This window comes from Erithacus rubecula (genome assembly GCF_903797595.1).
Source record: "Erithacus rubecula genome assembly, chromosome: 28".
Lineage (NCBI taxonomy): Eukaryota > Metazoa > Chordata > Aves > Passeriformes > Muscicapidae > Erithacus > Erithacus rubecula.
Window position 1 is genome coordinate 887,214 of NC_136680.1, and position 258,650 is coordinate 1,145,863.

The following is a 258,650-nucleotide window of genomic DNA, read 5'->3' on the forward strand; positions in this document are numbered from 1 at the left end:
GTAGCTGCCCCGCAGGTTCTCACACATCCCGTTGGGGCAGATGTCGGGGTTCAGGGCACACTCATTGATGTCTGCAAGGAAAAGAGGCACATGAGCTGGACCCCAAAGCCTCCCACCTCCTGGATCTTCACTGCAGGAATTGTGGATCCAAAACGGGCTGTGCTGGGAGGGACCTCACAGCCCATCTTGTTCCATTGCCTCCATTCCAGGCTGCTCCAAGCCCTGTCCAAGGACGGGGCAGCCACAGCTCCTCCCTGTCCTGACCCACTTTAGGGCTCTGAGTCAGGAGGACAGAGCTGGATGAGGAGCTGGGAAAAGCCCAGTGTTGTATCAAGGGCTACAGGTCCTTGTGTGACATCCCAGAGTTTTCTTTATCCAGTACTGAGCTCAGACCCTTTAATCACCCCCAGATTCAGCCCTGAGTGACCCAGAAAGGTGCCAGGTGGGCACATCCCTTCCCTGCAGCAGATCCTCTCCTCTGCTTTTCTGCAGCCAATCCCCAGTGCCTGGGCAGAGATTTCACCCAGCCCAGCCCAGCCCAGCCTGTACTGGCACCGTGGGCTCCCTGCAGTGCCAGCTGGCCACAGCTGCCCAGGCACTGCTGGCCTCTGTCCCCACACTCCTGGAGCTCAGCTCCAGCCAGGGAAATGCAGCCTGGAGAGCTCTGAGTGCAGCCCTGGCTCCAGGCAGGGATGGAATGACCAGAGCATGGCCTTGCTAGAAAGTCTCACCATTGCCATGGGGCTGCCCCTGGCCAGGACACGAGCCCTGGATGGGAGCCTAAGGAGCCACTGGGGCTTCTCCTCTGGCTCCTTCCCATCCCCAGGGCTTGGCAGGGCCCTGGCTGCTCTCCCTGCTGATCCAAGCACTGCCCAGGGCTGGCACTGAGACCTCCTGGAACTCAGAGCAGCACAGATTTGTCACCTCCCTCTGCCTGGGACACCCCAAGGAGGAGCTGGGGAGCAGAGGAGGGTCCCACTGCTCACTCCCATCACAGCAGGGAGTGCAGCCTGGCTCTGCTGGCACACAGACCCATCCCTGTCCAGGAAAAGCAGCTGAGGGTGCTTCCTGAGGAATCCTGAACATCCCTGGGGAATCCTGAACATCCCTGGGGGATCCTGCACATCCCTGGGGGATCCTGAACATCCCTGGGGGATCCTGAACATCCCTGGGGAATCCTGCACATCCCTGGGGGATCCTGCACATCCCTGGGGATCCCTGCATGTCCCTGGGGAATCCTGCACATCCAGAGGATTCCTCCAGGTGTCTGGGGAATCCTGCACACCCAGAGGATTCCTGCACACCCAGAGGATTCCTGCACCCACCTCTGCCATCAGCCGTGATCCCGATGCCGCTGCTGCACAGAGCCTGGAATTCCGCTGGGAACAGAGCAGAGCAGAGCCATGAGCCCCCCCCAGGCTGGGACTGTTCTCTGTAACACTGCATTTCTATTCTAATTTTTCTAGTCAACAACTGTTATTCCTATTCCCACAACTTTGCCTGAGAGACCTTTAATTTCAGAACTATAATAATAATTTGGAGGGAGGGGGTTTACATTCTCCATTTCAAACAGAAACTTCTGCCTTTATTGGCAGGACACACTCCCACTTCCAACACCCCATCACCAGATTTGGGCATCCACTCTCCATTTTTCCCACTTCCAACACCCCATCACCAGATTTGGGCATCCACTCTCCATTTTTCCACTTCCAACCCCAGATTTGGACACCCACTCTCCATTTTTCCCACTTACAACACCAGATTTAGACACCCACTCTCCGTTTTTCCCACTTCCAACACCCCATCACCATACTCAGACACCCACTCTCCACTCTTTGCTCCCCGATGCCCCTTTCCCCATTCCCCCACCTCCCCTGTCCCCCCCAGCCCAGCCCACCCGAGTTCTTGGCCGGGCAGGGCTGGCAGGGCTCCCCGAAGCCGTGGTCGGGGTTGGCGCAGCAGCACTCGGATTTGGTGACGGCGCCGGGGAAGGGGCGGGCGCAGGAGCCCTTCTTGATGCCCCCGTAGCAGGTGCTGCGCATGTGGGTGTCCACGCAGACCCGGCCGTCCACGCCGATGGCCAGGCCCCCCAGGCACTCGCAGCGGAACGAGCCCTCCGTGTTGATGCACCAGCCGTTCATGCAGATCCCGGGCGTCTCGCACTCGTCGATGTCTGGGGTGGGGGAGGTGAGGGGAGAGGGGTGGGACATGGGGAGAGAGGGGTGGGACATGGGGAGAGGGGTGAGACGTGGGGAGAGGGGTGGGACACACAGTGAGAGAGACAGGACACTGCGGAGAGGGGTGGGGGATATGAGGGGAGAGGGGTGGGACATGGGGAGAGGGGTGGGACACACTCACCCAGGTGTGGGGTCACTCACCCAGGTGTGGGGTCACTCACTCAGGTGTGGGGTCACTCAGGTGTGGGGTCACTCACCCAGGTGTGGGGTCACTCACTCAGGTGTGGGGTCACTCACCCAGGTTTGGGTCACTCACTCAGGTGTGGGGTCACTCAGGTGTGGGGTCCCTCACTCAGGTGTGGGGGTCCCTCACCCAGGTGTGGGTCACTCACCCAGGTGTGGGGTCCCTCACCCAGGTGTGGGGGTCCCTCACCCAGGTTTGGGTCCCTCACCCAGGTGTGGGTCACTCACCCAGGTGTGGGGGTCACTCACCCAGGTGTGGGGGTTCCTCACCCAGGTGTGGGTCACTCACCCAGGTGTGGGGTCACTCACCCAGGTGTGGGGTCACTCAGGTTTGGGTCTCTCACTCAGGTTTGGGTCCCTCACCCAGGTTTGGGTCCCTCACCCAAGTGTGGGGGTCCCTCACCCAGGTTTGGGTCCCTCACCCAGGTTTGGGTCCCTCACCCAGGTGTGGGGGTCCCTCACCCAGGTTTGGGTCCCTCACCCAGGTGTGGGGGTCCCTCACCCAGGTTTGGGTCCCTCACCCAGGTTTGGGTCACTCACCCAGGTTTGGGTCCCTCACCCAGGTTTGGGTCCCTCACCCAGGTTTGGGTCACTCATCCAGGTTTGGGTCCCTCACCCAGGTTTGGGTCCCTCACCCAGGTTTGGGTCACTCACCCAGGTTTGGGTCACTCACCCACGCAGTAGCGCCCGTTGGGAGCCAGCACAAATCCTGGTTTGCAGATGCACTTGAAGCTCCCGTCCTCGTTGATGCACATCCCGTTGAGGCACATGTTGGTGGTGGCACACTCGTCGTGGTCTGGGGGCACAGCAAGGACCCCAGAGCTGCAGCAAGACCCTCCCGTGCCCCAAACCCCCCTGTGCCTCCAAGGGCATCACTTGGGGTCACCTTTCCTGGCCAGAGCTCCTGGAGCTCCTGCTCCAGCCCTACTGATCCCCTGCACCCCAAATCCCAGGGGAGCACCCTCATGGAAACACCTTTCCTGGTCAGCCCTGTCCTTGGGGGACACCCAGATTAATCCCCCGTGGAGAACTGATCCCAGCCCAGCTTTGTCCTTGGGACACGCCAGATTAAATCCCCAAAGAGAGCTGATCCCAGCACCCTGTCCTTGTGGAACACCCCAGAATAAAATCCCATGGGAAGGTGGTCCCAGCCCATCCTGTCCTTGTGGGACAGCCCAGATTAAAACCCCATGGGAAGGTGGTCCCAGCCCACCCTGTCCTTGTGGGACAGCCCAGATTAAATCCCCAAAGTGAACTGATCCCAGCCCAGCCTGTCCTTGAGGCACACCCACATTAACCCCCCAGGGGAAGGTGGTCCCAGCCCACCCTGTCCTTGGGGCACACCCCACATTAACCCCCCAGGGGAAGGTGGTCCCAGCCCAGCCTGTCCTTGTGGAACACCCCACATTAACCCCCCAGGGGAAGGTGGTCCCAGCCCAGCCCTGTCCTTGTGGGACAGCCCAGATTAAATCCCCAAAGTGAACTGATCCCAGCCCAGCCTGTCCTTGTGGAACACCCCAGATTAATCCCCCAGGGGAAGGTGGTCCCAGCCCAGCCTGTCCTTGGGGCACACCCCACATTAACCCCCCAGGGGAAGGTGGTCCCAGCCCAGCCTGCAGCCTCACCCACGCAGTTCTTGCCGTCGGGGGTGATCTCGAAGCCGGCGTTGCAGATGCACTGGAAGCTGCCGTCGGTGTTGACGCAGCGCCCGTTCCTGCACATCACCCCGTTCATGATGCACTCATCAATGTCTGCAGGGAAACCAGCACACAGGGGAGCAGCCCCAGCTCAGCATCCCCCACGGGAAACACAGCCAGGTGCCCTCAGGCACAGGAATTCCTCCTCAAAAATCCCACTTGGGAAAATCAGAATTTTTCACACTGCCAGGCAATGGGGGAGCCTTTGGAAGCTGCTTTGCCAGGAAGGGAGAAAACAAAAATTTCAAAGCTTGGGCACTGCCATAGAAATCTGTATTTGCTTGTTGATCCCATGGTGGAACATTCCCTTCCTTCCCACCCCTGTTTTTTGTTGATCCCATAGTGGAACATTCCTTTCCCATCCTTGTTTTTTGGCAGCCCCTTGGCAGGACAGCCTTGCTGGAAATCCTGCATCCAGTATGACCCAGAATCTCCCCTTTGGCCAAATGAAATTCTCCCAACAGAATTCTGCCCCTGGGGAGGACTCTGCAGGTCCCCTGACTGCCACCAGAACATTTTAAGGAAAGCCAAGGCAGAGAAAACTTCTGGACAGATCCCATCCCACACCCGGCAGTGCTGAGAACTCCTCACTGCATTTCACCCTACAACCCTTCTGTGGTGCCAGGGGCTCTGCTGAGCCCTCTGCCACCCCTGCAGCCCCCCAGAAATGGGGGCACAGCCCTTACCAATGCAGGCCTGCTTGGTGGGGGTGCTCTGGAAGCCCTCGTGGCACTTGCAGTGGTAGGAGCCCGGCGTGTTGACGCAGTCACCGTGCACGCAGGGGCTGCTGGAGCACTCATCCACATCTGCAAGGGGGCAAAAATCCCCAACTGTGAGGGACCCAGGAGCAGGGAAGGCAGCCTGGAGGAGCCCTGGGAGCTTTGGGAGCACTCACCAATGCACTCCCCCCTGACATCCTGCTTGTAGCCCATGTTGCACTCGCAGCGGTAGCTGGACGGGGTGGGGATGCAGCGCCCGTTCAGGCACAGGTTGGTGAAGTGCTTGCAGATGTCGATGGTCTGGTTCAGGGTGGCTGTTCCTGGGGGGCACAGGGAGGGGTGGGGAGCCCTTGGGTGAGACACAGGGGTGGTCACAGAGCCCTTGGGTGAAGCACAGGGGTGGTCACAGAGCCCTTGGGTGAAGCACAGGGAGGGTCACAGAGCCCTTGGATGTCCCCAGATCTCAGGCTGGTGGCAGTTCCAGGGTCACAGAGCCCTTGGTGTCCCCAGGGCTCAGGATGGTGGCAGTTCCTGGGGCACAGGGATGGTCACAGAGCCCCTGGATGTCCCCAGATCTCAGGCTGGTGGCAGTTCCAGGGTCACAGAGCCCTGGATGTCCCCAGGGCTCAGGGTGGTGGCAGTTCCAGGGTCACAGAGCCCCTGGATGTGCCTGGAGCTCTCTGGGGGTTGTCAGAGGGTCCGAGGTGGTGATGGCAAAGCTCCGTTCCTATGTGGAGCTTTTGGGAATTTATTTGAGAACCAGGGAAATATTCCAGACCAGAGCCAGCCTGGATCTGTGTGGGGACTCAGTGCTGGTGCCACATCCCAGCTGTGCCCCGAGCCAGGACATTCCCTGTGCCCCATCCCAGCTGTGCCCCATCCCAGCTGTGCCCCAAAACAGGACATTCCCTGTGCCCCAAGCCAGGACATTCCCTGTGCCCCATCCCAGCTGTGCCCCATCCCAACTGTGCCCCATTCCAGCTGTGCCCTGAGCCAGGACATTCCCTGTGCCCCATCCCAGCTGTGCCCCATCCCAGCTGTGCCCCAGGACATTCCAGTGCCCCATCCCAGCTGTGCCCCAGGCCATCCCTGTGCCCACCCTGAGCCCACCCCAGCCCCGGGAGCCCCCCCAGCCCCCGCGGCGGGGCTGACCCGGTTCGAGCCGCAATTACCGATGCTGGAGCTGCCCGGGCCCATCCCCGGCAGCCCCGGGATCCCGCCCTGCCCGTTGGCCCCGTTCGGGCCCATCCCTCCGGGCCCGCTCAGCCCCGGCCCCGCCCCGTTGGCACCGAACCCGGGAATCCCCGGGAAGTTCCCGGGAAAACCTGGGACCACCGGGAGCCCCTCGATGCACAGCCTGCGGTACTCGTCTGAAAGGAAACCAAACACAAAAGAAAATAAAACAAAATTGGGATACGGGGTTTGGGGTGCTGGGTGGGGTTTGGGGTGCTGGGTTGGGGTTTTGGGTCCTGGGTTGGGGGTTTGGGGTGCTGGGTATGTTTTTGGGGTGCTGTGTGGGGGTTTGGGGTGGCACTCACCTGAGCCCCGCACCGGGCACATCTCGGGGGTCTGGAGTGCTGGGTTGGGGGTTTGGGGTTCCTCTGTTGGGGTTTTGGGGTGTTGGGTTGGGGTTTGGGGTGCTGGGTCGGGGTTTGGGGTGCTGGGTGGGGGTTTGGGTTGCTGGGTGGGGGTTTGGGGTGCTGGGTGGGGGTTTGGGGTGCTGGGTGGGGGTTTGGGGTGTTGGGCCGGGGTTTGGGATGCTGGGTTGGGGTTTGGGGTGCTGGGTCGGGGTTTGGGGTGCTGGGTGGGAGTTTGGGGTGCTGGGTGGGGGTTTGGGGTGCTGGGTTGAGGTTTGGGGTGCTGGGTTGGGGTTTTTGGGGTGCAGGGTCGGTTTTTGGGGTGCTGGGTCGGTTTTTGGGGTGCTGTGTGGGGGTTTGGGGTGGCACTCACCCGAGCCCCGCACCGGGCACATCTCGGGGGTCTGGCCGCTGGCCCAGCAGCGCCCCGAGTCACAGCAGCACTGCATCCTGCTGGCCTGGCCAGAAATGTCACCCCCACAGCGGCCACCCAGCAGCGCCGAGAAACACGTCCCCAAACGCTGGTCTGGGGAGAGGCGGGCACGGGGACAGGGGCAGGGACAGGGGGAAGAGGGAGGGATCAGGGACAGACAGGGATAAGGGACAGGAATAAGGGACACCGAGAAGGGACACGGATAAGGGACAGGGATAAGGGCAAGGGACAGGGATAAGAGAGAAGGACAAGGGACAGGAGTAAGGGACAGGGACAGAGACAGGGATACAAGGGACACAGAGAAGGGACAGGGATAACAGAACAGGGGACAGGGATAAGGGACAGGAACAAGGGACATGGAGAAGGGAATGGGACAGAGACAGGGACAGGGAGAAATGAACAAGGACAGGGATAAGGGACAGGGAAAAGGGGACACGGATAAGGGGACAAGGGACAGGGACAGAGAGAAGGGGCAGGGATAGGGTTAAGGGACAAGGATAAAGGACAGGACAGGGATAAGGGAGAAGGGACAGGGACAAGTGACAGGGACAGGAGAAGGGACAGGGAAAGGAAGAAGGGACAGGAATAAGGGACAGGAAAAAGGGGACACACATAAAGGGACAAGGGACAGGGACAGAGAGAAGGGACAGGGAATGGGGGCAAGGACAGGGACAAGTGACAGGGGCAGGAATAAGGGACAGGAAATGGACAGGGATAAGGGACAGTGGTAACAGACAGGGAACAGGGACAGGGAGATGACACACGGTCACAAGGTGCCACCACCACCCTCCCAGCCAGCTCCCCATGGAATCTGTCCCAGCCTGTCCCAGTGTGACCCCCCGACCCCACCCCTGGCCCTGCTGGGGGTTTGTGGCTCCTGGCCAGGGCTCAGGGGACCGAGGGTCTCTCACACCCAGCAGGCTCCACCTGGCACCAACCCCTGCAGGAAAACCTGCAATCTTCCCCTCCTTCATCTCCCACCTTGGTGTTTTTTTTGTTTTTTTTTCTCAAGTCGATTAATGAGGGGGAAAGTCTCCTGGGATGTGGCTGCCACTTCCCGGGAATGTAATTGGAATTAATTGCCTGGGTCTGTTTGATCAGCCCGGGATGGTGGCCCCAGTTCAAACCAGGAGGTCCTTCCTCCCCCACCCTGCCCGAGCTGCATTCAGAGGGAATTGCTCCTTCCAGGAAACTCCATCCACCAAAAACAACAGCAGAGGGAAAGTCAAGGCTGGAAAAGGGAATTTGAATGCAGAACTGGATCAGCTCCTAATCCTGAGGAAGGGGAGGAGAAGCCGTGGGGAGTTTTTGGGTCCCAGTCTGCACAAAATCCCAGTAAAGCAGAAAATGCTGCAGGAGAGAGGGGAGGGGAAATTCCAGATGGGATTAGAGAGCTCAGAGGTGGGGACGGAGCCAGGGGGGCTCTGGGGGGTGACAAGGGTGGCAGAGCAGGAGGGGGAGTTGGTCCTGCTCATGCTGGGGGGACAGGAACCATTCAGATGGGTCTGGGGTCTGCACCCACCCCATTGATCCCAGGAGGGATTGTCCAGCACAGCTCATCCCACAAACTGGGCTGGTGGGAGCAGATCCTGAACATCCCTGGATGAGCTCTGGGATCCCTCCCAGCCCATTCCATGATTCCATCACCCTCACGTTTCCTTTTTCCTCTTGTTTAGGCCAAAGTGGACCCAAAAATGGGCAAAGCCCCCAGTGAAACCCCCAATGAAACCCCCAATGAGAACCCAATGAAACCCCCAATGAAAACCCCAATGAAACTCTCAATTAAACCCCCAAAGAAGCCCCAATGAAAAAAGCCCCAATGAAACCCTGAATGAAACCCCAATAAAACCCTCAATGAAACCCCAATGAAACCCCCAGTGAAAAACCAATGAAACCCTTAATTAAACCCTGAATGTAAATGTAAACCTGGAACCCCAAACTCTCCAAACCAGTCCTGAGACCCTCCTGAGCAGAGCTGGCACAATTTGGGTGCCAGGGCAGCCCCAGCCCAGCAGGAGCTGTGGGATTTGCCAAAACAAACCCAAAAGGGGAACTCAGGGAAAAGCTGCAGCACCCAGAGCCAGCTCAGACTGCACTGCAGCTAAATCAGCCCGGGACTATTTTTAAATCTGGGCTTTCTAATTTTATTTATTTTCATTTCTTGAAGCTCTTGGTTTCAAGGCAAGTGGGGAATGTCCACATGAGTCATCCCAGAGCTGTCACACCCCTCTGGGCTCATGGCAGGGGCTGAGAAACAGCAGGAAAAAATCTCATTCCCATTAAAATCTATCAGTTTCCCAAACAAGAGGACTTGGGTTCACTTTTTAGTCACACTTAGTAATTTTTTTTTTTTCCCTCCTGGAACCAAAACATTAAATCCTGCTCCAGCATCCGTGGCTAGAAAAGAATTTGGAGCTTTAACTGGGAATATCCCAGCTGGGAAAATGAGCATTTCCCAGGCACCCCCAGCACCCCAAGGGCTCTGTGGCCACTGGAAGCCCCAAATCCCAAATCCTGGGGCTCACCAAGGCAGCGGGATCCATCGGGGCTGCTGCTGAAGCCTCGGGGGCAGGAGCACACGTAGCTGCCCACGGTGTTGGTGCAGTCCCCTCCATCACACACCCCGGGCATGGCCCCACACTCATCCACGTCTGCAGGGAGAGAACCCCACAGAAAACATGCAGAATGTCCATTTCACCTTGTAAATCCCATAGAAACTGTGCAGAACATCCATTTCACCTTCTAAATCCCATAAAACCCATACAGAACCTTCCCTTCCCCATTCAAATCCCACAAAAACCATACAGAACATCCCCTTTACCTTCCAAATCACACAAAAACTGTGCAGAACATCCATTTAACCTTCTAAATCCCACAAAAACTGTGCAGAACATCCCCTTTACCTTCCAAATCACACAAAAAACATGCAGAACACCCATTTCACCTTCTAAATCCCATTAAAAAAACCATCCAAATCCCATAAAACCAGGAAACTCTGAATCCCATTTCTATGGAAAACCAGGAATCTCTGAATCTCATTCCTATGAAAAAACAGGAATCTCTGAGTCCCATTTTTACAGAAAACCAGGAATCTCTGAATCCCATTCCTACAGAAAACCAGGAATCTCTGAATCCCATTCCTACAGAAAACCAGGAATCTCTGAATCCCATTCCTACAGAAAAATGGGATCTCTGAATCCCATTTCCTATGGAAAACAGGAATCTCTGAATCCCATTTCTATGGAAAACCAGGAATCTCTGGATTCCATTTCTATGGAAAACCAGGAATGTCTGCATCCCATTTCTATGAAAAAAACAGGAATCTCTGGATTCCATTCCTACAGAAAACCAGGAATCTCTGAATTCTATTCCTACAGAAAACTGGAATCTCTGAATCCCATTTCTTTGGAAAACCAGGAATCTCTGAATCCCATTTCTATGGAAAACCAGGAATCTCTGGATTCCATTCCTATGGAAAACCAGGAATCTCTGAGTCCCATTTCTATGAAAAAAACAGGGATCTCTGGATTCCATTCCTACAGAAAACCAGGAATCTCTGAATTCTATTCCTACAGAAAACTGGAATCTCTGAATCCCATTTCTTTGGAAAACCAGGAATCTCTGAATCCCATTTCTATGGAAAACCAGGAATCTCTGAATCCCAAACCAGACAATCCAAGAGCTTCAACCAAACTATTTTTTTTTTTTTAAACCCCCCGGGCTGAGGATCAGGATCAGAGCTCGGGGCTTTGTTGTCCTTCCAGCCCTTCCCTGCCCATTTTCCTCCTTTCCCGCGGGGCTCCGGAGCTGCTCGGGCAGAGCTGACCCGCTGCGATGGTTCATTCCCCCCTCATTAACACCCAGAGCTCCTGCCAGCCCCAGCCTGGCTCCTGCCCGACTTTTCCAACCTTCTGGTGGGAATTAAAGCAGGATCTGCTGCTCAGACAATGGCAGGATTCAAGGCAAACGTTGATTTTGGAGCCTAATTTGGCTTCATCCTTAAGGATGGAAATGCTGGAGAAGGCAAAGGCTGCAGAGGAGCTGGGGGAACCCCACGTGTGCTAAAACCCCAGGATTTCATAGAAAAACACCCCAGGGGCTGTGGGTGCAGCAGCAGGGACTCTCTGCCCTCCACAGAGGGGGGAATGGAACATGCAAAGCACAAAAATCCAGGAAAACCAGCCCTGGATGGAGCCCAACAAAGAGCTCCTCAGAGGGGTTTTGTGAGGAAATGGAAACAAAGTGGTTTGGGGCTCCATCCATATTGAAAAGTATGAAAAAGTCTTTGTTTTCCAGAGTGGAAAACTCTGGGAAGGTCCCTCTGGTGCAGGAACATCAGGAAATTCAGGATTTTGTGCCCCTCACTTGTAAAGGGGTGAGGAAAAGAGCTGAGATTTGGAACCCCAGGATTTGTTCCCTCTGGTAGAAAATCCTGGAGAGGCCAAAAATGGGCAAATCCTGGCTGAGGCTGTTGCACACAGCTTGTCTGGAGCCTTCACTCCCTCCCCTGGTGTCTCCCCAGGGATTTTTTATTGTCTCTTATCACCCTGGATGGGTTTGGAAACATCCTGGATGAGGCCCTGGCATTACCTCACTGATAGCAGAGCTTGGCCTTTGTCCTGCAGCACAGGAAGGGCTGTTAAAAAAGTGAAATTCTTGGCAGAGAAACCCTGGAATTATGGCAGGAAAAGCTTTGTCCAGCCAGTGATTCCCCCTTAACTCCACACCACGGAATTGTTCCCTCCGGTGTCGTTTTCCCTGTTGCTTCCAGGATAATTTAAAAATGCCACAGCCCCCACTTTTGCTGTGATTTATGGACCCAGGGCTCTGGAGCAGCAGGATGTGTCTGAGTTCAGCTTTGATGTTCCCTCTTTGCACCAGGAATTTTTTTGTGTCCTCACCAATTTTCCTCCCGTGGCGTTAAGAGCTCAGCTGGATCCAGACCTGCCCTTTCTCCCCAGGCTCCCATTCCCTTAAAACCTCAGCAGATCCTGCTTTTTTTTTCCTCCCCCCCATTTTTTTCCAGGCGTGGGATGGGTTAATTCTCCCCTAACCTGGCAATTCCTGCCCTCTTTGCTCCTCTTTTTGGGCGACACAAACTCAATTTTCGGTGCTTCCCGAGCCGATTTTACTCATCTGAGCCCATCTGCTCATCCCCAGCGGATTTTAGGGAGCAGCCTGAGCCTTCCCCTCCCCAAACCCAGCCCTGCCCTGTTCCCCAGCCTGCTCAGAGAAGGAGCAGAGCCAGAAATCCTCATCACCCCCGGAGCTGCTGCAGTACAATGGACAATGGGACAACACACTCCGAAAATGTCCCATCCCTCGGGGGCAGCCTGGAACGGAGCAGCCCCGGCCTTGGAGGAGGTTCAGCTACAAATCCGGGCTGGATTTTAATTTTTTTTTTTTTTTTCCCTTGAGAGGAAAAGGATTTATTTTCCTGCTGGAGCTGAGGATCCATTCGGGGACCTGCAGCCTCCGTTATCAGCGCGGAATTTCAGCCCTGGAAAAGCATCTTTATCCTCCCGGGAGCACATTCCAGGTGCTGGAGATAAGGGTTGTGTCAGGAGATAAGGGAGGCACCGCTGTGCTCTCACCAGGACAACCCCGGCGTTAATGAGGGGACATCGTTAATGAGGGGAGCTCGTTAATGAGGGGACATCGCTAATCAGCTCCGAGCTCCGGCTCCAGCGCAATCCCAGCTGCTGATTTCCCACCAGGAACCCCCCAGCACAAAACAGGAGCTCTGGGGAGCCGGGGGGGATTTCCCAGAGAGGTTTAATCGAGGTTTAATCGAGGTTCAATCGAGGTTCAATCGAGGTTTAATATTCCCTGGATGGGAAATCTGAAAACGAGAGGGAAGCAGAGAATTCTCTCCTTTCCCCAAGTGTAAAATTAACCCAAAACTGCACAAGGGAACTGGTGCCCAGCTGGGATTCGGAGCCTGGAGCACACCTGGAGCACACCTGGATAACACCTGGATAACACCTGGATAACAAATCCATCCTCTGCTGCTGCTCTGATCCAACCCCTGGGCTCAGTGAGGACAGCACTTGGACCAAGGCAGAGATTTTGGCAGCTCCAGCAGGAATGTGAAGCTCAGGAATTTGATGCTCCATCTGCTGGACCAAATTCCTGAAGGATCAAAGGGTGCAGGGAACTCTGAGATTTTCAGGGAACTTGGGGCCCAGATCTTCCTGTGTCCATGAAGTGGGAGAGGAATTCTCTCCATTCCCCTGTCCACATCATTTTAGGGAATCCCAAAGGTGATTCCACGTTTTGGGATCCTCCTCACCTCCTGCTGGGAATGTGCAGGTGGCACAGCTGGGAAAGGAGCTCTCAGACCCTTTGGAGCATCCCCCCTGTCCCAGATCTGAGGGGATCCTCCTGTCCTGGTGGTGATTCCAGGATGGAGCATCCCTGGGAATCCTGGAGCTGTCCCTTCTCTGGGCACAGCTCCTTGGGGCTGCTCTTCCAGCCTCGGGGGGAAGCAGGAGGCCCCTCACATCTGGAGCACAGATCTGGGTTTGGTTTCATCCCTGGATGGAGGAGATTCCAGCCCAAGCAGTTTCAGATGTGCTCTGCTCCAGGAGCAGCTTCCTGCTCTCCCTGCTCCCACCTTGGCCAGGCAAATCCCTGGAGTATCACTGGGTTTGGGGAGCTGCTCCTTCACCTGACACCAAAAAAGGGCTGGTTTGGCTTCTCCTGCTTTCAATCCTGGGAGGTCAGAGCTCTGCAGGAATTCTGACAGGGTTTTAGAGAAAGTCTCCTGGCACCCTGCCCAGGAAGATGCTCAGACACCCCCAGATGTTTCCTGGGCATGGAGGAATGTCCATCCCCAGCAGGGATTGACCTCTAAACCCAGGGCACAGAATCCTGGAATGCTCTGGGTTGGAAAAACCTTAGAGATCAGCTCATCCCAATCCCAGGGGTTTCCAGAGGCAGGCAGAGCGCTCCTTGAGCTCCCCAAACCAGCCTGAATTCCCAATTCACCGTGATTAAATCTTCACAGCCCTAATGAGGAGCCTCAGAATCAAAAGTTGTTGAGTTTTCAAGGCTTGGTCAGGCTCAGAACATGGCAGAGCTTTGGAGGCTGCCCTGAGCTGAGCCTAAAGCCTCCCAGAGCTCCCTCCTGTGCATCAATCTGTGTTCCCATTAAAATATCCTTTAAAAACCCTTCTGTGATCAAACCAAACCTGGTTCTGGTCTTAGAGAAGATCAGGAGAAGCCTATTCCTCATTTCCTGCCCAAATCAAAACCCCTTTGGCTGGAAACGGGATCCAGCCTGGCATGGGAGCTCTGCCCCATCTGCACCTTGGAAAAACACAGGATTTAAATTCCTGGAAGTGGAGCAGGCAGGTGTGGAGCCTCCCTTACCTTCACACCTGTGGCTGGTCTCGCTCTGCTTGTGCCCTGCAGGACATTTGCACTCGTAGGATCCCACGGTGTTGATGCAGTTCCCACCTTGGCAGAGGCCAGGGATGGCCTGGCACTCATCCACATCTGCAGGGACAGAGGAGAGGGGCAGGAATGAATTCAAAGCAGTTCTGTGCCTGGGGCTCTGCTTTGGGGTTTGGGGGTTTTCCTCTCTCTATTCCCTGCTTTAGGATTCTAGTTTGGGTCTCTGGTTTGGGGTCCTGTCCTCAGTGTGTTCTGCCTTGGGGCTGTTTTGGGGCTCTGTTTTAGGGTCCTGTTTCAGGCTCTGCTCTCAGCACTGTCTATTCCCGTGCTGTTCTGGGGCTGTTTTAGGGTCCTGTTCTAGTCTCCACTCCCAGCACCCTGGTTTAGAGTCTCGTTTTGGGGATGTTTTAGGGTCCTATTCCAGTCCCCACTCCCATCACTCTATTATAGAGTTTTGTTTTAGGGTCCCATTGCAGTCCCCACTCCCACCATTCTATTTTAGGGTTTTGTTTTGGGTTCCCATTGCAGTCCCACTCCCCCCACTCTATTTTAGGGTCCTGTTTAGTGTCCCCTGCATTCCCACTCCCATTCCCCCATTCCTCAGACCCTGGCAGGCTCCGGTGCAGACGTTGCAGCCCCACTCCCACTATTCCATTTTAGGGTTTTTAGTGTCCCCACTCCCCATTCCCCATTCCCAGACCCTGGCAGGCTCCGGTGCGGATGTTGCAGTCCCACTATTCCATTTAGGGTTTTTAGTGTCCCCATTCCCAGACCCTGGCAGGCTCCGGTGCGGATGTTGCAGTCCCACTCCCACTATTCCATTTTAGGGTTTTTAGTGTCCCCATTCCCCGTTCCCCATTCCCAGACCCTGTCAGGCACCGGTGCGGATGTTGCAGTCCCACTATTCCATTTAGGGTTTTTAGTGTCCCCATTCCCCATTTCCCCATTCCCAGACCCTGTCAGGCGCCGGTGCGGATGTTGCAGTCCCACTCCCACTATTCCATTTTAGGGTTTTTAGTGTCCCCACTCCCCATTCCCCATTCCCAGACCCTGTCAGGCACCGGTGCGGATGTTGCAGTCCCACTATTCCATTTTAGGGTTTTAGTGTCCCCACTCCCCATTCCCCATTCCCAGACCCTGGCAGGCTCCGGTGAGGACGTTGCAGTCCCACTATTCCATTTTAGGGTTTTTAGTGTCCCCATTCCCCATTTCCCCATTCCCAGACCCTGTCAGGCGCCGGTGCGGATGTTGCAGCCCCACTATTCCATTTAGGGTTTTTAGTGTCCCCATTCCCCATTTCCCCATTCCCAGACCCTGGCAGGCGCCGGTGTGGATGTTGCAGCCCCACTATTCCATTTAGGGTTTTTAGTGTCCCCATTCCCCATTCCCCATTCCCAGACCCTGGCAGGCGCCGGTGCGGATGTTGCAGTCCCACTATTCCATTTTAGGGTTTTTAGTGTCCCCACTCCCCATTCCCAGACCCTGGCAGGCGCCGGTGCGGATGTTGCAGTCCCACTATTCCATTTTAGGGTTTTTAGTGTCCCCGTTCCCCATTCCCAGACCCTGGCAGGCGCCGGTGCGGATGTTGGCGATGAAGCCGCGGCGGCAGGGCTGGGGCTGGGCTGGGCACAGCTCGCACGGGTGGCCCCAGGCGCGGCCGATGCTGGCGCAGCACAGGCTCTTGGTGCACACGATCCCGCTCAGCTGCCCCTGGCACATCTGGTTGTTCACCTGGCTGAAGCACGGCCCGGTGCGATAGTCTGGGGACGGAACGGGAACGGGGTTAGAGAGCGGGGAGAGCCTGGGACGGGAGAGAAACGCGCTGGGGGGGGTGATCGGCGTAGAAATTGTGTTATAGATGGACTCTGGGGTTCCCAGACTCTGGGGTTCTCAGATTCTGGGATTCTGGGGTTCTGGGATTCTCACACTCTGGGGTTCTGGGATGGTGGGATTTTCAGATTCTGGACTCTCAGACTCTGGGGTTCTGGGATTCTCAGACTCTGTGGTTCTGGGATTCTCAGATTCTGGAATTCTCACACTCTGGGGTTCTGGGATTCTCAGATTCTGGAATTCTCACACTCTGGGGTTCTGGGATGGTGGGATTTTCAGATTCTGGACTCTCAGACTCTGGGGTTCTGGGATTCTCAGACTCTGGGGTTCTGGGATTCTCAGATTCTGGAATTCTCAGACTCTGGGGTTCTGGGATTCTCAGATTCTGGAATTCTCACACTCTGGGGTTCTGGGATGGTGGGATTTTCAGATTCTGGACTCTCAGACTCTGGGGTTCTTGGATTCTCAGATTCTGGGGTTCTGGGATTCTCAGATTCTGGAATTCTCAGACTCTGGGGTTCTGGGATTCTCAGATTCTGGAATTCTCAGACTCTGGGATTCTGCAATTCTCACACTCTGGGGTTCTGGGATGGTGGGATTATCACATTCTGGAATTCTCAGACTCTGGGGTTCTGGGATGGTGGGATTATCACATTCTGGAATTCTCACACTCTGGGGTTCTGGGATTCTCATATGTTGGGATTTTGAGATTTTGGGATTCTCAGGCTCTGGGATTCTGGAATTCTCAGATTCTGGGATTCTCAGATTCTGGGATTCTGGAATTCTGGGGTTCTGGGATTCTCAGATTCTGGGATTCACACACTCTGGGATTCTGCAATTCTCAGATTCTGGAATTCTCAGACTCTGGGATTTTGGAATTACCAAATTCTGGAATTCCCAGACTCTGGGGTTTTGGGATTGTGGGATTCTCACACTCTGGGATTCTGGGTTTCTGGAATTCTCAGACTCTGGGATTCTGAGATTCTCAGACTTTGAGATTCTGGGATTCTGGAATTCACAGACTCTGGGATTTTGGGATTCTGGAATTCTCACACTCTGGGATTCTTGATTTCTCAGACTCTATGATTCTGGAATTCTTATACATTGGGATTCTGGAATTCTCAAAATCTGGAATTCTCATACGTTGGGATTCTGGGATTCCCAGATTCTGGAATTCTCATACATTGGGATTCTGGGATTCTCAGACTCTGTCTCATGGTTAATTCCTTCACTTTAACTCTCAAACACCTCCTGGCAATTTCAACTTCAAACCCCAGACACTGCAGGAACAACCAGCAGGTTTCCCATTCCCAATTAGGATCCTCCCATCCCTTAAACCCCAAAGGATTTAAACTCCATTTTTTTGCAGGGTTTTGCCCTCAGGAATGTGGGTTTGCCACTGCCTGGGCTCCCGTGACCCTTGATGAGGGATCTTGGCTCAGCAGGAAGCAAAATCCTTCCGTGGGATTTTTCCCTCAGCTGGGCAGAGGTGGTGGCACTCAAGTGTTTGATCTGTGGCTGGGAAATAAAAACAAACCTTGGAGCACGTCCTGGCCAGCCCAGAAAATTCCCCATGAAGTGTCTGAGCAGTCAGGTGCTGCTCAGAGCCTGGCTGAGCTGGGCTCAGGGAATTTCCAGGCTGGAATTAGGCAGTAATTAGGAACTGCCCTGACCCCAATTCCCTGCTCTAGGATTAACCCCTGCAGGGAAAGGTTTGATGTGTGAAAAATCAAAAATCCTGTGTGGAGAGGGGTGAGAGCAGTGGGAGCCCCAGGTGTCCCAAAATCCATGGAAAACACCCAGGAAATCCTCCTGGCAGGGAAGGAAACAATTAGCAAAGAATTCCTCATTTCCAGCTTAATGCTCCCTCTGCTTTGTGTTCTGGAGCAGTTTGGACTTGAAAATCAAAGCTGAGAAAATTGGGCTGTGGATGGAAAATTGGGATGTCACCAGGAGGATTTGAGAGGAAAAAATGAATGATTTGGAATTTGCATTGGTGATGGCACCTCCCAAAAAAAGCTTTTTGGGAATCTGACCAGAAACGTGAACCATGGGGAGTAACCAAATAATAATCCTTTTTTTTTTAAACCCAAATTTTACAAGTTCCCAGCCCATTGGCTGATGTCACTGCAGGGTGGACCCCAAAAAAACTCAGATTAACAAATGAAAAAAACCCCAAATTGATGCTCTGAACAGAGAGAAAAGTGACTAAACCTGCACCTCCCACCTCATCTCCTACCTCATCTCCCCCAGGCACTGCAGGAATTCCTGGGGAGGGATAATGAATGCAGGACTGTGAGGAGAACACCCCCCTTTTAGCCCATAATTGCCCAAAAATAACTTTTCCTGTGCAGATGACTCCTCTGGAGGGAATGGAGCCAAGGAAATCTCAGTCTGGAGAGCCCTGGCTGCCTCCCAGCCCCAGCTGGTGCTAATTTTAATGGGCAAATGATTAAACTTTTAATGAGGCACCGGTGAAATTTTATGAAGGAAATGGGGACGCTTAGGAGATGTCTGAAGCTTTTCCCAGTCCCTGCATGGGATCTGTGTTCCAGGAATCCTGCAGGACTTGGGTTTTTCCTTGGAAAAAATGGGATTGCTGCTCCCTCTCCCACATCCCAAAAGCAGAGCCAGGGGGGGTGTGGGGCAGCTCCAGGTAAAGTTCTTTTTTCTTGTGAATATTCTCAGAATTTCCTGATCAAACCCTCCCCCCGGTCCAGGATTTCTTGCAGCCCTTTAATGGGAATTTCCAATGGAATTGTCAGGGATTCAGAGCTCCAGGGGTTCCCTAAATCCCCCACGTTATTCAGGATTTCTTACAATCCCTTAATGGGATTGTCCCTGTTGTTCTTCAGGTGTTCTCTAGCCTGGATCCATTGTCAGTGTGGTTTTCCTGCCTGGATCCATTGTTCCCATTGTTCTCCAGGTGTTCTCCAGCCTGGATTTATTGTCCCTGTTGTTCTCCAGCTGTTCTCCAGCCTGGATCCACTGTTCCCATTGTTCTCCAGGTGTTTTCCAGCCTGGGTTTATTGTCCCTGTTGTTCTCCAGCTGTTCTCCAGCCTGGTTCCACTGTTCCCATTGTTCTCCAGGTGTTTTCCAGCCTGGGTTTATTGTCCCTATTGTTCTCCAGGTGTTCTCCAGCCTGAATCCATTGTTCCAGGTGTTCTCCAGGTGTTCTCCAGCCTGGATCCACTGTTCCCATTGTTCTCCAGGTGTTTTCCAGCCTGGGTTTATTGTCCCTGTTGTTCTCCAGCTGTTCTCCAGCCTGGATCCATTGTTCCCATTGTCCTCCAGGTGTTCTCCAGCCTGGATCCACTGTTCCCATTGTTCTCCAGGTGTTTTCCAGCCTGGGTTTATTGTCCCTGTTGTTCTCCAGCTGTTCTCCAGCCTGGATCCATTGTTCCCATTGTCCTCCAGGTGTTCTCCAGCTGTTCTCCAGCCTGGTTCCACTGTTCCCGTTGTTCTCCAGCTGTTCTCCAGCCTGGTTCCACTGTTCCCGTTGTTCTCCAGCTGTTCTCCAGCCTGGATCCATTGTTCCAGGTGTTTTCCAGCCTGGTTCCATCGTTCCCATTGTTCTCCAGGTCTCCCTCAGCCCCTCAGGCTCTGGGGGAGGGGAGCAGCCCCAGGGTCTCCCTGAGGGGCTCTTTTCTCATGGAATATTTTCTCCAGCTCGTCATTTCCTTGCTTCACCCAAACACAGCCACATTCCTCAAGTTTAACTCTTTGGGCTTCAGCAGAAAGGGAAAATCTGGCAGGGGCACTTTCTAAGGCCAGACATTCCCAGTGCTGGAAAAACACATCCAAAGGAAATGGCAAAGGCAGAACTTTCTCAGAGTTTTCCTGTCCTGTTTTTACAGTTTCCTGATGAAACCCCAGAGAGTTTCAAGGAGCAGCTCCTGAGGCACAGAGAGCACAGGGAAACTGGGAGCTGGGGATTCCAGAGAGGGAGGAAAGGCAGAGCAGGGCTTGGAAAGTCCTGGAAGAACCCTCGGGGTCTGGACTTCTCCTGTTGGTCACTGGAGGGGCTGGGGGGGAATTTCCAGAGCTCCAGATCTTGCCAAGGACTCCTTGGGAAACCTGGCAGTGCCCAGAGTGCCTTGGAAGAAAGGGGAAAACTCCTGGATCCCAGGGAAAAAATCATAGATTCCAGGGAAAGCTCATAGATTCCAGGAAAAGCTTCTGGATCCCAGGAAAAGCTTCTGGATTGCAGAGAAAAGCTCCTGGATCCCAAGGAAAGGGTCCTGGATCCCAGGAAAAATTCCTGGATCCCAAGGAAAAGCTCCTTAATCCCAATGGAAAAAGCTTCTAGATCCCAGAGAAAAGCTCCTGGATCCCAGAGAAAAACTCCTGGATCTCAGGGAAAAGCTCCTGAATGCCAAGGGAAAACCTCCTGGATCCCAGGGAAACAGAGAAAATCTCCTGGATCTCAGGGAAAAGCTCCTGGACACCAAGGAAAAGCTCCTGGATTCCAGAGAAACAGGGAAAAGCTTCTGGATTCCAGAAAAAAAGCTCCTGGATTCCAGGGAAAAGCTCCTGAATGCCAAGGGAAAATCTCCTGGATTCCAGGGAAAACCTTCTGGACACCAAGGAAAATCTCCTGGATCCCAGGGAAAATCTCCTGGATCCCAGAGAAGATTCCATCTGGCTGGAGAAACAGCCCCAGGTGGAACCCCCATCCCTGGAGCACAGCAGGAGCTGCAAACATCAAACATCACCTGAGTCAAACTCGGGTCATTTTTTCCTACCCGAGGCAGGCTGAAATCAGAGCTGTGTCATCAAAAAGTTCATTTTGCTGTAAAACCTCTGGGGTTTAGGGGCAGCTGTGGGTCCAGGCTCTCCTCCCACACTGATGTCATGCAGCTCAGATTGCACAAAATACCCCCCGGGTGTCAGGGGATGCTGTGAGAGCCTCTGTGAGGGTGTTTCCCTCTGGAGGGGGGAATTTCCTGCATGAGGTGGGAGGGGGGTTGTTCTGCTCCCAGTACAAAGCAGCCTCTTACTGGAGCTGCTCTCAGCACTCAGAAATCCACTCGATTCCAATTGAAAATTCAAATTATTTCTTGTCGGGGCGGCGGCAAGGTGAATTCAAGTGAAGCCCTTAAGTCAATCTGGAGTGGGGTGGGTGAGTTGTTTTTACCAAATTAACCCTGCTCCAAATCAATCCTGCTCCAAATTAACCCTGCTCCAAATCAATCCTGCTCCAAATCAAATCAATCCTGCTCCAAATTAACCCTGCTCCAAATCAATCCTGCTCCAAATCAATCCTGCTTGAAATGAACCCTGCTCCAAAATAATCCTGCTGCAAATCAATCCTGCTCCAAATCAATCCTGCTCCAAAATAATCCTGCTGCAAATCAATCCTGCTCCAAATCAATCCTGCTCCAAATTAACCCTGCTCCAAATCAATCCTGCTTGAAATGAACCCTGCTCCAAAATAATCCTGCTGCAAATCGATCCTGCTCCAAATCAATCCTGCTCCAAATCAATCCTGCTCCAAATTAATCCTGCTCCAAATTAACCCTGCTCCAAATTAACCCTGCTCCAAATCAATCCTGCTCCAAATTAACCCTGCTCCAAATTAACCCTGCTCCAAATTAATCCTGCTCCAAATTAACCCTGTTCCAAATCAATCCCAGTGCCTGATTTTCCCTGTTTTTTCCTGGTTTTCCCTCCGCCCTAGGTTTTCCTTAATTTCCCTTGGTTTTCCCTGGTTTTCTTTGGTTTTCCTTGTTTTCCCTGGTTTTTCTTGGTTTTTCCTTGGTTTTTTTTCTGGTTTTCCATTATTTTCTTTGGTTTTCCTTGGTTTTCTCTGGTTTCCCTTAGTTTCCCTTGTTTTCCCGTGGTTTTCCCTTGGTTTTCTCTGGTTTTCCCTGGTTTTCCTTGCCTTTTCCTTGGTTTTCCTTGGTTTTCTCTGGTTTTCCTCAGTTTTCCCTGATTTCCCTTGGTTTCCTTTAGTTTCCCCTGGTTTTCCATGGTTTTCCTTGCCTTTTCTTTGGTTTTCCATGGTTTTCTCTGGTTTCCCTTAGTTTCCCTTGTTTTTCCTTGGTTTTCCCTTGGTTTTCCATGGTTTTCTCTGGTTTTCCTTGCCTTTTCCCTGTTGTTTCCTTGCCTTTTCCTTGGTTTTCCCCTGGTTTTCTCTGGTTTTCCTTGCCTTTTCCTTGGTTTTCCCCTGGTTTTCTCTGGTTTTCCCTGGTTTTCCTTGCCTTTTCCTTGGTTTTCCCCTGGTTTTCTCTGGTTTTCCCTGGTTTTCCTTGCCTTTTCCCTGGTTTTCCCTGCTGTAGGGTCAGAGCCAGGCACTCACCTGGCTGCAAGCCCCCCAGGATCCCCCCCAGCCCGGGCTGTGTTTGCCTTGGCAGGGAGGAACTGTGTGGACACAGCTGCAGGATTTGTTTTGTCTCTCACCCCAGTCTGGCTCAGCCAAATCTCTGCAGGCTTTGTGCAAATGCTCCTCCACCTAAAGAATTTTATACAAACGGCCCCAAAGTCTGGCCCTGCCCCTTCCCCTCTCCACACACACATTTGGATTTTTCAGCCCTCTCCAGAAGTTTCTCTCAGGAATTTCCAGCTCTCTGCTCACACACAATGTCTGGGTGGATTTGGGAATCTCTTCAAACCCCCAAGAGGGAGAAAAAGTGAGGAGCTCATCAGGCTCTTGGTCTTGGGTTTAGGGTTTTGGGGGAGAAATCTCCCAGAGAGAAATCCTCATCATTTCCCATAACTTAAAGCAATTCCTGTGTGCTGGAAAAAGGCAAGGAGAGGGTTGAAATGATCTGTAACTGCTGGAGAGCTGGAGAATTGTCCAGAAAATCTGGGATGTCCCATCCCTGGATGCATCCAAGGCCAGGCTGGAGCAGCCTGGGATAGTGGAAAGTGTCTCTGGATGGTTTTAGGTTCCCTTCCAACCCAAACCTCTCCAAATTCCCTGATTCTACAAAGGAACCAGAGCAAGAAGGCAAGGTTGCTCCAGTGGAGGCTTTTCCAGAGCTTTTCCTTCTGTGCAGCCAAAAGTGAGGCTCCAGCTGCAGCAGAGTTTGAGCACGGGGCTCACCTGAGCTCCAGGAGATGCTTTTGGGAATGTTGTGGAATTGGGTGGATTCTGCTGGGCTGAACCAGAACCCAGCTGCTGTTCCTGTCTCACCCTCTGGAAAAATCCAGGAAAGGCAAGAGCAGCTCAGTCCTTGGGAATGGAGTCACACAGTGCAGGGGCTGCACAATCTGGGCATTTCCAGATTTGATCTCAGATCTGGGGCTCAAACATCAGCCCTGAGCCTTGCCAAAAATCCCATCAGAGCTGGGAGTGTCCAGCAGCAAAGGGAGCAACTCCAGGCTCAGCCAAACCTCAGCCGTGCCCACAGAGCCCAAATCTGCTCCTGCACAAACCACCCCAAAGCCACATCCCAGGGAATTCTCATTTCACAGAGAGAGAAACCAGAAAAATCCAACAGAACCCAGAATCTCCAGATCTGCTCATGGAGAGTGAAACCCCAGGATTCCCCCAGGGCAGGTGGGGTTTAGGGGTGGAGCTGTGGGGTTTAGGGGGGAGCTGTGGGGTTTAGGGGGGGAGCTGTGGGGTTAGGGGGGAGCTGTGGGTTCAGGGTGGAGCTGTGGGGTGGTTTAGGGGTTAAGCTGTAGGTTTAGGGGTTAGTCTGTGGGTTTAGGGGTTAAGCTGTGGGTTCAGGGTAGCTGTGGGTGCAGAGGTTAGTCTGTGGGTTTAGGGGCATCTGTGGGGTTAGGGTTGAGCTGTGGGTTCAGGGGTTAGTCTGTGGGTTCAGGGGTTAGTCTGTGGGCTCAGGGGTTAGTCTGTGGGCTCAGGGGTTGGTCTGTGGGCTCAGGGGTTAGTCTGTGGGCTCAGGGGCAGCTGTGGGCTCAGGGGTTAGTCTGTGGGCTCAGGGGCAGCTGTGGGCTCAGGGGTTAGTCTGTGGGTTCAGGGGTTAGTCTGTGGGCTCAGGGGTTAGTCTGTGGGCTCAGGGGCAGCTGTGGGTTCAGGGGCAGCTGTGGGTTCAGGGGTTAGTCTGTGGGCTCAGGGGTTAGTCTGTGGGCTCAGGGGTTAGTCTGTGGGCTCAGGGGCAGCTGTGGGCTCAGGGGTTGGTCTGTGGGTTCAGGGGTTAGTCTGTGGGCTCAGGGGTTAGTCTGTGGGCTCAGGGGTTGGTCTGTGGGCTCAGGGGTTAGTCTGTGGGCTCAGGGGTTGGTCTGTGGGCTCAGGGGTTAGTCTGTGGGCTCTGGGGTTAGTCTGTGGGTTCAGGGGCAGCTGTGGGTGCAGGGGTTAGTCTGTGGGCTCAGGGGTTGGTCTGTGGGCTCAGGGGTTAGTCTGTGGGCTCAGGGGTTGGTCTGTGGGTTCAGGGGTTAGTCTGTGGGCTCAGGGGCAGCTGTGGGCTCAGGGGTTAGTCTGTGGGCTCAGGGGTTGGTCTGTGGGCTCAGGGGTTAGTCTGTGGGCTCAGGGGTTAGTCTGTGGGCTCAGGGGCAGCTGTGGGTGCAGGGGTTAGTCTGTGGGCTCAGGGGTTAGTCTGTGGGTTCAGGGGTTAGTCTGTGGGCTCAGGGGTTAGTCTGTGGGCTCAGGGGTTAGTCTGTGGGCTCAGGGGCAGCTGTGGGCTCAGGGGCAGCTGTGGGCTCAGGGGTTAGTCTGTGGGCTCAGGGGTTAGTCTGTGGGCTCAGGGGCAGCTGTGGGTGCAGGGGTTAGTCTGTGGGCTCAGGGGTTAGTCTGTGGGCTCAGGGGTTAGTCTGTGGGTTCAGGGGTTAGTCTGTGGGCTCAGGGGTTGGTCTGTGGGCTCAGGGGTTAGTCTGTGGGCTCAGGGGTTAGTCTGTGGGTTCAGGGGCAGCTGTGGGTGCAGGGGTTAGTCTGTGGGCTCAGGGGCAGCTGTGGGGTTAGGCTCAGGCTCACCTCTCTCGCACTGGGGGCCGGTGAAGCCGTAGACGCAGGCGCAGCGGTTGGGGCCGATGCACCTGCCCCCGTTCTGGCAGCCGTTCTCACACACAGCTGCGAGGCAAAACCACAAACCCATCACCCTCCTGCCCCTGCAGAACCCCCAGAGGTGCTGGCAGAGCCTGGGGTGTCCCCCCGGGGTGCTTGGGGTGTCAGAGTTTGGAAGATCAGCTCCGTGTTCTCCCACCCGCATTGCTCAGAAATATGAGAGTTTTTAATTCTTTTTCCTTGGGAAAATTGAGCCCTGATCCTCCCTGAGCCTCTTTCTGCAAAGGATTTCCTGCCCTCTGGAATCTCAGCTCCCTCAGGTCAGCCTGGCAGGGATGAGTGGATGCAAAGAGGAAAATTCACAAAGGGAAATGTGGGGACGGGGCAGGGATTGAATCCCACCTGCCCAGAGCAGGGAACTGAGCTCTGACCTAAAACAGTCACTGGCTTAAAATATTCCTGACCTAAAATATTCCTGGCTTAAAATATTCCTGGCTTAGACTTAGTCCTGCTACCCCGAGTTCAAACTCTGCACTCAGGGCTGGAGCCAAGGGAAAATTCCTGGTTGAAATCATGGATGGATGGAATGTCCAGAGAGGGAAGGGACCCCCAAGGACCCTGCCCTGCCCCCAGTCAGTGCCAGGCTCTGATCCTGGCTCTGATCCTGGTTCTGATCCCAGCCCTGATCCTGGTTCTGATCCTGATTCTGATCCCAGCCCTGATCCCAGCCCTGATCCCAGCTCTGATCCCAGCTCTGATCCTGGTTCTGATCCTGATTCTGATCCTGGCTCTGATCCCAGCTCTGATCCCAGGATCCAGGCTGGGCTGGGTTCAGGGGGTTCATCATTCCTGGGATGGGATGGGATGGGATGGGATGGGATGGGATGGGATGGGATGGGATGGGATGGGATGGGATGGGATGGGATGGGATGGGGGTCCCTCAGCCCCAGATCCAGGCTGGGCTGGGCTGGGGGGTCCCTCAGCCCCAGATCCAGGCTGGGTGGGCTGGGCTGGGGGTCCCTCAGCCCCAGATCCAGGTCGGGTGGGCTGGGCTGGGGGTCCCTCAGCCCCAGATCCAGGCTGGGTGGGCTGGGCTGGGGGTCCCTCAGCCCCAGATCCAGGTTGGGTGGGCTGGGCTGGGGGTCCCTCAGCCCCAGATGTCCTGCCAGGCTCGGAGCTGCTCGTGTCTCAGCGAGGGCTGCACGTCCCAGCCCCGGCTGCTGCTCCAGAGGATTTTCCCAAGCTTTGCTGCTCAGGGTGAAATTTTCCATCTGGAGCCTCCAGCTGAACTTCTGGGGAAGTTTCAGCACTGAGGGATCAGGGGGAGTTCAGGGGATTTTTTTTAAAAAATCCTCACTGAGTTCAGTGGGAGTGATTCCCATGTGGATGTAGAGATTTGGAATTTGGAAAGCTTTAATTGATCTAATTGATAAGAGATTCTTTCAAAGATATTGTTCTTATTTGCTTACTAAAGACTTCCTAAAAATGTATTACATGGCAGAATATCTATATAATATATAAATATATGTATAATTTATAATTGATACAATGATATAATAGTGCAATCATTGTAATGTACTAAATATAATTATATAAATATAAGATAATATATAGTTATAGAAATGTACAATTGTATACATAACACAATTGCATATATTGTGCATATATCTTATATATATTATCTCATATATAGTAATATATGAGATATAAATATACATTACATGCTATATTATTAATATATATTATAATGTTATGTATAATTATATATAATATGTATTATATATATAATCATATTACATATTCATCTATGTACATACATCTATGAACATACAATACCATCTAGATCTATTATCTATATATTATAATAGGTTGAAAAACCTCTATTATATATCACCCTGGGAAATCAATCAATCCATTAATTATGTCTGATGTCTGCAGTTTGATACAGAGCTCTGTGTGTGTTGGTGACAAGAACAGGCTGAGATTCTGAGGGAAGGAGAACATGGGGCTGATGTTGGGGTGTCCTGGGTGCCCTTTCCATTCCCACTCCCAGTCCCATTCCTGTTCCTATCCCCTTTTCTGTTCTCATTCCCATTCCTGTTTCTATTCCTGTTCCTGTTCCTGTTCCTGTTCCTGTTCCTGTTCCTGTTCCTGTTTCTGTTTCTACTCCAATTCCCATCCCATTCCCTTTCTCATTCCTGTTCCTGTTCTCATCCCCTTTCCTGTTCTCATTTCCATTTCTGTCCCTATTTCCATTCCTGTTGTTATTCCCATCCCTGTTCCCATTCCTAATCCCATTCCATTCCCATTCTCATTCTGATTCCCATCCCATTCCTGTTCCCATTCCCATCCCTGTCCCCATCCCAATGCCCATTCCCATCCCCATTCCCATTCCATCCCCATCCCTGTTCCTGTCCCTGTTCCCATCCCCATCCCCATCCCCATTCCCTTTCTCATCCCCTTTCCTTTTCTCATTTCCATTCCTGTCCCCATTTCCACTCCTATTCTCATTCCCATTCCCATCCCTGTTCCCATTCCTAATCCCATTCCATTCCCGTTCTCATTCTGATTCCCATCCCATCCCTGTCCCCATCCCAATGCCCATTCCCATTCCATCCCCGTCCCCACTCCTGTCCCCCGTCCCTCCCTGTCCCCTCCCCGTCCCTCCCTGTCCCTCCCTGTCCCCTCCCCGTCCCTCCCTGTCCCTCCCTGTCCCCTCCCCGTCCCTCCCGTCCCTCCCTGTCCCTCCCTGTCCCCTCCCTGTCCCTCCCGTCCCTCCCCACTCACGCTGCCCGCAGTAGGTCCCGGTGAATCCCTTCTGGCACAGACAGGATTCCTCGGAGCAGCTGCCCCCATTCATGCACCGCACGCTGCAGCTCTGCACTGGGGACAGGGACAGGGACAGGGTCACCCTGGGGACCCGCTGGGGACAGGGACACCCTGGGACCCCACTGGGGACAGGGACACCCTGGAACCCCACTGGGGACAGGGATAGGGATCATCCTGGAACCCCACTGGGGACAGGGACACCCTGGGACCCGCTGGGGACAGGGACAGGGTCACCCTGGGACCCCACTGGGGACAGGGACACCCTGGGACCCCACTGGGGACAGGGACAGGGACAGGGTCACCCTGGGACCCCACTGGGGACAGGGACACCCTGGGACCCCACTGGGGACAGGGACAGGGTCACCCTGGGACCCCACTGGGGACAGGGATCACCCGGGACCCCACTCTGCACTGGGGACACGATAGGACAAAGGAATGGCATCTCATCCTCATTAATTTTCCCAGGACTGGACTGGGTTAGTGCTACAAACGATGGGAATGGATCGCTGGCTCTGCCGGGATCAGCTGTGGGGTTTTTGTCTCACTCACTCCCTACCCCACCTAAACCCTTCAGAGGACCCCAAAACATCTTTTCTCCCTGGAGTGGGAAACCAGGCAGGAAACTCTTTGTTGTTCCAGAGGGGGCACAGCGGATTCCTCGCCTCTGGAATGCACAATTTCTCCGCTTTTCCGCGGAAATCCAGCCCCCAGCAGCGAATTCCAGATGGGAGGAGCTCCCCCTCCTCCCTCGCAGCCAGCCCGGGCTCCGGGAATGCCACGGGATGGATGCACAGCTCTCGGCATTCCTGGAATTCCTCCCTGATTGCTCCCACATGGATCCCGACTCCCGGATTTGGTGGCTCCGGCACCTTCCCCTCCCCGAGGGCTGCAGGGGACCCGGAGCTCAACGTGGCACTTTGGGGGCAAATCCCGGGAATTTCCTTCTCCCGGCACCCCCCGACTGTGCCTTGGAGGGGTCACTTTATCCCAAAGGCTCCTCTGCAGCTGGGCCACGATGGAAAACTAATTCTTGGGATGTCTCTCCATCAGAGACCTTAAATACTCCAAAATCCAAACAATCCAAAATTACTTCTGCAGGGAAAGCACCCCCATTAAATACTCCAAAATCCCGTTTATTTCTGCAGGGAAAACAGCCCAAAACAAGAAAAATGTTCTGAAACATGGAATATTCGGTGAGTTCGGGGTAGAGCTGCAGGGATTCGATTCTTTCAAGTTTTGGGAGAGCACAGAACCCTCGGGATGCCCGGGAGAATTCCCTCACCTCCAGCCGAGCCGCAGTTGGGGGACAGCTGTCCATTGGAGCAAGTGCACATGTTGGGCCGGGAGCAGAATCCATCCCCGCAGGAATTCCTGCAGATCGCTGCGGGCACACAGGGACACGGGGCTGGGATTCACCTCGGGAATTCACCTCGGGAATTCCGAGCTGCCCCCGGATTCCCCCTCCCACCCAAGGAGGGGTTTGGGCACCTCTGGGGGAAGGAGCTGGGATCCCACCCCAGCCGTGGATTCTCCAGCTCAAACACTGATCTTAGAAAATTAGGATTTTTATTTCTTGCTGAAAATAATTTAAAGTTAGAAGTTAGAAGGGAGTAGTTATCTCAAACTTCTTAAATAATTGGTTGTCTGACATTTGATGTTTGCTCAGCTGTGCTTACAATGGGAAAAGATGGAACTAGTGAGCAGATCCAAAGGAACATGGACAATGCACCAGAAACCCATCCTGTGGGAAACTGTCCCCAGAAATCATTTGTATTGTCAGTGATAGAAAAAGTCAAGAGTTCAGGGTGAGGAAGACTCACCTTACTTCCTCCTTTTAAGATTCCCTCCCCACAAAAATTAATTTAAGAAGTCAATCAATGCTGAATAGCTCTTCAAGTTAATTACCATAGGCAGCAGGGGGTGGCAGGGGCTGTTATTATGAATAACATAACATATTATGATTTGTTTGAATCCTTTGTCAATAAATAGTCTCTGAGATCACCTGTGACTTTAAATTGTTAGAGTCTTTTGTCCATCACAGTTGAGTATTGGTGTTAGACCAATAATCTTATTTTGGTAAATCACAGCCCTGGAGAGCCCAGAGAGGGGAAAAAACCCCAAACTCCCAATCCAGGTGAGATTTATCCAAATCATCCTCATGAGGCCCCTTAAACATTCAAATTCCCACCGGGACAAACCTCTGGTGACAGCAGGTTTGCAATGTCACCATCAATTAATGGAATTATTCCAAAGGAAGGAGCAGGAATCACTCCCTCAGGAGCAAAACTTCCCCAGGAGCCTCCTGTCCCAAAGCAGGGGAGGATTAAAGGCTGAATTCAAGAACTGGGACCAGTTGGAACCACCTGAGTTTAACAGGATTAGCAGAGCTGGGAATTCCCAGAGCCCTGATCCTGAGCAGGAATTCTGAATCCCTTCTCAGTGGGCTGGCAGCTCCCTGGGAGCAGGGAAATGGATAAATTGGATAAAATAATGGGGAAAATGGGTAAAATGGATGCAGGGATAAAATGGATGCAGGGATAAAATGGATGTAGGGATAAAATAATGGATAAAAATGGATGCAGGAGTAAAATGGATAAAATAATGAATAAAATGGATAAAATATTGGATGAAATAATGGATAAAATAATGGATAAAGTGGACACAGGGATAAAGTGAATAAAATGGATAAAACAAGGGATACTCACGGACAATGCACTGGTTCCCTCCAGGCAGAGTTTTCCAGCCAGGACAGCAGTAGGAATGGAACCTCGAGCCACAGACATTTGGACTGAAAATCAAACAGAGTTTGAGTTTTTTTCCCCCTCTGAGAACATAATTGAAAAGTTTAAAAATAAATTTAAAAATAAATTTGAAAATCCAGGGTTTTTTTCCCCCCTCCGCTCAGCTCTGCCTCCTTGGGGGTTTTCCCACATCCTGGGAAGTTTTTCCATGGATGGATCGACCCTTCTCACCTTCCGTGCAACTGAAAGGGCTCATTAGCTAATGAGAATTATGCAAATGAAGGGAATGTGACCCAAAGAGCGCTGCTAAGGAAGGACAGAGGGAAAACAAACGCTCGGCTTTAAACAAACGCGGGGATCCGAAAAACCGGGACGGGTTTTGCCGGGAATTGCCCGGGATGTGCCCCCCTGGCACTGCCCCATCGCAGAGCCGTGAAAAGAGGGAAAAATCCGGGAACAGAGCCTGGGATGGGAAATGCGGGATGGGAAATGCGGGATGGGAAATGCGGGGTGGGAAATGCGGGATGGGAAATGCGGGATGGGAAATGCGGGATGGGAAATGCGGGTGGGAAATGCGGGATGGGAAATGCGGGATGGGAAATGCGGGTGGGAAATGCGGGGTGGGAAATGCGGGATGGGAAATGCGGGTGGGAAATGCGGGTGGGAAATGCGGGGTGGGAAATGCGGGATGGGAAATGCGGGATGGGAAATGCGGGGTGGGAAATGCGGGTGGGAAATGCGGGGTGGGAAATGCGGGTGGGAAATGCGGGGTGGGAAATGCGGGATGGGAAATGCGGGGTGGGAAATGCGGGATGGGAAATGCGGGATGGGAAATGCGGGGTGGGAAATGCGGGATGGGAAATGTGGGATGGGAAATGCGGGATGGGAAATGCGGGATGGGAAATGCGGGATGGGAAACCCCGGCGGGAGGAGCCGCCTCCAAATTCACCGCGGGACGGGGACACGGGGACAGGGCAGGAACCGGGGATGGGGCACGGGAAAGGCACCGGGATGGGGATGAAAAATACCGGGAAAAGCACCGGGATGGGGATACAGGAATCTGGGAAAAGCTCTGGAAGGGGCTGGGAATCTCTGCAGGATTCCAGGGGAGCTTCTCCCTCCCTAATTCCTAATTTTTGGGGAGCAGCCGCTCTGACAGGGAAGAATGGAATTCCCAGTTCCCACCTTCCTTGTCCCTTTCCTTACTGGAAAATGTTTCTGTCTCCAAGCCTCATCCCAAGCAAAATTTGTGGGGGAAAATCAAACCCTACAGGAAGAGATTCAGCCAATTCCCAACGTCTAAAAAATGGCCATTGACTCCAGGTTTTCCCAACCATCCAGAGCCACCTTTTGCTTCACCAGTGAAAATTCAAATCCAGGTTAATGAGGATTTCCAGGGTTGTCTGCTATCCATGGAAAAGCTTCTCCAAGGACCAGACAGGGAAGTTCCTTTTGGAATTTATCTATGACCCCCCTGCAGCCTTTCTCTCATTGTGAAACTCAAACAAAATGAATTTTTGGATGACTTCAGCCTGTGGTTTGCCAGGGACAATGATCCCACCTCTCCAAACCCTTCCCCCAGTTCGGGATTCGCTCTGGTTTTGGTCGGTGCTGGATTTTTGCTGCGCCCTCGGGATCAGCTCTGACAATGGCTGGGGACAGCTCTGGAGCCCCCCTGGCCTCGGAGGGGCTCACAGGGGACAAAAACTGCTGCCAGATGCCAGGGTGGGTTTGGGAAAGCATCTTCCCCCCCTCCCAGGGGGATTGGGGATTGTGTCAGGGCGTGGGAACAGATCCCAGACAATGCTGGGATCCTCTGCAGCGAGCAGATCCAGTGCTGAAGGATGGATTCCACACAATTCTCACTTTGAGGAGTTCCCTGCTCGCCCCCCCCAGGCCTGCCTGTGTCTGATGAGGGATTTGCAATGGGAAAATCCCCCTGGAAAAGTCAGAGGTGCCCCTGTTCAATGGGGGGACAATGACCAGGAGCTGCAGGGGGGTTCAGAATTCCTCCCACCTGGAACCCTGATCTCCAAACAGCTCCTGAGAACTTTTAGGAATGGATTCAAATCCCAACAATTCCAATTCCTCTTGGTTCTAAGAGCTGGGGATTAAAGGTGAGAGGTGCTCAATGTCTGAGGAAAAGCCACAAAGCTCAGAACTCCCAACAGAAATTTGGATGTGTGACTCTGCCAGCACAAAAATATCCCAAAGGCAGCAGGTAGAAACATGGGATCACAAAATCCCAGACTGGTTTGGGTTGGAAGAACCTTAAATCCCACCCAAATCCAGCCCTGCCATGGCAGGGACATCTTCCCCTGCCTGCCCAGGGAATTCTCCTCCAGGGCCTCACCTCTGGGAGATGGAATTAATATTTTTAATTATTCTTATTCTGTTTCATCAAAGGAATGAAGAAAAACAGAAGGAAAGGCTGAGCAGGGCTTGGGTTGCAGCTGCTCTGGGTTCAAGCCCAATAATCCTGATCATTTTCTATTTTGTGGTTTTTTCAGCAAGGTGGGGGATCTCTAAAATCTTGTTCAACACCTTTGCTTTGTCCATTAGAGCATTTTTTTCCCTTTATTGAGTTCTTCCCACATCTCTGAGTGATGGTAGGAAAATCTCCCTTCTCAGTGCACATTAAATTCAACCCCTACACACCAGCAAGGAACCTTTGAAAAAAAACACCAAAAAAACCCAACAGATTTCCAGGAACTACTTCACACTTTCATTTGGAAAGCAGCACAACCGACTCTTCCATTTTTATTTTTTTTTTCCCCCTCCTAAAATTCTGAAACAAATCAAAACTTCAAATGCAGCCCTTAAAACTTCCAGACAAAACCCATACAACCTCCAGCTCCTCTGCCAGATATCCCTTTGCCATTCCAATACTCTCCCTCTCCACTCCTGCCAAAAACAAGAGAGCCAGGAGGCCAAAATCAACCATTTCACACCATAAATCAGAGCCTGAGGAAAAATGAGGAACAAAAGTCTCGAGTCAGAGGTTTCCAAGTGCTGCCTTCACCTTGTTGCTGCTGCTGTTCACAGAATTCCAGCCTGGGACGTGGAGCTGGGAGCAGGAATTGCTCCAGCTGCACCTTCCCCCCAGGAAATTTGGGGCTCTTTTATTAATTTGGGGGTTTTTTTTAAGTGTTCCAGTCATTAGTTAAACTCGTTTTTGTCCCCTCAGTGAGGGGCTGTGGCTGCTTGAAATCCAGGATTGAGTGAAAAAATGGGGAGTTTCAGTTTCTCCTTGGCTGGGAGAATTGTGGAATTGTTGGGGCTGGAGAAGCTCCTCAGGCAGTGCCACCAGCCTGTCCCCAAATGGGTTTGGAACTTTGGAAATTCCTGAGGTTCTGCTGGGACTGTGAGGTCAGGGGTGGATTTGGATGAAAATCCTGCTGGGAATCTCTGAGCTCCACCCTCGGTTTTTTACCATCCCCCAGAGCCAGGTTTGGGTTTGTGTCCCCAAATCCCAACCCCTGCCTTTCCCTCCCCTTTCCATCCCAGCTCAGGGAGATTTTGGAGACTCCTCCTGCAGCTCCAGCACTTCCCTCTCTGCTCCTCACAGAATGGAAATTAATTCCTCACCCAGGGGAAAACCAGGAGGTGTCAAAAATCAGCTGGAAGCTGCTTTTCTCCCCCCACAATTAATTTTTAATTTGGCCTCTTCTGAGCTCTGCCCTCAGGGCAGGGGTCCCACAAATGCCTCTCCCAAAAATCCATTTTCTCACTTGCATAATTAATGGACTGGACATAATGAGCTGTGCTTAAACCAGGCTTGGAACTGGCAGTGCCAGCCCAGCTCCTGGAAACTGCTCCAGGTTTCATTAAATCAATAATTCCCCCCAATCCTGCCCAAAAAATGGATTTGTCAGGGCTGGGCCCTTCAGGAGAGGCTCATTTGAAATTGTCTCTGCTCTAATGGGTTTAAGGCAGGATTAAAGCTGGGCCTGGGCTGGGATTTATTGCTCCCCATGCATTTATTAATTGTTATTTGGGAAAGCAGGGTTGGATAAGAGGTTTGTTTATTTGGCATTTAATCCCTGCTTTGCATTTATTTCATACTTTCCTTCTTCACTGAAGGAGGCTGGGATGGGAGTGAGGGCTAAATAAATAAAATTTAATTCTTTTTTCATTATTTTATATACCAATCTTTGGTCTGGGCTGCTGGAGCCTCTTCCCAAAGCCTGGTGGGCACCAGAGTCACTGGGAGTAGCTCCTCCCTCCCTCTCCCATGGTTTTAATGGATTTTTTTTTTTTTTAATGGATTCTGGATGATCTTTGAGGTCCTTCCAAGCCAAACCACCCCAGGGTTCTGCAGAACCCACAGGAAATGCTTTGTGCCACTTGTGGGTGATACTGAGGAGAAACTGAACCAATGTTTGAGAATTTTTATCTCCCAGAGTTTTTTAAAAAACTCCCTAAAAATTCACCTGAGTCCCATTTCCCTCTCTGAACTTCTGGTGGGATTTTCTGCTCTTCCATCCCATTTGGGGAACAACAGAATTTGGAGATGGAGGGAGGAAAGGAAGAACAGACAAGGAGAAAATCCCAGGAGAATTTGGGCTGGAAAACACCTGAGAGATATTCCAACCTTCAACCCAGCAGGGGGGAGAAAAATACACAAAGAGAAGAGAAAAATTCCAAAGGGAAGGGAAAAATTCCACAGCAGCAAAGGATCCCAAGGCCTGAAAGCAGGGCAGGGAAGATCCCATTAAATTTAAATTATTAAATTTATATTATTTAATTATGAAATTTGCAAACAATCTCTGAGGTCATCAAGTCCAAGCTCCCAATGTTGATCCACAACAAAACTTCCCAGAATTGTTCCAAGGACAAAGGAACTGCAGCATTTTGGGGAGTCCACAGGATTTTGGGGATTTGGGGATTTGGGGATTTGGGGATTTTGGGCTCTGCAGGAGCTGCCTGGTGACACCTGAGGCTGCTTTCCCAGCCCAGCAGTGCATTATTTAAATAATTTCCCATTTCTTCTCTTTCTTGGGACAGAAAGGTTTCCAAGGGGGAGATTTCCAGCAGGGAAAGAAAATTTTGGACCCAAAGAAGAGATTTGGACCCAAAGCCAGGGGATGGTCAGGGAGCCTGGGAACCCCTGGAGCTGGAATTCCCCCCTGGGAACAGGAAAATAAAGATTCCTCAGCTGCTCCAGCTGCAGCTTTTCCAGCTGAAATTCCAGATTTCCCTGGGGAAAAGGGGGGAGCAGGGGGACCCCTGGGAACTGAGCCAGGCTCAAAACTGGGGGTGGCTGCCCTGAGGGAGGGTTGGGAGGGCAAGGGGGGCCCCTCATTTTGGGGATTTGGGCTCTTCAGAACACAAAGGGGTTTCACTGTGAGGGATTTTTACTGGGGACCTTCTCCCCTGGGTGCTGGGAACAATGGGAATAATTCATTTCCTTCTCTTTCCTGTTATCCATGCCCACTTCAAACCCTCCCAGCCCTTCCCAAGAGCCAGGAATCAACCACAGAGCCCCAGGAAGGAAGAATTTGGGAATGCTGGGAATGCTGGGAATGCTGGAAATGCTGGGAATGTTGGAAATGCTGGGAATGCTGGAGCAGAGATTTATTTTTTTTAATTTTTTTTTTTTTCAAGAAGCAGCTCCAGCCCCATTAATCCCAGCCCCTGGAAGGGGTCGGGTTGGAAGGGACCTGGGGATCATCCCCACAGAGATCTGGGAGCTTTTCTCTTTTTTTGGGATGTTTTGGGAATTCCTCAGGGGTCATCCCAGGGGATGCACAGGGGGAGATTTGAAAAACCCAAATCCCTGGGCTGGTCTTGTCCCTCTGCTCCAAATCCTTCAGAGCAGGAGGGGAGGGCATGCAGGATGGAAATCCAGGAGGAGACACCTCCATCCAGGCTGGAATTCCAGGAAACATTTCCATCCCAGGCTGGAATTCCAGGAGATGTTTCTATTCCAGAGCTGGAATTCCAGGAGATGTCTCCATCCCAGGTTGGAATTCCAGGAGATGTCTCCATCCCAGGTTGGAATTCCAGGAGATGTCTCCATCCCAGGTTGGAATTCCAGGAGATGTCTCCATCCCAGGTTGGAATTCCAGGAGATGTCTCCATCCCAGGTTGGGATGGATGTCTCCATCCCCCCAGCTCCTGCTGCAGCCCAGTCCCAGCCCTTTTTTGGGGCACTGCCTCCATCCCAGCATTTCCAGCATTCCTGAGCCTCTGGCACAGCCCAGCCCCGAGTGTGGATCCCACGGACACGGGAAAGGACACGGGAACTGTGCCAGGAGCTGCAGCCAGACAGACTCCAAAGAACTCCAGAGAACTCCAAATAAATAACTCCAAATAACTCCAAAGAACTCCAAAGAACTCCAAATAACTCCAAATAAATAACTCCAGATAACTCCAGAGAACTCCAAATAAATAACTCCAGAGATCTCCAGAGAACTCCAGAGAACTCCAAATAACTCCAAAGAACTCCAGAGAACTCCAAAGAACTCCAAAGAACCCCAAATAAATAACTCCAGAGAACTCCAGAGAACTCCAAATAAATAATTCCAGAGATCTCCAAAGAACTCCAGAGAACTCCAAATAAATAACTCCAGAGATCTCCAAATAACTCCAAAGAACTCCAAAGAACTCCAAATAACTCCAGAGAACTCCAGAGAACTCCAAATAAATAATTCCAGAGAACTCCAGAGAACTCCAACTAACTCCAAATAACTCCAGAGATCTCCAGAGAACTCCAGAGAACTCAAAATAAATAACTCCAGAGAACTCCAAAGAACTCCAGAGAACTCCAAAGAAATAACTCCAGAGAACTCCAAATAAATAACTCCAAATAACTCCGGATAACTCCGGATAACTCCCAATAACTCCCAATAACTCCCAATAACTCCAGATAACTCCCAATAACTCCCAATAACTCCCAATAACTCCCAATAACTCCCAATAACTCCAGCCACCCCCATCTGCAGAGACCAGGATCCATCCTGGAGCAGCAGAGCCGAGCTCAGCCCAGGGCTGCCCTGCTGGGCTTGGGCTCAGCTGGGACACAACCCCAAATTTGGGAGCTGCCCCAAGGGACTGAGCGAAGCTCAGGAGCAAAACCCTCCTGGCACAGGCAGAGGGACCCCAGGGGCAAATCCCGAGGGGACAGGGGACAGGGGGGAGCGGGCACAGCCACCAGAGCCAGACCAGCCCTGCAGGGACACCTCCCACCACCCCAGGCTGCTCCAAACCCCGTCCAGCCCAGCCTGGGAACTCTCCCAGGGATGGGAAATCCACTGGAAATCCACAGCTTGTCCGGGAATTCTGTGCCCACCCTCCCAGGGAAGACAAACCCATCACCAGGTGGGGCTGGGGGCTCTCCAGGTGACCCCCAAAAAGGAGCTCAGTGCCCATGGGATCCCCCCCTGTGCCAGGAGCTGCAGATCCAAACCCTTCCCGAGCTCATCCTGCCAGCCCAGCTCTGCTGACACCCCCAAAATCTGCTTCAGCAAAGGGACAGGAACTCCAGCTCACCCCCGCAGCGAGTCCTGGCCCCTTCTCCTCACTCTGCTCGGGGCTCTCTCCTCGTAGGCTGCGAATCTGTCGGGCTGCAGGTCCCCCTGGGGCTGTCCCCGGGCGGGGGTCGCTGCCAGCACGGCCGTGCAGCCCAGCAGGAGCCTGGCCAGCCACAATCCCCCCATGCTGGCCCCAGTCCCGAGCTCCCCCAGCCTCCCTGCTGCCCTTGCAGGACCAGGATGGATTTTGGCAGCAGCTCCCAGGTGCCGAGGACCCGTCCTGGAGTTCTTTTTCTAGGAGGAAAAGAGGAGGGAAAGAGAAATTTTTAAGGATTTTTCTGGTTTTTAATCCCTCCTGGACCCACCCAGCTCTTTCTTCCAAAATCTTTCTTCCCCAAGAGCTGCAAAGCCAGAGATGCCCAAGAGTTGTGGTTCTGCCTCGAATTTAGAGAAACAAAGAGCCACCAAAACCCTCCAGGCAAGAGGAGGAGGTCAGGAAAGAGCAGCTCCCGCCCATGGAGCATCATCCCACAGCTCTGGAATTCCAGGAGATCCTGGCAGGGATCTCAGGGGACACCTGTCCTGGCGTGGGGACAGCCCGGGGACATCGGGGTGTCCTGGGGGTGACCCCTGGCATGGGCTGGGGGGCGAGATGAGAAATCCCAAAGGAAAAGTTCTAAAAAGGATCCCAGCCCATCCCAGCATTCCCAAATTCCCCCAGCTGTGCCCGTGGGGAGCCCATCCTTCCTCCCTCCTCCTCCTCCTCCTGGCCAGCAGCGGCTCGGGATGCAGCTCTCACCTCCAGAACCCCAAAATTCGCTTGCAGGGATGAGGAATCCTGCTGGATGTGCGGAGTGGGAACAATCTGAGCTGCGAGAGGCCCCGGGTGGGGAAGGAGAGGCCCCCGAGCCACCCCTGACTGTCCCCCCTGCTCTCCCACTCCCAGCCCAGCCTCGAAAATCGGCCCAGACAGGGCACAAAATGTGTCTGAACAACAACGAAAAAACCACACCAAACCAAAAAACTCCACCAGCAAAAAAACCCGCCAAACCCTAGAAATGATTAAAAAGAATTAAAAGTTCAATTTCCCTCGCTGCTCCCAGCGTCCCAGCTGGGAATGTCTCACCTCTGGAGGGCAGGAATTTTTCAGGCTCTAAGGTTTCAAAGGCAGAGAGTGAGGAGGAGAGTGGGAAGGGGAAAGGCAGGGCTGGGAGACAAAGAAAAATTCCCTCCCTGCAGCCCCCCGAGCTGAGCCGGGCTCCGCTTATCTCCAGCCACACAAAAGGCGAAGTGTTCCCTGTCCCGCAGCTCCCGGGGAACGGGGGGCGCATGGAAGGGGGGGAAAAGGAAAAAAAAAATTAAAAAGTGGGAAAAAAAAGTGGCAAAAACCAAAAAAAAAAGCACCAAAAGTTTCGCACTCCAGCGGTGGAAAGCGAAGGAATTCCAGCTGCATCCATTTCCCCGCGGGGGGATGAGGAGCCTGACAAATGATCGATACACGGGACATTCCCGGAGAGCTCGCACACGCATGGAAAAGTCATTTACAGCCGCCAGAGAGCCGCGGCTTCAATGGAATCAAAGCCTCCAAAAGTTCTGTGCAGCGCTGAGAAATTCCAGCAAACCCCACTTGTGAGAAAGACACTGAGAGAAGCTTAAAAAATCACATTTTAAACCGGTCGGGAAGGAAGCAGGGAAACATTTCCAAGCGTGTGAGTGTGAAATCAAATCAATTTTAAAAAATTAAATAAATAAATAAATAAATAAAAGTGCAAGACACAATGAAGCAGAGAAAGGAAGAGATAAAGAGAAAGAAATCAACTGCAGCTCCGGAGTGAGGAAAAGTGAAATACCTTGGAGTCCTGGAGCTGGGGATGTGCCCAGAGCTCCTTTGTTTGGTGGAGCAGAAGGGACTGAAAGGCTCAGCCCTGGGCAGAGCAGAAAAGGTAGAGCCGGATCCGGGCAGGGGGAGGGACGGGCGGTGGGAGTAGCTCAGCCCAACATTCTCCAGCCAAAATTCTCCGAGGAGGGGCTGGGGGAGAGAGAGAGCTCGGGAAGCTCCGAGCCCCGCGTTTGGCTGAGCAGCATCGTTATCCTCGGGGGGTAATTAGGGTTTGGTTTTAATTCAGGGGGAAATGGTGGTGTGGTACAGCAGGGGGAAATAGAAATTAAAAAGCACTTTTCTGGCTGGTGGTTTTCCTGGTTTTAGTGTAATTTAGGTAAAACAATGAATGAAACCTGGATTTTTGAAAGAAGAGGTGACCCAGCCCGGGATCTTCACACCCAAAAGTTACCTTGGCTCCACAGGAGAAAAACTTGGGGGGTTAAGAAGCATTTTCTCAGAAGAAATTATTTAAAAAATAAAAGCATGGTGGAGATACTCAGTTTTCCTTCTGAGGAAGAACTTTGTCAGTGGGGAGCCCAACTCCACTCTTTGTCTCTGTGAAAAAACAAAACAATAAAACAAAATAAAAACAACCCTCCCAATTCTCCTCTGCCTCTTGCTGCAGAACTCAGGACTGATGGTTTCCTTCCAACAGCCCAGAATAAAATGCACAAAAATCCTCTTTCTGCTCCATGCCACAGCTCATCCATGGGGTAAAAGCCTGGAATTCTCCCAGGAAACCCCAAATCCCAAATCCCAAATCTGGCTGATTTGCAGCTCCAGGAGCATCTCATTCCATCCCCATCCCCATTCCCATTCCCATTCCCCATTCCCATTCCCATCCCCATCCTATTCCCATCCCCATTCCCATTCCCATCCCCATTCCCATTCCCATTCCCATTCCCATTCCCATTCCCATTCCCATTCCCCATTCCCATCCCCATTTCCCATTCCCATTCCCCATCCCCACTCCCATTCCCATTTCCCATTCCCATTCCCCATTCCCCATTCCCATCCCCATTTCCCATCCCCATTCCCATCCCCATCCCCATTTCCCATTCTCCATTCCCATCCCCATTCCCATCCCCATTCCCATCCCCATTCCCATCCCCATTCCCATCCCCATTTCCCATTCCCATTCCCATCCCCATTTCCCATCCCCATTCCCATTCCCATTCCCATTCCCATCCCCATTCCCATTCCCATTTCCCATCCCCATTCCCAGCCCCTTTCTCAGGAATTGGGATATTGGGAATTGGGATATCAGGAATTGGGATTGTCCATAGAAGTGCAATTTGGGGTGCCCAGTTTTGGATTTTCAGTGCCTGAAGGAGCCACAGGAAACACGGGGAGGGACAGGGGATGGAGGCCAGGACACCTGGAATGTTTTCCAGGGACACAGAGGGGATTTATTTGGGACACTGGGATGGAATTCCCAGAGCAGCTGTGACTGCCCCTGGATCCCTGGGATGTCCAAGGCCAGGCTGGAGCCCCTGGGATGGTGGAAATGTCCCAGGGCTGGGATGGGATGAGATTTAAATTCCCTCCCAACCCAAACCATCTCGGGATTTTTGATCTCCCAAGTCTGACAAGAGCTGGGGTGCCAGCCCTGATTCCTTCACCTCTTTTCCTTCATTTCTGCATCAAAGCTGAGCTGGCTCAGCCCCACCAGGGCTGTCAGGAGCCCCCAGCAAAGCTGCTGAGAGCCCCTGCAACCTTTCCATTCTTTATTAAAAGTGTCACCTCAAATCTGCCTTGGCTAAAATTAGCCCGTGCTGCTTCTTCCAGGATGACACAACTGCTGTCAGGGAGCAGCAGATCTGAGCCGTGATGTCATCCCAGAAAAAATCAGGAAAAAAAAAAAAAAAAAAAAAAAAAAAAAGCAAACTCAGGCTGTTGTGCTGCAATCCTTGCAAAGAGCATCAGGGAATGTGGGGAGGGAATGCAGCTCTGCCAGGAGACGAATCCCAGTCCTGTCCCCATTCCCAAAACCAGTCCTGTCCCCATTCCCAATCCCAGTCCTGTCCCAATTCCCAATCCTGTTCCTGTCCCCATTCCAATCCCAATCCTGTCCTCATTCCCAATCCCATTCCCTCTCTCATTCCCAACCCCATTTCTACTCTCATTCCCATTCCCATCCTCAATCTCATTCCCATTCCCATTCTCATCCCAATCTCATTCTCATTCCCATTCCCATTCCCATTCCCATTCCCATTCCCATTCCCATTCTCATCCCATTCCCATTCTCATCCCATTCCCATTCCCATTCCCACTCCCCATTCCCAATCCAATTCCCATATTCCCAATCCCAATCCCGTTGTGGGGTGTTTGCCAAAAACTCATCCCCAAGTTCCTGTGTGAACCTGAGATCATCCCAAGGCAGGGATTCAGTGGGTGAATCCTTGGTGATCCCAATTCCTGACAGCAGGGAGCACCAGGCAGTGCCTGTCAGGAATTGGGATCATTAATAACCTAACAATTAATAATCTAATAAAATTAATAACCTAATTATTAATAATAACCTGCTGGGATGATCCACACTAATCTGCTGCTGCACCTTGTCCAGACACCCTTCAAATGTACCCAAAAAAAAATCCTGAACCCAAAAAATATCCCAAGGGATGCCAGTGGCAGCCTCAGCTTCTCTGGGAGTCTCTTCCAGCTCCTCTCCTTCCTCCCGGGGAGGAATTCCTGGCTCTGGATTCCCTGGGATGAAATTCCAAAATTCTGTGCCCATCCCAAAGGTTTGGGTTTCGACAGGAGCAGGTCAGACCTCAGGGAGCTCTGAGTGACCTCAGGGCTGGGGCAGAGAGCCAAGAGAATTCCCTAAATGCTCAGGGCTGGAGAAAATCCCCAATTTCACCCACACCCCGAATTTCACATCACCCCGAATTTCATATTACACCCCAAATTTCACATCATCCCTAATTTCACATTACACCCCGAATTTCACATCACACCCCAAATTTCACATCACACCCCGAATTTCACATCACACCCCAAATTTTACATCACACCCTGAATTTCACATCATCCCAAATTTCACATCACATCACACTGAATTTTACATTAAACTGAATTTTACATCACCCCAAATTTCACATCATCCTAAATTTCACATCTCCCCGAATTTCACATCATCCCAAACTCCACATCACCCCAAATTTCACATCACACCCCAAATTTCACATCACCCCAAATTTCACATCACCCCAAATTTCACATCATCCCAAACTCCACATCACCCCAAATTTCACATCACTCCCCAAATTCCACATCACACCCCAGGGATGATCCCAGCTCCCCTCCGAGTCTCCCAACCCTGGGTAACATTTCCAACCCCGAGCTTGTGACCACGGTTGCAAAATTCCTTTTGTTTTCTAGGAATTCGACTCCACCAAGGAGGGAAACCACAGGGAAATTGTTTCAGTGTGTGCTCTGGATTTGGGAGAGCAGGGCCGGGGGATGATGTATCACACACGGCCAAGAGCTTTAAAAAAACACCCTTCGCTTTCAAGCCGGGAAAAAGCGACTTTTTCCCTCTTTGGCTTGGCCCAGGCAAGGCGAGATCAAAGCCAGGCGAGAAATCAAGCCCTGGACATTTATTAAGATTTTATTCATTAAAAAAAAAAAAAAATAAATAAAATAAAAGCGCCCTGCTCTGAGTGCAGCGGGATTTCGCAGTGGAACTTTTGACACGGGAGCTGCTCGATTGAGGAGGGAAATCGCCTTTTTCTGCCGCCAGCACCAGGCGATCGCTCCATTTCCTGCGCGATTCCAGCACAAACACCTTTCCTGCCGCTCCCAGGTGGGCGGGGGGCACCCAGATGTGACCCTGCCCCCACCACATCTGTCTGCCCCAGCCCCTCCTCACCTCCTCCGAATTCTGAACTTCTCCTTTTTTTTTTTTTTTTTTTTTTAATTCTTTTCTCCCCTTGGTGGGATCTGCAGCTCAGCTCCTCTGAATTCCGAATTTCTCCTTTTTTTAAATTTTTTTTTCTCTCCTTGGTGGGATCTGCAGCTCAGCTCCTCTGAATTCCGAATTTCTCCTTTTTTTTTTTTTATTCTTTCCTCCCTTGGTGGGATCTGCAGCTCAGCTCCTCTGAATTCCGAATTTCTCCATTTTTTTTTTTATTCTTTCCTCCCTTGGTGGGATCTGCAGCTCAGCTCCTCTGAATTCCGAATTTCTCCTTTTTTAAAATTTTTTTTTCTCCCCTTGGTGGGATCTGCAGCTCAGCTCCTCTGAATTCCGAATTTCTCCTTTTTTTATTTTTTTTTTTTCTCTCCTTGGTGGGATCTGCTGCTCAGCTCCTCTGAATTCCGAATTTCTCCTTTTTTTAAATTTTTTTTTTTCTCCTTGGTGGGATCTGCAGCTCAGGAGTTGAGCTTGGCAGAGGAGCTGCAGCAGATGGAGAGTCCTGGCCCTGCTCCCCAGATCCCAGGAACTCCTGCTCGGTGCCCTGGGCAGGATTTCCAGCCACTCACTGCCTGGATCTGCCAAAAAAAAAAATAATAATCAGATAGAGGAGCTGGAATTTTCTATAGGACAAATGACTTTTAGATAGAGGAGCTGGAATTTTCTATAGCAAAAGTGATTTTTAGATAAAGGAGCTGGAATTTTCTATAGCAGAAATGATTTTTAGATAGAGGAACTGGAATTTCTATAGGACAAGTGATTTTCAGATAAAGGAGCTGGAATTTCTATAGGATAAGTGACTTTTAGATAGAGGAGTTGGAATTTCTATAAGATAAGTGATTTTTAGATAAAGGAGCTGGAATTTTCTATAGGACAAGTGATTTTTAGATAAAAGAGATGGAATTTTCTATAAGATAAGTGGTTTTTAGATAAAGGAGATGGAATTTTCTATAGGACGAGTGATTTTTAGATAAAAGAGATGGAATTTTCTATAAGATAAGTGATTTTTAGATAAAAGAGATGGAATTTTCTATAGCACAAGTGATTTGTCCACTCTGGATTTTAAAACATTAAAATTAAAACATTAAGTTTTAATTTTCCCATAGTTAGTTGTTTTTAAAACATCTTCTCAGTCTTTGCAATGCCCTCATTATAATTTATTAAGTTTTGAATTTGTGGGAAGAAGAAACTTGCAAATTTGTGCCTCACAAATTTACCCCCAATACTTCAGCCTCGCTTTGAACAAAATTGTAATAAATTTCTGCTTTATATTTTTCAAATGATCAATGAAATGTTTCATGAACACAATTTGGGATCATTTCTAGGAGCAGCATTTGAACTGTAAAATTTAATTCAATCCCAAATTTCTGATATAGATATAGATAGATATAGATGATGTTGATATATAGACATAGAAATAGAAATAGAAATAGCAATAGAAATAGAAATAGCAATAGAAATAGAAATAGAAATAGAAATAGATTAGATATAGAAACAGATATAGAAATAGAAATAGATATAGATTAGATATAGAAACAGATATAGAAATAGAAATAGAAATAGATTAGATATAGAAACAGATATAGAAATAGAAATAGAAATAGAAATAGATATAGATTATATATAGAAACAGATATAGATATATAGATATAGATAAATTATATTGATATAGATTATATTTAGATATAGATATAGATATATATGATATAGATATAGATATAGATATAGATATAGATATAGATATAGATATAGATATAGATATAGATATAGATTTTTTTTAATTATATATATTTATCTACACTGGTGAGAACATTTGTAGACCCCAAACTGGATGGGTTTTGCACAGGGATCAGTCCATAATAAACATAATAAATAAATAAAATAATAAAAATAATAAAAAATAATGAGCTGTAAAAGCTCCAAAAGGGTCAAAGGCTGCAGAAAGTCCCAGGCTGGCAAAGCTGAAGGAGCCACTTTATCAAAACTAAAGGAATTCTGAGGGATATTTGATTGCCAGGCATGGATATCACTGGAGAGGGAGAATGGGGGACAGGAAAAATCCCTTTGAGGGCATTTTCCAGCCAGAGCAGCCTGGGATTTGCAGCCCAGGAAATCCCTGGCAGAGGGAGGGGATGGGCTCAGGCCCAGGAAAAAGGGCTGCAATTGCATTCTGAGGTCACTCTCCATGATGGAATGTCCCCTCTCTGTCACCACACAGGTGTCCCCACACCTGCTGATCCTCCCCAGTCTGTCCCACATGGAAACAGCCCCAGCAGTGCCAATTCCAGCTAAAAACATCCCATCCCCCATTTCCCTGGGATTGCTCTGAGCTCCTTCCCAAACTGAGCATTCCTGCCCAAACCTGGACTCAGAATTCAGCACCCATCTGAGGGCTCCTGGCAAATCCCTTCTCCTTTTTCCTGGGAAAAACTCATCTCCAGGACCCTCTCCTCATTGAAAGGATTTCCTTTTTCCTGGGAAAAACTCATCTCCAGGATCCTCTCCTCATTGAAAGGATTTCCTTTTTCCTGGGAAAAACTCATCTCCAGGATCCTCTCCTCATTGAAAGGATTTCCTTTTTCTTGGGAAAAACTCATCTCCAGGATCCTCTCCTCATTGAAAGGATTTCCTTTTTCCTGGGTAAAACTCATCTCCAGGATCCTCTCCTCATTTATGGGGTGCCTGGTGGGTGCTGCAGACCCCAGAAGGGATTGGGGGGTGTTTGAGGCACCCCTGGGTGAGGCAGGATCACTCCAGACCCTCAGGAATTTCCAGGGAATCTCCTCAATCCTGCATTTCCATACACACTTTCCACAACGAGCCACGTGGGATAACTCTCTCCTCTTTTTCCACTCTGGAATTTTCCTTTTTTTTTTTTTTTTATTTTTTCAATTTGAATTTTGAATTTTGCGTTGCCATCCCTGCAGGATGGGTGCCTCTCCTGGTGTCTGCAGGTTTCCTGGTGCTGCTCACAGGAGACATGAGTTCATCCAGGCTCCCTCCTTCTCCTAATCATTCCCAGGCATGGAAAAAAACCCCCTCACACCCCCGAGGAGAACATAAACATGGACGGGATGTGCAGAGCTTATGGAGACGGGGCTATGGGAAACACATGGTTCCAGTTTAATACAACTCTTACATTTCCAGAGACTTTTTTTCTTTTTTTTTTTTTTTTTTTTCTTTTTTTTTTTGCCTTTTTTTCCCCCCATTTTATGGCTTGTTACAGAGCTGGGAATAGCAGGGCTTGTTTTGTTGTTCTTGCTGTGTTTTATGAGGACAATGCCTTGTCCAGAGCTCCAGACATCAGATTTTTTTTTTTTTTTTTTGGGGGGGGAGAAGATAAAGCTTCCGGCAAAAACTCTTGGCTGCAGCCCAGGTCTCCTTTAACTCCTTCTGGGAATGCTCAGGCTCTGACAGCCAGGGATGGGCCACAGGGGGGTGGTCAAGGAGCCCCAGATGCTCAGAAATATTTGATTTAATCTTGCTCCTTAACCCATTTCAGCCCCTCAGTCGGATCCTTCCACGCTCCCTTTGTTTTTCCAGAGGGATTTGGGGTGCAGGGGAGGGGATGTGGGGCATAAAGGCACTTTTGGATCATTAATCACAGGATCCCAGCATGGTTTGGGTGGGAAGGACTTGAAGGATTATCCAGTCCCACCCTAGAGATTCCTGAGCATCCCTTTTCCCATTCCTTGTTCACAGCCTGGTGCTGGTTCCAGCTGCTGGGGGAGTGAAGCAAGGAGGAAAATTTGGGATTTTGGAGGGGATAACAAGTTCCTCCCTCACAGCAAAGGCTGGATCCACTTTCCCAGCCACTCATTTGTGGGTGTGCATTGCCCAGGGAAAGGAATCAAAGCAGACACAGAGCCAGTGTGAGCCCAGGGGCTGGGGAGGGAGATGGAACCTGGACTAACAGAGGGAGGATATCCAAGCACCTGGAAAATCAATCCCTGGAGGTTCCTGCTCACTGCCACTCCATGGAGACAATTCCTGCAGGATCTCTGTCCCCCACCCACCCAAGGCTGGTTTTTCTGCTCCTGTTTGATTCCTGTTACAGGGAAGTGACTCTGCTCATGTTTTCCCCATCACTACAAAGAAGAGCCCTGGAACAAACCCCAAACTCTCAGCACTGCCTGGGAAAAAGGAGACAAATCCACAAGGACCCCTCCTAATGCTGCAGGAAAAGGACTCAGATCCCATTCCAGCTCTGCTGATTCCCTCAGGATTTTCCTGTCCTGCTCCTCTGGCTCCATCCTGGTCCATCCCAGCCCTCCTGTGCTGGACACTGCCCAGTTCATTTTGGTATTAACTAGAAAATCCCATTTTCTGCCAGCTGCAGGGTGTTGGGGAGGAGACACCCCAAAGCAGGGAGCAGCTTTGGTGGGATGAGAGGAAAGGGGACAAAAGGAGGGAAACACCTGGGGGGAAACTGGGGAGCAGAGAAGCTCCAAACCCCAAAAAACCACCTGGACACCGGGGGCTGCTGTGCCACTGCAGCATCCTGAGAGAGCAAACTGCAGGGAAATGGGGCTGAGGCTGCTGCCCACTTCCCAGAACATTCCTGGAACTGAGGAGCGCCGAGGTGCTGCTCGGCAGCCCCGGCACGTTCCCTGGGCAGAGCTGAGCTCAGCCCGGGACACATTCCGAGGATTTGGCTGCTTCCCCACCTTGTGCTGGGCTCAGCTCTGCTCCCTCCGTGCTTTGGGGATTAAACACAGCAATCCTGCTGCCTTTCCAACAGGCAAAGAGGGGTTGGGATAAAGGATGAGGGCAGGGGTGGGTGGGATTGGGGTGGGATTCCCAGAGAAGCTGTGGCTGTCCCTGGATCCCTGGAAGGGTCCCAGGGCAGGTTTGGAGCAGGGACAGTGGAGGGTGACCCTGCCCTGATGATCCTTCAGGATCCTTCCAACCCAACCCGCTCCATGATAAACCAGGAATGTGAAAAATCCGGGAAATACAAAGGCCAGGCTGGCACAGAGAGGGTGGAAGGGTCAGTGGGATGCCCAGAGAGGAGCTGGGACACCCAGAGTGCTGCAGGGACCAGAGCAGCTCCAGAATTTCAGGTTCACAGGCGACAGAACAATCAAAATCCAGTTGGGTTCAGCGCCTGGCTTGGAAACCTCCCAGGAATCTCTGGTTTCAGGCGAGCTGGAAATAAAACAAACTATTCTGCTGGTATTCAGCCTCCGTGTTCAGACACAGCTCGGCAGCCAGGGAGCTGAACTCGCTGTTTCTGCAGCAGCTTCTCACAGCCCACGGACGCTGCTGAGCCCCGATTTTGGCGTTTTTTGTGATGCAAATTGCGCTCAGGGTGGGTCGGTACCGAGGGGCAAAGCGGGCAGTGGAGCCCAGGAAAGGTCGTGCCCAGTGCCAGAACATTCCCTGAATCCATCCCCACGCTCCAGCCCTTCCCTGGCTGCTGCTCCTGCTCCCACGAGGAAAAAAAAAACCTCAATTCAACATCCCCTGGTCCAATCCAAGCTGCAGCTGTGCCCTCCCAATCCATCACTTTGCCTACCTAGAACTGCTTTAATTAACCAGAGATTAATTAAAGAACAGCTCAGCATCTGCCAGGGCTGCCCCATCCAATCTCTCCTCCTCTTCCTCACATCGCAGGGGTCACTCCTGTCCCCCTCCAGGGACAGGGACAGGGACAGGGACAGGGACAGGGACATGCAGCCCAAACAGACGTGGAAATGGTGCTCCCAAGAGGCTGGGAAGAGACACGCCTTGAGAAAGTGCCTGAGGTGAAAGAAAAAAAAAGAAAGAAATGATTTATTTATCATTTATAAATAATATATGGTATAATTTATTTATAGTTTATAAATAATGAATGATTGATCGCTGGGATAAATCGGGATAAAGTGGGATAAATTGGGATAAATAAGGATAAAGTGGGACAAATCAAGATAAATCAGGAGAAATTGGGATAAATCGGAATAAAGCAGGATAAATCAGGAGAAATCAGGATAAATCAAGATAAATCAGGAGAAACTGGGATAAATAGGAATAAAGCAAGATAAATCAGAATAAATCAGGAGAAATCAGGAGAAATCAGGATAAAGCAGGAGAAATTGGGATAAATCGGAATAAATCAGAATAAATCAGGAGAAATCAGGATAAATCAGTATAAAGCAAGATAAAGCAGGATAAATTGGGATAAATCAGGATAAATTGAGATAAATCAGGAGAAATTGTGCACCTTAGCAGAAGGATGATGAAGGGAATTCTTGGCTCACACTTCAGGAGTTTTTTCCACAGTTTGTCACTGGCACCATCAACACCTGGAGGGTGGAAAAATGTGTCCAACATCTAAAACAAATCATTGTTGTCACGTGGATCTGCTTTGGAGGAGCCCTTAAATCACCTCCAGTGAGAGAAGTTTTAATTCAGGTTCTTTACCCAACTTCCCTCATCCACTGAGAGCTTTTTGCAGATCCATCAGGAGGGAGAACTCACACTGGAGGAAACTGTTTGGAAAAAAACACAAGAGCTAAAACAGTCCTGGAAATTCTGAAATGCAACCACCACCCACACATGCACAGATGGACACACACTGAGAACCTCCAATGCAGAGGGAAATGGAGAGATTTTAATATTTTCGAAATAGCACTGACATTTCAAATGCCAAAATGGTTTGGGTTGGAAGGACCCTAAAGATGATTCCATTCTACCTCCTCCCATGGGCAGGGGCAAATTCCACTGGTTGTTCCAAGCCCTCAGTGTCTTCAGCAAAAACCTGGTAAAAAAATAAAAATAAAAAAAAATTAAAAATTTTAAAAATTAAAAAAAAAAAAAAAAGAAGAAAAAAAGAAGAAGAAAAGAAATCAAAAAGGAGAGATCTGAAAATCCAAGATTTACAGGTGGACAAAACTGATGAGACTGAAATCCACCCAGATGGGGAAGAGAGAAGGTGCAGTCAGAGAAAAGGAAAAGGATTTTTCCCTTCTAGAATGAGTTAAATCCATCCATGGACTCCTGGAATGAGTTCCATCATTCCCTCAAAAATGAGACTCAGCCTCATCCCATGTCCCAGTCGTGTTTTCACCTCTAAACTACTGAAAGATGAATCAAAACCCACTCCAGAGTTATTTTCCAAGCTCTCAGCTCAGGGATGTTGAGTTTCTCCTCACTAACAATGGAAAGAAACTCAGAAATTCCTGACTGGCACCACTCCAAATTCAGCCAGATCCCAGCTTGGACACTGAAGGTTGTAACCCCCCAAAAATCTCATCTGCAGGGGCTCTAAATTAAACAAATGTCAGGATTCCTCCTGCATGTCCCCCTGCAAGAGGAACATCTGTTTCCTATGGAGTGGGGAGATATTCTGTGATTTAATCAGCTTGGGGAGATCAGGAGGATAATGGGAGACATTTGCAAATTCTGAGTTTCCTAAAACTTCTCATTCTCCTTTCGGGAAGGCTGAAGGCAAAGGGCTGAGTGTGAGCTGCAGTAAAAGAGGGATGAGCAAAATAACCAAAACTTCCAGATGGAAATAACCACAAATTCCAGTAGGAAACAACCAAAACTTCTGATGGAAATAATCACAAATTCCAGTAGGAAATAACCAAAACTTCCAGATGGAAATAACCACAAATTCCAGTAGGAAATAACCAAAACTTCCAGATGGAAATAATCACAAATTCCAGTAGGAAATAACCAAAACTTCCAGATGGAAATAATCACAAATTCCAGTAGGAAATAACCAAAACTTCCAGCAGGAAATGACACAAACTTCCAGATGGAAATAACCGAAAGTTCCAAATGGAAATAACCAAAACTTCCAGCAGGAAATAACCCAAATTTCCAGATGGAAATGAGCACAACTTCCAGCAGGAAACAAATACAAATTCCATCTGGAAATAACCACAAATTCCAGTAGGAAACAACCACAAATTCCAGTAGGAAACAACCACAGCTTCCAGCAGGAAACAAATACAAATTCTACCTGGAAACAACCACAAATTCCAGCAGGAAAAACCAAAATTTCCAGCAGGAAAAACCACAAATTCCAGCAGGAAACGAGCCCAGCTTCCAGAGGAAGGAGGCTCCATTTGGAATGACCTGCCCAGACTGGAGCTGGGGGCTGTTAACCCTTTCCCTCCCTTCCAGAGCCTTCCCCAGAGCTGGAATGGATCCTGAGGAGTTGTTTGTTCTGCTTTTCCCTGGAGGAACATTCTGTGTCCTTCCCATTCACCTTTTCTGTTTCCCCCTCTTTTCCCAAGTCACTGAGGTAATTCTGCATGGGAAATCTGTGGGATGTGGGATCATTCCTGCTGCTGCTGGACCCTGTGGGATCTCCTGGAGCTCTCATGGGGTGGGGAAGGCACTGGATGTGTGCTCAAACTCAGCCTAAATCTCCAAACCACCTTAAACCAGACCCATAAACCTCATTTGGAGAGGGATGGGTGCCTCATGTGAGGAGCTCTGGGTGGGACAAACTCCCCAAAATGAACCAAATCCCAAAACATCCATCCCCATCGAGTTTGGGGTAAAGTCCCCTGATGGACCAACGTGCTGGATTCGATTCCAAAAGGAAAATATGGCCCTAAAGCCACCCAGCCCTCCTGCTCCTTTTGGGCCTGACCCAAATCTGCACCTCCCCTCCCCCTGCATTTCCCCCCGACACACCTTTCCTTCCACTGGAACATAACCCCAAATAAGATGTTGGCCTGACATGAAAGGAAAATGTATAAATATTTTTAAAAAGAGAAGAATTCCTGCCTCTCCACCAGTTTGCTCCAACTAATAGGTTTCAGATGTCTCACATACTTCATTCATTCAGCCCCATTCAGTCTCCTAGGAGCCCCCGCTGTATTTATTAAACACAGCAATTGTGGAATGTTCAGCACTTACAGAATCAAACACACCATTTTTTTTTCTTTTTTTTCCCCCTCAAAAAAAAGCATAATTAGAAGAACTTTGTGAGTGACCTAAAACCTGCTTGCAATGCCAGTGCCCACTGCAGCCCCCTGCAGCTGTCCCAAAGCTGGTGCTGTGGTTTAACCCTTCCCAAAAGGTTTTTTTTGGGAGTTTTCAGCTGGGCAGGATGGTTTTCCTGCCGTGCTGCAGCAGCTCCTGCTCCTCTGCCTGTTCCTTGGGCCACTTGGCTCCCCCACCCCGCTTGTCTCGGCAGCTCTTCGCAGAGCTGGAGGCTGGAACCCTGCAGATGCCAGAGCTAATTTCAGCAGCACGGAGCTGGAGAACACGAGCTGCTTCCTGGAGGGGCTGGGATGGAAGCAGACAGGGGAGCAGAGCCATTGCTCCTTGCAGAGCTGCCAGGGAGAGCTGAGGATGTCTGGGCTGCGCCGGCAGGACGCGGGGCGGCCGCCAGCGCCGTCACCTGCCAGAGCTGGGGGGCTCAGGCTGGGCTCCCCAGGGCCTGCTCAGCCTGGCTCTGGCCCAGGGCTCTTTTTGGGGAGAGACACATGAAAAGCAGAGCTGAGAGCTGAGCTGAGAGGGGACGTGAGGCCCTGAGCTGGGCCGGGACCATCTGGCAGCAGCCAGCGGCGGAGGAACGGCCTCTGCCTGAGGCCACAACCAGTTCATGCAGCTGCTGAGTTCTGTCGGGCTGCAGGGCTCCAACAGGAGGTCATGGCCTGCAAGCAGCCCCCCTGGGCCAGCAGCTCCATCCCCTGGGCCAGCAGCTCCACTCCAGCCCCCCTGGGCCAGCAGCTGCATCCCCTGGGCCAGCAGCTCCACTCCAGCCCCCCTGGGCCAGCAGCTCCATCCCCTGGGCCAGCAGCTCCATCCTTGGGCCAGCAGCTCCACTCCAGCCCCCCTGGGCCAGCAGCTGCATCCCCTGGGCCAGCAGCTCCATCCCTGGGCCAGCAGCTCCATCCCTGGGCCAGCAGCTCCATCCCTGGGCCAGCAGCTCCATCCCCTGGGCCAGCAGCTCCATCCCCTGGGCCAGCAGCTCCATCCCTGGGCCAGCAGCTCCACTCCAGCTCCCCTGGGCCAGCAGCTGCATCCCCTGGGCCAGCAGCTCCACTCCAGCCCCCCTGGGCCAGCAGCTCCATCCCAGGAAGGGACCCCATCCCATTCCATCCCATCCCATCCCATCCCATTATCCCATTCCATCCCATCCCATCCCATCCCATCCCATCCCATCCCATCCCATCCCATCCCATCCCATCCCATCCCATCCCATCCCATCCCATCCCATCCCATCCCATCCCATCCCATTCCATCCCATCCCATCCCATCCCATTATCCCATCCCATCCCATCCCATCCCAGCCCGGCCCAGCCCAGCCCTGCTCACCCATCCTGATCACAGGCAGCTCTTCCCAAAGGTGTGGGGGTTCATTTTCCCCCTTTTCTGGCTGCCCCATGGGAGGCCCCTGTTCATGGGAACGGTGCTGCTGTTTCCACACTCCTGCTCACTCCCAAGGGCCTGCAGTGGGTCCTTCCCAGCCTTTCCCAGGGGGGCTCTTGGTTTCCAGGCAGGTCCCTGGTTCTTGGTCCCACTGCAGGAGGTTGTACGGGAAGGGATGAATCCTGGTGGCTGTAAAACACCAAATGTGCTGAGAGCCCCTCCAGAGCCTCCCAGAGCCTCATTACAGCAGGGGCTAATTAAAGCCCAGATGTCACAGCCTCTTGCTCGGTCACAGATCCTTGCTCTGACCATCTCCAGGGTTCCAAGTCCTCCTTTGCTTTTGCCACCTCCCTGTGAAGGAAAAAGCCCTTGGGGAGTTCCTGGAATTTGCAAGTCTCTGGTCAGGGAACGGGCACAGCCCCAACACGTGAACATCCCTTCAGGCACAGCCTGGGACTGTTGGAGTGTCTCTGATCCTTAGGGTCCCTCCCAGCTCAGGACATTCCATGGTCCTATAATTCCATGATTAATTAGCAATCCAGGTTAATTGTCTGGTGCGGTTAGACCCTTCCAGAAGAACCATTTCTACTTGTAGAGTGTCTCCAGACCCCCGGGAGGCCAGCTGGGACTGGGACACCCCCAGTATGGGGACACCCGGAGCCCCAGGTATCCTGCTCATCCCTCAGATCCCCTGCAGGGAACTCCCAGGTGAAACCCAAGGCACCTCCTGCAGCTCTGGGAGTGCAGCCCCTCCCATCCAACCCATCCCAAGCTTCAGGAAAGCCCAGGCTGCCTCAGGGATCTGGGGGTCAGGATTCGAGGATCTGGGCCAGGAATCCAGGGAGCAGCCCAACCTTCCAGCTCCTCTTGCAGAGCTGCTCCATCCCCAGCTGCTCCCGGATATTCCAGTGTCACTCAGCTGTGTGTCATGGCACAATTCCAGATTTCTGCAGAGATGCCCAGGCCAGGAGCACAAAGCACTGGCCCAGCCCTGCTGGGGACATCTTGACCATGTCTTGGAAAAAGCCCTGAGGAAGATTCCTGCCCATTCCTGAAACTCTGTGCCCCTGGGACAGCAATTCCTCCCCATCCATCCCCAGGGTTTCCAGCCTTTCTTGTGAGCTTGGCCGAGCATCTGCTGGTGATTAAGGGTTTTGTCATCTGGAAAGAGCTGACAATTACCTCCAATTATTCCAACTAGGTCAGGTTCTTCAGCACAAGTTTATGCGATGACTCTTGGCTGGAATTTAGGATTTGGAACCCCTCTGGAGAGCAGAATCCACCTCTCCTCTCTCACATTCAGAAAAAATTCTTTCCATAAATAACAACTCCTCGTCCCACAGGACCTGACCTGTGTGTCCCTGACCTGCTGTTGTTTCAGGACAACACCCCAGGAACTTCACAACAGGCCTGGTTCTCCAGAAGTGGAAAAGGCAGTGGAGGGAATTTCAGGATGCTCCAGGAATTTCAAGAAGGGTTTTTTCTTATCGAACTTTCCACATTGAAATTCCCAGCTTGCTTGGAAATGTCCTTTGGAGCCTCAGGTGCCAGGTGAGAGTGGGGACTGAGGTTTAAACTCTGGGTGGCAATTTCCTCATTCCTTTTCCTGGGATCTACTGTCCTGGACAGGCTCTAATTTCCCACTGGGAGCTTATTGTGTGAGCAGCAACCATTCCAAGTCCTTTAAAGGTTCCTGCCAACCCAAACTCTTCCAGGGCTCTTTGGACACTTCTCCAGCCCCACAGCAGATTGGGACCATCCCTCTTCTCCAGGGAAAGGGTTTTTCCAGGTGTCCCTCAAAAGCTCTGAGCTTCTCCACACTCCCAGTTCCAAGACTCCACGTGCCTGGGAAGCCTCCTCAGGAATGTCCTGCAGGAAAGGTGGAGAGAATGGAGAGCCCAAAATGCAATTGTGGCTCTGTCCTTGTCCCCCTGCCCAGCACAGGCACCACCTGGTGTTTTCTGGTTCCCCCGGGGGCAGGAGCCCAGCTCGGGGCACACCCCCAGCACTGAGATGCTCCAAATGGGACAAACACAACTGGAAAATGTGCTGCACTGCAAGGCCAGGAGATTCCAACTCCTTCTCCCTAATTACAAGTGATTGCTTCTTGGCAAGAGCTCAAGCTGCCAGAGCAGTGAGGTTTTACAAACATTCACACAGGCATTAGATCATTGTTTGAAGGAGTTATTGGCAGCCCAAATCTGAAGTAAAAACAGAGTTTAAAGCAGACCATATTGACCAGGGTGAAGCTGGCTGCTTTCATGTCTGCTGCTTGTCTCTGCACACCCAGGACCCCAGGGCTCATTTCCTGTCACTGCCAGCACTGGGACATTCCTGGGGCTGGGTGTCACCCTTCTGATGTTGGGGGTTCTGTCCTTGTTGGGTCACAGGTTTAGAGAATTGAGAATCAAGGATGGTCTGGGTTGGAAAGACCTTAAATCTCATTTAGTGCCACCCTTGCCATGGGTAGGGACAATTTCCTTAATCCCAAGATGCTCCAAACTCCAACCAGCCTTGGACATTCCAGGGATCCAAGGGCAGCCACACTCCTCTGGGAATTCCATCCCAGCCCCTCCTCACCTTCCCAGCCAGGAATTCCTTCCCAATATTCCATCCATCCCTACCCTGTGGCAGTGGGAAACCATTCCCTCCAATATTTATTTTTTCTCTGTATGTGACAAACACCTTCCCACATCCAAACACACATTGGGAGTGAGGCCTTTTCCCTTTGTACTTCAGCAGAATCTTTGTGTTTTACCTCATGAATTTATCCTGCTGCAGAGGTGAGTCTGTCCTGCACCATGTTCAGGTGGGGCCAGGAGCTTCTGGAGTCTTGGACATGGATAAAAACACTCCAGGCTCTGGCAGCCAACGAGGTGTTCCTAAATTAGATCTCCTGAGAGCAGCAGTGGCTTTGAAGGGGAGGTGAGCTGGTTAGTGCCCAGCATTACCCCTGAAATGAAATCAGTTTTACTGCACTTGCAGGGAAGGGGAAGGGGAAGGAGGGAAGCAGAGCCCCTTTGCTGGCACGGGGGGACACTCAGGAGCTCTAATTGTGAGATTCCCCAGTGCTGAGGTAGAAAAAGCTCCAAACTAAACCCAGGAGCCTTGGGAAGGTGCAAGAAGATCCAGAGGAGGTTTTTGGGGCAGCTCCCTTCTCCTGAGGCCAAAACCCCGGGCTGGAAAGGGTGGAAGTGAAAAGTCAGGGTGTGCAGGCTGAAACCATGGCTTGAGTTACACAGCCCAGGAAACCCAGGGAAGTCACATCACAGGAGTGAAAAATCTCCTGTGCTGTCAGAGATTCCCTTCCCAGCCTGAAAAAGGCTCTTGTGACACTGCTCCAGGGTTCCCTTGGCACAGAGGATTTGGGGTTCTCACAGAGCTCCCATCTTCTCCCAGAGATACAAATTACTAAGGAAATAAATTAATCAAAAGTGGTGTCTTTTTGTTACAGAGACAGTTCCATAAACGATGGAGAAACAACTGTGAGATCTCAGATCAATCCTGTCCTGCCAAGGCCAGTTTTGAATCAGAACCCAAAATCAAAAGGACCAAACAAACACAACACACAAACAGCACAGGAACCACCCTGGAAAAGCTCTCAGGGATTTGCCATGTTTTAGAAAGAATGTGGAATTTCTGCTGCTTTAAACTGATTTTACAGCACAAACCTGGTGTTGCAGCAGCGGCTTTAGGAAAATCTGAACCAACAAAAGGCTTAAAGATATTTTTGAATATTAACCAGTCCCACTCTCTAGGAGGGTTTAGTGATTTTGGTCACCTTAAAATATGGGAATTTTGCAGGAGAGCTGATGTCCTTCCTAAGGTCAGACCTGATGAGATGGAGCCAGGAAGAAAAAATAACTGGTGTTGGTTTTAAGTGTTAAGCAATTCTGCCTCTCTGAAATAAGTAGTATAATTTATTGGTTTTTTTCTTGCTCACACAGCGAAATCCACAAACTGCCCAGACAACAGGAGGGGGGGATTTGTCCCCTCATGTAAATGCATTTTTGCCTTGCAAAGCTGCACTCTGGGCAGATCCCAGACCCCCCGTGTCACTGCAGACCCCCCGAGGCTGTTTGGGTACAGATCAGCCCAGGGGTGCTGCTCCGGACGGACCATCAGAGCAGTTTGCCAGCCAGGCCGCCGCTTTCCCAGGGATTTTCCCTTTGCAGTGTGTTGGGAAGGTCGCTGAGCTGCAGGGCAGCGGCGGGAGGAGCGGGAAGCCTGCGGGGATCATCGCACCTGTGCCTGAAGGAAGCTCTGCTGTCAATGACATCCCATTATCTCCTGCTGCTGGAAACCCTCCGCAGCCTCCACCCGCCGCTAACACCCCTGACCTGGGACTCGGGTTTATTTTCTCGTTTTATAAGAACCAGGTTCTTCCCTGCTCTCATTCCTGGCCGGCTGTGAGGCTGCTCCGGCTCGGATACCCGAGATGGAAAAGAGGGATCTTGTCCAACAGGCTGGCTGGGAAAAATCCTCGTCTCCACACGCGCCCAGTCCTGCCATCAGCTGGAGCGAGGTGGAACTTCACAGGAGGGGATGAACCGGCTCTTTTTTCCACAATGACCTGTGAGGACAGAAAGTGCTTCCAGAGCCCAGGAGAGCTCAGGGAAGAAAATCTGGAGGGCGCAAAGTTGGCAAAGCTTGGGAAAGGCCTCGGTGAAAGGAAGGTGGCGGATCGCTGCCTAGGTCCCCATGACATCCCAGAGATGGGATATTGGGAAAGAATTCCTCCCCGGGAGGGTGGGCAGGCCCTGGCACAGGGTGCCCAGAGCAGCTGTGGCTGCTCCATGATCCCTGGCAGTGCCCAAGGCAAGGCTGGACAGGGCTTGGAGCAGCCTGGGATAGCAGAAGGTGTCCCTGCCATGGCAGGGGTGACCCAGGACGATCTTTAGCGTCCCTTTTGCCACTCATTCCCCTCCATACCTCCCCCCGTTTCCCGCCATCGCCTCTGCCCTCACGGGCTGCGCCCCGGGGTCTCCCGGCCCCGCGCGCAGGGGCTGCGGGACGCGCCGGGACCAGGCGGGGGCGCCACCGCCCGTGGGCTGCACTGAGCATGCGCACAGCGCCCCCCGCCGGAGCGCGGGAAGGCAGCGACGGGCGGTACCACCGGGGGCACGGCGGGGGGGGGGGGGTTGTAATGGCTCCGGGGCTCCGGTGTGAAGCCTGGAACCCGCCGAGGCTCCGGTGTGAGGCCTGTGACGCTCCGGAGCTCCGGTCCGCGGCCGTCTTAACGCGGAGAACAGCCGTCCCCCGTTAATCACGGCACTCCCCCCCCGCCAGCCCACATCGGACATGGCCGCCCGCCCCTCACGCCCGCCGCTGCCGTGACGGCCCCGCCCCGGTGGGCGCTGAGGGCTGGGGTGGGGCGGAGGGCGAAGGGACGGGCCCGGGGCAGAAAAGGAACCGACCCCAAGGGCAAAAAAAGGTCAAACGCAGGAAAACGTAGTGATTGTTCTGAAACAGCAAAGGGACTGGCTCTGGGGGCAGCGAAAGCACCGACCCCAGGGACAGCTCAGCCATCACAAACATGCCAAAATTATCACAAGCCTCAAGCCCATTTATTGCCCATTCCTGAGCACTGGTGGCTCCGTGCTGCTGGGCTGGGACAAGGACAAGGAGCCGGCCTGGGATGGGGACGGGGCCCTGCCTGGCTGTCACAGCCCCAGCCAGGGTGTCCCCGAGGCCGGCGGGCTCCAGGCGCTGAACTCCCCAGAATCCGCCAGGTCCTTGGCGGCCACCTGGACGTGGTGGAGGCTGCCGGGCTGCAGGTCAGTCAGGGTGTGGGATGTCACCTCGTACGGCCCCACCTGGGGACACAGCGGGCTCAGGGACGGGGACGGGCACAGCCGTGCCTCAGTTTCCCCAGGGGGTGGCAGTACCGTGGTGGGGACGGAGTTGTTGTCCCAGGAATAGCGGATGCGGTACTGGAGCGGGAAATACTCCGGGAATGGCCAGGATGAGGGAGGGCTCCACTCCACCAGCAGCTTCTGGGGCTCCCCCGGGATGGGGGAGACCCTCAGGGCCTCAGGGGGGTCTGGTTTTACTGGAGACAAGGAATGAGAGAATTCCAGGATCCCCGAGGATCATCTCATCCCACCACGGACACCTTCCACTATCCCAGGTTGCTCCAAGCTCTGTCCAGCCCGGCCTTGGACACTGCCAGGGATCCAGGGACAGCCACAGCTTCTCTGGGAGTTCCACTGCAGGGCCTCACCACCCTCACAGCCAAGAATTCTTCCCAATATCCCATCTAAATCCTCCTTTAGATGAAAACCAACCCCCTTGTCCCATTACTGCGTGGATAAAGTCGCTTTCCTTTGTTTTTGGATGTTGTGGCTGCGGGATCCAGCATGGGATTGTTGGGGACAATCTGAGCACTGCCAAGCAGGGGAGACCCCCAAAGGATGAGCAGGGGGTCCCCACAGCACTCACCAATGTTCTCCAGGAGGAAGAGCAGGGTTTTGGTGGCAGCTCCCAGGGCGTTCCGGGCTGTCACGTTGAGCTCGTAGGGAGTCATGGAAAACACCTGCAGGTCCCCGAAGGAGCAGCTCCAGGGGCCCGTGAGGCTGCACTCACCTGAGTCAGTGCCGTGCCTGGGGACACAGGGACAGCTGCAAGGGCTGTGTGACACGGGGAGAGGCTCTGGGGTGCCCCACTGACCTGTAGGTAGCCACGAAGTCGGTGTCCAGCAGAGGGTCAGGGCTCAGCTGCCAGGAGCAGTTCACAGCCTGGGGGTAGCTGGTGGCCCAGCACTCGATGGATGGTGGTGAGGGCGGGTCTGGGACAGGGGACAGGGGACAGGGGACAGGGTCACCCCACTGCCAGCACCCCCAGGGACCCCCGGCCAGCAGCGGGGGCTCAGCAGGGCTGGGGGCACTCACAGCCCAGCCGCAGGCAGATGGTGGCCCAGGTCTGGCCGGTGACAGGGTGGTGGCAGCTGTAGTGGCCCTGGTGGGCCAGGCTGGCGTTGGGCAGGGCCAGCCCCGGGGCTGGGGACGTGCCCAGGACGGTGTCACCCCGGCGCCACTCAGCCACAGCCCCCAGGCACGGCAGCAGCACCGCGGTGCCCAGGGGGCCGTGCTGAGGGGTGCAGGGACCTGGGGACACGTGGGGACACGGTGGGGACACGCAGGGATGGGGACACTGCATCAGGAGCAGTCTGGGCCCCCCAGTGCCATTCCCAGTGTCCCCAGACCCCCAGGGTCCCTATTCCTCCATCAGTAATCCCTCCGTGCCCATCCTCTGTACCCCCATGTCCCCAGTCCCTCCAGTGTCCCCAGAGACCTGTCACTGTCCCCTGTCCCCTCACTGTCCCAAATCCCCTCCATCCCGGCTCCCTCCATCTCCGTCCCCAGTGCTCCCAGTCTGCCCAGTCCTGCTGTATCTAGGATCCCCAGATGCCCCCAGCCTCCATCCCAGTCCCCCCCCCCGTTGTCCCCATACCTCTGTCCCCGTTGTCCCCCTCCCCAGTGCTCCCAGTGCCGTTGTAGGGGACAGTGCAGGCGGGTGCCACCAAAGCCACCACCCAAAGCCACCTCATGCTGGGAGACTCAGCAGGGCTGTGGGGACAGGCAGGACAGTCAAACCCCAGCACTGGGGACAGCACAGACACCTCAGGTCCCCAGGGGGACAGGGACACCACCCTGGGGCCCCCCCACACTGCCGTGCCTCAGTTTCCCCCCGGCCCTGCCACGCACCCTGCACAGGGATGGATTTCAGAGGGGTCAGGAAAGAGGGGGTTCCCACAAGGACCTGCAGCCACCCCCACACCTGCAATCAGGGGTTTGTCCCCTCGGTGTGTCCCCACCTCCATCCAGGGCAGCACTGTCCCTCACAGAGCCCCCAAAGCCCGGCCTGGGGGCCGAGCTGAGCTCCCTGCTGTCCCCAGGGACAGCTCCTGCCCCTGTCACCTCCCCCCACAGCCCCAGGGGGGCCCGGCTCTGCTTGCCCTGGCTTTGGGGCTGCTGTGGGGTCACCCCAGACCTCCCGCGGCCCCCGTGCTCACCGCAGCAGGGCCGGCTGGCACCGCAGTGTCCCCGCCGGATCCCGCCGCTCCCCAGCCCATTTCCTCGCAGGAAGCGCCGCTCCCGGGGGACGGAGCCGCTCCCCCCGCGCTGCCCCGGGCCCCGCGCCCCCGGGAAAGCCACTCCAGCCCTGGCCAAGGGGGATCCCGCCTCTCCCTTCCTTCGTGGTCACCCCTCCCCTCGGGGGATGGCGGGGCTGGAGATGGTGGCACCGATCCCCTGCTGTCCCCAGGTACCCACATCCCCCCGTGCCCACCCCGGTGCCCCCAGAGAGGAGCCACCCCATTCGTGTGACTATAAATAACTTTATTGCTACTGTGCTGGGGGTGGGCTGAGTGCCCGGCAAAGCAAAGGGACACACAGGGTGCTGTGACAGACCTGTCCCCCCCTCCCTGTGCCACCCGTGCTGGCAGGGGCTCATCTGCCCTGCTCCTGCAGCCGCTGCATCCTCAGGATCTGGCACAGGAGTCTCTGCACGTCCTCGTCCATGTGGCCCTGGGGTGGCCCATTGGAGCGGGGACATCAGGGAGGCTCCGTGCGTGTCCCCGGCTCAGCCCCTCCGTTGCCTCCTGTGGGTGGCAGCGGCCCGGGCCCCACCCCAGTGTCCCCAGCTGTCCCAGCCCTGTCCCCAGCTCACCTGCACGGCGTAGAGCAGGTGGCTCCGGTACAGCGTCACCACCTTGCTGTGCCTCGTCTCTGTCTCCTGCAGCACAGGGAGGGGGTTTGGCCACAGGGCTGGGGGCTGGGGGAGCCCCCAACCCCCCAGGTGAGACCAACCTCCAGCTTCTCCTCCAGCGCCCGGACCCGGGCCTGGAGCGCGGCCGTGTTGGGCGGCGATTGTGGGGGCGGCCCTGACTCGGGGAGGGCGTTCAGGGCTTCCTTCAGCCTGAAAACCTCCTTGGAGAGCTCCGTGATCTGCACAGGGCACAGGGGGTACCGGTTACCCCGAGCACCTGTGGCTGCCCCATCCCTGGAACGTCCAGGGCCAGGCTGGACGGGGCTTGGAGCACCTGGGACAGTGGGAGGTGTCCCTGCCATGGCAGGGCTGGAACGGGATGGGCTTCAAAGTCCCTTCCAGCCCAAATTCAGTGACTCCACGAGTGTGGCTCCAAAGCCACCGTTCCCCTGCGAGCAGCCCTCCACCATTCCCCGTCCCCTACCTTCCTGTCCCTGTCCCTGACCAGCCGTGCCGCGTCCTCGGCGTGGCCGTGCATCTCCCGCAGCCGCCGCGCCTCGTCCTTCGCCTGCTCCAGCTGCTTCTGCGCCGCGCCCAGCCTGTCCTCGGCCGCCTGCCGCTCGCTCTTCATGAACAGCGCCTGTCTCTGCACGCGGAAAACCTCCTCGCACGTCTTCTCGTGCCGCCGCTCCAGCTCCTGCAGCCGCTGCGCCAGCGCCGCCGCCTCCGCCCGCAGCGCGGCCTCGGCCGCCTCGTGCTGCGCGCGCGGCACGGCCGCCGCCAGCTCCGCGCGCAGCCGGGCGGCCTCGCGGGCCTCGGCGCCGGCCGCGGCCTCCAGCTGCGCCAGCCGCTCCCGCAGCGCCCGCGCCTGCTCCCGCAGCGCGCCCGTGGCGCCGGCGTGCTCGTCCCGCGGCACCCAGCCCTCGGCCCGCGCCCGCTGCGGCCACGCCGGGGCCTCCTGCTCGCGCTGCCGCAGCCGCTCCCGCGCGGCGCCCAGCTCGGCCTCGCTGCGCGCCAGCGCCGCCCGCAGCTCCGCCAGCCGCGCCTCGGCCTCCCGCGGCCTCGCCTCCAGCTCCCGCCGCAGCGCCTGCGCCTCGGCCTCGGCGCGCCCGCAGCGCTCCCGCAGCGCTTCCTTCTCCTCCGCGGGCTCTCCCCGCGGGCCCGCGGCCTCCGCAGCCTCCAGCCGGGCCTGCAGCTCCCGCAGCCGCCGCTCCCGCTCCTCCAGCTCGCTCTGCGCCCGTGTCAGAGCCGCCCGCGCCTCCGCCAGCTCCGCGCCCGGCTCCCGCTGGCCGCGGGGGGAGGAGCAGGGGGATGTCTGCACCCCCAGCTCGCCCAGCGCGGCCCCGCGCTCGCCCCGGGCCCAGGCGGGCTCCCCGGCAGGGCTGGGCTCCGCGGCCCCGCGCTGCTCGGCCCCCCCGGCGCTGCCCTGCGCCCGCAGCCGCTCCAGCTCCCGCTGCAGGGCCTGGTACTGACTGACGGGCACCACGGCCCCCGGCCCGGGCGAGCCGCTCTCGTCCCGCTCGTAGTTCTCCAGCACCTGCCGAGAGACCGCGAGGCCGCCATGGGCCGGGGGACAAGGACCAGAGGGACGGACGGACGGACGGAGTGGGACCTGCCTGGATTTTCTCCCTCAGCTCCTTGTTCTGCACGGTCAGGGACTGCACCTGCCCCTGGAGCGTGGCCAGCAGCTCCTCGGCCGAGGGGCTCAGCGTCTTCCTGGAGAGCAGCATCTCTGCTCCTGCAGGCACAGGGAGCTGGGGCTGTGCCCTCCCTGCCCAGTGCCATCCCCAGGGTGTCACTGGGAGGCTGGCAAGACCTACCTGGGAACTCGAGTGGTTCTCCCTCCTCGTCCTGCAGTGTCTCGATGTCGTAGCTCGTGTTCTCATTCTGGGGGTGCAGGTGGAGGTGACGCCCCTGTCCCCAGCCTGGGCACTGCCGGCTGTGTCCTGCCCACACCCACCTCCATGGAGGACAGGCGGCTCCGCAGCGTCTCCACCTCCTTGCCCAGCTTCTCCCTCTCCCCGTCCCGCACTGCCAGCCGCTCCTCCAGCTGCTGGATCTGCAGGGCAGGACACGGGCACAGGGTGCCCTTGGCTCCTGGCAGAGTCCTGGTGGCATTCCCAGCACCGGGACCCCTCGCAGAGCTGAGGTCACTCCAGGCTCTTCCCTGGCCTCACCTGCTTCTCCATGGAGCGCAGGGAGGCCTCATCCAGCTCTGCCCTCTGGCAGGACCCAGGGAGGAAACAGGGAGGGTGAGTGCTGTCCCCATGTCCCCTGCCCCCTCTGTCCCCCTGGGGACACGGTGGCATCTCCCCAGGAGCCTGCAGCCAGTACCTCCCGTCTCTGCTTCTCCTGCTGCTCCAGGCCCCGGATCTTCTGCAGGAACTGGGCCCTCTCCTGCCGCAGCCGCACGATCTCCTCGTAGGCGTCCCTGTCCTCCTGCAGGGAGCCATGGAAAGCATTGAGTCCAGTTCCTGGCACGGGAAACCCCCAAAATCCCCTGTATGCCCGAGGGGGCTCCTTGGCACAGACCCCCCAGTGGGGGAGCCCCTCATGGAGGAGTGGTTTGGGCTGCTCTGCACTTGCCAGGCCAGGTGAGGACCTGGGGACCCATTTCTCACCTGGCTGGGGGTGCCCAGGGGAGGCAGAGGAGCCTTCCTCTTCCTGGGGGTGCTGCTCTTCTCCCTGACCGAGGACTGGCTGGGCGAAGATGTCTGCAGACCCCCAGGGCAGAAGGGACGTCACACCCACGGTCCCCTCCCTCCTCCCTGAGCCTCAGGGGACCCTCCAGGGATGGGCACAGCCCCTGACCTGCGACGTCTGCTCGGCTGACTCCTCTTCTGTGGGGCAGAGCGGGAGGGGAGAGAAATCGGGGAGATTTAGGGGCTCAGACTCAGGTGGGCGCAGGGACAGCACAGGCAGAGGCAGCCCCAAACACCCAGGAAAAGGGGACACGTGCCCCCAGCCTGTGTCCCCGGGGTGCCCGGCAGCCTCACCGCTGGCCCAGGAGCGGCGCTGGGCCGCCTCCTGCAGGAGGTGCTGGATGAGAGCGTTGCCCGTGGCCAGCCCGTAGTGAGCGGCGTCGTGGCCGGTGGCGTCCACCACGGCCACCCGGGCCCCGGCGCTGACCAGCACCTCCACGGTGTCCGCGCTGCCGCTCTCGCAGGCGAGCATCAGCGCCGTCCTGGGCACGGGGAGAGCGCGGGTGAGGGAGGCACAGTCGCCGCGGCGGCTGCCGGCGCCCGGCGCTGCAGCCCCACCTGCCCTGCAGGTCCCGGCTGTTGACGGCGGCCCCGCGGTGCAGGAGGTACCGGCACAGCTCCGGGTGGCTCATCTTGGCAGCCAGGATCAGCGGCGTGGAGCCGTCCTGGGCACGGCAGGGGATGAGCAGAGGGCGCAGATCCCCCCACGGGACACTCTGCTCCCGATATCACCGCAACTCCCGTGTCCCACCCCAATTTCCATGTCCCGCTGTGCTGCGTTTCGGGACAGCCCCAGCCTGGCACCTGCAGCAGGGACACCTCACCTTGTCCTTGCTGTTCAGGGGCGCCTTGAAGTCACAGAGGATCTCGGAGCAGGAGATGCAGCCGCTGGCAGCTGCGGACAGGACAGAGCTGAGCGCCGCCCCTCAGGACAGGAGCGGTGCGGGGACAGGAGCAGGGACAGGAGCGGAGCGGGGACAGGAGCAGTGCGGGAACAGGAGCGGGGACAGGAGCGGTGCGGGAACAGGAGCGGTGCGGGGACAGGAGCGGTGTGGGGACAGGAGCGGGGACAGGAGCGGCACGGGGACGCGGGGACAGGAGCGGAGCAGGGACAGGAGCGGTTCGGGGACGCGGGGACAGGAGCGGCACGGGGACGCGGGGACAGGAGCGGAGCAGGGACAGGAGCGGTTCGGGGACGCGGGGACAGGAGCGGAGCAGGGACAGGAGCGGAGCAGGGACAGGAGCGGTTCGGGGACGCGGGGACAGGGCCGGCGCTGTCCCCACTCACCCGCCAGGTGCAGCGCGGTCCGGCCGCTGCCATCGGCCACGTCCACGGGGCAGGAGGCCTGCGGGGAGAGCCCCGGTCACGGGAGGAGGGGGACAGAGGGACAGAGTGGCTCTGTGGCACCGTGAGGGACAGGGGACTGACACACTCCGTGGTGTGGGGAAGGAGGGGACAGACGGACAAACCCCCTCTGCACGCTGTGTGAAGGACAAGGGACAGAGCCCCGGTGGCTCCCTGGTGCCAGGCAGCAGCACACAGAGCTGGGAACCACCGTGCCAAGGCACTGGGGAGGGAAGGGGGCTCAAGGGCAGGGAGGACACCGAGCTGGCACAGCACCTCCCTCCCCCCCTCCCTGTGTCCCTCCTCCCTCTCCTGTACCTGCAGCAGTTTGCTGACACACTGAGGGTGGCCGTGCTTGGAGGCCAAGTGCAGGGCAGTGTAACCTGGGAAGGGACAAACAGGTCAGAGCACGGCCAGCAGGGCTGTGCCAGAGGGGACAGCTTGGGGGACAGACAGAGAGACAGGCACACAGCAGGATCTGCTGGAACAGGGCTGAACAGGAAAGGGACAACCCCAGGAGCTCATTGGCACTGCTTGAGCTCCTTTAGGAAACTGGGACAATTTACAGCCCCCCAGGTATGGCCACCACCTCTGTCCCCTCAGCCTCAACACCTGGGGACAACCAGTGGCCCTGTGTGGCCCATAGCATTAGGCAGGAGCACGTGGTGGCCGTGTCCTCACCTGAGCTGTCCTTGGTCATGGCATCCACACCGTGGGCCAGCATTGCTTCCAGGCAGTCCACATTGCCCCGTGTGGCAGCCAGGTGGAACCTGCAGCAAGAGCAGGGGCTGTGGGACTCGTGTCCCTGTCCCCAAGGGCTGTGGGACCCGTGTCCCTGTCCCCAGCTCTGTCCCCAGGGTGACTCACGCAGATTTGCCCTCCGAGTCCAGCTTGGTGGGCACCAGCCCCTTGCGCAGCAGGAGCGACGTGACCCGCCCAGCATCGTTGTAGTCCACGGCCTGCAGCAGCTTCTCGTCGTTCTTGGTCCAGTCCTGGCTCTGCGAGGGAGCCCAGAGGAGGCTGTGACAGTGTCAGCTGTGACAGTGCTGTCCCCAGGGCGGGCAGGGCTGGCCTGGGCTGGCTGTGCTTGTCCCCATCCCTGCTGTGCCCCTTTCAGCCCTGTCCCTGGGGGTGTCTGCGCCCCTCTGCTGGGAGCTCACCCCCAGGTATGAGAGTTCAGCTGGGATGGGGATGAAAATCCCCTCCAGCCCCCCCAGTTTGCAGCTTACAGAGCAGAGGATTTACAGACTCAGTTTAGCTGTGCCAGGATGGGATTTAGGAGTGAGCCCAGCTGCCCCGGGGTTTGCCCCTGCCACCCCAAAATTCCAGTACTGAACCCAGGCAGCACCCACGGGAGCCCCAGCCCTGCCCATTCTCCCCTCTGATCCCATTCCCAGCCCTGCTTTGCTGCCGGAGGAGGAAGGGATCACACCAGGGCGGGCACAGCCGGCAGCGAGAGCAGATCCCCGGGGATGCTCCAGCCTCCCGGGATAACGGGGCACAGCGCTGTCCCCCCAAAACGGGACCGCGGCTGGGTGGGGATCTGCTCTCCCGGTGCTCCCGCACATCCCTGTCCCGAGGAGCGAGCCGGGGACAGGGCCAGGACCAGAACCAGAACCAGGACAAGGACTGCAAGTCCTGGGTTCACCCCGGCCGGTGAACACAGAGCGGCGCTGGCTGCGGTCGCGGCGGCAGGAAAGGGATGTCACCTTTGGGAGCCGCTGGCACCTGTCCCAAAGCCGCCTGTGCCCCCCGGCTGCCCCCCGAGCCCCTCCAGGCCAGTGGGACCAGCGGCGGGGAGCAGACCAGTCCCGCAGGGTTCCTGGGCAAACTGGGAGGGTGGTGCCCGCTCCCCCCACCCCCTTGTCAGGCAAGGACAAAGCAGGATGGGGAGGACACGGGGGAGCCCCGGGATGGGGATGGGGATGTGGGGTGCAGGTGGGGCAGAGGGGGACACGGCTCAGCCCGCAGGACGCGACCGGAGGGGAACCGGGACGGGAACCGGGAGGGGAACCGGGACGGGAACCGGGACGTACCGCGAAGGAGGCAGCGGCACAAAGGCAGATCTGCTTCATGGTGCTGAGCAGGAGGCGGCGGGAGGACGCCATGCGCCCCTCGCCCCCCGCCCCGGCCAGCACGGGCACCCCCGAGCCCGGAGCGCTCCGGCATCGCCGCCCGGGCGGGGGCCGGGGCTGCGGCACTGAGAGCCGGACCCGCCCCCTCCACCCCCGGCCCTCCCTCCCTCCTTCCCTCCTTCCCTCCCTCCCTCCTCAGCATCCCTGCATCCCTGCATCCCGCCACGCAGCGGGAGCAGCCACCAGGCAGGGACCGGCACCCAAACTGGTTTTGGATAATGTGGAAAAGGTTGTGAGGGGGCAGCTGTCCCGCCTCGTGCTCAAAAACACCCCAAAAACAGGGCTGAGCATCCTCCTGGCTCCCGAACAGGGGGACCTGGGACCCCCCGCCCTGCGCTGGGGCCAAGGGAGGGGTAGATCCCCCCACCTGCCCCTCGCGCACCCCCCAAACACCCCTCAGGGAGGAACCCCAAACCCCAGAGGGTCCCCGGGCGCTGTCCGGGCAGCCCCGGTGGCCGCGGGACATCCGGAGCCTCTCAGGGATGTGTCCAGGGCAGTGTGGGGAAACTGAGGCACAGAGCACCCCGAGCAGGATGGTCCCCCAGACTCCTTCAGCCTGTGTCCCCATGTCCCCAGCTGTGTCCTGCCAGGGCACTGGGAACAGCGCTGTCCCCCTGTGCCCTCTGCGGCCCCGTGCCAGGCTGCTGCTGAATAATTGAGGAGCATCGACAGGCTGGTTCCACGGGCTGTGACAGCTGGCAGAGCGGCACTTGTCCCCAGGAAGGGGACAGGGAGGGGACCTGGGGCCCACTACCCTCTCCATTGCTGTTCCCCACTCCCAGCGATGGCTCTGGGAGCACTGGGGGTGCACTGGGGGTGCACTGGGGGTGCACTGGGGGCTCGATCCCACCAGCCAGGGTGGCACTGCCAACCTCCATGGGGCTGCTGTCCCCGCTGTGAGTGACCACCCCGTGTCCCGGTGACACTGGGGACATCCTGCGGGAAATCCCCAGGTCCTCGTGTCCCAGTGAACACCCCAGGGCAGGTCCCCGTGTCCCCGCGTCCCCAGGGATGGCACTCACATCTGCCTTCTTGAACTTGGCCTTCAGGCTCTTCATGGCGGCTCAGCCTCAGCCCTGCGGCACCTGCTGGGGGGATGGCCCGGCGGGCTCTGTCCGTGCCCGGGCGCGGCTCAGCGCGGCCGCTGCCGCTGCTCCAGCCCGTGCTGCCGCTGCGGGCACCGCACCGGGGATTGGGTTACGGCCGCGGCTGCGGTTACAGCCCGGCCGGGGGGGCCGGGCCGGGTTTGGGGAGGGTCTGCGGGGGTGCCCGGCACAGGGGACACGGCCCCGATGGTTGGCGCCCCTTGCCCATCCCAAACAGCCCCCGGCACTGGTGGCACCTCTTGTACTAAGCTGGCATCTCCTTCCCCGCGCTGGCAGCGCCTGGTTCTGCCAGCACCTCTGTTATTGTCGGCACTCCCTGCTGCTCCCTGTCCGTCCTGCTCTCCCCGGCACCCCCTGCCCATCCCTGCACCCCCTGCCCATCCCCGGCACCCCCCTGCCCATCCCAAACAGCCCCCTGCCCATCCCCGGCACCCCCTGCCCATCCCCGGCACCCCCTGCCCATCCCCGGCACCCCCTGCCCATCCCCGGCACCCCCTGCCCATCCCCTGCACCCCCCTGCCCATCCCAAACACCCCCTGCCCATCCCCGGCACCCCCTGCCATCCCCGGCACCCCCTGCCCATCCCTGCACCCCCTGCCCATCCCCGGCACCCCCCTGCCCATCCCTGCACCCCCTGCCCATCCCCGGCACCCCCTGCCCATCCCTGCACCCCCTGCCCATCCCCGGCACCCCCTGCCCATCCCTGCACCCCCTGCCCATCCCCGGCACCCCCTGCCCATCCCTGCTTCCCTCCGGGCCGGGCGTTCCGTGCAGGTGGGGCAGTGTCGGGACAGTGTCGGGACAGTGTCGGGGCAGTGTGAGGGCACTGTAGGGATACACTGATGACAGACTCATGGTGCTCTCGGGGTACTAATGAGGGTAAGCTCAGGGCCGTGCCCGGCAGTGTCGCGACACCGTGAGCGCAGTTTCAGGGCCGTGCCCGGCAGTGTGGCGACACCGTGAGCGCAGTTTCAGGGCCGTGCCCGGCAGTGTGGCGACACCGTGAGCGCAGTTGCGGTGCCGGGCGGTGCCGGGCGCGCTGAGGCGGCTTAGGGTGAGGGCAGTGTGCGGGCAGTGCCGGCACAGTGCGAGGGCAGGCTCAGGGCAGTGTCGCGACACCGTGAGCGCAGTTTCAGGGCCGTGTCCGGCAGTGTGGCGACACCGTGAGCGCAGTTTCAGGGCCGTGCCCGGCAGTGTCGCGACACCGTGAGCGCAGTTGCGGTGCCGGGCGGTGCCGGGCGCGCTGAGGCGGCTCAGGGTGAGGGCAGTGTGCGGGCAGTGCCGGCTCAGTGCGAGGGCAGGCTCAGGGCAGTGTCGCGACACCGTGAGCGCAGTTTCAGGGCCGTGCCCGGCAGTGTCGCGACACCGTGAGCGCAGTTGCGGTGCCGGGCGGTGCCGGGCGCGCTGAGGGCAGCCCCGCCTTGCCCGGCTCCAAGATGGCGGCGGCGGCCCGGGGCGTGCCGCGCTGCCGCCCCGCCCGGCTCTTCCGGCCGCGCCGCGGCCGCGCCCATGGCGGTGAATTACGCGGCCGGGCTCTCGCCGTACTCGGACAAGGGCAAGTGCGGCCTCCCCGAGGTGAGCGCGGCCCCGCGGGGTCAGTCCTGCCCGCCCGGGTCAATCCCCGCCCGCCGCCCGCGGGCGCCGCCGGGCCCGGCGCGTTCCCATGGCGACCGCGGCCTCGGGCCTGCGGCACCGGGAGGCACCGGGAGGCACCGGGAGGCACCGGGAGGCACCGGGCGCTCCGTGCGCCCCCCGCGCGTCCGCGGCTCCCTCCGTGTCCCGCTGCCGGGGCTGTCTGTCCCCAGGGTGCCCCAGCGCACCCTCCGCTCCCTGTCTGTCCCCGCTCCGTGGCCCTTTCCGTGTCTCCATCACCCAGGGCTCTCTCCCTCTCCCCTCCGTGTCCCCCCGAGCCCAGCAGTTCCTGGGAAGCTTAAAAGGGGGTTTGGGGGGAGCTCAGGGACACTGGGGAGCCTGTCCTGAGCCCAGGGGGTGCTGAGGGGACAGGGACACACAGGCTGCTGTTCTTGTCCCTGTCCCCGGGGGATGGGGCTGCAGAAGCATCTCATGAATTAAATCCCGTGTCCCCACCTCGGTGGCTGCCATGCCCCTCGCTGTCCCTCGGCCCTGCCCTGTCCCCAGGGCCGGTGGCACTGCCGGTGACACTGCTGGTGACAGCTGGGGCTCAGCACACGTGGGGTGGCCCCGGGTGCTCCTGGAGCCCAGCCTGGGCCAGCTGCGTGTCAGAGCAACAAACTCCCCGTCGCTGTTGGGTGTTCCCAGCCCTGTCCCTGCACACAGACGCTCCAGACAACGCGGAGTCTCTCCCGTTAAATGTTTCTGTCGTTAAGGGATGCAAAATCCTTCATGGGTAAGAAGGAATTGTGGGTTACTGGGGCTCTAGGATCATGGAATCCCAAATGGTTTGGGTTGAAGGGACCTGAGGGATCATCCAGTGCCACTCTTCCCACTGTCCCAGGCTGCTCCAAGCCCTGTCCAGCCTGGCCCTGGGTGTTCAGGGATCCAGGGGCAGCCACAGCTGCTCTGGGAAATCCATCCCAGGGCCTTCCTCACAGGGAAGGATTCCTTCCCCATGTAATCCCCACCCACGTCTCTCCATCCCACGCTGGTTTTTGTCTTTTCCCAGATTTTTGACCCCCCGGAGGAGCTGGAGAGGAAGGTGCAGGAGCTGGCAGAGCTGATCCGCAGCTCCTCCAATGTGGTGTTCCACACAGGGGCAGGGATCAGCACAGCCTCAGGGATCCCTGACTTCAGGTAGGGCTGGGGGGTGGCACTGAGGCTTTGGTGGAAAGCTCTGGCTGAACCCAGACCTGCCCCATCCCTGCTGTCCAGCCTGGATCCAGCTGCAAACACCTTTTTCCCTCTCACACAGAATCCCCCCGTGTGCTGTGTTTGCACAGGATCCTGCTGATCCCTGAGCTCTGCTCCCATGGATGGGGCACCTGGAGCCTGAGCTCTCCCTTCCTGCTCTTTCCAGGGGCCCCAATGGTGTCTGGACCATGGAAGAGAAAGGGCTCTCCCCAAAATTCGACACCACCTTTGAGAATGCCAGGCCCTCCAAGACTCACATGGCACTGCTGGGGCTGCAGAGAGTGGGAATCCTGAAATTCCTGGTCAGCCAGAACGTGGACGGGCTGCACGTGCGCTCAGGATTCCCACGGTATGTCCCAGCCCCCACTGGGGCTCTGATTCCCAAGGAATCTCTGCCCTGTCTGATACAGGGAGGGGAAGCTGGAAGGGGATGGGTGAAACAGCTGGGATTTAGAGGAGAGAGGTTCTGGTTCTGATCCAGAGGGTTATGGAATGAAATCAGCCCTGGTTGTTGTTCTCTAGAAATGCTTCCAGGTGCTGTTTGTGCATGGGAAAAACAGAATCATGAAATCCCAGAATGGTTTGGGTTGGGAGGGACTTTACATCCCATCTGCCAAGGGCAGGGACACCTTCCACTATCTCAGTTGTTCCAAGTCCCATCCAACACTTGTCCCCATCCAGGTCCTGCTGGTTGTGGCTCTCAGTGCCACCAGGAGCACCTGGGGGTGAGGAGCTGGATCCAAGCAGGGCAATGAGCTGGAGCTCTGCTTTCTGGTCCTTTCCATCCCCATCCCTGTGCATGGAGGGAGCCTGGGAGCCCTGAGCTGCTCCCAGGGCTGTCTCACCCCAGTTACAGCACTGCCAGAGCTCTCAGAGCTTCAGCTTGCTGAATCTCTTGAGGGAGCAGAAAATCTGCCCAAAAGACTCTTAAAGAGCCTTTTTTACCTTGATAATTTTGCCAAGCTGGGGGGAGTCCCGTGGCTGGAGCTGCTCTGACTTACCTGGGCTGTGCTTCCCTCGTGGTGAGGTTGGGATCCCAGCAGAGACTCCTGAGCATCCAAGGGATTCCCTCTGCAGGAGCTGGGACAGAGCTGGGGGTGGGAGAGCTGCACTCCCTGCCTGGAGGGGACATGAGTGGCTGTGGCAGAGTTGTCCTCAGAGGAACCTGAGCCTGTCCTGAGCCTCGTGACAGCCAGAGCTTTGTCCTTCACAGACTCCAGCCCCTTACAAAAACCATTCCCAGCACTTAAGAGCAGCCAGTTATTGTCTTGGGAGGGAAAAGTGCTCGGAGCTGCTGGGAAAGGGGAGGAGAGAGCAGCTGAGTTCGAGGAAGAAAACAAAATGAAGGGAGTCACTGAGGCTTGAAAGATGCTGAGTGTGATGCTGATATCTCTGGTGGTTTATGCTGAGGGAGGGGAGGCCCTGGCACAGGTTTGCCAGAATAAAATGGGATGGCCCATCCCTGGAAACAAGGATAGAAACAGGATGGAAACCCTGGACAGCACTCTCAGGCACAGGGTGGGATTGTTGGGGTGTCTGTGCAGGGCCAGGGGTTGATCCCTTGTGGATGTCTTCCAGCTCAGGATATTCTGTGATCCCTGGAACAGTCAAGGATGGGGCTTGGAGCAGCCTGGAACAGGGGTTGATCTTTTAAGGTCCTTTCCAGCCCATTCTGTGACTCTGTGAGTCAGGACGTGGCTGAGGAGCATCTCTGTGTCCTTGCCTCTCCCAAACACCTTCAGCCAGAGCTGCTCCAGCCATTTCCTGTCATTGCAAGCCCCAAGTCCTGGGTCCTGCTCCCACTGTTTGTCTGTTTAAACTAAACAACCCTGGGAAAAGCAGGAGGGAGTGAGGAATTCCAGAATTCCATGGTGCTCCCAGAGCCACTGGCTCCTCTTCCAGTTCAGCCCAGCTCTGCTTCCCAAACGAGGCCTGTGCTTGAATAGGCTGAACTGGGGCCAAACTGGGGGAAATCAAGTCAGTCCTGTCTCACACAGCCTGGGGGAGGTTCCCAGTCAGCGTGGGGCTCTGAGGAAAATAGGAACAGCATGGCCATGTTTTCCTCTGGCTTCTGCTCTGAGCCTGAGGGGAATTTTAGGAAAAACAGGTGTCAGAGGGCTGGAGCAGCACAGGGACAGACAGGAATGTTGGGTGCTGGAAAAGCAAAGATCTGGATGCTCCCAGGAGCACAGATTTGAGTGGCTCAGGAGCTGCAATCAGTGCTGCAGATGGAAGTATTAAAAGGCCAGAAGCTCAGTCCCTGTTGGGGGATGAACCCATCCCCTGGCAGGGCTGGAATGCAGGGAAGGTTCCTGGGGAGGAGGTGGGGTTCCCCCAGGGCTCCCCACCCTCACCTGTGCCTTTCTCCCACAGGGACAAGTTGGCCGAGCTCCACGGGAACATGTTTGTGGAAGAGTGTGTGAAATGTGGGAAGTACGTGAGGCCTGGGGGGGCTGGGCTGGGATCCCCATCCTGGGAGGGGGCTGGGCTGGGACTGGGGAAACTGGGCTGGGATCCCCATGCCAGGGCAAGCTGGGCTGGGATCCCCGTGCCAGGGGAAGCTGGATCACTGTGCCAGGGGGAGCTGGATCCCCGTGCCAGGCTGTGTGGGATCCCCGTGCCAGGCTGTGTGGGATCCCCGTGCCAGGCTGTGTGGGATCCCTGTGCCAGGCTGTGTGGGATTCCCGTGCCAGGCTGTGTGGGATCCCCGTGCCAGGGCAAGCTGGATCCCCGTGCCAGGCTGTGTGGGATCCCCGTGCCAGGCTGTGTGGGATCCCCGTGCCAGGCTGTGTGGGATCCCTGTGCCAGGCTGTGTGGGATTCCCGTGCCAGGCTGTGTGGGATCCCCGTGCCAGGGCAAGCTGGATCTCCGTGCCAGGCTGTGTGGGATCCCCGTGCCAGGGGAAGCTGGATCCCCGTGCCAGGCTGTGTGGGATCCCCGTGCCAGGCTGTGTGGGATCCCTGTGCCAGGCTGTGTGGGATCCCCGTGCCAGGGGAAGCTGGATCCCCGTGCCAGGCTGTGTGGGATCCCCGTGCCAGGCTGTGTGGGATCCCCGTGCCAGGCTGTGTGGGATCCCCATGCCAGGGGAAGCTGGATCCCTGTGCCAGGCTGTGTGGGATCCCTGTGCCAGGCTGTGTGGGATCCCTGTGCCAGGGGAAGCTGGATCCCCGTGCCAGGCTGTGTGGGATCCCCGTGCCAGGCTGTGTGGGATCCCCGTGCCAGGCTGTGTGGGATCCCTGTGCCAGGCTGTGTGGGATCCCTGTGCCAGGGGAAGCTGGATCCCTGTGCCAGGCTGTGTGGGATCCCCGTGCCAGGCTGTGTGGGATCCCCGTGCCAGGCTGTGTGGGATCCCCATGCCAGGGGAAGCTGGATCCCCGTGCCAGGCTGTGTGGGATCCCCGTGCCAGGCTGTGTGGGATCCCTGTGCCAGGCTGTGTGGGATCCCCGTGCCAGGCTGTGTGGGATCCCCGTGCCAGGCTGTGTGGGATCCCCGTGCCAGGCTGCGTGGGATCCCTGTGCCAGGCTGTGTGGGATCCCCGTGCCAGGCTGTGTGGGATCCCCGTGCCAGGCTGTGTGGGATCCCTGTGCCAGGCTGTTGGGGCACTCAGCCCTGGCTGTGTCCCTGTCCCCACAGGCAGTACGTGCGTGACGCTGTCGTGGGCAGCATGGGGCTCAAGCCCACTGGACGCCTCTGCAGTGTCACCAAGGCCCGGGGGCTGAGGGCCTGCAGGTAGGGACCCTGCTGGGGTCTGCATTTGGGGGGAGCAGCAGCCCAAGGTGCAGGAAGGCTCAACAGCAGGTTGTTGTCCCCTCTGCCAGGACAGCTGTGCTGCCTGCTCTGCCCTTCCCAGGGAAATCCATGGTCCTGGTGTGTGTTTTGCAGAGGGAAGTTACGAGACACTATTCTGGACTGGGAGGATTCCCTGCCTGACCGTGACCTGACGCTGGCAGATGAGGCCTGCAGGTACTGCCACCCTGCTCACAGGGGACACTCCCTCCCCACCCATCCCTGCCCTGCTGCTGGATTTCTCCTCCCCCCTGCAGGAAAGCCGATCTCTCTGTCACCCTGGGGACCTCTCTGCAGATCAAACCCAGCGGGAACCTCCCACTCATCACCAAGAAGAGAGGAGGGAAGTTGGTCATTGTCAACCTCCAAGCAACCAAACACGTGAGTGAGCGTCCTGCAGCTCTGCACTGCTCCCTCCCCCTCCTGTCCCCTGTTCCAGGCCCATCCCAAGTTTGTCCCTGCACGTTGTCCCCTCCCAGGTGGCCTCTCTTAGCAGGCAAACAGGCTGGGAGTCCTGGGTTGGAGGGTTAAAACCTGCAACTCCTGCTAAACACGAGGAGATGGCAGGTAAATATTAGAATCATGGAAAGGGCTGGGTTGAAAGGGACCTTAAAGTTCATTCTGTTCCCTCTCCCATGGGCAGGGACACCTTCCACCATCCCAGGCTGCTCCAAACCCTGCCCAGCCTTATCCAAGTCTTAGGAGCAGAGTAAGAGCTCAGCCTGGAGCAGGTGTGTCCTCTTGGGGTTTACAGCCTGATGGGATGGCCACACACAGAGCCTGAGGAGGGCAGGCTCAGCTCCTGCTCAGCTCCTGCTCAGATGTTGGTGCCCCAATTGTCCAAAGGCTTTAATACCCAGAGCTGGAGGTTCTTGAGGTGTCACTGAGCTCCCTCGTGCCTGTCCTGCTGTGTCCCTGTCCCCAGCTCTGTGCCTGTGTCCCCACCCACACCCCAGCAGAGCCCCGGGCTCAGCTCAGGTCCCACAGGGAATGAATGACACGGTGGGGACATGGCCCTGTCCCTGGGAGGGGCTGTTTGTTCCCTGAGCTGTGTCCCTGCTGTCCCTGACCCCTGGCCCTGCTGTCCCTGTTCCCTGTCCCTGTCCCTGCTGTCCCTGACCCCTGGCCCTGCTGTCCCTGCTGTCCCTGTTCCCTGGCCCTGCTGTCTCTGACCCCTGGCCCTGCTGTCCCTGCTGTCCCTGTTCCCTGGCCCTGCTGTCTCTGACCCCTGGCCCTGCTGTCCCTGTCTGTCCCCTGAGCCCTGTCCCTGCTGTCCCTGCTGTCCCTGAGCCCTGTCCCTGTCCCTGCTGTCCCTGCTGTCCCTGAGCCCTGGCCCTGCTCCCCAGGACCGCCAGGCTGACCTGCGCATCCACGGCTACGTCGATGAGGTGATGACCAAGCTGATGAAGCACCTGGGGCTGGAGGTGCCCGAGTGGACGGGGCCAGTGGTGGTGGAGAGGGCTGAGGTGGCCAAGGCTGAGGAGCCCCTGGCCCAGGAGCTGCAGAGCCCCCTGAAGGAGGAGCCCCTGGCCCAGGAGCTGCAGAGCCCCCTGAAGGAGGAGCCCCTGGCCCAGCAGCTGCAGAGCCCCCCAAAGGAGGAGCCCCTGGCCCAGGAGCTGCAGAGCCCCCTGAAGGAGGAGCCCCTGGCCCAGGAGCTGCAGAGCCCCCTGAGGGAGGAGCCCCTGGCCCAGCAGCTGCAGAGCCCCTGAAGGAGGAGCCCCTGGCCCAGCAGCTGCAGAGCCCCCTGAGGGAGGAGCCCCTGGCCCAGCAGCTGCAGAGCCCCCTGAGGGAGGAGCCCCTGGCCCAGGAGCTGCAGAACCCCCTGAGGGAGGAGCCCCTGGCCCAGGAGCTGCAGAGCCCCCTGAGGGAGGAGCCCCTGGCCCAGGAGCTGCAGAGCCCCCTGAGGGAGGAGCCCCTGGCCCAGGAGCTGCAGAGCCCCCTGAGGGAGGAGCCCCTGGCCCAGCAGCTGCAGAGCCCCCTGAAGGAGGAGCCCCTGGCCCTGCTCAATGGCACGGTGCTGCCCGTGCCCTGTGCCGGGCGGGCGCCGCGGCAGCGCCGGGGGGGGCTCAGGCTGGAGTGTCCCAGCCCCGACACGGGGCCAACACCTGTGAAGAAGATGAAGGTGGAGCCTCTCCTCACCTGACCTGGACTGTCCCTGTCTCACCTGGGCTGCTTTTCCTACCGACTTTTTTTTATACCCTTAAATATTGTCCCTTTTTTTATGTCAGTATTAAATATACTTGAATTGTGGCTCGCGGAGCAGCTGCACCCACAGGCCTGGGGAGGGCCTTGCACAGGGAAATTCCTCCCTGGGAGGGTGGTGAGGCCCTGGAATGGGATTCCCAGAGAAGCTGTGGCTGCCCCTGGATGCCTGGCAGTGCCCAGGGCCAGGCTGGATGGAGCTGGGAACACCCTGGGGCAGTGGAAGGTGTCCCTGGCCATGGCAGGGGTGGCACTGGATGCGCTTTCAGGTCCCTTCCAACCCAAACCATTCCAGGACTGTAATTCCACTTGGTCATGGAAGAGGACTGGTGCTGGCTGGATCCCAGCTGGACTCAGATCTGGGAGCTGTGGGAGGTCCTGGCCCCAGCTCCAGGTTGGGCATGGCCATGTGTCCCCCCTCTCCTGAGCCCCCCATGGCAGCTGGCCTTGAAGTGCCCCTGGCCCAGGGCTCCTTGAAACCTTGTGGATCACTCCCTTTTAAAGCACAGCAGGTGTATTTTTTCCAAAATATCTTCTATTCAGAGATGAAAATAAAATTCAAACACCAAAAACCAAAAATCCAAGAACAAGACCAACCAATTGCACCATCAGCAGCCAGCCAGGCCAGGGCCCCTCGTGCTTCCTGAGTGACCCCATGTCCCTTCCACAACTCCCACTGTGCCAGGGGGGCAGGAGCAGCCCCTTCCCTCCCAGTCAGGCCGGTGGGAATCCGTCTCCTCTTGCCAGTTCACAGAATCCAAGCAAAGCCAAGCAGGTCCAGCATCCGGGGGCAGATCCAGCATCTGGAGGGGTCCCCGAGGGTTTGTCCTGGAGGGATGAGGGGCTGTGACCCCACGGCTCCCCCTGCTCTGCTACAGCTCCTCGGCCGGCTCCAGGCCGTGCCCGGGCTCGGCCCAGCCCAGGGCTGCCAGCGCGGGCTGTGGCGCGGTGCCACCCCCCGGGGCTGCCCGCCTCTGCTCCCCGCGCTCCGGGCTCAGCCCCGCGGGGACCGGCGCTGCCCGTGTGTCGTTGTGCCGGGAGCCTTTGGGCTGTGCGGGGAATGTGTCCTGCAGAGCCTCCTGCGGGGGCTCGGGGGTCTCCTCCACCCACAGCGGCTCCGGGGGCTTCTCCTCCCCAGCCTGGGGCTGCGTGTGAACCACGCGGGAGGCGGCGGCGTTGTGCAGGGACCTGGAGAAAACTGAGCCCCGCGGAGAGTCAGGGGCTGGCCCAGGGCCCTGAGGGTCTGGCACAGCTCTGGCTCAGCTCAGCACAGCCTGGCACAGCCCAGCACAGCCTGGCACAGCCTGGCACAGCCCAGCATAGCCTGGCATAGCCTGGCACAGCCCAGCATAGCCTGGCATAGCCTGGCACAGCTCAGCATAGCCTGGCACAGCCCAGCATAGCCTGGCATAGCACAGCTAAAGCACAGCCCAGCACAGCCTGGCATAGCCTGGCACAGCTCAGCATAGCCTGGCACAGCCCAGCACAGCCCGGCATAGCACAGCTAAAGCACAGCCCAGCACAGCCTGGCACAGCCCAGCACAGCCTGGCATAGCACAGCTAAAGCACAGCCCAGCACAGCCTGGCATAGCCTGGCACAGCCCAGCATAGCCTGGCACAGCCCAGCATAGCCTGGCATAGCCTGGCACAGCTCAGCATAGCCTGGCACAGCCCAGCACAGCCCAGCCCAACTCAGCACAGCCCAGAACAGCCTGGCACAGCCCAGCCCAACTCAGCACAGCCCAGAACAGCCCAGCATAGCCTGGCACAGCCTGGCACAGCCCAGCCCTGACTCAGCACAGCTCAGGCCTCACCTCGCACGGGCCTGAAGTCTCCGTTTGCCTCAGCCTTGCTGGGGGCGAAGGGGCTGATGGAGGGGAAGACGATGAGGGTGAAGGAGAGCAGCAGGACCTGGGGACAGAGGGGACATCACTGAGCACAGCAGGGGAGAGGGACCAGGAGCTGGCTCACAGCCCATCTCCCAGCCCATCTCCCAGCCCATCTCCCCAGTTCCCAGCCCATTTCCCCAGTTCCCAGCCCATCTCCCCAGCTCCCAGCCCATCTCCCTCCCTCCCAGCCCATCTCCCCAGCTCCCAGCCCATCTCCCAGCCCATCTCCCCAGCTCCCAGCCCATCTCCCTCCCTCCCAGCCCATCTCCCAGCCCATCTCCCCATCTCCCAGCCCATCTCCCCAGCTCCCAGGCTCTGCAGGCCCCACACACCGCCAGGCAGGTCCCTGTCTGTGCTGCCTTGTTGCTCGACTGAACCACCACGGCCTGGAGCTTCTTCAGCTGCTCCAGGAGGGACCTGGGAACAGGGAGAGCCTGTGAGCCCCCAGCCCAACACTTCCCATCCCACCTTGTCCCCATCCCTGCAACACCTACGAGTTCTGCTTCTCCAGGTGCAGGACTTTCCTCTGCAGCTCCTGGTTCTGGGCTGTGCATGCTGACATCCTGGGACAGGGAGAGCAGGATGGGGTCAGGGGACAGCTGGGGGGGCTGGCAATGAGCAGAGTGCCCAGGGTGCCACCCCAGGGCTGTGTCACCATGCCCAGCTGAGGGGCTGGGCTCTGTACCTGCTCTCCAGCCCATCAATGTATTCCTTCTTCTTCTTGCGGCTCTCCTGAGCCGACTGCTTGTTCCGGATCTTCCTCCTGATCTTCTTCAGCACCCGCTCCTCGTACTGGGGACACACGGGGGGGTCAGGGACTCCAGGGTGGGACCCCCACTCCACACCCTCCCCAGGTGTCCTGGCACCCACCTTGGTGAGGGGCAGCTGTGTGGGCAGGGTCAGCCCCTCCTTGGCCAGCAGCTTCTTCTCATCCTCTGTCAGCACCAGCTCCTGGAAGTGGCCCTGGCTGGGCCGGAGCAGGGAGCCAGGAGCCTGTGGCTGCTGTGGGACAGGGAATGGGGACACCTCTGGGTGGGGACACCCCCCACCTGGCCCCAGGGACCCTGCCTGCGACCACAGTGTAGGTGCCTTGGGCCAGGAAGGGACAGGGATCGTAGACAAGGAGCAGGAAGGGAAAGGGAACAAGTGTGGGGATGGGAATGGGGGATGAGCAGGGTCCCAGAAGGGAAAGGGAGTGTTGGGGACACAGGGACAGGGACTCACATTGTCAGAGCTGCCTGAGAGCAACAGGTCCTTGACAGTGAGGGCACAGGATGCAGGTGGGGTGACCACAGGCAGGTCCTGGCTCTCCTCCAGGAAGAACCCAGGGTGCCAAATGTCTGGGTGAGGGCAGAGGGGGCTGTCAGCAGGGCTGTGTCCCCACTGTCCCCAGTGTCCCCACTGCAGGACCCTCCCTGTGCCATGGCCCCAGAACCAGGCTGACTTGCTGCCCAGTCCAGTGCCCCGACTCTGTCCCCCCAAACTGTCCCTCTGATCCTGCCCACACCAGTCTGCCCAGTTCACCCCAGTTCCCAATCTCTCCACACTCCCCCTATCTCCTCCCTAGCCCACCAGACCTCCCAGTTCTTTCCAGTTTCCCCCAGATCCCTTAATTTCCTCACAATCCCTCACCTCCCCCACTGCTCTCAGCTCCCCAGTGCCCCCAGTGTCCCCAGCCTGGTCCCTTCCCAGTGTGGCTCACCCAGGTCAATGGAGACCTCGGGCTGCAGGACCCCAGACCCCGCTGGGAGGGGCTGGGGCTGGCAGGGGGTGGTGTAGGGGTTCAGGATCTCTTGGGGACCCCCCTCACAGCTCCCGGGGGGGCTGTCGTGCTGGTCAGAGGGGGCATCCTCGGACACCCCACTGTCACTGGTGGCTGGGGACCAGCTGGACGAGTCTGACACCGAGTCCCCGGAGGCCAGGATGGAGCTCAGGAACTCCTCACTGTCCGGGGCACGCTGTGGGGACACGGCACTGTCACCGGGAGCAGCCATCCCCTGGGGGTGACACCCAGGTGTGACATTCCAGGTGTGACCCCCAGGGTGTGGCCCTCAGGGTGTGACCCTCCAGGGTGTGATATCCCAGGGTGTGACATCCCAGGCTGTAACCCCCAGGGTGTGACCCCCAGGTGGGACATTCCAGGTGTGACACCCCAGGGTGTGACCCCCAGGGTGTTACACCCCAGAGTGTGACCCTCCAGGGTGTGACATTCCAGGTGTGACACCCCAGGTGTGACCCCCAGGGTGTGACATTCCAGGTGTGACACCCCAGGTGTGACCCCCCCAGGGTGTGACCCCCAGGGTGTTACACCCCAGAGTGTGACCCCCCCAGGGTGTGACATGCCAGGGTGTGACCCAGCCCAGGTGGGGCAGGGCCAGCCCGGGGCTCACCCTGTCCTGGGGCCAGGTTCCCGGCGGTGTCCCCAGCTCCAGCCCGCGCAGGATCCCGTCCTGGTGGTCGAAGAGGAGATCCAGCAGGTCCAGGCTCTCGAGGCTGTCCACGCTGGAGGCCATGGCTGTGGGGTGGCAGGGTCATTGCCCAGCCCAGGCCCGTGGCAGCCCCCAGAGCCACCCCCACACGGCCCTGGGGACACCCCGAGTCGTGGGCAGTGGGAGGGAGCAGGGCCATGTTGGCATTCACCTGGAAAAGCCCTACAGGTACAGGATGGGGTGTGGGGGCTCCAGGCATGGAAGTGCCCCCCAGTCCTTCCAGCAGCTGCAATTCCCAAATCCTCCCATTTTCCACCCAGAGCAGCCCAGCCAGGGGGTTCCCTGGTGCTGGAAGGGCTGGTTAATCATTCTGGGTGGCAAATGGAGGGGAGGGGACTGTGGCCACCAGCCACCCCAGGGCACTCGGCCTCAGGGAAGGACTCAGTCCCTCACTGCTACCCCAGGCTCGAGACCCCGGACTCAGAGACTGACCTGACCCGGTTGGACCATTAGCCCAGCTGGCCAATCAGCCAACTGACACCCCAGCTACCTGACCAGCTGACCCACTGACCAGCTGGTTGACCAGTTGATCAATGAACTGATCAAGAGACAGCCCAAATGGTCACCCTGTTGGCCAAGTGACCAATAGGTAGACTGCCCAAACAACCAGCCCACTGACTCATAGACTGACCACTCAACTCTGTGCCTGACCAACCAACCAACCAACCAACCAACCAACCAACCAACCAACCAACCAACCATCCTCAATGTCCTCCAAGCCAGCTGGGGACAGTTGTCATTACCTGACATTGATCAAGGTGGACACGGGGCTTTATTGCCCCCTGTCCTTCACCCTCAGACCCCTCATGAGCCCTGATGGCCCCATGGCACCGTGCTGAGAGCTGGCAGCCAGGACATACCTGAGTGAGTGGCCATGGATTGTCCTCACAACCCTCTCTGGGCACAGATGAGTGTTGAAGACAACAAGCCTGGCCTTCACCCTCCTCCTCTTCCTCCTGCGTTCCCTGTGATTCCCTGACCCGAGTGGCAAAGTTTAAACTCCAACTGCACAGAAATAACATCCCAGATTGCAAAATGCCCCAGCCCTGATTGGGGCTGTCGGGGTGCGATGGCAGGGCCGCCCTGGGGCTGGACCCGTAACTCATTAGCCAAATGTTTTTGTGCTCCTCTGCCAAGCGGGGCAGGAGGGGCCGGGGCTGCCGGCCGAAGTCCAGGTGCTATAATTGTCCGTGAACCTTCACCCACTTTTGGGGACAGTTTCCCTTTTTTCAGACGTCTCGGCCTTAATCCCATTCGATTAAGTGTGTGGGGGCAATATCCAGGGATGTTTCCTTGAACTCTACCATTTATGGCTGATCCAAAAAAAGCCTTGGTGGCCTGTGGCTGTCCCTGGAGAGAGACCATTGACAAGGGGTGCCAAGACAGGACACAGGGAATGGTTTCCCGCTGCCACAAGGCAGGGATGGATGGGATACAGGGAAGGAATTCCTGGGAAGGTGAGGAGGGGTTGGGATGGAATTCCCAGAGAAGCTGTGGCTGGATCCCTGCAATGTCCCAGGCTGGACGGGGTTTGGAGCAGCCTGGGACAGCAGAAGGCGTCCTTGTCTATGGCAGGTGTGCAACGGGATGTGTTTAAAATCCATCCCAACCCCGACCACCCTGGGATTACCCCACCAGTCCCTCAGTGTCTCGGCGTGGTCGCTGTGCCAAACCCTCGCCCGGTGCAGTGAGGGGCATCAGCACAGCAGCAGCACCGGCACCCCCTCACCGAGCCCCGGGCGCAGGGAGGGGACACCGCTGACTAAGGCTCCGTGTGGCCCAGGCGTGGCGCGGGGACAAGGCCACGGCCCCTTATCGGCCGCCCCACGGCCTCTGCCCGGGCAGGCGGCGGCTGCTCCCCGCTTTATGGCCGCGCCGGCAGCGGGCAAAGGGCGCCCGCCCGGGGCCGCCACCCGCGCCGCGCCTGAGGAGCCTCGGGGGTCCCGGGGCTTGGGCGCGTTGCTGGGTCACTAATTAGTGATTATTTAATGAACGCTCCGTGCACACATCCGCTGCACCCCGGCGCCCCTCAGGTGGCACCGCCGCCACCTCCGTGTTCCCCTCAGAGAGATCTCGCGAGACTTCGCCCGCCGCGCGCTCTTCTCTGTGCTCTTAGGCCCCGCCCCCTGTGCCGGTACCGGGCCCCGCCCCCGGGCGTTCTGTCTCCGCCTCATGGAGCTCCCGGTCCCGCCCTACAGAGCCCCCGGTCCCGCCTCACGGAGCTCCCGGCCCCGCCTCACGGAGCTCCCGGTCCCGCCCTACAGAGCCCCCGGTCCCGCCTCATGGAAATCCCGGCCCCGCCTCACGGAGCTCCCGGTCCCGCCTCATGGAAATCCCGGCCCCGCCTCACGGGGCTCCCAGTCCCGCCCCATGGAACGCAAGTCCCGCCTCCATAGGCCCGTCCGTAGCCCCGCCCTCCGACCCCGCCCCTGTCTCGGCTCCCGCCCCGATTGGCTGCGCTGGCCCCGCCCCGGCCCCGCCCCGGCCCCGCCCCGGCCCCGCCCCGCCCCGCGCGCCCCCGCGCCCGGCCGCGCCCCCGGCCCCGCAGGCGCGGCCCGGCCCGGCCATGCCGGCCAAGAGGAAGCCGGTGCTGCCCGCCCTCAACATCGCCCCCAGCGCCGCCGAGGGGCCCAGCCCCGACGGCTCCGCAGAGTGAGTCAGGCCCGGCCGGGACCGCCCCGCCAGCGCGGCTGGGCCTGGGGGGACGCGGGGCCTTGGGGAGGGGGACACCGGTCCCGGCCGGGACAGAGCGGGCACCGGGCCTGGGGGATCGGGCACGGCGGGCACGGGGCGTGGGGAGCGCCAGGGAAGGCCTGGAGGAGCCGGGACAGCTTTGGGGAGGCCTGGGAAGGTCTGAGGGGGAACCTGAACCGGGCTCGGGGGGAACAGGGAAGGTCCGGGGGAGCTGAGGCTGCCCTGGGAGCTGGATGGGCCCGGGGCTGTGTGGGGCAGGGAGGCTGAGCCGGGAGAAGGGTGAGGGTTGGAAGGGATGGGCAGGGGGAGGCTGCTCCGGCCCCCCCGGTTTGCAGGGGACAGGTCTGGAGTTGGGATGGGGACCCGGGGTCTGGGGGGGGCTCGGCAGATGGGATATGTGGGGGTGCTGGCTGGAAGGGATGGGGTGAGACCCTCCCGACACGTCCCCCTGGCTGTGGGTGAGGGGGACAAAGGGGTGGCAGCAGCTGGGACGGAGCAGCTGCAGCTGGCACGGGTGGCAGCAGGTGCTGGGGGAGCACAGACCCCCCTTTGTGCTGGGATTTGGGGTGGGGGGTGTGAGGGAGCTGCCAGACCCCATGGAAAACCCTTCTCGTGTTACACAGCCTTGGCTCCCTGGGACAGGGAGCAGCATCTGCTGCTGCCTCTTTAAGGGCTGAAGGATTTTTCCTATTCCTTGGCTCTCCCAAAACACCTGACTGCTCCAAAGCTCTCCAGAGGGGCTCTGTGTGTTGGGCACCTCCAGGTGATCCCATTGCCAGGGGTTTGGGACATGCCAGGAGATGCTTTTCCATCACTTTCCTAAAAACCAAACCCTCCTTTCCCTGCTGCTGACCATCTCCCATCTCCTCCAGGGCTAACCTGGTGGACCTGCAGAAGAAGCTGGAGGAGCTGGAGCTGGATGAGCAGCAGAAGAAGCGCCTGGAAGCTTTCCTGACCCAGAAAGCCAAAGTGGGGGAGCTGAAGGACGATGACTTTGAGAGGATCTCAGAGCTGGGCGCTGGCAATGGCGGGGTGGTCACCAAAGTGCAGCACAAACCCTCAGGGCTCATCATGGCACGGAAGGTGAGGAGGCACTGGCAGTGCTGGGCAGCAGCTGGAGCTCTCCCTGCCTCTGGGAGGGCTGGGTTTGCTTGGGTTCTCTCTGCTTTTGCACCTGCACCACCTCACCTGGCTCAGGAGCAGAGTCCTGGCTGCTCCCAGATGGGTCCTGCGTGAAGGAGGGGCTGAACTCCCAGTGACAGACTGGAAAACTGGAGTTTATTTTTTCCCAGTTCTGATGGACGAAGTGTCTGGGATTGGATCTCCTGAGGATTGTAGGAAGTGGCAGTGGGAAGGATGGGTTTGGCACACATCCCTCAGCCCCATTTAACACATCCCAAGCAGGGACAGAGGTTCCTCTCACTCTTGGCCTCTTTGGGAACATCTGTGCTGCCACCGAGTAGAAAATCAGGAGCTGCTTTTCTGCCTGCTGGGAGAGGCTGTGCTTGGCAGGAGCAGCACAAGCACTGCTCTGCCTCCTCCAGAGTCTCTCCTCCCTCCTGCTGTTGGGATCATGGCATGGTTTGGTTGGAAGGGGCCTCACAGCTCATCCAGTTCCATGGGCAGGGCCTCCTTTCCCCAGCCCAGGGTGTTTCCTCCCCACCCTGCTCTGACCCCACCTGGAGCCCCAAAAGCCACTGCTCATTCTCGTGCAGAACCTTCACAGGGGCTTTTTCTTTTCTGTGGTTTCCTTGATCTTGAAGCACCTTCTTACAACACCTCCAGAGCTTGTGAAAATGTTGCTGCCTGCTGACTCAGAGGGGCTGAGACCAAGCTCCTGACTCGTCTTTCCGCCGGGCCCGGCGCAATCCCGGCGCCTTCCGTGGCTCGGCTGCACTGAGCTCTCCCTCTGCTCCAGCATGGAATCCCACCCTGGATGGCCTGCAGAGACCTTAAATCCCACCCTGCCATGGCCAGGGACACCTCCCATTGTCCCAGGGTGCTCCTGACCTTGGGCCCTTCCAGGGGCAGCCACAGCTGCCGGGGTCTCACCACCCATCAGGGCTTTTTCTGCTCCAAAGCACAATTGAAGTTCTCCTTCCTTGCCAGCACTCAGAGCTGCTCCCCATCAATCCTTTCACTTTCCAGGAGTCACACCTGCCCTGTTTGTGTCTCTTTTGGCAGCTGATCCATTTGGAAATCAAGCCAGCCATCAGGAACCAGATCATCCGGGAGCTGCAGGTGCTGCACGAGTGCAACTCCCCGTACATCGTGGGCTTCTATGGGGCCTTCTACAGTGATGGGGAGATCTCCATCTGCATGGAGCACATGGTGAGTCAGCCCTGCCCTGCCCTGGGCCACTGGCACCTCCTTTCTCCTGGTGGGAGCCACACATTCCTGCTCAGGCCTCGGAGTGAGGGAGGCAGCAGCTTTTGGGAAGGGGAAGCAGAGGTTTGGGGCTTGGCCAAACGGAAATGTTGCCTAGCCACTGCTCTGCAGAGCCTGCTGGAGGCTCAGTCAACATGTTCTGTTGTTGCTGGTGGGGAATGATGCTGCTTCTCCTCTAAATCAGCACCATCTTGGCATTTCCACTGATGGAAGGAAGCAAAGAACCAACAGCAAGAAGGAGAGCTGGTAAAAAAGGTTTTCAGTGATAAATCTGAGCTCAGATCAACAGGTCTCCCTGTTTTTTTGGCTGGAAAAGGAGTGTGCTCAATGCTGCTCACCCACCACCTGCTGCTCTGTTTCTCTGCTTGGAATTGCTGTGTTGGTCACTCCCATGTTCTTTATTTCAGGATGGGGGCTCTTTGGATCAAGTGCTGAAAGAAGCCAAAAGAATTCCTGAGGAAATCCTGGGCAAAGTCAGCATAGCAGTGAGTGCTGGGGCTGCTCAGGCTTCCAGGGGGGATTTGCTGGGCAAGGATTGGGAATAAAGCTTGGGCTGCCCTGGGAAGCTTTTTGTGTTCCCCAGCCCTGGAGACTGCACTTTCCTGGGCCAAGAGACCAGAGCAGAGGGGAAACATTCCCAACCCCTTTCCCCACCTCCAACCCCTCTGGATAATGTTGGGAGATTTGGGAGGAGCTTTGTGAGAGAAATCTGTGATGGAATTGGGGATAAATTGAGGGACAAGGGCAGCTCCCCTGGGCTGGGGGCAGAGCTCTGCCCTCAGCTCTGCTCTCACCCAGATTTTGGATCCCCCAGGTTCTGAGGGGCTTGGCCTATCTGCGGGAGAAGCACCAAATCATGCACAGAGGTGAGAGCAGGGCCCTGGAAAGGCCAGCCTGCAGTGCCAGGTGTCACCCAGAGCCACTTCACCCTCCCCTCTGCCCTTGTTCCCAGATGTGAAACCCTCCAACATCCTGGTGAATTCCCGAGGGGAGATCAAGCTCTGTGACTTTGGGGTCAGTGGGCAGCTCATTGACTCCATGGCCAACTCCTTTGTGGGAACTCGCTCCTACATGTCTGTAAGTTCCTTCCACCTGGGCTTTTTGGGGTATTTTGGGTTCAGCTCAGCTCTGTTTCCATCCCCATCTGGTTCACAGGGACATTTCCCACTGTCCCAGGTGCTCCAAGCCCTGCCCAGCCTGGCCTTGGGCACTGCCAGGATCCAGGGGCAGCTTCCCTGGGGAGCTGTGCCAGGGCCTGCCCACCCTCCCAGGGAAGGATCCTGAGGTCTGAGCTGCTCCTGTATTTTGGGAATGGTTATTCAAGTGCAGTTATAGTTAGACAGGGGCTATTTAAAAATCCTGTCCCCTCTGCTCCCAGGCCCTGGCTCCAAGCTGCCTCAGAGCTGCCAGTGAGGATGACTTGCATGGATTGATTTATTTCTGATTTTTTGTTTTATTGGCCATAAGCTCAAAGGGATTTTCTGCTCTTCTGATTCCCCTTGGGTGTTAACAGGAGTGAGCAGGAAAATACATTTTTATGGATAATTGAGTTCCTTAGATTTTAGCACCACAATGAAATAAATTCCTGCTGGGTGTTCCAGACTCCCAAACAAGTAGCTGGGAATGCTGCTGAGTTGGGAGTGTGGATGAGATGCTCCAAGTGCTTTTTTCTGCACATCACCCTTCTTTTCCATCCCCTTTGCACATGATGAGTGTCCCTTCCCTGGAGAGCTGCCATGGAGAGGCCTTTGGGATGTTCCAGAATTCCAGAATGGTTTGGGTGGGAAGGGAGCTTAAATCCCACCCAGTGCCACCCCTGCCATGGCAGGGACACTTCCACTGTCCCAGGCTGCTCCAAACCCAATGTCCAGCCTGGCCTGGGGCACTGCCAGGGATCCAGGGGCAGCCACAGCTGCTCTGGGCACCTGTGCCAGCCCTGCCCACCCTGCCAGGGAACAATTCCTGCCCAATATCCCACCCCTCCCTGCCTCTGGCAGTGGGAAGCCATTCCCAGTGTCCTGTCCCTTGTCCAGTGTCCTCCAGTTCCCTTGGAGCCCCTTTGAGCACTGGGGTCTCACCCATAGAGGATATTTGGTGTCAATATCTAACGTTGCCCCATGTTCCTGTGTCCTGGGGGTCACTATCCCATGGCAGTGGCTGTTCCTGTGCTCTGGGGGCCAGCACTGCATGTCACCCCCATTCCCAGTGCCCTGGGGTTCCATTACCCCCATTCCCAGTGCCCTGGGTACCTTTACCCCCATTCCCAGTGCCCTGGGTACCTTTATCCCCATTCCCAGTGCCCTGGGGTTCCATTACCCCCATTCCCAGTGCCATTGGGTTCCATTATCCCCATTCCCAGTGCCATTGGGTTCCATTACCCCAATTCCCAGTGCCCTGGGGTTCCATTACCCCAATTCCCAGTGCCCTGGGGTTCCATTTCCCCAATTCCCAGTGCCATTGGGTTCCATTACCCCAATTCCCAGTGCCCTGGGGTTCCATTTCCCCAATTCCCAGTGCCCTGGGGTTCCATTATCCACAATTCCCAGTGCCATGGGGTTCCATTATCCCCATTCCCAGTGCCATTGGGTTCCATTACCCCAATTCCCAGTCCCCTGGGGTTCCATTTCCCCAATTCCCAGTGCCATTGGGTTCCATTACCCCAATTCCCAGTGCCATTGGGTTCCATTACCCCAATTCCCAGTACCATTCCCCCCAGTTCCCAGTTCCACCCCCATTCCCAGTGCCCTGGGGTTCTATTCCCCCCCAATTTCCAGTTCCATTCCCCCAATTCCCAGTGCCATTACCCCCATTCCCAGTTCCATTACCCCCTTCCCAGTGCCATTTTCCCCCATTCCCAGTGCCATTTTCCCCCATTCCCAGTGCCATTTTCCCCCATTCCCAGTTCCCTCCCCCATTCCCAGTTCCCTCCCCCATTCCCAGTTCCCTCCCCCATTCCCAGTTCCCTCCCCCATTCCCAGTCCCTCCCCCATTCCCAGTTCCCTCCCCCATTCCCATTTCCCTCCCCCATTCCCATTTCCCTCCCCCATTCCCATTTCCCTCCCCCATTCCCATTTCCCTCCCCCATTCCCATTTCCCTCCCCCATTCCCATTTCCCTCCCCCATTCCCATTTCCCTCCCCCATTCCCAGTTCCTCCCCCATTCCCATTTCCCTTCCCCATTCCCATTTCCCTCCCCCATTCCCAGTCCCTCCCCCATTCCCAGTCCCTCCCCCATTCCCAGTTCCTCCCCCATTCCCATTTCCCTTCCCCATTCCCAGTTCCCTCCCCCATTCCCAGTTCCCTCCCCCATTCCCAGTTCCCTCCCCCATTCCCAGTCCCTCCCCCATTCCCAGTCCCTCCCCCATTCCCAGTCCCTCCCCCATTCCCAGTGCCCCTCCCCCATTCCCAGTCCCCCTCCCCCATTCCCAGTCCCTCCCCCATTCCCAGTCCCTCCCCCATTCCCAGTCCCTCCCCTCTGAGCCTGCCTGTCCCGCAGCCCGAGCGCCTGCAGGGCACGCACTACTCGGTGCAGTCGGACATCTGGAGCATGGGGCTGTCGCTGGTGGAGCTGTCCATCGGGAGGTATCCCATCCCCCCGCCCGACTCCAGGGAGCTGGAAGTGCTGTTCGGCCGTGCTGCGGCGGAGGGGGCGCAGGGAGAGACCCCCAGCATCTCACCCAGGGCCAGGCCCCCCGGACGGCCCGTCAGTGGTAGGGGCTGGGGGCACCTCCAGCAACGCTGCCCGGGGGGCTGGGCTGAGGCTGGGACAGGAGCCTGGGCTGGGGATCCACGGGGAGAGTCTGGGATGGAGGGACAGGGAGAGTCTGGGATGGAGGGACAGGGAGAGTCTGGGATGAATCCACAGGGAGAGTCTGGGGTGGATCCACAGGGAGAGTCTGGGATGGATCCACAGGGAGAGTCTGGGATGGATCCACAGGGAGAGTCTGGGATGGATCCATAGGGAGAGTCTGGGATGGATCCACAGGGAGAGTCTGGGATGGATCCATGGGGAGAGTCTGGGATGGAGGCACAGGGAGAGTCTGGGATGGAGGGACAGGGAGAGTCTGGGATGGATCCACGGGGAGAGTCTGGGATGGATCCACGGGGAGAGTCTGGGATGGATCCATGGGGAGAGTCTGGGATGGATCCATGGGGAGAGTCTGGGATGGAGGCACAGGGAGAGTCTGGGATGGAGGCACAGGGAGAGTCTGGGATGGAGGCACAGGGAGAGTCTGGGATGGATCCACAGGGAGAGTCTGGGATGGATCCACAGGGAGAGTCTGGGATGGAGGGACAGGGAGAGTCTGGGATGGAGGGACAGGGAGAGTCTGGGATGGAGGGACAGGGAGAGTCTGGGATGGATCCACGGGGAGAGTCTGGGATGGAGGGACAGGGAGAGTCTGGGATGGATCCACGGGGAGAGTCTGGGATGGATCCACAGGGAGAGTCTGGGATGGAGGGACAGGGAGAGTCTGGGATGGATCCATGGGGAGAGTCTGGGATGGAGGGACAGGGAGAGTCTGGGATGGAGGCACAGGGAGAGTCTGGGATGGATCCACAGGGAGAGTCTGGGATGGATCCACAGGGAGAGTCTGGGATGGATCCACAGGGAGAGTCTGGGATGGATCCACAGGGAGAGTCTGGGATGGATCCACAGGGAGAGTCTGGGATGGATCCACAGGGAGAGTCTGGGATGGATCCACAGGGAGAGTCTGGGATGGATCCACAGGGAGAGTCTGGGATGGAGGGACAGGGAGAGTCTGGGATGGATCCACGGGGAGAGTCTGGGATGGATCCACAGGGAGAGTCTGGGATGGATCCACAGGGAGAGTCTGGGATGGATCCACAGGGAGAGTCTGGGATGGAGGCACAGGGAGAGTCTGGGATGGAGGGACAGGGAGAGTCTGGGATGGAGGGACAGGGAGAGTCTGGGATGGATCCACAGGGAGAGTCTGGGATGGAGGGACAGGGAGAGTCTGGGATGGAGGGACAGGGAGAGTCTGGGATGGAGGGACAGGGAGAGTCTGGGATGGAGGGACAGGGAGAAGTCTGGGATGGGGACAGGAGAGTCTGGATGGATCCACAGGGAGAGTCTGGGATGGATCCACGGGGAGAGTCTGGGATGGATCCACAGGGAGAGTCTGGGATGGAGGGACAGGGAGAGTCTGGGATGGATCCATGGGGAGAGTCTGGGATGGAGGGACAGGGAGAGTCTGGGATGGAGGCACAGGGAGAGTCTGGGATGGATCCACAGGGAGAGTCTGGGATGGATCCACAGGGAGAGTCTGGGATGGATCCACAGGGAGAGTCTGGGATGGATCCACAGGGAGAGTCTGGGATGGATCCACAGGGAGAGTCTGGGATGGAGGGACAGGGAGAGTCTGGGATGGATCCACAGGGAGAGTCTGGGATGGATCCACAGGGAGAGTCTGGGATGGAGGGACAGGGAGAGTCTGGGATGGATCCACGGGGAGAGTCTGGGATGGATCCACAGGGAGAGTCTGGGATGGATCCACAGGGAGAGTCTGGGATGGATCCACAGGGAGAGTCTGGGATGGAGGCACAGGGAGAGTCTGGGATGGAGGGACAGGGAGAGTCTGGGATGGAGGGACAGGGAGAGTCTGGGATGGATCCACAGGGAGAGTCTGGGATGGAGGGACAGGGAGAGTCTGGGATGGAGGGACAGGGAGAGTCTGGGATGGATCCACAGGGAGAGTCTGGGATGGAGGCACAGGGAGAGTCTGGGATGGAGGGACAGGGAGAGTCTGGGATGGAGGGACAGGGAGAGTCTGGGATGGATCCACAGGGAGAGTCTGGGATGGATCCACAGGGAGAGTCTGGGATGGAGGCACAGGGAGAGTCTGGGATGGAGGGACAGGGAGAGTCTGGGATGGATCCACAGGGAGAGTCTGGGATGGATCCACAGGGAGAGTCTGGGATGGAGGCACAGGGAGAGTCTGGGATGGAGGCACAGGGAGAGTCTGGGATGGATCCACGGGGAGAGTCTGGGATGGATCCACAGGGAGAGTCTGGGATGGATCCACAGGGAGAGTCTGGGATGGATCCACAGGGAGAGTCTGGGATGGAGGCACAGGGAGAGTCTGGGATGGATCCACAGGGAGAGTCTGGGATGGAGGGACAGGGAGAGTCTGGGATGGAGGGACAGGGAGAGTCTGGGATGGAGGCACAGGGAGAGTCTGGGATGGAGGCACAGGGAGAGTCTGGGATGGAGGGACAGGGAGAGTCTGGGATGGATCCACAGGGAGAGTCTGGGATGGATCCACGGGGAGAGTCTGGGATGGATCCACAGGGAGAGTCTGGGATGGATCCACAGGGAGAGTCTGGGATGGATCCACAGGGAGAGTCTGGGATGGAGGCACAGGGAGAGTCTGGGATGGATCCACAGGGAGAGTCTGGGATGGATCCACAGGGAGAGTCTGGGATGGATCCACAGGGAGAGTCTGGGATGGAGGCACAGGGAGAGTCTGGGATGGATCCACGGGGAGAGTCTGGGATGGATCCACGGGGAGAGCCTGGGATGGATCCACAGGGAGAGTCTGGGATGGAGGCACGGGGAGAGTCTGGGATGGATCCATGGGGAGAGTCTGGGATGGAGGCACAGGGAGAGTCTGGGATGGATCCATGGGGAGAGTCTGGGATGGAGGGACAGGGAGAGTCTGGGATGGATCCACAGGGAGAGTCTGGGATGGAGGCACAGGGAGAGTCTGGGATGGAGGCACAGGGAGAGTCTGGGATGGAGGCACAGGGAGAGTCTGGGATGGAGGCATGGGGAGAGTCTGGGATGGATCCATGGGGAGAGTCTGGGATGGAGGCACAGGGAGAGTCTGGGATGGAGGCACAGGGAGAGTCTGGGATGGATCCATGGGGAGAGTCTGGGATGGAGGCACAGGGAGAGTCTGGGATGGAGGCACAGGGAGAGTCTGGGATGGAGGGACAGGGAGAGCCTGGGAGATTGGAGTCCAGGATGGAGGCACAGCCCCCTCCCACCTGCCATGGGTTTGTGGGGTTTGGGTGGGAGCCCCTCGGGTGGGTTTGTGTCCCTCCTGCTGGGGGCACAGCTGGGGTGTGGCTGTCCTGTGGCTCGTTGTCTCAGCTCCTCCTGCTCCCCAGGCTTTGCAGGTTTTTTTTGGGAAGAGCTTTGCTGGGAGCTCTCACAGAAGCACCAAACAGCACCAGGATTCCAGGGAGGCTCTGCTGGAGCTGTTTCCTTGGGAGCAGAAAGCTCTGGAAGTGCTGCCAGCCAGCCATGGTCTGGTGCTGTCCAAACATTCCAAACTGGGAAATAAATCTGGACTGGAGCTCTGACAAAAGAAATCCAAATTTTGGGATTTTGATTTCCTTTTAACCGTGACTCAATTCACCTGGAGTTGCCTCAGCCTTTCCCAGCAGAGCTCCCCCAAATTTGTGGTTTTCACCCCAACCCTGAGCAGCCTCTCAGCACCTTTTGTGTCCTGTCACCCCCCAGGCCACGGGATGGACACCAGGCCTGCCATGGCCATCTTTGAGCTGCTGGATTACATTGTTAATGAGGTGGGTGTTAATGAGCTGGGTGTTAATGAGCTGGGTGTTTGTTTTCCCAGGGTTCTGCTGGAATCCTGGAGGTTCCACAGGAATTTTCCCTGCTGTTTTCCCTGCTCTGCTGAGTCAGGGTGGGATCTGGGGTGTTTGGTCAGTCCTGGAATCCCAGGATGGTTTGGGTTGGAAGGATCTTAAATCCCATCCTGGACACCTCCCCCTGTCCCAGGCTGCTCCAGCCTGGCCTTGGGCACTGCCAGGGATCCAGGGGCAGCTACAGCTGCTCTGGGAAATCCATTCCAGTCCCTCCCCACCCTCACAGAGGGAATTTCTTCCCAAAATCCCATCTAAACCTCCCTTCAGCTTGAGGCCATCCCCCTTGTCCTACCCAACTTGCAAGGGCAGCTCTCACAAACAGTGGAAAGGGCAGAGAAATTCTCATTTTGGGATTGTCCCATCAGCCAGAGGCATGGCCAGAGCTGAGATTTGCGAGATTGGATTTAGGACTGGGATGTTTGGTGATTTGGAATGGCAGGGAAGGGTTTTCCTGGCTGGAGCAGCAGTGAGGATGAGGAGGATGGGGGTGATGTAGAGCACAGCTCCACTGCAGCTGACACTGATTTTTGGCACAGTAACTCATGAATGGTGCAGGAAACTCTTTTCCTTCTGTCCACAGCCTCCTCCCAAGCTGCCAAGTGGAGTCTTCACACAAGATTTCCAGGAGTTTGTAAATAAATGGTGAGGAATTCATCTGCTCCCTGACAGCTCTGCAGCTCCACCCTCTGTGTTCTGCCTCATCTCCCTCCCTGATCCCACCTTGTGCTGGCAGCTCCTGCCTTGGGAAGGCTTGGAATTAAAGCAGTTTATTGGTGGGGGTGCTGAGCAGGATCCCAGCTCCTTAAACTGAGCCTGGCAAGGGGGATGGGGGAGCAGATCCTGGGGCTGAGTCACCCCATGGACACCTGAAGGTGCTGCCAGAGATTGGATATCACAAAAATCCCCAATTCCTGCCAAGCTTTGGGGCCTTCTCTCCATTTGCAGGGCACAGTTTGTCCCCACAGGCTGCAGGGGATGGATCCTGCAGCTCTCCCAGGATCCTGAGGGGTTTTGGGTGAAGCTGGAGCTTCTCCAGCCTCATTCCCACAAGGAATCTCACATTGACTCTCTTGTTCTTCTCATTTCAGCTTAATTAAAAACCCAGCAGAACGAGCAGATCTGAAGATGCTGATGGTGAGTGGGGAGAGGATTTTGCTGCTGCCCCATCCCTCCTGCTCCAAAGGCTGGGAATTGCCAGGCTGAGCTCAGGATGAGGCACAGGGTGGGGCTGAGCCCCTCTGACCCAGGGGCAGTGCTGGATCTCTGCTGGGATCCTGCCCAGACCCTGCTGGGACAAACCTGGCTCCTCACCTGGGCAGGTGGGTGCCACTGAGGATCCCAGCTGTGCCTCATCCCAGGGATCCAGCTGAGGGAGGATTCAGGGGTTCAGGTGAGACCCCACCTGCAGAGCTGCCCCAGCCCTGGGACCCCAAAATAAGGAGCTGGAGCTGCTGAGAGAGCCCAGAGGAATCCAGGGAGCTGCTGCAGGGCTGGAGCCAGGCTGGGAGAGCTGGGGGTGCTCACCTGGGGAGGAGAAGCTCCAGGGAGAGCTCAGAGCCCCTCCAGGGCCTAAAGGGGCTCCAGGAGAGCTGGAGAGGGACTGGGACAAGGGATGGAGGGACTGGACACAGGGAATGGCTCCCAGTGCCCAGGGCAGGGCTGGGTGGGATTTTGGGATGGAATTCCTGCCTGGGAGGGTGGGCAGGGCTGGCACAGGTACCCAGAGCAGCTGTGGATCCCTGGCAGTGCCCAAGGCTGGACAGGGCAGGTCTGGATGGGATTTTGGGATTCAATTCCTCCCTGTGATGAATCAAATATTCTCCCCAAATCCTCTTCCCCTGCCTCAGCCGTGGCACCAGGATCTTCCCCACTCCCCAGGCCATATCCCACAGCTCAGGGCTGGTTTTTTGTGCTCTGGGCTGATTTTCTGTGCCGTTGCTGACCGTGTTTTCCCTGTGCTTGCAGAGCCACACGTTCATCAAGCGCTCCGAGGTGGAGGAGGTGGATTTCGCGGGCTGGCTGTGCCGGACGCTGCGGCTCAACCAGCCCAGCACTCCCACCCGAGCTGCCGTGTGAGCCCGGCCTCGGCTTCCTCCTGCTCCTCCCAGCGCCAAAGCTCCGGCCCCAAAAGCGGCTCCACCCCAAACCGGCTCCACCCAAACCGGCTCCACCCCAAACCGGCTCCACCCCAAACCGGCTCCACCCAAACCGGCTCCACCCCAAACCGGCTCCATCCCCCCGGGTGGAACCCCCCGGGTTGGGCTGCGGGGGGTTCCAGGTCTCTGCTCCAGCTCTGGAGCTCCTGGCATTTGGGAATTGTGGTGCTGCTTATGTTGGTTGATTTTATTTTTTTTTCTTTATTGTTTTGGGTTTTTTTTGTTTGGTTTGGAAATGTGTTTTCGCTCGGGTTACAGGAAAAGGTGATGGAGGGTGTGAGGTGGTGCTGGGCTGATGCTTCACCCCCTGCCTGGTTTTCTCTCAATGGGATCAGGAATGAGGAAACCCTTCCTGGGGTCAGGGCTGGGGGCAGAGCAGGGATCAGAGCAGAGATCCCTGTTTGCCTCCTTTGCTTTTTAAAGGGTTCTTCTAAAGCCTGGCCTTGTCCTGCCCTGGATGCTCAGGGGATAAATGGGATGGGATGGGGATGGGGATGGGGATGGGGGTGGCTCCCACTTTTCAGTGTCCAGCTGAGGGGAGAGTGTGGATTTTCCTTCCCTGGAGAGGTGGAGCAGAGCCCAGGATTGGGGTCCCTGTCCTGATCCCAAGGGGGGCACAGGGAACCCTCCCTGCTGCATTTCCCCCCCTCCATTCTGCATTTCCCCCCTCCATTCTGCATTTCCTCCCCTCCCTGCTGCATTTCCCCCCCTCCCTGTTGCATTTCCCCCCCTCCCTTCTGCATTTCCCCCTCCATTCTGCATTTTCCCCCCTCCATTCTGCATTTCCCCCCTCCATTCTGCATTTCCCCCCTCCATTCTGCATTTCCCCCCCTCCATTCTGCATTTCCCCCCTCCATTCTGCATTTCCCCCCCTCCATTCTGCATTTCCCCCCTCCATTCTGCATTTCCTCCCCTCCCTGCTGCATTTCCCCCCCTCCCTGTTTGCATTTCCCCCCCTCCATTCTGCATTTCCCCCCCTCCATTCTGCATTTCCCCCCTCCATTCTGCATTTCCTCCCCCTCCATTCTGCATTTCCCCCCCCTCCATTCTGCATTTCCCCCCTCCATTCTGCATTTTCCCCCCTCCATTCTGCATTTTCCCCCCTCCCTGCTGCATTTTCCCCCTCTGGCTGCCTCCAGCCCATCCCAGGGGTGGCCAAGCTCCAGGATTCCCTGTTGGAGCCCCCTGGCCAGGGCTGAGCCCACCCTCATCCCAATCCCACATTTTTCCTCCCATCCAGGACCTTTTGCAGCCCCCAGGCCCTGAGCCCCCCTTCCCACCACCTGGATTTTGGGGTGAATCATTCCCCCCCCACCTCCTCCCCTCTCCCACTTTGGCACCCCCTGAGTCCCCCTTGAGGATTTGGGAAGTTTGGTGAGAATATTTTGGTGTTTCCCTTTTTATTTCTTTATTTTTTTGGCTGTTTTTCACCCAGTCAGGCTGGCAGCTCCCATCCTGGGTCCCACCATGGCAGCCCCCCCAAAATTAACAACCAGAGCTGGGTAACCCCAAATCCTTCACCCCTTTTCCTTTCCTGTTTTCCAGCACAGGACAAAGGCACTGCCCTGCCTGGGGCCAACATCCCCAAAGGGGGGACACCCCAATTTTTTGGGGGAAACACCCCAATTTTCGGGGAAACACCCCAATATTGGGGGGAACACCCCAGATTTAAAGGGTCTGTGCTCAGTTTATGCCCAGCCAAGCCCCCCTGGAGCCGTGGGCTGCTCCATATGATGAATTTTGCCTCTTATTTTATGAGGGAAATTGGGAAGATTCCTCAAATTTTGGGCTATTTTCCACAAGTTTTGGTGCTGGATTTAAGAGGAGGAAGAGGAGGAAAAAAGGAGGATGCAGCAGTTTGGTGGTGCAATTACTTTCTTGTTGTTTTTTTTGTTTTTTTTTTTTTTTTAAAAAAAACTCGGTATTTTCATCATGGGTTTGGGGGAGGGGGGAAGAAAATAATAAATAAACGGCACTTTACATTTCCAGGCGGTTTTTCTGCTGGGTTGTGGTTGTGCCCGGGGTGGGTTTAACCCTTTTGGAGCTGGAATTCCAGCCGGGAACGCTGGGATGTGCTGGACAGCGCTGCCTCCAGTGGAAGCCAGAGACACCAGAATTATCCTGACATCCCAAGGAATCCAAAGCCCCAAATCCAGCTGGAAATATTTGGGGCAGGTGAAAAATATTAAGGGATGTTCGATATTGGGGGTGAGGAGGAGCTGGGTGAAGCTGAAAAAATCTAAATTGAGCCCAAAATGGGAGAATATTTTGCATTTTTTTGTGCTGTGAACGGTGCAGGGGCTCAGGGGGGTGACACAGAACGGGGCCATCCCCAATTCCAGGATCCTGCAGTGGCATTTTGGGGGTTCCATGGGGCCATCCCTAATTCCAGGATCCTTCTGGGACATTTTTGGGGGTCCTGTGGTGCCATCCCCAATTCCAGGCTCCTCCTTTTGGGGGTCCTGTGGTGCTATCCCTAATTCCAGGCTCTTTTCTGGGACATTTCTGGGGATCCCGTGGTGCCTTCCCAAATTCCAAGTTCATTCTGGGACATTTTTGGGGATCCCATGGTGCCATCCCCAATTCCAGGCTAATTTTGGCCCATTTTTGGGGTCCCATGCCGTGGTCCCTGACTCCAGGCTCCTTTGGGGGATCCTGCTTTGGTTTTTTCCTGGTGTTTTGGGGTCCCCCAGGGTTTGGGGTGCCCAGGTTGGACTCTCTGCCCCCCTGGGAGCTGTGCCAGGTTTTGGTGGTGCCAGGTGGGAATTGGGGGGGGTCCCGTGGGGTCCCCAAGGTGAGGGTGACCACAGCCCTTGTGTCACTCCAGGATTTTGGGGTGCAGGGGCGAAAGGGGATCCCCAACCCCTGTTTGTTTTTAGGGTGCAATGGGGGACGGGGGTTTGGGGGGTTTTTGGGGTGCTCCCCCCACCCAGCCTCACAGTCAGGAGGATTTTCCAGCTGATTTTGGGGGGCTCCCAGTGCAGGGGGGACACTCTGGGGGTTCATATTTTGGGGGGGCAGCCTGGGCGTGGCCTGGGGGAAAGCGAAAGCAGCCGGGAGCTGGGGCAGGGCCGGGCTGGGGTGCAGCCCCCCCGCCCCAAACCCCACCCCAAAACCTCCAACCCCACCCCCAGCCCGGCCTGCCTCAGTTTCCCCACCCGCTCCATGGGGTTCATGAGCCAAAACCCCCCTAAAACCGCCCCAAATGGGGGGCGGGGGAAGGGTGAGGGGCGGGCGAGGAGCGGAGCCGGGGTTATTTAAGGCAAAAAAAGGAAAAAAAAAAAAGGGAAAAAAAAAAGGGGGAAGGGGAAATCCCGGAGAGCCCAGCGTGGAACGGAACCCCCGAGCCTGGCGAGTTTTGATCAAAGCTTTGCTTTTTCTCGCTTTCTCTTCCTTTAATTAATTAATTAATCCCCTCGCAATGATCATTAATTCCAAATCCACCCCAAAATCTCGCCCCGCAGCCGCTTTCCCGTGCGGATCGGGCGGGGACAGGCGCTGGAATCGCGGTGCTGGGGGGTGTCCCAGCCCCGCCCGCGTGGGGACACCGCGTTTGTGTCCCCGAGTGTCCCCGTGTCCCCCCCCCGGGCCCGCAGCCCGGGCTCGCGCTGTCCTTGCCAGGCTGGCGGCCAGCCCACCGTGACCTTGGGCTCCGTGTCCCCTTCCCAGGGGCTGGGGGACACTGGGGACACGCGCGGCCATTCGGGGAGGGGGCTGGAAAGGGAGGGAGGCGCCTTTGTGGGGTGACACGAGTGGGTCTGGGGGCGTGGGGAGGTGAAACGGCGGTGGGGTGACGCGTGGGGGGGACAGGGAGGTGTCCTGTGGGGTTTGGGGACACAGAGGAGCCCGGAGAGGTGACACGAGTGGGTTTGGGGGTGCAGGGAGTGAGGGACAGCGAGGGGATGACCCAGAGGGCTCGAGGGAGGTGACACGAGGGGTGGCACGTGGGTGCGGTGACACGAAGGGGCTCAAAGAGGCGCCGGGTGGGGACACGAGAGGGTTTGGGGACACCAGGGTGACCCAGAAGGGACCTGGGGTTTGCCCCGTGGGGAAACGAGTGGGTCTGGGGTCCTGTGATATGCAGTGGGAGGTGGCACATGATGTGACATGAGTGGGTCTGGGGTCTCTGTGACATCCGAGGAAGAGGTGACACCGTGTGACACCGTGGGTCTGGGGTCTCTGTGTGTGTGTGTGACAGTGTGACACTCTCGGGGGGGAGGTGACACTATGTGACACCGTGGGTCTGGGGTCTCTGTGTGTGTGTGACACTCGGGGCAGGGACAGGTGACACCGTGGGTCTGGGGTCTCTGTGTGTGTGTGTGACACTCGGGGCAGGGACAGGTGACACCGTGGGTCTGGGGTCTCTGTGTGTGTGTGTGACACTCGGGGCAGGGACAGGTGACACCGTGTGACACCGTGGGTCTGGGGTCTCTGTGTGTGTGTGTGTGGCTCTCGGGGCAGGGACAGGTGACACCGTGGGTCTGGGGTCTATGTGTGTGTGTGTGACACTCGGGGCAGGGACAGGTGACACCGTGGGTCTGGGGTCTCTGTGTGTGTGTGTGACACTCGGGGCAGGGACAGGTGACACCGTGGGTCTGGGGTCTCTGTGTGCGTGTGTGTGGCTCTCCGGGCAGGGACAGGTGACACCGTGAGTCTGGGGTCTCTGTGTGTGTGTGTGGCTCTCCGGGCAGGGACAGGTGACACCGTGTGACACGCGTGGCTCCGTCTCGCGCTGTAACGCGGGGGTTGTATGGGGGGGGCGCGGACCGTCCCACTCTGCGCGGGCCGGGGGGGGGTCCGCGGGGTCCCTGCGCGGGGCTGCCCCGCGCGCTTCCCCCCCGCACCCCCCCGTCCCCCCCGCGGCCGCTCCGCGCTGCGCCCCCCCCCGGCCGGAGGCGGCTGCGCCCCGCGGGGGGGGCGGCGGGCGGGGGGGGGCGGCGCGCGGCCCCTTTAAGAGCGGGGCGGCCCCGGCCGGAGCAGGAAGGAGCCGCATACGGGCCTCGGCGAGCAGCTCCCGCGGGGCGGCCAGAGCCTGCTCCGCCCGCCCGCACGGCCCGGCCCGCCCGCCTCGGCACGGCGCGGCCCGCTCCGCTCGCCCGGACCGCTCGGCCCCCGCCCGGTACGGAACTGAGGGGTGGGCGCGGAACGGGGGAGGAGGGGGTCGCGCATGGCGGGGGGGGGGGTGGTTCAGGCCTGACCCTCCCCCCCTCCCCTCCCCGGGGGTAGTGGGGGGGAGCGGGGGGGTGGGGAGGGGTCGGTTGGGTCCGTTGCGGGGGGGGGTGGGGGCTGCCCCCCCCTCCGCCCCCCCTCCGTATACGTTGTACTTGGCCGGGCCGTGCTGGGGGGGTCGCGGAGGGGGGGGGAAGGGTTGGGAGCGGGGAGGAGTGGGGGGGAGCGCCGCGCGGGGCTTGCTGGGAGCTGTAGTCCCCCGGCCGCGCCGCGCCGCAGGTGCCGGTGGGCGCGCGGACTACGCTTCCCGTCGCCCCGCGCGCGTTCGGCGAGCGGGAGGCGTGTTGATGGGCAGCGGGCGGGGCCAATCGGGGCGCGCCCTCCGCCCCGCGCGCCCGCCCCGCCCGCCGCCGCCCGGCCCAATGGCGGGCGCCGCGCGGGGTGGCCGGGGACGGGCGCGGCGGGGCCTGCGCGCCCCCCTCAGCCCGGCCCCGCGACCCCCGCCCGCTCCGGGCACCGCCGCCACCCCCGCCCGCCCCTCCGCCGCCGCGGGGCCGCCACCGACACCTCACCCCCCCCTTCCTCCCCCCGGCGCCCCCCGCCCCCGCCTCCCCCCGGCCTCCATTGCGGCGCCCGCCCGGGGGAAGGGGTGGGGTCGTGGCGCCCGGCCAAGGCTCCCTGTGGGCCCCGCGGGGGGGGCGGCCCGGGCCGGCGGCGGGGGGAGGCCGGTCATGGGTGGGGTCCCCCGGGGCCGCCCCGTGCGGGGGCGTCGGGCCGCGCCGTCCCCGCGCACCCCAAGGTCGTTGCGGGCCGGGGGGCGCGGGCCCGGCGCTGCCCGCCCTGCGCGGCCGGGCTTGTTTTTACCCCGCTCTGGCCGTCCCTTATCTCCCCCCGGCCGGCTGCGGGCAGGGGGGGCCGCGGTGATAATCCCCCCGCGGGGCCGGGGCGCTGCTGCCCGGAGGAGCCCGGCGGGATAAGCCTCTCCCCCCGCGGGACTGCGCAGCAGCGGGCTCGGCGTGAGGGGCAGCATCCCTCGGTGCCGCCAGAAACGTTCCCTGCGCCCCCCGGCACCCGCCGGGCCTGCTCGCCCTCATCTCCCACCGCGGGCACCGGCTCGGGAGCCCCAAAGTGCCGTGGCACAGCCGGAGGTGCCCGTCCCGCTCCCCGTGAGCGGCGCCCGGGGAGGCTGGAGCGGGACAAAGTCGCGGACACGCCGCCGGCGCTGCCGGGGAAAGGGATCCTCGGCCGGCTTGCTGCGGGAGTGTGGGAAAAGTTGGTTTGTGAAGCTGTGTCGGGACAGGTTGAATATCAGGAAAAGGTTCTTTTTGAACTGGAGAAATTCCCCAGGGAATGGTCGTGGCCCCGAGGCTGCCAGAGCTCCGGGAGCACACCTGGACTCTGTGGGATTATTGGGGTTAGGGAGATCCCTGTGGGTCCCTTCCAGCTGAGCTTATTCCCCCATTCCATGGAAAGCCCTGAGACTCGGGCAGCAGCAGCAGCAGCACAAAACGTGTGAATCCCAGCGCTGCTGTGTCGAAAGCAACAGTTCCTGTTGTACAAGCCCTCGGACGTGACTGCCGGGCCCTGCCCGGCTCTGGCTGTTCCCGCTCCTGCAGACCCTCGGCCGCAGGGCAGGGCGGCTTTGGGCAGCCAAAGTTTCTTTGGGCTCAAGGACTCTTGGTAAAGAGTTCGCTGCCCGTCCCAGTTCAAGAGCAGCCGCCTTCCCGGGGCTGTTCGTTGTCCTGCCTATCGAAACCATAACTTATATAATAACTATTTTATGGACGTGGGGAGAGAAAGGTTCTGCCTGGAAGAATTTACAACCTAATGAGGGTTGGAGTTGTGCTCAGCGTAGCAAGGGAGCTAAAAGGTCATCGTGGCGCTTTCCAAAAGTGTTTGGGGCGCTTGGTGGTGGGATTTTTCAAGGAATTGTGTGAATTTCTCAAGGGTTCTGCCAGTCCTGGTTGGAAATTGCGGCGTGTGGGCTCTTCTGGAGGCTGAGCAGGAAGAGCCGGACTGGGTTTTGCTGGAGTTGTTGGATTTCAACTATTTAAAAAAAAAATAAAAATAAAAGAGACCGAGAGAAACTGAGGAGTTTATTAGAGAGGAGCCTTTCTTGTTTAATATTCATTCTGGCCCCTGTTTAGGCTTGTTCTGGTGAAAGAGGGAGTGAAGAGGCGCAACCCAAACACGGCTGAGATGGTGGGATTTTTCCACCAAGCCTTAATTGCTTCAGTAACTCCAGGGAGGGTTTTGCAAGGCAGGAGCTCTTAATAAATGTGGTGGTGAATGAAAGTAGTTCTTCACTTTGCTGCTCTGCAAATCTTCCTCTGCCTTTTTTTTTTTTTTTTTTAATTATTAATAGTTTTTCTCTCGTATTTCATCTCGTGGCCGTGGGTCTGGTGGAAATCTTCAGCTGTGGCTTCGTGAGGGGCTTTGCTCTGTGGAGGAGCTGGGTGGAATTAATTTGGTACGGTGAGGGTTCCCTTCGTGTTTGGTGACTTTTGGAAACAGAATTTAAAAATTGCCGTTGTTCTCCCAGCGTGGGAATTTGGATGTGGGCACGGGACGCAAATGAGGGGTGAAATTTATGCTGCCACCGAGGCTCTGTGGTGGTTTGGATGCTCCTGTCTCCCTTCAAATCCTTATTTTGGGATCCAGTGCTGGGCTTTGACTGCAGGACCGAGTCCCACCTAAAAACTCTGAAATCCCAGGTCTGCGTTTGAGACTGAGTCTAAATGCTTGAGAACTGTGCTTTAATCCTGATTCAAACTGACTCTCGAGGGTTTTCTCCCCCCGTCTCGGGATGCTGAGTTTTTTGGAAGATGAGCTTGTGTGGCCAACAATTAGAACCCGGCTCGTTATCTCTCCTAGCCCAGGCAATAAACAGTCGCTTTAACTACGCTCTCAACCAGCCTTAACCTCAAATTCGAGCAGACCGGTGCCAGTCTGTAATTAAAAACCTTTTGACGAGCAGAACTCAGGGAAAGGGAGGAAGATAGGCAGTGTCTGGGATAGGAGAAGCGTTTATCCCAATCCAGAGTGGTGGCGGTACCTGTGCCTGCAGCACAGAGGAGCCGTGGCAGGACACGAGCGGGAGTAAACGAGGTCAGGCAAGGCTGGGATCCTGCGCTGGTAGCCAGGGCCGATTGTTCCTCGCCCAGCCCCCTGCCCGTATCGCCTTCCCCGCGCTCAGTTTCAGTTTCCCGCTGGCTCCGGTGGCAGAGCCGGGTCGCTCTTCCCCACTGGAATCGCTCCTTCCCCGGCCGGGATCGCTGCTTCCCCCCCGTCCGGGATCGCTGCTTCCCCCCCGGCCGGGATCGCTCCTTCCCCACTGGAATCGCTGCTTCCCTCCCGGCCGGGATCGCTGCTTCCCCCCGGGCCGGGATCGCTCCTTCCCCCCCGGGCCGGGATCGCTCCTTCCCCCCCGGGCCGGGATCGCTCCTCCCCCCCCGGGCCGGGATCGCTCCTTCCCCCCCGGGCCGGGATCGCTGCTTCCCCCCCGGCCGGGATCGCTGCTTCCCCCCCGGCCGGGATCGCTCCTTCCCCCCCCGGGCCGGGATCGCTCCTTCCCCCCCCGGGCCGGGATCGCTCCTTCCCCCCCCGGGCCGGGATCCGCTCCTTCCCCCCCGGGCCGGGATCGCTCCTTCCCCCCCCGGGCCGGGATCGCTCCTTCCCCCCGGGCCGGGATCGCTGCTTCCCCCCGGGCCGGGATCGCTGCTTCCCCCCGGGCCGGGATCGCTCCTTCCCCACTGGAATCGCTCCTTCCCCCCCGGCCGGGATCGCTGCTTCCCCCGGCCGGGATCGCTCCTTCCCCGCCGAGCCCCGCGGCGGCCCCGAGCGATTCGGGGGATTTGGGATCGTCCCGCAGCAGCTGCAGGTGGAAGGGAACTATAGAGCCGGGCTTAATGCGACGAGGTGCGAGAAACTGGAAACGGGTGCGAGCTGCCCCGGGGCTGCAGGTGGGAGCCAAGGGCACGGGGTGGGATGAGCTGCAGATCCCCGGCAATCAGCGGCTCCCGGCAGCCTGGCTTCCACCAGCCCTGCAAAATGCACGGCCAGAGTGTCAGCAGCCTGTGCTGGCCCTCCCTCCCTGCCGGGCCGTGTCCTCCTGGGCACCCTGGGCATCCTTGTGCCCCTTGTACCCACCTGGAGCTGTGATTGTGTCCACCCTGGGCATCCTTCAGCTCCTTCTCCCAGCCCTGTGTCCACCCTGGGCATCCTTGTGCCCCTTTTCCCAGCCCTGTGTCCACCCTGGGCATCCTTGTGCCCCTTTTCCCAGCCCTGTGCCCACCTGGAGCTGTGACTGTGTCCACTCTGGGCATCCTTGTGCCCGTTTTCCCAGCCCTGTGTCCACCTGGGCATCCTTGTGCCCCTTTTCCCAGCCCTGTGTCCACCTGGAGCTGTGACTGTGTCCACTCTGGGCATCCTTGTGCCCGTTTTCCCAGCCCTGTGTCCACCTGGGCATCCTTGTGCCCGTTTTCCCAGCCCTGTGCCCACCTGAATCTGTGACTGTGCCCACCCTGGGCATCCTTGTGCCCCTTTTCCCAGCCCTGTGTCCACCCTGGGCATCCTTGTGCCCGTTTTCCCAGCCCTGTGCCCACCCTGGGCATCCTTGTGCCCGTTTTCCCAGCCCTGTGCCCACCTGGAGCTGTGACCCTCTCCTCACCCTGTCCCTATTGCCTGGGTTTCTCACAACAGAAGATGCTCCCACCATTAAAACCTCTGAGTTTTAACTCCTTCTCCCCACCCTTCACTCCTGCACCCATTTCCTTCCTGCTTCATGCACCTCCTTATTTCCCACTGGGACACCAGTGACTAAATGTCTTTTTTTTGTTGTTTTTTTTTCCTGGTGTTTGCTGGAGCTGGGCTTGTAGCTACAGGTTGGTGCTGTGCAGTTCCTCCTGCCCCGACAGGCAGAGCCCAGGATCAGTGTTCCCTCCCTGCCAGTGCTGCCAGCAGGGCACAGGGGAAGGAGCTGGGTGGCAGCAGAGCCGTGCCAGGGCTGGAGCCCCCCTGGCTCTGGGGATTCGCTTCTGCTCCTCATCACCAGAGCTGGGAATGGCAGGAGGAGCTGTCTGTTAATCCACACTCTGGAATTACATAAGGGCCTGCCCTGCCCTGCTCTCTCACCAAACTCCACTCTTGTTCTTTTATTTACTTGCCTTTTTTTTTTTTAATTTCTTTCTTTTTTTTTATTTTCCTTTTTTTTCTCCTCACCCTTTCCCCGTGTGGAAAAGAACAGCAGGTCTATGAGGCAATTAAATGAATGCCAGAGCCTGGGGCAGGGAATGTCAGGAGTGGCAGGGGGGACACGGGGCTGCAGAGGGAATCCTGTGATTTTGGGGGCTCCTGCAGCACAGGAATGGGGGATTTGGGGTTTGAGCAGCTCTTGGGGGTCTCTGTTTGGAGACAGGAGTGTGGGATGAAGGAAGGGGGAAATGCTGCCTGGGACCTGTGGCAATGGGGGATTTGGGATCTGAGCAGTTTTTGGGATTCTGTCAGTTCAGGAGGCCACAGGAGCTGTGACAGGAGAGGGGGAACGTGGGGTAAAGGGGCAGAGGGATGGGTTTTCTCAAGGAAACACTGGAGTGATTTGGGGGATTTTGGCTGGGGTGGGGTCTGGCTTTGGCCTCTGAAGGGGAGGGGGTGTCCCAGCCTGACCTGCTGTGACCTGGAGCAGCTGGGCCCTGCTGGGGGTTAAACCTCCGAGTCCTCAATTGCTCCCTTGGCTGAGAGGCCCCACGTTGCCTTTTGGGAACAGCAGCTGCTTATTCCTGCCTGGATCCCAGTGCTCCAGGCTGGGAAAAAACCCTCCTGGGAGAGAGCACACACAGCCTCATGCTCCTGCAGCTTCTCTTTTCTCCCTGTAACTCCTGAGAATTTTTAAAGTATTTTGGAGAACTTGTGGCTGGCTCAGCCATGGGCTGGTGTTGTCCAGAATCTCCCAAAATCAGGGAGCTTTCCCACAGGAGCCACGTGGAGCTGTTGGAGGGCCAGGGCTGCATTTGGGCTCAGTGGAAAGGGTTTGTTTGAGCAGCACAAGTTCCCATGGGCTGTCCTGGCTGCTGGGCTGGGCTCAGGTAGACTCAGCTTAACCTGAGGACTGAGGGAGGCTGGAGCAGAGCTGGGTTTGGACAGGGATTGAGGGTCTCAGCAGCTCTCAGCAGTTTGAGGTTTGTTTGTCTCAGTGCAGGGAATTCCTGGGAGCTGTTGGGGACAATCCCAGCACAGAGTTTGTGCCATTGACTTCTGTGTTGAGCAGAGTGGCAGTGCTGAGGATGGAGGGGCTGCTCACCCCAAAATAACCCCTGACACCAGAGCTGGGGTGGGAGATCCCCAGGCTCACAGCAGGGCACATTCCTGCCGGATTAAATCCGGCCTCTGATGACAAAGGAGAAAATTGGCAAGGAGGGCTGGGTGGAGGAACCAGTTCAGGCTCACCTTGCAACATGAGAGGAGTTTGGTGCTGTCAGGGCTGAGGGTGGCAGCTCAGGGAGGCTCCAGTGCCTCCCCTGCAGATTTGGGATTCTCCAGAGCAGCCCCAGTGTTTGGCCATGGGGCCGCTGTCCCTGTCCTGCCTTTGGCCAGCAGCTGGAAACTGGAGTTTCCCTGCTGGGAAATCCCATCCCAGTTCCATCCAGGAGCTGTGGGATGGACACTGGGTCACCCCTCAGCCTGGGCAGTGAGTCCTTGTGATTCTGGGAGCACTGGGGGGTTTCCTGGGAGATGCAGAATCCTTCCCAGGCCTTTGGGATGAGCTGCAGTGAGCTCTTCTGTTCCTTGGTGTCACTTGTCCTCTCACTGGGACAATTCCACAGCTGGCATCTCCAGCCTGCTCTGGGCCAGCACCTGGAAACCACTGGAATTCAGGCAGTTTGGGAAAGCCAAGGGGAACAAGCCCCTTTCTGGGCTCCACAGCAGCATTCCCAACAATTCCCTGTCAGTGGGAGGAATCCCAGACCCCCAGCCCCAGCTGGGTGGTCCCTGCTGCACTGTGGTCCCTCCATGGCTCCTGCTTTAGTGGATTTTTATTCCATTAGAGTTCCTGGGATGCTCTGGAGGGTCTGAGGGATGTTCAGACCCCCCCATCCAGATTGCAGTGGGAGCAGCTGCAGGATGTGGGATTCTCCTGTCTGAGCCTCTGTGCTGTCAGATCCTGGTGTGTCCTGAGGGATCCTGCAGAGCTTCAGGTGCTCCAGAAATGCTCATGGGGAGCTTGGGATCTTCACAAGGGCCTGCAGAGCCAAGACAAGGGGGAATGGCTTCAGAAGGAGGGTGAGATGGATTTGGGAAGGAATTCCTCCCTGGGAGAGGCTGAGATGGGATTCCCAGAGCAGCTGTGGCTGCCCCTGCATCCCTGGAAGTGCCCAAGGCCAGGTTGGAGCACCTGGGACAGTGGAAAATGTCCCTGGGATTGGGATGGGATGGGAGGTGACAAACTTGAGGATCCCTCCCAGCCCACAGCAGCCTGAGATTCTGGGGTGTCAGGGCTGTGTGGATCTGTGTCCAGCATCTGCAGGGCTTGGGGCAGATTTCCTTTCCCTGGGATTTGTGCAGGGGCTGTAGGAGGGGGTGGCTGTGCTGCAGCTGCCCAGGCACTTCTTCCCAGAGCAGGGAGAGGAGCAGGAACCTCCCTGGCTGTTGGGGTTCCATGGCTGCTGGAGCTGCCACAACATCTCAGCTGCTCTTGCACTTCACCTTGAGTTTGAGACTTTGACTCCTCACAGAATGGTTTGGGTGGAAGGGACACCTCCCACTGTTCAACCTGACCTTGGGTAATTCCACAGCTCCTCTGGGAATTCCATTCTCTCCACCCTCACTGGGAAGAATTCAATATCCCAGCTAAACCCACTCTCAGTTTGACTCCAAAGTCCCTCCCATCTCTCCTGGAGCCCCTTTAGGCACTGCAGGGTCTCCAGAGTCCTTGCAGCATCCCAAGGACCTGCAGGAAAGGGGATGCTCTGATCCTTGGTCAGGGCTGGGGCCTGGAGCCTCTTTGGGAAGCAGCTGAGCCCTCCCTGAGTGTTCAGGTCATTCCTCACATCCCAAATCCAGAGCTGTGACCAGTGTTCCCTGTTGGGGCTGGAGGGGATGCTGGAAACAGAGGCAGATTGTCCAGAGCAGCCACAGATATTTCAGGGAGCTGATTCTGCTGCTGTCTCTTCACTTCAAGAGCTGCATGATCTTGGTCATGTTACCCCAGATGGATCCAGCAGGACAGAAGAAAGCTGGAATTCACTTTTTGCCATTGATGGCTCTGGTGCCTTCTCAAGACCAAAGATTTCTTCCCACTGCATCATTGAAAATGCAGTTTGATTTAAAATAAAAGCATGCTGAGGTTTTTTTTTTTTTTATTTTTTAATCTTGATTTTTCCTTCTGTAGATCTGCAGAGTTTTCCTCTCAGGAACACCCAGCAGTTCTCCAGGTCCAAATAATTGGGATAAAGCACTGGCAGCACATTCCCAGTGGGGAGCAGTTGAGTTTCCCTGGCTCTGAGGGGTGGCTGGAGCTGTGACTCCCCACAAGAAAACAAAACTCCTCCTTCCCTTGCTCTGTGTCCCCAGGCTGACTCTGGGCTGGGTCCTGCAGCTGGGAGAGGGGTGGGGGCTCCATTTGGAATATTTGGGATTTATCTCCACATGTGAAGAGGTGAGGGCTTGTGGGGTTGGAGGTTTGTTTTTTTTCTCTACCTGGGATTGTGTTTGGGCTTTGGGCAGTCACCACGGGGTGTATAAAAAATTTATACAAATTTTTTTTGTATAAAAAATTATTATTTTAATAATTCTTCCCTGATGCTGCTGCTGAGGCTGCCCTGCCTCAGTCATGTGAGTTTGCTCCAAGAAATCCCAGAGAAATTTGGGATTCTTGAGCAAGAGGCTGAGTATCCCAAATTCTGGAGTGGTTGGGATGGACTTTCAATATTCCTGCCATGGTTGGAAACATCCTCCAGTGTTCCAGGGGCTCCAGCCTGGCCTTGGGCACTCCAGGGATGCAGCTCTGGGAATCCCATCCCAGCCTCTCCCCACCCTGCCAGGGAGGAATTATTCCCAATTTCCCTGTCAGTTTGAGTCCATTCCCTCTTACCCTGTCACTCAGAAATGGTTTTTTTGTCCTGGCAGAAGCCCCTGACCCATTTTGCCTCGTGCTCCATGGCCAGGGTGAAGCTGCTGCTGCTTCCCTGCAGGTGCAGCTGTTGCTCAATTCTCACCTGTGGCTCCTCTGCCTCTGGAGAGAGTTTTGGGATCTTTTATCTGGATTAAAACACCCAGGGAACATTGGCTGTTCCCATTCCCCAGGTGTGACTGAGCTTTTTCCACCTGGTAATTCCTGAGCCATCCCAAACTGCTCAGTTCCTCTGAATTTTAGGGCAAAGAAGCAAAGGGAAAAGGAAAAAAAAAAAAAAACACCAAAAAAACCCCAACAAACCAACCCACTGAGGTTCTGTGGAAAACTGGTAATTAAAGAGGTGTTTGTCAGCACTTTTGGTCATGATCCCATCTTGATGTGGTCGTCTCATTTGAATGTAAATGTCAAATTCCAGAGCTCCTGGAGGAGAGGGATTGGGTGACATCCTGCTGAGGGAAGCACAAGCTCAGGGGTTTCAGTGAGCTCTGGGTGCTGGGGGTGTCTGGGAGGAGGAGAGAAGTGAGAAATTGAATTTAAAATAAATAAATAAACAAAATTGCCCAGCTGGTGATCCTGGAGGGCTTTTCCAGCCTCAGGGATTCCAGTGCTGAGGAGCTCAGGGAGGTGCAGAACTTCCCTCACTCCCATTCACCACCCAAAAATTACATTTTTTTTTTCCTGTCTGGAATCCCTGTGTGTGCCAGGCTGACTTGTGGGGCTGTGTTGGGATTTTGGGAGCACTGAGAGGGATGTTCCTAAATCCCCTGAGGGTTCTGCTGCTGCTCCAGCCCCTCTGTCTTTCACCTCAGTGCTTCCCCCTCAGTTGTCTGTGAGATCCATCCCCAAACTTCTCCCCCCACAGCCACTTTTGGGGTGAAATGTGGCACCTCTGAGTCTGGGGCAGGGGGGCTGGGCAGGTGGGGGGATGGGAAATTCAGCTCAGGAGCCAAATCTCCCCCTTGGTGGCCCATTCAGGGGACAAGCTGTGCTTGTGCCAACAACTTTTGTCACTTGTCACCTGGCTTCAGGACATTCCCAGGTGGATTTCACCTGTTCCTTCATGGCCTTGAGCCCTGTTACCATGAGCAAGCACTGGAGTTGGGGTGCTTGGAACTTCTTTTGGGTCACCCAAAACCCCAAACCTGTCCTTTGGAACACTCCATGTCCCAGTGGTAATTGCTAAGCTGGAAAGGGAATGGGGGTGATGTTTTAAGGAATCAGTTTCTGGATATGGCTGGACCCTGAATCCCTTCCTGGGGGGCTCAGGGTGGTCCCTTTGTCCCCCTGGCACACAAAGGGCATGTTGTGTGTGGGGTGGGGTTGGAGCAGCCTCCTGACCCTGCTGGAGGGATGATCCCACCCTGCTGGGGGGATGATCCCACCCTGCTGGGGTCTCTGCAATCCCAATTTAGGGGGGTCTCTGCAGTCCCAGTTCAGGGGGGTCCCTGCAATCCCAGTTCAGGGGTCTGGAATCCCAGCTCAGGGGGTCCCTGCAATCCCAGCTCAGGGGTCTCTGCAATCCCAGCTCAGGGGGGGTCTCTGCAATCCCAATTTAGGGGGGTCCCTGCAATCCCAGCTCAGGGGTCCCTGGGGGTGCTGCCATGGCCTGACCTTGCCCAAGGTCACACCTGTAACCAGGGCTGAGTGCAGAGCAGTGCCACCAAACAGCCCTGAGGTAAAAATCCCTGAAATTAGGGCTTAAAGGTCAAATCCTGGAGCTCAGCAGGTGGCTCTGGAGTCAGTCCCAGGTGTCTCAGGAACCCACCTGGTTTTGGGGTGTGGGGCCTGCCCTGCACATCCAGCTCCCCTCCTGCTCACCCCATCCCATTCCTGCTGGGAGCTGCTTTCTTCCTGCTCTTGATTATCCAAGGATTTGCTCCAGATCATTTTTCCACAGCCTCAGACCTGCCTTCCCCTGCCTTTTCTCTGTGTAAAACAGGAAGGTGCCAAAGTTAAACTTATTTTCTGGGCTTAACAAAACTTTTCAAAAAGAAGTAAATATGGAAAACTACTGAGGAGGCCGTGGGTGGGTGGGGGAAGCTGGAATTGTGCAACCTGGGCTCCTGCTCCGTGCTGGGACCCGGGGCTGGGAGTTGTTTCCTGGATAATTATTCCTGTCCTGGATCCATCCTGACTCATCCATCCATCCCCCCACTGTGCCTCAGTTTCCCCATCTGGAAATCAGGACCTTGGATACTCCAGCCAGGGTGATTTGTGGAGTGATTTGTGCATGGATTTCTTGGCTCCTGCTGATCCCAGTGCTTGGGATGGCAGGAATTGGATTTTCCAGTAAAGCTTCAAGGAATTTGTGGATTTGCTGCTTGAGGTGGACAGGAGGGAAATTTATTCCTAAATTTTGGGGTCAGAAGACTGGGATTGTGGGAGAGTGTTCAGGCTCAGTTGTACCTCACAAAGCAGCCCTTTCCCCCCTGGGGCTGCTGGGTTCCCTCTGGGTTTTTCCAGCCTTTGGAGTCGAGTGGATCTGTCAGGAGTGACTTTATTTATTTATCTCATCCCAAACCACCCCTTGGCGTTGGGAAGAGCTGCTGCTGCTGCTGGAGCCTGTCCAAGATGCAGGTCTGGTGCTGGCACTTGGTGATCCTGGTGTCCTTTCCTCTGGGGTTCCAGGGCTCAGCTCTGCTCTGCCCATCACCTGCTGGGGCTCCCCTGTCCCTGCCCTTCCAGGGACACCCCTGCCTGCATCCCCCAGCTGTTCTGGCTGATGGGATGGTGTTCCCAGTGGTGACATCACTGTGCTGGCTGCTCCCAGTAGGAATGGGAATGGCACTGGGACGCACTGGGGGGGCTCAGGCTGCTGCTGGGTGATGCCAGCTCCCTGCCAGGGCTTGCTGCTCATTCAGCTCTTCTCACTTGAGAGCACCTGAGCTCTGCTCCTCCTCCTGCTGCCCAGGTAAGGCTGGGAGAGGCGTCCCTCAGGAGTTTGGGCTTTGTCCCCACGTGTCCCAGCTGTGACTCACTGCCCCTCGTTCCCCCCCAGCCTTTAGCCTGGAAGATGGCGGGTGGCGTGGACGGCCCCATAGGGATCCCGTTCCCGGATCACAGCAGCGACATCCTCAGCAGCCTGAACGAGCAGAGGAACAACGGGCTGCTGTGCGACGTGGTCATCCTGGTGGAAGGCCAGGAGTTCCCCACCCACCGCTCCGTCCTGGCGGCGTGCAGCCAGTACTTCAAGAAGCTCTTCACCTCAGGGTTAGTGGTGGACCAGCAGAACGTGTACGAGATTGACTTTGTGAGCGCCGAGGCGCTGTCGGCGCTGCTGGAGTTCGCCTACACCGCCACCCTCACCGTCAGCACTTCCAACGTCAGCGACATCCTCAACGCCGCCACGCTGCTGGAGATCCCCGCCGTCAGGGATGTCTGCACGGATCTCCTGGAGAGGAAGATTCTGGCCAAAAACGACCAGATGGATACAGTAGATCAAATTGATCAGAGGAACCATCTCAGAGCTAAAGAGTACCTGGAGTTCTTCCAGAGCAACCCCGTGAACGGCCACCAAGGCAGCTTTCCGTGGACCAACCCAGAGTTGAGAGACCTTCAGAGACTGAACTTCCGAGGCCAGGAGGAGGAGGAGGAGCCGAACTGCAACGGCCTGGACTTCTACTCGCAGGCCACCCCAAGCGAAAGACCAAAGGCAAGTGACTGTGACCCCGAGGGCAGCCCGGCCGTGTGGCTGGAGCGCGAGGACGAGGAGCCGGCGGGCGGCGGGATGTTCTCCCCCTCCCAGAACGGCCATTACAGCAGCCGCGGCTTGGCCACCCCGGCAGAGGAGGAGGGGGGCACCCCCAGGGGCCCCCTGGAGCCGCAGGAGGCCGGGGACTCGCCCGGCTTCATGGCCACGGAGGCGGAGGATGAGGGCAGGGAGGTGGACGAGCTGGCGGCCAGCGCGCTGCTGCAGCAGATGATCAGCTCGGTGGGGCGGCAGCAGCTCGGCGACGACGAGCGCAAGGACGAGGACGGGGTCATGGATTATTACTTGAAATATTTCGGCGGTTCCAGCGAGGGCGACGTGTACCCGTCCTGGTCTCAGAAGGTGGAGAAGAAGATCAGGGCCAAAGCATTCCAGAAGTGCCCCATCTGCGAGAAGGTGATCCAGGGCGCCGGGAAGCTGCCGCGCCACATCCGCACCCACACCGGGGAGAAACCCTACGAGTGCAACATCTGCAACGTGCGCTTCACCAGGTACGGCTGCAGGGGAACCCGGGGGCTGTGCACAAAGCCAGGGGCTCCAGAGAAACCCAGGGGCTGCAGAGAAACCCAGGGGGTCCAGAGAAACCCAGGGGCTGTTCACAAACCCAGGGGCTGCACCCAAACCCAGGGTCTGCACCCAAACCCAGGGGCTGCACTGAAACCCAGGGGCTGCACTGAAACACAGGGGCTGCACCCAAACCCAGGGGCTGCACCCAAACCCAGGAGCTGCACCCAAACACAGGGGCTGCACCCAAACCCAGGAGCTGCACCCAAACCCAGGGGCTGCACCCAAACCCAGGGGCTGCACTGAAACCCAGGGGCTGCACTGAAACCCAGGAGCTGCACCCAAACCCAGGGGCTGCACCCAAAGCCAGGGGATCCAGAGAAATCCAGGAGCTGCACACAAACCCAGGGGCTGCAGAGAAACCCAGGGCTGTACACAAATTGGGGAGCTGCAGAGAAACCCAAGGGCTGTGGACAAACTCAGGGCTGCACCCAAACCCAGGGGCTGTACACAAACCCAGGGGCTGCACCCAAACCCAGGGGCTGCACCCAAACCCAGGGGCTGCACCCAAACACAGGGGCTGCACCCAAACACAGGGGCTGTGCACAATCTCAGGGGCTGCACCCAAACCCAGGGGCTGTACCCAAAGCCAGGGGCTGTACCCAAAGCCAGGGGCTGTACCCAAAGCCAGGGGCTGCACCCAAACCCAGGGGATCCAGAGAAATCCAGGAGCTGCACACAAATTGGAGGGCTGCACACAAACCTGGCTCTCCCCTCACCCCAGGAGCCAGCATAGGGCTGGTCCTGGGTGATTTTATCTCTCTGCTCCACTCATTTCCATCCTAACATGTGAGTTGGGGCTGGAGGCCAAAGTTTTCCAGGGAGATGAGCAGTTTGGGGATGTGACACCTGAGCCATGCCAGAGCCACCATCCCTCTGTCCTGCCTTGCTGAGCTCTGCTGGGAGCCTGTGGAGGTTCCTGTGGAGGGGAGGCAGAGCTGCAGCCCCTGGTGTGCCCAGGGAGTTTGGGGATGGCCCCAGGCAGGGCTGAGGTGCTGCTGCCTGGCTTGGCAGGAGCTCAGAGCCCACTGGTGTCCTTGGCAGCCCCGTGCAGCTCCCGGGGGCGTTTGCCCTGTTCTGCTGGGGCTGCTCCCTGTGCCTCGGCAGCACCAGAGAAAGGAGACATTGTTTGGGGTGTTCTGGTTCACTGCAGTGCATGGAGCCTCCTCTGCCCGGGCTGGGCTGGGTGGGGGTCCCAGCCTGGAGCCCCCGACCCTGCCGAGGGCACTGTGGGGCTGGGGCTGCTCCTTTCCCTGCTCCCTTTCCCTGTTCCCTTTCCCTGCACCCTTTCCCTTCTCTTTCCTTTCCTTGCTCCCTTTCTCTTCTCTTTCCCTGCCTGTTTCTCTGCCTGCTCCCTAAGCCTGGGGCCTGCTTCCCTCCCTGCTTCCTTCTCTTTCTCTGTTCCCTTTCCCTTCCCTATCTCTGTTCCCTTTCCTTTCCATTTCCCTTCCCTATCCCTGTTCCCTTTCCCTGTCCCTCTTCCCTGTCCCTGTTCCCTTTCCCTGTCCCTGTTCCCTTTCCCTGTTCCCTGTCCCTGTTCCCTTTCCCTGTCCCTGTTCCCTGTCCCTGTTCCCTGTCCCTGTTCCCTGTTCCCTGTCCCTGTTCCCTGTCCCTGTTTCCTGTCCCTGTCCCTGTCCCTGTTCCCTTTCCCTGTTCCCTGTTCCCTATCCCTGTTCCCTGTCCCTGTTTCCTGTCCCTGTCCCTGTCCCTGTCCCTGTTCCCTGTTCCCTGTTTCCTGTCCCTGTTTCCTGTCCCTGTTCCCTGTCCCTGTTCCCTTTCCCTGTCCCTGTCCCTGTTTCCTGTCCCTGTCCCTGTCCCTGTTCCCTTTCCCTGTTCCCTTTCCCTTTCCCAGCTGTTCTCTTGTTCCCATTCCCAGCCAGTTCAGCCCTTCCAGGCCCCTGGTGCTCTGGGGGCTCCATCCCTGGGGCTGTTTGGGGTGGGATCAGGGTGGGATCCGGGGCTGGGGCCGTGTCCTGCCCCTTCCCCCTGCCCTGGTTACACCCAGCCCTGCTTGGAGAGCTGAGGAATGCAGATAATGGCAGGGGCAGAGTGCCAGGGCTGCCTCCCTGCTCCCCCAGCCCTGCCACACAGCCCCTCCCTGCTCCGGGCTGGGGGGTGGACACAGATCCCACTGAGATCCCACTGAGATCCCAGAGAGATCCCTCTGAGATCCTGGAGTGATCCCACTGAGATCCCTCTGAGATCCCTCTGAGATCCCACTGAGATACTGGAGTGATCCCACAGAGATCCCAGAGTGATCCCACTGAGATCCCACTGAGATCCCACTGAGATCCTGGAGTGATCCCACTGAGATCCCACTGAGATCCCACTGAGATCCTGGAGTGATCCCACTGAGATCCCACTGAGATCCCACCGAGATACTGGAGTGAACCCACAGAGATCCCAGAATGATCCCTCTGAGATCCCTCTGAGATCCCTCTGAGATCCCCGAGTGATCCCACTGAGATTCCACTGAGATCCCAGAGTGATCCCAACACTGATCCTACACTGATCCCACAGTGATCCTAGATTGATCCCACAGAGATCCCAACACTGATCCTACACTGGGAGGGGGAGTTGGTGGGGGCAGTGCCAGCTCAGCCTTTTTCCATCCTGCTCCCATTCTGTAGGATTAGGATCTGTTCCTCATTCCCTGGGATTAGGATCTGTCCCCCATTCCATAGGATTAGGATCTGTTCCCCCATTCCATAGGATTAGGATCTGTTCCCCATTCCCTGGGATTAGGATCTGTTCCTCATTCCCTGGGATTAGGATCTGTTCCCCATTCCCTGGGATTAGGATCTGTTCCTCATTCCCTGGGATTAGGATCTGTTCCTCATTCCCTGGGATTGGGATCTGTCCCCCATTCCCTGGGATTAGGATCTGTCCCCCATTCCCTGGGATTGGGATCTGTTCCTCATTCCATAGGATTAGGATCTGTCCCCCATTCCCTGGGATTAGGATCTGTCCCTCATTCCCTGGGATTGGGATCTGTTCCCTGTTGTCTCCCAGGAGCCCCTGGCCCCTGTACAAAAGCTGCTTTTCTAACCCACCACATTCCAGCCAAAACACTCCTGCTGGAGCCTGGGCAGGGTCAGGGAGCTGTGGGGTGGCATCGCTGCTCCTGTGTGCCCTGAGCTCCATTTCCCCCGATTTTGGGGCTCCTTTTTGGGCCCGGGAGGGGTTTGGGGTGTCCCAGCCGGGTGTTCCCAGCCCGGCCCCGCTCAGGGATTTTTGCTCGGCGTTTCCTGGTTCCTGCGGTCTGATAAGAGCAGCGAGGGCGGGGCTGATAAAGGGACACTTGTAATGGCACGAGCTCCGTGTGCCCCTGGGGCTTCCACCCTTCCCTGGAGCTGTGGGATTTTGGGGATCCTGTGTGCAGAGGTGCTGGGGAGGGCGGGGGGGCTGCAGGGGGGCAGCAGGCACTGCCCAGCCCTATTCCAGATCATACTCATCCCTGCCCTGATACCCGACCCCAATGCCCCATTCCCATTCCCCTTTTCCATTCTCCATCTCCATTCCCCATTCCCATTCCCCATTCCTCATTCCCATTCATTCCCCATTCTCTCCCTATTCCCATTCCCCATTCCCATTCCCCATTCATTCCCCATTCATCCCCCATCCCTCCCACATTAATTCCCCATCCATCCCCCATCCCTCCCCCATTAATTCCCCATCCATCCCCCATCCATTCCCCATCCATTCCCCATCCATTCCCCATCCATTCTCCATCCATCCCCATCCATTTCCCATTCTCCATCCCAACTCTCATCTCCCATCCATTCCCCATGCCTCCCCCATCCATCCCCATCCATTCCCCCATCCATTCCCCATTCTCCATCCCAACTCTCATCCCCCATCCATTCCCCATCCCTCCCCCATCCATCCCCATCCATTCTCCATCCATCCCCATCCATTCCCCATCCATTCTCCATCCATCCCCATCCATTCCCCATCCATCCCCATCCATTCTCCATTCCCCATCCCAACTCTCATCCCCCATTCCCCATCCATTCCCCACCCCCATTCCCCAAACACCCCGCATCCATTCCCCAAACACCCCCCATCCATTCCCCACCCCCATTCCCCATCCATTCCCCACCCCCATTCCCCAAACACCCCCCTCCCATTCCCCATCCATTCCCCCATCCATTCCCCAAACACCCCCCATCCATTCCCCAAACACCCCCCATCCATTCCCCATTCCCTAAACACCCCCCACCCATTCCCCACCCCCATTCCCCAAACACCCCCATCCATTCCCCAAACACCCCCCATCCATTCCCCACCCCCATTCCCCAAACACCCCCCACCCATTCCCCACCCCCATTCCCCAAACACCCCCATCCATCCCCCCTGACCCCGCCGTGCCGCCGCAGGCAGGACAAGCTGAAGGTGCACATGCGGAAGCACACGGGGGAGAAGCCCTACCTGTGCCAGCAGTGCGGCGCCGCCTTCGCCCACAACTACGACTTGAAGAACCACATGCGGGTGCACACGGGGCTGCGGCCCTACCAGTGCGACAGCTGCTGCAAGACTTTCGTGCGCTCCGACCACCTGCACCGGCACCTGAAGAAGGACGGATGCAACGGGATCCCGTCGCGGCGCGGCCGCAAACCGCGGGCGCGGGAGGCGCCGGCCGAGAGCCGCGAGGGCGAGGACACGGCGGCCGAGGAGCAGCAGCAGCAGCAGCAGCACTTTGAGGAGAATTCCAGCAGCGAGGCGCCGGCAGCGAATGTAGCAGGAGGGTCTGAGGAGGGTAAAGGGCAAGGACTGTCCTAAACCAAAAAAAAAAAAAATTATTATTATATATATATATAAATGATCTAAAGCAAGCCCGACCGGTGAAGCAGCCGCCTGTGAGAGAGAAGAAGAAGTCGCAAAATCTAGTTAGTACTTTTCCTCCGGTTTTTTCTCTTTAAAAGGTGTTTCTCTCCCTGTTTTTTTTTTTTTTTTTTAAGGAAAAATAAAAAAAAAAACAGAAAAAAAAAAAAAAAAAAAAAAAGAGAGAGATATTATATTAACGTTTTCCAATCTTCCCCGGGCTCTCCCCCGAGGATCCCTGATAGCCAAGGACCTTTTTTTGGAAAGGCAAGGACGCTAGGGAAGCACGAGGTGGGGATGGAAAGTGGCTCTGTCGCATGGAAAAGAGCTTCCATGTAAATCCAAAGCTTTATTTTGTGTCCAAACACGTGTTTAAAAAAAAAAAAAAAAAAGAGAAAAGAAAAAAAAAATTATTTCAGAGAGAGATCTATTTAAGAAAAAAAAAAAAAAGGAAAAAATAGCAAAAAAAAAAAATGGAAAAGGAGTGGTAGGAGTTGGAAGGGCTGTGGCTGGGGTTTGGGGGCTCCTTCCCAGGATTTGGGGTCAGGATTTGGGGTCTGTGCCCCCCCAGCCCTCAGTGGGGCAGCCGGGGCAGAAATTGCTGCAAATTGCCTGAAAAAAACCCAAAATAACAGAAAATCATGTGAGAGAAGAGCAGCAGGTTGGGCAGGGCCCGTGTGGGGCACGCGGGGCTGGGACAGGGGGATGGGACAGCCAGAGAGAGCTGCTGTGGCCATCCCTGTGTCCCTCTGTCCATCCCTGTCCCTCTGTCCATCCCCGTGTCCCTCTGTCCATCCCCGTGTCCCTCTGTCCATCCCTGTGTCCCTCTGTCCCTCCCCGTGTCCCTCTGTCCATCCCTGTGTCCCTCTGTCCCTCCCCGTGTCCCTCTGTCCCTCCCCGTGTCCCTCTGTCCATCCCCTGTCCCTCTGTCCATCCCCTGTCCCCCTGTCCCTCTGTCCCCCTGTCCCCCTGTCCCCCCCTGTCCCCCTGTCCCCCTGTCCCCTCCCCCCCGCAGTGCCCAGGAAGTGCCTGACTCAGCCCCTCCCCCACTGCTGCCACAATTTGGGGCTGGGGGGTCCCAAATCCCCCCCAGGGAATTTTTTCCCCCCCCCAGCACTGCCCCAAAAACGCCTCCAAATTCCTTTGGCAAAAAAGGATTTTGGGGTCTCCCCCAAAAGGAGCAGGAGGCCTTTGGGGAGGGGGGGCAGCCTGGTCCCCCCAGCCCCCTTCCCAAAAAATGAAATTTATATAAAAAAGAAAGAAAGAAATTTATATTAGAGATGCTCTATGGCTGGAGAGGCGGGTCCCGACCCTCGGGGGGAAAAGGCACCTTTGAGTTGGTCACCTGTTTTCTAAATGCACATTTTTAATGCTAAAAAAAACAAAAAAAAACAAAAAAAAAAAAAGAGATTTTAAGCCCTTTTATTTTCAAAGCACTTTTTAGATTCTCTTCCTTTTATTTTAATTTTTTTCGTTGTTGATTTTTTTTTTGTTTTGTTTTGTTTTTTCCTTTTTTTTTTTTTTTTTTTTTGGTGTTTTTATTTTCAAAAAAAAAAAAGCAAAGAGCAGGTTTTGGCCGAATGTATTTTGGAGAGGGAGTGAGAGGGGAGTGTGTGCTGGGGGTGGGGTGAGTGGTGGGGCTGGGGGAAGAGATGGATGTTTATTTAATGCAGAAAAACAAAAAAAAAAAGCAATAAAAAAATTCCAAAAAAAAAAAAAAGCTTAAAAAATAATAATAAAAAAAAAAAAAAACAACAAAAAAAAGAAAAAAAAGAAGTCTTAGCACTTTGCGATGGAACGGGTACTTTGAGCTCACTTTATCTTAATTTAAAAAAAAAAAAAAGCAAAATTCAAGATGTTTACAAGTCAAAAAAAAAAAAAACTTTAAAAAAAAAATTTACTTCTACGGAGAAAAAAAAAATATTATTAAAAAAAAAAAAAAGCCTAAATTTATTTTTGTAAGAAAAAAAAATGTGTATATATATATATATATTTAACAAAAAGATAAAAAAAAAACCTAGAAAAAAATACAAATATAGGCAGAATCCAAGTGAGATTGGAGGATGGGAGGAAGATGCTAATTAGGTTCTGTGATATCCCTGACCTTTGGGAATTTTAACTAGAAAAAATAAAAATCCCTGGAAGCTTGAATTTTAGGCAGGAATCCTGGGGCTTGTGGCTCCCCACAGCCTTGAGGTTGTTTGGGGTTTTATTGTTTTGGGGTTTTTTTGTAGAAATAATTTTATTTTTTCGCTGTTTTTTAGCCAGTGCCAGCTCAGAGGTGTCGGGGTTGGGATTGTGCCCCAAGGATTGGCAGATTTTTTGGGATGGGAATTGGGGATTTGGGGGGAAAATTTGGGATTTGGGGGAAAATTTGGGGGGAAAATTTGGGATGGGAATTTGGGATTTGGGATTTGGGCTGGAAATTTGGGATTTGGGATGGGAATTTGGGATTTGGGATGGGAATTTGGGATTTGGGGGGAAATTTGGGATTTGGGATGGAAATTTGGGATTTGGGATGGGAATTTGGGATTTGGGCTGGAAATTTAGATCTGGACTGGAAATTTGGGATTTGGGCAGAGAAATTGGAATTTGGGCTGGAAATTTGTGTTGAGGGCTGAGAATTTGGGATTTGGTTTGGGAATTTGGGATCTGAGTTGGGAATTTGGGATTTGAGCGGGGAAATTTGGGATCAGGGCAGAGAAATTGGGATTTGGGCAGAGAAATTTGGGATTTGGGCAGAGAAATTTGGGATTTGGGCAGAGAAATTTGGGATTTGTGTCCCTCCAGTTCTGCCCTGGGCAGGGAAATTGGAATTTGGGCTGGAAATTTGTGTTCAGGGCTGGAAATTTGGGATTTGGTTTGGGAATTTGGGCTGGAAATTTGGGATCAGGGCAGAGAAATTTGGGATTCTGTTCCCCCCTGGGTCAGGAAAATGAGGATCCCAAATCCCTCCCTGAGAAGAAATTTGGGATCTGGGCAGAGAATCCCACAGGGCTGATCCCTACTGGGATTTTTTGGGAACATGGAAAGAAAATTCTCTTTTTTTTTTTTTTTTTTTTTTTTTTTTTTATTTGGAAATATTGATTTGAGGAGGTTTTTGTTGCTCCAGGTTCTTCTGGCTCCTCTTGTCCTGGATTTTTCCCTCTGGGATTTTTCCCCCCATTCCCAATCCCAAAAGATTTTGGGGTTTTTTGGGGGGATCTGGGGAAGCAGCACTAGGAGGGGGAGAGAATGGGGGAAAAAAAGGGGAAAAAAAGGAAAAAAAAAAATCAGGGAAATGCTAAAAAATAAAAGGGGTGAAAGGAAATTGGAGGGGAAAAATAAAAGGGGAAAGAAAGAAGGAAAAAGGAGAAAAAAAAAAAAAAAAAGGGTGGAAAAAGAGGGGAAAAATGAGAAAAGAAAGAATAAATTGGGGAGGAAAAAAAGGAAAATCCAAAGGAAAAAAGAGCACAAAGGAGGAGAGAGGAGCAGACTCAGGATTCCCCACTGGCAACACTTTAGCACAAAGTGAAGTTTGCACTAAAAATAATCAAGAGAAAGCAAAAAAAATTTTAAAAAAATTTAAAAAAAAAGCTCCAAAATCCCCCCAGGATTGTCCCTGTCCTGTTGCCTTAAACCCCCCCCGTGGCTCAGCATTGAGATTATTTTATTTGTCTTTATTCTGATTAATTTTAATTTCATTTGAGGGTTGTTTGGGGTTTATTTTTTTCTTTTTTTGAATCCAGGTAGGGGTGAAAGTGTTGCCAAAGAAAGTGCTGAGTTATGGTGGGAAGAGAGAGGAATGATAATAAAATTATTGTTATTATTATTAATAATAAATTATTAATAGCATTTGGATGCAAGCCAAGCAGGGGAAATAGGGAGGAAAAAAAGGATTTTTAATTTTTTTTATTTAAAAGAGAAAAAAAAATTTTGTCTCCCCCCTTTCTTATCCCCCAGCTCCCCCTGGGGGGATTAATCCAAATTTTGGGGAGTTTAATCCAAATTTGAGGGGTTTAATCTGAATTTTGGGAGGGTTAATCCAAATTTTGGGGGGTTAATCCAAATTTTGGGGGGTTTAATCCAAATTTGAGGGGTTTAATCTGAATTTTGGGAGGGTTAATCCAAATTTTGGGGGGGTTAATCCAAATTTTGGGGGGTTTAATCCAAATTTGAGGGGTTTAATCTGAATTTTGGGAGGGTTAATCCAGATTTTGGGGGGTTTAATCCAAATTTGGGGTGCAGAGCTCAGGTTTAAGGGGATTAATCCTGAATTTGGGGGTTTCACCCCCTGCTGGGCTGGGTGGGGATAAATTTGGGATTTTTTTTTTCTCCCCAAAATCGGCTCAGGGGGGGTTTTAATTTCTCATTTTTCCACAGGAAAGGGCTGATTCCCCCTCCCCACCCCAAAATTCTCCTTCATCCCCCCCCCATCCCTCCCCCCCACAAATTATTAATAATTAATAATAAACCAAACCAAAAAAAAAAAAAAAAACCTTGAAATTTCTCTCTCTAAATTTTCTAATTTTTTTTTTTTTTTTTTTTTTTAATCCACGACAATAAATAAATTTTTAAAAAATTCAATTAAATCAAGAGAAACAAAAAAAAAAAAAAAAAGAGCAAAAGGAGACGGAAATTTTGGGATGGGGAGGGGACAAAATGCTGCATTAAATTGTGTTTTATATAATAAAAATTATATCTATATCTATATATATATATATATATATATACACAGCAAGAGCTGAAATGTCCCCAGGGACTGGGGGGGACACTGAGCTCGACCCGGGGACCCCAAAGGATGCTCGAGGTGGGGCCACTTTATTATAAATATTTATTTTATTTTCATTTGTTTCCCTTTTTTTTTTTTTGGATATTTTTTTCCTGCGTCTTTCTATATAATCTATTAAAGAGATTCTTTATCTTCAAGCACTCGCAAAGGTTGCAGCAGTTTTTATGTGTTTTTTCCTTTTTTTTTTTTTGGTTTTTTTTTTTTTTTTTTTGGTGAGGATTTTGGTGTGGGGGTGGGAGGGGGAGGAAAAAAAAGGAGTGAGGTGAGGAAGAGAGAGAAAGAGAGAGAAAAAAAAAAATTATAAAAAGAAATATATTAAAAAATAAATAAATAAAGCACAGAAAAGACATTCCATAGATTGTAACTTTGATAGTTCTTTATAAAGTGGGGGGAGATGAGGAAAAAAAAAAAAAAAAAAAGAAAAAAGAAAAATAAAAACGATGACGAAAAAAAAAAAAATTCAAATAATAAAAAATTGCACTTTGGGGGGGGGCTTTAAAATAAAAAACAAAAAAAAAAAAAAAAAAGAGAGAAATAAACTATATATTAAAAATACACCCGGAGCCAGCTGGATTTTTTGGGGGAGCAGAGGATGGAGGGCTCGTTTTGGGGTGGCCCCCCAATTTTTTTAGGGGGGATTGTGGGTTTTTAATCATTTTGGGGGTTTTTTTTCTGCTGTTTTTGGGGGAAGCCCCAGGCAGGGGGAGCAGGATCCCGATTTTGGGGGGATTTCCTCATTTTTGGGGATCTCCAGGGGGGGATTTTCAGGCTGTTCTTCTGTTTTTGGGGTTTCCAGGGTTATGGGGGAGATTTGGGGGGATTTCTCCTATTTTGGGGGTGTTCAGGACTGCAGGGTTGGTTTGGGTTTTTTTGTTTTTTGTTTTTTTGTGGTGGTTTCTCCTATTTTGGGGGATCCAGAACTACAAATCGGATTTTTTTGGGGATGTTCTCTCTATTTTAGGGTTCTCGTGGGATGCCCAAAGGGATTTTTGGGGATGTCCCTCCGATTTTGGGGTGCCCAGGACTGAACAAAGGGATTTTTGGGGAGGATTTCTTCTATTTTAGGATCCTCCAGGACTTCTCAGAGGGATTTTTTGGGGGGGTTCCCTCAAAATGGGAGTCCAGAACTGCAAAGAGGATTTTTTTTGGGGGGGGGTTCCTCTTTTTTAGGGTTCTCCAGGATGGCTCAAAGGGATTTTTGGGGATGTTCTCTGTGTTTTGGGGTTTTCCAGGGCTGCCCAAAGGGATTTTTGGGGATGTTCTCCCTATTTTAGGGTTCTCCAGGATGGCTCAAAGGGATTTTTGGGGATGTTCTCTCTATTTTAGGGTTCCCCTGGATGGCTCAAAGGGATTTTTTGGGGGGGGGTTCTCCCCATTTTGGGGTGCCCAGGGCTCTGTGGCCGTGCCTCAGTTTCCCCAAATGCAGCAAATCCCCTCCAACGTTACAGAATAAGAGCAAAGGGGGGTCCCACCCCCCCCCAGTCCCTCCCAGTGCCCCCCCAGTGCCCCCGGCCCCATTAAGCCGCCGGGGGGATTAGGGGGTGTCCCCTAATCGCGTTTGGGGACAGATGGTCTCAGGTTTAAAAATCCTCCAAGCACAGATTTGGGGTGTCCCCCCCTCCCCAAACCCCCAAACCCACAGCGACCACCACAACCAGAGCAACGCACGGCTAACCCCAAACCCCTAAAAACCCCTAAAAACCCCCAAAAATCCCTAAAAATCCCCCCAAAATCCCCCGAAAAGCGGGCGGGGGGGCTCAGCCCGGCCCCCCCCAAAGGGCTCGGCCGTGGCCGGGGATTAATTAGTGTCATAATCAGCCTTGCGCGGGGCTCGGCGGGTTTAGGGCGGGATTTGGGGCCGGCTCGTCTTTCTTAGCGAGACGCCCTAAAGCCACTTAACACCTGGAGCCGCGATTTTCATTAGGGGCGTCAGGGACAATTAGTAAGGGAATAATTAGGGCAGCGCTGAAGGGTTTAAGCCCCATATGTGCCTGAGGGTGCGGGGAAGGGGGGGAGGGAGGGGTTGGGGGTGTCCAGGGGGGGTTTGTGGGGTGATAATTGGGGCCGTGCCTCAGTTTCCCCCAGTGGAGGGGGGTAAGGTGAAGGGTGGGGGGGGTCACCAGTGTCCCCTCCCAGTGTGGCCAGTGGGGGGACAATGGGGAATGAGGGGACTGAACAGGGGACACGGGGGGACGTGGAGACCCCAGGAATGAGGACACTGAGTGGGGGATGTGGGGATGAAATGGAGACCCCCAAGAATGAGGAAACTGGATGGGGGACACGGGGGGATCCCTGAGCAGGTGACACATCCAGAGCTGTCCCCACGGTCCCGGGGGGTCACAGGAAGGGTCCCCGGGGCAGGGGGGGCACAGAGCCCCGGGGCAGCGGGAGCCGCCCCCAGCCCCAGCGGGGGGGACACGGGGGGAGCCCGGGCAGGGCCAGGGGGGGCAGGGCCAGGGGGGGCGCGGGGGGGCGCGGGGGGCAGCAGGGGCAGCAGCAGCTCAGGCCGTACAGCGAGAACGGGGGAAAGCAGCCGATGTTCACCCTGCGAGGGGAAACAGAGCAGGGACAGTGAGTCTGGGGGCAGGGACCCTGCTGGGGACAGGGACACTGCTGGGGACAGGGACCCTGCTGGGGACACAGACCCTGCTGGGGACAGGGACCCTGCTGGGGACACAGACCCTGCTGGGGGACACAGACCCTGCTTGGGGACACAGAACCTGCTTGGGGACAGGGACCCTGCTGGGGACACAGACCCTGCTTGGGGACACAGAACCTGCCTGGGGACACGGACACTGCTGGGGACAGGGACCCTGCTGGGGACACGGACACTGCTGGGGACACGGACCCTGCTGGGGGACAGAGACCCTGCTGGGGACACGGACACTGCTGGGGACACGGACCCTGCTGGGGACACAGACCCTGCTTGGGGACAGGGACCCTGCTGGGGGACAGGGACCCTGCTGGGGACACGGACCCTGCTGGGGGACAGAGACCCTGCTGGGGACACAGAACCTGATGGGGACACGGACACTGCCTGGGGACACAGACACTGCTGGGTGACAAAAACCCTTCCTGGTGACACAAACCCCTTCTTGGTGACACAAACACTTCCTTGGGGACCCAAACCTCTCCGTGGTGACACAAACCTCTCCGTGGTAACCCCAGAGACACCCTCGAGCCCCCCCGAGCCCCCCCGAGCCCCCCCAGCCCCCCGAGCCCCCCGAGCCCCCCGAGTCCCCCGAGCCCCCCGAGCCCCCCGAGTCCCCCGAGTCCCCCGAGCCCCCCGAGCCCCCCCGAGTCCCCCGAGCCCCCCGAGTCCCCCGAGCCTCCCGAGCCCCCCCGAGTCCCCCCGAGCCCCCCGAGCCCCCCCGAGCCCCCCGAGTCCCCCCGAGCCCCCCGGGCCCCCCCGAGCCCCCCGAGTCCCCCGAGCCCCCCCGAGCCCCCCGAGCCCTGACCTGCGGGCGCGGCGCCGCGCTCGCCGCCGGTGATAGTCGCCCTTGGCAAAGTCCTCCAGGTTGGCGGGGTGGATGGCCCAGAAATGGCCTTTGCCATTGTCACTGCGGCCCGCCTTGACAAAGCACTCGTTGAGGGACAGGTTGTGGCGGACGCTGTTGCGCCAACTCTTCTCCTGTGTCCAGAGGGGACGGTCAGGACTGAGGGGACACTCGGACACACAGGGGACAGTCGGGCCGAGGGGTCAGACAGAACTTGAGGGGTCACTTGTGTCCAGAGGGGTCACTCAGCTCACAGGGGTCACTCAGGTCCGGAGGGGTCACTCAGCTCAAAGGGGTCACTCAGCCCACGGGGGTCACTCAGCCCCACGGGGGTCACTCAGGTCCGGAGGGGTCACTCAGGTCTGGAGGGGTCACTCAGCTCAAAGGGGTCACTCAGCCCACGGGGGTCACTCAGCTCAAAGGGGTCACTCAGCCCCACGGGGGTCACTCAGGTCCGGAGGGGTCACTCAGCCCGCGGGGGTCACTCCGCCCGAGCCCCCCGGCCCCACCAATCCCACGCCCGGGCTCCAGGGGCGTTTTCCCCATGGATCGGGATCAGTCAGTCCAGCAGGTCCCACAGGAGCCCGGACAGCAGCGATCCGCACCCCACAGCGCCCCAAACTTGGGAAATGGGGAGAAATCCCCGACAATTCCCCACAAGGCTCCCTCACCTTGTTCTTGAAGTAGGGGTAGTTGTCCATGATCCACTGGTAGATGTCGGAGAGCAGCAGCTTCTTCTCGGGGGAGGAGAGGATGGCGGTGGAGATGAGGGCGATGTAGGACTGGGCGGGTTTGTCCCCGGGGTCCGCCGGGGGCCGGGGGGCGGCCGGGGGGCTGCGCCCGGGGGGCTGCGGGCCGGGGGCGGCCCCGTGCGCGTCCCCCCGCCCCGACAGCAGCGACTCGATGGTGAAGGAGGCTCCGGGTGGGCGTCGGGCAGCGGGGGCTGTGTCCCCACTCCTGTCCCTGCTCCTGTCCCTGCTCCTGTCCCCTCCTGTGTCCCCACTCCTGTCCCTGCTCCTGTCCCAGCTCGCGTCCCCGCTCCTGTCCCCTCCTGTGTCCCCTCTCCTGTCCCCTCTCGTGTCCCCACTCCTGTCCCAGCTCGTGTCCCCTCCTGTGTCTTCTCTCCTGTCCCCTCCTGTGTCCCCGCTCCTGTCCCCTCCTGTGTCCCCACTCGTGTCCCCTCCTGTGTCCTCTCTCCTGTCCCCCCCGTGCCCCGTGTCCCCCATGCTGCAGGTGCTGCCGGCGAGTGCCGGCGCTCATGGCCCGGTAATTAGTGCAGATTACAGCGTTTGCTAATTGTGTTTTCACAAACGAGCTGCCCCCAAAGCGGGCTGTTTATCTGGCAAAGCCTCGGCTTTAACGGGATTTGGGCCCTTAAGCCTCATAAATAAAATGATTAATCCGCTGGAGGTGGAGGAATTCAAAGTGGCACCGGGGGGTGCCCGGGGCCGGGGGGTGCCCGGGGGTCTGGCTGCCCCCCAAAACCCGAGGGGGGTCGGGGTTTGTCACAGAGCCCTCCAGGCTCTGCCTGGGGACAGCCTGGGATGTGCAGGACCCTCCTGGCAGGCAGGAAAATCCCCTGCTCTGATTTTGGGGTGAGCTGGGAGTGATCCTGGAGAGCTCAGGAAGCTGGGGGGGATCCAGGAAATTCCTGTGGGGAGATTTTCCCTGGTAAAATCCTGGGGATGCTGAGGGAGATCCTGGGAGAAGATCCTGGGGAAATCCTGAAGAGCCCAGGGAGATCCTGGAGATCCTGGGGTCAGAAATCCCAACAAGCCCACACAGAATTAAATGTAAATCTTTCATTTTATTTAACAAACACTATAATTTGAAGAATGTGTACTGAGGGAAAGAAAAATAATTTTCTTTTTTTTTGTTTTGTTTTTTTTTTTTTTCTCTTCTCTTTACAAAACAAAGAAGAAAAAAAAACAGGATATAAGAAAAAAAAAAAAATAAAACCAACATATGTACAGGAAGAGCTGGCCAACTCCAACAGAAAGCACTAAAACAAGCATGGTGTTTCCAAACAGTTGTTTGGCCTGGAAAATTTAAAAGCAATTAAATTAGAATAAAAATATTAGGAAAACAACTGGACTCTAAAGCTACTGTGCAGCCAGGGCCGCGAGCACAGAACTTTGTACAGTAAAATTAATTTGGGAGCTCTACCCGGGTTTTTTATTATTTTTTTTTTTTTTCAGTTGTTTTCATCCCCTTTTCCCACCCCCACCCCCGTTTCAACCTGAAAACATATTGCTTACAGCCAGGAAAGAGCAGGAAAAGCAAAGCTGGGCCCACCCAGGGCAGGGTCCCTGTGGGAGGAGGAGCAGGAGCACCCGGGGGAAAGGGAGAATCCCCCTCCCCCAGGGCTCAGGGACCCCCAGCCCACCTGGGAGATGGAGGGGAGGGTGGGAGAGGAGCCCCCAAACTGGCAGGAGACCCCTCCTCAAAATCAGGCAAGTGGCCAAGGAGGATTTGGGGCAGCTCTGGTTGGACCTCGGGGGCTTTTCCCTCCTGTGGAATTTTCTGGAGTGAGGGGGGGGAGTGTTGGGAAAGGCACCAACACCCCCCTGTGCCCCCCTGGCTGCTGGGGGAGGATGGAGAGTTTGGGGTGCCCAGAGCAGGGGCTGAAGGAAATTGGAGAATTTTGGGACACTCAGAGGGGCTGAAGGAAATTGGAGAATTTTGGGACACTCAGAGGGGCATGAAGGAAATTGGAGAATTTTGGGACACTCAGGGGCATGAAGGAAATTGGAGAATTTTGGGACACTCAGAGGGGCTGAAGGAAATTGGAGAATTTTGGGACACTCAGAGGGGCTGAAGGAAATTGGAGAATTTTGGGACACTCAGAGGGGCTGAAGGAAATTGGAGAATTTTGGGACACTCAGAGAGGAAGGAGGGTTTGGGGTACCCAGAGAAAGGGGTGAAAGAAGGGGGAGGGTTTTGGGATATTCAGAAAGGAGGGATGAAGGAATTGGAGGGTTTTGGGATATTCAGAAAGGAGAGATGAAGGAATTGGAGGGTTTTGGGATATTCAGAAGGAGGGATGAAGGAATTGGAGGGTTTTGGGATATTCAGAAGGGAGGGATGAAGGAATTGGAGGGTTTTGGGACAGAGAAGGATGAAGGGTTTGGGGTCTGGCAGTGCCCAGCAACACCAAGACCCTCGGGGGTCTCAGCCCAGCCCGGGCACAGGGACACCCCCCCTGCTCCTGACCCAGCCCAGGGCCAGGCCCAGCTAATCCTGGCTTTATCCAGAGCTCCAGGGGGAAAAACCAGCGAGGTCCAGAGCAAACCAGAGCCGGGAGGAGCCAGTGGGAACAGCAGAAGCCGGGACAGAAACTCTCCAAGACAAAGTCAAAAAGGTGACGCTTCGCAAACTCAAAAAGCAACAAGGTTTTTGCCACCGAAGAGCGCAGGAGGGGCTCTGGCTCGGGGCCAAAGGCTGGGACAGAGGAGCGGCAGCGGCCCCGCGGGCGGGACCCAGAGAAACCTGAATTGCAGTTACCGAGGTAGTTGGCTAAAAACTGAGATTCCCCACCCGGCATCTTCTGGAAGGACCCCCCGCCCTGCTCCTGCTCTGTGCCAGGTGTGGGGGCGTCCTGCAGGGCACTGGCACTGTCCCCTGCAGGGCACTGTCACTGTCCCCTGCAGAGCACTGGCACTGTCCCCAGGGCTGGGGGTGCCCTGCAGGTCACTGTCACTGTCCCCTGCAGGGCACTGGCACTGTCCCCTGCAGGGCACTGTCACTGTCCCCTGCAGGGCACTGGCACTGTCCCCAGCTCTGGGGGTGCCCTGCAGGGCACTGGCACTGTCCCCTGCAGAGCACTGTCACTGTCCCCTGCAGGGCACTGTCACTGTCCCCAGCTCTGGGGGTGCTTTGCAGAGCACTGTCACTGTCCCCTGCAGGTCACTGTCAATGTCCCCTGCAGAGCACTGTCACTGTCCCCTGCAGGACACTGTCACTGTCCCCAGCTCTGGGGGTGCCTCCAGAACCAACCTCAACGAAAAGGGAATGCGCAGCCCTTGTCAGTCTTCAAAAACACCAAAGTTATTGCACTTCAAAAATACAACAGATCTGTGGTTCGAGCCCCTCCCTCCCACCCCCCACCCCCCCCCATGGCTTCTGCTCAACTAAAACGAGTCACTACTGCACAAACCTCTACACTTCCCTTGGGATTAGGTTAAAATTCCAAACGTGTCTCTTTACATGAGGTGCAGAGCTGCTGGAGCTCCGAGCTAGAACAGTGCTTCCATCCAGACATGTCCCCTCCCCTGGCACCCCATGCCCCCAGCCCCACCCTACAAACCCCCCCTCTATCCTGGGTTATACAACCCCCCCCCCAGACCCCTCCCCACACCCCCCTCCCGCCCCGCCCCGGACTCACACGTCCAGCAAAACCTTTAGATTAATTAAGGAATGGTTAATTAACAAGAGGATCAAACTGCACACGGCTTTGGAGATGCAGGGTGGGTGTCCTGGAGGTGTGCAGGGGAGCTCCCCTGATCCTGGCATCCAGGTGAGGGAGGATCCTGCCTGGCTTAAGACACTTTCTTTACTTCAGGCTCCAGTTCAGGCTCAGGCTCTGAGTGGGGTCGTTTTCCAACCAAGAAGCAGCTCAATGGTTTTTGTTTTGTTTGTGTCGTTTTTTTGTTTTTTGTTTTTTTTTTTTTCTTTTTTTCTCTCTCGTTTTAATGAGTAATTTGGAATAGGAAAGTCACAGGAGATGAGGGAGGGAGGGAGATGAGGTGGGAGAGGACGTTCTCCCCCTCCTCCAGTTTAATAAGCACCAGAGTATTCAAGTCTGTCCGTTGGGAATTCCGTGGCTGCAGTCAGCAGGCAGAGACTAAACCTTTCTCATAAGAGCAGCGTCGTTTGGGCTGGGGTCCCTCATCATCCTCCTCCTCCTCCTCCTCCTCCTCCTCGTCCTCCTCCGAGGATGAGCTGTCCAGTGTTAGATCCACAACATCTGCCGGGGCTTTGCCGTTCTCGCCGGCGCCGTTGGGGGTGGCCAGGAGCCCGTTCATGTCCGAGGAGCCTGGGGGGACAGGAGCTGAAACCACCCTGTCCACTCATGTCCACTCCTGTCCATCCCTGCCCACCCCTGTCCACTCCTGTCTCCACCCCTGCCCATCCCTGTCCATCCCTGCCTACCCCTATCCATCCCTGTCCACTCCTGTCCACCCCCGTCCATCCCTGCCCACCTCTGTCCACCCTGTCCACTCATGTCCACCCCTGCTTACCCCTGTCCACTCATGTCCACTCCTGTCCACCCCTGCTTACCTCTGTCCACTCATGTCCACTCCTGCCCATCCCTGCCCACTCCTGTCTCCACCCCTGTCCACTCCTGCTTACCCCTGTCCACTCATGTCCACCCTGTCCACTCCTTGTCCATCCTTGTCCACCCCTGTCCATCCCTGTCCACTCCTGTCCATCCCTGTCCACTCATGTCCACTCCTGTCCATCCCTGCCCACCCCTGTCCACTCGTGTCTCCACCCCTGTCCATCCCTGTCCACTCCTGTCCATCCCTGTCCACTCCTGTCCATCCCTGCCTACCCCATCCATCCCTGTCCACTCCTGTCCACTCCTGTCCATCCCTGTCCACTCCTGTCCATCCCTGTCCACCCTGTCCACTCCTGTCTCCACCCCTGCCCACCCAGCCTGGGCAAGGGAGGGCTCCAGGGAGAGCTCAGAGCCACTTGCAGAGTTAAAGGGGCTCCAGGGGAGTGGAGAGGGATTTGGGACAAGGGATGGAGGGACAGCACACTGGGAATGGCTCCCACTGCCAGAGGGAATATTGGGGAGAAATTCTCCCCTGAGAGGAACACAGGGTGCCCAGAGCAGCCCTGGATGAGTCCAAGGCCAGGCTGGACAGGGCTTGGAGCAACCTGGGGCAGCAGCAACTGTCCCTGCCCATGGCAGAGGGTGGGACTGATGATCCTGCAGGTGCCCTCCAAGCCAAAGCCCTGTGGAACTCTGAGTGCCCCAGGGGTTTGCAGGCTGCTCACCTAGAACCAGGATTGGGCACTGGGGGCTGCAGCTCCGCTCCTTCTCGGCTCGGATGGGGCACCAGGAGCCATCCACCAGGTACTCAATCTCATCTGCATCTTCACATTCTGTCAGGATCTTGGACAGCAGCCTGCAGGGGGGCAGGAGGAGCTGTCACAGCCCTGCAGTCAGCCTGCAGTGACAGGCAGTCTGCTGCTGAGAGCCCTTGCAGTCACGGACTTTATTCCCCATAAAACCAGTGCCAACCCATCCCAGCCCTTCCTGTCCATGCACCCAAACCATCAACTGCCTCCTTAATTAGCTGCAATTAAAGACAGCTTTGCCTCTTCACCCAGTTTCCCAGGCACTGCTTGCAGGCAGGTGGTGCTGCCCCATCCCCTGGGACATTCCCAGGGACATTCCCAGAGAGGTTTTAGCAAAAGGTGAGATTTGGCACTGGGAACTCAGCAATCCAACCAGCAGCACTTCCCAGTTTTATTTCCCAAATCTCCACAGCAGCCACCAGAACAACACTCCTGCAACAGGAACACCATGAAAGCATGAAAATACACCTGGAATGAACCCTGATTCCAGAGGAACTGGGGACTTGCTTTATTCCCAGTGTTCCACTGTCAGTCTGGGATGTTTATTTGGAAATGCTGCTCTGCCAGGCCTCACTCCCTCCTGGACTTGAGCATTTTCCTTCAGGAGGGAGGAGAACTCCTAGTGGAAAGACTTCCAAGGTCAGGAAAACTTTGTGGCAGTGGGAGAGTTTCAGTTTTCCCCAGCTCCTGCAGGAATTGTTCCCACAGCCAATCCCATCACCAGCACAGAACCCCCAAGCTGCAGCTCCCTGAGGATCCCAGACCTGACCAACCACCTCCCTCCTGCTGGGCAGCCTCAGGCTCTTTCCTGACTCCCAGCACCCAGCTGAGTGCCAGCTTCCCCCTCTCACTTCCAGGCAATCTGGGAAGGACTTCACCCCACAGAACTGGCATCAAATCCAGCCCTGAGCAGGGACAGAATTCAGCTGAGCCTTTCCCAGGGCCATCCTGTGGGACATGGCTGACCCGTGGGGGTTCCACAACCCAACCCCTCACAGCTTCCCCTTCATCTCTGCCCTGCCAGAGATCTCCAAGGAACTGGATTTTCCTGTCAGGGTTGGCCAGGGGACAAAGCAAACAGGTTATCTGTGCTGAGGCTGCTGCAGGCTGCCTGCAAAGCCACAGCTCCTGCATCTGCCAGGGCCCACAAAGGAACCCATGGTGGGGCTGGGAACAGACTGGTCTGCTCACTCCCCTGTGCCAAACACTGCTCCAAAGCCTCCCTGCTCCTCAGGGAACCTGCAATGGAGGCCAACCACCCTGCCAGGAGGGTGGAGATCATTTCCCAGCAGGCAGGAACCACCTGTGCTGCTCCACCACTCCTTGGCCAGCATCATGAGGGTGTTGGTGGTCCCAGCTCACAGAAGGCTCCAAGCATTTGGGGGCAACAAAGCTGCTTCCAAACTCACCCCCAAAGTGCTGCACCTGCTCCCTCCCAGCACATTCCCACTTGCTCTAACACACCAAAACACTGAAACCAGAATATTACCCACCAGCAGAATAAACATCCAACAGTTTCCAAGTGAACTTCAGCCAAGAGCTGGATGCTCCCCTGAGGAAGGGGAAAGGACAGAGAGGTGCAAAACTCACCCATCAATGATGAGCTGGTCGTAGGGGGCAGGTTTGTCACACACAGGGCACATCCATGTGGGCTTTTTTCTCATTCATCTGTAGGTAGAAGACGGCATCAAAGCACTGCAGGTGTGCACAGGTCTCGGCCCGGCACGGCACCGACAGGCGCATCTTCACCAGCTGTGGGAGGAGAGCAGAGCATCAGCCAGCACACCTGGCAAGGAGCCCACACCCCCCAGGGAACCACAGCTGGAGTCTGGAAAGCTGGGCTGGGAGTGGGACAAAATCAGATTAAAATAGAGCTGGAGCTCTTTGGTTCTGGAGGAAATTGGGGGTGCCAGGGCCTGAAGGGGTTCCAGGAGAGACAAAGGATGGAGGGGCAGGACACAGGGAATGGCTTCACTGCCAGAGGGAATATTGGGAAGGAATTCCTGGCTGTGAGAGTGCCCAGAGCAGCTGTGGCTGCCCCTGGATCCCTGCAATATCCAAGGCCAGGCTGGACAGGATTTGGAACACCCTGGGACAGTGGGAGCTGAAACACCTCACAGCAGGGGTGGCACTGGGTGGTTCCAAGTTCCCTTTTCATGTTGAGGTGTTGAATGAAACCCTGGGTGATCCCTTCCAGCCCAGAGTGAGTTCTTTCCCAGCCTGCAGGGGCTCACCGGGCAGATGAGGGACACTCGGACACCGGTGGTGGCGATTTCGCTGTCGGGGTCCAGGCGCAGCTTCTCCTTCACTGCAGCAGAGCACAGACACAGGGTTAACAAAACTCAGCCCTGGCAGCACCCAGGGGAACAGCTCAGCCCAGCCCTGGGCTCTGCACAGATGGTTTTCCCTGCCAGAAAGGCAATGAGCATGTTCATGGTGGGGTTTATTCCCTCCTCAGCTCTGTCTCCCCACAAGTGAGCAAAGAGTCAAACTTTGAGAGGGAAAACACATCCCATCTTTTTTCCATCAGGTTATCCTGAGCCTCCTCTCAGCACTGCTGGGCTGCCACTCCTCCTTTGCTCCAGAATATTCCACAGAACAGGCCCAGATGAACCCAGGCAGACAGCTCAGAGCAAGGCAGCCAAGCAAAACCAGCCCCAGCAGCCACCCAGCACAGAGCTGGGAGGAATCAGATGCTCTGAGGAGGAGGAATCCTGCTCCTGCTGCTGCAGTCTGAAAGGAAAACCCAGAGGAACAGCAGGGAAATCAAAGCAAGCAGCAGATGGGCAGGTCCCACCTGTGCAGGTCCCACACCAAGAGGCAAAACTCAACCAGAGGAGCTTTGAACTGCTCCCCAAGTGCTGAGGAGGAGCTGCTGCTCCCACTGCTGCCTGCAACTGCCTCTGACACTTCCATCACTGTTTTTCTTTGGAGCAAGTGAACCATTTCTTTTGACCTTTTCAGATCATAACAAGATGTCTCCAGACAATGAGGCTACATGCAGCTCTGCAACACCCAGCTTTAATTAGAGAGTGACTTCTCAGATGTGAAATTCTCAGGAGATTACAAGATTTGGGCTTGTTTTCCTCACATTAGGAGCCTTTTCATCCAAGCTTAATTTTTTATGAAGTTCTTTTTAAGAGCCTTCTCTGTGCATCAATTACTGGGAGACATGGGAAGGAGAATTTCCTAGGAGCTCCTGATCAGGATTTTGGATCCAAAGCCATAATCAGACAATGTTCCTGCATCAACTTTTACAGAATTGTTTGCAAAGGAAGATGAGTCAGCAGTGAGATGTGACTGAAGCCAAAGAGCAGCAGCTGCAGTGACAGGGAATTATTTGCAGAGCAGAGCTAGAAAAGCAAAGTTTAGGAGCTCCTCAGGTTGGCCAGTTCTGGATATCCAAGCAGGAAAACACAAAGAAGCTGAAATAAGACATTGCTCTCAATTTGGTTTCATTTAAAGTCACCAAATACAACTGATCCTGGCCTGAAATCCAGGTGCCTGCAGGTTGGATACACCTGGAATTAACATCTCCCTGTGAACTACAATCCACCTCCAAGCCTGACAGGCTGAGGAAGTTCAGCCTGGAGAAGAGAAGGGTGAGTGGAGACCTCCCAGTCCCTGAAGGGACTCCAGGGCTGCTGGAAAGGGGCTCCTCACCAGGAACTGCAGTGACAGGAAAAGGGGAATGGCTTGAAAAGGGGAAATTGAGGTTAAGATGTGCAGGAGAAATTCCTGGCTGTGGCTGTCCCATCCCTGGAATGTCCAGGGCCAGGCTGGACAGGGCTTGGAGCAGCCTGGGACAGTGGGAGGTGTCCCTGCCATGGCAGGGGTGGCACTGGATGGCATTTAAGGTCCTTCCAACCCAAACCATCCTGGGATTCCCTGACAGTTTCTTATCCTTGGGAAGAGTTCTCCAGGATCTGGACAGTTTTAAAGAACATCAGGATCCCAAGCAGGACTAAACAGTGAGAAAGTTTTGTCCAGCAATAAGAAAAATTTGGAATCTTCCACACTCATGAGCTTCAAGCTACATTTCACCTTGGAAATAGAATTTCCCCTCTTTTCCAGTCATGTTTTACATGAGCCTCATACCAGGAGGATTTACCTGAGTGGTTTGGGATTAGCATCTCTTCTCTGAAGCTCTCAAGGCATATCAAAGTGCTGCTGGTGACATCCCACTGCCACCCCAAGGACTCCCAGGGCAGCAGGACACTGTCACCAGGATCCCTTGCTCCAGAAATGTCCTTTGGAAATGCTGAGGATCAATGCTGCTCATACTGACCCAGGTGAAGGCATGAAGCCCCTCCAGCCACTCCACAGGCACGACACCAACCTGGCACAAATCCTAAATCCAACTACAGAGCTGCCACCAGAGCCACGGCTTGGGGGTGACCTCCCACGACTCCCACACAGCTCAGCAAGTCTGTTCAGATAAAAAGTGGGGTTGATCCAGCTGCAGGCATGCAGAGTGTGAGTGGTGGTGGATGTTCCCCAGCAGGCTGCAGCCAGCCCCTCCCAGGGCACTCACCCAAGGCTTTGCAGAGCTCTGGGTGCTTGATGCCGATGGTTTTCAACCTCTGCAGCAGCTCTGCTGAGGTCATCTGCTTCACCAGGTACAGCCCCACCGAGTAGCTCTGGGGAGAGAGGGAGGAGACATGAGGAGGCTGCTCTGCAGGGCTGCCAGGGCAGCTCTGGGCTCTGCCAGGGCAGCTCTGGGCTCTCCCTGAGCTCTGCCTGGGCAGCTCTGGGCTCTGCCTGGGCAGCTCTGGGCTCTCCCTGGGCAGCTCTGGGCTCCCCCTGAGCTCTGCCAGGGCAGCTCTGGGCTCTCCCTGGGCAGCTCTGGGCTCCCCCTGAGCTCTGCCAGGGCAGCTCTGGGCTCCCCCTGAGCTCTGCCTGGGCAGCTCTGGGCTCTGCCAGGGCAGCTCTGGGCTCTGCCAGGGCTCCTCTCAGCCCCCCTGGGCTCCCCAGGGCTCCTCTCAGCCCCCCTGGGCTCTCCCAGGGCTCCTCTCAGCCCCCCTGGGCTCCTCTCAGCCCCCCTGGGCTCTCCCTGGGCTCCTCTCAGCCCCCCTGGGCTCCCCTGGGCTCCTCTCAGCCCCCCTGGGCTCCTCTCAGCCCCCCAGGCTCTCACCTTGCCATAGTTGCCCCAGGTGACCGTGATGCGGTTGGTGGCTGACGACAGGTACATGAGGTGGGTGAGGTTGATGGGCCTGCAGGGCCTCTTGGGTTCCACCCCAGGTTTGTTTGAGGGGTAGTAGCCCTAGAGCAGGAAGATTAGATAGAGATATTTAGTTTTTAACTCAAGAGCAGCTCCATTCAATTCCACTCAGCCCCAGGTCTCAGGGATGGGGGGAAGGAGCTGAACAAAGCTGGAGCACAAAGTGAACAGGATGGAGCTTTTATACACACCAGCTCATTAACAACATGGCTAATCCATTAAAAAATCAGCTTTAAATTAAGCAGTGCACTTCTATATTGTGGCATTCATCAGGAAGATAATTTCCTTCCAAATCCCACCCTTTCCCCCCAGTTTCCCCCCAGTTTCCCCCAGTTTCCCCCCAGTTTCCCCCCTGCTCACCGGCACGGAGCAGTAGCTGTGGTTCACCTTGACAGCAATGTTGGGAGGGTACTGATCCTCCTGAGGGGAGCTGGTGTCTGTGTAGCAGATTCTGGGCAGAAACAACACATCCCATAATACCCCAGCACTGTGCACATCCCCATCCCAGCCCCAATCCCAATCCCAATCCCAATCCCCATCCCAATCCCCACCCACGCTCCCTCAGCAGAGCCCACCCAGCTGGGGCTCTGCTGTCTCTGCTGCAGGTTCAAAAATGGAATTTTTGACCAAAAGCTCACAGGAAATTCTCTCTGAAGCCATGAAATCCATGCTGGAACCTGCTGGGTTCTGCTGGAATGTTCCCTCCTCCCCTGATGTGCAGTGAATCCAACCCAGACCTACCTGAGCACCACCTGAACCGACTTCACTCCAGGCTGCAACTCCCTGATAAATCAAAGAACAGAAACTTCAAATTAGTTATGTAAAAAAAAAAAATAAAAATCCCTACCTACAAAAAAAACCACTCAAAGTAGCTGCCAGACTCAAGGACTTTAGTTGTTCCTAATTTGTTAATAGACCTTTAAAAAATTACCTCACAGAACTTTATTTAAATTGTACAATTCCCCCTGCAAATATCAGTGCTCCTGTAATTATTTTTTTTTTTTTTCCTGATGCACCAACCTAAAGCTTTTCTCTAGGTTTTTAAAACTGTTCAGGTGCCTTCTGGTGATTTGTGAGAATTTATAAAAACTGGGTTTTAAGGTCAGGTTTACCTGACAGTGCTCAAGATTCTCTGTGTTGAATTATTCAGCTGAAGCTGCTCATGCAAACCAAAGGACTGAATATCTGAATATTGCAACTTCCATCAGGGCAATTCCTGCCAGGGTTTGAACTGGAATCAGGAAAGGAATGGAATACACAACAAGGAGGCAAAATAACCAAGGTATTCTTTCTCCAGCTCTTTATGATAAACATTTAAAGATTTAATTTAAAGCTTGAATTATTTATTAAAGGTTGAATTTTTGGAGGAATTTGCATGAAGACAGCAGGTCAGCCAAGAGGAAAACTCCCTGCCTGCACTGCCAGCTCTGAGGAGAGTCTTTGTTTGAGTCAAAAGTTGCATTTGACAGAGGTCAGGGGGAAATCCTAATCCTGATGTTTCCTCCCCACCAAGGAAGGTCCTTTGAGATGCAAACAGCCTTTGGAAGCTGGTCCAGAATTCAGCTCCTGCCCAAATTCCCCATTCCATGGGGGATTAAAGCAGCACAAGTGACACTTAAGGACCTGCAGGGGAGAATTTGCAGCTCCCACTCCCCCAGAGCTCTTTGCTCTCCACCAGGAGCAGCCTGATGTCCTCACCCAAATCCTGTTTCTTTGCAGGGAACACTGAGAAATTAGGGAATTATGCAGCTGCATTTGCCTGGATTGTTAACAGCCAGTGAGGAGTACCTGGAATTTCTGATCAGCTCCACTTGTCTTGGTGTTAATGCAAAAATGCAGGGACTTTCCTGAAGCTTCTCATTATTCTGTGGAACTGGGGAGGGAAGGGAAGAGTGTCCATCAAACTGAGCATCAGGTGATTGTTATGCTCTGGTTATCTCCCACACCCCCAAATTCCAGTTTTCACCTGTTTTGGGAATTTGCTTTGATCAGAGCTTTGCTCACTGTTCAGTCCAACCAGCACAGGATTGGATTTCATTTATCTTTTTTTTTTTTTAATCATTTTTCCTCCCCTGAAATAATTCAAGAGCCATCAGTTCAGCACATCAGCAGTGTCACAGTGTGACCACATCCTCAAGAAACCCAAAAGGAGACCTGAGCCTGACACAAAAAAAAAAACCCCAAAACCAACCAGACTGAGCAGGAGGGTTCTGGAAAAGCAAGAAAACAACCCCAGCAACAAAAAAAAATTAGCTGAGATAATAAAAAAGCAACACAAGAAGCAGCTGGAAGAGACAAAACACAACTTCCAGCCCCCTGACCTTGAGGGTGGGAGAGCAGCTCAACCTCAGAGAGGCTTAACAAGAACCCAGAATTAACTGTGGCCTTTGGCACATTGATCATTTTTAAGATCAAGTGCATTTAATGTGGGGAAAATGAAGCTTGAGACGTGGGAAATTTTTGTTGCAGCCTTGAATTCGACTCAAACATGTTTTATTTTCAGTTTTGTGTCTCTCAGCAAAGTTCAGACCCTGAGCTGCTGAAAGTCACGGGAGGAACACAAAGAGGAAGTGCTAAAACAGCTTTTTCAAATTTATTTAGCAAGGATTGGGTGTTTTGGTTTTGCTTTGCCTCATTTCCATTGCATGGTTATTCAAAGAGGATTTCAGAAATAGGAAAATGCATTTTGGATGAAGAGGAGGTGAGGGAAGGATAAAATCTCAGCAGCTTTTGGAAGACCTGGTGACAATTTGGGTCACTCCAGGTGCTTCCCTTTGGTCCCTTTTCTGCTCTGAAAATGCAAATGAAGCTCACAAAAATAACTTTAAAAAGTAAGAAGGAAGATATCTTTATGAAACTTTTGTTTAATCCCAGTTTTCATCCAAATATCTCCTGACAGAAACAACCAGCAGAAAACGAAGCATTTCATGGAGTATTTTTAGCAAGTGATGATTGACAAGGACAATAACAAAAAAGTCATTTTAATGTTCCTGATGAAGAAACTGCCCAGAAACTGAGTCCTGCTGATTGTTCAGCCCCACAAAGACAAAACAAACCTCATGAGCAGAAATCAGAAGCTGCTCATGGTTTATTTTGCATTTCCATCAGCTCACTCCTCTTTTCTACAACGATGATATTGCTGCTGGAAAACAAACTCCAAAAACTGGGAGCTGCAAGCTCAGGGCACCTGATCAGGTGTGAACAACATCTGCTCCATAAAAACCTCCGAGAAAATCAGCCAGGAAAGCTCCAGGTGACACCTGGGAGGTGTCACCTGCCAGGGTGAGGCTGTTTTAATGAGCAGGGGACATTTCAGAACAAAACCTGCTACTCCCAGTGAGTGGATCCAGGTTCCTCTGGCTCTTGGAGATTTGTTTTCCTTCAAAATCCCATCTTGGAATTGCTGATTAACACACATTTAAACACTGAACAGAGCATTCCCCACACAATTATGATGTTGGAGCTTGATTTTGTCACCACTCAGCTCCATAATGACTTTAAATGGAGAAGAAATTATAGAAAAATCTGACTAATTAGTCCTTTTTCTTTTTGTTTCTGCACAATCTATTTTTTTTTTCCTTCAAGCCACAACAAATATCTTTTCAGCAAAGCCAGACAAAAGCCAGTAAAATCATTTTTACAGAATTCTGACATTACCACATGAATTTATGAGACCCTCAGCAGAACACAACTTCTCTGGACACACTGAATTTGCTACCAGACCATTCTATTTGACACCAGTTAACAATATTCTTTGTTTCTCCAAAATAAAATAATGAAAAAAATCACTTTCCACACCCCAGGGAAATGCTCTTCTTCCAGTTTTACTGGTTATCCCCCAAAAACACACAGCACCACACACAAATAACTGTGACAAGCACAAAAATAGTCAAAAATCCAGTTTGAGGTGTTGCCAGCCTCTTTTATCCACAGGATGCTCCAGCTCAGGGGTTTTTAGTGCTAAAAAGCAACATCAGAGTGGAATAAACCCCATAAACCACAGGAAGCAAACAAGTTGAGTTCCAAGTTTTATCCCAAAGTGCCACATTCCAGGTGTGAGGAAAATCCAGGATTTGGATTGGGAGGGACCTGAAGGACCATCCCATCCCATTATCCCATTATCCCATTATCCCATTATCCCATCCCACTATCCCATCCCAGCTGCTCCAGCCTGGCCTTGGGCACTGCTGGGCAGTCACAGCTCACAGGGAAGGATGGATTGCTCCCCAAAACTCCATCTCTCCTCTTTTAGTTAAAAACCTCCACTAGTGGAAAACCTCTTTTAGCTGAAAACCTCTGTTAGCTGAAGACCTGATAGCTGAAAACCTCTTTGAGTTGAACACCTCCACTGGTTGAACACCTCCACTGGTTGAAGACCCCTTTTAGCTGAACACCTCTACTAGCTGAAAACCTGTTAGCTGAAGATCTGATAGTTGAAAACCTCTTTTAGTTGAAGACCTCTGCTAGTTGAACACCTCTCATAGCTGAAAACCTCTCTGAGCTGAACACCCCCGAGCTGAACACCTCTCTGAGTTGAACACCCCCGAGCTGAACACCCCTCTGAGTTGAACACCCCTGAGTTGAACACCCCTCTGAGCTGAACACCCCTCTGAGCTGAACACCCCTCTGAGTTGAACACCCCTCTGAGCTGAACACCCCTCTGAGTTGAACACCCCTGAGTTGAACACCCCTCTGAGCTGAACACCCCTGAGCTGAACACCCCTCTGAGTTGAACACCCCTGAGTTGAACACCCCTCTGAGCTGAACACCCCTCTGAGTTGAACACCACTCTGAGCTGAACAACCCTGAGCTGAACACCCCTCTGAGTTGAACACCCCTCTGAGTTGAACACCCCTCTGAGTTGAACACCCCTCTGAGCTGAACAACCCTGAGCTGAACACCCCTCTGAGCTGAACACCCCTCTGAGCTGAACACCCCCCTGAGCTGAACACCCCCCTGAGCTGAACACCCCTCTGTGCTGAACACCCCTCTGAGCTGAACACCCCTGAGTTGAACACCCCTCTGTGCTGAACACCCCTCTGAGCTGAACACCCCTCTGAGCTGAACACCCCTCTGAGTTGAACACCCCTCTGAGCTGAACACCCCTCTGAGCTGAACACCCCCCTGAGCTGAACACCCCTCTGAGCTGAACACCCCTCTGAGTTGAACACCCCTCTGAGCTGAACACCCCTCTGAGCTGAACACCCCTGAGCTGAACACCCCTCTGAGCTGAACAACCCTGAGCTGAACACCCCTCTGAGCTGAACACCCCTCTGTGCTGAACATCCCTGAGCTGAACACCCCTCTGAGTTGAACACCCCTGAGCTGAACACCCCTGAGCTGAACACCCCTGAGCTGAACACCCCTCTGAGTTGAACACCCCTGAGCTGAACACCCCTGAGCTGAACACCCCTGAGCTGAACACCCCTCTGAGTTGAACACCCCTCCCCCTGTCCCAGCACTCTCTCTGTGTGAAAAGCTGCTCTCCCTCTCTCACCATCCCCCTTCAAGCACTGCCAAACCCCCAAACATCCCTCTGTGAATTGTGAGCACGAGAGGGGAGACAGGAGGAGCCTCAGCAGCACATCCACCACACCACTGCAGAAGATCCTGTCCAACTGTGGAAGTGAAGACACCCCCTGTGTCCAAATCACAAAAAGAACTTTTCTCTCTAGAGTGAAATGAAATGTTATTTAAGTGGAAAACTGACTGAAGTGTTCTCTGTATGTTGCTGTTGAGAAATGAAGAAAAAGGAAGGGGAAGAGGGAATAATCTGGAAACCTTATTTCAAATTTCTTATTTCTTCCCTGTATTATTAATAAATTCCCTCTTACACCCTTCCAAACTTCAGACCTGCCTTACCTTCACCCCTAAAAAAAAAAAAAAAACCCCAAAAAAACTCCAACACGCTAAAACCACCAACCCCAAAACCAAACTCACCCAACTCCGTGGGCTTCAACAGCTCCTCCAAAGTGGTGTAAAATGGCAACTTGACCAAGCGAACCTCGGGCTTGGCCACTTTGGGGGGCAGCCTGCCCAGTCCGTTCAGGTATTTGCCGTAGAGGGCGGGGTAGTCGATGCTGCTGTTGGGCAGAGTCCGGGCCACGGAGGAGGAGTGCAGGGCGAGCGGCTCCGCCCGGGGCGGCGCCCCCGCTGCCTCCGAGCCTTTCTTGTTGTAACGAGTCTCGTAGAGCTCCTTGATCTTCTTAAACACCTCGGGGCTGCAGTCAAACTGGACCAGCTGCAAAGCTCGGGTCACTAGTTCGTGTTTTAGTCCGCTTTTACTCCTGCCAACAAAACCCAGCAACATCTGAAGATCTGAGACTCGGAAACTCATCACCATGTTCTGGGGGATAAAAAATTAAAAGATGTTCTCATAGTTATAAATGGCAAAGGTTCAAGTTCTCACTTTATAACTAACAAGGCTAGATGTTAAAAAATTTCCTGGTGAAAAAAACGATCCCAAAGTTGTCCAACAACAAGATCCCAAATCTGTCCAAAACAAGACCCAATGCTGTCCAAAACAGGATCCCAAACATGTCCAAAACAAGATCCAAAGCTGTCCAAAAACAAGACCCCAAACTTATCCAAAAAGACCCCAATGCTGTCCCAAACAAGATCCCAAAGCTGTCCAAAAGAACCAGATCCCAAACCTGTCCAAAAACCAAAAACCACCCTAAACCTGTCCAAAACAAGAACCCAAACCTATCCAAAAAAAAGACCCCAACTCTGTCCCAAACAAGACCCCAAACCTGTTCAAAAAGACCCCAAATCTGTTCTAAACAAGATCCCAAACCTGTCCAAGAAAAAAGACCCCAAACCTGTCCAAAAAGACCCTAAACCTGTCCAAAACAAGATCCCAAACCTGTCCCAAACAAGGTCCCAAACCTGTCCCAAAAGACCCCAAACCTGTCCAAAAAGACCCCAAATTCATCCCTACCCACTGCTGTCACCTGATTTTGGTTCCCATTTCTTGTTTGAACAACCCACACAGAGATCACCCACTGAAATCTCACCTACATGACAAAACCACTGGCATCAAATGACTCAAAAATCCCTTTGACAGATGCTGAGCATCCTCAGAGGTCTAAACCAAGAGGCCTCACTTGTGCCAGAGCTCATGAACTCCTGAGACACCCAAAATTCCCAGAGAAACTGGAAAATTTCATCCCAAAAGGTGGCAGTGCAAGGCACAAGAGGGAATCAGGGTGAGCTGAGGGGATGGATGGGAAAAACCTCTCCAGAATTCTCCCTACAGCCACAGGATCTTTAAAAAAAAACACATATTTTAGAGTATGGGAGGATATTGAGATTATTAAAGAGAGCAGTGTGTTCCAGGAGAACAATGCCCAGCCAGGAATTATCAATTTTAGTGTCTGATAAGCAGCAAAAGCAGCTCAGTCTTCCAAAATTCCCTCTCTGGGGCAATTCAGGCCTGGAATTGAGCAGAGTTAAAGGCCACAAGGAAAATTCTCATCAGAAATCAGGAATTCTTCACAGTTTTAGTTTGGTATTTGAGTTCCCTAAACACCAAACAGCCTTAAAATTGAAAAAAAGCAGCTCATAAAGTACCAGGGTTGGAAAATAAAAGTAGCCCTGGAAATAAACTTGGTAGATATCCACATATATTCACTCCACATCCTGCCTGGTTTGTGGGGAATATTGGAATTGAAGAAGAAACTCCACTAAAAAAAAAATCCAGCAGATCTTCCCCAACCTCTACCTCACTCTCTAATTAATAATTAAAAAGAAAGCATAAAAGATAATCTAACAATCTGATCATTTCCTGGAATGAAGCAGCTACAGATTATTATATTTTTTTTTTAATTAAGAAAGTTACAACTGTTTCACAGCCACTTTTGGATGTGTGGGAATTAGATGAGAGAGAAAATGCCATTTGATTTTTCTCCTTTTCCCTTCCAAATGTCACTGAATGTGAAAACCCCAAAAGCTGTTGTGTCACTGTCTGTAGTTAGAACTTCTGGGAGTCGTGATGAGTCCCAAAATATCCCTGATGAAGGGAAAAAAAAAAAAAAGAATGATGAATAAAGAGGAGAAAAAAAGATGTTGAATTGCCAGAAATTCAGGATTTCTGAATTCATGGTGCTGCTCCAGAAATCCTGGAGAAATTTACTTTGTGTCTCAAGTTTTCTTCAAGTAAAAATAAAAAAACCAAACAGAATCAGGATCATTAAGGTTGGAAAAGATCTCCAAGACCATCAAGGCTGATGAAATCCCAGCAGGATCATTAAAGTGTGGTAGGAAATGGGGAGATTGCTGCATTCCCCGAGGGATTTGAGGATAAAAGGTGAATTTGGAAAGATAAATTCATCAAGCAGGAGGCACCAGAGCATCCCAGGAGCGCTGGGGACAGAATTCCTGCTGTGGGAAACCTCACCCGGGAATTTTGGGGTGCAAAGCGGAGCTGGAACCCAAAATTTCCATTTTGAAGGAATTAAATCCCAGCAGGATGATGAGATTTGTGCAGCAACACCACAACAAACCCCAAACAAAGCAAAGTGATGGCTCGACCTGCAGGGAACAACTCGGAGCTCACCAAAAACCTCAGGGAAGAACATTCCCCGCTCTGGAAAGGCAGGGGAAGGGCTGAGCCCCCCAAAAAAGCGTCTCCAGGGGGATTTGCCTTGGAAAGGTTTCTTGGGGAGCATTTCTTTGGAATTATTCCCTCGGGAGCGTTTCCTCGGGACGCTCCAGGGTTCGCTCCCCGCCGCCGCCGTTGCCCCTTAACGGCTCGGCCCCGGGAGCTCCGGTGGGCGCTGCGGCCCTGAGGCCGGGGCGGGGCAGTCTCTGAGGTAAAAAAGAGAGAGGACGGCCCCGCAGCGCCGCCCCCGCGGTTGGCGGCGCCGCCCCCCGCCGTCCCCCCCGCGTCGGGAGCCGCCCGGTGGCGGCTGGGCCCCGCGGGCGGGGCGGCGGCGCCGCTTCCCTCACCTTCGCCTCCACCAGCTCCGCCGCCATCTTGGGCCTCCAGCGTCCACCGCGCCGGGCGCCGCCGCCGCCGGGTCACGTGAGGCGCCCGCGCCGGGAGGGGGCGGGGCCGCGCCGCGAGCGCCGGCCAATCAGCGCGCGCGCTGCTCCGCTCAGCCCACGCCCACCGAGCCACGCCCCGCCAGGCCACGCCTCCCCCGGGAGTCTTAAAGGGGCCGCGCTCCTCAAACCGGGAGCGCACCGGGGGAACCGGGAGGGGGGCGGCCCCGCGGGCGGGTGGGCGGCGGGTGGGTGCCGCCACCGAGATGGCGGCAGGTGGGTGCCCCGGGGTAGGGCAGGGCCCGGTGGGCTCGGCCCGAGGCTCTGCCGCCGTCCCGGGGCGGTGCGGGTCGTTCCCGGTGAGGAGAGAAGCTCCTGGAGGAGAGGAGGGATGGGGATGAGGAAAGGTCCCGGTGCCCCGGTTCCCAGGGATGCAGGTGCTCAGCCAAATTCTGGCCAAAAATCGCTCTGTGGCAGCGACATCCCAGAGACCCCCAGCTCTGGGGAAAAGTGGGATTTTGGGGGTGTCTGTGCAGGACCAGGGGTTGGACTGGATGGTCTTTGGGTAATTCCAGTGTTTGGGGTGAAACGCTGCACTGGGAGAGGTTTTCCAGCACTTTCCTCTCCTTACCATCAACCCCACGTACTAATTAAACAAAAAGGCAATTAACAGTTTCTCAGGAAGAACAGGATGTTAATCAGGTTTCTCAGTTTTCCCTTCTAGGCTGGCAAAAGCCAGGCTGGGTGCTAAAAATCCCCCAGATTGCTATGGAAACCTCAAAGGCCGATAATTCATCCTGTCACGGTGGGAGAGCCAGACCCAAATCCTGCCTGGCTGGGGCTCCATGGCCTGAGCCTGCCTCACACAGGGGGCTGGGAATGTGCTGGGAATTTGGGAGCTGCCAGCGAGGTGATGTGGGGATTAAAACTGAGAGAATTGGGATTGTTCAGCCTGGAGAAGAGAAGCTTTGGGGTGATCTCATTGTGGCCATCAGGATCTGAAGGGATCCCACAAGAAACATGGAGAGATTTATGGACAAGGGATGGAGGGGCAGGACAGGGAATGGCTTCCCAGTGCCAGAGGGCAGGGAGAGGTGGGATATTGGGATGGAATTCCACACTGGAGGGTGGCACAGGGTGCCCAGAGCAGCTGTGGTTGCCCCTGGATCCCTGGCAGTGCCCAAAAACAGGCTGGACAGGGCTTGGAGCGCCTGGGACAGTGCGAGGTGCCCCTGCCGTGGCGCTGGATGTCCTTCCCCACCCAAAGCATCCCGTGAGCCCGTGGTTTTTGGGAGCTCTGTCGCACAGGGACCGCTCGGGGACATCCCGGTGACACCGGGGCCGCCGCGCTCCTCCCGGCCGGCAGGGGGCGCTGCAGCGCCGCCTCCCGGAGCATGCGCACTGCGGCCATCCTGCGGGACCGGGCCGGCCCCACCGCCGCCCGGCTCCGCTGCCTGCACCGGGCTCGGCCCTACCGCCGTCTCCTAGTGGCCGAGCTCGCCTGCCGCTCGGTGAGACCGCTCGGAGGGCGGTCTCACCGAGCCCGGTGCTCCGGGCGGGTTCCCACACCGGCAGCGGGAGGGGCGGGCTTTCCCCTCCGCTGCAGCCCGGCGGGGCGGGGCTGTCGCTGCCGGTCGCTGTCCCCCCGGTGTCGCCTGGCCGTAGTCCCGGTGCAGCCGCGGTGACACGCACGTGGTGCCGGCGAGGCGGAACAGCCTCCGCACCATCGAGTCCGCGGGCTAGAGCGGCGCGGCCGCGCACGCGCTGGGCGCAGGCCCCGCCCCTCAACGGCTGTGCCGTATAAGAAGACGCCGGCTGACGTCAGCGCTCTCTTCCGCCCGCTCTGCGCTCGCCAGCGAGACAGGGCCGAGCCGCCGCCATTACCGCGACCCCCCCCACCCCGCAGCATCCGCCGCCATCCGCCACCATGGTGAGCCCCCGCCGCCCGCCGCCGCTCCCGGGGCGATGAGCGCTGCTCGCGCTTCCCGTATCGCCGGGAATGGCGGTTCCGCCAGCGCCGCGGGTCCCACGGCGGCGGCTGCGGCCTGTGCCGCCGGGCTGGGCCGCGGCTGCGGGGAGAGGGTGGGGCGGCCTGAGGGGCCGGTCCGGGCCGGCGTGACACCCCGGGAGCCGGCGGGATCCGCCGTGCCAGCCCCGGAGCCGGCGGGAGCCGCCGGTGCCGGCGCTGCCGTTGCCCCGCGGGAGCGGCCGCGCTGATGTGGCAGCCGGGGACGGGGCGCTGCGGTGCCGCTCGTGCCTTATGTAACGCTGCGGTCCGGGCTGGCACACCGGGCTGGCGTTTGGGGCGCTTTGCCCGCTGACACCGCGGCTTTAGGGCCATTTGGGGCAGGGAGGGGTTGGTGCTGCAGCCCCGCTGCGCGTTGTGTTGTCACCCAGGCAGAGTTGGTGTCACCGCGATTATGGCGATTATTTCTGTCAGATTCGCATTCCTCGGAATTGCCGAAACTCTTTCCCTACCCTCTGAGTCCCCCTTCTCTCCTCCCTCAAGGTGAACTTCACAGTAGACCAGATACGGGCCATCATGGACAAAAAGGCCAACATCAGGAACATGTCGGTGATCGCCCACGTGGACCACGGCAAGTCCACGCTGACGGATTCGCTGGTGTGCAAGGCCGGGATCATCGCCTCGGCGCGGGCCGGCGAGACGCGCTTCACCGACACGCGCAAGGACGAGCAGGAGCGCTGCATCACCATCAAATCCACGTGAGAGCCTCCCCTCGCTGCTCCCCGCGCTTGGCATCCTCCAGGAGATGGAGATGATGCTGTTGGGGCTGCTCTAGTCCGTATCATCTTATGGTGGTTGACTGGCTTGTGCTCAGTCGCTGAATCTGGGAGAGCAGGAGCTTCACCCTTCCAGTTCATCAGTAGGATTTTTGGATGTGTTGTGGAGACTCATGGTGGCTTTGCTGCCACAGGGAGTGTGAGCCTGAAAAGGGCTGGAGAACATGGTTGGGATTGGTAGGAAAAGCCTAAATCCATGATTTATGAGCACTGGAGAGCTGCAGGGGTTCAGGGAGGTGGGGATTCTAAGGGATTGTTATGGTTTAGGAAAGGCAGATTGTAGCCTGTGCTGCTGTTATCTCCTACACTGGACTCCCAGGAACACATTCAGGAAATCCTGGAGCCCAGCATTTGGGTTGGAAAAGATCTCCAAGGTCATCAACTTTGTCAAGCAGAGCAGAGCACTGGGTGCCACCTCCAGTGGTGACAGGGGCAAAATATTCCTCAGCTTTAGGGAGGAATAACACAGATCGTCATTTTAATACTTTCTGCTTTCTTTTAGAGCCATTTCTCTCTTTTATGAGCTCTCTGAGAACGACTTGGCCTTCATCAAGCAGAGCAAGGATGGTTCTGGTTTCTTGATCAACCTCATTGACTCCCCTGGGCACGTGGACTTCTCCTCAGAGGTCACTGCAGCTCTGCGAGTCACCGATGGTGCCCTGGTCGTCGTGGATTGTGTTTCTGGTGAGGTTTTTGTGCAGCTGGAGCAAATTTTGGGGGATCTGGAGAGGGAGATAACTCATTGCTGACAAATGCTGTGCTTGGCAGGCGTGTGTGTGCAGACAGAGACCGTGCTGCGTCAGGCCATCGCCGAGAGGATCAAGCCTGTGCTGATGATGAATAAGATGGACCGAGCGCTGCTGGAGCTGCAGCTGGAGCCTGAGGAGCTGTACCAAACCTTCCAGCGCATCGTGGAGAACGTCAACGTCATCATCTCCACCTATGGAGAGGGAGAGAGCGGCCCCATGGGCAACATCATGGTGAGGGCAGCACGCTGGGCTGAGAGGGAGCAGCTCCTGCTCACTGACAGCTCTGATCCCCAGTGCAGGGTCTTGAAGGTGCCTCAGTTAGGTTTGAGCTGGCTTGGGGTTCTTGTTGGCTTCTGTCCCAAAGTTCCTGTTCAAGGCCTGAGCAAATAAAGGCTGGGATTGTTGCCCAGAGCAGCTGGGGCTGCCCAGTCTCTGTCCAAGGCCAGGCTGGAAATGCTTGGAGCAGCCTGGGATCAGGGAAGGTGTCCCTACCCATGGATGGTCTTTGAGGTCCCTTCCCAGCTGCTCTGCTCCTGCTGGATCCCTGGGAAGGGAGCAGGGATGTGGGGCACAGGTTCTGAGGAGAAGGTGGAGGTGTCCATGCCTTCATCATCCTCCCTGTGAGCACACACCTGGAGGGAGAGGAGGAAAAACCCATTTGTGTGGAGCAAAGCTAAAATGATGCGTGTCCCACACCTCAGAGGTGCTGACTGGGACAGAACTATTTCAGAATCTCAGTGTCCTGAAGCTGTGTTGTGTACTGGAGTGTTTTTGGGGTGGAGTGGGCTGAGGGCTGCTCTGCTGTTCCTCTCAGATTGACCCGGTGCTCGGGACCGTGGGCTTTGGCTCGGGCCTGCACGGCTGGGCCTTCACCCTGAAGCAGTTTGCTGAGATGTACGTGGCAAAGTTTGCTGCCAAGGGAGATGCCCAGCTCAGCCCGGCCGAGCGTGCCAAGAAAGTCGAGGACATGATGAAGAAGCTGTGGGGAGACAGGTGAGGAGGGAATGGTGCTGCTGGGAATTGCACATCAGCTGCTCATGGCTGCAGCCTGAGCCTGCAGAGGATGGTGAAGGGAGGAGGGGTGTGGTTGTGCCTGGTTTAGCAGGAGTTAATTACATTTGGAAAGCTGGAAATGGTTTTTCTTCAGCAGCCTTGGCTCTGCCCTGAGCTGTGTGTCTGAGTTCACCTGAGCATGGACATTTCTCTGATTTCTTTCTCTCTGCAGATACTTTGACCCTGCTACTGGCAAATTCAGCAAATCTGCCACCAGCCCTGATGGAAAGAAACTGCCCAGGACCTTCTGCCAGCTCATCCTTGACCCCATCTTCAAGGTGAGTTCCTCAGGGTTCCTCCTTGGCTGGCACCTCCTGCTGTGCTTCTCTTCGTGCATGATGATGGAAAATTTCTTCACTTTGACCTGACACTTGTTTGATTGAAGAAATTGAGCTGTCTGACACATCTGGTTGCTCTGGGGGCAGATGTGTCTCCTGGAGGAGGGCTGGGTGCTGAGGAGGAGCAGGAATTCTCTGCAGGTGCAGTGGTGCAGCTGCTCCAAAGTGGGTCCCAACCCCTGCTCTCGTCACAGGTTTTCGATGCAATCATGAACTTCAAGAAGGAAGAGGCAGCAAAACTGATTGAGAAACTGGACATCAAGCTGGACAGTGAGGACAAGGACAAGGAGGGCAAACCCCTGCTGAAGGTGAGGCTGGCCTGAATCCTCTGAGCAGCTGTGCCAGCATCAGCCTTGTTGGGAGGTGGGAGGTGCAGCCCAGTTTTTGGGCAGTGTTGTGAGCACTCTGACTGGGTCCTGCTGCTCTGCCCAGGCCGTGATGAGGCGCTGGCTGCCAGCTGGAGATGCCCTGCTGCAGATGATCACCATCCACCTGCCTTCCCCCGTCACAGCCCAGAAGTATCGCTGCGAGCTGCTCTACGAGGGCCCCCCCGACGATGAGGCTGCCATAGGTAGGAGGAGCTGCTGCTTTGCTGCCAGGCCTCAGCTTCCAGCCTGCCTGTAACCAGTTTGTTCTCCACCTGCACGGCTCAGGAGTGTCTGCAATTGAGCCTGTAGCTTTTCCAGTGTGGGTCAGTTTTAGTGGTCACAGCTCTGCTCTGGAACTCTGTGTTGGCTGTGTAACCTGAGTAGGCAGAGGGTCTGTCTGAGTTATTGGTGATGTGATCTTCCATAGAATCACAGAATAGATTGGCTTGGAAGGGATCTTGTAAGTAATCCATCCTCATCCCCTGCCAGGGACACCTTCCACTGTTCCAGGCTGCTCTAAGCCCCAGTGTCCAGCCTGTTCTTGGACTTCCAGGGATCCAGGAGCAGCCACAGCTTCTTTGGGCACTCTGTGCCTGCCCACCCTCCCAGGGAACAATCCCTTCCCAATATCCCATCCAGCAGTGAGAAGCCATTTCCCATTTCCTCTGTCCAGGCAGAACTCCTTGGGCTGGGACAGTGGGTGCAAGTTGTGGTTTTGGGGTGGGTGGCAGATACATCCATAACTCTGGGTTAAGCTGTTCTGTCTCCCCCTGCCAGGCATTAAGAACTGTGACCCCAAAGGCCCCCTGATGATGTACATCTCCAAAATGGTGCCAACCTCTGACAAGGGACGTTTCTACGCTTTTGGCCGTGTCTTCTCTGGTCTCGTCTCAACTGGCTTGAAAGTCAGAATCATGGGACCCAACTACACACCTGGCAAGAAGGAGGATCTGTACCTGAAACCAATTCAAAGGTGTGTCCTGGCTGGGGTGCTGAGAGGTCCTGATGCTGTCTCAGGTCTCTTTTCATCATCTCCCCCCTTTCCCACCCTCACTGATGCAACTTTCCCCTTCAGGACCATTCTCATGATGGGTCGCTACGTGGAGCCCATCGAGGACGTGCCTTGTGGGAACATCGTGGGGCTGGTTGGTGTGGACCAGTTCCTTGTGAAGACTGGAACCATCACCACCTTTGAGCACGCCCACAACATGAGGGTGATGAAATTCAGCGTCAGCCCCGTGGTGCGCGTGGCCGTGGAGGCCAAGAACCCAGCTGACCTGCCCAAACTGGTGGAGGGGCTGAAACGCCTGGCCAAGTCTGACCCCATGGTGCAGGTGAGTGGCTGCAATGCACCCACAGCTGCTGCTTCCACTCCTGGGCAAGTCTTGAGTTGAGTGTTGGTTCCTGGATGAGTGGGGAGAACATCTAGAAGTAACTATGGGTGTCTGACAATAAAGGCAGAAACTTCTCTTTGAAATGGAGAATGTAAAGCCCCCTCCTCCAAATTATTATAATTTTGAAGTTAAGGGGCTCTCAGGTAAAGATAGAGTTCAAAGATAGGCAGTTCTTTACTAGGAAAATTAAAATAGAAATGCAGTATCACAAAGAACAATCCCAAACCCTGCCAGAGTCACAATCCAGGCTCACACCTGTCAGTCAGGGTGGTGGCACAGTCCCATTCCATGGTGCTGCATCCTCCTGCAGGGGCAGATGTGGCTCAGCTGGAGCAGTGCTCCTGGAGAAGGTGCAGTTTCCTCTGAAGCTCCAGGGATGATGTGGAAGGGTCTGGCTTTCCTCTGGAATCCAGTGGAAAGATGGAAACTTGGTGTCCAAAATGTCAGTTTTTATCTGGGCAGGAAAGGCTTGGCTCCTGCCCTGGCTGGAGCATCTCCCAGTGGGATGATGGAATTTTATCAGCCATGCCCTGGGACTCACTGGCCATGAACAGGAGATATCTGCTGGAGGGAGGATGGGCTGTGGGAAGATAAAGATGATTGCCCAGCTGGTTTAAAGATGGCCCATTAGCAGAGAATGTGTGCCAGGAGATCAGGGACACTGCCACACCCAGTTTGAAACAATGGCCCATTAACAGGTGATACCTCCTGGATGAAGGGTGGGTCATGGGAAAGATGATTACCCAGCTGGTTTAAAGATGGCCCATTAGCAGATAATAAGTGCCAGGAGATCAGGGTCACTGCCCCACGAAGTTTTAACACATAATGGCAGAATTCACATTTTCTGGCCACATCAACCCAGCACAGGGTCAAACACAAATCCATGGAGAGCTGTTGGTGTGTGTGGGTGTTTCTGAAGCCTCACCTGCTGTTGCTGCTGTTGCCAGTGCATCATTGAGGAGTCTGGGGAGCACATCATCGCTGGTGCTGGGGAGCTGCACCTGGAGATCTGCCTGAAGGACCTGGAGGAGGACCACGCCTGCATCCCCATTAAGGTGAGGGGGAGAGGGGGACTGAGTGTGGCTGAGCTCAGAGTGGGGCTTGGGAGCCTGGCTGGGTGGTGGACAGACAAACTCAGGCACTCTCTGGTGTTGAGGTTTGCAGTTTATTGCATAGGGTGTGGGTACAAAGGGCCCTGCTGGGAGCTGCCAGCCACAGCTCTGAGCAGGGCAGAAAGAGAGTGGGAGAGTAGGAGTTCTAGGAGATAAGAGAGGAAAGTAAAAGAATGAGGTAAGAGAGTGATTTCCCAGTTTACAACACAATAAATCTTCTATGTTGAATATTCAAATTTCCACTAATGAATCTATACAAGATACAAATTCTCTCACATTTACACACAGCCTATAAGAATCACTACATTACCATGTTTTACTGCTTTCTTATCTCTAAACTTTATCTCAGACCCTTCCTGTCATGCCAGGAGAGAGTCTCTGCTGCTCTTTGGTATTTGCAGCAACTGGCATTATCTTAACAAAGGGAGAAAACCTCCAGGCTGCTCTCAGCCTCACAGTTGAACACTGCTATCATCTCACTCTCCATCTTTCATTTCATCTCAATCTTACAGTTTCCATATTCTCAAAATCTTTTGCTAGGCAGTAATTTACAAAGTTTCCACCCCCCCTCCCGCTCTGTACCCGCAGAAATCCGACCCCGTGGTGTCGTACCGCGAGACGGTGAGCGAGGAGTCCAACGTGATGTGCCTTTCCAAGTCCCCCAACAAGCACAACAGGCTGTACATGAAGGCCAGGCCCTTCCCCGACGGGCTGGCCGAGGACATCGACAAGGGCGAGGTGTCGGCGCGCCAGGAGCTGAAGCAGCGCGCGCGCTACCTGGCCGAGAAGTACGAGTGGGACGTGACCGAGGCCAGGAAGATCTGGTGCTTCGGGCCCGACGGCACCGGCCCCAACATCCTCACCGACATCACCAAGGGCGTGCAGTACCTCAACGAGATCAAGGACAGCGTGGTGGCCGGCTTCCAGTGGGCCACCAAGGAGGTGAGGGCTGGGTCATGGTCTGGGTGGCATCCGTGGATCTGCGTGTCCATTTTTGTGGAGCAAAGTGCAAGCATTGAGGAGTGCAGGTGAATAACAGCTGGCATTCTATAGAAGGAAAGGTGCTCTGAGGGTCTTGACAGGGGTCTGGCCTTAGCTACCAATTATTTTCAGGATTAGATAGGAGAGGACTGCAGGGTAAATTGACAGACTGGGAACAGCAACAGGAAGGATTCATTACCGTGTGCTTAATTTGTCTGAAGGAGGTTGTGAACCAACTTCTGTGACATTACTGGGACAATACAAAAAGCCACTTGGCATTGGCCAAACAGTTTGGTTTCACAGTCCCTAAATGTGTGACAGCTCTTGTGGCTTGAACCTCAGAGGTGACACACAAGTGGGAGCTGATGGTCCTGGGAAAGATCTCCAAGAGCACAACCTTGTTAGGCAGGGGTTGCAAGCAAGGAGCTCCCATGAGCCAGAGCAGCATCACCCCTCTGTGGGGGCTCCCTGAGCACCCCGGGGCGCCCCTCTGAGCCGCTGTGCCCTGGCAGGGGGTGCTGTGCGAGGAGAACATGCGCGCCGTGCGCTTCGACGTGCACGACGTCACCCTGCACGCCGACGCCATCCACCGCGGCGGCGGCCAGATCATCCCCACGGCGCGGCGCTGCCTCTACGCCTGCGTGCTCACCGCCCAGCCCCGCCTCATGGAGCCCATCTACCTGGTGGAGATCCAGGTGAGCGCCCCTGGCAGTGCCGGGGGAGGGGGGCAGTGCTGAGCCCCAGTGCTGAGCCCCAGTGCTGGCCCCAGTTCTGACCCCAGTGCTGAGCTCCAATGCTGGCCCCCGTGCTGACCCCAGTGCTGACCCCAGTGCTGACCCCAATGCTGAGCCTCAGTGCTGAGCCCCAGTGCTGCCCCCAGTGCTGCCCCCAGTGCTGACCCCAGTGCTGATCCCCAGTGCTGAGCCCAGTGCTGACCCCAGTTCTGACCCCAATGCTGACCCCAATGCTGACCCCAGTGCTGACCCCAGTGCTGACCCCAGTGCTGACCCCAGTGCTGACCCCAGTGCTGACCCCAGTGCTGACCCCAATGCTGACCCCAATGCTGACCCCAGTGCTGACCCCAGTGCTGACCCTAATGCTGACCCCAGTGCTAACCCCAATGCTGACCCCAATGCTGACCCCCGTGTCTCTCGTGCAGTGCCCGGAGCAGGTGGTCGGAGGCATTTACGGGGTGCTGAACAGGAAACGTGGCCACGTGTTTGAGGAGACCCAGGTGGCCGGGACCCCCATGTTTGTGGTCAAGGCTTACCTGCCTGTCAACGAGTCCTTTGGTGAGTCCTGGAGCTGTTCTGAGACCCTTGAGTTGAGCTGTTCCCTGAGCCCTGTCCCCAAGTGCCACATGCACGTGGCTGTGAGATCCCTCCAGCACTGCCCTGGCAGCTGTGCCAGTGCTGGGCCATCCTTCTGGAGAACAAATTTCTGATCTCCAGCCCTCCCCTGGCACAATTTTGGGTGTTTCCTCTCATCCTCTCATTTGTAGCATGGGAGAAGAGACCAAGGTTGTAGGAAGGAACTCTTCAAGGTGTTCCAGTGCCACCCCTGCCATGGGGACACCTTCCCGTGTCCCAGGGTGCTCCAACCTGGCCTTGGACACTTCCAGGGACCCACAGCTGTTCTGGGAATTCCATCCCAACCCCTTCCCACCCTTCCAGCCAGGAATTCCTTCCCAATATCCCATCCATTCCCACCCATATAGATCAGGATCTCAGGAAGCTTCTCAGAGCTGCTCTCTATTCCTCTAATCCTACAACTTTTCCTATCCCACCTCACCTTTTCTCTTTCTTTCTCCTGGCAGGTTTCACAGCAGATTTGAGGTCCAACACGGGGGGCCAAGCCTTCCCCCAGTGTGTGTTTGACCACTGGCAGATCCTGCCTGGGGACCCGTTTGACAGCGCCAGCCGCCCGTGCCAGGTGGTGGCCGAGACCCGCAAGCGCAAAGGGCTCAAGGAGGGGATCCCTGCCCTCGACAACTTCCTGGACAAACTCTAATCAAACTCATGGAACTCTGGGAGAAAAATGTAATTAATTAGCGTTATCACCCATGCCGCCAGGGGGGGAGACGCCTGTGAGCACCATCTTGTTAATTAAATGGGATTCATAGCGATTTTGAGAACTTCAAATGAGGAAAACAAACAAAAAGGAAAAAAAAAAAAAAAAAAGCCTTATAGGTTTCTGTGTTGCACATGACTCATCTTTGCCATTGTAACTAAAACATTTCCACTAGATCTGCCCAATTCTGTATTTATTTGACTCAAAAAAAAAAAAAAAATACTGCTGCAGAATGGCCTGGAAGAGGGTTGGGGTGTGCTTAAAAATGGAGGACAATGAAAACAGGGGGAGAAAGAGAAGGGGTGAGGATGCCTTATCTGCAGCGTGACTGTCCGTCGTGCCCATCTCCGCCTGTATTAGTGCCACTGGAATTAATAAAATTGGATAAATGGTGACGAAAAGCGAAAGTTTGGAATTTTTGGGGTTGTTTGCAGGGTGAGGGTGGCGCCCCCTGCTGGGGGCGGGTGGCGCCGGTCGCGCCGTGAGCGGGCGGGGCCAAAGGTGGGCGGGGCTTCATTGCGGGGCGGGCGTGGCCTCATACGGAGGTGGGCGGGGCTCGGTGTGCAGTGAGTATTGTGAGTGGGCGTGGCCTCATGCGGGGGTGGGCGGGGCTGGATTTGCAGTGAGTATTATGGGTGGGCGGGGCCTCATGCGGGGTGGGCGGGGCCTGTGTGCTGGAATGTGGCGGCGGCGGCGCGGGCGGCGGCGGCGGCCCAGGTTGTGAGGGGGGCTCGGTACAAACGAGGGGTCTGTGAGGGGCGATGCGGGGCTGTGCGGGCGGGGCGGGGGTGATGGAGCGAGGCTGGCTGCCCTGGGGAGGGAGGGATGGCGCGGGGACGGCTGTGGGGGGGTTGAGGCCTGTGGGGTGGGGTGCGGAAGGACAGGGAGGGGGGGGGGCTGTGGGTGTGGGGCCTGTGGGGGATCGGGATGGGGCTGGAAAAGGAGGGGTAGGGGTTAGGATGGGGGATGTGGGGGGAGTGGGGGGCTGTGGGTGTGAGAGGGGCTGAATTGGGATGGGGAGGGGCTGGGGGGCAGGAGGGGATGTGCAGGGATTGGGAAGAGGGTGTGGGGGGTTATTGGGTGTGGGGTTCTGGGGGGTTATTGAGTGTGGGGGTTATTGAGTGTGGGGTTTTGGGGGTTATTGGGTGTGGGGGTTATTGGGTGTGGGGTTTTGGGGGTTATTGGGTGTGGGGGGTTATTGGGTGTGGGGTTTTGGGGGTTTATTGAGTGTGGGGGTTATTGGGTGTGGGGTTTTGGGGGTTTATCGGGTGTGGGGTTCTGGGGGGTTATTGAGTGTGGGGGTTATTGGGTGTGGGGTTTTGGGGGTTTATCAGCTGTGGGGTTTTGGGGGTTTATCGGGTGTGGGGTTTATCAGGTGTGGGGTTTTGGGGGTTTATTGAGTGTGGGGTTTTGGGGGTTATTGGGTGTGGGGGTTATCGGGTGTGGGGTTTTGGGGGTTTATCGGGTGTGGGGTTTTGGGGGTTTATTGAGTGTGGGGGTTATTGGGTGTGGGGTTTTGGGGTTTATCAGGTGTGGGGTTTTGGGGGTTTATCGGCTGTGGGGCTGTGGGGCAGGGAGACCCAGCAAAGGGATGAGGATGACGGGGTGGACAGCGAGTGTGGGGCAGGGAAAGGCTTTTCCCCCTTGTCCCCTCTGTCCCCTGGCGAGCCCGAGGGGCATCCCCAGCATTAACCCCTGAGCTGCCGCGGGCCCCGGGGCTCTGCATGCCCGCGGGTTCGGGATCCCTGTGCTGCCTGCTCCCGGCTCACAGCCCCCCCATTGTATTTGGTTTTTGGGTGTTCAGGTGCTGATCCCCGGCTCTCTGACCCCCTGCTGGCTGCAGCCATGTCCACCTTCCGCCAGGAGAGCGTGGAGGATTTCTATGAGATGGGAGAGGAGCTGGGCAGGTGAGGAACATCCCGCTGCACCCCCCGCCAGGCGCTCCCCTGGATCCCCGCAGCGTCCCCGTGCCCCTCGGGCACCTCTGGCAGATTGAGATTTTTTTCAAGAGCGTTAATTAACCTTGCTCCCGGTGGAGCTGCCGGCCGGGGCCGGGGCTCCCGGCCCTTCCGCGGTGGCTGCTGCTGGCCCGGCGCCTGTGGGAGGGACCCAGGGTGACTCAGAGCCTCGATGGGATTGAATCAGCCGCGATGCAGGGGCGGCGCTGGGGGAGCTGCCGCCGCATCCTGGCTCCTCCTCGGGCAGCAAAAGCGTCTGGGGACACTTAAGTGGGTTGGTTTTTTGATTTGAAAGCAGAGGAACTTTTAGGGCTTCTCTTGCCCCTCTGTGGCTGTGGTTGTTTGTGAGCCATGGGGAGGGATGTGGTGGCCATGGATGGGCCCCACTCTGCCCCCAGGGATGTATCAAGGTATGAAGAGTGTCAGGTCCAGGTGCAGTCACTCTGATTTCAGATGTTTCCCTTCCATCAGGCTTTGGAGTCTCCTGGAGTTTAACATTTGCTCCCAGGATGGGAAGGGGGTGCTGATGGGCATCTCCCACCCTGGGTGATCACAACCTGAAATTCCTGGGGGGAATTTCCTTCCTGCACTCCGGTTCCAGGGCGTGCCGAGCATCCCAAAACCCCGATTGCCGCCACTCCTGGAGACAAACTGCGCGCAGCAAACCCTCTCCTCTGCTCCCTCTCCCCCTAGCGGGCAGTTCGCCATCGTCAGGAAGTGCCGGGAGAGGAAGACGGGGCTGGAATACGCGGCCAAGTTCATCAAGAAGCGGCGGCTGTCGTCGAGCCGCAGGGGCGTGAGCCGCGAGGAGATCGAGCGCGAGGTGAACATCCTGCGCGAGATCCAGCACCCCAACATCATCACCCTGCACGACATCTTCGAGAACAAGACCGACGTGGTGCTGATCCTGGAGCTGGTGTCCGGGGGGGAGCTCTTCGACTTCCTGGCCGAGAAGGAGTCGCTGACCGAGGAGGAGGCGACGCAGTTCCTGAAGCAGATCCTGGACGGGGTGCACTACCTGCACTCCAAGCACATCGCCCACTTCGACCTGAAGGTGGCTGTGGGGGCTGCAGGACCCTCAGCTCTGGGGGCTGCAGGACCCTCAGCTCTGGGGGCTGAGCACACCCTGAGCTCAGCTTTGGGGACTGAACACACCCTGAGCTCAGATTTGGGGACTGAACACACCCTGAGCTCTGCGGGCTGAGGGGACCCTCAGCTCTGGGGTCTGAGCACACCCTGAGCTCAGCTCTGGGGGCTGCAGGACCCTCAGCTCTGGGGGCTGAGCACACCCTGAGCTCAGCTCTGGGGGCTGCAGGACCCTCAGCTCTGGGGGCTGAGCACACCCTGAGCTCAGCTCTGGGGGCTGCAGGACCCTCAGCTCTGGGGGCTGAGCACACCCTGAGCTCAGCTCTGGGCGCTGCAGGGACCCTCAGCTCTGGGGGGTTGAGCTCAGTTTTGGGGACTGAACACACCCTGAGCTCAGTTTTGGGGACTGAACACACCCTGAGCTCAGATTTGGGGGCTGAGCACACCCTGAGCTGAGTTTTGGGGACTGAACACACCCTGAGCTCTGGGGGCTGAGAGGACCCTCAGCTCTGGGGGCTGAGCACACCCTGAGCTCAGCTCTAGGAGCTGCACACACCCCTTGTTCAGCTCTGGGAGCAGGGATAAACCCCCAGGTGAGTTCTGGGAGCTTCACACACCCCTTGTTCAGCTCTGGGAGCAGGGATAAACCCCCAGGTGAGTTCTGGGAGCTGCACACACCCCTTGTTCAGCTCTGGGAGCAGGGAGGAGCCCCCAGGTGAGCTCTGGGAATCAGCACTCAGGAATGGGGGTCTGTGCAGTGGGGTTGGTGCTTGGGATCTCTCCCATCTTGAGCCACTCATCCTCTCCTGTGGAGTGAGGGGCCCAGGACAGACCCAGCCCCTCTCCCCCACAGCCTGAGAACATCATGCTGCTGGACAAGAACGTGCCAAACCCTCGCATCAAACTCATCGACTTCGGGATCGCCCACAAGATCGAGGCTGGGAACGAGTTCAAGAATATCTTTGGCACCCCAGAGTTTGTAGGTGAGTGTTCCTGGGGGCTCCTCAGGGTGCTGAAAGCTTTGGATTCATCCTGGAGAGACACCCAGCTCTGGTTCCTTCCCCCACAATAAACACATTTTCTCCCCTTTCCTCCTAAAGCCCCAGAAATTGTGAACTACGAGCCCCTGGGGCTGGAGGCCGACATGTGGTGAGTGATTCCCCTGCCAACCCTTCCCATGGCTGCAGCAGCTGCTCCCCTCCTGCTGGGGGGTCTCCCCAAAGCTCTGTGTGACCTCAGCCTGCTCTCCCTCTCTCCTGCAGGAGCATCGGGGTCATCACCTACATCCTGTGAGTATCAGGCAGCTCTGCAGGGGGCAGAGTGCAGGGTGAGCCCCCACCTCGGCCTGCAGCTGTTTTGGGGTGTCCCAACCTTCTCTCCCCTCAGGCTGAGTGGAGCCTCCCCATTCCTGGGAGAGACAAAGCAGGAGACTCTGACCAACATCTCTGCTGTCAACTACGACTTTGATGAGGAATATTTCAGCAACACCAGCGAGCTGGCCAAGGACTTCATCCGCCGCCTGCTCGTCAAGGACCCCAAGTGAGGGACAGGGAGCAGGGCTGGGGCTGCTCTGGGAGAGGGGACAGTCCCCCCTGCCCCAGGCAGCTCCCTGAGATCCCCCTGAGGGTGCAGGAGCTCCACTGGGCTTTGGGAGGGTTTGAGCTGGGCCCCCAGGGCTCAGGGTTTGGGAAGGAGCAGCGGGGTTGGGAGGTTTCCATGGGATCCTCTGCCTGTTTCTCTTGGGAGGGGGTTTGAGGGGTTGGGGGCTGAGTGCAGTGAGTTTGTCCAGGCTCAGCCAGCCCCAGAGGTGATCACAGCACCCAAGCTGCTTTTCCAGGGTAGGAGCAGCAAAGCCTCTGGCCTGATCCCAGCCTTGCTGTGTTTGCAGGAAGCGAATGACCATCGCCCAGAGCCTGGAGCACCCTTGGATTAAGGTGAGCACTTACAGAATCAGCATTTGTGGCTGTCTGACCCCGGGGCCGGGGCTGTGCTGCTGCTTTGGTAGCCCTGCCTGCGGGTGGGTGACACCCTGTCCCCGCCCCAGGTGATCAAGAGGAGGAACGTCCGGAACGAGGAGAGCTGCAAGAAGCCCGAGCGGCGCCGGCTGAAGACCACGCGGCTGAAGGAGTACACCATCAAATCCCACTCCAGCATGCCCCCCAACAACACCTACATCAACTTCGAGCGCTTCTCCAAGGTCATGGAGGAGGTGGCCGCTGCCGAGGAGAGCCTGCGAGAGCTGGAGAGGAACAAGAAATCCTTCCGGGAGGACATCGAGGCGCTGCTGTCCATCTACGAGGAGAAGGAGTCGTGGTACAAAGAGGAGAACGAGAGCATCAGCCAGGACCTGCGGCAGATCCGGCAGGAGCTGCTGAGGACGGAGGCGCTGAAGAAGCAGGCGCAGGAGCAGAGCAGGGGCGTGGCGCAGGCGGCCAACGGGCTCCGGCGGCGCTACCGCAAGCTGGAGAACCACTACGAGGCGCTGGCCAAGCAGGTGGCCACGGAGATGAAGTTCGTGCAGGAGCTGGTGTGGTCCATCGAGAGGGAGAAGCTGCAGAGCGGCGAGGGCGAGGGCAGCATCCGCTAGCGCTGCTCGGGGAGCGGCGCTGGGCCGGCCCGGCTTCGGCTCCTGCCCGCCTCTGTCCCTGCGCTGTCACCGCTGTCGCGCCCCGGGCTGTTTGTCCCCTCCCACCCCGAGCTGTCCCAGCCCCCCGGCACCAAGGACCGCTCCCGGCGTGGCCTCACACACACCCCGCAGCCCCCGGGCGCCTCCTGTGCCCCACATTCCCCCCGGGGGGCTGCACTCCCTGTCCCCTGTGCCAGCCCTGGCTCCCCCTTGCCCAGAATAAAGGTTTGTCTGGTGGGGCGGCTGCCTCAGCTCCTGCCGCGGTGGGACTGGGGTTGGGAGGGGGATGAGAATCACTGTGACAACTCCCCCACTGTGCTCCCATCTTGGAGGGATTTCCTTAATTTGGGGGGTGGAAATGTTTTTTTTTTTTTTCCCTCAGGAGATCCAGTGCTGGTGGGTGAGCTCGCTGTGGGTGCAGAGGGAGGGCTGGGGATGGTTTTTGGGGTGTTCCCAGGCTGGGGAACCCCCAGCCCCTCTTCCTGAGACCCCTCACTGCTGGGGACAGGGGCAGGAGCTCAGGGATGGCTCCTATGGCAGGCGGTCATGGGCAATCCCAGGGATTTATCAAAGCCTGGACTGTGCAAACAGCTGCTCTGGCCTTGAGAGATTCAATTTAAAAATCAGGAAAAGCAAGATTTTTTCTCTTTAGGTCACCCATTTGTCTTGAGCACCAGATTCCAGAGAACCCCGGAGCAGTTCCCATTTCCCCTGGGAGCACCCAGGGCTTTCCCAGTGCCTGCAGCCCCCGGAGCCAAGATCCAGCAGAATTTGATCCGGGGAATCACCAGCCCAAGCCCAGGGGATGGCAGCTCCAGCCTCGGGGGATTTCTCCTTTTAGGATTTGTCACTCTGTCCTGGCCCCTGCAGCCCCCCGGGGCTCAGAGGGGCCGTGCCCCGTGTCCCTGGCCCTGCTGAGGTGTTGGTTTCACCCCCAGCCATGGGACACGTGGAGCTGTTGGTAACTGGAGCTGCCGCGGTGTTCCCTGCCAGGGAGGGCGTGCCTGGGGCTGTCCCCGCGCCCAGGGGACACCGAGCCCCCCCTGCCCCGGGGGCAGCTTTGGATGGAGCCCCAGCCCTGCCAGAGGAGCAGTGGCTGAAGGGATGGATGGATGGAAATCCTATAGCCCAGCTGTCCCCAAAGCGGGCAGAGTTCACATAGTGAGAGAAAAACCTTCCTGCATTCTCTGCGTGCCCAGGGCTTGGCTTTCACTCCCTAAAGGCTCCTGGTCATTCACCCCTGGAGCAGCAGGGGCATCTCACCCACGTGGATGCACCAAATGACACCAGAATTGCTCTAAAAAGGCAAAATCTGGGGTGTGATTCATGATTTCCCTGCAGCCTGAAGGGGATGTGACAGCACCAGGACATTCTGCTCCTGTCCCCTTTGCAGCCACCCCCCTGACACTTCCCTCTGTGTGGACACACACTGCCCTCCCCCAAGCTGAAATCTGCATGGTGTTTTAGCTGAACTGGTTCTGGGAAAGCAGAATTTTCATTTCTCATTCCCTGAGAAATCCCCCCCAGTTCAGCTGATGGATTTAAATTCCCAACCTGCTCCATTCCCAGCTGCTGGGGGCTGTGTGAGCACCCAAACCCAACCAGGGACACAGGGAAGAGCTTTGAAGCCACCCAGGGCTGGAATTTCAAACAAGCAGGAAAAAGGGGCTGTTGCTGTGTTTTGGATGAGCCTCACACTCATTTTTATTGCAATAAATCTGAGTGATGAATTCAACCAGGCCCTCAGAAGGAGACTGAAGTGGATTTTTACTGAATTGTTGATGCTACAAACAAGCCTTGCATGAAGCCTTCCTGTCTGCAGGAGCTCTCTTGTTTTCCCAGCACTTGCTCTGCTATAAAAATGCTGTTTCCAACTTCTCTGTAAGCCAGTGGAATATAAAATAATTACAAAAAAAAACCCCCACCAAGGCAATCCTGTCCATGTGGTGGGAATAAATTATCCTCAGTTTTCAATTATATACAGAAGGGACTTGCCAGAGGCAATGGGAGAGGGGTTCACACAAATAACCCCCACTCCCACTCCAAGTATTATTTACATCAGCTGTACACAGATCTTCCCAGAGCCTGGAAAGAGGAAGGGGAAAGGTGAGATGCCAGCAGTTCCAGCACAGCCCCTCCTTTCCTGCCCTCTGCAGCTGAGTTACCTAGGAGCAATTCAAGAGCTTGTTGTGAATATCTTCAAAGACTTGGTTGTAGAGTTCATCCCTGGACTTCAGGCCATCTAAATAAACTGGGAGAAGAAAGGAGAGTCAGGCTGGGGCTCCCCATCACAATGAGATTTTGGGAGATTACTTTTTAAATATTTCACTTTTTTTGTTTTTCTATTGGAAGAACAGAACAATCCTAAAAACACAACAACCTGTGAAATCCTCCTTCCATTATAAATTCTTTTTTTTTTCTTTCTAATTTTTTAATCCCCTCTAAGCCCTTAAGAGTACAAAGCAAAGGCAATAAGTTGTGAGCTCTAAAACTGCCTGTATTTATCCAAAGTAGGCCAGGATTACAACTTGGGAGTAAAAATAGCAAGCTGCATCATGCCAGTGGAAGTTTGCTGGAATGAAATCAGCCAATTCCTGCTGAAGGGTTTGTGTCTGGGGAAGCCTTACCCACATCCACACCTCCATCCTCCATCTCCTTCCTGTGCTTCAGGTACATGGGCCACACGTGGCCATCAAAGAGCCCTGGGGGGTCAGGCACAGTGTAGCTCCTTGTACTGGGGAGAAAAACATGGCAAAGGAATGTCAGCAGGGCCTGAGCTTTAGATTGGGCATCAGGAAAAAATGAAAATATCATGGGAAGGATTGTAAAGGATCAGCCCGGGCATGGTGGAGTCCCCAGGCCTGTGTTTGTGGCACTTGGGGACTGTGACTCCAAATTCACACCCCACTCCCTTCCTCAGCCCTGCTGCCATTTCCCACTCGAACTCATGACACCAACACCCCCCAGAAACTCTGAATTTCCACCCCTGGAATGTGCAAGGAGCACTGGGAGCACGGGCAGGATGGGATGAGGTGACATTTAAGGTCCTTCCAACCCCAACAATTGCAGGATTCCACGAAGGGCTGGAGGCACAGCAGGGATGTTCTCACCTCCTCCTCCTCTTGCACTCATCATAGGGCACTGCCAGGTAGTAACGAAGGTCAAACAGCTCCACCAGGGGTCTGGGGAGGGGACAAGCACAGCACAGGGACATCTCACTGGTAATGACAGGAAAAAGCACAAAACCACCCCCCACACACCACAGGAATCTCTCTGCCTCTAAGGGATTTGTGTCTGTTCAACACAAGCCAAGGGGAAGTGGGTTTGTTAACTCTAAACTACAGAAAACTTTCTGAAGGTCAGAATGGCCCCAGCAGGGACTTTTCCCACCTCAGCTGGTCCTGAGGGGGTCAGAGGGAACTCTGGCTCTTCCTAGATCACTCCAAAATCCAGTTTGGAGCCAGATCTGGGACAGGGCAGCTCCTCAGCTCATGTTCATGGAGGTGTCCAAGGCCAGACTGGGCTTGGAGCTGGATGGGCTCCCTTCCAAACCACCCTGGGATTCCTCCCAAAAACCCAGGGATTTGTCTCTGCTCATCTTGCTCAGTGGAGTCAGGGTTAAACAAGCACAGGACTGTTCCTAAATTCCAGGGGAGATTCCAGGCAGTGCATGGATTATTGCCCTGAGCAAAGAGGGGCACCCCTCTGCCAGCAAAAATCCTGCTCTGAAACTGCCCTAAATCAGCACCTTAAATTCACCTCACTTTTACATTTTACAGCAGAAAACTCTCCAGGGGTGAGAATTCCTAACAAGACAGGAAGGGGAAATTAGCAAAAAAGGAGTTTTTAGCTCTGCCACGAGGGGATTTAAGGAACCTTCCCATGAATTCTCCAAAGCTTACTTGTAATTATAAAGCAGGAAGCCTTCAATGACCAAGATCTGGATATCTTGGGAGGTTGGCTCTCTAGAGCCAGGTGTGACATTCACCCCGTGGCAACGGGCAAACTTGACAGGGTTCTCACTCCAGGCCTGCACTGTGCTCACCATTGCCTCCATATCCAGGGAATCCAGCACTGCTCAGGAGAAAGGGGGTGGGTGGGAAAAAGGGACACCATCAAACACCACCCAGCACCGGGGGCTCGGGAGCATAGAATGGATTGAGCTCGGTAAAAAACGTTACAATTACAGAAAATTTACTTTTAACAACGAAAAAAAAAAAAAAAAAATACTTAGGGAAAGAATATACATTACTGCATCCTATAGGGAGCACTGCTCTTACCATCCCACTGCTTAAAGCCGTCTTCCCCGACTTCTATTTGATCTTGTGGCTGAAATATAGTGAGCAATAAAACATTGCTGCAACAAAAACCACCCCTGGGGCTGCAGGGACATTCACACCCCAGCCTTGCCCCGACCCCAGGAGCTCTGCAGAGCTCCCTCAAACCACTCTGCATAAAGATCTTTATGTTAATCCCTTGAGAGGTTGGCTGTTAGTTGGTAAAATGCTGCAGGGTGTGTTGCTCGTGAATCAACACTGAAGAATTTTCAAGTGCGAATTATAAAGTGTCAATTTTAAAGTGCCAATTTTAAACTGCAAATAGCTCAGTAAGTGCTAGAATGTACATTTTTAATAAAAGAAAAGTGTTTGAACTCCTCTGTTTAAAAGGCACGTCAACACTTTGGCTGCCCAGTTACCACTTTCCTCATGATGGCAGTCACTTAAAATAGAAGTTGCAGATTTTTTTAAAATGGAAAATCAAACAGAATTCCTCTCCCCAGGGCTCCCAAGTGATGAAATCTGTGCAGGACACACTGAGCACACCGTGCTGGAGCTTTTCATGTTTTGGGGATGACCCAGAACTGCTCCAAGGCCATTCCTGCATCTCTTTGGGGTGCAGGAGCATTCTGCACATTCAGAAGGCAGCCAAGCCATTCTGAATTAATCTCTGCAATATTTTAATTGGGTTCTGATACAGATCTATCAAAGCTGTTCCATAAAATCCCCTTTTTTGTGTTTAAACCAGCATAGAGGTGCTGAAACCCTACAGCATCATGTAACAGTCTCATTAATTTAATAAAACAAGGCGGGAAGTTCCAATATGGAGAAGATTCATTCAGAGCACAGTAAATAATCTCTGCCTGAAATCAGTACTAAATTTAAATTGTTGTTAACATTTAAAGGTGATTTTGCTGTGACCACCCTGAGCTGGGTCACGCGAAGTTCCTGTGGCATTTGTAAAGGTCAGGAACTCCCCACCTGTCCAGTCATTTAAAAATTAAATATATATATATATATTAAAAACCCCCCATTAAACCAGAAAGCTTGTGACCCCCTAAGCTGTCAAAACTGATTTTCCCTGCATATATAATTAACGCTGCAAGGAAGAGGGGACTCGACTTACCTTGAAGAAATCGTCCTGATGGATCACGCAGCAGTTGGGGAGCGCCTTGATCAGCCTGTTGGTCAAGGTGGTTTTGCCACCATTGGTGACCCTGCACGGAGCGGGGCGAGACAGAGGTGGAAGAATCGCATTAGAAGCGGCTCTGGGATCCCCAGCGGGGCAGACACGGGTGAGGGAACCGAGGCCTGAGGGAGCCGAGCCCCGAGGGAGCCGAGCCCTGAGGGAACCGAGCCCTGAGGGAACCGAGCCCTGAGGGAACCGAGCCCCTGAGGGAACCGAGCCCCTGAGGGAGCCGAGCCCCCGAGGGAGCCGAGCCCCCGAGGGAACCGAGCCCCCGAGGGAGCCGAGCCCCCGAGGGAACCGAGCCCCCGAGGGAGCCGAGCCCTGAGGGAACCGAGCCCCCGAGGGAACCGAGCCCCCGAGGGAACCGAGCCCCCGAGGGAGCCGAGCCCCCGAGGGAGCCGAGCTCCTGAGGGAACCGAGCCCCCGAGGGAACCGAGCCCCCGAGGGAACCGAGCCCCTGAGGGAACCGAGCCCTGAGGGAGCCGAGCCCCCGAGGGAGCCGAGCCCGCCCGGCGGCGGCGGGAGCCCCTGAGGGGAGCCAAGCCCTGACCCTGAAGGACCCCCGACCCCCCCGTTTGAATTTCCCGCCCATCAGCGCCGGCCGCTGATTGGCTGCCACATCCGCAGTCCCGCCCTTTTCCCGGCTGCCGATTGGCTGCGACCGGCCCCGCCCCCGCGCTGCGCCGCGCGCCCGCGTGTAACGGCCGCGCCGCTTCCCGCGCGCGCGCAACGGCGGCGCTGAGGGGAGCGGGCGGGGCCGCCATGGCCGCGGGTTCATGAGGGGAACGCGGAATCATGAGGGGAACGCAGAGCCGCCATGGCCGCGGAATCATGAGGGGAACGCGGAATCATGAGGGGAACGCGGGGCCGCCATGGCCGATCGGTCCCTCACACTCCCCATAACCCCTTCAATATAAAACCCCTGAAAAACTTTCCTCTCCCTTGTTTTATTCCCCCTTTTTTTTTTTTTATCCCTCAGCTGTATAAATCCCTCAGTCGCATATTATTAATATATTATTCTAATGACCCTGATTACCCTTCGCTGTTCCATTTCCCCAACCCTCCCGCCGCACTCTCCCCCCGTCTCAAACACTCTAAATCCTGTTTTTTAACATGAAAATCAATGTGTTTTATACACCACCACCCCATTTTATTAGAAACGGGATTTCCCCTTTTTTCTTTCTTTCAGAGAAAATTTTAAAAGAATTTGTTTTTTGTCTGTCTGGCCTGTAAATTTATTTGAGGAATGGTTTTGCCATCTCAGCATCCCTGCTCTTAACCCTATAAAAGGATATATAAAGTTACGGATAAAAGTATCTCTAAAAAGACAAAACTGTAAGTATTAATTTGTGTATATAAATATGTATATAACACAAATAAGTATATTAAAAATATATTTAATGTATCAAAAATATAGTTAAGTTTTTATGAGAGGATGTGCTGCCCTGTAAAACTGTTGAAGCAGCATCCATCCTTTTAATCCTATAAAATATATAGAAAATAGAAATATATCTAAAAGTATAAATTGAAGAGTATATAAAAATGTATGTGGAACTCTCTGTATTTAAGCATCACACATTTCATTGCATCATCTCTCAAATCCCATATCCCGAATATAAATAACCCCCAACTTTCCTACAAAAATTAAACCAAGAAAAACCACAAATTACCCCAAAATTTTAACCAGGACTTACCCTCCGATGCCTATAATATATTTCATTTTTGCCCAGCGAGCCGGAATGTATCGAGAGATAAAAAAAAAAAAAAAAATTTGAGAAGGCTGAAAAAACTTTCAGCACAACCAAAAACTCCGCTATGGCTATTCCTTAATTTTCTATTTTTATTTTAATTGCCTGATTCTGCTCTGCCTGCCGCAGCTTTCCATTGAGGAAAAGGCGCTTTTGGGGCGGATTTATAGGCGCTGTCCCCGCCCCGGAGCAGCCCTGTGACCGTGTCACGTTCGGGCCAAGCTCAATGTCACATTTTGGGGGAGTTTAACCCCTTAATGTCATATTTTGGGGGGGGGTTCAACCTCTCAATGTCACATTTTGGGGAGTTCAGCCCCTTAATGTCATATTTTGGGGGGGGGTTCAACCCCTTAGTGTCACATTTTCGGGGAGTTTAACCCCTTAATGTCACATTTTGGGGGGAGGTTCAACCCCTTAGTGTCACATTTTGGGGGAGTTTAACCCCTTAATGTCATATTTTGGGGGGGTTCAGCCCCTTAATGTCACATTTTTATTTGGAGGGATCCTGCCAAACCCTCCCGTGGCACTTTTGGATTTTTTATTTGGGGGGGTCAATCCTGCAACGTCACATTTTGGGGGGGTTCAACCCCTTAGTGTCACATTTGGGGGGGCTTCAACCTGAAAATATCATATTTTAGAGGGTTTAACCCCTCAATGTAAATTTTTTTGGGGGGGTTCAACCTCTCAATGTCACATTTTGGGGAAGTTCAACCCCTTAATGTCACATTTGGGGGGGCTTCAACCTGAAAATATCATATTTTAGAGGGTTTAACCCCTCAATGTAAATTTTTTTGGGGGGGGTTCAACCTCTCAATGTCACATTTTGGGGGAGTTTAACCCCTTAATGTCATATTTTGGGGGGGGTTCAGCCCCTCAATGTCACATTTTAGAGGGTTTAACCCTTCAATGTAAAATTTTGGGGGGGTTTCAACCTCTCAATGTCCCATTTTGAGGGAGTTTAACCCCTTAATGTAACATTTTGGGGGGGCTTCAACCTGAAAATATCATATTTTAGAGGGTTTAACCCCTTAATGTAAAATTTTTTGGGGGGGTTAAACCCCTTAGTGTCACATTTTGGGGGGCTTCAACCTGAAAATATATTTTAGAGAGTTTGACCCCCCATTGTAAATATTTTTTGGGGGTTCAACCTGAAACTATCATATTTTAAAGGGTTGAACCCCTCAATGTAAATTTTTTGGGGGGATTCAACCCCTCAGTGTCACATTTTGGGCAGTTTCAACCCATTAAAGTCACATTTTAAGGGGGTTTAACCCCCCCAAAGTTACATTTTTGGGGTGTCCAACCCTCCAATGCCAAATTTTTTGGGGAGGAGGGATCCAATCCCCCAATATCACATTTTTGGGGGAATTTCACCCCTACATTGTCACATTTTTGGGGTTCATCCCACCCCCCCAAAGTCACATTTTTGGGGAAGTGTCCAACCCCCAGTATCACATTTTTTGGGAAAATTTAATCCCTCCAATGTCCCATTTTTGGGGGGAATTTCACCCCCCAAATATCACATTTTTATGGAAGGGTCCCAACCCCCAAATGCCCCATTTTGGGGGGAAATTTCATATCTACATTATCATATTTTTGGGACTCATCCTACCCCTAAATGTCTCATTTTTGTGGGAATTTCATCCCTACATTTTCTTATTTTTGGGGTTCATCCCACCCCCAAATGTCCCATTTTTGTGGGAATTTTATCTCTACATTGTCTCATTTTTGGGGTTCATCCCACCCCAATATATCTCATTTTTATGGAAATTTTCTCCCTACATTTTCTCATTTTTGGGGTTCATCCCACCCCAATATATCTCATTTTTATGGAAATTTTCTCCCTACATTTTCTCATTTTTGGGGTTCATCCCACCCCAAAATATCTCATTTTTATGGAAATTTTCTCCCTACATTTTCTCATTTTTGGGGTTCATCCCACCCCAAAATATCTCATTTTTGTGGGAATTTCCTCCCTACATTTTCTCATTTTTGGGGTTCATCCCACCCCAAAAAGTCTCATTTTTGGGGTTCATCCCACCCCAAAATATCTCATTTTTATGGGAATTTCCTCCCTACATTTTCTCATTTTTGGGGTTCATCCCACCCCAAAATATCTCATTTTTATGGGAATTTCCTCCCTACATTTTCTCATTTTTGGGGTTCATCCCACCCCAATATATCTCATTTTTGTGGGAATTTCCTCCCTACATTTTCTCATTTTTGTCCCATCCCACCCCAATATATCTCATTTTTATGGGAATTTCCTCCCTACATTTTCTCATTTTTGTCCCATCCCACCCCATCTCACCCCACCCCTGCACCTGTCCCTCTCCCTCTGGCCCCATGGCTAAAAATAACATTTTTGGCAACTCTTCCTTTTCCTAAATTAGTCATGGGCCAGGTGGAAATGTCACCCAGAGATGTCCAGGGTAGAACCAAGTCAGGATTTTTTATTTTCTGTCTCCCCTCCTTTATTCCTTAATTCCCTAATTATCTAAAACTCATCCAGCAGTGACATGGGAAGAGATTTTTTTCCTCTAAACTCCTGGAAAAGAAGGAGAATTAAATGTTAATTTTTAATTTATTTATTTTTTTTTCAGTCGAGCTGTTCACAGAAAGGAATGTGGATGAATCTTCCTGGAATGTCTCTTTACAAGGAATTTTTGGAACAGTTTCTTTTTTGTAAATAGACACAAATTCCTAAACTATTATCTCTGCAGAGAACCTCCTCCTCCCCAGTTCACATAAAATAAAATTATTTAAGGTAAGTCAAGAACCTGTGTTTTAATTTGAATTATTCCAGATATTTCTTAATTGGGGTTCTCTGAGCATTCTCAGCCTTTTCAACATTGTTTTAACTTTATAATCTGCATTTTAAATAATATCTCACCTTGTTCTTCCTTTTTATAAAAACACACTGCTGCAGAATTAAAAGGTTAAAACTGTTTAAAAATATGAAAGGATCCTTGTGCTATGGTGGGTTGTAAAATAATGGGGAAAAAAAAAATCAGTAACACCAAATTTGGGGATTTGGGATCTCCTGATTGACATTTTTACCTTGGGCTCTTCAGCTCTCTGTGAAATCCAAATATCCAGAATTCCAAGGGAAGTTTTGGAAGGAATATACATATATATATTTATTTTTTTTAATATATTTTCTGATATTTATTAATAATCCTCCAAACCATTTGGGTTCTGGAATTTTCTTTTCCTCATGGCACCATCCCACTCCTTATCCATACCCTCATTATTTTCAGGATGCTTTTCCTCAAATTATGCTTCACATCATTAATTTAATAAATTAAATTTTTCTCTTTCAGGTCTGAAGAAGAATTTTGTGACCTCAAACCTCCTTTGGCTCAGCCCAGCTGTGTCCGTTGAGCTAAAATAAAAATAAAAATAATTTTTTTTTTTCTCTTCAAAGCTCTTTCTGCTCACCAGGCCAAGGCCAAGTGCTAAAATGAGCTGCCCCTGAATGAACATGAATTGCAAATTAGGGAAATTTTAACTGTCAGAGGCCAAAATTCTGTACATTTTGCACAGAAGATATTGAAGGCAAGAAGAAAAAAATCAAGTTTAAGGTAGAACTTGGTGAGTTTATGTAAGAAATTACAACAAATGAGCTTTTCCAGTCTTAATTCCAGTATTATTATTATTATTAGGGGAATTATTAATAAATAATTTGGTTGTTCCTGAAGGCACCACTTGCACTTCCACCATCAATTCCAGGTAAAATTGATAATTCCAGAGAAATCTGGAGCTTGGATTCTCAATTTGAAATCAATTCAGGGAAGTTGAATTTCCAGCTTGATATTTATTTATATGATATCCTCACATCCCTCCCCTCATCTGATGGAAGTAAAAAAAAAAATTAATTAATTATCCTCAAATTATCCCCTGCTCAAAATTTTTATGCCCTTTGATTGTTTTTCTCACCCATCCCTGACCTAGGAAATTGTCTGGGTTAAGAAATTCAACTCCAGGGATTATTTTACTGCATTTGACCTCTTGTGAAAGGGGAAAAAAAAAAACCAAGAGGTTCCAAAATTGTGTCAAAGGTCTGAGGGGACACTGGCCCTGGGCACTGCAGAACTGCTAATCCAAATATTTGTTCAAAAAATTCCAACTCACTAAGTGAAATTTGTACTCTGCCCAGTTGGATTGGCCTGCAGGGAAAAGGTAAAAAAAAAATCAGAATTTTTACATTTGGGAAAAGGTAAAAAACCCCAGAATTTTGACCCTGGGAAAGGGTAAAAAACCCAGAATTTTGACCCTGGGAAAAGGTAAAAAATCAGAATTTTTGCATTGGAAAAGGGTAAAAACCCCAGAATTGTTACCTTGGGAAAAGGTAAAAAACACTGAATTTTTCACCTTGGGAAGAAGTAAAAAATCAGAATTTTTACACTGGGAAAGGGTAAAAAATCCAGAATTTTTAGCCCGGGAAAAGATAAAAAATCAGAATTTTTACATTGGGAAAGAGTAAAAAATCCAGAATTTTGACCCTGGGAAAAGGTAAAAAATTAAGAATTTTTGCCTTGAGAAAGGGTAAAAAATCAGAATTTTTACCCTGGGCAAAGGTGAAAACCCCAGAATTTTTACTTTGAGAAAAGGTAAAAAATCAGAATTTTTACATTGGGAAAAGGTAAAAAACCCAGAATTTTTACCTTAAGAAAGGGTAAAAAAAAAAGAGAATTTGGCCAAAGTCATATCAAATGTTTAGTGCTGGAATCAGACAATAATTGTGGTGGGAGCAGCAGGGTTGGATTTTTTGGGATCAGTGTCCCAGTGTCTCATGGGGAATTTCTTCTCATGGAAAAGCTCATTTAAAAATTAATTTCTCTGCAATGTAAAAACTATTTTCTCTTCATTTTAAATCTCCTTTTCTTCAGTGTAAATCTCATTTCTCCCCAGTATAAATGTCATTTATCCTCAATGAAAAACTCACTTCTCCTCAGTGTAAATCTCATTGAAAAACTCACTTGTCCTCAGTGTAAATCTGATTTTTCCTCATTTAAAAGCTCACTTCTCCTCAGTGTAAATCTGATTTTTCCTCATTTAAAAGCTCACTTGTCCTCAGTGTAAATCTGATTTTTCCTCATTTAAAAGCTCACTTGTCCTCAGTGTAAATCTGATTTTTCCTCATTTAAAAGCTCACTTCTCCTCAGTGTAAATCTCATTTTCCTCAGTGTAAAACCACTTTTCTCCTCATTTAAAATCTCACTTCTCCTCATTGTAAAATCTCCTTTCTCTCAGTATAAAATCACATTTTAACCCCTTTTGTTGTTTTTTTTTCCTGCCCCTCTGGCTGTTCCTCTCCCCAGTTGGTTTTTTAGACTCCTCACTTTGGTTTTTCTCTCTGCCCTGCTCCTGCTGGCAGCTGCAATTCACCCACATAACTCCAATTCCCAAATTCCTGCCTCTATTTGGACATCCCAATTCCAGCTGTCTCCTTCCTTCCCAGCAAATCCCCAAAAACCCCCAGCCCTGGTGACACCTCAACACTGCCCAACAAACTTCACCCAAAATAAGAATTATGCAAACACCAAACGTTCAGAAAGTGGGTTTTTTTTTAGCCTCTTTGGTCATCTGAAACTTCCTTTTTTTTTTTTTTTTTTTTGAGGTTTGTTTATGGCTCCATTATCTGCCTGACACTTCACTCATACAAATGCCATGAATCAGAGTCAGGCCATGTTCCCTCTCTCAATGTTATTTTTAGAATACTAATGTTTACTAAAAAGTTGACATTCATATTCTTTGGTCAAACTCGACTGAATTTAGCAGCAGGCAGTTTAATCTTCCTGGAGCCATCAGGGAATGATTCCCTTGGGATTGTTTAGTTCCTTGGGAATGTGACTCATTTCTTTATTCAGCTTTAATTCAGCAGTTTAATCCTGCACTAATCATAAGACATTGTTTATGGGATGGTTATGCCAAGGTGGGGACGTCACAGGCGAGGAATGGGAGCTATTTTCACTTGGGAATGTTGAGTTTTGGGGTTATTTATTGTTTGCAGGACTCTGGGGGAGTTTTTGGATCCTTTAAGGGTGAGGATCTTCCCAAATGCACCGTGTTTGGAGGAGAATTAATAAATAAATACCTGAAGATATATATTTAATATCTATATATGTATATTCCTTAGAAAACTTCCCTTGGAATCCTGGATATTTGGATTTCACACTGTAAGAGCTGAAGAGCCCAAGGCAAAATGTCAATCAGGAGATCCCAAATCACCAAATTTGGTGTTACTGATCTTTTTTTCCATCACTTTACAACCCACCATAGCACAAGGAACCTTTAATACTTTTAACAGTGACCTTTTAATTCTGCAGCAGTGTGGTTTTATAAAAATGAAGAACAAAGTGAGATATTATTTAAAATGCAGATTATAAAGTTAAAACAACATTGTTGAAAAGTCTGACAATGCTCAGAGAACCCCAATTACTCTGTGTGAATTGGGTGGCTCAGAATCCTCCTCCAAGGCTGAGGATCTTCCCAAATTCCCCATATTTGGAGGAGAACAGGGAAACAAAAACAACCAAGAGAGGAGAATTTACCATGAACCCCAGTGAGAGCAGCAGCTCCTGATGAGGAAAACCAGGGTAATGGAATAGCAGAGTGTCTGGGGCTGATACAGGATGTGGCCAGAAATGTGAATTCTGTCACCCTCTGTTGGAGCCTGATCTCCTGGCACAGATTATCTGCTAATGGGCATCTTTAAACCAGCTGGGCAATCATCTTTATCTTTCCATGACCCACCTTCACCCAGGAGGTATCACCTGTTAATGGGCCATTGTTACAAACTGGGTGTGGCAGATTCTTATCCCTGTGGGAGATATCTCCTGTTAATGGGCCATTGTTTCAAAGTGGGTGTGGCAGTGATCTTTATCTCCTGGCACACATTCTCTGCTAATGGGCCATCTTTAAACCAGCTGGGCAATCATCTTTATCTTCCCACAGCCCATCCTCCCTCCAGCAGATATCTCCTGTTCATGGCCAGTGAGTCCCAGTGCATGGCTGATAAAATTCCATCATCCCACTGGGAGATGCTCCAGCCAGGGCAGGAGCCAAGCCTTTCCTACCCAGAGAAAAACTGACATTTTGGACAGCAAGGTTCCTTCTTTCCACTGGATTCCAGAGGAAAACGAGATGAGTGATGGGTGCCAGCTTGGATTCTGACTGTGTCAGGGTTTGAGATTGTTCTTTGTAATCCTGCATTTCTACTTTAATTTTCCTAGTAAAGAACTGTTATTCCTAATTCCCATATCTTTACCTGACAGCCGCTTAATTTCAAAATTATAACAATAATTTGCAGGAAAGTGGGTTACATTCTCCATTTCAAAGAAAAACTCCTGCCCTTATTGGCAGACACCCGTCCTTCCCAGCAGGACACAGAGTGTCACCGTGAGCTTTGAGTGGCTGGCACCTCCAGCAGGGTGACAGGGTGACATTCCCTGTGGTGACAGGAGGTCCCGAGGCACAGGTCACATGCAGAGCCCGGGCTGGGGAGCAGCAGCTGCTCCCACAGGGAAAGACAGAGGAGAAAAAATAACCGGGGCTGGCACAGCTTTGGGAAGTGGGATCAGCCTGGAAAAGTGTCCTGGGGCTGGGCCAGGCTCTGAGCTTCAAAATGAGGGCTGGGAACCGTAGGAGGGCTCTTTAAAATGCTGTTTATTATATTTTAAATGCTCTTTATTGTATCTAAATCATGCAGCAATTTATCATTTAAAATGCTCTTTATTGTATCTAAATCATGCAGCAATTTATCATTTAAAATGCCATTTATTGTATCTAAATAATGCAGCAATTTATCATTTAAAATGCTCTTTATTGTATCTAAATTATGCAGCAATTTATTTACCATTTAAAATGCTGTTTATTATATTTAAAATGCTGTTTATTGTATCTGAATGATGCAACAATTTATTTACCATTTAAAATGCTGTTTATTATATTTAAAATGCTGTTTATTGTATCTAAATGATGCAGCAATTTATAATTTAAAATGCTGTTTATTGCATCTGAATGATGCAACAATTTATTTACCATTTAAAATGCTGCTTATTGTATTTAAAATGCTGTTTATTGTATCTAAATAATGCAGCAATTTATTTATCATTTAAAATGCTGTTTATTGTATCTAAATCATGCAATTTATTTATCATTTTTCATTTAAAATGCTGTTTATTGTATCTGAATGATGCAGCAATTTATTTACCATTTAAAATGCTGTTTATTATATTTAAAATGCTGTTTATTGTATCTAAATAATGCAGCAATTTATTTATCATTTATCATTTAAAATGCTGTTTATTGTATCTAAATAATGCAGCAATTTATTTATCATTTATCATTTAAAATGCTGTTTATTGTATCTGAATAATGCAGCAATTTATGAGTTGTGGGTGACACAACTGTTTGTTTGAAAATTTCTTTTAGTTTTGGTTATAATGCATTTTATACTTTTTATTCCTGAGTGTCTTAAAACATGACAACTAATTAATACTTTTGCTATTACTTATAGCTTATTATACTTATTAACATTACTATATATTATGATATTTTAATTACAAAAGGTTAGTGTGTTACAGTTTAAGGTAGAAGTTGTTTTTTAGGTTTTTTGCAGTGGAAAATCTTGAGATTTTTTTTTTTTTTTACTTGCAGCATGGCATTTTTGTTTGTCTGTGAAACTTTTTTTTGCTCAGTAAAAAAATCTTTTTCTTTGAAGTAAAAAAACCCCAAACCTGCCAGAACTCCTGGAGCCTTTGGAAAAAAAAAAATAAAATTCCTTCATTGCTAAAGTTCCATTGAAGCTGGAAAAGATTTCTCTGGGTTGGAGGGAAATACAAGTTTTAATTAAAAAAAAAAAAAATTTTTTCATTGCTAAAGTTCCATTGAAGCTCGAAAAGATTTCTCTGGGTTGGAGATAAACCCAAGTTTTTCATTTAAAAAAAAAAAAATATTTTCATTCATTGCTAAAGTTCCATTGAAGTTGGAAAAGATTCCTCTGGGTTGGAGGAAAATCCAAGTTTTAATTAAAAAAAAAAATCATTAATTGCTAAAGTTCCATTGAAGCTCGAAAAGATTTCTCTGGGTTGGAGATAAATCCAAGTTTTTCATTAAAAAAAAAATATATATTTTCATTCATTGCTGAAGTTTCATTGAAGCTCGAAATGATTTCTCTGGGTTGGAGGAAAATCCAAGTTTTAATTAAAAAAATAAATTAAAAAATCATTAATTGGTAAAGTTCAACTGAAGCTGGAAAAGATTTCTCTGGGTTGGAGGCAAATCCAAACTTTTCATAAAAAAAAAATCCACACAGGAAAGAATTCCTCCCAAAATGCTTCTTGGTGCCATAAATTGAATATTTGAGCTACAAAATTGCAACCCCCAAAAAGCTTTTCAATAAAAATTAAACAAAAAAAAAACAGAGAATGAAGAGAAAAAAAAATATTATTGATCCTGAGAGGATTTGGTTCCTTGGGAGAAAATAAAATCAGAGCAAAAAATCTGCTTTATACAGATTTACAGAACAGGTGTAACCTCATTTAAAATTAGTTTCAATTAATAATGCATTATTAATAATAAGAATTTTCTGAAAGAATTCACAGCATGACTCTAGCAATACTTATTAGAGGATTAAAATTATATTTCTTCTATTTTCAATTCTTTAATTATGTTAATGATTCATCTCAACCCACTCAAATCAGACTGTAAGCAGTTATTTTTAAAATACTAAATAATATGAACTATTGATAACATTAATATTAAAAATAAAAAAAGGGGTTATTGGGGTTTGGCTATTTTCTGTTTAAGTGGTTTTGGGGATTTTTTTTGTGAGTTTGGGATTTATAATTCAATTTCCACTTAAGGCATTAATTAGATTATAAAAATATATATTAAAATAATATGAGATTAAACAACTTGAGCAGAGTTCTGTACAACTTAAAAAACCCAAAAAAGGAAATTTTTTTTTCCTAAAGCTGAGGGAAACTGGGAAAGAATCCTCCAGAACAAGAGTTTATTTTACTCAAAACATTTGGAATTTTTCCTGTCAGAATTTCCAGGGAGGCTTTGGAATGCCTTTCTTAACATCCAAACAAAAAATTGCCCAAATATTTTCCAGCTGAAGCCAAATCCTAAATAAAATCTAGGAACAGAAGGAAGGCTTGGGCTGAAGGATTAATCTCATTTTAATTGAATATCCACAGATTTTTATGGAATAATACAAAGCAAAACTCAGGGTACAGATGAACAAACCACCTCATTACAACCACGGCAGAAAATGACATTTGCACGATTTTTGTACAGGTGGAAAGGAACAAAAAAAAAAAAAGTGAATTATTGTCATGGTGAGTTCTCAACTCTGCTTTACCCTGGCTGCCAGGAAGGAAGGAAAAAAGGAAATAAAAAAGAGGAAAATGTGATTTTTTTTGTGTGGTTAGAAGCAGTTTTTTGTCCCTTTCTCCTGTTTCAATCCCAGCTCGTCACCACCAGCTTTTCCTCACTTTTGGTTTTTTGAAATCCTCTAAAAAAAAGAGAATTTTGTTGCCTTTAAAACCTTTTCTGTGGTGGGGAAAAAAAAAAAATAAAATAGAGATGGAAAAGTTACCATGAGGGAAGATCTAAATATCCACTCACATTTACACAGCACTGGACAGAAAAAAATGAGATGAATTTATTTTTTTTTTTTATACTCCACTGGAATTTACAGCAGCATCCCAGCTTTGCCTTCCTTGAGAACCACAATAAAAAAAAAAAAATCACTGGACAGTCCCAAATCTGTGTGGAAAAAACAGAAAATTTGGAGCTGAGGAAGGTCTGGGATAAATCCTGGGAATTCCTCCTCTGGAATCAACTGCACAGGAGGAAATTTGATTTATTTTTGTTTTGTGGAGTGAGTTGAGGTCCTGCCATTAAACACACAACCAGTAAAAACACCAAGATTTTGGTGCAAATGGGCAGAAAATTTTTTTTTCTGCAGCTAAAATATGAATTCCCACGGATTTGCTGCCAACAAAAATCTCAGGAAAAGTCAAATCAGACCAGAAACTTTTCAATATAATCCAAGGAATTCAATGATGAAAATCTTGATTCTCCAGGATGAGGCAGGATGCAGATTGGGGCACTGAGCACTCCAGAACTATTGCTAAAGGGATGAAGTTTATTTCATTTTATTCTTTCAACATATTTATAGATTTATACACTGCTCAAAGTCCCACTGGAAATTCAGATTTCTCCCCACCCAGCTGAGATTTGTCACTTCACCTCTGGGACAGGGATTTTTATTTTTTTTTTTTTGTGTCTCTGTTTTTGCTTTGCAATCAACACCTAAAATCCCTGGTTGCAATAAATTAATGATAATTCTTTTTATTTTTTTCTTTGCACTTTTGACATTTCTAATTTCTCCTTGATGGGGCTGCAGGTTCTTCTCTGTGTTGAAAAGCCATAAAAACATTTTCCATGTATCCATCCATCCATCCATGCTTGTAAAACTGTGAAAAATTAAAATCTAGTGCACACCACTGGAGTGCTCCATCACAAAATGCACTTTTTGAAACAAACAAACAAAAAAATATCAGTTCCAAGAAGTTAAAAATCAACTTTTGTATGGAAACAACTGCCCACCTCCATGAAGGGAAATTCCTTTTCCCAGCTGGAATTCCCTTGCTCTGAAGGAATTGCTCAGGAAAATGGGAATTTTCATTGTCACATCTGCTCATTCTGTATTTTGTTATTTTCTGAAAGTGCAGACAGAGTGGTTTTGGGGAGGAATTAAAAATCCAAAAAGCACATTCTGGTGTGGAGGCTGCTGAGCCCCCACGTGAAGGGAGATTGGGATTCCTCATCTCCCACATTCCTCTTTTCCATCCCAGCAGTATTTCTCAATATTTTTGACTCACAAAATCTTTCTTGCTGCATTTTGAACCCAACATTTTATCCACTTTATTTCTTGTATAGTTGCAAAGTGCCCAGCGTGGCCACGCTCTTGGTTTTGCTCTAAATCCATAAAAACAAAAAAACAAAAAAAAGGAAAATCTACTTGAAATATTCTCAGTGAAGTCACAAACTCTGGGTCCACGAGGAGTTTTGTGATTGTTCAGAGTCAGAACAGAAATGGATTTAATCAGCAAAGCCTTGATTGATTTACAATTTTAAAATCCCAGCCTTGGCTTGGCAAGGACCATAAATCCATCCTGGGACACCTGGGTGCTCCAAGCCCCTTCCAACATGGAAAACCTTGTCAATAATTGGTTTATCATGAGCTTGTTTGGTGCTTTTTTCATTTTTTTAGATGGAATTTGGGGTTTTTTTCCATCTTCAGCCTCTGGCTTGGTGCTGGGGGTGCAGTGCTCTGCTTTCCATGCAAAGGTTTGCCCAGGAAATCCATCTGTGGCTGGAGTGGGTGAGGAGAATGTCTCAGATGAGAATTGAGGTTCAAAAGTGCTTTTGGTGCTTCCTTGGAGCATCCAGGGGAAGAAGAAAACTCATCCAGAGTGGTTTTGTTCATGAAAGGAGGAGAAAAACAACTTTGTGTGTCCAGAGGAGCCATCCCCACCTGCAGGAAAAACCTTCCTTTGAATTCTCCTTGAATTGCTGAAATGGGCAGGGAATTCTTCACCTGCAGGTGTTCGAGGGGGGTTTTACCTGATCGTGGAATCAGGGAGTCCTGGAGTGATTTAGGGAATTAAATCCCACTGTCCCAGGTGCTCCAGCCTGAGCCCATCTAAGCTGCCTCTGAAATCAGGAATTCCCAGAATTTTGTTCCTTCCTTTCTTTTCCCCTCTCTTCACTCCAGAATCCTCACGAGTCCAAAACCCAAATTCCCAGAGTCACACCTGCAGCTCCAGAACCCAGCCCAGCTCCTCACGGGATATTCCAGGCAGGAATGCCGATGGGTGAGACCCCCCCGAGGGAAAATTCCAACATTTTAGCAGCTCCTTGGAGGTATCAGCAGCGAGTGATTGTCCAGAGAGAAGACAAGGGTGGAAAACTCCCCTGTCCTTTGTCCTTAAGGCTCCTCCCAAACCCTTTGGTGTCTCTGCGCTCAGGAGAAGGTTCCGTGGGGCAGCCACTCCCTCAGAGTGCCACCGGGATGGGACAAAGCAGGAAAAAAATGGGAAAAAAAAAACATGGAAACCTCTTGGGATCACAGAGTTATGATGGAAACTGGCAGAGCTGCCCCGAGCACTTCAGGAAGGAGCTCACTCTGCTGGGAAGGAGGGAAAAGCTCTTTTCTTCACCTGGAGTTCTTATTCCTGGGGGCTGCAGCTTTTTGGGATGCAAAAACTCCTTTCCTCCTTTTCTCCTTTCCTCCTTTTCCCCCTTTCCTCCTTTCCCCCTTTCCCCCTTTCCTCCTTTTCCCCCTTTTCCTCCTTTTCTTCCTTTCCTCTTTCCCCCTTTCCTCCTTTTCCCCCTTTCCTCCTTTTCCTCCTTTTCTTCCTTTCCTCCTTTCCCCCTTTCCTCCTTTCCTCCTTTTCCTCCTTTCCTCCTTTTCTTCCTTTCCTCCTTTCCCCCTTTCCTCCTTTCCCCCTTTCCTCCTTTCCTCCTTTTCCTCCTTTTCTCCTTTTCTCCTTTCCTCCTTTCCTGGAGGAACCTGGGGGTGCAGCTCAAAGCAGAAGTGCTGGCCAGCAGCAAGTGAAGGGTTCATCATTTAAACCAAAAATAAATTTCTCTTTCTGGGCTGGGGATTCATGGACTGGAGGATGCTCTTGGTTTACTATGAGGATACACAGTGAGTATTTGCACTGTGCCAATGCTCTCCACAGATATTCCCAAAACACACCAGAACCTGTCCTGTAAAGTGCTGCTCTTCCTTCCTGTTTTAGGTGTTTGTTTGGGTTTTGTTCTTTTTCTTCTTTTTTGAAAGGAAAGTGATTCCCAAAAGTTTAAAGGATTTTGCATCTTGGAGGCAGAGGAGGCAGCTCCAGGATTTCCAGGACTTGGAAGAAGGTGGTGGCAAGGTCCTGTCCCCAAAGGTCCTTGAGGTGGGTGAGTGCCAGGCTGCTCCTTCTCCTTCTCCATTCCTCCGTGCTGCTCCCACTCAGGACATGCTGGGCAGAAAAAGACAGACAGGAGGGATTTTCAGGCAGCAAACCCAGTAAAAAATGTTATTATTGCCATCACACCAACAAAAAAATGAGTGAATTTGGGTGAAATCGTTCACAAAAGTGTGTTGGGGACACGGGGTGGCAGAGGGGACAATGCCTGGGGTGACAGCAGAGCCAGGCTTGGATTTCATGGGTCACAAATGTCACACAAAGAGCTCAGACCTGGTTTCCTGATCCTCTGCTGGGGGCACGGGCCTGCTGCAAGGAGAGCACAAAATAAATAAGGGAATCTCCAACCACTCCCCCCTCTGTGCCCTGAGCTCCTGCTCATTCCTTGGAGTGGTTCAGCCTCATCCAGGGGATTTTCCCTCAGGAATTAGAATAAGAAGAGAGACTGATCACTGAGCAGGGCCAAAACCAGGCCATGTTATCCTGGTGAAGGGTTTTATCTTCCAAACCTTTCCAGAATTTCCTTTCCCTACAGTTCCAGCCTTTTGCAGCTCCTGAACTCTCTGGAAACTCCCAGTTGGACCCCAGGGCTGCTTTGGGGTTGTTCTCATCCCCAAAGACTGTTCAAGGGAAGGATAAAGATAAACCAAGGAAAAACCAATCCTTACCTTTCCCTCTCAGCCATGTCTTGTTTCTCCTCTGCCCTGTAAACACAAATCCCATTGGGAATCCATCCCCCATTGGGAATCCATCCCCCACTGGGAATCCATCCCCAACTGGGAATCCATCCCCTACTGGGAATCCATCCCCCATTGGGAATCCATCCCCTACTGGGAATCCATCCCCTACTGGGAATCCATCCCCAACTGGGAATCTATCCCCTACTGGGAATCCATCCCCTACTGGGAATCTATCCCCTACTGGGAATCTATCCCCTACTGGGAATCTATCCCCTACTGGGAATCCATCCCCTAGTGGGAATCCATTCCCCACTGGAAATCCATCCCCTACTGGGAATCCATCCAGTGGGAAGGGGGAGATTCCAGGGCTGTTCTGGGGTGATGGATGATCCTTGGAGAGGAGCCACTCTCCATCCCATCCCATCCCATCCCATCCCATCCCATCCCATCCCATCCCATCCCATCCCATCCCATCCCATCCCATCCCATCCCATCCCATCCCATCCCATCCCATCCCATCCCAAATCCATCTCACCTTTCTTTTCTGGCCTTGATTCTCTCTTCTTCATACCTGCAACAAACACAAACCATCCTTTGTTCCACTCTTCACTTCCAGTCACGTTCAGTGTTTGCTCTGAGGGAACGGGAGCTCCATCCTGAGGCTCCCCCTTGGCTCAGAGCAGGTTTGCTGCAGGCTCTGCCTTCCCCCCGTGGGTTTGGACTCAAGCCCAGGCAGGTTCTGAGCTGCCCCTCCCAGAGCCCCGGGTCCCTCTGGCACTCACTGCAGGACACAGTCTGGGATCTGCACGTGCTCCATGGGGATGAGCTGCTCCAGCTCCTCCAGGCTGTGCACATACTGGATCTTATTGATGAACTTCACACTGCAGAGAGAGAGAGAGCACAGTGTCACCCCAGGCACTAAAACCACCCTGGAATTGTCACTGCAAGTGTCTGAGAGGTGCAGGACCAATGACAGCTTCACCCCTGGCTGAGGGTGAGCTGAAAATCTGATTTGTGGGATTAAACCCCAGGGGAGGGCTGGGGCTGTGCCAGGGGCTGGGATGGGGATCAGGGGAAGGTTCTGCCCCCCGAGGCTCCCCAGATCTGGCACATTCCCACCCCTGCAGAGCTCAGGAGCCCCTGCACAGGGCTCTGGGACAGGCTGGGATTATTGGGGTGTCAGGGCTGTGATCCCTGTGGGTTCCTCCAAACTGAGGATTTCCCCCAGGTCTGTGATTGCCAGCTCCCAGTGCAGACCCTGCTGGGTGCAGGGACGTCGAGCTCACCTGATGAAGGGTCTGGAGATGGCCAGAACTGTCCTGATGAACCACGAGGGGTGCACGATGATCAGGGCCTTGAGGTTCTTCCTCAGCCTGGGGACGAGTCAGGGCTCAGTGTCACCCCCACAGTGTCACAGTGTCACACTCACAGTGTTACACCCCCAAAGTGTCACACTCACAGTGTCACAGTGCCACACTCTCACAGTGTCACAGTGTCACACTCCCAGTGCCACACTCCCACAGTGTCACACTCACAGTGTCACACCCCCAAAGTGTCACACTCCCAGTGTCACACTCACAGTGTCACACTCCCACAGTGTCACACTCCCACAGTGTCACATTCCCACAGTGTCACACTCACAGTGTCACACCCCCAAAGTGTCACACTCTCAGTGTCACACTCCCACAGTGTCACACCCCCCCAGTGTCACACTCCCACAGTGTCACACTCTCCCAGTGTCACACTCACAGTGTCACAGTGTCACACTCACAGTGTCACAGTGTCACACTCACAGTGTCACACCCCCACAGTGTCACATTCCCAAAACTTCCCTTGGGAAGCTCCTCCAGGCTCAGCAGGATGTGGGAGCATCTCTGGAAATACCTTTAAGAACCAAAATATTCCAAGGCCATCCTGGGCAGGGCCTGGAGCAGCCTGGGATGTGGAAATGTCCCTGCCCATGGCAGGGGAGGGCACTGAGGTGATTTTTGAGGTCCATTCTGGCACTGGTGGGTGTGAGGAATGTGGCACTGGCTCAGCACTGATCTGATTTCCCTCTGAATTGCAGGCTGGGGAGGGGATGCTGATCCTCACCTCCTGTCGATCATCTGGTAACATTTCTTCAGCCAGCCCAGGCCTGGCATCCTCCTGCGGGGCGTGGCCCCGTTCAGGTACACGATCATGTAATCCTCAGCCACCAGCAGCTCCAGGCTGCTGATCACATACCTGCCACAGAGACCCCAAATGAAACCCCAAAAACATCCTTTGGATCTCCCCAAGTGCCCTTGTGCCACCCCCAAACAGCTCCAGACCTTCTCTGCAGGTCTTGGAAGGGGTTTGTTCACCTGGGGTGTCCCAATTTGGGCACCCCAGCTCCATTTGAAACACTAATCGTAGAAAATTAGGATTTTAGTTACCATGAAAATAATTTAGCTACCTGAAAATAATTATAAGTTAGAAAGGAGTAGTTATCTGAAACTTAAACAACTGTCTGTCATTTGATGTTTGCTCAGCTGTGCTTACAATGGGAAAAGATGGAACTAGTGAGCAGATCCAAAGGAACATGGACAATGCACCAGAAACCCATCCTGTGGGAAACTGTCCCCAGAAATCATTTGTATTGTCAGTGATAGAAAAAGTCAAGAGTTCAGGGTGAGGAGGACTCGCCTTACTTCCTCCTTTTAAGACCCCTCCCCACAAAAAACTTAATTTAAGAAGTCAATCAATGCTTAATAGCTCTTCAAGCTAATTACCATAGGCAGCAGGGGCTGTTATTATGAATATGGATTTGTTTGAATCCTTTGTCTATAAATAGACTCTGAAATCACCTGTGACTTTGCAGTGAGTATTAGAGAATTACCCAGCTCTGAATAAACACACACTTTGTAATTTTAAATTGTTAGAGAGTCTTTTGTCCATCACAGTTCAGTATTGGTGTTAGACCAGTTCTCTTATTTTGTTAAATCACATTCCCTGCCCAACTCATCATCTCCCAGCTGGGGCATGTCCCAGCCTGGCTCTTTTCATCCTCATCCTCACATCATTAACTGCAATATTTCAATGGCTGGGCTGGCTGGCAGCTGGTCCCACCAGTGCAGCTGCACTCAGCTCAGACCCCAGCTGCCATTCCTGCTGCCAGGAATGCAGAGAAGCTGTTCTGCTGTTCCCCTCACCCTCCTTTGCCCCAGGCACTCACAGGAAGAGGTTTTCCATGATGTAGTGATAATCAGCCAGGTTGCTGTCCGGGAGGTAGCAGGCAGCAAACACAATGATGGCATTGAGACCTTCTCCATAATATCCTGCCAAAAAACACAGGGGACACCTTCCAGGCTGAGATGGGAGAGCTGAGGGGAAAACCTGCACTGAAATTTGCTCCTGGGGTGGTTTTTGTGTCTCTGCTCAGCTCCAGGTGAGTGATTCTCTCTTTCCCTGTGAGATTTCCTCCTGGTTTGGGCTCTGACGTGGATTTGGGGTTCAGAGAAAGGATTTGGGCTGTTCCTTGGCTTTGCTTGGGTTTTGGAAACAGATCTGACTGCACATGTGGAGACCCAGGAGCACCTCAGGGCCTGCAATCATCCCTCCAGACATTAATTCCACAACCACAAAATATTCTTAGCACCCTCTGAGCACTTCCATGCTTTTCCACCAAACGAACCGAGATCTCCCCCCCCTTAAACAACCTCCAGCCACCCTCGGCATCCCCTCCAGCGTGACACAGGGTGACAAACCCCCCCAGGTGTGATGTCCCCAGGCTGACCTCCGTGTGTCACCACCCTCATGTAGGGTTTGATCATCTGCAGGTCGATCCTGTGCTCCTGCTCGCCGATGATGACGGTTCTCCAGAGGCGCCCGTTGGCGGCCGCGCCGTCCTCGGTGCCCCCGTCCCCAAACAGGTCTGCGCTGTCCCCAGGCATGTTCTTGGCCGTGGCCACGGGGGTGTCATCTGGGAAAGGGGCAAAGAGTTCTGCCCTGAGTGGGAGAACGGCTCTGGGGAGCCCAGGGATGGTGTTCTGGTTGTGTTTCACCTCCAGCCTTGATCTGTGCAAATTCATCGATTTTAATCTTTCTCCGTCGCCCAAAAAAATCTCCCTCTGCTCATCAACGCTCAGCTGCTCATTTTAGCCTTTAAAATGAGGCTAAAAACCACCCCAACCCCTGGAAATGTTCAGCCAGAACCAGTTTTTTACCTTCCCATTCCAGCTCGTTCCCATTCCCCAGGAATTCCAGGGAATCTGTCTCATCAGGAGTTTCAATATCATCCACATTAATGTCCAGATCATCTGGTGTGTCCAGGAAGTCATCAGAGAGGATGGAGCCCTCACTCTGGTCCAGGGAAATGTTGATTTCAGGAGCCACCAGTGTCTTCCTCTTCCGATGGGCCCCGTTAAAATTCAACGTGTTGGGGGGAGCTGGAATCCAAAGGAAAAACAACTGACAGGGATGAACAGAGCAAGAAATCCCCATGGATAATTCCACCATGGAATGTGGGCCTGGAACCCTCAGGGATGGGTCAGGACTGGGAGGCACTGGGATGGAAGCACCCACACCCCTGAGATCCCAATTTCCTCCCCCAGCTTCTCAGGAAAGGTGAACAACTTCAAATCTCTGCTTTTTCCTCTCCCACATGAGGATTATTTTTGTTGTGTCCCTGCCCTTTCCTCGGGGTTCTGGGCAGGGTTGGTACTTACAGGACGTGGTCTCATCTTCTGTGGGGCTTCCCAGTGACTCCATCCCTGTCTCTTCTGGGAGAGGCCTGCAGGACACAGGGAACACCCAGGGGATGTTCAGGGGAAAATCATTCCCAGAGGATGGAGACAGCAGGAAAAAAATAACCCCTCACCCTTCTCAATACCCCACCTGTGATCTGCCCCCTCCCTTTTCCCAGGGAGCTCATCCTGAGGGATTCCCACAGGGAATCAGCCCAGGATCTGTGCAATCCCCACCAAACTCCAAACTGTCCCAAAGGGATGAAAAATCCAACCAGGAAATAAATCCTGATCCCAGATAAGTTCAGCAATGTTCTCCTTCTCTGTATTATCCTTATTTTTTCTCTGTAGGAGCTCTGAGCCCTCACCTCAGCCCCCACTGGGTGACTCCCAGCCCCTGCTGAGGTTTGGGATCAGTTAATTCCCTGTTCAAATCCAGGTATCAGCACTCCAAACCCTATTTTGGAGCCAGGGGCTGATCGCTCACTCATTTCCTGGCGTTTGCAGCCTCTGGTGCTCAGCTCCTGCACCCTCCTGGTTCAAATCACAGCCCCACCCATGGATTTAAAAGTTTTCCTGGCTCCAATCAATCCAGGGGTGTGGCTGTCACCCCCTGGGAGCTGCAGGAGCCGATCCTGACCCCACTGGGGTGAGTGAAATGGGAATGTGGGTCTGGATTGTGGCGAGGAGCCTTTGCTGTGCCTGAGCCCCTCCTGCCCACCCTGAGCATTCCCGGCTGCTTTTCCCATTAATTTCAACTGGGATTTGTTCTGCCCTCTGGAATTATCTGTGTTTGGCATTTCCTGACCAAACCCCACCAACTCTACAAGCTCACGATGTCAAATCTGTGTTTCAGACACCTGGCAGCTCCCCCTGCTCAGGCAGGAGCTGCAAAACCCTGCTCTGTGTTATTCCCGGCATGGAACTGGAAGAAAATTGGGAATTTTAAGGATGAGGATGAGCCTGTGCAGAACTCGCTGTCCAGCCAGGCAGGAAGGGAGGTGACAACGGGGACAGAGGGGATCCAGCCCGGCTCTGCCCTGCTCCTCTTCCCGCTGCCATGACACCGGCGCCACCAGCCAAATTAAACCCTATAAATATGTAGATTAAGGGATAATCCTCCGCTGCCGGTCATTGTATATTTATGAGAGTCGGGCCCCGATCAAACGCTCCTTGCGCAGCCCCCGGACCCCGGGGGGAAATCCCTGAGCCCCTCCAGCTGCTCCTGCCCCCAGCGGGACCCGCTGCGTGTTTATCCCGGAGCCTGGCACGGTTTGGTGACACGGCAGCAAAACGGGGAGGGGAGGGGGGGCTGAGTACGTGCGGCAGCCCCGGATCCGTCTGAGGACAGCAGCGCGCAGGAGGGGCCAAGAAAATCCCTTCCTTACCTGCGCCGAGGCCCTGCCGCCCGCAGAAATCCTCCCGAGCCAGCCCCGGGTGCCAAATTCGGGGGGCTCAGAGCTTCCCCTGCGGCTCGGGGGGCTCCGCGCCCGTTCCCGCGGCTCCGGCTCGAAGGGAGGGAGCGGGAACGGCGGGATGGAGGGAGGGAGGGATGGAGGGGGGGATGCAGGAATTAATGCAGCAATGAATGCAAGGCTGGATGCAGGAATGGATGGAGGGATGCAGGGATGGATGCAGGGATGGTTACAAGGCTGAATGCAGGAATTAATGCAGCAATGAATGCAAGGCTGGATGCAGGGAGGGATGAAAAGAGGGATGCAGGGATGGATAAATGGCGGGTTGCAGGAATTAATGCAATGATGGATGCAGGGATGGATGCAAGAATAGATACAGGGACGGGTGCAGCGAAAGATGCAGGAATGGATGCAGTGATAAATGCAGTGATGGATGCAGGGAGGGATGCAGTGAGGGATGCAGTGATAAATGCAGTGATGGATGCAAGGCTAGATGCAGGAAGGGATGCAGGAAGGGATGCAGGAAGGGATGCAAGGCTGGATGCAGGAAGGGATGCAGGAAGGGATGCAGGAAGGGATGCAGGAAGGGATGCAGGAATGGATGCAAGGCTGGATGCAGGAAGGGATGCAGGAAGGGATGCAGGAAGGGATGCAGGAATGGATGCAAGGCTGGATGCAGGGATGGATGCAGGAAGGGATGCAAGGCTGGATGCAGGAAGGGATGCAGGAAGGGATGCAGCAGTGAGCATGCTCCCGCTCCGCGCCGCCCGCGCCTCCCTCACGGCATCCCCGCCCCGGCCGGAGCTGAAGCCCCAACCCCGGGCAGGCACCGGCGGATCCGCCCGCTCCGCTCCCGGCTCCTCCTCGGCCCGGCGGCCCCAAAAAATCCTGGGAATATCGCCCTGTATCCTCAAGGAGGGCTGGGTTCTGTTTTCCCGGCCCAGATCTCTGTCTAGGATGTGGCTTTTCCTTTTTATTTTTTTTTTTTTTTTCTGCTTTTCGGGGCAAGATTGGCTAATGGCAGGCAGGCAAAAATAGCTCTGCAGCAAATCAGCTGCTGGAGAGCCGCTGTCCCACATGCAGCAGCTTCTGCCCTATTATTCCAACGCTTCCAGCGGGGAAGCGGCTGGAAAAGGACAATTTATTTATTTTTATTGCGAGTAGAACGCAGCTGGCCTTCCCTCGTTCGCCTGGGGGCTGTTTGGGCTCTGTCTCGCATCGTTCCTGCTCGAATCCCTCTGGAGGAGGTTGGGGAGAGCCCCGGGCTCATCCTGACCCCGCTCACTCCCTTTGCCTCTTCCCAGATTTCATTTCCAAGGCGTTTTCCCGGGTTGGGGGTGTTGGGGGTTTTCTAGGAGAGATTTCCCGTGGCTGGGTGGGGTTTGCTGGGGGAGAGTCCCAGGTGATGCTCGGGTTGGTGCCGAGGTGTCCCAGAGCCAGCCCAGCTTTATCCCGGATTTTCTAGGGAGCTCTGGGACAGTATTTTCCTTTTCTACACCTCGATTTCCTGTCTGTATTCTCTGAGCAGCCTGCTCTGGTGGAAGGAGCCCCCACTTTAGGATGGGAAATGGGATTTAAGGTCACTTCCACCATTCCCATCCATCCCTTCCTTTTCCTCCCTCCCCTCTCCTTTCACTCCATTAAAAACCAGGGGGAGAAGCCTGAGGCTGGCAGAGATCCCAGGAAATAAAAAAATCAAATGCAGCCTGGGAAGGCAGGGGACAAACCCAGGTCTGTGGGATGCAGCACAGAGGGGCTCACACAGGGCTGCAGCTGGACTGGGCTGAACAGAGCCAGGCTCAAACTGGGGAACAGGAGCCCCTTTCTCCTGGGATACTGGGATGCTCTGTGGGCTGCAGCTGGAGGGGGGTGGGACAGCCCTGGGAGCCCCCCTGGGCACCTGCAGCTGCTCAGAGCCTCACCCCAAAACTGGCAGCGCTGGAAGGGACCCCCCAGTCCCTCTCCAGTGCCCACAAGGTCACCTGGAGCAGGGATGGGTTTGGAATGTCCCCAGAGAGGGAGGGGGAGAATCCAAACCCACCCTGGGCAGCCTGGAAGGGCTGGGAGGGGGGGTGGGGATGGGGGTGGGGGTGGGGATGGGTTTTGGCACCCCTGAGCAGCTGCTGGAGCAGAGTGAAGGGGGAAGGTGCCACTTGGGCACCTCCTGTCACCCCCTCATGTCACACCCCCCACGACAACCCAGTGGCAAATTCCTGGCACTGCTCTGGCTGGGAAGATTCTGCTTGATTCAGAGCCTGGGAAAGAGTCCATAAATGCAGAAATCCACTCCATCCACCCTCCATCCCCCTCTCCATCCACACCCAGCTCCTTTCCCTCCTTCTTCCCACACTGAGCTGCCTAAATCCCAAAATTTTGACACTCTCAGAGCAGCTCCAAAAATTCTGAACTCCTCTCAGAGTTCAGCTCCTGTTGCCTTTGAGGGAAGGACCCTCCCACAGCACACCCTGATGGTTTCTCACAGGAATAAAAAAAATAAATTAAATTCTCCTGGTTTGGTTTTTGTTTTTGGGGACACACCTGGGGAAATCCTCGTCCTGCCATTCTTCTTTCACATCCACGTTTTCCATCCTCAGCGTGGCCTCCGTGGTTCCCATGGCTCTGGGGGATGGAGCCAGCAGATCCCTCAGGGGGCTCAGGCTGCAAAGGGGAGGCAGAGAGGTTGGCAGGAGCACCCCGAGCTGGGAGCAGCAAAATTCAGGATTTTGGAGATTTTTTAACTTGGCACATTTTGGAGCAGCAGGAGGAGGTGAGGCTGGCTGGGAGATTCCTGTCCCTGCTGCCACGGGGAGGGGACCAGGAGCAGATCCCACAGCCCTGAGCAGTGACATTGCTCCAGGTAACCCAAACCAGCCTCCAGCACCCTGAGCAGCTCAGGCTGGGGTGTGTTCCCAGTCTGGATTTTCTCCTGTGCTTTGGGAACAAGTTCAGATCCAGCAATCCTGAATTTCACCCACACTGAACCCCAGAGGCCATTAGAACCATATATAAATATTTACATTATATATATATATATATTGTTTTGTTTTGTTTTTTCAGTGAAAGTTTCCTGCTGCCAGACAGAGAAATCCAACCCTTTGTACCCAATTCCTTGGGCCTGCAGCTCCCAGCAAAGCCCAGCTCAGCATCCAGGACCAATCCTGGCTGATCAGGGAGAGCAAAATTCCCATTCCCAGCTGGATCCTGCCCTGAGGAACCAGGTCAGGCTCTGGAACCTCCTCAGGTGGAAGCAGCTCCTGTGCTGGGCCAGCATCAGCCACCACTGCACATTCCTGGGCATCCAGATCCTGGACTGGGGATTGTTCCAGGCACTGGCTGGGTAGGAATATTTAGGAACATGGGTTTTTTTGGGGCTGCTCTGTGCCCATGGCTGCTCCTCCCAAGCTTCTCCTGCTGGCTTTGGAGGCTGGGCATGGTCTGGAGGAGAGAAATCCAGGTGTGTTTGCTGTAAAGGGATGAAGCTGTGCAGAGGTCTGAGAGAATCCAGCACCCCTGAGCATTCCAGGAGCTGGGATCAGCAGAGCTGCCTGCCAGCACTGCAGGGCTCCCTCCCTCCCTGCTGGAATTCCTGGGATTGCCATTTCCAGGATTTAATTCCCAGGATTTAATTCCCAGGATAGCCATTCCCAGGATTTAATTCCCAGGATTTAATTCCCAGGGTTGTCATTCCCAGGATTTCATTCCCAGGATAGCCATTCCCAGGATTTAATTCCCAGGGTTGTCATTCCCAGGATTGAATTCCCAGGGTTGTCATTCCCAGATTTTCATCCCCAGGACTGCCATTCCCAAGATTCTCATCCCCAGGATTGTCATTCCCAGAATTGTCATCTCCAGAATTGTCATCTCCAGGATTTAATTCCCAGAATTGTCATCTCCAGGATTTAATTCCCAGGGTTGTCATTCCCAGATTTTCATTCCCAGGGTTGTCATTCCCAGATTTTCATCCCCAGGGTTGTCATTCCCAGGGTTGTCATTCCCAGATTTTCATCCCCAGGACTGCCATTCCCAAGATTCTCATCCCCAGGATTGTCATTCCCAGAATTGTCATCTCCAGAATTGTCATCTCCAGGATTGAATTCCCAGGGTTGTCATTCCCAGGGTTGTCATCTCCAGAATTGTCATCCCCAGGATTGTCATCCCCAGGATTGTCATCTCCAGGATTTAATTCCCAGGGTTGTCATTCCCAGGATTTTCATCCCCAGGATTGTCATCCCCAGGATTTAATTCCCAGGGTTGTCATTCCCAGATTTTCATCCCCAGGACTGCCATTCCCAAGATTCTCATCCCCAGGATTGGCATTCCCAGAATTGTCATCTCCAGAATTGTCATCTCCAGGATTTAATTCCCAGGGTTGTCATTCCCAGATTTTCATCCCCAGGGTTGTCATTCCCAGGGTTGTCATTCCCAGATTTTCACCCCCAGCGTTGCCATTCCCGTTATTGCCATTCCCGGATGGTCCAGCCCCACCTGGCTCAGCGAGCTCTGACTCCATTCCTCCCTTCCCTCCACCAGACACCTCAAATCTCTGGAAAATCCCCCTTCCCCCCTCCCGTGCCTCTGGCAGCTGCTCCCTGCCCGCCCCGGCGGCATCATGGAGGGAGAAGAAAACGAGAAGAAAAAAAAATCCCGGCTGGAATCTGCTGCCGACACCGCACTCACCTCTGCTGGGGCTCAGCGGGGAACAAAGGCGATCCTGCCTCGATCCCAGCTCGGCATTCCTCCTCCTCCTCCTCCTCAGCAGGTGCAGCCCCAGCGCCGGGATGCGGATGGAGGAGCGCGGAGCTGCATCCAGGCCGGCCGCGCCCGCCGCAGCCGCAGCTTTGCGGATTTCTGCCCGAGAGGGACGGATCGAGGTTATTTCTGCTCCTCCATGGCCGCTGCTGCTCCCTCCCTCCCTCCCCTCCCTCCAAGCTATTTTATTATTATTATTATGATGATGATTTTCCGCCCGCAGCTGGCTGAGCCGGCGCTCCCCTAAGTCAGCTAATTCCCCGCTTTTGTGTGCGAGGGCGGCGAGGGGGGTCTGGAGGAGGGAGGAGGGAGGAAGAGGAGCCCGGAGCATCCCCCGGCTGTGCCAGCCCCGCTGCCATTGGCCGCCAGCCTCCAAATCTCTGCCCGCGGGGCGGGGGCGCTGCCAGCGCCGGGCTCGGCTCGGCTCGGCTCGGCTCGGCACGGCTCGGCTCGGCACGGCTCGGCTCGGCTCGGCACGGCTCGGCACGGCTCGGCTCGGCACGGCTCGGCTCGGCTCGGCACGGCTCGGCTCGGCTCGGCTCGGCTCGGCTCGGCTCGGCTCGGCTCGGCTCGGCTCGGCTCGGCTCGGCTCGACACGGCTCGGCTCGGCTCGGCTCGGCTCGGCTCGGCTCGGCTCGCTGGCAGCCGGGGATGCTGCTCAGAGCGGGAGGCTGCGGGGTTCGGGCATCCTTCACTGGGAAAGCGGAAAATGATGCGGGGTTTGGGGCATCCTTCACTGGGAAAGCGGAAAATGATGTGGGATGAGAGATTTGGGATTTGGGATTTGGGGGCATCCTTCCCTGGGAAAGCAGAAAACGCTGCCGGGGTTCGGGTATCCTTCACTGGGAAAGCGGAAAATGATGTGGGATGAGGGATTTGGGATGTGGGTGTATCATTCACTGGGAAAGCAGAAAATGCTGTGGGATGAAGGATTTGGGATTTGGGTGCATCATTCCCTGGGAAACCCGAAAATACAGTGGGATGAAGAATTTGGGTGCATCATTCCTTGGGAAAGCAAAAAATGCTATGGGATGAAGGATTTGGGTGCATCCTGACTTGGGAAAGCAGAAAATGCTGTGGGATTTGGGATTTGGGATTTGAGGGCATCATTCCCTGGGAAAGCAGAAAATGTTGTGGGATGAGGGATTTGGCATTTGGGGGCATCATTCCCTGGGAAAGCAGAAAATACTGTGGGATTTGGGATTTGGGTGCATCATTCCCTGGGAAAGCAGAAAATGCTGTGGGATGAGAGATTTGGGATTTGGGGATGAAGGATTTGGGATTTGGGGGCATCATTCCCTGGGAAAGCAGAAAATGCTGGGGATTCCAAGCTTAGAACTCTCCAAATTTCAGCCTGAAAATCTTGCGAATTTTAGCTTCAAACCCCTGGGAATTTCAGCTACAAAATCCTTAAATTTTAAGACCCTAACCCTGGGAAATCCTGCCCCAAAACCCCCAGGAATTCTGGCCCCAAAATCCTGGAAATTTTGGCCTCAAAATGCTGGAATACTCAGCCCTAAACCCTGGGAAATCCAGCCCCAAAAAGCCGGGAATTTCAGCCCTGAAAATCTGGGAATTCTAGCCCCAAAATCTGGGATTTGCAGTCCAAAAATCTGGTAATTCCAACCCCAAAATCTGGGAACTGCAGCCCAAAAATCTGGGAATTTCAGCCCCAAAATCTTTGGAATTTTAGGACCCCAACACTGGGAATTCCTGCCCCAAACCCGCAGGAATTCTGGCCCCAAAATCCTGGGAATTTCCCAAAATCCTCCGTCCCTCCCGGGCGCGGCGATTCGCGGCTCGGGCTGCAGAGGTCCCCGCGCACCAGGAGATGGATGCAGGAAAAAATCCCCGCGGGATTTCTCCAAGGGAAAAAAACCAAGAATTGTGAATTTACCCCCAACCGAAGGCGGCTGCTCCTGAAAGAAAAACTCCTGCTGGTTCTCCCTGCAGAATTCCAGTCTGGATGGGGTGGGAAGGGATTTAAGGATCACCCAGTGCCGTGGATGCTCCAATCCCATCCCTGGAAATTCCAGGGAATCTCTGGGAATTCCAGCCCAACCCTTCCCAACATCCCACCCGAATTCCCCTTTCCCAGTTTGGAGCCATTCCCTGTGTCCTGTCCCTCCATCCTTTATCCCAAAATCCCTCCCCAGTTCTCCTGCATCCCCCTCAGGCTCTGCAAGGACCCTCAGGACATTCCCATGTTCCAGCATTTGGTCACCCTTAATTAAAAAATTACCTAAAATATAAAATTTCTCCTCCATTTAAAGCGAATTTCTATGTCTCCACTCATGCCCAATCCACCTCTGGCTCCAATCCCTGGATTTTCACGGGCTGAAATTCAGATGAAACATTTGTTGTAAGGAAAATAAAAGTTATTTCGGGTGCTTTGAAATTATTTACAACCAAAACCAAAAGGAGTATTTTGGGGATGAAAAGCTGCAGCTTTTTATCGAGATATGCTTGAAATTAAACGCTTTGCCTTTTATTGAGCTGTGGCATTTCCCAGCTGAAATCTGCCTGCCTTTAATTAAAAAAAGCAGGGGACCACAAGAGCCTTCAAAGATTTGCAAACCCAGAAATGTTTTATTTTGGGGAGAACAAGATGTTTTCTTTGACTCCACTTAAGGGGGAAAAAAAAAAATAAATCCTGTTTTGCTGGGACAAATGGGAAGGTTTCATTCTGGGTGGACCTAAAGGGGAAAAATCTTGGTTTTCTTAATTTTTTAATTGAATAACGGGGTGAAAATTGACTCTGGAGAGAGAAATGAGTGGGTCCCATTTTAGGTTTGAATCCTTAAATCAACCCCCAAAAGCATCTGGGAGAGATTCTGTGCCCAGCTCTGATTTTTGGGGTTTTTTCATTCCCAGCTCCCATTTTTTGGATTTTGTTCCTTTCCCATCTCCTATTTTTTGTGTTTTGTTCCATTCCCAACTTCCATTTTTTGGGTTTTGTTCCCTTTTGATTTTTTGTGTTTTGCTCCATTCCCAGCTCCTGTTTTTGGGTTTTGTTCCCAACTCCCATTTTTTGGGTTTTGTTCCCTTCTGGTTTTTTTTTTTGGTTTTGTTCTATTCCCAGCTCCCATTTTTTTGGATTTTGTTCTGCGTCCAGCTCCTGTTTTTGGTTTTTTTTCCCAGCTCCCATTTTTTGAATTTTGTTTCATTCCCATCTCCTGTTTTGGGGTTTTGTTCCCTCCTGGTTTTTTTTGTGTTTTGCTCCTTTCCCAGCTCCTGTTTTTTTGGGTTTTGTTCCCTCCTGTTTTTTTGGGTTTTGCTCCATTCCCTGCTCCCATTTTTTGGGCTTTGCTCCATTCCCTGCTCCTGTTTTTGTGTTTTGCTCCATTCTCAGCTCCTGTTTTTGTGTTTTGCTCCATTCCCATCTCCCATTTTTTTTGTTTTCCTCCATTCCCATCTCCCATTTTTTGTGTTTTGCTCCATTCCCATCTCCCATTTTTTTTGTTTTGCTCCATTCCCATCTCCCATTTTTTGTGTTTTCCTCCTTTCCTAGCTCCTGTTTTTGTGTTTTCCTCCTTTCCCACCTCCTGTTTTTTGTGTTTTCCTCCTTTCCCACCTCCTTTTTTTTGGGTTTTGCCTTTTTTCCACCCTTTCTGCTGGAGACCTGGGGCTGCAGGGTGGATCCTGCCCCTGAGGATGCTCCTGGATCTGACAGAGCCCAGCCAGGAGCTGCTTTTGCTCTTTTCTTTTATCTTCTGCTCATAAATATATACTTTTTTTCTTTTCTTTTATCTTCTGCTCATAAACATTTCCTCCCGCTGCTCTCCAGGGTGACAAATCCTCCTCCCAACCTTTCCCAACCTTTGGGATTCCCAGGAACTCACCAGGTGACACAGACTCAACCTTGGCACTGATTTGGGAGGTTAATTAGGGAGGGTTAATTAGGATTCTGCATTTCTGATTAATTCCAGCCAGGTGTTCACAGTCCAGACTTTAAAACAACACCAGCCCCAGATTTTGGGATCCTCAGCCAGGCCTCCCACTGCAATTCCAAGAATGGATAAATATTTGCACCTCCCTGCCTGGGAGACACCTTGGAGATTTGGGGGGGGGTCCCCCAAGGGAAAAGATGAATTTCCTGGGGGGCAGAGCTGCTCCTTCTGCACCCTGGGTGGTCCTGGGCAAAATCCTGATGTTTTGGGGGCTGGGGATGAAATCCCAGAAAATCCAAACACTGATGTCCCACAGCAAATTAATAGGATTAATATGCAGAAGCTGATTTAGTGTTTATTTTTCAGCTTTAATTATATATTTTAAGACTGCTGTCCATGTGATTATGCATTTTTTGGATTTTTTTTCATGCTGTTCAGGAGCTTTGCAGGTACCATAATTGGTGGATGTTTAAAATGTTACCACCCACCTTTATTTTGGTATTTTCTATTTTAGTTTTTCTTTTTTTTTTCTCTTGATTTAGCACAATTTATGTTGCAGTGGCTCTGGAAGGGTTTTAATAAATTGTAGAAAACCACTTAAAAATGGCTCATTTTGTGCACTTGTTATAAACTAAGAAATACACAGAAAAAACAGCTAAGGGTGTGAAGGAGCAGCAAAATATGGAGAAAAACAATTAGAAAAGCAAAATATGGAGAAAAACAGCTAAATATGGTTTGGTTGGAGTATAGGATGCAGAGTGGGAGGATGAGGAAGTGAAATGCAGAATTCAGGGGGGGTGCAAAGCCCATTTTTTGGGGTGCCCTGAGGGAAGGCTCAGCCACCCCAGAAATTCCATTTTATTCTATTTCTTCCCCTAAAATACTCCTGAGGATTCCAGCTCTGGCTGTGAGTGAATTTCTGCCCTTCAGCAGTGTGTGATGACCAAAAAAAATTTGTGTTTGTTTCCAGATCAGGGTAATCCAGCTTTTCCTTCACACCTGGGGAATCCCAGGAATTCAGTTTCCTGCTCTTCCACACCTTTGAGCATAAATACAATTTAAAAAAAACCTCTAAAATCATCCAATCCAACAGCTCTGCTGGTGCTCCCCTGATCATTTTCAATTTTTAATTTTTTTTTTTGCCTTTTTTTTTCCTGTGTTTGGGTTTGAAAAATCTCATGGGGAGCTGCAGAACTCATTCCACTGAAACCCACCCAGGGTTGTGATTCACTGGGTTCAGGGATGTCTGGGCTGCACAATCCCAATTTTTTGGGGGGCAAATAAAGAATCCCACATGAGGGTTTTTCCCTCCAGAGTGTGCAGGAGCTGCTCTGCCCCTCTGGGGAGTCTGTGCTGCATTAAAACTCTCATAACAACTTCACAGGAGTTCCCACCTTCAAGTGATCATAATAATGCTCATAAAGCACACTCCAGAGTGAAGTATTTATGAATTATTTGACTTAAAGTAGGGAGGAAATAAAAATAAAAATTAAAAAACAAAAAAAAAAAAAAAAAAAAAAGAAGAAGAAAAAGAAAAGATCTGGGCTGAATTAATAGCTCTGGGAGAGCCATAAATTGAGAGGAATCATATTGCAGAGGGAAATTCTGTGTGTGCAATAAAAGCAACTTTTATGGCCCTGCTGCCTAAATTTGCTTTGGATGTTTTTAAAGCAAAGAGCTTGGAAAAAAAGTTTATAATTTTTTCTCCTTTCATTTTTGTATTGCCTGGAAGAGAAACTCCAGGCACGGGGAGGGAGGGACCAGGTGGGAGCAGGTGAGGAGGGAGAGCAGGGGGAGGGTCCAGGGGAGAGTCTGAGCCCAGGTCCCATTCCCTGGGGGCAACAAATGGGATCCCAAATCCAGAAAATGGGATCCCAAATCCAATGAATGGGATCCCAAATCCAGAAAATGGGATATCAAATCCCTGGTGAAGGACTGGGGCAATAAATGGGATCCCAAATCCAGAAAATGGGATATCAAATCCAGAAAATGGGATCCCAAATCCAGAAAATGGGATCCCAAATCCAGAAAATGGGATATCAAATCCAGAAAATGGGATCCCAAATCCAATGAATGGGATCCCAAATCCAGAAAATGGGATATCAAATCCCTGGTGAAGGACTGGGGCAATAAATGGGATCCCAAATCCAGAAAATGGGATATCAAATCCAGAAAATGGGATCCCAAATCCAGAAAATGGGATCCTAAATCTAATAAATGGGATCCCAAATCCAGTAAATGGGATCCCAAATCCCTTGAGAGGGATCAGGGCAACAAATGGGATCCCAAATCCAGAAAATGGGATTCCCAAATCCAGAAAATGGGATTCCCAAATCCAGAAAATGGGATCCCAAATCCAGAAAATGGGATCCTGAATCTAATAAATGGGATCCCAAATCCAGTAAATGGGATCCCAAATCTAATAAATGGGATCCTAAATTGAATAAATGGGATCCCAAATCTAATAAATGAAATCTCAAATGTAATAAACGGGATCCCAAATCCCTGGTGAAGGATTGGGGCAATAATATGATCCCAAATTGCTGGTGAGGGAATCAGGACGATAAATGGGATCCCAAATCCCTGGTGAAGGATTGGGGCAATAAATGGGATCCCAAAGTGCTGGTGAGGGAATCAGGACAATAAATGGGATCCCAAATCCCTGGTGAGGAGGGATCAGCCTGTCCAAAGGATCCCAGAGCTGCTCCCAGTGATGGGGAAGGATCCCAGAGCTGCTCCCAGTGATGGGGAAGGATCCCAGAGCTGCTCCCAGTGATGGGGAAGGATCCCAGAACTGCTCCCAGTGATGGGGAAGGATCCCAGAACTGCTCCCAGTGATGGGGAAGGATCCCAGAGCTGCTCCCAGTGATGGGGAAGGATCCCAAAGCTGCTCCCAGTGATGGGGAAGGATCCCAGAGCTGGTCCCAGTGATGGGGAAGGATCCCAGAGCTGGTCCCAGTGATGGGGAAGGATCCCAGAGCTGCTCCCAGCGATGGGGAAGGATCCCAGAGCTGCTCCCAGTGATGGGGAAGGATCCCAGAGCTGATCAGGGTGATGGGGAAGGATCCCAGAGCTGCTCCCAGTGATGGGGAAGGATCCCAGAGCTGATCAGGGTGATGGGGAAGGATCCCAGAGCTGCTCCCAGTGATGGGGAAGGATCCCAGAGCTGATCAGGGTGATGGGGAAGGATCCCAGAGCTGCTCCCAGTGATGGGGAAGGATCCCAAAGCTGCTCACAGTGATGGGGAAGGATCCCAGAGCTGCTCCCAGTGATGGGGAAGGATCCCAGAACTGGTCCCAGTGATGGGAAAGGATCCCAAAGCTGCTCCCGGTGATGGGGGGAGCCCCCAGCCCCGAGGGGGGGCGCAGGGGGGGTGGGGCTGTTTTTGGGACGTGCCTCTGAGGGGTGACCCCGGCTCAGCTGCACCTTCCCCGTCCCTGCAGCTGGGGAGGGCCCGGATCTGCCAGGAAACCTCTGATTCAGGCAGCAGGAATGCAGACACCATCCCTCCTTGTTTGGGGGTTTGCTTTTTGGGTTTTTGTGGTTTTTTTTCTCCTTTCCTACATTCCAGGATCAGGCAGAACAACCCGAAGCGAAGCCCCAGCTCGTCAATCCCTGCCGGGACCCGCAGGGATTCCTTTTCTTCCCTCTGTCAAATCCAGCTGTGAAATCCATCCCAGCACGTTTGCAATGGGGGAACTGGAGGCTCTGGGTGCCGTTCCTGGGATTCTCCTTTCCTGGGATTCTCCTGCCTGGCAGGGCTCAGGCTCGGGGCTGTGGAGCTCTGGGATTTGGGATGAGCTCCTGGGGATATTCCCCAATCCCCCAGGGAAGGGAGTGAGCAATGGGGGAGGAGAAACCGTTTGGGGTTTTCTGGGAATTCCAGAAATCAGCTGGGGGTGGAGGCACCTTTGAAATGTTCAGGTTATAAATTCAGCACCCAAGGGGGTGATTTCCTCGAGGGCTGTGGGATTCCCAGAACAGCAGGAGGACAAGGACAGGATGACAAGAGCATCACCACCACCATCATCATCATCATCATGGAATCTCGTGGAATTTCACATTGAGTGGCAGTGGGGACACTCAGTCCCAGGCTGGATTTGATCTTGCAGATTTTCCCAACCCTGATCATCCCAGGATTCTGTGATTTTCAATCCTCACCAGGCTCTGGTTTCAGAAAAGAGATTAAACACGAGAACTGATTAAATACGAGAACTGATTAAACACAAAAACAGATTAAACACAAAAACAGATTTAAACACAAAAACAGGTTTAAACACAAAACCAGATTAAACCTGGCACTGAAGATGTGGAGTTGGGATCACACAAAGCTGGAACCCCCTGGGCTGGGATCCTCCATTCATTAATGAGAGAACCAAAATTTAACACCGAGCAAGTTGATTTCTCTTTGCTGCTTGGGAGACTTTTTAACCTTAAACCAGACATTTCCAGGTCTGGCTTAAATTACATCTCCACAGGCTGTCATTAGAGAATAAAAGGAGCAGGTAATTTTAACATTTTTGAACAATTGCCCAGATTAATTTTTTTTTTTTTTTTTTTTTTTTTTTTTTTTTTTTTTTTTTTTTTTTTTTTTTTTTTTTTTTTTTTTTTTTTAAAGAAAAAACCTCAGGGATGCAGAGAGGAAAGCAGGGCTGGAATGCTTTGATTTATGAGCAGGGCTGGGGATGCCCGGGGAGGAGCAGGTCCTTGGACAGCGAGGGAAGCTTGAAAGCCCCGACAAAAATCTTTGTGGTCAGAGGCTTCCAGCGCTGCTCTGATCCCTCTCTGATTATCAAACAGAGCCCAAATTCCTTCCCGATGACACGGAGGAGGCAGAGCAGTCGCTCTGATGGATTCAGGCTGAGGGTGCTTTGGGTTTTGGGGGAGGGATTCCGTGCTGGGGTGACTCATGCAGGTTCCTGCAGAGCTCGGGGTGTTGTTTTATTCGTGGCCATTGAACCACGGGATGGCTCGGGAGGGATCTGAAATTTCATCTCGTTCCAGCCCCTGCCACGGGCAGGGACATCTCCCACTACCCCAAGCTCCATCCAGCCTGGCCTTGAAGGAGTTTTTAAGGGTTGGAATAACTTCCTTGCCCGTGACACATTTTCAGAGTATCTCCATCCCCCAAGCTGGGAGAGAAAACCCCAAACAGCAGCACAGTGTGGAGCCAGAGCTGTTTGGAGCTTTTTCCATTTTCCAGGAGGGGGAATAAAGTGGGAAATGAGAGATATCAGCTCTGCTCAGAGCTCTCCAAACCTGGAGGAGGCAGCAGGAGAAACATCCATTTCCTCCTTCAAGGAGTCTTTTTTTGTTCTCTCAGCTGTGCCTCTCTGCAGCCCCCAAACACCAGGGATGGGCTGGGGAGGGTCTGGGACTGGCAGCTCCTCCAGGAATGGTTCAGAGCAGCTCCAGGGAGGGATTGACAGAGCCAGAATCACAAAATCATGGCATGGTTTGGGTGTGTCCTGGTTGGAAGGACAGGTGTCTGACAATAAAGGCAGGAACTTCTCTTTGAAATTGAGAATGTAAACCCCACTCCTCCAAATTATTATAATTTGAAATTAAGGGGCTCTCAGATAAAGATATGGGAATAGGAATAACAGTTCTTTACTAGGAATATTAAAATAGAAATGCAGTATTACACAGAACAATCCCAACCCTGCCAGAGTCAGAATCCAAGCTGACACCCTCAGTCAGTCAGGGTGGTGGCACAGTCCCATTCCATGGTGCTGCATCCTCCTGCAGGGGCAGATGTGGCTCAGCTGGAGCAGTGCTCCTGGAGAAGGGGCAGTTTCCTCTGAAGCTCCAGGGATGATGTGGAAGGGTCTGGTTTTCCTCTGGAATCCAGTGGAAAGATGGAAACTTGGTGTCCAAAATCTCATTTTTTTATCTGGGCAGGAAAGGCTTGGCTCCTGCCCTGGCTGGAGCATCTCCCAGTGGGATGATGGAATTTTATCAGCCATGCACTGGGACTCACTGGCCATGAACAGGAGATATCTGCTGGAGGGAGGATGGGCTGTGGGAAGATAAAGATGATTGCCCAGCTGGTTTAAAGATGGCCCATTAGCAGAGAATGTGTGCCAGGAGATCAGGGACACTGCCACACCCAGTTTGAAACAATGGCCCATTAACAGGAGATATCTCCCACAGGGGTAAGAATCTGCCACACCCAGTTTGTAACAAGGCCCATTAACAGGAGATATCTCCCAGAGTGTCAAGAATCTCTCCCACACCCAGTTTAAACAATGGCCCATTAACAGGTGATACCTCCTGGATGAAGGTGGGTAATGAGAAAGATAAAGATGATTGCCCAGCTGGTTTAAAGATGCCCATTAGCAGATAATCTGTGCCAGGAGATCAGTGTCCAACAGAAGGTGACAGAATTCACATTTCTGGCCACATCAACCCATCACAATGTGAAAAGACCCTAAATCTCCTCCATCCCCCCCTGCCCTGGGCAGGGACACCTTGCAGCTCACCAGGCTCTGCCTGCTGCTCTCGTTTCTGCTGGAGCTCAGGAGAGTTTGGGGCTGTGCCAGCCCGTGCAAGGAGCTGCCCTGAATCAAATCTCCGTGCAGACAGACTCTGGTGGGGCTTGTAAAACACTGAGCACCTTCTTGGCAGAGCTGCAGTAAATAAGAGTGAGTAAAAAAAAAAAAAATTGGCCTGGTCTCCTGGGAAAGGAGAGCTCCTGGCTCAGCTCATTTCCAGCCCTGTGGAAAAGGGTTTATGGATGAACTGAAGGGGAAAAAATCCTGAATTTGATGAAGTAAGAGGAATATGGCCCAGAGGGTGTCTCTGTGCACTGGGAGGTGACCTGGATGTGTCACTGACACAGGGCAGGGTCACCTCCCCCTGTCCCAGGCTGCTCCAGCCTGGCCTTGGACATTCCAGGGATCCAGGAACAGCCCCAGCTGCTCTGGGCACCCTGAGCCAGCACCTGCCCTCCCTCCCAGGCAGGAATTCCATCCCAAAATCCCTTCCAGCCCTGTGGGAAACCATTCCCTGTGTCCTGTCCCTCCATCCCTTCTCAAACTGGCAAAGTTTGGCAAAGTTTTGGCAAAATTTTCCCTGGTCCAGCCTGGGCAATGCAGGACTCTGTCCTAGCAAAGCCCAGCCCAGGCTGCCTTTGATGATGCCTCTGGTGCAGCCAGATGTTCCCACAGCTCAGACCCAACACAGGCACCAAAAATAAGATAAAGCAAAAATAATTCCCAATAAAATTCACCTCCTAAAGGCAATAAATAACCCAGAGCAGATGCTGGCTGCTCTCAATGGAATTATCCACCAGCAGGGCTGGGAGGGAGAACACCAGCCCTCACTGGGAGCTGGGGCTTCAGCCCCTGCCAGTTTTTGGCACCAGTTTCCCCACCCTGCCCCAAATCCAGGAGCAGAACATCAATCCAGCTGAGCTCTGCCCCAGGGCAGCTCTGCAGCCTCAGGGCTCTGCTGGAAATGGGAATTTTATTCTGTGATACCCAACAGCAGAGCCTTGAGGAGCTCTGAGGTGTGAGAAAATGTGGGCAGAGAAAATTGGAGTGATTTGGGGTGGAAGGGAGGTTAAATCCCATCCAGTGCCACGGCAGGGACACCTCCCAGTATCCCAGGATGTTCCAAACCACATCCAGCCTGGTCCTGGGCACTGCCAGGGATCCAGGGGCAGCCACAGCTGTGCCAGGAATTCCAGCCAGGATGGACCACACAGGACAAACCTGAGGGATGGTTTGAGCAGGGCTGTGCTGTCCCTGCTGCTTGCCCACCCTGGGGGCTTCCCCAGCAGCCAGTGGCCACTCCTGGAGCTCTGTAGCCACAGCTGGTGCTGCTGGGGAGCTGCTGGAATGGGGGGCAGTAAAAATATCCCTGGAGGGGTCAGTTCCCTCAGTGAATCCCTGATTCCACCCCATAAACAAAGGCAGGCTGACAAGAGCAGCAGATGCTCCCCCCAGAGCAGCCCCTGCACTCCCAGCCCCATCTGGAGCTCATTGGGATGCAGGGATGGGATCCAGCTGAGCTCGGGGATGGAGCTGCACAAACGGGGCCCAGTTTGGGCTGGGACTGGGGTCACGCCCGTGGAGACACAGCCTGGGGGGTTTGGGGACAGGATTTGGGCTCCAGGGTCCTCGTGGGGAGGTGGGCACCAGGGGTTTAGGGATGTTCTGCCTCATTCTCTCCTCACTGCCACCAAATTGAGCCTCAACCCTTCAAACCCCAAAGTTTTTCCCTCCTGAGCGATTCTCAGCCACTTTTTGGGGTTTTTTTTTATTTTTTTTGGGGTGGAGACTCAGTGCAGACAAGTGACAAATCACCCTTAATCCACCTGAGCTGTGAAATCTCCTGGTAAATCCCCCCCAGCCCTGCTCCCCTCGGGGCTCCATCAATCTGGGTGTCCATCTGTCTGTCCTTTGGGAAAACCTCCCACAGCTCCCCTGTGCACCCCAGAGGGGTCAGAGCCCTGGGCAGGGCAGCTCCCAGTATTTATATGCAAACCCATTAGCTGGGAACATTTATTTTTTCCCTTTCTGGGTTGGAAAAGGAGGCTGGGGGTGATGGGGAGGGGTCTGGAGCTGCCTCTGAAATTCCCTGGGATTTATCCAGCACGTCCTTGATGCCATGGAGTGAGAAAAGTGGGAGCTGAAGGTGTTCAGGGAGGGGAAAAAAGGAGCTGAGAACCTTCCCTGCTGGATTTGAAACCCAAAATAAAAACTCCCAAACTGAGCTGGACCCCTCCTGCCTGCTGGGGGTCCTGTCCTGCTCCAGGGTGGATTTTGGGGCTCCTGTCCTGCTCCAGGGTGGATTTTGGGGGTCCTGTCCTGCTCCAAAATGAATTTTGGGGCTCCTGTCCTGCTCCAGGGTGGATTTTGGGGGTCCTGTCCTGCTCCAAAATGAATTTTGGGGCTCCTGTCCTGCTCCAGGGTGGATTTTGGGGCTCCTGTCCTGCTCCAGGGTGGATTTTGGGGGTCCTGCTCTGCTCCAAAATGAATTTTGGGGCTTCTGTCCTGCTCCAAAATGAATTTTGGGGCTCCTGTCCTGTTCCAGGGTGGATTTTGGGGGTCCTGTCCTGCTCCAAAATGAATTTTGGGGCTCCTGTCCTGCTCCAGGGTGGATTTTGGGGGTCCTGTCCTGCTCCAAAATGAATTTTGGGGCTCCTGTCCTGTTCCAGGGTGGATTTTGGGGGTTCTGCTCTGCTCCAGGATGAATTTTGGGTTTTTTTGTTTTTTGTTTTTTGTTCCTTTTTTTGTGGGTTTTTTTTTTTTTGGTTTTGTGGGGTTTTTTTGGTTTTGGTTTTTTGGTTTTTTTTGTAGCCCTGGGCTATGAATTTATTGTATCCCTGGGCTCTGGATTTTCTGTAGCCCTGGGTTATGGGATTTTTTTGGTTTGGTTTTGGGGGTTGTTTGGGTTGTTTTTCTCAGGTTTTTTTTTTTTTTGTTGTTTTTTTTTTTTTTTTTTTTTTTTTTTTTTTTTTGTTGGGGCTTTTTGTTGGGTTTTTTAAATATTTAAATAACTTTGGGAAGCTCCAATTGATTTTTCTCACAGGGAATTAATTTTGAGAACTCCAAGTGATTTTTCTCACTGGGAATTAATTTTGAGAACTTCCAAATGATTTTTCTCATTGAGAAATAATTTTGAGAACTCAAATTGATTTTTCTCACTGAGAAATAATTTTGAGAATTCCAAATGATTTTTCTCACTTCCCAAATTCACATTTTTCCCCTGTGATTGCTGTTTCATCCTAAATCTTATTTTTCCTTCTCTTGAAGGAATCAGAATTTTCAAGCAATGTTGGCTCATTGCACTTTAATTTGTGTAATTTTTATATTAATTTATTTCATTTCAGGCTGGCAGCAGGATTTGGGTTTCCCCTGGTTTTTCTGGAGTGTGCACGGGGTGAGATTTATGACTCTCCAAAGATTCTTCCTAAAATATTTACAGAGGGAGCTCAGAGTGGGGATGTTTGGCTCAGCCGTGGCTGTCAGGCCTCTGGGTGGCATGAGGGGAGAATATAAACAGAATATTTTTTTTTTCCATCCCAAAAAAAAAATCTTATAAACCTTTTATCTTTTTCCTTTTTTTTTTTTTTTTTTTTTTTTCCCCTCCCATTGTTCTCCATTTTTCAGTGTCAGGTTTGAAGCTATTTTGTAGCAAAAATGAAAATAAATTCTGGTTTTCTGGACAAAGTAGACTGGGATTGGTGGTGTTGATGGACAGAGATTATTCCCATTCCCTTTTTTCTTTTCATTTCCCATTCCCATTCCCACCCCATTCCCATTTCCATTCTCATTCCCTTTCCCTTTTTCCCTTTTCATTCCCATTCCCATTCTCTCTTTCCCTTTTCCTTTTCTTTTTTCTTTTCCTTTTTTTCCCTTCCCTTTCCCTTTCCCATTTCCTTTTCCTTTCACTTTCCCATTCCCTATTCTCTTTCTCTTTCCCTTTTCCCCTTTTCCTTTCCCATTCCCATTCCAATTCTTATTCCCATTCCCCTTCCCATTCCCATTCCCACCCCATTCCTATTCTCTTTCCCTTTCCCTTTTTTCCTTTTCCATTTTTTTCTTTTCCTTCCCTTTCCCTTTCCCATTCCCATTCTTTCCCTTTCCTTTTTTCCTTTTCCTTTTTTCTTTTCCTTTCCCTTTCTCTTTTCCTTTACTTTTTTTCCTTTTCCTTCCCATTCCCATTCCCATTCCCATTCTCTTTCCCTTTCCCTTTTTTCCTTTCCCATTCATTTCTTGATTTCCTCAGAATTTTCACATTTTTGAGCCAAGCTCTTTTCCCATGACCAAAGCTGATTATTTCTGTGTCCTTCCCCCCAAAAAACCCCCAAATCCCCTTTTCCTTGGCCACCCCCACTCCCATCACTCAACCAGAGGAAAAATCCTAAAAAATCAAAAAAATCCTTTTCATTCCCCCGAGGATGGAACAGATCACAGTCGAGTTCAGGTTTATTTATTAAAAAAAAAAAGAAACATCATTTTATTTTATTTTATTTATCCCCCCTCCCCTCAAAGTCCAGGATAAATGGTACAAATGTAATAAATGTAAACTGCACTTGGCACCGTGGGGGTCAATAAATAACATAAAAAAGGGAGCGAGCGCTTCGGGGTCTAAATAAATAACATTTATTTCTTTATTAAGTTACTCCAATAAATAGAATATCCAAAATACAGATGCATTGCATCCACTTCTGCAGCCAGGCCCGGGCCCAGTGAGTCTGAGGGGAGCAGGAAAATCCAGATGGAACAGGAATTTTTCCCCTTTTCCCCTTTATTTTTTTTTTCCTTTCCCCCCCATTTTTTTTCCTTTTTGCCCTTTTTTCCTTTTTCTCCTATTATTTCCTTTTCCCCTTTTCCTTTTATTTCCTTTTTTCCCTTATGATTTTTTCTCCTTCCCCCCTTTTTTCCTTTTTCCCTTTTTCCCCTTTTCATTTTATTTCCTTTTTCCCTTTCCCCCTTTTTTCCTTTATTATTTTCTTTTTCTCTTTTTCCCTCTTTCCCTTTTACCTGCTCTTCTTTCCCCCATTTCCACTTTTTCATTTTAATCCCTTTTTTCCCTTCCCCCCTTTTTTCCTTTCCCCTTTTTTTTCTCCTTTATCTTCCCCTATTTTTTTCTTTTTTCTCCCCCATTTTCTCCTTTCTCCTTTTTAATTTTTCTTTTTTTTTTCCCCCCCTCTTTTCCCTTCTTTTATTCCCTTTTCCCCTTTTCTCCCCCCTCCTTTTGGGCCACGCTTTGTTTAGCCCAGAATGAAAACACGTGGCAATCCCACTCCAAATTCACATCCAGCTGAGGCTCTCAATCCCACTAAAATACCATTTATCCTGATAAATTGGGAAAATCCACCCTCCCCAGCAGGATCCTGGAGCTGTTTAAACCCAAAACATTTTCTCTGTTTCACCAAGAGGAAACGACAACATTGAACCCAAATCCCCCCCATGGATCCCAAATTGGGAGCAGCCAATGGGATCCTGAGGGATTTGTGGGTTCATTCCCCAAATCTTGATGAAAAACCCACTGGAAATCCCAAAACTCACCAGGGCAGAGCTGGTGAGTTTTTAATTTTTTAATTTCTTTTTTTGTCACAACCACCAGGATCATTTTAAACATCTCCTCATGTTCCCAAACCTCCTGCTGTTCCAAGCCTCAGACAAGCAAAAACCCAACCCCAAAAAAATCCCCTCAACAGCTGTTGCACACTGGTTATTATTAATATTATTATTAATATTATCATTAATATTAATTGTAACCAGCACAGATGCTGAGAAGGAGCCAGATGAGATTCTGCTGTGGAATTGAGGAGGGAATTTTCCACTTTTTTTTTTTTTTTCACATTGTAGACATTCTTCTGGACAGCTCCAGCTCCTATTACAGCAGAGGGGGCTGGAGAAATGGAAAACATTAGGGAAACCTCAGCCTTTGGATTGGAACCACATTTCCAGGGCTGGGTGGCACCAGGATGGCACTGGAGGAGCCCCATGAGGAGGAGGAGGAGCCCTGGAGAAGATTCTGGAAGCAGAATCCAAATTTTTTGGCCATGGTGTCCCAGCTCACCCCATCAGGGAGTTTTTGTGGCTGCAATTCCCAGCTGTTCCCAAAAACAAAAAAAACCCAGCAGAGTGAGCAGATGGGGAACATCCCCTTTGCTGGGCTGGAGCTGCACTGCCAGCAGGGGGAAATTTAAATTAAAAAAAAAAAAAAAAAGCCAAAAGTGATGGATTGGAGCTATTCCTGCTGGTTTTAATGCACTGAGTCAGGTTTTAATCCCAGTTTGGGGCTCCAAATTTAAAAATTTAAATTAAAAAAATCCCAGCTATTCCTGGAGCTATTCCTGCTGGTTTTAATGCACTGAGTCAGGTTTTAATCCCAGTTTGGGGCTCCAAATTTAAAAATTTAAATTAAAAAAAACCCCAGCTATTCCTGGAGCTATTCCTGCTGGTTTTAATGCACTGAGTCAGGTTTTAATCCCAGTTTGGGGCTCCAAGCTGGATTTGCACTGGGATTGGGGGTTCAGCAGATGTCCCAGCCCTGCTGCTCCAGGAGGGTCCCTTGGGTCTGGTGCCACCCTAAACCCCTGGATCCTGCCAAAAAACCATCCCAGAGCAGGCACAGCCTCTCCCTGTGAGCAGAGGCAGCTCCTGCTCCCACAGCACCTCCCCTGCCCTGCTGCCATTTCTGTGCTTTTACTGCAACAAAACTAATTTTAGTTTTATAGCAGCGAGGCCTGGAAAGCACCCAAGCCCTTGAGAGGACAGTTATTATTGTTATTATCATTATTATTATTAGATTTGGGTGCTCTTTTTTTTTTTTTTTTAGCTCAACTCGAGTGAGTCTCTAACCCACCACGAGCTCCTGTTGTCCATCTGCCATTCCCACCCTCCAGCTGATTTTTTGGGGCCACTTTTCCCATTTCCAGGCAAAAACCAGAGCTGCAAACTTGGCTGGGGGAGCTGCACCTGCAGCGTGGAGTTTTTCTATTTTCAGTTCTCATTTCCTGGGTGCAGCTTTCACACCCCCACACCCCTGGCTGGGAATTTCCCCCAAAATCCAGGGAAAACTCGTTGTTACAGAGTCCAGGCTGCCTTCCTGGGCTGCCAGCCCTGCTGAAGGATGGTGTTTATATTCCTCCACTACACCCTGGCTCCACTCAGCCAAGAGCTGAGTTTGGATAAAAAGGAAAAAAAATATTTAAATCCCCACCAGGCTGGCTCAGTGTGGAGGTTGGGAACGTGGCTGGTCCCAACTGCTGTGCCCATCCCATCCCATCCCAAACCCATCCTGCTCCCCAAATCCTGTGCTGGCATCACCACCCAGCCCTCCTCCTCCTCAGGATGAAGGCACAAGGGATTTTTTTTCCCCCTTTTCACCAAGGAGAGGAGCCAGGACATGGTGGGGGTGGCACAAAGAGTGTTTTCCCTCACGTTGGTTAATGCCCAGGACATGACACCAATATTCTCCTTCTGTTTATGATTTGCTTTCTCTGGGAAAGGAGCCAAGGGGAGAAAACCCATCAATCCCAGGCAACAAATCGAGCCTGCCCAGGGAACGTGAAATGTGCAGGCTCATTAATTTCCCCACAGAGTAAACAGCAGTGACAGTGCTGTAAATGTGAGCTGAGCACTGAGTCCCCTCTCCTGCAGGATTCCAGCCCCAAACAGGGGATGGGAGATCCTCCTGGCACTGGGATTTTTGGGAGACACCAAACCAGGGATGCTCCTGCCCGTGCCACCCACGCTGGTGGCCCTGGGGAGGTTGTGTCACCTCCCTGGTGGTGGCCCAGCTGCCCGTGGCAGGGGCAGGGGAGGTTAATCCAGTTATTTGAGATTATCCCGAGTTTTAAGAAGAAAAGCCCCAGGGCTGCAGGAGTGAGACGATGGCAAAAGGGGCACGAGCCAGAGGGAGTCAGAGCCACGCTCAGACTGCTGTGGGAGTTTCTGTGACCCCAAAAACTGGGATCAGCAGCTCATGGGGGTCATAAAACCCCAAAGAGAAGGACTCAGCTCCCACCCTGGGGCAGCACAGGGCACCTGACACACCCCAAACCTGTAATGCACCCCAAAACACACCCCAGGTGTGTAGGACATCCCAAAATACACCCTGAGTGTGCAGGACATCCCAAAAAACACCTGTAGTGTGTGCAGCACATCCCAAAACACATTTCAGGTGTGTAGGACACCCCAAAACACACCTGGAGTGTGTGCAGCACATCCCAAAACACACCTGGGTGTGTGCAGCACATCCCAAAACACATTTCAGATGTGCAGGACACCCCAAAATACACCCTGAGTGTGCAACACACCCTGTCCAGCACTGGACCTGCTCACAACACCCCCTGCCTGTGCCATACCCTGTGCCATACCCTGTGTCACACCCTGTGCCACACCCTGTGTCACACAGTGTCACACAGCGCCACACCCTGTGTCACACAGTGTCACACAGTGCCACACCCTGTGTCACACCCTGTGCCACACCCTGTCACACAGTGTCACACAGCGCCACACCCTGTGTCACACCCTGTGTCACACAGTGTCACACAGTGTCACACAGCGCCACACCTTGTGTCACACCCTGTGTCACACAGTGTCACACAGTGTCACACCCTGTGCCACACCCTGTGTCACACAGTGTCACACCCTGACACAGAACCCCTGACACCAGCAGGTCCCCACTGTCTGTAAGGGTCAGGTAGCCTGTGACAGGAATGACAGGAGTGACACAAGTGACACGTGTGACACGTGTGACAGGAATGACAGGAGTGACACACGGTGCACACCAAGACCCAGACACACCCAGCAGGTCCCACTGTGCCACCCGCAGAAGTGACAACACCCTCAACCACCCACCCCGGTGACACCAGCCTCTCTCAGCTCCCGTGGGGACGGTGACACCGTGTGAGAGTCACTCTGAAGTTTCTCTGATCTGCCTCACAGCCACCAGCAGAGCCTGGAGCTGGGACTGCAGCACTTGCCCTGCCCCGGTGGAAGCTCATGGGCTGTTTGTAGCTGTGCCTGGTGCTTGTCATGGTGCTGGTTGTCACACCCTGTGCCATGCCTGTGTCATGGGGCCACGATCTGCACACACAACAGTCCAAAAATCTCCCACCTTTTGGCCAGAGGCTTTGGAAAAGGAGTATAAAAGTGACTTTCTTAGAGGAGACTTGGAGATCACTTTCTCCCAAATGGGTTGAAGACGCATCTCATCGGACGACCACCAGGATGTGAGGATCCCATCCTTCCCTCTGGCACTCAACAAACAGCATCACAGCTCTCTGCTACACCAACCTGACCCTCTTCCCTTTCACCTCTCACACCTGCTCTCCAAAACCAACCACCACGACTCTGGGGCTGAGGCAGATGGTGCCAAAACCAACTACCACGACTCCTCTGGGGCTGGGGCGGATCACACCAAAACCAACCACCACGACTCCTCTGGGGCTGGGGTGGATGGTGCCAAAACCAGCCACGATTCCTCCAGGACTGGGGCGGATGGTGCCAAAACCAACCACGACAACTCCTCCGGGGCCAGGGCAGATGGCACCAAAACCAACCACCATGACTCCAGGGCTGGGGCGGATGGCACCAAAACCAACCACCATGACTCCAGGGCTGGGGCGGATGGCACCAAAACCAACCACCACGACTCCAGGGATGGGGCAGATGGCACCAAAAGCAACCACAATTCTGCCAGTGCCGGGGCGGATGGCACCAAAACCAACCACCATGACTCCTCCGGCGCCAGAGCTGGGGTGGATGGCACCAAAACCAACCACGACTCTGCCGATGCCGGGGCCAATGGCACCAAAACCAACCACCATGACTCCACTGGCGCCGGGGTGGATGGCACCAAAACCAACCACGACTCTGCCGATGCCGGGGCAGATGGCGCCGCGCCGCTCACACGCAGCCGCACTCCTTGGCCGACAGCTGGCTGACGGTGTGGTAGCGGTTGTAGGCGTCCAGGAAGGACACGTCGTCGTCGTAGGCCAGCGGGCGGCAGCAGGGCCGCGCCCTCACCTTGTCCCCGCGGATCCTCCTGCGGCTCCTCATGCTGCGCAGCGCCAGGTCGTAGCCGCGCGCCGCCGCCTCGCAGGAGCCGCTGCAGTAGCGGAACAGCACCGTCTCCTCGGACTCGTAGCCCAGCCCCAGCTCGCTGACGCTGACCTGCAGCTGGCGCAGCTGGCAGGGCTTGTGGCGGCCGCGGGCGCGTTTGCTGCGCGGGGACGGCGGCGGCGGGCGGCTCATGGCGCGGCGGTAACGCGCCAGCAGCGCCGACAGCAGCTGGCGCAGCTCCCCCTCCGTGTAGCTCTCCAGCAAGGCGCTGTCTGCAAGAGGAGGGGGCGTGGGGGGGTTAGGGGGGGTTGAGGTGGGGGGTTGGTGGTGGGGGAGGTGGGGATTGGGCGGGGTGGGGGTGATTTGGTGGGGGATGTAGCTCAGGGTGGAGATTCCCTGGAGTGGGGACACTTGCCAGGATGGAGATTTCTTGGGGTGAATGGATAACCTCAGGGTGGAGATTCCTTGGGGTGCATGGATATTCCCCAATCCCCCAGGATGGAGATTCCTTGGGATGGGTGGATAACCTCAGGGTGGAGATTCCCTGGAGTGGGGAATGTCCCTCAGGGTGGAGATTCCCTGGAGTGGGGAATGTCCCTCAGGGTGGAGATTCCCTGGAGTGGGGACACTTCCCAGGATGGAGATTTCTTGGGGTGAGTGGATAACCTCAGGGTGGAGATTCCCTGGAATGGGAACACTTCCCAGGATGGAGATTTCTTGGGGTGGGTGGATAACCTCAGGGTGGAGATTCCCTGGAGTGGGGACACTTCCCAGGATGGAGATTTCTTGGGGTGAGTGGATATCCCCCAGCCCCTCAGGGTGGAGATTCCCTGGAATGGGGACACTTCCCAGGATGGAGATGTCTTGGGGTGAGTGGATATCCCCCAGCCCCTCAGGGTGGAGATTCCCTGGAGTGGGGACACTTCCCAGGATGGAGATTTCTTGGGGTGATTGGATATCCCCCAGCCCCTCAGGGTGGAGATTCCCTGGAGTGGGGACACTTCCCAGGATGGAGATTCCTTGGGGTGAATGGGTAACCTCAGGGTGGAGATTCCCTGGGATCCAATCCTTCAGGATGGAGGTTCCCTGGGATGAGATCCCCAGGATGGAGATTCCTTGGGATAGGTGGATAACCTTAAGGATGCAGATTCCCTGGATTGGGGAATGTCCTCCAAGAAGGAGGTTCCTTAGGGTGGGCAAACATTCTCCAGGATGGAGATTCCCTGGACTGGGGAACATTCCTCAGGGTGGAGATTCCTTGGGATGGGTTGATAACCTCAGTATGGAAATTCCCTGAGGTGGGAGAACATCCCCCAGAATGAAAATTCCCTGGAGTGGCTGAACATCCCGTGGGGCAGGTGGATTTGGGGAGAAGCACCAATAAATTCCATAATTTACGCTCCATAATTTATGTTATTTCAGTGTTTCACTGTGGTCTGGACCCTGGGGCCAGCAGCCAGCACACAAACTGTGCCAGCCACTCTGGCAACACCCCCATCCCTTTGTCCCAGCCCTCAATCCAGGGTTATTCCAGCTCAGCTCTGCAGGAGGCACAGGAAAGACAGAGGGAAGCACGATTTGACAGCTTGTCATCCATTTCACAAATTTCCACCCAAAAAAAGCAGTTCCTCTGGTTTGGGATCAAAACAAACACGTGGGGATTTCCAGCCCTGAGGGAGCACTGAGGGGTGAGAGGGGGAGCTGCTCCAGCTCCTGTTTGACATTTTCCATTTGTAAAAAATAGCACAGAACTAAAAAAAAAAAATATCAAAAAGAGCTGTTTGAAGAGGGGGAAAAAAAAAATCAGCTTCTTTGCAACAAATGAGCTGTTTGAATTTCTGCTGTGCTCACACAGAAGTTTGGTGCCTCCTGCTCGCTCCCAGTTTTTGTTGAATTCATCCTAAAGGGGATGTTTGGGGTCAGGGGAAGGGCAGGGAGTGACCCCACGGGGATTTGGGGTGGGGGGATGAGGAAAAGGAGCTTACACTGGGCCAGCAGGGAGCTGTGGCGTGGCAGGGCCCGTGGGGATCTCCGAGGAGCTGCTGGCAGCCAGGAGGAGGAGGAGGAGGAGGAGGAGGAGGAGGAAGAAGAGGAGGAGGAGGAGGAATCCCGTGAGGAAGGCAAAGGGCTGAGCTCCCGGCGTCCGCTGAACATGTCTCTACAAACTAAAATGGATAACATGGAACTGAGGAGCATCGATGCAATGGCTGCAAACTTCCATACCTTCATCTTAGAGCAAGTCAGAACATTGAGACTCTGCAAAACAGCAAAACAAAGATCCTTAATGTGTGCCCCAAAAACCCCCAAAAAACCACAAAACCACCAAAAAACCACAAAAAAACCCCCAAAAACCCAAAATCCCCTTCCCATGGGGCTCTGACAGGAGTGAGGGGGAAACTGAGGCACGAGGGGCAGCCCAGGGATGGGCTGGGGTGGGAGCCTGGCCATGGGAAAGGGGCTGGGGGCTGCTGGTGGCCATGGGGGGAGGGGGCAGTGATGGCATCAAAGTGGCACCAACAGGGACAAGGCAGCAGCAATGGGGACAAGGTGACACTGCTGGGGACAAGGTGGCAGCAATGGGGAGGAGGTGACACCAGTAGAGAGAAGGTGGCACCAACAGGGACAAGGTGACAGCAGTGGGGACAAGGTAACAGCAGTGGGGATGAAATGACACCAATGGGGACAAGGTAACAGCAGTGGGGACAAGGTGGCACCAATGGGGACAAGGTGACACCAATGGGGACAAGGTGACACCAATGGGAACAAGGTGACACCAATTGGGACAAGGTGACATTAATGAGGACAAGGTGACACTAATGGGGACAAGGTGACACAAATGGGGATGAGGTGACATGAATGGGGATGAAATGACACCAATGGGAACAAGGTGACACCAATTGGGACAAGGTGACATTAATGGGGACAAGGTGACACTAATGGGGACAAGGTGACAAAAAGGAGAAAATTTAAAAAAAAAAACCAAAACAAACAATCCCAGTTTTGTGATGTCTACTGGACTGAATTTACTGGGGGGAAAAATGATTATTTGAAACTGGAATTTGACAGTTTTTCTTTTATTTTCATTGTGCCCACTCCCTCGTCACCACCTCCCTGGGTTTATGGGATGCAGAGAATTCCCTGATCCACAGGAATGGGACACCCTGGGGGTTACAGGATCACTGTAGGACCCTGCCAGAGCCTAAATATTTTCAACGGGGCTGTAAACAATGCCAAGAGAGAAAAAGAATCGTTTGGCCTTATAAGGAGGGAGGAGGATGGAATCCCAGCAGGGCACTGGGACACGGGATGGGAGCTGGGAGAGGCTGCTGGGGGCACTGGGAGCACTGGGAGAGGCTGCTGGGGGCACTGGGAGCACTGGGAGAGGCTGCTGGGGGCACTGGGAGCACTGGGAGAGGCTGCTGGGGGCACTGGGAGCACTGGGAGCACTGGAGACGGGTGGGACCAGCCCCATCTGCTACTGGGTCTCAAGGGAGAGCCAAGCTCTTCATCCCACAGGAGAGGGATGGAGGAGGATGAGGATGATGAATTGAAGATGAAGGAGGATGGAGGAGGATGAGGATGATGGAGGGCAATGGAGGATGATGGAGGATGCTCTAGGATGGATTGAGGATGATGGAGAATGCTCTAGAATCGATGGAGGATGGAGGATGATGGAGGAGGATGAAGGAGGATGAAGGAGGATGAAGGGGGATGAAGGAGGATGAAGGAGGATGAAGGAGGATGAAGATGGATGGAGGATGATGGAGGACTATGGAGGATGCTCTAGGATGGACTGAGGATGGATTGAGGAGGATGAAGGAGTTCGGAGGATGCTCTAGGATGAATGGAGGATGCTAGAGTAGGATGGAGGACAATGGAGGATGGTGGAGGATGATGAAGGAGGATGGAGGATGATGGAGATGGATGGATTGAGGATGAAGGAGGAGGATGGAGGATGATGAAGGAAGATGGAGGATGCTCTAGGATGGTGGAGGATGATGGAGAAGGATGGACTGAGGATGAAGGAGAATGGATTGAGGATGATGGAGAAGGATGGATTGAGGATGAAGGAGAATGGATTGAGGATGAAGGAGGAGGATGGAGGATGATGAAGGAGGATGGAGGATGCCAGGTGTGTTCACATCCACACTCATCATCCTCACACAACACGGTGGGAATGGTGATGGGGCGAGGAGGAATGGGGCACTGGGATGGAATTCCTGGCTGGGAGGGAGGGGAGGGGCTGTGGCTGCCCCTGGACCCCTGGGAGCACCCAAGGATGGGGTTTGGAGCACCCTGGGACCGTGGGAGGTGTCCCTGCCCATGGCAAGGGTGGCACTGGATATTTAAGTTCCCAGTCTGGAATTCCATGATAATCAGGTGCCTTCAGTTCAGATTTCACCCTGGAAATGAGGGCAGGAGCAGGGAACAGCATCCTGTGCATCCACACCCTCCAACAAGGCAGGACCAAGAAAATCCCAAATTTTATTTTCGTGGAAATGAAAGATTAGTGAAGAACCAGCAGCCCCAGGGGAGGGTTTGGGAGTGGAAGAACACTTTGTTCTGCTCTCCAGGAGGACAAACAGCTTTTAACAGCTGATGTTGGGTATTTTGGGAGGTGAACAATCAGCAGTGGGACCACCCAAACCCCTGGGCTGAACCTGCATCCCCTGGGGGGCTCAGCCCCCTCTGTCCTGCTCTGGGGAGGAAAAGGCTGGGCTGGGGCTCTGCTCCATCCCACCACCTGAGAAAGGGCCTCTGGCTTCTTGCAGGCCCATAAAATTTTAGGAGAGCAGTTCCAGCCTCGCTGCACGTCCCATAAAAAAACCTCCCATTCCTGCAGCCAGAAATCCTGGCCCCCACCCACTCGCCTGTGACCTTTCAAAAGACTCAAATCCCGGCTCCAAAGTGCAAAACAATAACAACAAAGTTATTCCAGGCTTTGCTGTTGGTTTCTTTTGCTCTATAAAAGCTCCAGACCAGCCCAACCTGGCCTTGGACACTTCCAGGGATGTCGGTGTTTTTCCTGATAAATCAAAATCCAGCGACTCCAACCCCACAGATGTTTTTTTTGCCCACAAAAAAAAAAAAAAAAAAAAAAAAAAAAAAAAAAAAAAAAGCATTTGGGGTTCTCTGACATCCCTCACTTTTCACTTTCACTTTTTTCCTATCTCTCTTACTTTTCAATCCCACTCCCAGTTTTTCCAGCAGACTCTTGGGATTTGTCTCCAATATCCACCAACTCCTTAAAGCTCCAGGAGTCATGAGATGAGGCAGAATTTTTTTTTTTTTCCCTTAAATCCTCCTTGCTGAAAGAATCAAAAGAAGAAGATGCCAAAACTTCAGTGCTGATGCTTCAAAGCAGAGGACCCAAAAAGACATTATATTCTAAGTGTGCCATAAATTTTCCGTCGATTCATGTTTCCGGGCATTGATTCATTATTTTCCAGAGCCCAGCCTCAAGAATGGATGAAGCCACGGTGTGGCCGAAGGATTTTTGGCAACACAAAACACTTGGAAAGGCAGAGGAGGCCTTGACAGGACATCAGAGAGAGCTTCCACCTGCCACACGCTGTTTATTTGAGTGCCTTACATGGGAGCCAAGCTGCTTTGAAATCCCTGCTCATGACTCATCCCGCAGGAATTAAACAATTTCCATGGGCAGCAGCTCCAGGGCTGCTCCTCCAGCAGCAGCTCCTGCTCACAGGATGGGGCTGGGTTATCCTGGAGAGGATGGGGGTGGTGGAGAGACAGACTGGTCCCAAAACTGCCTCAGATCTTCTCCAGAATTGCCTCAGATCTTTTCCAAAACTGCCTCAGATCTTCTCCAAAACTCTCTCAGACTTTGCCAAAACTGCCTCAGATCTTCTCCAAAACTCTCTCAGATCTTCTCCAAAACTCTCTCAGATCTTCACCAAAACTGCCTCAAATCTTCGCCAAAACTGCCTCAGATCTTCTCCAAATTCTCTCCCAGATCTTCTCAAAAACTCTCTCAGAAAGGAGCACTGAGGAAGAAAATCCCAAATTGTGCCGGGGCCAAGGGGCACCTTGAGCCACCCCTGCTCCCGAGCACGGCCAGAACCCAAATCCCGGGGATGAAATCCCATCACCAGACACCTCACGACCCTCCTGTCCCTCCCCACCCCCCGCAGCCCCACCCAGACCCATTTTGGGGCTGGATTTCCTCGCGGGACCCTCGGGGCAGGCACAGGGCGGTGCTGACCCTTCTCACCCTGCCCCGAGGGATAAATCCCGGGCCCGAGGGATAAATCCCGGCCCTGGGGGATAAATCCCGGCCCCGGGAAGCTGCGGCGGAGCCTTTGATTCCCTCCCCGGAGGTCTCGCTTGGGCTTTCATGTCATTAATTAACGGGAGGAATCCCGCTGCAAGCGGAGCCCAGCGCGGGGATTCCCGCCTCCTCCGCCCCTTGCTGGGACCAGTTTGGGACCAGTTCAGTCCCAGTTCATCTCTTCAAGGACAAACAATGATGCTGTTTGCCCTCCAGCCTCGGTTTCCCTCGGTTTTCCCCCGTCCGGGACACGCCGCAGGTTGGGGATGCAGCTGCAATGAAAATCAGCAGGAAATAAAAGCGTGGCTTGATGCAGCAGAGCTGCCTGCAGTGTCACCCAGGCCGGGGACACCTCGGGGACACCCGGGGGTGTCTGTGCAGAGCCTGGGGACACCCGGCCGGGATCTGCAGCACCCCCGACATCCCCAGCTCCGAAAAAACATCATTAACCCCGCACATTTCGGGGGGGATTATTCCCTTTCCAGCGAAAAAACTGGCAAAGCATTTATAACATTGAGGGGTGGGTATGGGCGGTGTGGTCTGAGCTTGTGGTGCCAGTTTGGGATCCAAATTTATGATCCCAGTTTATGATCCCAGTTTACACTCCCAGTTTGTGCTCCCAGTTTGCGATCCCAGTTTACGATCCCAGTTTGTGATCCCAGTTTATGATTCCAGTTTGTGGTCCCAGTTTATGATCCCAGTGTGTGCTCCCAGTTTATGATCCCAGGTTGTGCTCCCAGTTTGTGCTCCCAGTTTATGATCCCAGTTTACACTCCCAGTTTACACTCCCAGTTTGTACTCCCAGTTTGCGATCCCAGTTTACGCTCCCAGTTTACGCTCCCAGTTTACGATCCCAGTTTGTGCTCCCAGTTTACGCTCCCAGTTTACGATCCCAGTTTGTGCTCCCAGTTTATGATCCCAGTTTACACTCCCAGTTTGTGCTCCCAGTTTGTGCTCCCAGTTTGCGATCCCAGTTTACGCTCCCAGTTTACAATCCCAGTTTGTGCTCCCAGTTTGCGATCCCAGTTCGCGGTGCCAGCCCAGTGTCCCCACCGAGCCGGGCAAGGTGTGACAGCCCCGCCAAGGTCACCACGGCTGCAGCAACCCGAAAACCTCCCTAAGCCGATTCCGTCAGAGCTAAGCAGCAGCGAGAGCCGCCCTTCACGGGAAGAGGTGAGTAATTAGAGATTAATTAGCCGTGAAATCTCTCAGGGCATTGCCAGGGCCGCGGCGGGAGCGGAGCGTGGCTCAGGTGAGGTAACACCGAAACGGGGATGTCTGCGGAGAAACTCCCTGCAGACAGATCGCAGAGAAAATCAAATTACATCGCTTGAAATCCCACCAAACCCGGGATGGTTTCTGTGGCCACGGAGGAAATCGGGGATGACAGCAGCCAAGGACCCCCCAGCGCTGCCAGGCGCCTTTGGGTGCTGCTCTGCCAAACTCCTGCACGCCTGGTGCTGCTTTTCCAGCCCAAATTTCCCCTCTCATGACAAATCCTGGGCTCTGAATGTCAATTATTTCTGGATCCGGAGCGACGTTCCCGCCCTCCCCGGAATTAATAAACCTCCCGATGCCAAAAAGGGGCGGTTTGTCAGAGGAAACTAATTACTGTGGCTTGTTTGAACAATCCCAGTGCCTCGGGAAAGAGGGTTAAAAGCTTAAATTTTGGCAGCGAGACGGAGCCCAGGCCCCAGATGTGCTTTGCTCTGGGCCCGTTTCGACACCGCTGGTATCTGAGAGCTGCCACGGCTGCGCTGGGGGCAAAATCTCCTTTTTTTCCAAGAAAGGAAAAGCCCTCGGTGGGATCAAGGAGGGAGAAATACGCCAGAGGCAGGAGGGATGTCGCGACAGCGTCACCCCCCACAGCACAGCTTGGCCACCTTCCCCTTCCCTGTTTTGTGGGATTTCCTCCATTATGGATTCTCCAAATGCCTCGAGGCTCAACTATGCCTCAGTTTCCCCTTGGAAAAACACCCTGAGAGCACCTTGGAGGACTCCAGGTATTAATTCCTGATTTTCCAAGGTTCCAACTCTGCCTTTCCCACCTGTCTCAGGTGTGCTGTCGCCATCCCTCCAGCTCCCACCTGAATAATTCCCATTCTCACCCCTGGGCACGCACATCCCGCACTGACCCAGCACTCCTACAGGATTCAGAGTGGATGGGGCGAGCCGGGGAGGAGCGATGGGATGGAGGAGCCGCATCCCTGTGGGATGAGCACCCCCCGCATCCCTCCCTCAGCAGCGGCGATGCCGAGCTGGGAATTCCTCGGTTCTTCCCTCTCTCCTCCCCACCCATCCCGGATTCCCGGCTGCACAGAAGGAGCCGCCTCGTCCCGGCGCCCGCCGGGGATTAGGGCGCTTTGCTGAGGGCACCGAGGTTTGCAAATCCAATTTGCGCTAAACCCTCGCAGTGGGTTTTGGCCGGAGCACGGGCTGGGATCCCGTCAGGATTTACTGTCCGACTCCAGCGGCAACTCCAACACATTGAAGCACTTAGCGCTGCTGCAGAGAGCAGAGCAGGAATTCCGCCCGGGACAGAACAGCAGCGCGCTGGGAAGGGCGAGCTTAGCCAGAGGGGTTTCGGAACTGGGAGATGCTTGGGAGAAATGGGGCTGCAGGTGATGGGAGGAGCTGCAGGTGATGGGAGGAGCTGGAGCGGCTCCAAGGGGCAGCAGGTCAGCTCAGCCGGACTTTTGCCGTGGAGGTGGACACGTCCCTGAGCTCTCCTGTCACTGCTGGATCCCTCAGGGGTGAGAGATTTCCCACCGGGAAAAGCCACACGGTTTCCAAAAAAGCAAAGTTTTGCCTCTGCTCGCAGCCAGGACACTGGGGTGAGGGGGGAGCTGTGGTCATTCTGCCCTTCCCACCCTGCTGGCCTCTCCCATGGCTCCAGCTGGGGGTAAAAGATTGGGATCGCTTCTCCTGCTGCCACAAAAACACCGATTGCACTTGGAGCACAGCCACCCAAATCCTGCCCACACCCCTGCAGAGGAGCTGCCATCAGCAGCCAGGGGAGGGCAGGTGACACAGACAGGGACAACCTGTACCTTTGTGTGCCCATTTCCCACCTTTCCCAGCAACGAGAAATTCAGGAAAGTGCTGTTGGAAGAGAGTGGCGTGGCCAAAGAGCTCTGGTAAAATAAGGACTGGGGCATTTCTCTGTCACTGCCCGTGGGAATGGGGCTGGTCTGGGATGGAAAACACCAAACACGCTCAGATTCACTGCCCAGAGCAGCTGGGGCTGCCCCTGGATCCCTGGAAGTGTCCAAGGCCAGGTCAGAGCAATCCAGGTTGGAACCACTTGGGACAATGGCAACTGTCCCTGCCCAAGGTCCTTTCCAACCCAAACCATTCCATGAGCTGCTCCTGGAGACAGGATCCTTCCAGCCTCTCCTTTTCCCTCCCTAAATTTCTCTTGGGTACCAAACAGAGTTTTTTCCCCCAGTTCAGGGTGATGCTCTCAGTGCCCAGCCCAGCTCAGCAGAGCTTTGCTCCTCCCCAGCGCTGGCACCGTCCCTCCCAGACGGCTCTGAGGAGCTGCTAAGCCTCAAAAATGTGTTTTTAATAAGCCAACACCACTTAACAAAGACAGCAGCTGCCCCATTAAATCAGAGGCGAGCTCTTCCTCCGGGGAGGACGGGATGGGAGTTCCTGGCTGGGACTTTCAGTGGTGAAGGTCCCAAAACCCGAGATTTGGGCTGGGTTTGGTGTCCCCCAAAGGGGGCACAGCGTTGGGAAAGCAGCAGAGAGGGAAAAACACAGGAATAAAACAAAAAAAGCCACTCCAGTACCTTGATGGGAACATTCCATGCCTGTCCCTTTCAGCTCAGGGAACACAACCTGCAAGGATTCAGGATTTGGGTTTACAGACCCTGCAGGGCTGAGGGCTCTGCCCTGTGTCACCCTGCCATCGGCCACCAGATGCCATCAGCAAATCCCACAGCCCTGCTGGGAGTGACAACAGCAGCAATAAACACACCCCGAGCTCCCAGGCAGCTCCTTCAGCCAAAACCAACATTATTAAAGTCAAAAAGGCCCCACGAGCCACGGGGTTTGGTCAGTTCTGCATTGCTGCCTTCACCAGACACAGCAACGATGGAGCAAAGTCGGTTTTCCCACTGGGAAGGACCAGGGCTGGGTTTACAACTACGTCTAAACCAGGCCAGGATTTAATTGAGGGATTCTCCAAAGGCTGGAGCCACAAAACCAGGACCCTGCTGGTGAATGAGCTCCATCCTTGGAGAGCTCCGGATGGGACCCCTCACCCTGCCCGAGCACCACGGGACCCTGTGCTGCCAAAAAAAAAAAAAAAAAAAAAAAAAAGTTGCTGAAACAGAGAAAAATGCAACTCCTGCTTTGGATTATTGCAGCCTGGGAGCGATGCTGGAGGAGGAACTTCCCCTCCTGGGGGATCTCCTGCGGCGGGGCCACCGAGCCCTCGGCAGCCACCAGCCACACTGCGCTTGGAGCCAGTTCAAAGGGAACCTTTGCTGCGGGAAAACAAACGAAATGCGGTTCCACCCAAATGGAAACAGCCCAGAAAGAGGCGCTGATGCGATGGCATCGCCTGCGAGGGGCTGAAACGCTTCTTGGAGAACCAGGCGGTGGCAAAGAGATTGTTTCAGCTCAGCCCCGGGGTGATGAGCTACAAATGAGCCACCCCACTGTGCTGCTCTGGGGACAGCCAAGGTGACACCTGCTCTGGTCACGCCGTGGGCTGGGCTGTGTTTAGTGCTAGTGAGAGGAACCCCGAGCTCAAAAAGGGGATATTGGAAATCTTGCATCCATCCCTGCAGACCCCCAAAGGTGCGAATCACCCCCAAAGGTGCAACTCAACGCCAAAGGTGCAAATCAACCCCAAAGCGCATCCTGGACGCCCTGCACGGCCCCGGGGGATCCAGAGGGAGGTGGCCGAGCACGATGTGATTCATGGCAGTGTCATCCAGTGCCACCACAGCCGGGCCCGGCACCCTCCGCCCTTGGCACGGGTGCCTGCGTGTCCCCCCGGCTGTGCCACAGCAAATCGGGTCAGATAATTTTATTTCCATTTTCTTTTTCATGAGGTCTGGAAGGTTCTGAAGAGCCCGGAGGAGCCCGGTCCTGGTCCTGCTGTGAAGTCGCCGCAGCCACTCACGGGCCGCGGGCAGAGCGCGAGGGCGAGCTCGGCATTCCCGGGATGTGCCACACCTGCGGGCTGAGCCAGCCCTCCGACACCCAGCGCTGCTGAAAAATTCGGGATGCAGGAACAGGAAAGTCCAATCCTTCCCCCCTCCCCAGCCCCGGAGCTGCTGGGGATGGAGGCGCAGGACGAGCCCGGAGCCTGGCGGGGACACCGAGGGCGCTCACACCGGGAACTGCCACAGCACGGAGCAAATCCGAGGTGCAGCATCTGCAGCAGCCGCAGCGGGCAGATTTGGGTCGGAACCAAAGGGGAAAACGCAAACCCAAGCGCTCACACCTCCTAAAATTCGGCATAGAGACGCCCCTTCCCTGCTGGGTTTCTCCGCCTGGTGCCAGGCAGAGGCTCGGCTGCTTCTGCCACTAAAGCAGCACCCACGGCCACGAGAGGATGGATTTGGGATCCCCCGGGATCCGGGATCTCAGCACGCTGCCAGGGCTCACCGGCAGCAGCGCCTCTCCCGCTGGGATGAACCGTGCCCTTCACCCAGCGGCGAGCGCGGATCGGCTCCCGCAGCAAGGATGGGATTTAAACCAGTGCTGGCTACAAGCTACCATATATGTGCAATAAAGACACCCGAGGTCTGCCTTGTTTTGTTAAAGCTTTCGTAGAGACCGCGGCGAGAGGGGGAAATTCCCTCCCTCGGGGATGGGGCGAAATTCAGCCCCCAGCCCCGGCTGAGCTCTGGACATGGTCACCAGCGCGGCGCGGCCGGAGCTGGGGAAGGTGACGGGGCTGGAGATGCCGGCTGGAGATCCTTCCGTTCCTAAAACTAATATTTAGACAGGAGCCATCTCCTCCCCGCCCGGAGCCGTCCCGCGCCGTGTTTGTGTTCCTGCGTGGCGGGACGCGCTCCAAGAATGAAGCAAAGTCCTGCGGCGGCCGCACAGGCCCGGGGACGCTGCTGGGTCCCCTCGCTCCCCAAATCCCCAAAGACTCCGGTTCTGCCCCGTTCGGCGGTGGGGAATAAAGAGCGGCGGAGCCCCGGGGCTGAGAGGGGGCACGGCGCGGGGGGAGAGGATTTACCGGGAGCCGCCGGTGCTGCCCCCGGTGCGGGGCAGGAGCGTCCCGGGCCGGGCAGGTGCCGCCCGCGGCGCTTACCTGGACTCCGGGCCGGTGCCGGTGCCGGTGCGCATCGCTCAGCGGCGGCTCCGTGCCGGGCCCGGGGCACGCGTGGGGCCGAGGGTCGCCATGGGCGAGCGGCGCGGGGCTGGCGCGGGTCTGGCTCGGCTGGAGCGCGGCGGGGGGGCTCGGCCAGCGCCTCCTCCCGCGCCGGGGGGCGGGTTTGGAGCCGGCCGGTTCCCCCGCCCCGCTCGGTCCCGAGCCGGGCTGCGCTCCGGTGCCGCTGCCGGTGCCGCCGCTGCCGGTGCCCGTCTCGCCCCGGTGCCTCCCGGTGCCGCTGCTGCCCGCGCCCCGCAGCCAGGCGAGTCCGCGGCTCCCCCGGAGGAGGCACCGGCTGCTTTTCGCAGTGGAGCCGACGGGGCGGCCCGGCCCCGCCCCGGTCCCTCCCGGTGCCGCCCCGGTCCCTCCCGGTGCCGGTCCCGCCCCGCCCGTGCTCTGCCCCGAGCCCCGGTTGTGCCCACGGCATCGCCTCATTCCCCCGTTTGCCACCCGGTGCCCACTGCGGGCAAGGACCAGCCCGGGCCCGGTGCCCAAATCTCCCCTGGCAGCGGTACCCAACGCCCCCGGCCATGGGCGCATCCCTTCCGTGCTAATTGGGGCGTTTTTAAGCTGGGCAGGGCGCGCCGGGGCCGTCAGCAGCTTTCGGGTACAGTCACCTCTGCCTCTCCATCGGGGTTTTTACCCACGCGGGTTTGGCAGGGTGAGGACACCGGGAGCGCAGCTGGGTCACAATTTGGGACAGGGACAGGCTGAGATCGATGCCAGCCAGGACAGGCTGAGGGGTGCGTGGGAGAGTGATCTGGAGATGAGCAGTGGTTTTGTACTTTCTGCGTGAAAACCAAACGGCTTGATTGGATTCATGAAATCATTGAGTTGTTTAAGTTGGAAAAGCCCTCTCAGATCATCAGGTTCAGCCATTTCTCCACCCAAGGGCCTCTTCTGCACATCCTTTGCATCCCTCCGTGGTGACTCCACCTCTGCCCGGGGCTGGACAACCCTTCCAGTGAGGAAATGGCCTTTAAGGCCCCTTCCAGCCCAACCTTCCAAGTGAAACCATTCCAGCATTCCGTGAGAAGTGCTGAGGAGACGCAGGAGAGCAGGAGTTTCATCGAGCTGCTGATCCTGCAGCATCTCCCGTGGCCGTGCCACATCTCCCTCGGTTTGGGCTCCTCTCCAAGCAGAGCTTCCCCCTCTTGGAAATCAGGGTGTTGCTTTGCAATGTCAGTGCTGGAGATGCCGAAGAGACCCCCCAAAAAAACCGCAAATCCAGCTTTGAGAGGGGTGTAGGTGCCCCTCAGAACGAAGCCAGGCTGGGACAGACCCGGGGGACATTTCCAGCAGCTGCTGCTGGCACAGAGGGAGTCAATGGCTGTAGGAAACAGGGATCAGAGTTTAGAGAGGAGAGACTTAGCGCTCCCTAAATGACTGGCTCCTTCCTTCTCCCATCTCCCCGCTGTTTGTTTTTGCAAGTATTAATATGCTGGGACTGTTTCCTTTAGCACATGTCGGGGCTGGAGGGGTTCAGCGGGGGCTCTGGGATCCGGGTGACCTTGGCCCATCAGGACACCTTCCCAGGAAAGCTCCAGGAGCCTGACCCAGCCCTGGCAGGAGCCAAAACCCCCCTGGCCGGAGCTGCAGGGTGCTGCTGGTGGGGCGGGCAGCAGCGTTGGGTGCTGTTGCTCTTCTCTCTGGGTTCACCTGAACGTGTCTGGGACAGCGCTGCAGGACCCCCTCCTCCTCCACAACCCTCAGGAGGCAGCGCCTGTCCTGCCAAAAAAAACCCGGTAGCTGCTAAACAAACAATTTAATGCAAAGCAGCCTCGGTGGAGAAGGAGCGAACGTGCCCAAGGAAGCTTCGAAGCCATTACGGAGCCGCAGCAAAGGCGGAACAGCCTGGTACAATTTGCATCTTTTGTTTTAATTAACGTTTTGCTAATGACATGTGGAACACGGCTGGTGGTCGGCAGCTTCCATCCATCCCCTGGTGTTTGCTCAGAGCCCGGAATGTCAGCCTGCCTGATTGTCACCGTGGGATTGTCCTGGCTCAAATGATCCCCGTGGGATCGAATATTCCAAATATTCCATGATCACCCTGGGATGGGATCAGCACCGAAATCGTGACATCCAGAGTGTAACTGGGATCCCCTGTTTGGTTTGGCTGCCTCTCCTTGAGCAGCCAAACCTCCCTCGATCCACTTGGATTTAAGGTGTCTCCATGCTGAGCCTGGAGATTCCCCTTTGCTCTCCCTGTGTTTTCTGCCCAACACCGTGCAGTGACACTCAGACACATCCCATGCTGAAAAAAAACCCCCAAAAAACCAGATTCTTGCAGTGCTGGCACAGGTGGGACCCAGTGAAAGGGAGGTCAGACACGGGATGCAGAGGGGAGGTTGGGAACCACTGGAATGGAGGGAGAAATTGGAAACAGGAGGAAAATCCATGGTCTGGAATGTCACCCATGAAACCCACGAGGAACAAGTGTCCATAAACACCGAGGGGGGAAATCTAAGCAATTAAGTCATTTGAAATGTCAAATAGCCCATGGACCCCACATTTGGACATGACAGATGAACGAAAACATAGACATTAAAAATTCCTGAAAACTAACAAAGGAACTATGATTAATTTCCCTCTGTTCCAGGGCAATCGCATTATATACACACAAAGGAGTCATAAAAATTCCAGGATGACGGAACAAAATCCTTCCAGAGCTCCACAGATAAAATACAACCATACTGGATGGAGCTGGAATGGTCCAGGGAAGGAGGATCCCTTGGGATAAAAGACTTTTCCCAAAGGATGCAGCAACGAGGTGACACCTGCTGAAATTGAAAATGTGTCCCAGCTGGGCATGGGCACAAATTCTCCTTGGTGACAGCAGCAAAAAGCCACCAAGAGTGGGATGAGTTGGGCTTTGGGAAACCCTGAGGAATTTGGGATGTGGATCATCAGCAGTGGAACAAACAAGGACGGTGCAAGAAGGGGCAGGGAAAGGAAAAGGGTCAAAATCCTTCGGTGCCACGGCCAATTTCAAACCCCTGTTGAGTCCCAAGCGCCGGATCTGAGCGTTTAGGAAGGAGAGAAAAGGAAGGGATCAAGTCAAATCGTTGCAGTCCAAGAGGCAGGAGGCTTCCTTCAGCTCAGAGGAAGATATTCCAAACCAAAACCACAAAGAAAATATCGTTAGAAGAGGCTGCAGTGTTGCTCGGTGACTTGTTCATTGGCTTTTTGTGGGATGTTTTTCATCAAATCCGGCTGTGGAGTCTGCAAAATTAATTAAGGAGGGGGCTGAGCAGTGCCAGGGGCTGAGGGGGGTTTGGGGGCTGAGAAAAATCCCCTGAGAGCAGCAAACCCCAACCCGAACTGGGCAGGGATGGTGCCCTGGGACAGGCAGCAAGCAGGGATGGGGGTCCCCGCATCCCAACATCCCAGAATCTCCAGGAATTCTGCATCCTCAGCAATCCCATCCTCATCATTCATTCCCCTCGGCAGCCCCGAGAGTGACCCGGCCTTGGGAACGGCATTCCCACATCCTAATGGGCCGTGGAACTCCAGCGCGCTCGGGAAAAGCTGGGAATAAAAAAATAAATAAATTTTTGAAAGTGGGGATTGTGACAAAATGGTGCGAAATACCGAAACAGGGATGGGGCCGGCACTGCCCGCTGTCCCCGGGCTGTCCCCGGGATGTCCCCGGGATGTCCCCGGGCTGTCCCCGGGATGTCCCCGCCCGGCCCTGCCTCGCTCTTTCCCCATTCCCAACCCCGATTTTCCAGCCAGGAGAGGTGTGCCGGGCGAGAGCCATGGCAACTCTTACACAGAGCGTCAACAAAAATCAGTTAAATAATGACTTTCTCCTTGAAATTCCCCCGGGGATGGGGGAGGCTCCGGGCCATAAATAAAAAAGCTTTAATTTTTTTTTTTCAGTGGATGCTGAAGAGGAGCTAAAGGGAGACGATGCTTCAGCTCATCCCAGCCCGCGGGAGCAGGAGCGGGACACGGGACAACACAAATCCATGGATGTCCCATTCCCTGACCCCTCCACACCAGCTGAAAACAGGAATCCAGCCTGAATACGTGGGTGAGGAGCACCTTGGATTAATTTTTTTTTTTTTTTGAGCACAAATGATTTTTTTTTTTTTTTTTTTTTTTTTAGCGCTTTGATAATGGGAAAAAATTCAGCTCGGAGGCAAAATTCTGAGCTGGATGGGAAATTCTCCTGTGGGGAACAATCCTCCACCTTCCTCCCAGCAAAGACAACCCTCCCGCCTCGCCACTCAGCAGGGACTCAATTACACATATGAGGCTGACCCAGAGAAAAGAAGAGTTTGACACAAAATTGGGAACCTGCCAAAAAAATTTCGAATTGAAAGTGGTTCCTGCCGTGGGGTCTGCGCCCGGCGACCCCTCCCCTGTCACCGTGAGTTACGAGCGCTCTCTCTGAATGGAGGCAGAGGAAATCTCATCCTGTTTTTATGATTTTTATGATTCCCTTCTCCTCCTGAGCCCTGGGCACGCTCTGGGATGCAGGAGAGAGCTGCCTCTGCCTTTTCCCACATCCCTCGGAAAATTCCCTCGGAGCGACACGCTGGATTATGAACAGATTAAAAATTCAAGCTCTAATAAACCGAGTCCCCAAAAGCAAAGTTTAGGCAGAGGAGCAGATGGGATTTCCAGAATCAGGGACGTGTCCCGCACCTTGTCCCCGTGTCCTCGTCCTGATGGGATGTTGGAACGGGATGGGGACACGGAGATTTGGGGGGGACAGGAGCCACGGGAGGGGCTGAGGCAAGCACAGGAGTGCTGCCACATCGCACCTGCATCCCTCCCACCTCCACCTGAGCTTGGCCATCGGGCAGCCCCAGAATCGCGGGGGTTTTGCCCAGGGCTGCCCCAGCCACTGTTCAGCATCCCGCCTGCTGCCGGGATCTCTCCGCAGGCTCGTTTCACACCTCCTCATGCCTTCAGGTCACGCACCAGATGTTCCCCATCAGCAGCAGATCCAAGGACGTTTCACACCGGATTTCAGCAGCCAAACTGATGCAAATATCGTTTTCTCAGATGCTTGTTCTTGGGGCAGCGTCTGGCTGGGGAAGGGCTGAACGCTGATGCACAAGGAGTGGGATCCGTGGGATCCAGAGCAGAGCCCTCCCTCCGGAGCTCTCCTCCAAAAGAACTGCTGGCAGCCAGAGCTGTCTGGCTCCGGGAAGATGCTGACCCTCAGGACACTGTGCTGACCCTCAAGACACTGTGGTGACCCCCAGAACACTGCCCTCACCCCCAGAATACTGTCCTGACCCCCAGGACACTGCCCTGACCCCCAGGACACTGTGCTGACCCCCAAGACACAGTGCTGACCCTCAGGACACTGTGGTGATCCCAAGGACAATGCCCTGACCCCAAGGACATTGCACTGACCCCCAGGACACTGTGCTGACCCCCAAGACACTGCTCTGACCCCAAGGACACTGTGCTGACCCTCAGGACACTGCTCTGACCCCAAGGACACTGCCCTGACCCCTGGGACACTGCATTGACCCCCCCAGGACACTGTGCTGACCCCCAGATACCCAAACTCCTTCCAGTGCCCATCCTGGCAGAGCAGGGATGCTCATCTGAGCTCTCTCAATTCCACAAGAACTGTCCCAGGGCTCCTTGTGGAAGGTTCCCACCAGGAACAATCCTTGTTCTGTCACCCCAACTTGGGGACCCCCAGGGATCTGCTCCTCCAGCTCCATCCTTGTGCTGCAGCCCCGGCAAAACAGAGGCCAGGATGGATCTGTGACCCACAGGCACATCCAGGGGAGAAGAACTGGAGGGAACATCCTTGGGAATTGATGGGATTCCTCCTGGGAAAGCAGGATGGGAGGACTCACCCACCCCCGGGGGCTCAGGAGGGCTCAGCCCAGGAGTTCTGCTCATTCCTCCCTCTCCATCACACTCCAGCCAGGTAAAATCCTTCCAAAAGTGGGGCCATCCCAGCCCATGGAGCCATCCTGAGATTCCAGCTGAAGGTTTGCAGCTGGAGCTGCCGGCACAGTCCAGCCTCTGGCTGCTGCCAGTGCTGGGGCTTCACTTCAAAGCTTTTATAAAAAACCTCTGCCACGGAAATGGGGATGCCTGGAACTTCCAGATGCCTGGCAGAGCTGCAGATAAAACATTTGGATCGTTTGGCTGGCTGGGGGTGTGAGGGAAATGTGGATATTATGGCAACAGATGGAAGCATCAGCCCAGAGCAGAGCCTTGCACGGGGGCAGAGGGATGGGAAGGAGTTGGAGAGAAGGACCTGGAGCATCAGGATGGAGGAATCAGGAACATCTTCCATTATCCCAGGCTGCTCCAAGCCCCATCCAACCCTCGGGCACTTCCAGGGATGGCACAGCCACAGCTGCTCGGGGTACCCTGTCCCTCCTCATCCTCACCGTGAAAAACTTCTTCCTCAAACCCAGCCTCAAACCCAGCCTCAAACCCAGCATCAAACCCAGCCTCAAACCCAACCTCAAACCCAACCCCAAACCCAACCTCAAACCCAACCCCAAACCCAACCACAAACCCAACCTCAAACCCAGCCTCAAACCCAGCCTCAAACCCAGCCTCAAACCCAGCCTCAAACCCAACCTCAAACCCAACCTCAAACCCAACCTCAAACCCAGCCTCAAACCCAACCCCAAACCCAACCTCAAACCCAACCTCAAACCCAACCCCAAACCCAACCCCAAACCCAACCCCAAACCCAACCCCAAACCCAACCCCAAACCCAACCCCAAACCCAGCCCCAAACCCAACCTCAAACCCAACCTCAAACCCAACCTCAAACCCAACCCCAAACCCAACCCCAAACCCAACCCCAAACCCAACATCAAACGCTCCCCTGGGTGCTGCCTGCCCTGGAAGGCTCCGGGCTGCTCCGAGCCAGCAGAACACAATGGATCTGCTCAAATCCCGCAGGAATGTGGCCAGAGCCGCCTGCCCCCGGGCCAGGAGCCGTTCGCTCCTCCTGAATGCGCCTCTGTTCCCGTGCTGGGGCCCCGCACGGCCGGGCCAGCAGCGCACTGGGAGCACTGGGAATACTGGTACAGCGCACTGGGAGCAATGGGAACACTGGGAATGCTGGTGCAGTGCACTGGGAGCACTGGGAATACTGGGAATGCTGGTACAGCACACTGGGAACAGTACACTGGGAACACTGGGAATGCTGGTGCAGTGCACTGGGAACACTGAGAATACTGGTACAGCACACTGAGAGCACTGGGAACACAGGGAATGCTGGTACAGCACGCTGGGAGCACTGGGAACACTGGAAGCACTGGTGCAGAACACTGGGAGCACTGGGAATGCTGGTACAGCACACTGGGAGCACTGGGAACACTGGTTCAGCACACTGGGAGCACTGGGAATACTGGAAATGCTGGTACAGCACACTGGGAGCACCTGGAATACTGGGAATGCTGGTACAGCACACTGGGAACACTGGGAACACTGGTGCAGCACACTGGGAACACTGGGAACACTGTGCAGTGCACTGGGAACACTGTGCAGTGCACTGGGAACACTGGGAACACTGTGCAGCACACTGGGAACACTGTGCAGTGCACTGGGAACACTGGGAACACTGGTGTAGCACACTGGGAACACTGGTGCAGCACACTGGGAACACTGGGAACACTGTGCAGCACACTGGGAGCGCTGGTGCAGCACACTGGGAACACTGGGAACACTGTGCAGTGCACTGGGAACACTGTGCAGTACACTGGGAGCACTGGGAACACTGGTGCAGCACACTGGGAACACTGGGAACACTGTGCAGTGCACTGGGAACACTGGTGCAGTGCACTGGGAACACTGGGAACACTGTGCAGTGCACTGGGAACACTGTGCAGTACACTGGGAGCACTGGGAACACTGGTGCAGTGCACTGGGAACACTGGGAACACTGGTGCAGTGCACCTGGAACACTGTGCAGTGCACTGGGAACACTGGGAACACTGTGCAGTGCACTGGGAACACTGGTGCAGTGCACTGGGAACACTGGTGCAGTGCACTGGGAACACTGCAGTGCACTGGGAACACTGGTGCAGCACACTGGGAACACTGGGAACACTGGTGCAGTGCACTGGGAACACTGGGAACACTGTGCAGTGCACTGGGAACACTGGTGCAGCACACTGGGAACACTGGGAACACTGGTGCAGTGCACTGGGAACACTGGGAACACTGTGCAGTGCACTGGGAACACTTGTGCAGTGCACTGGGAACACTGGGAACACTGTGCAGCACACTGGGAACACTGGGAACACTGTGCAGTGCACTGGGAACACTGGTGCAGTGCACTGGGAACACTGGGAACACTGTGCAGCACACTGGGAACACTGGGAACACTGTGCAGTGCACTGGGAACACTGGTGCAGTGCACTGGGAACACTGGGAACACTGGTGCAGTGCACTGGGAACACTGGTGCAGCGCACTGGGAGCGCTGGTTCCAGGTGAGCATCCCAAGTGTCAGCTTTGGAGGGGATTTTCACCCTCTGGACACATTTTAATCTGGATATTTGCATTAAAAAGGATCCACTCAGAAATGCAACTGAACCAGCAGCAAAAGTGCTTTTGGATTGGTTTTTGGTTTTGGTTTTTTTTCATATTTATACCTAAAAACAAAAAAAGGGATTTGAGATCCAGCCTTTTGTGTCCCTCTGGGCTGGCATCCACCTCCCTCTCCTGCCAGGCAGCCCTGCACACCAACTCCCCAGCCAATAAATCCTCTTCCTCATTAAACATTGCAGGTCTCAATTAATTAAATGAGCACAACAACCACAGTCCCTTCAGCAATTAGAGAAGTGGCTGAGTAATTAGATGGAATGTTAATTCAATTTCCAGGAGGGGATGGGGGGAGAGTGAAAGAAAGGAAAAGGAGAAGGAGCAAATGAGATTACGTTTGATGAGAGGGAAATCAAAAGTCACTTAATCACGGGGCAATTAAAGGTGCCCAAATTATGCGGCTGGAAAATGAACCCAGGAAGGACAAGAGCACCGGTGTGTGCTGGGAATGACCCTCAGCCAGCTAAAATTCCAGCTGAATTCGCGTGGGGATGGATTTGTGCAGCACCCAGCCTGACCTGGCCTTGCCTTTCCCCTTCACCAGGGAACGAGGGGAAGGATTTTGCCTCCATCCTGCTCGTGCCTCCGGATAATTCTCTTATCAGCCTCCCTCAGGCGAGGCAGATCAGCGCTGCTCTGCCAGGAGGGGAGCCTGGGGCTCAGACACTCAGCACTGCCAGTGCCAACCCGCCTGCAGCGTTGTCTCCTCTCTAAAGGGGTTTTTTTTACACTCTTTTCTGGTTTAAATGCGGCTTTCCAGGTGTCTGGAGCATCAACAGGTACCGGGTTTCACCCCGGACCCTCCCGTGAATGGGATGCTCAGAGCTCACCCAAGGGTTTGGTGCTGAGATCACAGAAAATCCATTTTGGGGACAAAACACGAGCAAGGGGAGAATTTCCATTTCCACACCGGGGGGGGGGGGATACCCATCACCAAATCCACCTGAGACCTCTCAGCCCCCCAAAATCCGGTGTCATCAGTGGGGCCGGATCCCCCCAAGCCCTTTCCCTTCCCAAAGCTGTTTTTAGAGCGTGGCATCTCCATCCCCAAACCCTCCCGGCGCTCAGGGGTGGGTGCCAGGCTGGGGCTCGATGAGCTCAGCCGGCGGTGGCCTCCTGCCTCCTCCCAGCCCGCGGCACGGCTCTGCAGATAAAGGTTGGTTTTGTTGGGTTTAATTAGCGCTGGCGTGGCAGAGCTGCCGCCTGCCAAGGGCTGACAAGCAGCTTAATTAATCCGCTCACCGCTGTCACTCGGAGACGGCTCCTGGAGAGGAGCAGGAGCCTCAGCAGCGCGGAAAAGCCGCTGGGGAGAGGGGATGGAGGGAGATGTTCGCTCCCCGATGATGTTTTTTTTTTTTTTTTTTTTTTCCCTTTTCTCCTTTCCCCTGGCATCAATTCTCCTCCTTGCTCCGGAGCTACGCCGATCTTCAAACGTGAGAATTCCTCGAGCTCCGGAGCTGCGGGACACAACAACCCTTCCACCGTGGAAACCTTTGGGAACGTGGTGGGGATTTTGGGAGGGTGAAACAGGGAGTCAGAAGCTTTGGCAGCACCACAGACCTGATTTTATTCCAGCCGAGGCGCGTGAAATAAAGCAGAGTAGGAGCCTGGTGCGAGCAAAAGAAAAAAAAAAAAAGAAAAAAATAATGAATTGCACTCCCCACAACTCATTGGCTTTTAATTAGGATGTGCTGCATTCACAGCAATCAAGGAGAGGGTAAAAACATCCTGATTTCCCCCAAAACAGGCGGGTTGGAATGTCCTGAGGCTGGGAGCAGGCGGTGAGGGGGAGCTCGGAGCGCTGGGCTGTCACCTGGGGACAGTGGGACATTCCCAGATGTTGCCAGATGTTCGCAGCTGCTGGCAGTTCCCCGTGCCAGCAGGGCAGGTGTGCAGGGAGGATTGCTGGCTGTGGCAGGTACGGGCTTGCTCAGGGAGGAAAGAGAGTTGGGAGAGGTGGGACTGAGCCTGGGGGAGAGGGGGGAGCAGAAGAGGTCAGAAAAAACGAGGGGAGACTGGGATGGATGGATGGATGGATGGATGGATGGATGGATGGATGGATGGATGGATGGATGGATGGATGGATGGACAAAAAGAAAATGTGAATTAAAAGCAGAACAGGCTGGGCTTTTAGCCTGGAGACCAGCGAGGAGTGATCCCATTCCCATTCCCATTCCCATTCCCATTCCCATTCCCATTCCCATTCCCATTCCCATTCCCTCCCTGGCTCCACAAATCCCATCCAGACCCAGGTGCAGAAATCCCACCTGGATTTGGTGGATTGCATCACGGTTGTCTCTGGAAGAGGGAGTTCCAGTCACTCCCAAAAGCTTTTGGGCTTTGCTGGGTGCTGCCCGAATTTAAAACACACCAATAAAACCGGGGGTGAAGCACAGGAGCTGACACAACGTCAGGGATGAGGTGGCTTAATTAAAATTAAGTGTATAAAGTGTGGATCTCCTCCTGAGTGAGGCTTGGGGTCTCTGGACCCCTCCCATGCCCTGCTCAGCGCTGGGATCATCCCAGAACCATCGGGATGAGGAGCTCAGGATCCCTGGAAGTGCCCAAGGCCAGGTTGGAGCAGCCTGGGACAGTGAAAAGTGTCAGGGATGTTCCTTAAAGTCCCTTCCAACCCAAACCACTCCATGATTCCACAAAATTCACTCAGACATCCTTCCAGCAGATCAAACTCCCCAAACTCGCATCCAAACACCCCAAAAAGGGAGCAAAGAGGATTTTTTTCCTCGTGCAAAGATATTCAGGATACCCACAGAGACCCCAAATCCCTCCTCCTTGGGCTGCGAATTCATCATTTTTATATTTTTTTATTATTTTCTCCAGCGTGTCCCACCCTCCAGGAGCCCGGGGGACGCCCGGGATGCGCTCCCGGGGGTTCTGCCGAGTTTTCATAATCCCTGCGTGCCCCGGGGACGCTGCTGCCCTTCATTGTTTATTTGCTTAGCAGCAATTAGAGCAGCGTAATTACAAATCAGCGCCGGTTTACACAAAGAATCGCCGAGTTTGGCTTCTGGGCGCCCCGGCTCCGGCAGCCACGTGCCAAAAAAAACCTCGGGAAGAGAGGGAAAAACCTTGGGAGAGCAAAAAATAAAAAATAAATAAATAAATAATTTAAAAAATAATAATAAAAAAAACCCAGAACGTGACACGGGATGGGGGATGGAAAATAGGAGAGAAAACGAGCCCGGAAAGGGAATGAAATACTGAAATCAAAGTTTAACAAACCCTCTGGAAAGGAGATATGATGAAATAAAATGAGATTTAAAAAAAAAAAAAATCTGGAAATTTGGAAAGGCGGTGACTACGATGAAATGGACTGAGATAAGAAGTGCAGTGAAATGGATGGAAACTTGCTGAAATTGCTCCAAATAAAATCCTGAAATCATGATAAAAAGGGGAAAAAAAAAAAAAAAGGCTGTTGAGAAGATGCTAAAGAAATTAAATAGTTTGAAAAATAAAGAGAAATTCCGAAATCAAGAGAAAACACTGGAAGTGAATGGGGGGATAAGAAGGGAATCCTGTGGGTGAGTCACAGGATGGGGATTTGGGAATGCTGAGTTTGGGAATTCTGGGTTTGGGAATTCTGGATTATTTGGGAATGTTTGATTTCGGAATTCTGGATTATTTCGGAACGTTGAATTTGGGAATTCTGGATTATTTGGGAATGCTGCATTTGGGAATTCTGGGTTTGGGAATTCTGGATTATTTGGGAATGCTGCATTTGGGAATGCTGCATTTGGGAACTCTGGATTGTTTGGGAATTCTGGATTATTTGGGAACGCTGCCCTGTTTCCAGCCGCTGCCAAAGGGACGGGAAGGACACGCTTCACCTTTTAATTGGCAATTAAGACCCAGGCAGCCCCATCCCGGCAATTCACGGGTTTGTACGTGTGGGAATCTTGCGATTCCTCCTTCCTGCCCTCCAAAACCAAACGAGTTTGTGCGGGATCGCGATTTGGGCAGGGTCAGACTCACCTTTGTGGGGCTGCTGCGTTGGTGGAGGACAGGATAAAAACCAGCCTAGAGCATCCCGAAATTCCCTCCCCCCCTGCAGCAGCCTGGCTTGGCTTCACTCCCGAGAAATCAAAGGAAAGGCTGTAAGTATTAGGTTGATTTTCTAAACAATTCCCCTCTGAGCTTTTAAATAAGACCCAGGTTTTCGAGTAAGTGCAGTGCAGGGCAGCTGAAGGCAGCAGCAAGGGGGGAAAAAAAATCGGCTTTTCGTCCACAAAATAACTGGGATGAAAATATTTACATTTTCTTCCTCTGTGTTTTCAAGGCTTGGTTTAAAAAAAAAGAAGTTTTTCATTTGGGAAAGCAGCTTCTCTGCAATTTTAGGGGGGAAAAAAGCAAAACAAAAGTTGATTGACCTTTTCCAAAATTCAGTAGGTGAAATGAGGCCAGGATTTTTTTTTTTAGAAGTTTTGTTTTCAAAATCAGGTGCTTTGAGAAGCATTTGGGTGAAAAGCAGCTACTCATGGAGGTTTTTCACTGCACTCATCCCAGTCAGATTTTGCCCTTGAGGTAAAAAACTAATCTGATTTTTTTTTTTTTTTTTGGCAGGTCTATGAAAGTCAGGAGCACGTGGGCTAATTACTATTTGGATTTATTATTATTATTATTATTATTACTGGGGAAGTCTAAACCTGGATCCCAGGATCTCCTTGGTTTGTCTGTCGTTCCCATGGTTTTTTTGGGATGTAAATAGGATGGAGGGGGCAGGAAGGGCTGGTCTCCAGGGAGAGGATGTGTGTGAGTCTCTGCCTCAGGAGAGCTTTTGTCTGGCTGCTCTGGGCTCTGCTCTCCATCCCCTGAGGTGCTGACAGGTCGTGCCTGGCTGCTGGAATCGCTCCCAGCTCGGGGGAGATCAGGGTGGGTTCACAGAATTGAGGAATCGCAGAATTGAGAAATCATAGAATCGTGGAATCGCAGAATTGTGGAATCACTGAATTGAGGAATCACAGAATTGAGGAATCACAGAATTGTGGAATCGCAGAATTGTGGAATCATAGAATTGTGGAATTGCAGAATTGTGGAATCACAGAATTGTGGAATCACAGAATTGTGGAATCATAGAATCGTGGAATCGCAGAATTGAGGAATCACAGAATTGTGGAATCATAGAATTGTGGAATCACAGAATCGTGGAATCACAGAATTGTGGAATCATAGAATTGTGGAATCACAGAATCGTGGAATCGCAGAATTGTGGAATCATAGAATTGTGGAATCATAGAATTGTGGAATCGCAGAATCGTGGAATCGCAGAATTGAGGAATCACAGAATTGTGGAATCACAGAATTGAGGAATCACAGAATTGAGGAATCACAGAATTGTGGAATCGCAGAATTGAGGAATCACAGAATTGAGGAATCACAGAATTGAGGAATCACAGAATTGTGGAATCACAGAATCGTGGAATCACAGAATTGAGGAATCACAGAATGGGTTGGAGGGATTTTAAATCCCATCCCACTGTCCCAGGCTGCTCCCTGGCCTTGGGCACTGCCAGGGATTCACAGCTGCTCTGGGAATTCCATCCCAGCCCTTCACCTCCTCTACAGAGAGGAATTCCATCCCAATATCCCATCTGGAACAGAAAAACATCCCCCTTGTCCTGGCACTCCACGCTTTGTAAAAAATCCCTAAAATTCTGTGCAGAAATCACACAATTTGTGTTTTAAGGGAAAACATTCCCAAATCCCACTCTCCTCCTTCTCCAGAACCATTTTTGCCCTGGGACAGCCCAGCCTGATGTGCTGAGCCCAGCTCTGAGTTCCTGTGGATGGATGGATGGATGGATGGATGATGGATGGAGGGATGGATGGATGATGGATGGATGATGGATGGATGGAGGGATGGATGGATGGATGGATGGATGGATGGATGATGGATGGAGGGATGGATGGATGATGGATGGAGGGATGGATGGATGGATGGATGGATGGATGGATGGATGGATGGATGGATGGATGATGGATGGATGGATGGATGGATGGATGGATGGATGGATGGATGGATGGATGGATGGATGATGGATGGATGGATGGATGGATGGATGGATGGATGGATGGATGGATGGATGGATGGATGGATAGGAGGGATGGATGGATGGATGGATGGATGGATGGATGGATGGATGGATGGATGATGGATGGATGGATGGATGGATGGATGATGGATGGATGGATGATGGATGGATGGATGGATGGATGATGGATGGACAGCAGGGATTTGAGGAGGTGTTTGCATCCCAGGAATTGTATCCATCACCCCCTGACAGAGTGTGAGTGAGGCTGGAGGAGCAGGAGGTGAGGAGCCCCTCCAAGGTTTGGGTTTCCTTGCATCAGCCCAAAGACAACAAACACAGGGAAATAAATCAGAACAACTCATCCTACCTGGAATTCCGAGCCAGCAGAACAATCAGGAGGCCACCAGTGGTGTGGGAAAGGGCTGGGAAAAGGCAAGGAGGAAAAGTGAGGGCTCTGTGAGGATGGTGAGGCCCTGATGGAAACTGTCACTGCTCCATCCCTGGAAACATCCAAGGGATCCAGGCTGGATGGAGCAGCCTGGGACAGTGGGAGCTGTCCCTGCCCATGGCAGGGGTGGGATTGGATCAGCTTTAAGGTCCCTTCCAACCCAAACCATTCTGGGATTCCATGATTCCTGCCCCAAAAGCCCAGGACTCCCCAGACACGCTGGGGGAGCAGCAGGGAATCTTTTCTTCCCCATGAATTTTATTCCCTCCCTGAATCCCTGGGGCAATCAGCCACAACCATTCAGGGTTAAAATGAATTCAAATCATTTCATCCCAGCTCAGAGGCAGCAGCTCCATGCCGAGGTGAGGAGACACCCGGGGTGTCACTCTGGGGTGTCCCAGATGCTCCCAGCGTGTCCCCTCCTCCCTGCCCCTTTCCCGATCCTTCCCTCGGGCTGCCAGCCAGCGCTCATCTCCGGAGGATACATTTTTAGACAGTTTACAGAATCTGCCTTCCTGCTTTTAAATATCTGCGCTCCTTTTGTTTCCCGTCACCTGGAGGTGTGACAGGACTCGATGTCCCCGTGTGACTCTGGGGGGACCCAAATCCACGGAGACAAAGAGCCCAAACAGCCCGAAAACATCTCAGATTTGTGGTGGGACACGGCGGGGGAGGAGCAGAGACACAAAAAAAAGGAACGACAAACAGTGAAAGGACCCAGCGGTGACACCGTGAGGCTGCTGTGACATCCTGGATGTCCCCAGGTGGTGTCAGATGGCAGCGGGACACAAAGCGAGCTCTGTCCCGCACATCCTGCCCAGACTGGGGGGACCCTGCCGGGGGAACTCGGCTCCCTCAAGGCAAAAAAGGGGTTTGGATTCTCTTCCAAAGAGAAATCTGGGGGGTGACACCGTGCCTGGGCTGTCCCCTGTTCGTTCCTCTCTTCAGAGCTGCAGGGAGAGGTTTTTCCTGATGGTGATTTTATAGCAACTGGTGTTTACTGGAGCAGGAAAAAAAATATAAAACAAAACAACCCCAAAACAAAAAGTATTATCTTCACATTATCAAACCCTCTGGAATTCTGTATTTGGTGCCAGCAGCTTGGCACTGGGATTTTCAACCTGGAGCTCAAAACCAACCCCAGGCTGGCAAACAGCCCCTGGGCAAGCCCAGCCCAGCCAAGAGGGTTCAATCCCTAAATCCTGGGGTGCCCCAGGCCCCTCCCAGCCCCTGGAACAGGGGGATGCCCCTTTCTGCAGTGGGAATAAGAGAAATGGGACAGCAGAGGTGGCACAGAGGGGACAATGATTGTGGCACATCTCAAACCCCAGCTCAGCAGCAGCTCCCACACCACCAAGGGTTAAGCAGGGACTAAACCCAAGGACAAAGCTTTGGGACAGAATTTATTGAGGATTTTGGACGGCAGGGATGAGCATCTCGGTGGGTTGGGGAGGAAGAAATAGGAATGTCCTATAGATGTGATTGCCTAGAAAAAGGTGCTAAGAAATAGAAACTGTAGGGGAGATTGAAATGAAAGCAGTTTTTAACTGGCTGGAGCAGCAATGTGGATGCCTGGAGGTTTTCTCCCTTTGTTAAGATAATTTCAGTTGCTGCAAATACCGAAGAGCAGCAGAGACCCTCTCCTGGCATGACAGGAAGGGTCTGATATAAGGTTTAGAGATAAGAAAGTTGTAAAACACGGTAATGTAGTGATTCTTACAGGTGTGTAAATGTTAGAGAATTTGTATCTTGTACTAGATTGGTTAGTGAAAGAGAATATTCAACACAGGAGGAGATTTAGGACTTTGTAAAAGGAGACCACTCTCTCCTGCTCTGACACCCTCGACACCCTCTGGCTCCCTTGCTCTTGTCCCTGCACCCTCCCCCTTGCTTCACCCCCTTTGTTATCTCACAGCACTGGCAGCTCCCAGCTCAGCCCTTTTCACCCACTGCAATGAACTGCAAACTTCAAGACCAGAATTCAGAGACCACCCGAGTTTGTCCTGACCACCGCCCACCACCAACTCCCACAGGGGGTCCCCCGTCCCAGGGACAATCCCAGCGCTGCCCCGAGCCCCGGAGCTGCATCCTGGCGCTTTGTTCTGCCCAGGGAGCTGCAGGCTCTTGGGTGGCAGCCACCAGAGCTGAGCTGTGCCCGTTTCCTCTCCTGGCACGCAGCGGGGCCGGGCGCCTCTGGCCAATCCTGCCTTGCATAAACAGCAGCGGTGAGGAAGATAAATGAGGCTGAGCGGCAGGGGAGGCTGCACGGCTGCCAGGCAGGGAGGCAGGGAATGCTGCAGGGAATGCTGCAGGGCCGTGCTCTGGGTCAGGGAGTGCAGCAGCAGCGTCCCCGAGGTGCTGCGGGAGATGCCACATGAATCACTGCGGGGTGTGAATCACTGCGGGGTGTGAATCACTGCGGGTTGCTGTAAGACTTTGGTGTTGGAGGGGTTTTTCAGGCTGGTAAAGGAGATCAGTCGTGGGGAAACACTGAGTCCAGCTCATCCTGGAGAAGAGGACACTGTGGGTTCTCTCACAATATTCAAGTTGCCCATGATGGGGAGTGGAGAGGCAGCTCCGGTGAGCAGGGACAGGACCAGGGAATGGCTGGAGCTGGTCTGGGAGGGTCAGGATGGATCTCGGGAAGGTTCTTGGAGCTCTGTCTGGGAGGGTTAACTTGGATCTCAGGGAAGGTTCTTGGAGCTCTGTCTGGGAGGGTTAACTTGGATCTCAGGGAAGGTTCTTCCCCCAGAGGGTGCTGGGCACTGGTTCCCCAGGGAATGGACACATTCCCAATCCTGCCAGAGCTCCAGGACAGTGCTCTGGACAGGCTGGGATTGCTGAGGTGCCTGTGCAGGGCTGGGATCAGCGATCTCTGTGCCAGTTTGGGATATTCTACAATCCTGTGCCTTCCTTGATCCCACCCTGGAGTGATGCTGGTGCTCCCAGCCCCTGGTTCTGTGTCTGAGCTGCAGCTTCTGAGGGACACAAGAGGTTAAAACAACCCCCCCATCCCCTGCCTTGAGCACTGTTAAAGCCTCTGCAGAAAGGAGCAGCCCTGCCAAGAGCTTATCTGAGGCTCTTTGTGAACAAAGTGAACCCTGGAAGGTGGCAGGCTCAGTGACAGGGAGCAGGGATGCCAGCCAAGATCCCTGCCTCTGGCCAGGGGAGAAATTTCCATCTCAAAGAGGAGCCACCCCCCTGTGATAACCCTGCTGTTCCCAAGGGCCTGGGGGAAACAGGGATTTTATTCCCTGGGAGCTGCCAGTGGCATCTTACAGCTCTGGCTGCACAGATGGAAACCTTGGCTAGAAAAGCATCCTGAGGCAGGTGTCCATCCTTAGCTCTGCCTTTCTGCACCTTCTAAAGTGGGACAGGAAAAAAAAAATCACTTTTCCACAGTCTTTAACCCTGCAGGGACACAGTGAGTAGCTCCTGCAAAAACCAGGAATCACCAGACAGACACAATGAGCTTTTCAGCCCTTAAAACCTCTGGAAAAAAAAAAACAAAAAAACAAAAAAACAACTCAGATGAGCTGTAGGTCTGATGAAAATGTGGGAAAATCTCAGAGTGGCCAGAATTTCACAGAGGCCCCTGCTCGAACTTTCTGCTTCCCAAATCCTCCTGAGATTGGGAATCCAGAGTGACTCCAGCCCAGCACTCTTTCCATCCCAAGGCAGATAAAAATCAGCTGGGGCTCAGCAGGGCCCATCTACAGCTCTGTGTTTATTTTTAATCGGGTGGCTCAAAACTGAGTCGGGCCCCAGCAGTTCCTGGAAATTGAATCCACAGATCCCCTCCTTCCCTGGAGCTACCGTGCAGCAGCTCCCTGACCCCCCAGCCAGAGCCCTCTCCGTGCAGCTGGGACACAACCTCGGGATTTGCTGCCTCTGCAGCTGGAAAAGCTGCAAAACCCAAGGGAAACCCTCTGCCCTGGGCAGGGATGGGCAGAGAAAACCACACACACAGGGTGGAGAGACTGGGAAAGGATCAGTGGGGAGGTGAGAGCTGCATCCCAGTGCTCCAGGGGAGGACACAGCTCTCCTGTGAGGTCCAGGTGAGCACTGAGCTGCTCCCAGGGACTCCTCCTCTCCATGGGAACTGGAACTTGCTGCCCCAGGTTGGTTTTTCCCTCTGAAATCAGTGTGGGAGAGTCGTGACTCTGTGTTTGGTGCTCCCTGGGGCACCAGGGGAGGAACAGGTCGGTGTGTTCCTGGAGAGGCTCCAACAGAGGGGAGCTGGAGGGACGAGATCCCAATTATTCCTGGCAGGCAGCACGAGCAAAACTTCCTCTGCTCTTCATGCCCTGGCATGGGCAGAGCTCTGCTGCTGATCCTGTGGGTTAATCCCCGTGGAGATGGATCTAAAACCTGTCCAGGATCCATCCAGATAGTGCCTTGGCTACTTCTTACCCCTCTTCTCCACCTTTTTTTAGCCTGGGATGCCAGGAAGTGTCCAGTCAGGAAGTTTGAGTGCTCTCAAAACCTGTGGGGATGAGAGGAAAAAAAAATCAAAAAACAAAAAACAAAGCCCTGGGCAGGTGGGGGTAAACCAGAGGTCAGGGTTTGTCCAGCCTGGAGATGCTCCCCAAATCTGCCAGCAGCTCCTGGAGAAGTGCTTGGCTTTCTCCAAGGATTCGCCATTAGGGATGGATTTATCCTGGATTTTACTTGGATTTTCCTTCCCTTCCTTTGCAAAAACCCCGTTTGGACGAGGCACAGCAACATCCTCGCTCAGCACAATCAGGGATTACAGCAGCAGCTGCTTCTCTGCCTGCACTGGCCGGGAAAAAATGGACCCAAAAACCTCCAGCAGATCCCCGAGAATTCCCAGTGCCCCCGGGAGCGGGACAAGGCAGGAATTTGGCATCCCCAGCCAGGGATTTGGAATTCCCAGACAGGGATTTGGCATCCCCAGCCCCACCACAGCTGGTTCCAGGTGTGATATACGATATCAGGTAATTGGTGTAAAGTTGTACAATCATGTAGAATAATGTTTGTATGAATAAAATAATGAAGAATACTCAGAAACAAAACAAAAAACAAGAAGGACCACGGACGAAAAGAACACCGATTGCTTCATCTCATCATCGTAACATCCAACAAAAGCAGGGCAGCCCGGATTAACAACTAAATAGAGCCAGCCGCGCTGGAGATGGCTCTGAGCAGGGAACACCCAAACTATGAGAGCCCGACAAGCACCCTGATTATAATTATCTGATTAAAGATAACCAGAGCCATCGGCAAAAATACATCTGAATGCCCACCTGAATGTTTCCCTTAAACTAAGACCTGCAAATCTCCCAGAATATGGTTTTGTCCGCCCAAGGAAGTGAAAGAAAACCACGTGAATATGCAGAACGATGAAAGAAGACAAAGAAAAATTGTGTAAAAAAAATTATGGTTTATTGTTGATTATGCTTAATTCTTAAGTATACACTTAATATACTTAATTCTTAATTAATATAACTTAATGTACTTAATTTGTCTATTATTTATAACACAGTTTGGGCACAGGAGGCTGTGCCAGTCCCTCTCAGTGCTCCAGTTCTCTGTGGTTGAACCTCCCCAGGAAGCGCTGCTGGGATAATGGTCGTGTCTGGAGGCATTATCCAAATTACTCGCTGCACTCTCTGTTTTCCTGCAGCTCCAGCCAGACCCCGGGAATATTTATCCTATTTATCTTGGCTGTGGATCTCCAGCCCCTCTCGGAGCAGCAGGAGCTGGAAACCGCAGAGATTTGTTAATGGGAACCAAAGCGGGCAGGGAAAGGCACCGGGATCTGGGGACCTGCTGCTGGCAGGGCTCGGGGTCCCTGTCCCCTCCATCCCAGGGGATGTTTCCCTTCTCCTGCCTTGCAGAAATGAGTTTGGGGCCAGCCCAGCACACGGAGATCTCCTCTGTGCCCTCTCCTGCATGCTCCATCCTTTCACAGCAGGATGGTCCTGGCAGAGCTGGAATCACCAGGACACAAACCCCCCCCTCCCACGGGGATTTCACCCCTAAATCTCAGCCCAGGCTGATTTTAAGCAGTTCAGGCACTGATGTTCCCTTCCTCCCTTGAGGGAACGCTCAGGCCACGTCTCCAGGACAGATTTTACACAGCTTTTCCTCATCCTCTTGGACCTCGACCCAGCTGAGACCATCTGGTGTCGATGGCTGCTGCGCTGAGGTTCCTGTTTCGGCTGAAACGAGATCTGAGCTGTGTCAGCCCCCACCAAACATCCAGGCTGCAGCACAGACCAAGGGCAGGGTGGGGTTTTATCCACCAGAGCCTCGTGCTGCCCATGGGCAGGGGGCAAAGTCTGTGCTGGGTCGGGTTTTGTTACCCTGACAAAATCAGGGAATCCCAGACTGGTTTGGGTTGGAAAAGACCTGAAAATCATCCAGTTCCACCTCAGTTATGGGTAGGGAGAGCTTCCACTACCCCAGGAGTGCTCCAGTCTGGCCTTGGAGACTTCCAGGGATCCAGGACAGCCACAGCTGCTCTGGGAATTCCATCCCAGTGAGGAATTCCATCCCATTATCCCATTATCCCATCTCTCCCTGCACTCTGAAGCCATCCCCTCTTGCCCCAAATCCCTTTCCTGAGCTCTGCATTCCCTCACCAGCTCTTCTCCCTTCTCCAGAAGCCACTCCAATCCCACAGATCCAGCAGGTTTCTGTTACCTGAGCAGCCAGGTGAGCTGGAGCCAGACCTTCCTGCAGATCCTGCAGAATTCTGATTTCCCAGCAGGGCCAGGATTCCCCGGGAGAGGAGGAGATCTGCCTTGAATTTAAATGCAATCATCTCAGCCCAAGCCCATAAACCACAATTGGAACTTCTCAGTGAAAGCCAGAGTGGTTTGAATAATGAATCCCTGAAGGTTTCCCAACCCAGAACATTCCCAAGCCAGTGCAGGAGGCAGAGGATCCATCAGAGGGAAGCCCTGGGGCTGTTTCCTATTTAGAAACAGGCTGGAATCCCTGCAGAGCAGGGCTGGAAGAGGCTCCATCAATTTTATCCTTTCCCAGGACAGCAGCTGGGACCCTCAGCAGGTGGAGCCCAGTTGGAATCAGGGCTGGAAAAGCCCTGGAGCATCAAACCCAACTGCCAAGGCCACCATTAATTCCTTCCCAAGTGCCAAATTCACACTTTTTTTATTTTTTTAACACTGCCAGGGATGGTGACTCCAAAATTCCCTGAAGGAATTTTCCTACTATTCAACCCAACCCTGCAGGGAAATCCTTGTTGGTTCCAGTTATTCCTCCCTGTCCCTCAGGTCAGTGATTCTTCCACTTCTGCCCATCAGCCAAGATGAAAAATTCATCAAACCTCAAATCCTGAGACCTCATGGTGGAGTGAAATGGAGGAATTGTGCTGGGAAAAAAACAATGGGAATGTAAAAAGAGAAGCAGAAACTCTGCACAGAGACCCTGCAATGGTCAGAGTCAGCACCCAGGAAAACACCTGTGGCTGTTCTGATTTTTGTGAGCTGCCTTTAAAAAAACAGCTCTGTTGCTTTTGTTACCCTCTGAATTACATTTTGGATTATATGATCCATGAAAATAAAATAAAATAAAATTCCTCCTGCTGTGCTGGGGCTGTGTAGAAAATGTTTTTTTCTGCCAGGAACTGAGACAAGAGCAAGGTGAAAGTCTCTGAGGTGTCCCTGAGGTCCCTGCTCAAAAGTGGCATCCAGGAATTTTGGATCTTCCCAGCAGGGGTGAGACCTGTCACCCTGCAGCTCTCACAAGTGATGTCATTTTATTTCCTGAGCAAGAGAGTGGCCAAAGCCACCCCCACCCTGCAACAGCTCACAAACACCAATTTAATTAATTTTTTTTTTTTTAAATGCAAAATATAAGTCCGAGCTCATATCTGGCATGAAATACTCCAAAGAGAACGTGCAGATCCCAGCCCTGAGCAATGGAATAGGAGTTAATTTCCTTTTAGTCTCTGCACACATGCTCACATATACATAAAATGTAAATATGGAGATGTAGTCACACATATTCTTACACACAGAGAGCACCAGAGCTTCCACAAACCTGCTCAGGCTCCTTAGACGCCCAAAAGTCACCAGGACAGCAGGAATTCATGAGGAAAAATAAAATAAAAATCTCATTTCAGCAATTTTTAGAAGCTCCAAAGGGCAGCTCCTGGTGTTTGCCAGCCCCTCTGGAGAAAAGGGGTGAGGACATCAATCCTCATCCCAATTAATGGTGGAAAAAATGTCCTGAGCAGCATCTCACAAGTTCTGGGTTTTTTCCTTGGCCATAAATCCATCAGCACTGCCCATATCTGGGATGTTCAGTTTTCCTGAGCTGTGCTTAACAGAGATTTTGGTAAGGCCAGGCTTGGTTAATCCAACCAGAGAGTTTTTGCTGCAGACAGGGCTGGGAGCAGATTTCAGCCTCCTAAAGGGGAAGGAGGAAAATCAGGGGGTTGAAGTTTGCAGGGTGCTGAGCCCTTTTCCTTCCCCCTGCTGGCTCAGGGATGGAGGGATGGAAGATCCAGGGCTGGCAACACCTGGTGGGGACAGGCTGGTGGCAGTGACACCCTGCCCACCCCAAAAATCCTCCCCCAGGCTGTTCCACACCCTGCAGGGAGCTGGGACAGCTTCACTCCCAAACCCAGGGAGAGCTCTGAGCACACTCAGCTCATTAAGCACATGACATTTCTGGCTGAAAATAATAACAAAAAAAAAAAAATTAAAAATAATAATTCAAGGCTTGTTCCTAACCCTGGGTGGCTTCACTTTCTGCTTTTGCCATTCTCCTCTTAACGACTCCCAGAGCTGGGATGGCAGGAGAAGGATTGATATCCAGACTGGTTCCTTCAGGGATATTGGGCTGATTTTTTTTATTGCAGCCAGGAGTAAAGATTTCTATTTTTCCAAGGCTAGGGAAAGCATGTTCAGGTTGATAAATACCTGTCAGCAAAAGCCATTAGCTGATGGAGTGAAGTAGAAGGGGAAAATAAAAGACAACAAAGCCCTGCCATTCCCAGTGGAACAACTCAATGGCTTTTTCTTCCTTGCAGGATTTTTAATGGATTTCTTGGAGTGTTTGCTGCATGTGGTCTGGTAAATCATGGACCAGTAGAACTTCATTTTAATGAACTTCATCCTCAGGAATCATAATTAAGGAGCTTCCCAGCAGCAGCTTCTGCTTTCAGCTCTTCCTAGCACGAGGAGCTGTCAGCATCCTGAACAGCACAGGGCAGGGAGATCTGGGCCAAACATCCCAGAAATCCCAGAAATCCCAGAAATCCCAGAAATCCTCACCTCCAGCAGCAAGGAACGCACTTTATCCTCTGTAAGATAAAAACAACTCTGTCCCAAGCACCACCTGAGTGATGGAAGTTCTCTTGAGCTGCTCCCATGAATTTTAGGGCCAATCTCAAAACCCCCACTCCAAAGTGGTCACACACTTCTTGGGGTCAGAGAAAAACCTTCTAAACATCACCCCAAAAGGGCAAAACATTCAAAAAACAACCCAGTGGGAAAGGCTGTTTGTTATTTCCTCTTCAGGCTGGTTAGTTTTGCAGGCAGTGGAGCAGTTTATGGCAGACCAGGGACAGGTGGTGGTTTTATCACCCCGAAATAATTGGGGTCAGCAGCGCTGCCACGGGAAATGCTGGCTCCATCTCTCCTCCCTGCCTGGCTGGCAGCAGTGAAAAATGTGATTTACGGCAGCAGCAGAGGTTTATATCTAATCCTTGCTGTAATCCCTCACTCCAGGAAAGTTCAGGCTGGACCTGAACCTCGGGTTTCAGCAGGATGGATCCTCCAGGGCTGTGGGTCAGGCTCCTGCAGGGTCACTTCACCTGGAAGAAGAAGGATGGATGCAAAGCTGGACTCTTCCCTCCCTCCTTCCTGCAGAGCCCAGCCGTGCCACGTTCCATGAGAAAAGCCAGGATGTCATAAAACCGAGAACTAATTGCCCCCAGATGGCTCATTAAGGCCACAAAAAAAAAAAAAAATTCTTCCAGGGTCAGGAAAGCACTTGTGGAAAGCACCAGGAGGTCGCTGCTGCCAAGCCTGCCCTGGGGGCTGCAGCTTGGTGACACCTGAGCAGGGAATGATCTGTGAATTCAGGGGTTGGGATCAGCAGCAGCTTCCCAGCGAGCTCTGTTTGCTTCCTGGCAGGAATCTAATTTATTTCCACAGAAAATCACAGACTTTATTGGCAGCTTGGGACATTCCTGGTGATTTTGGCATTGCTGGAAGCAGGGCAGGTATTTCAGCATCTTTCCAACAGCTTCAAATCCTGCTGACACCAAATCCAGGGCTCCCAATACCCCCCACCCCATGATATTAGAGAGGTTTCACTCCCCCCAATTATTCCTGCTAAACCAGAGGCTGCTGTGACCCCACAGTGACCCACAGGACAACGGCCCCAGGTCCCAAGGAAACCTTGGAGCTGCTCCTGGGGCTGCTCCATCTGCAACTCATCCTGTGCCAGAACAGCAGCAGGGAGATAAGGAGCCCCAAAGGTCTCATGGAAAACTCTGACAAGAAAGTTATTTTCAGCTGCTCCTGCTGGACATTTCCCTGCTCCTCAGGATTTGGTGTCTCTGGAGGACAGGAGGGACAGAGCTGTCCCCTCTGAGGGGAGTGGGGGCAGCTGCAGTGGGTTTGGTGTGGGAATGTTCCCATCCAAAAGGATCCATAGGCTGTGCAGAGCTCAGTGATGCAGTGAGCTGGGCTCCATCTGCAGAATTATTTCAGTTCAGGTGCTTTGCCTGGGGAAGGAGAGGAGGAGGACTGAGCCACGGGCAGGAAAAGTGCAGCAGTGAGGAAATTTCAGCTCAGGGAAATTAAACTCTGGGTGAAAATTAAACTCTGAGCTCACCTTGCTCATGCTCCAGCTCGGGGGCTGAGCTGCTCTGTCCCTACAACGCCAGGGGACACAATTTGCTCTGTGTCACCCCAAAGCTTCCCACATCCTCATCCCACATCCTCATCCCACTTGTTTTCTCCTCACTCTTTCTGTCCACTCACTCTCCAACTTCTTCCCGCTGTTCCACGCCATCACTTCTCTTGCTGGGCCATAAAATGTGACTTGAAAATTCAGTTCAGCAAAAACAAC

General features: G+C 53.9%; 14 protein-coding genes and 2 long non-coding RNA genes across 19 annotated transcripts in view; 6 read left to right on the forward strand and 10 right to left on the reverse strand.

The window, feature by feature from the left end:
• FBN3 (fibrillin 3) overlaps positions 1 to 38,244 on the reverse strand; it is a 62,232-nt gene extending 23,988 nt beyond the window's left edge. Inside the window, 17 exon segments of the mRNA XM_079328394.1 lie at positions 1 to 71; positions 1,326 to 1,379; positions 1,898 to 2,173; positions 3,094 to 3,216; positions 4,046 to 4,171; positions 4,804 to 4,923; positions 5,013 to 5,156; positions 6,009 to 6,206; positions 6,787 to 6,939; positions 9,372 to 9,497; positions 14,221 to 14,346; positions 15,807 to 16,004; positions 24,954 to 25,049; positions 27,771 to 27,866; positions 29,095 to 29,193; positions 30,518 to 30,600; positions 38,048 to 38,244. The exon segment at positions 1 to 71 is cut by the window's left edge and continues 55 nt beyond it. Coding sequence (XP_079184520.1) covers positions 1 to 71; positions 1,326 to 1,379; positions 1,898 to 2,173; positions 3,094 to 3,216; positions 4,046 to 4,171; positions 4,804 to 4,923; positions 5,013 to 5,156; positions 6,009 to 6,206; positions 6,787 to 6,939; positions 9,372 to 9,497; positions 14,221 to 14,346; positions 15,807 to 16,004; positions 24,954 to 25,049; positions 27,771 to 27,866; positions 29,095 to 29,193; positions 30,518 to 30,600; positions 38,048 to 38,214 — 2,256 coding nt within the window. The 5' untranslated portion in view covers positions 38,215 to 38,244.
• A 21,438-nt stretch (positions 38,245 to 59,682) lies between these two features.
• On the reverse strand, positions 59,683 to 61,749 carry EBI3 (Epstein-Barr virus induced 3). Its single transcript, XM_079328427.1, has 6 exons — positions 61,596 to 61,749; positions 61,034 to 61,249; positions 60,813 to 60,930; positions 60,585 to 60,745; positions 60,032 to 60,195; positions 59,683 to 59,959 (listed from the first exon to the last, which is right to left on the reverse strand). Exons 1-6 carry the CDS (start codon positions 61,690 to 61,692, stop codon positions 59,807 to 59,809), a joined length of 909 nt encoding a protein of 302 aa, XP_079184553.1. The 5' UTR covers positions 61,693 to 61,749; the 3' UTR covers positions 59,683 to 59,806.
• A 716-nt stretch (positions 61,750 to 62,465) lies between these two features.
• Positions 62,466 to 70,190, reverse strand: ANKRD24 (ankyrin repeat domain 24). 2 transcript variants are annotated; one of them, XM_079328114.1, is made up of 19 exons: positions 70,057 to 70,190; positions 67,767 to 67,897; positions 67,581 to 67,669; positions 67,218 to 67,282; positions 66,843 to 66,900; positions 66,379 to 66,449; positions 66,113 to 66,219; positions 65,849 to 66,036; positions 65,664 to 65,692; positions 65,474 to 65,566; positions 65,187 to 65,291; positions 65,030 to 65,074; positions 64,807 to 64,911; positions 64,673 to 64,739; positions 64,469 to 64,590; positions 63,337 to 64,389; positions 62,954 to 63,091; positions 62,814 to 62,879; positions 62,466 to 62,671 (listed from the first exon to the last, which is right to left on the reverse strand). In XM_079328114.1, exons 1-19 carry the CDS (start codon positions 70,090 to 70,092, stop codon positions 62,594 to 62,596), a joined length of 2,646 nt encoding a protein of 881 aa, XP_079184240.1. In that variant the 5' UTR covers positions 70,093 to 70,190; the 3' UTR covers positions 62,466 to 62,593. The 2 variants fall into 2 exon arrangements, with proteins under 2 accessions (XP_079184240.1, XP_079184239.1); XM_079328113.1 differs by lacking the exon at positions 70,057 to 70,190 and adding an exon at positions 68,936 to 69,090.
• A 1,399-nt stretch (positions 70,191 to 71,589) lies between these two features.
• Positions 71,590 to 79,005, forward strand: SIRT6 (sirtuin 6). The gene is given in 9 exon segments (XM_079328120.1): positions 71,590 to 71,715; positions 72,785 to 72,912; positions 73,136 to 73,318; positions 75,343 to 75,402; positions 76,603 to 76,698; positions 76,852 to 76,932; positions 77,013 to 77,136; positions 78,102 to 78,398; positions 78,401 to 79,005. Coding segments are annotated over 9 exon segments (1,533 nt in total). The 5' UTR covers positions 71,590 to 71,649; the 3' UTR covers positions 78,899 to 79,005.
• Positions 79,006 to 79,152: 147 nt separating this feature from the next.
• CREB3L3 (cAMP responsive element binding protein 3 like 3) lies at positions 79,153 to 85,416 on the reverse strand. Of its 2 annotated transcripts, none has more exons than XM_079328115.1 (10): positions 84,196 to 85,416; positions 83,237 to 83,361; positions 82,549 to 82,804; positions 82,071 to 82,186; positions 81,717 to 81,848; positions 81,532 to 81,638; positions 81,341 to 81,409; positions 81,179 to 81,263; positions 80,772 to 80,868; positions 79,153 to 80,155 (listed from the first exon to the last, which is right to left on the reverse strand). In XM_079328115.1, exons 1-10 carry the CDS (start codon positions 84,209 to 84,211, stop codon positions 79,830 to 79,832), a joined length of 1,329 nt encoding a protein of 442 aa, XP_079184241.1. In that variant the 5' UTR covers positions 84,212 to 85,416; the 3' UTR covers positions 79,153 to 79,829. The 2 variants fall into 2 exon arrangements, with proteins under 2 accessions (XP_079184241.1, XP_079184242.1); XM_079328116.1 differs by having other exon boundaries at positions 81,717 to 81,845; positions 84,196 to 84,714.
• A 414-nt stretch (positions 85,417 to 85,830) lies between these two features.
• MAP2K2 (mitogen-activated protein kinase kinase 2) lies at positions 85,831 to 98,163 on the forward strand. The gene is made up of 11 exons (XM_079328423.1): positions 85,831 to 85,987; positions 86,902 to 87,112; positions 88,214 to 88,360; positions 88,825 to 88,902; positions 89,232 to 89,283; positions 89,370 to 89,494; positions 91,913 to 92,126; positions 95,903 to 95,967; positions 96,629 to 96,690; positions 97,137 to 97,182; positions 98,014 to 98,163. The coding sequence occupies exons 1-11, from the start codon at positions 85,902 to 85,904 to the stop codon at positions 98,122 to 98,124; spliced, it is 1,197 nt and encodes a 398-aa protein (XP_079184549.1). The 5' UTR covers positions 85,831 to 85,901; the 3' UTR covers positions 98,125 to 98,163.
• A 5,000-nt stretch (positions 98,164 to 103,163) lies between these two features.
• Positions 103,164 to 121,582, forward strand: ZBTB7A (zinc finger and BTB domain containing 7A). The gene is made up of 3 exons (XM_079328690.1): positions 103,164 to 103,323; positions 115,502 to 116,703; positions 121,156 to 121,582. The coding sequence occupies exons 2-3, from the start codon at positions 115,517 to 115,519 to the stop codon at positions 121,556 to 121,558; spliced, it is 1,590 nt and encodes a 529-aa protein (XP_079184816.1). The 5' UTR covers positions 103,164 to 103,323; positions 115,502 to 115,516; the 3' UTR covers positions 121,559 to 121,582.
• A 7,104-nt stretch (positions 121,583 to 128,686) lies between these two features.
• LOC306813192 (forkhead box protein L2-like) lies at positions 128,687 to 131,094 on the reverse strand (the record flags this gene model as incomplete). The annotated part of the gene is made up of 4 exons (XM_079328396.1): positions 128,687 to 128,916; positions 129,830 to 130,002; positions 130,540 to 130,784; positions 131,040 to 131,094. The coding sequence occupies 4 exons, from the start codon at positions 131,092 to 131,094 to the stop codon at positions 128,709 to 128,711; spliced, it is 681 nt and encodes a 226-aa protein (XP_079184522.1). The 3' UTR covers positions 128,687 to 128,708.
• A 2,254-nt stretch (positions 131,095 to 133,348) lies between these two features.
• Positions 133,349 to 133,924, reverse strand: LOC306813316. The gene is made up of 3 exons (XR_013776969.1): positions 133,802 to 133,924; positions 133,615 to 133,682; positions 133,349 to 133,499 (listed from the first exon to the last, which is right to left on the reverse strand). It is a non-coding gene; the product is annotated as an uncharacterized lncRNA (long non-coding RNA).
• Positions 133,925 to 134,490: 566 nt separating this feature from the next.
• Positions 134,491 to 150,277, reverse strand: PIAS4 (protein inhibitor of activated STAT 4). Its single transcript, XM_079328207.1, is given in 12 exon segments — positions 134,491 to 134,903; positions 135,875 to 136,005; positions 137,549 to 137,616; positions 137,618 to 137,710; positions 138,193 to 138,266; positions 140,493 to 140,598; positions 141,093 to 141,221; positions 141,540 to 141,630; positions 141,921 to 141,962; positions 142,968 to 143,052; positions 147,120 to 147,525; positions 150,129 to 150,277. Coding segments are annotated over 12 exon segments (1,458 nt in total). The 5' UTR covers positions 150,156 to 150,277; the 3' UTR covers positions 134,491 to 134,697.
• Positions 150,278 to 151,770: 1,493 nt separating this feature from the next.
• EEF2 (eukaryotic translation elongation factor 2) lies at positions 151,771 to 161,432 on the forward strand. Its single transcript, XM_079328208.1, has 15 exons — positions 151,771 to 152,094; positions 152,674 to 152,888; positions 153,469 to 153,650; positions 153,735 to 153,946; positions 154,530 to 154,708; positions 154,941 to 155,046; positions 155,301 to 155,414; positions 155,539 to 155,677; positions 156,252 to 156,447; positions 156,550 to 156,808; positions 157,816 to 157,923; positions 158,569 to 158,922; positions 159,474 to 159,656; positions 160,121 to 160,253; positions 160,778 to 161,432. The coding sequence occupies exons 1-15, from the start codon at positions 152,092 to 152,094 to the stop codon at positions 160,969 to 160,971; spliced, it is 2,577 nt and encodes an 858-aa protein (XP_079184334.1). The 5' UTR covers positions 151,771 to 152,091; the 3' UTR covers positions 160,972 to 161,432.
• Positions 161,433 to 161,676: 244 nt separating this feature from the next.
• Positions 161,677 to 166,664, forward strand: DAPK3 (death associated protein kinase 3). Its single transcript, XM_079328284.1, has 9 exons — positions 161,677 to 161,748; positions 162,836 to 162,938; positions 163,683 to 164,043; positions 164,929 to 165,058; positions 165,176 to 165,224; positions 165,338 to 165,364; positions 165,462 to 165,614; positions 165,964 to 166,009; positions 166,120 to 166,664. Exons 2-9 carry the CDS (start codon positions 162,877 to 162,879, stop codon positions 166,660 to 166,662), a joined length of 1,371 nt encoding a protein of 456 aa, XP_079184410.1. The 5' UTR covers positions 161,677 to 161,748; positions 162,836 to 162,876; the 3' UTR covers positions 166,663 to 166,664.
• A 1,787-nt stretch (positions 166,665 to 168,451) lies between these two features.
• On the reverse strand, positions 168,452 to 174,075 carry NMRK2 (nicotinamide riboside kinase 2). Its single transcript, XM_079328109.1, has 8 exons — positions 173,862 to 174,075; positions 172,105 to 172,195; positions 170,982 to 171,030; positions 170,604 to 170,775; positions 169,812 to 169,883; positions 169,329 to 169,435; positions 168,867 to 168,952; positions 168,452 to 168,786 (listed from the first exon to the last, which is right to left on the reverse strand). The coding sequence occupies exons 1-7, from the start codon at positions 173,885 to 173,887 to the stop codon at positions 168,867 to 168,869; spliced, it is 603 nt and encodes a 200-aa protein (XP_079184235.1). The 5' UTR covers positions 173,888 to 174,075; the 3' UTR covers positions 168,452 to 168,786.
• A 13,707-nt stretch (positions 174,076 to 187,782) lies between these two features.
• LOC306813341 lies at positions 187,783 to 193,025 on the forward strand. The gene is made up of 4 exons (XR_013776976.1): positions 187,783 to 187,903; positions 191,784 to 192,004; positions 192,396 to 192,509; positions 192,893 to 193,025. It is a non-coding gene; the product is annotated as an uncharacterized lncRNA (long non-coding RNA).
• ATCAY (ATCAY kinesin light chain interacting caytaxin) lies at positions 187,874 to 197,361 on the reverse strand (the record flags this gene model as incomplete). Of its 2 annotated transcripts, XM_079328691.1 has the most annotated exons (12): positions 197,255 to 197,337; positions 193,284 to 193,348; positions 192,783 to 193,004; positions 192,353 to 192,538; positions 191,792 to 191,894; positions 190,690 to 190,821; positions 189,882 to 189,968; positions 189,378 to 189,476; positions 189,131 to 189,166; positions 188,584 to 188,619; positions 188,189 to 188,224; positions 187,874 to 187,969 (listed from the first exon to the last, which is right to left on the reverse strand). In XM_079328691.1, the coding sequence occupies exons 1-12, from the start codon at positions 197,329 to 197,331 to the stop codon at positions 187,960 to 187,962; spliced, it is 1,089 nt and encodes a 362-aa protein (XP_079184817.1). In that variant the 5' UTR covers positions 197,332 to 197,337. The 2 variants fall into 2 exon arrangements, with proteins under 2 accessions (XP_079184817.1, XP_079184818.1); XM_079328692.1 differs by lacking the exon at positions 187,874 to 187,969 and having other exon boundaries at positions 188,170 to 188,224; positions 197,255 to 197,361.
• A 22,370-nt stretch (positions 197,362 to 219,731) lies between these two features.
• Positions 219,732 to 232,671, reverse strand: NRTN (neurturin). Its single transcript, XM_079328308.1, has 3 exons — positions 232,463 to 232,671; positions 221,876 to 222,146; positions 219,732 to 220,162 (listed from the first exon to the last, which is right to left on the reverse strand). The coding sequence occupies exons 2-3, from the start codon at positions 222,117 to 222,119 to the stop codon at positions 219,735 to 219,737; spliced, it is 672 nt and encodes a 223-aa protein (XP_079184434.1). The 5' UTR covers positions 222,120 to 222,146; positions 232,463 to 232,671; the 3' UTR covers positions 219,732 to 219,734.
• Positions 232,672 to 258,650: the final 25,979 nt, after the last annotated feature.

Bases quoted from the DNA above. Each gene is read 5' to 3' on its own strand.
- EBI3 (XM_079328427.1), bottom strand. From the start codon at position 61,692: ATGAGGTGGCTTTGGGTGGTGGCTTTGGTGGCACCCGCCTGCACTGTC. The intron at 60,931-61,033 runs GTGAGTGCCCCC...CCCCTGTCCCAG, and splicing joins CATCTGCCTGCGGCTGGGCT to ACCCGCCCTCACCACCATCC. The intron at 59,960-60,031 runs GTACTGCCACCC...CTGTGTCCCCAG, and splicing joins ACAACTCCGTCCCCACCACG to GTGGGGCCGTACGAGGTGAC.
- ANKRD24 (XM_079328113.1), bottom strand. From the start codon at position 69,007: ATGGCGTCCTCCCGCCGCCTCCTGCTCAGCACCATGAAGCAGATCTGC. The intron at 64,591-64,672 runs GTAGGTCTTGCC...CTGTGCCTGCAG, and splicing joins AGAACCACTCGAGTTCCCAG to GAGCAGAGATGCTGCTCTCC. The intron at 62,880-62,953 runs GTTGGTCTCACC...CCTGTGCTGCAG, and splicing joins CGCTGGAGGAGAAGCTGGAG to GAGACAGAGACGAGGCACAG.
- CREB3L3 (XM_079328115.1), bottom strand. The intron at 81,849-82,070 runs GTGAGTCCCTGT...CCTGTCCCACAG, and splicing joins TCTCAGGCAGCTCTGACAAT to CAGCCACAGGCTCCTGGCTC. The intron at 81,410-81,531 runs GTACAGAGCCCA...TCCCTGTCCCAG, and splicing joins ATTGATGGGCTGGAGAGCAG to GATGTCAGCATGCACAGCCC.
- MAP2K2 (XM_079328423.1), top strand. From the start codon at position 85,902: ATGCCGGCCAAGAGGAAGCCGGTGCTGCCCGCCCTCAACATCGCCCCC. The intron at 96,691-97,136 runs GTGAGGAATTCA...TTCTCATTTCAG, and splicing joins CAGGAGTTTGTAAATAAATG to CTTAATTAAAAACCCAGCAG. The intron at 97,183-98,013 runs GTGAGTGGGGAG...CTGTGCTTGCAG, and splicing joins CAGATCTGAAGATGCTGATG to AGCCACACGTTCATCAAGCG.
- ZBTB7A (XM_079328690.1), top strand. From the start codon at position 115,517: ATGGCGGGTGGCGTGGACGGCCCCATAGGGATCCCGTTCCCGGATCAC. The intron at 116,704-121,155 runs GTACGGCTGCAG...GTGCCGCCGCAG, and splicing joins TGCAACGTGCGCTTCACCAG to GCAGGACAAGCTGAAGGTGC.
- EEF2 (XM_079328208.1), top strand. The intron at 156,448-156,549 runs GTGTGTCCTGGC...TTTCCCCTTCAG, and splicing joins TACCTGAAACCAATTCAAAG to GACCATTCTCATGATGGGTC. The intron at 159,657-160,120 runs GTGAGCGCCCCT...TCTCTCGTGCAG, and splicing joins TCTACCTGGTGGAGATCCAG to TGCCCGGAGCAGGTGGTCGG.
- DAPK3 (XM_079328284.1), top strand. From the start codon at position 162,877: ATGTCCACCTTCCGCCAGGAGAGCGTGGAGGATTTCTATGAGATGGGA. The intron at 164,044-164,928 runs GTGGCTGTGGGG...TCTCCCCCACAG, and splicing joins TCGCCCACTTCGACCTGAAG to CCTGAGAACATCATGCTGCT. The intron at 165,059-165,175 runs GTGAGTGTTCCT...TTCCTCCTAAAG, and splicing joins TGGCACCCCAGAGTTTGTAG to CCCCAGAAATTGTGAACTAC.
- NMRK2 (XM_079328109.1), bottom strand. From the start codon at position 173,887: ATGAAATATATTATAGGCATCGGAGG. The intron at 172,196-173,861 runs GTAAGTCCTGGT...CGCTCCGTGCAG, and splicing joins TATATTATAGGCATCGGAGG to GGTCACCAATGGTGGCAAAA. The intron at 168,953-169,328 runs GTAAGGCTTCCC...TTCTTCTCCCAG, and splicing joins GGATGGAGGTGTGGATGTGG to TTTATTTAGATGGCCTGAAG.
- NRTN (XM_079328308.1), bottom strand. From the start codon at position 222,119: ATGAAGGTATGGAAGTTTGCAGCCATTGCATCGATGCTCCTCAGTTCC. The intron at 220,163-221,875 runs GTAAGCTCCTTT...CTCCTCTTGCAG, and splicing joins CAGCTCCCTGCTGGCCCAGT to ACAGCGCCTTGCTGGAGAGC.